Source organism: Malaclemys terrapin, chromosome 3, assembly GCF_027887155.1.
Source record: "Malaclemys terrapin pileata isolate rMalTer1 chromosome 3, rMalTer1.hap1, whole genome shotgun sequence".
NCBI lineage: Eukaryota > Metazoa > Chordata > Testudines > Emydidae > Malaclemys > Malaclemys terrapin.
Window position 1 is genome coordinate 10,136,922 of NC_071507.1, and position 267,556 is coordinate 10,404,477.

Genomic DNA, 267,556 nt, shown 5'->3' on the forward strand with positions numbered 1-267,556 from the left:
AGCCAATGGGGCTGCCAACTCTTCCCAGGGCCATTTCTCCCACCCCTGGATAGCCATTGCTGAGGCATTGTCCTACGCACACTCCCTGCAGGGTGGTGCTGGGCTTCTTCACAAACACCAAGTGTTCCTTGCCTCTTGTTGTTCATGTCATTCCCAGGAACCAGATCCAAGGCCCATGGAAGTGAATGGAAATACTCCTCTGTACAGCTGAATTCCAGTCAGCCACGGGCACTGGTTCACAGCTTACCTCTTATTCTCCCATTTCCAGTCAGTTCCTCGGCACTGCTCAGAAGCAGTTTTAAGATGGCACCTGCACAGCCTGAGTTCTCTCTTTCTGGGCATTGATTTTTAAGACAAGAGTACCAGTGGGTCCCTGCGCTGATGAGCCATTGAGCCACAGGACAACGAGCAAAGAGCCACAATCAAATTGGCAGGGGTAGTTGAGTGCTACTCTGGCAGGCGTTGGGCTGGCAAGAGCTCGGCACCAACAGGTAAGTGGACATTAACTTGAAATGTAACGGAGAATGTAATCCTCTCCCACGGGTAAATGGACAATGATTGAAATCGTGCTGATAGTGCAATCAGCTCCCACAGGTAAGTGGACAATGACTCAGACTCTTACAGACGAGTTGCCAGGGAGCTCAGCTCTCTCGAGCAAGTGGACAATGATCCCCACTGTTACAGACAAGTAGCCAAGGAATCAAGCTAAAACCAGCCAGTTGCTGGCAAGTCCCTTGCCTCAAGCCACTGGCCAGTCATGTTTACACCAACCACAATTTCTCTTCAGTGAGATATCATGGGCCCAAGACAGGAACTGGGCCAGCCCAGCAGGTTGCAGGATGGAGGGAGCCTACCTTTGTCTCTGTGAGCCACTGGACGATCAGCAATTGACTATGGAGCTGCACTTGAACTGGCAAGGGCAGTAAAGCACCATTCTGCAGGGTTTCGGCTAGACCAATTCTGACAGGCAAAGGGCCCTGACAGGCAGGGGAATGGGTTAAGAACATAAGAATAGTGTGATAGACTGTACCCCTATATTCATCCTTTTTACAAGACAGTGATAAATTTTGTTCAAGGTATGCCTTGTGAGGTATCATTTGAAACTCAATCTACTAAACATTATTGTCCTGGTAAAATATGTGTATCAACATTGTATGTAAAGTTACAAGATTCTACTGTATAACATTGCTGTAACATGCTCCAAGTTTAGAAAAGCAGGCACAAACCAGTTCCTCAGAAACAAAAGACAACCAACACCTTAGCCAAGTGTCAACAAAGACAAGTAGACCATCACCTACTTAAGTGGCCAGTCTTCGGCAGGAAGGAGGGTGTAAGCAAAAACTTTACTGATTTACAATAGAACAAGTGGGGTTTCCCATGTAAACAGACTCGCAGTCACCTGAATCCCGGCTGGAGATAATCCTCAGAGGGGAGAATGGTATAACAAGAGAGGACACCTCTCTCCTCCACGTCTCTCTGCTCATGGCAGTAACAACGTCTGAAGTTGCATCTGATGAAGTGGGTTTTACCCCACGAAAGCTTATGCCCAAATAAATGTATTAGTCTCTAAGGTGCCATAAGTACTCCTCGTTGTTTTTGCTGATACAGACTAACATGGCTACCACTCTGAATGCCTGAAGAAACATTGAACTGGGGGCTCCCAGCCAGTAAATACTGCAAAGAGCAACTGGTGAGAAAAAGCTTTCATTTAAATCCATTTGGCTTTCTATGTTTGGTATTTGTTTGCATTTTATCTTTTTATTTTCTTTGTGACCAATTCTGACTTTCGTTCCCCATTACTTGTAATCTCTTAAAATCTATCTTTCTGTTATTAATAAACTTGTTTTACTGTTTTAGCTAAACTAGTGTGTTTGGATTGAAGTGTTTGGGGAAACTCCCCTTGAAATAACAAGGTTTCTGCATATCATTTTCCGTTGATGAAATGAGGGACTTTATATGAGCTTGCATTGTCCAGTAGAGGGCTGGGTAGTACTAGATGCACATTTTATGGGGGAGGTCTGGGACTGGGAGTGTGGTGGTTGTGGTGGTTATGTTGTCCTCTATGTAATTCATGAGTGGCTGGCCAGAGCATTCATGGAATTCAGCTGGGAGTGCCTTTGCCTGCTAGAGACTGGTCAGGAGTGGTGGTTCTCACAGCAAAGCAGTGTAAAAGGCACCCCAGATTGGAGAATTGAGGGGACACAGCTGTTCAACAGTCCACATTGTACCCTGGGGAATGTCACAAATGGCTATACTGGGTCAAACAAAAGGTCCATCGAGCCCAGTAGCTGACAATGGCCGGTGCCAGATGCTTCAGAGGCAACGAACAAGGCAATTTTGAGGGATCCATCCCCTGTCATCCAGTCCCAGCATCTGGCAGTCACATGTTCTGGTATACCCAGAATATGGTGTTGCATCCTCGACCATCTTGGCTAATAGCCATTGATGGTGAATTCTCTGTGAATTCTTTTTTTAACCCGTTTATACTTTTGGCCTTCACAACATCCACTGGCAATGAGTTCCACAGGTTGACTATGCAATGTGTGAAGAAATACTTGCTTATGTTGTTTTAAACCTGCTGCCTATTAACTTTAGTGGGTGACCCCTGATTCTTGTGTTATGTGAAGGGGTAAATAACACTTCCTTAGTCACTTTCTCCACACCATTCATGTTTTTATACATCATTATCATATCCCCCCCTCAGTCATCTCTCTTCTAAGATGAACAGTCCCAGTCTTTTTAATCTCTCCTTATATGGACGCTGTTCCGTATCCCTAGTCATTTTTGTTGCCCTTCTGTGTACTTTTTCCAATTCTAATACACCTTTTTTGAGATGTGGAACTGCACGCAATATTCAAGATATGAGCGTACCATGAATTTATATAAGTGGAGTTATATATTGTGATATTTTCTATCTTATTTTCAATCCCTTTCCTAATGGTTTCTAACATTGTTAGCTTTTTTGACTGATGCTGCACATTGAGTGGATGTTTTCAGAGAACTATCCACAATGACTCCAAGATCCCATTCTGCAGTGGTAATAGCTAATTTAGACCCCATCTTTTTGTATGTATAGTTGGCATTATGTTTTCCAATGTGCATTAGTTTGCATTTATCAACATTAATTTAATCTGCCATTTTGTTGCCCAGTCACCCAGTTTTGTGAGATCCCTTTATAACACTTGGCAGTCAGCTTTGGACTTAACTATTTTGAGTAATTTAGTATCATCTGCAAACTTTGCCACCTCGCTGTTTAATCCCTTTTCCGGCTCATTTATGAATTTGTTGAACAGCACTGGGCCCAGTACAAATCCTACTCTTTACCTCTCTCCACTGTGAAAACTGACCATTTATTCCCACCCTTTGTTTCCTAACTTTTAATCAGTTACTGATTCATGAGAGCCCTTCCCTCTCCTCCCATGACTGTTGACTTTGCTTAAGAGCATTTGGGTCTTCTCCAATAAAACGTTTAATCCTCATTACAACAAATAAATCCTTTTCCCTTATGCTCAGTTCTTCCCCAAGGCAAATAATGCTACTCCCTCCCCAAAACCAATTCAGACCTTACACAGATAGGTTTGCATTTTCTCCCATTGTTATAGACAGACTGCGGGTGAGCTCAGCTTACATGGGTAAGCAGACAATGTCTTCAACTGTTATGCACAAGCTTTCTATGAGCTCAGCTCCTACAGACAACTACACGTGGACTTGCAGTGATGCTGAGAGTCCAATCAGCTCCATCAGGTAAGTGGACAATGATTCCAGCTTTTATAGACAGGCTGGCAGCGAGCTCAGCTCCCACAGATAAGTGGACATTGATTTGAAATGTTACTGACAACGTAATCCTTTCCCACAGGTAAATGCACAATGACTGAAATCACCTTGACAGTGCAATCAGTGAATAAGACTCTCACTCTTATAGACAGGCTGCCAGGGAACTCAGCTCCCATGGCAAATGGACAATGATCCCCGCTGTTATGGATAAATGCTGAAACCAGCCAGTTGCTGGCAAGCCCCTTGCCTCAAGCCAGCAGCCGGTGATGTTTACATTGACCGTGATTTCGCTTCAGTAAAATGCCATGAGCCCATAACAGGAGCTGGGCCAGACTGGCAGGCACAGGACAGAGCCTTGGGCCATGGGATAACCAGCAACTGACTATGGAGGAAACCACACTCAAGTTGGCAGGGGTGGTTCCAGCAAGCCCAGTTCCAACAGGCAGGGGGCCCTGATAGGCAGGGGAACACGTTCTGCCCCCATAAATAGTTTAATCCTCCTCCCCACAAATAAATCGTTTGCCCTACAAATCAATTCTTCACTTAAATGAATTAATGCTGCTCCCTCCCCAAACCAACCGTCATCTCTCACAGGTACATTGACATTTTTCCCGCCATTGTTACAGACAAGCTGCCAGGGAGATGAGTTGCCACAACAAGTGGATCTGCATCCTTCTCTCCTATTTAACGGACAAGCTGCCAGTGAGCTCCATGCCTGCAGGCCAGCAGGCAATGATCCCCATTGTTACGTATAAGTGGGCAAGGAACCCTGCCAAAACTGGCCCGTTGCTGGCGAGTCGCCTGCCTCAAGTCACCAACCAGTGACTTTACACCAAAACCAAGATTGTTCTTTGGCAAGCTGCTGTGGGCCCAAAACAGCAACTGGGCAGGCACCTGACTTTGTTTCTATGGCCATGGGCCAATTGGTGATGGTCTATGCACCTAGCTCAAAATAGCAGGGATGGTCAAGCATGGCTCTGGTGGGTAGGGTTCCAACAAGCTAAGTTCCAACAAGCAGGGAATGGGTTCTGTCCAGATACATGGCTTAATCCTCCTTCTCTCAAATAAATCATTTGCTGTAAAAAGCAGTTCTTCCCCTAAGTCAATTAATTATACCCCCCCTGCTCAAAACAACTCACACCTCATGCAGCTAAGTGGACAAAGACTCCAGTTGTTACAAACATGTGGACAGGGAGCTCCGCTCCCACAGGTAGGTTGGATGTTGACTGGTAATATTACTGATCTTGTAATTATCTCCCACAGGTAAAAGGAAAATGAACATATGCTGACAGTGCAATCAGCTCCTACAGGTAAATGGCCATTGAATCCAGTGTTGCAGTCAGGCCGCCAATGAATTCCACTTCCACAGGTTAATGGACAATGAACCCACTGTCACAGACAGGTTTCTGGTGAGTCTGCTTCACTGTCAGGGGTGCTGGAGCTAGGGGCGTTGGGGTGTGACAGCACCTCCTGGCTTGAAGTAGTAATAACAACCAAATACACGGTTTCCACTTTCAGCACCCCCACTATACAAATTGTTCCAATGCACCTGTTCACCATGCCTCAAACCAGTGACGTACACCAACCAAAGGTGTCGTCCCTTTCAACTCAGTTTCCTGAGATTCAAGGGCTGACATCTAATGGGTGTTCTTTAAAATTACTGCTCACGGGAGCTCTGTGAAATGCTCCTCATCTCCCCAGGAAGTACCTGTAGCCAGGTAGAGAGCATTAGTGACTTAGGATGATCTAGTGGCTAGAGCCAGAGTTCAAAGGATTTCAAGGATGAGCGGGTCTGTCTGGTATGGTTCAGGAGTGGGAGAAATGGAATCAGGGAGCAGAGACCCACTTTGAAGGGAAAGTGGATCTTGTTGGGAGTGGGGAGGCGCTGTGCCCACCAGGGAGTAAAGGGAAGAACTGAAAAGGTGGAGACAGTCTAGTATGTTTTGGAAGAGGAGTCGAGAAGGGACAAGAAGTCTGGGGGGATTGGAGAAAATGGGGAGTGGGGCTAGTGGTGAGGGTCCTGTGCAAGGAGGTCGTAAGCAGGTCAGATTCACATTGACTGATGTGTTTTTCCTTTTTATGATGTTTTTCTTCAGTAAAATACCATGGACTCACAAGAGCAGCTGGCCACCCAGCAGGCACAAGAGGGAGCCACAAGAGAGGGATCTATAAAACTGATGCCACCTCCTGGAGGAGGAGAAAGATACATGGTGTCTTTTTGGGACTAGGCAAGGCTGTCTAGACAGAGGAAGAGGAGAGCGCAAGGGGCAATGTCTGCCCTGCACCAAAGTCAACCCCTGGAGAAAATTCATGTAGTAGTTGGGACAGTCTCCTTGTTCCAAAAACCTTTAGGGAACTACAAGAGAACTAACATCCAAACCAAACTGTTACAATGGTGCTCAGCAACTTTTGAGAACTCCCAACTGAAACTTTGTCTCTGTGGTCACTGCACCACCAATTCCCAGCTCCTCATGCCAAACAAAAAAATTATAATAATAATTTGCAATACTTTGAATATTAAAGCTACTTTGTAAAACAGTTTTCTCTTCAAATAAATCTGTTCCTGCTCAACCTGAACTCTTCCCTTTTGCAGGTATGTGTTAATTTTTGATCTCAGATGCACGTGTACCTAAGGTGGCAGACGTATGATGTTAAACTGTGTTGTTTAAACTAAAATTCTCCTGTTACATAAGGGAACAAATAAAACCTAATTGGTTAACTTTTCTATACAGATGTCTTAACACAGTGTGTACTTGTGGCACCTTAGAGACTAATTTGCATATGCATCCGAAGAAGTGGGCTGTAGTCCACGAAAGCTTATGCTCTAATAAATTTGTTAGTCTCTAAGGTGCCACAAGTACTCCTGTTCTTTTTGCGGATACAGACTAACACGGCTGCTACTCTGAAACTTAACACAGTGTGTCTATTTCATCCAGGATTTATACGACCTCCTACTCCATGGTATATGAGAGTCTGGCATTGTATAAATGATTTACCCACATACCTGAGCTCTTGCTCTTTTATCTCTTTTGGGGAGCTGGTAAGATTTCTGAGAATCCCATTTCTCTCCAGTCTTCTCCTTCTCTCCCTCTGCGAGCTCTGGCCCAGCCCAGCCTGTGTGGAACCGAACTCTCCTTTCTGCACTATGGCTTTCGCTCACGCTGTGGACTGCTTACTGCCCTGAGCACCTCCTTTGTGTACCTGGCTCCTACTCTGCCCCTCTCCCTCCCTGTTCCTCTGAGCCTCTCCCCCTGTTCCTCTGGGGCTTCCCCTCCCCCCTTCCTGCCCCCACATTCCTCTGGGGCTTCCCCTCCTCCCTGTTCCCCTGAGCCTCTCCCCCTGTTCCTCGGGGGCTTTCCCTCCCCACTTCCTGCCCCCCCTGTTCCTCGGGGACTTCCCCTCCCGTCTTCCTGCCCCCCCCTGGTCCACTGGGGCGTCCCCTCCTCATCTCCACCTTCCTGCCCCCCTGGTCCACTGGGCCTGCCCCCCTGGTCCTTTAGGGCTTCCCTGTTCCTCTGAAGCTGCCCCTGGGTCTCCCCTTCTTGCCCCCTGTATCCCCGGGGTTGCCCGGGCGGGGCTGCCCCGCAGCGAGGAAGGCTCCAGGGCAGAGCAAGGACCGGACCCTGTCGCGCACGCGCCGCCCCGGGGCTGAGGCCACGCGCCGGTTCCCTGGAGGCTGGCCCTGCTCCCCCCCCCCCGCCGCCGCCGACTGCTGAGCGAGTCATTGCGATTTAACTCTCCCCGGAGCCCGCCCCCGCAGCGCTCCGGGCCCCGAGCGGTTCATGGGGGCCGGGGTCCCACCAGCATGAAATAACCCCCCTTTAACTCAGCCCCGCCGCCCTCCGTGCAGAGAGATCCTCCTTCCCCCGCTGCCTGGCCACGAAACGGCCTCTGCCGCGAGCCCAGAAATGCGGGCTCTTCCAGCTGAACAACAGAATAACAATGGTCATTTGCATGTCAATTTGTTAAATCCCTTGTAAGCCTCTGTGTCCATTCTGTGCCATTTCCACCCCTTCCCAACCCCACCAAGGGCCTTACATTCTCCCCTTTCCATCTGCGCCTATGCACCAGCCTCCTTCTACCCCGTATTCTTCTTCGGGTACTTCCACTCCCAGAGCAAACAGCCCCAACAGGTGTCGCTGAACTCCCAACGGTTTTAATTTTGGCCTTCCTGTATTTTTCAATTGACCGGGAGCAGGACAGTCCCATGCATAGCTCCAGAGAGGTGGTGCTGCTAGCACAGCTAACATTTCAGAAAATAGATGTCTGCTTGCGTTATTTAACATACTACTGGCAAATCCGGAGTCCTAGGGCTGGTCCACACACCGTTATTGTTGACTACATCGGTTTAGAACTCCCCCGGGGCTGTATTTATACTGACGTGGGCATACCTATATTTTAAGGTTTAGGGCAAAGTAAGCTATACCTCTGTGATCGCATTATTACCAGTAAAACTGCATCTAGTCTAGGGGTTTGCACTAACTGAACTCTTATTTTGTAAGCTGATCTAACTAAATCAGTGTAAAATGTGTGTGTAGAGAAGCCCAGTGAAACTAATACCTTGTGTGCTCTAATTTGTGTATTTTTATAGTCTGGACCCGACTCTCCATTGCCTTGCATTTTAAGTAACCATTTACACGGTGCTGAATTTGTAATGAAAGGAATTTTTTAAAAAACTTTCCTCACCGACGGCGCCTGCCTGCACCTCTCGGTTTGTGCTAACAACTGCCTAACGGGGAGGTGTAGAGGCTTAGCCCTGGCACAAAATAAGCCCTGCATTTACACCTAGGCAAGGACACTACCAAATCCGATTGGTGGCATTTTGCACCCACTGAGTCACTTACCCCTGCTAGAAAAGTGAGTGCCAATAAGAACATAACGGCTATAGTGGGTCAGGCTAATGGTCCATCTAGCCCCATGTCCTGTCTTTTCATGCTTACTTTGCACACGTTTAAATAATTACACAAGACAAAGGAGCGGAGGCTGAAAGCAAGATTATATTTTTCTATGATGCCTTCTAACGTAGCTGTTATAGGCAAAGGAGCCTTGCCTCTTTAGTTCCAGTCCATCAAACAATTATATCAATCAGCAATTTCTTTACATGAAATTGCTCACCAGAAATATTACAATATTTTAATACAGGTACCAGACATTAAAACACACCTGTGGTGCTCCCTCGCGTTGCATTAGCACCCAGGGGAATAATTTAAAACAAACAGTTTCCCCCTTTTCGGTGTATTGCGTGTTGTATCTTGTGAAGTATGACTTACCGCATCCAACTGCCGCTTTTTTTTTTTTTTTTTTTTTAAGGGATCAGTGGTCAGTTAATGGAAGAGACACTTTAAAAAACAAACAGTTATCTAGGCTTTGAGCTGAATGCTGTGTGGCTTTAGATAAACTGATTTTTATTTTAGCAATACTGGCACAATTACGTTTTCTGCTCTTCATCCAGTAATAACGGAAGGCTGATACTATGAAACAAGGATACCAACAGCTGTGCCCTAAACCTTATACTAAAGCAGCACATGGCCAAAGCTGAAGGCTTTTTTGTTTACCGTGTCTCGTCTGACAGTACCTGGAGATTTCAGTTCCACTTCATCAAGTTTGGAAATGAGACTGTAAATCACGTTCACCTTTCAGTCAGTGACAGACACCCTTGGCCCTCTAAACTACTCGGTCTGGCAACTGCTAACTCATATGGAGAGGCGTTATGCTGTTCTCTGTCCGCCTACAGACCTAAACATTATTTTGGAAATAAAATAGAAGCTAGAAGAAGACGAGTGCTAATTAAATACTGAAAACGTCAGTAAAAACTCCGAAAGTCACACACCACAAACTCGCCGAGGAAACACTGTTTCATACAGTCAGGTCATTTTCGCTGTGAAGTTACTAAGTTTCGTCCTCAAACCATTTACAAATATTATTTTTAGCAGTAGGTAAATCTATTAAATCATTGCTAACCCACATCCCTCTGCTCTTGCTCCAACCAGTGACAACTCTCAGGGGGAGGGTCTATCGCCTAAGAATGGTGCTAGTAAAAAATGCCAGAATATTTTCATTAAGGAGACTTATACAAAAGAATTAAAGCAATTTTAAAACAGCTACCAGCATCTCAGTTATTTTAATACCCGATTTTATTTTTACAAGCTTTTCCTTGTAGAGGGAAAATCTCCTTTCCCGTACAGTAATAGATAAGAAAATGGAAACGCCACAATATGAAGAAAAAGGACCCAGACATGAAAGCTTGTCTCTCTCACCAAACAAACAGAATATCTCTTTCCCACCTTGTCTCTGTAAGGAAAAAGAAGGCATTTGAGGAGGTATTAGTGTATGGATCAAAAATGGCCCATAATAGTTTCTATACTAAACCCCCAAACTCCTAAAACTATTTCATCCCAAACATCTTCTGTTAAACATAAATTAATAGAGATGGCACTGGGAGAATTGTATTCTAACACTGAAAATAATTACACTATAAAACATTTCACTGTGATTGCCAAAAGAAGACAATGATAAACGCAAAGCATCGGAAGCTGTTTGATCTTATCAAATTGCTTTGCAGTATTTTGTATAAGAACAGCTAACATGTTTGTGTTGATTTTACAAAATATTCAGTGTGGATACTTAGTTGCTAATATTTGTTTGTATTTACTTGTACTATAAACAATAAAATGTGTTTATATGTTTGACCTTGTGTTGAAAATGACACTGCAGCGAGGAGCTTTAGAGCTCCGATGAGAAGCAGAAGAAATATGTTAAATGGAGATCACCCGCCAACCCAACCACCCTTAATCCATAAATACACAAATCTGGAAAAAGAAGATGATGTTTATTATTAACAGTGAAAACCAGGAAACATTTAGAGTATGTCTATTCTCCAGCTGGGAGCGAGCGTTCAAACTGCTACATCTGCTCAAATGGAGCAGAGGCAAATGTCTGCTGTCTTTGCATTTTAAAAAAACCCAACACCACAGTTCTGTAGCTTTTGAAATAACAAACACTGACAATTCAGAAATATTGAGCCTTAATTATCTGGAGCTATTTCTGACCTCCCCGCTGGCGTGAAGAAATTTCAGAGAATTGCTTTTGGTACACAAGCACAGTGCCTATAAGAGCTGCGTGGGTATTCTCTGTTCCTGAATTTGGGTTATATCGACTCCAGCCTCAGGATTACTAGGCTAACCAAGTTGAGTTTGGTGGTTCTTTAATTAGGATGCTTCCTAGTTTTGATTATCACCATCTTCAGCCAGTTTATGGCTATTGTCACTTGTTGGAAGTATTCCCTTTCAAAAGAAATTCTGGCCCTATTGAAATCTAGGAGACGTTTCCCATTGACTTCAATGGGGCTAAGAAATTCATTCATATTTTTCAGAGGGCTTTCCTCAATGGAGGCTTCTATTTACAAGTGGCTGGGAAGGGCTAGGCCCCAGCTGTGGAAGAAGGGATATTTTAATGGGAAATAATACTGAATTCCATTTTAGCTCTTCACCAGAGCAAAGTGTCTTGCTATAAACGCTGGAGAGAGCGGCTCAGAGAGGGACAGTCCATTGAATAGACAAGCTTTTAATCAGCTTGTCTTTATTAGTACAGTATTTTGATCTTGCGGCCCTTTTCCTGAGTGCAACCAACAGCAGCTCCTCTCCCGCCTTCCGAAATTCAGGCGTCTCTTTAATCTGCAAACTCAGCTCTAAATTGCCACTTGCGTACCTAGAGCCAGTGTCAACGGCAAGAAGGGTATTGGCAGTGAGGGCTCTCGACTCCAGGCTGGGTGCGCTGTGAAATCTCTTAGCCCGGATTCTCACTTACCTTTTGATGCACCGTTTTAAACCACCCAGGTGCTGGTGAAATAATTTCCTCGGGTTTGGCCATTTCTAGATCCACAGGCTGTTTGGTAAATAGGATACATTTCCCCAGCGGTCTTATCTTCCTGGCTGGAAAAGACAGACGAGGCCATTGCTTCACCGATTCCGGGGCTGCTTGTTAATCCTGGTTCACGTTCCTGAGATCTTGTGCAGTGTCCCTGACATACGTTAGACACAGAAGGGGAGTGAGGTAATCTCTTGGAATAGAGCAGATTCTGCTGGTGAGAGAGACAAGCTTTCCAGTCTTCAGGGATCTGTGGGAACTGGGAAGTCAATAAACAGAAGTGGGTCCAATAAAAATATTAGCTCACCCACCTTGTCTCTGTAATAGCCTGGGGCTAGCAGGGCTACCACAACACTGCACACACAAATGTAAGTCAGCAAAAGGTCGACCTTTGTTCAGTCAGGTTCTGAGTTTACTGGAATAATCCCGCTAAGAGCAAAGCAGTAGGAGGCGCTCTCTGCCTCCTGGCTTTTCGAGGGGCCTGTAGCAGGCTGCAAAAGCCTCTTCTACGCTCTGTTTTATTCAGCTGAAAGAGGTCAGCTCCCACAGGACAATTTGTGAGGACCATTGGTCCCACGTGCCGAGGGTTAGTTAAATAAATGGCTGTAACACGGGACTATTCCAGCTGCAGGTGAGCATGTTAGACGGTTTAGACAGACAAAATGTAGGGTTAACCTACAAAAACAACAAGGAGTCTGGTGGCACCTTAAAGACTTTTATTTATTTATTCACAGATTTATTTACACAGCTACCTCACACCAGGCAAGGGTTAACCTACAATTTCCTGTGGTAACGAACCAGCCCCCGGCATGTAACTGGCACACTTTTCACTGGGGGGCTTGCGTTACAGTAGTTTTCTGGAAACAAATTGGCACCGGCAAATAAAGTGCAAGGTAAAACACTACAGCTAAGACTGCATCTGTCTCACTATCCATATCACGGGTACCAAGATGGTGAGCAGGAGCTGTCATTCGAGCTTCAAGAGATGCCAACTAGACACGCGTATGATCATCAGAAGTGGAGATCTTTTGTGTCATAGTTAAATGATGTAGGAATAGCAAGAGTGACTTGAAATACTAACACCCCCCCCAACCTTTCACCCCTCCTGCGCCCCCACCCCATCGATCGCCGTGTGTAGTTAGGGGAGAAAAAAGTACCTAACGCTGAGCTTCAAAAACTGCAGAAAGCCAGACTCTGGAGCGCAAAGACTTGTGGCCCCAGTAGATCTGGTTTCACACTTTGCTCGCGCTCTGCTTCGGAGCACGGCTCTGTCTGTGCTGAGAACAGCGCACAGGTGAGCTGCTGGGAAGTGGTCGATCTCTCTCCCCTGTGTATGTCAGGCGACTTCTCTGACCTCAGTGACAGAGATGGGGAGGGGGCAAGCGTGACTGTTCCAATTTTATCATTTATGACATGGATGTAACCGGTGTGTATGTGTACATAAACTGTGGGTGCATATACCCACACGCCATGTGTCAGTGTGGGGTAGATGTCTTATAGCCTTTGCTACTCAGGATCAATAGTCATCTCAAGCGGCATATGCCATTAAAATCTTAATACCACACACCGGCGAGGGGCTTTGTTTGTTGTGCCTCTTCCCGTAGAAGTAGCGTGTGGTGTATCATGAATACATGCCACAAACGGACCTGAATGCAATGCAAGGCTTGCTCGGATGAGAGGTAAGCTTGAACGCCAACCCTTAATTTATATGTCTGATTTAGACTGTAATTGTGAGTGGTCCCATACTCTCTCCCAACAACTTAGTTTAATATAAGATAGTATCCCTCGCCTTAAATACACACATCTCTCTAAGATATTCTGAGCACAAATTAACAAAACGATCCTAACGCCTGCAGGCAGAGGGGAAGAGTTGAGGAAACATGTATATTGGATGGGGAAACATTTTATGAAAACGAGTTAGCTGGTGGTGGTGTAGCTGCTTTCTTGGCAAAAAGTAGCAGACATTGGGCACTCAGTAATGCCTCACCCAGCTTTGCCCTCGATTTTTAGAAGGGTTGGTCACCTTTCACCTCACCTGGAGTTAATGGAAGCTGTAGGTGCATCGCCTCTCTGAAAATCCGGTCCTAATGTAATTTGTGTTCAGAAAGGAAGAGCATCTGACAGAGTTATTTTTACACTTTCCCAGAACTGTTATGGGATCTTTCACACGGACAGCCACTAAACTTAATAAACCAAAGTGCTTTTTGCCCATCTCTTCTGAGAGCTACTGTCTCTGGTTTACTAACTACTAGGTTAATTATTTCCACCTGTAACACTGTAGTACATTCTCTCTTCACTCCTTTGGTACTGAACTTCAGAGTCAGAATTAGGGAGACATTTATACCTATCCATCTATATTTATATCTATATCTTTATACACACGCCATAGAAGTTGCTTCTGACCTTATCACAAAAGCACATTTGCCCACTTGCTTGTAAATCAACACATTAAACAGCTGCTCTCCTCAGTTGAAATTACTACTGATCCATGAGCAACTATTACAGGAACATATAACCCACCATCAAACACAACCATAAAATACTTGGCTAAATGGGTTTGTTTCTTCCTCTGACAACATTAGCATCACTAAGGGAACAACAATTATTTTCCTAAAGCAGCTGTCTGATATAACAATTAAAAAAGGAAGATTGGATAGAAAGACACCAAGGACACAGGTTAGATTAAAAAAATCAAACCAACCCAAAACATAGACATGCGCCCCGTGAACAAAATAATGGTGAAACGAAAGCTCTTGGGTTTATTCTGAATGTCCATTCATGAGAGTACGAGAATCATAACTCACCTTGGGCTTTATTCACACTTACAATTTCACCTTCCTTTGTGATCAATGAGGGTAAACATTGTTCGTGGGCCCAATCCTGTTCCTGTTGAAAGTTAATGGCAAAGCTACCTTTGACTTGACTGGAAGCAGGAGAGGTTACGGTAGGTGTCCTTTGTTATTTACCAAACCTTCAACATTAGGGATGAAGGGAGCCCCTTGAGATGAAAAAAAAAAAACCAAAAACCACACTTCTGCCCCAAATTCAGTTTGATCCTTCAAGTTCTTTTAACACTGAACAGTAACACCCTTTTTTTTTTCATGCCGACACCTTTTCTAGTTCTGGTCAGAGCAAGCAGAAAATACTGAACTACCATCAGCTGGCCATGTGGCGTTTCCTTGCACACAAGAATCATGGTGGTATTTCCTGGCTGACCAGAAACAAAATAGAGCAAAGAATATTCGATTCTTAGGAGACTTGCAGTGCAATTTAGCGCATTCAGGAGGTAGTTCAGACTGGGGTTTATGTGAACTGAACATCTGAGCGCTGGATTCTCTTGTCCTTGTATAAAGCACTGCAGGATAATTTCACGATCAGAAAATGAATGGGTTTCAGTATTTAAACCGATTGATCACTAGTGTAACATTAATGTACATGAGTGTAGCATGTATAGTAGTGAGTTAACAAGTGTCTCCTTACGATTGAAGATACAGCTCATAAAAGAGGTCCATCATGTATTACATATGTACTATGTTTTTCTATCAGTGGTTTTAAGGCTGGAACTCCTTCAGCTGACATCATTTAATGGGAGACCAAAGTTTCTCCAGGAGGGAATATTTAATTGTGAGTATGGAATCAATGGAACTCCACCTACCGTGCTTGTAACTTGTGGCAAAAATAGCACTTGGAAAAAAATCTGTGCACATATTATACTGTGAGATCCTGAAACACAAATACTGCCCAAGAAATAGAAATGGCACTGGGGCTGTGGTATAGGCCGTATTTTGTGAAACAATGAAACTTAAGGAGGATTTAGTTGCATAGACCTTGTGCTAGCTTCTATGTTCAATTTCACACTAACCCCAGATTCATCTTTCCCTGCATCTTGTGTAGTCATTTATACCAGTGCAATATGAGTGTAAAATAAAATTCTGATCTGGTGACACTTTGCACTAGTGTAAACGACTTGGGTAGACTCAGAGAATTGGGCTCTAAGTGTGCATGTAGGGGCAAACACTCTGGTGGTGAATTCCACAACCTGAATATTGGCCTGTGAGTGGCCTCTCTGTGTAGAATTGTCCAGCGGTGGTGGGGACACTCCATGCCTGCAATTACTCCATGCCTGCAATTTCACTTGTCCCATCTCTAGTATGGGGTTCCCTCTCTGTGGGAGATGGGAGGATCAATCTAGGAGTTCTACATGTGGTAGAAGATGCACACACCCTGCTTGGCCCCTCGGCATTTGCCCCCTTCCTCTCTGCACATGGAACAGCACTGGTTCTGCTGGAAGTGGAGTCACTGCATCTGTAGAGGCAGGGGAAAAGATTTACCCCACTATGGATTTATAGTCTGATTTTCAACAGTGTTCCCACTATATTCAGTAACAGCCTAGGTGCTCAGTGTCTCTGAGTTGATGCTATTCATTACTTTTTCTTCTGACCATGCTCTGAATACAACTTTCAAGCAAGCCATTTCTTTTGGAAGCAAGCAAAGGCTCTAGTTGTTCGTGAGGACTATGGCCCAGATCCACAAAGGTATTTAGGCTCCTAACTTCCATTGAAATCAAGGGGCCTTAGGAATCTAAATACCTTTGTGGAGCTGGGCCCATGGACCTGATCCAATGTTCACTGACTGTCACTGGAAGGTTTCCCATTTACGTCAGTGGATGCTGGATTTGGCCCTCAATCTTTCGCAGGTTTCAATCTTCAGCTATTTTTTTGCTGTAACTCTCTCTCTCTCTCTCGTGTAGTTAGACTGTTTTCCTATGGGGAAAAGCGAACCATTTCTCATCCTCTCCGAGCTAAAACATGGTTGAAAGGATTTTGCTCAACCTGTGTAGAAAACGTCACCTTTGGGCTAGGAGCAAGCATATGACAGATCAGGTAAAAAAGATGAATGGCTCAGAAATACACGGTAAGAACATGGGAATGTAACGAACACCATTTTGCAGTGTTCACTAGCAGACCCCTAAGAGTGAGTGTGCTCGATCAGATGTATCCGTCTGCCTTTTAACCACACCCTCCTAGAACGCTGCAACCTTTTCGAAGATCGATTCTATGGGCCTGATCCTCACCTGCTGGGAATCAGGATAGTTTCATTAACTTCAGTGAACCAATGCCACCTGACACCGGTGAAGGCGGCCCAATTGATATGATGGAGAATCCAGGTAATCTCTCACTGCTGATATAAGGCCCGTGGTAATGAATCCCAACACAATATGCTTTTAGCGAGGATAGCAACTGGGGGCCGGGAAAATGCCAATCATTGAGGGGAGTTGCTCTTTTATAACTGCAGACTGCAGAGTTTAGTCCTGTCTCCTGCTATCTGCAGCGCTGTCCATAACAGAATGAGTGCTTTTCCTCAGCCAATCTTTTGCATGGAAAATCTTGACTTTTCTATCAATATATAGTCATAGCACTTATTGTTTAAAAAGTCATCTAAGATGCTGATGATCCCTTCTCTCCCTCCAATCTGGGATCATTTGAATCTGTTTTACCTGGGACTTTTTTTTTCTCTCTCTCTTTCAAAAGGCAGGGCATAGCTAGACACTCCGGGAAGAGAGCACTTACATTATTTTCAAGAAAGCAGGTGAAAGTCTTAACCCTCAGTGGGTGTCTTTGAGGACACAGAGATTGTGGTCAATGATTAATAAACACCCGGTGCCAACTGCTGATCGCCAGCTGGAGTCACTCCATTGAAGGACCCGGCCCTGTTCTTGTGCCCAAGCAGGAACCGGCTGACTGCTGGTTACTCTGCTTGCACAGAGGGACGATGACTGTTTCATGCCTCCTTTAGCCCCACCACAAACCAAATCCCAGCGCCCATCATGTCCGCTGCAGCCATTTTAGAGGTGGCCCATTTAAAAAGTAGTGTGTGTGTGGGGGGGGAGGCGGTTGTACTGTCTGCCCTTAGGTTATTTGGGGGGCAATCAGTGGCGAAGCCTATGCAAAAAAACAACCAACCAAAAAACCCCAAACACCACCAGAGGCCTTGACTTGCTGTTAGCGCAATTACAGCGAGCGAGGGCAACAGGGGCGCCACGTGGATAGCACCGCAGTGCCTCGACACCCCGTTTTATAGAGCAACGGCCCGGCTCCAAGACTGGCCGTCGCAGTTTCTTGTCTAGGGCAGAAGCGGGATCCTTCACAGGCTCCAGGAGCCCCCGGAAATGGAGCGGCAGAGCCCCGAGGCTTTCTTTTAACACCGAGAGGCGCCCCTCTCCCCCAGTGCTCCTACGCGTGCCAGGCGAAGCGTTTGGACCCGTTTGCAGAGCTGCGGGCACGAGCAGGTCCAGACGCGAGCTCCGAACTCGTCCCTGCTTTTGTGCTCCAGCGGGGGATACCTTGGACAGCTCCCCCACCCGGCATTCCTCCACCCCCCCTTTCCTCCTCCTCCTCCTCCTCCTCCAGCTCCCAGCCACGCTGCTAGCTTGGTGCATTTCGCAGCCTGACCGTGCAGCGCCAGAGCCGGGAGCTCGCTCTTGGCCCCGACAGGAATTCCCGGCTCCAGCGCCCGGCGGAGAGAAGTATGGATGTGAGGCTCAGAGCCGGGCTGCTGCGGGTCCCGGGCCTGCTGTGCCTAGTCCGTGAGTAGCGCTCCGACGGGCGGGCGGGCTGAGGCTAGGGCTCCACCGGCGAGGGGACCTGCCCGGCTTGCGGGCGCGTGGGGAGCTCCGAGCATCCTCGGGCGGCTGTCTGGGAGCTGAGCCATGGGGATCCGTTACAGGCGGCTGCCTTGCCCGGAGAAGGGCTTGCAATAAAGCCGATTCATTTCATGCAAAGGGCTTAAGTGGGGGTGGGGGACTTGGCTGCAGAAGAGCAGGGCAAAGGGGTAACTTTTTTTTGGCCCACCACGCTGCAAGCGGAGCACGGCGCCGCCAGCAAGACCCGGGTGTCTCTACCGATCTGTTTTGTTCCCGCAGATGCCATGGCTCGAATCGGGGCCGAGCAAGAAGTGGAGAACCTCTCCGGGCTCTCCACCAGCCCCGGAAAGGATATTTTTGTGGTGCGGGACAACGGCACCACGTGTCTGATGGCCGAATTTGCAGCCAAAGTGATGGTCCCTTATGATGTGTCGGCCAGCAATTATGTCGATGTAAGAGGGATTTAGGTTCCCTTGGTAGGGTCCGCTTTCAACTGGCGGGGCTGATCTTTTAGAAAGGGACGTAGTATGTTCGCTTAGCCTCGGGCCCGAAAGCCAATAACATAATGTCCCGTGTTCAAAATGAAGATCTCAGCCCATCCCGCTAATGACCCCACTGCCTCTTAGCAAGGTAATGCAAAAAACCGTGGCTCTGGCGAGCCAACAGTATTTTAGCGCCATTAAGGGATCTCGATGCTAATTGAAAACCCCTCTCTGTGTCCGTGCGCTTTGCCAGCAGAAATGATTCAGAATAGCGAATCCAGCTGCGTTTGGACAGAGAAAGTTGTCAATGCCTGAAATAGCGTCAGGAAAGAACCCAGTTCCCTATAGGCAAATGTATCTGCTTTCCTGTAGGTTCCCCTTTTCGCTCCTACCCTTAAGGGCATATTTTTTTGCTTGGGTTGGAGGGGGAAGGATCACCTTTTTTTCTGATAACATCTGCATCTGAAGAAGTGAGTTTTTTTTTTTTTTTTTTTTTTTTTTTTTTTTTAGCCAGGAAAGCTTATGCCCAAATAAATCTGTCAGTCTTTCGGGTGCCACCGGACTCCACGGTTACCCCGATACTTTTCTCTGATGTTATTTTATATCGGAGCCCATGTAAACTACCCCCTTCTATTGTCCCTAATCATTAACCGTTGGGACTGGTGTTGGTCATCCGGCCTTTCTTTTCGGTTGTTGAACGTGTGTTGTGTTGTTTGCGCATTTAGCTGATAACAGAAGAAGCTGAGATTCCGCTTTCCCGAGGAGCAGAAGTGAGGGGGAAATGTGGCACTACCGAATCGGAACTCCAAATATCGTGGCTAGACAAAGTTTACACCCTCAAACTGTATTTTGTAAAGGTAAGTGACTGGGTGATTGCTGTGTGCCTCCGCGTCCTGCTTTTTGTTTTCCCTTCTCACTAAAAATCAAGGACATCTGATGCCAGCAAAACCAGCCCGAAATCTTAAATTCGGTTTCATTTGAACTGGTCACAGGGAAACCCACAAGCGGGGAAATCCCGCACTCGGTGTGTGTTAAATGAGATGCGATCGTTGTAAAAACCGACCCACAACCATTATCAAAACGACGCGAGCTGTACATTTTAATGCCAGGGAAGTTCATTTACCGAAATAGCCATTTTTTAAAAATTTGGATTGGCAGGAAGGCCACAACACAACCAAAAGGCAAGAGGCGGTCTGGAAATTGAACAAGATCCAATTTGTCTATGATTCTTCGGAGCGAACCTACTTCAAAGATGCCGTCAATCGTAAGTGCTGGCTGGGAAAGGCCTTTTCCCCCACAAGCCAAAGAGCTTTTCCCTTGACCGTTGTTGTAGATGAAAATAAAAAAAAGGTAAACGGAACACTGAGCTGTTCGGGGTACCCGGGAGTAAAGCGGAAGGGGGCTGGGTTGTCTGATGAAATCAGGAGGAGTGTTGATTAAAATCCAATTTAATTACAAATACAATATTGCTCTACTGAAACCACAGCCAAATAGTCCAATCTTCCCAGCGTATGGGCCATGCCTGTGAAATGCAGCTATTCACCCACGCCTATAGCATGAATAGGTAAAGAAGGAACATGGAGACAAACTAATTTCCCCCCTAACTGCTACACTGACCCCCTCCCGCTTCTATCTATCTATCTATCTATCTATCTATCTAGTACAATTTGCTCGCAGTCCCCAGATATTCTCCTTGCCGTGGCGAGAAAACCGTATTTGCCCCAATCTGCTTGCTAGGCTTAAAGCTTAAAGCAAAGCTTAAACACAACGTTTCTGGCTTTGGGAGATGAATTCAGCGCGTTTTCTAACCAAGGCGGTATCTAGCTGCTGGAAAACTGCCCCCGTCTTCATCCCCGCTCTGCATCCGCTATTGCAGATTGCGGCAGGTCTACACTGCATTCAGGAGAGTAGGAAAATGCCTGTGTTTTCAGTCCCTAGAGCCCACCTCCCACATTCTGCTATAACCTCAGTTTCTTCCTCTACCACTGATCACTGCGGCTGGCAGTTGCTGTACCAGATCTTGTTCTCCTGCAGATCAATGGGTGTTTTGAAATTGACTTCAATAGGAACAGGATTCAGGTCCTATGTGCGGTTAATTTGAAGGAAACCACCTCTGGACTGAATCACTTAAATGGTAATAAGGGATGGACGTTTACCTCTTGTTTTCTTTTCTGATGTTGGGGCAGAGGGGATTGCACTGGTACTGCTGTGTACGTACACTCACTCACTCACTCTCTCTCTCTCTCTCTCTCTCTCTTTCTTACTTTTCTTCCCACCTTTTGTTTCCTTTCTCAATCTTTCCTCCTTCACTCATCTGAGTTTGTTTCTTTTGATACTTTCCCTCCTCCGCCCCTTTTCTTTACGGTACATGAACGATAGGCATCTCAGTGGGATAGTATTGGGGGGAACTTGAAGCACTGGAATGGGTTCCCTAGGGAGGTGGTGGAATCTCCTTCCTTAGAGGTTTTTAAGGTCAGGCTTGACAAAGCCCAGGCTGGGATGATTTAGTTGCGGATTGGTCCTGCTTTGAGCAGGGGGTTGGACTAGATGACCTCCTGAGGGTCCCTTCCAACCCTGATATTTTATGATTCACCATTTTCTTGATAAATTGAAAGACAGCTATCCTTTTATGTCCTAATAATTGCCCCTACCTCTGAGTATTTCAGAAACTATTTGGCTTCAATTAGATATCATGTTTATCATTCTTAACCACCAGTAGTTCATTTCTCTTCCAAGCACAAAACCCTGGGGAAATACATTCTACATGTTCAGTTACATTTAAAAATAATTCTGTAATATGGGGACATCCACAATTCCATGCACATTGCTCAGTGATGTCTTAAAAAACCGACTTGCAACACATTTCTCCTGTAAGTGCAGGGAGTGCATATGGAATGTGTGTGTTTATAAACACTCATGTAAGCTGTACAAAATACACCATTTTTGTTTTGCAGATAGTCACATAAAACTTCTCATCCTGTAAGGCTCTAATTTGGCAGAGACTAGCGGCTCAGTTACTCTCATACAGGATTGGGGCCTTATTTTTTACAATGGTTGCAAACCCCATTAATTCTTGGTTTTGATAAAATGGCCAGTATATTAAATGTGGAATAACATCACGCTTCCCATTTTGTCAATGGGAATGCCAGCTTCACTAGGGGGGAAAAAGGCAAATTTACCCATTTCTACTAAGAACATAGTCTTTTGGGTTTGAAAACTAATGCATTTTAACTGAAAAATAAAGTTCACCCCAAAAGGGTTTGCATACCTTAATGCACCTCCCATAATTGAGTCTATAACATAATGTACAACTTTGAATTCTGAGTATTTTTCATCTTGTAGTGAATATTTTGCATGCCTCTAATACACAGCCACACACACATTAACCCTCACACACTGAGCAAATATGAAGCCCTATTGCTTTAGCATGTGAAACCTAATGATGAACACAAGGGCTGCAGATGATCAGAAAGGCAGAAGTTATTCATCATTCCATACAGCTGATCATGCACAGTCTTTGTATGCAGAAATATGTTTGACATAATGAGAAAATTTTGCCTTATTTCCACTTGGCTAATGATCATTTTTTTTTATTTCCAAGAAACACAGTAAGAGCTAGGTTGAGTCCTGAACTGAGTGTCTCAAGCTATTATTTTTTTTTTGGCACCCCAATACAGAGGCTACGTGTAACTGCAGTCCTTGCTGTTGCCTGCATGCTGGGAATATGGGGCCTGAGCCAAAGCCCATGGAAATTTATAGAAAACTTCTCATTTGCCTCAGTGGGCTTTGGATCAAGCCCGCTATGCGGCCAGCACTGCTAGCATCACTACATTGATTGAGAAAGGTGGAGCAATGTCTCCACTTTACACTGGGAATAGAGGGAAGTATACATTCCTAACGCTTGGTGCAGTGGCCGTACTCTACTCACCGGAGAGTTCCCACAACGCTGCCTGGAGCTCCCATTGGGTGGAGTGGCTCTGCTCCACTTCCTAGTTGAGTTCTGTGTTGTTTAGAAGGCACAATCCAGCCCCAAGAATAGCTATTGATTTATGAAAGCACATGCCCACCTCCCCGCAATCCAGGCACATCTCCACAGGGTTAACGTTCTTAGCAACACTGGCAACTGCCAGATTTTGGGGTCTAACTGTTTCACTGCTATTTATGTGGTCTCAACAGCTGGGAAGCACACAGCCAGCTCGCACCACCTTTCTGCCTTACTCACCCCAGCTGGGAAATCCTACGAATGCCAAGCTCAGCAGACCATCTCCCTCATCACCAGCGATCACCGGAGAACCGTAACTCTCTTGCTGTCAGAAGTCCGCATTCAGCCCTTTGACATCAGTGCTGACTTTGTCTTCAGCGAAGGTAGGAATGTGCGGCAAAATCATTTTGAGCCTAATCTCTGGCCTAGCCCTGCATCTCTTGCACACCCCAAACTCCCAGTGACTTCAATGGGAGTTTTGAGTGTGCTGTCTATACAGGATCAGGCTTTTATTGGGACATTCAACATGATCCTTGCCTCCAAACTCCTCCTGGGAATTAGGCGCTGAAGCACTTTTGAAAATCCCAGCAGGTGCCTATCTGCATCATGAGGAGCCTAAATTCCTTTACCGATCTGTCCCGAGGTCCCTAGGCTGTCTGTCTTTTGTGGGGCAAGTGACAATTGGTTGTGATTTGTCTAATGCTTTTGGCACGTGCACGGATTCTGTAATGCATCATCCAAACAGTCAGCCAGCATTCTATTGGTCTGCATAACATTGCAGAGGGAAGTTGGCAGGCGACTCTGGGCCTTTCTAATGATTAGTTCAGGTGGACACAGGAGGCAGAGATCTAAAGGCTTCTTTCAGCACTACAGTCTGAAATGGACTGTGTGTGGGGTTGGTGAGGGAGGTGGAACTGCACTGAGACTGGGTTATGGGGAGAGGAGGTAAGAGCAGAGGCCTCAGTCACTGCAGCAGGAGGGATGAAGGCCAGGGAGATACAGGCTGCTACCTTTCCCTGCCCAAACTATTGCTGGGTCTTAGTGCTCCATAGATTTTATTGCTTTCTCAGAAGACGGGGTTGCCCCCCACTGTTTGGGGACTATTGATGAATTGGTCTGTGGTCCAGAGAACTGCATTTGTTGCATGGTGTATTGTGAATACAGCAGGGATCTGGAAGAGGAAAATGGTTTTGTGGTCAAGGCACCGGACTGGGTCTCTGGGGACGTGGGGTCAATCCTCAATTCTGCTACAGATTTCCTGTGTGACCTCAGGCAAGTCCCTCATTTTCCCTGTGTCTCAATCCCCCTTCTGTAAAATCACCCTAATAACACTTCCCAAGTTCATAGGGGTCTGGTGAGGATAAAATCCATTCATGTTTCTGAGGTTCACAGAATCTGTAGTGATAAATGCTATACTAAAGCCACTAAAGAAAGAAAGAGAAAGAAAGAAATCCTTATTCAATGCAGTGTTTGGAGGGTGTGGAGCAAATGAAACCTGGACCCTCCCACTGAACAATGAAGATAAAAAGAAATATTGAACAGTTGTCTTTGCCACGGAGTACCGTCCATCTTGTGCACTGAACGAGGCAGGGAACCTGCAGGAAAAGTAGTCGGAGGTCATGTAATTAGTCAGTGTCCTGTAATTCACAGGCAGAAAATTACAGATGGGTGGGTAACTCTGTCATTTCCTCACTTTTCAGTACTTAATTCTTTTAATGTAGGGTTTTTAAAAATATAGAATAGACAGAAGCTGCTTTTGTGTTTTGTACGTTTTTGTTTTTCCTGATTTGGTCAACTTTATGATCAAAGAAAATCTAGTTTAACAGAAAATATTGTCAGAACTGTATTGTTCTCTGTGTTTTTTGTTGTTGTTGTTCAGAATCTGCTGTTAGCACATTGTACTGTGGCTTTTATTTATTTATTGCTGCAAGTATGTTTGTACCTGAAATGCTTAGATTAATACTTACAGGGTAAAATCCTGGCCCCATTGAAATCAATGGGAGTTTTGCCATTGATGTCAATGCAGCCAGGATTTCATCCAAGATATTTCTATGGGGCTTGATCCTGTTGTCTTATAACTCAGGCAAAACTCCCAAATTCTGCTCTGTTATCTGGTGTTCCTCTGGAGTCATGCCACTGACTGACTGAATTAGAGCTACTCCAGTTTTATACCACGTTAAATAAAGGTTTAGTTTGGACCAACGGTCATTTTGCCTGAGTTAGTATTTTAGGATCATTCCCCTGCAAATTCCAGCTTTACTGGATTAATTAAGTCTATCATTATTCCTAAACAAGGTGAAGTAAATAATACATGGAGTAGCCAGATCCGTTACTAATTAACTGATGATTAGAAAAGGGTGGCGTTCCTTGTCAAACATAACATTTAAAATATTGAATTGTGTCATTCTACCTGTGGGAAATAGCTCACCGTGTAGTAATACAAACACTTACTGCAAAGCACAGCGCTTATTACCACAAGTACTATTCCCCTAAATTACATAGCAAACATATGCTGTTACAGGCCCTGACTCAGCCGGAGCTAGAGATGCCTGCATTACTCACAGTGAAGATGGGAGGGAATTATATAAGTCTTCTCTATCGGCACAAATAAATCCTCTATTCCTTGCCATGCCACCATGTATTCTGTATAAACCACAGGAAAAAATATTATAGACATTTCAGAGAGATTTTTTTGACACTTTTCAGATGCTATTTTTTTGTATCCTCCACCTGCAAATCTAGGCTTCCTAGTATGATGGGTACAACTGAACAGGCCTTGGGGGTGTGGGTTGGGGGGAAATTTATAACTGAAATATGCAAATTCTTATTAAAATTACCCAGCGTAGCTTTTCTGTCTGTACATAATATCCAAGTTGTAAAGTCTGCTATCTCGTACCATAGCTAGCCAGCAACCAGCACTTTATACCATTCACAAAAGGCCTTTCCTGATTTTCTAATGGCACAACGCTTCTCTTTGAACCATAATGGGCATGTAAATGCGTCACTTGTCCAGGACTCAACACTACCCAGGCTAGGTCTAGGACAATGTAATTGCATGTGGGAATTCTATCTTTTGAGGAAAAGAGATAATATTTATTTGGAAAACTTGTGAGGTTTGTTTTGTTTTTTTTGAATGGTGGCTGTTTGAATTAGTCCCAAGGGAAAGTAAATAGCGGGCAGTGTACAGATGAGGTGGTCAGAGATGCCAGACAGATGTAAGTTATCACATAGCTCCACAATTTAACAAATGATTCTGCCATTTATCATGTGCATACCATTACTACATATGTGGGATGTCTGCGTACAGGGCATGTATGTAAATATAAATTATGCATTATTATTTGTTCAGCTTGGGATCTCCCGCTAGTCTTAAATTACAGTAATTAGCCTGCTCCTTTGCAACTCATTAATTTCACATTTGGTAAAATTTCTATTAATTATGAACAAGCTACATAATACTTTAAAATATATTAGAATTGAGAAAGAGATCTGCTAAATCTGAAGAGACTTTTATCTGCAGGAGGACTGGTGCGCTTTTAAAACAGAGATGTCAGTATGAATTAAATAGTGAGAACTCTTGTCCTTACCATTTACAAATTGGCTTCTGAACCGTCCCATAGAATTTTGTAGAGAATTGTAGCTTTTGTTAATGGTTAACCAACCCAACAGAATGTCTATTACACGTTTAGTACATATTTGTCTTTAAGTCCTTTCCCCCAACCCTTACAAATACATTCATTGCTTTTATTTCTTTCCTACACCCAACGCTAGTGCTGGTTGAATGCTTTTTGTTTGAAAATTTTTTTGGTGACAAAAATGGCCTGTTTTGAAAACAGATTTTTCTTTTAAAATTTCAGTTGAAAAAAAGGAAGGGGGGAGGAAGCCCAAAATTAACCCTCCCCCATCAAACCAAAAAATGTTCAGTTTTTGTTTTTTTTACTGAAATAAAAATTTCCCACTTTTTTGGGATGAATATACTTATCATTTTCAACCAGTTCTGTATTTGCCACATGGCCCTCTACTTTCCTATCCCTAGTATAACCATACTGTTTTAACAATACCGGTCTAGTTAAAGCAGAACAACCTCCTAGTATGGACACAGTTATACTGGTATAAAGGTACTTATACTGTACAGCTTATTCCCATAAAGGAAGGGGAAACCAAAAAACAGTAATCCTATAAAGAAGACATGTCCCCACACAGCACTAAAGAGCTGGGAACTGGGGTGGAATCGGGACCTGGAGGCTGTGAGTTAGAGGCACCACGGAGGTACCTACCTAAGGGCCAGATTTTTCAAAGGTGCTCAGTTCTTTTCAAAATCTAGCCACGTATGAACATTGAACATTTCTGCAAATCTGGCCCATCATGGCAAATCCAAAGTCAACGGGAATCTTTCCAGCAACTTTGAATATGGCCCTATATTTTGCTGGTTCGGGGCAATGGGCAGGGGAACTGTTTTCTAATTTTTATCTCATTGATGTCTGTTCTAATACAGAGGGCTGAACAAGAAAATGTGCATGTTAGCCGTTAACCTGAACAACATGGGTACTCACGGGGGGAAAAAAAAATCCTACTATCAACTTATACAGGGCATAGTTGTAGGGCAGCCTGATTCTGATCTCTCTTACATTGCATGTGTGTCAGGAATTACTCAACAGAGTTATACCAGAGTAAACAGCATAAATGAGAAGAAAATTAGCCCATGATTTTATCCTTCTCTTGAGTATAGGGTAAGCACTCCCCACAGAAGCCAAGGCATGCCACGATAAATACGTTGTGCTTCCTTTGACAATATGACGCTCCTAAGGAATAAATGACCATGCATAAATAACTCATATCAGCTTGTGTAGAGAATATGTTTTAGGGTACAGATATATAAATGACACCACAGCTGAGTAGCCTGCCTCCCAAAGTAGAAACGTCAGTGCTCACCATTGAGTTGAGGGAGTTATATTCCAGACAGTCTTTGTTTGCTGAGCAATTGGCTTAAAAAAAAAAAAAAAAAACTGACAAGAAGGACAAGTTGTTGTTTCTTGCTTACAAAAGGGTTCCATCTTGCAAAGTGCTGGGCACTATGCCCTGATCCAGAAATGCACTCCAGCACATGCTTAACTTTAAGTGTGACAGATCCCACTGATTTCAATGGGAATACTCACGTGCTTAAAAGTTAAGCATGTGCTTTAGCGCTTTATTGGACTGGGGCCAAAAGAATTTCCCTGCTACTGTGGGAAAGGAGATTTTTTTTTGGGGGGGGGGGGGAGGGCGTATTCTCCCCTCAATGAGCGCGTTTAATGTCACTTATGGGAATTATGTGACTCATGATGCACTGTAATGGTACAGTCACAGGGAGATACCATAGTGCATCATGGGCTGTGTAGCCAGCCAGGGAGTAGGGACCATAGGTGAGCATATGGGCATGATGGACCCAGAACTACAGCTCCCATCAGACACCCCAGTGGCTTAGGCAAACTCAGAAGTTAATCTTGATATGAATTGAAACGTTCCATTTTGATTTTCCTGCAGAAAACTTTTTGATTTCAACGAAATCCCCTTTTCTGATGGGAGAATGTTCCAGCTGAAATTTTTTGACTGTACCACTGTTACGCTTGTGGTCCAAGGCTGAGGACAAGGGCTGGGGAATTAGGAGGGTTGGGTTCTATTGCTGGGTCCTCCACTGCTCCTCTCCCTTTGAGCAAGTCCCTTTACCTCTGCATCATGCCTTGTTCCATCCACCTGGAAGAGGAGAGTCACAGCACTTACCTACCACGGAGAAGTGGTGTGTGTCTCAGTGCTTGTAAAGTGCTTTGCTCTCCTTGGACGAACGGTGCTACATAAATGCAAAGTATTATGATTATCTCTCTGTGAGCAATCAGGGTCCGTAGCGTTTTAATTCCCCCGGCAAACACGTGCTTGCTTAAAACTCACCTATCTTCCGTTACGTGCGGTCACATCCTGAGTCTGGAATAGGCTGCCAAGGGAGGCTGTCGAATCCCTGTCATTGGAGGTTTTTAAGAACAGGTTAGACCAGGGATTACGAGACATTTCGTTTACGTGGACCATCCACAGGACCTGTCCCCTGCAGCTCCCAGTGGCCATGGTTCGCCATTCCCGGCCAATGGGAGCTGCAGCAAGCAGCAGCCAGCACATCCCTGCAGCCTGCCACTTCCCACAGCTCCCATTGGCTGGGAATGGCGAACTGTGGCCACTGGGAGCCGTGCCTGTAGACGGTCAATGTAAACAACTTGTCTCCTGGCCTGCCAGCGGATTACCCTGATGGGCTGTGTGCTGAAGGTTGCCGACCCCTGGGTTAGACAAACCTCTGTCAAGGATGGTCTAGGCAGGGGCGGCTCTAGCTTTTTTGCTGCCCCAAGCAGGGTCCTGCGGATTCGGCGGCTTGCCTGCGGGAGCTCCACCGGTCCCACGGCTTTGGCGTACCTGCTGCTGAATTGCCGCCGAATCCGCAGAACCTGCAGACCTCCTGTGGGCAAGCCGCCGAAGGCTGTCTGACTGCCGCCCTCGCAGGGACCGGCAGGGCACCCCCCCGCAGCTTGCCGCCCCAGGCACATGCTTGGAGCGCTGGTGCCTGGAGCCGCCGCTGGGTCTAGGTTTACTTTGTCCTGCCTCAGAGCAAGGGGCTCAACTAGATAACCTCTCGTGGTCCCTTCCAGCTCTCCATTTCTATGATTCTGTGACTCTGAGTCCACTGATCAACCAAGACCCGGGTGTCCCTCTCTGAAATGGTGAATAGAAGGGTCAATCAAGGAGAAGAACATGTTCATCAAGCTGAAAATCTCACCTGTGCAGGATAGGGAGACAGCCTTGCTAATGACCCTACAAATCCACCCTCTGGAACTACCTCCCCACTCCATTCCACTCCATTCTCTCTCCATTGACCCAGTGGTTGGTAGTCACAGAAGGGCAAGATCCCTCTCGGGCCACACAAAGGATTTGGGAAGTAATTTGCATCAGTTTTTCTCTTCCCCCTAACCAGCCCGTTTCCACCTACACACCAAAGAACTCCACAGCACTTATCCAGAGAGCAGACTTTGACCTTTTCCACCCATCCTCACTCTTGGGTCCGGGGGCCATCTTGAGCACTTGCTCCCAGTGTGTGTCCAGTCTGTGTGGCCTTACGGAATGCCCACACCCCCTAACACCTGTCACGTAGCTCCCTGGAGCTTAGTTCTCACTCTGTGATCTATAGACTTTCCCATGCACAAAACACAACCGGGGAGATGACTCCCCAGTCCTTTTTGACTGAACTAACCAGACACTCTTCCACCACTGTCTCTTCTTAGAGGTTGAAGGTGATGCCTCTCCAGGACAGTCTACAGGGAATTCCACAACTGACAATCTGAGACTGAAGTGGGCTAATTACAATATGATTTTTAAAGTAAGAATAGAGAAGCTCAGATTAAAGCAAAAGCAAATATAGTAAATATAGTGTGATGCTTTGCAAAGCTCACTGGGCATGATCCAACGCCCACTGAAATCAATGAGATCTTTCTATTGACTTCCTTGGGTTTTGGCCTGGGGCTCTAAATAGATTTGCTTTGGGTTGAGTTAGAGTGAATTAAAATGAATTAATAAATAACAACATTATTTGCTCTTATAAAGCACTTTTTATTTATAGATCCCTTAGAAATTTACAAAGCAACCCCATTGGCCAGGCAGCTCCCTCAGTCAATAGTCTGTGACTATTAAGAACATTACAGACTTTGAATCAGCTGATTGGCTGGGTTTAAAGAGACAAGAATCATATAGTTTTTAGCATTCCCTTATCATTAATTCTGCTTTTTATCAAATATGAAAAAAACGGATAGATTACTGCCTTTGGGCTAAATTATGGAGTTTTTAAACAAAAAGTTTTTTTTAAAAGCAATCAATTTCCTTTCACCCATTACACTTATGCAAACATTGCAAGAAATACATATTTCCTGTTACAATGTTCTTGTGACTTTTTTCTGCTTAAAATAATAGTTGACGTCTGAGATGTGCAACTTGGCTCGTAAACAGTTCTCATTGCAGAGGACATGGTTGGCGTAGTTTGGAAAAAAATGAATTTAAAATAAGGGAGTTAAGATGTTTGACATGGTGGCATTGAGCAGGTGAGGTGGAAAATTTGATTACGTTGTAAGATGTGATGTTAAAGATCAGTGGGGTGTATATGTCCAGCAACCAGTGATCTGCTCAGTATGGGGACAAGGGGCATTAAGATTTTGGCAGTGAAGTGTGGAGGTCCGGTGAGCTGAACAGGTCTGATGCAGGGAACTTACGAGCTTTGCTGTTGAAGCCAGCACGCCTTGTAAACTAACTGTTAGCGATGCACACAGTAGCTGATTCCCATGGCATTTAGGCACCTAAAATCTTTGAAGATTTGGGCCTAAATTCTTTGAATGTGAGACAAGGGCAAGAGTGGTTGTAGCTCCTCTGCGCTGCTCGCATAGGTCATTAGGGCCACTGGATCTATGTAATTCTGGCTTCTGTGTCCCTTACTTTAGCTCTCCTCCACACTCAACTCTGCTCTCCACACTAGCCTTTGCAGGTTCAATACCACAAATGTCTGTGTGTCCATATGCCTGTGGGTTGGAAACAACATTCCAATGGGATTCTGACTGTCATTAGATGGAAGGGGTGTTTTTAACCAAACCCTGGCATCAATTTTTGAATCCTGAATAATAACCAGTAGCCACTTCCTCCCTCTTTTTTTAACTGCACTGCAGCAATTGTGGCCGTGTCTATAACAGAGTACTGGTGATTAATCACTGTTCTGGCAAAAACAGTGCAGGGACTGAATTGAAAAGGAGACGGCTAAAATACTTTTCACATCAATGTTTTTTCTTGCCTTCTTTGTTTTTGTTTTTAAAAAGCTTAATAATCGAATTCTTTCCCCAGATAGATTAGCCCCTTTCTCCATGGCCAGCTGCTTTTTGTACCCGGAGTTTTGAATAGTTGCTTTATGAACCTCAGCAGCTCAAAGGAATTGTAATAGAACCAGGAGTGTGTCAGCAATAAATGGCAGATTCTCAGCGGCTTTAAGTTGTCAGAATTCCATTTGAGCAATGTCCCTGCAGTTACTGCCTGGCTTTGTGTATGGGTGGGTGATTATGCCCTCTTGTGGCTGGCATACATAGAGGATAAGGGATTCACATCACTCAGAGGAGTTCTCCTTTAGTTTTAGTGGTAGAGGACTGTGTTCCAGAGTCAGGTAACCAGGGTGTCAGGCCTGACCATCTTTAATAATATGGGGGAACTGGTATTTAGGTTGTCTAACACTTTCCATTAAGATTCACACAACCTTTATTTGAGAAGCTCCTTCACCTCCATTGTTTGCAGCAGGCATTTGAAATTTGGCAGGGAGAAAGCCCTGTGGCCAGAGAAGTGCCTTTTCTTTCCCCCCTGAAAATCTGAGAGAGACTTTTGAAAATTGCAATTTTTTCTTCTGTCATTTGCACTGTCAGCAAAATTTTAGCAGCACCCTCTCAGCCTCCTGAGTGGTGTCCAGCTTGTTCAGTGAATAAGGCTGTGGAAAAAATACGATGTGATCATCTAACTAAAGACTGCATCATAATGCATATGCACAAGGGCATCACATTAAGATTGTATAGATCAACTAGATTCTGGCATTTCCTAACTTTTGAGTGCTTGACTGTGCTGTCTAAATAACATGTTTTGTATGTAATTGTTATATATTGCCGTTGTACCTAGAGGTCTCTGCCCCATTGAACTAGCATTGTACAAATGAAGAGCTTGCAAACTGTGCATATGCAATTTATCTAGTAATTGTGGCTGTTGCCTGTAGGGCATTGATGCATTTGCATTAGTGCACATCTTCATCCCGAGCCTGCAGAGTCCTTATCCAGGGTATCTTTACTCCCACATTCCATCTCACTGAAATCAGTGGGAGCACTGTGGGTTGGGTCTTCAGCTTCGCTCTGTGGACGTTTACACCCACTGAGGAGCTGGATCAAAGACTGAACTACCCGCTTTCACCTTCAGGATAGTCCCTGCAGGACAAGATGCAGGCACATTGATAAGTCATTGCAGCTGCTCACGCTTTCCCTACTATGTAGATAAAGGACTTCAAACCCAGGGCTGTTAATCTGGAAATCAAAGCGTGCCCCACCATTCAGCGGTAACTGCAGTGCTAATACCCTTGCACTGGGCCAGATTATAGAAGGGGAGGGATGAATAGGCCATAACTCTGCTTCACTATCAGACCCTGAAGTGAACTCACAGGGCTGGCAGTTAGGAAGAAACAAATCGCCCTTTTTTTAAATTTGCAAACCGAACAAAGGTGATTTGGAGTCAAGAGACAACGAGCCCCCGTGAGGCCATTTTTACAGTCACTTTTCAGCAAAGGAAGGCACTTCAAAAATAAAAAAGACTATTAAGACAGACCAAGGTGCTATGGTAATAATAATAATAATAACAATAATAAATTGACATGACTTGTTGAAAGTTAAGCATGTGTTTAAGTGTTGGCCTGAACCAGGGCCTACAGTGGTTAATGCTATTTTAGTTTTCTTTAGAACAGTTGAGCCACCAATAACTAATGATTTTTCCTTTCTTTCATTGCTACTGAATGTGATTTTATTCTGGACAGATGATTTCACTGTAGGCATTATTCAGTTAGCTTTATTTCACTGGCGAAGTTCATTTTGCACTACAGAACAAGTTAATATTTAAAATATTTCATCATCTCTTTCTCTCTAATTGCAGAACATAAGTGTCCAGTGGACGAGAGGGAACAGTTAGAAGAAACCCTGCCTTTGATTTTGGGTCTGATATTGGGGTTGATGATTGTGATAACCGTCTGCATTTACCATATCCACCACAAACTGACAGCCAACCAGGTACAACTTCCTCGAGACAGATCTCAGTACAAACACATGGGATAGATGGCAGGATGCATCCAAACTGAGTACTTATCAGGTAGACAAAGCAAAAGCACTTTTTTTCTGTAGGTGAGGACACACACGCATGATATATCTACAGTATAATGGCCAAATGGAGATGAAAACACTCTTCACAGTCAAAGCTTCATGCTTTGAGGGCAAAATTCTCTTCTCATATTCAAACCCCAACATTTTACTCTCCCCACATATGCAGCACTCCCTTGCCATACATGTATGAAGAGCTGGGTATTGGAGTGAAGATTTACTACTCAGAGTTTTGCTCTAAGCATTAATTTAGTGTATTCATTATTAAGAGCCATGTCCTGCATTCCTAACACACTAGAAATTCCCCTGGAAGTCAATGAAAGGAATCTAGGAGTGGCCACAAAGTAGACATTTTATTCTGAAAAATCCAGGCCAGACCTTCAGCTGGTGTAAATTGGTGTAGCGCCAGTGAAGTCAAAGTCAGCTGATTTCAACCAGCTGAGGAACTGACCAGGCATTTAAGGTTGAGAGAGGAAAGTTCGGTTTTGCTTCCGAGTTACACTTACGAACCTGTTGATGCACAAAATATAGAGCACCACGCTACTGCAAGTCAATCAATGCTTCTGGCTGGGCGTCCTGCACGTATTGTGATTGTCTTTGAAACGTTACATTGCTACCTGCACCTGACAATTTCACAACAAAACAAAAATGTTACCGTTACTATGCAGATCGTTTCAGGTGTTACCCAATGTAACAGAAAATACGAACTCTATCAGCTAATGTAAAACATTTTTAAAATGAATTAAAATATACACCCGTATAAAATTTGATTTGCCTTTTTATTGTGAAATGACCCAAGGTTGTCTATAAGCACTGGCCGTTTATAAGACTGAATGTAGATGTACGTGAAGAGCGTGTAGAATGATACAAAGGTGGATTTAGTTTGTGTTGGCAGTATCTTTGGTGCAATAATGGCTAATTGTACTGTAGTTCGTATGTTACAATGCGACCTAAAAAATTCATCCATCCTCCCAGCCATTTGCTTGTTTGCACATTTTATGAAACATGGGGTATTTCACTAACGTCCTGGTCCTGTTCCCATTGAAGTCACTGGAAAGACGCCCACTTTTAGTGCAATTTCAGTAGTTATTGAACCAAAATGTACTTTTCTCTTCTTATTTTACCTGATTTAAAGAGGAACACCTACAGAACATCTCCCTGAACTGCCTGTACTATATATTATGTGTTATGAGCCAAGAAAAATATTAATTCAAATCCTGAAACTACTGGAGAACTTATTTGTATGGTTTTTTATAATAAAATAATATATTTAGGGCCTAGTTCTCCTTCACAGTGAGGTCAGGATGGGCAGAGATGGTGTCCCTGGCCTGTGTTTACCAGAAGCTGGGAATGGGCGACAGGGGATGGATCACTTGATGATTACCTGCTCTGTTCAGTCCCTCTGGGGAACCTGACATTGGCTGCTGTTGGAAGACAGGACACTGGGCTAGATGGACTTTTGGTCTGACCCAGTATGGCCGTTCTTATGTTCTTGTGCCTCTTTATACCCCCCAGGAAGTATAAAGGGGCCTTAAAGAGGTGTACATTACATATATAAAATACACCCACTTTAAGGAGAATCAAGCCCTTATTTATTTATTTATATTAAGGGCTAGATTCTGCCTCTCATACATTGACTAGCACCTTACTACTTCAACAGCTTCACCGATATGAATGAGGCTAGTCATGAAGTAAGGTGCTGCTCAGAGGAAGGGTGGAAGATTCTGGCCCTTTCATAAGTGATCCCAGTTAGCTATCCTGGGATTCATGCACATAGTGAAAATAACACCGGGCCTGATTTTCCACTGCCTTGCACGTTGTGTGTGCACTCATTGACACCCCTGCAAAATCCGAATAATAGGAGCCTTTTCCGTCCACTTTGCAGCACTGCAAAGAACTTACACGAGGCGCAGGGCACTGGAGAACCAGGCCATTGACAGAAACAGGCAAGTCTAAAACCAAAACCAACCCCACTTGCCCTCCCTGCAGGAAAAATCCGGAGAAGAGGGACAGACCTTGCACTGTGCCCTAAAGCTCAAAAAAGCCAAGCTCTCTAGGATTAGCTGAGGAAGTGACTTACAGACTTGAGGGTACCCCACTGAAAGCTCCCCGTCCCACAAGACGCACACAACTCAATCTACAGATTCTAGCTTGAATGCCCCAGCTAACCTAAACGGCTGTGGTGCACCAAAAGGCTTGTGGCAAGACAATCTCATATCTAGCCTGGAACTAAAGGTTCTAAAGATAAAGCCGGCACCTTGAAAATAAGAAGTCAGTGCTGGTGTGGGATAATATGCACCTAATACTACATAACAGGTGCGCAGCCACACTTGGACACGACAGCTGGTGCAGAACAACCTTGTCCACATCCTAACCTCAGTCAGACACTGGGAAAGCAAAGAGCTCACACTGTCTAGTTCTGATGAAGCAGACATCAGCCACCGTCTGACAGCACCACAGCCTAAATCAAGTCTCTATGTCTCTGAGCAGCCTTGCAGGTATGTTGAGCAGATGAGAGCGAAATGTAGCACTCCATGCAAGAGGTCACTTGAAGCAGACAAGCAACTGCCCAAAAATGTGCTTTTGGGATCTCTTGGAAAGGAAAGCTAGACCCACTCAAGAGTATCACCTACCCAAAGGTTTCATTCCACAGCAGTATGCTAAAGATGACCATAGTGAACAGCTGAACTGCAACGTGGTCCAGTCAGTGTCATTAATGTTAGTCACACTCAGGTCTTATTTTCCCCCATGTCTGCAGGAAGAGAAGTGACAGCTCTTACTGTGATAAAGCTTTGGTCTTTGGGCTTTCAAACTTCAAGTGCAGGTGCTCTGGGTTTGTGCCACCATCATTAGAGGCAGGATCTGACTTAGAATCACGGAAGCTGGTTGTTGACGTACCCTCTAAGTCATCAGAATTCGCCATGGGAAATTCTAGCAGCACAGCTACGTACACCCCTGATGGAGAGGAGCAAGATGAAGAGCTGAGACTGTTGCTGTGTATAAGTAGAATGGGAAAGACCCTTTTTCTAATCAGACTCCAGCCTGGCCTGAAAGCCCCAAAGCCCCTACTAGCTCTAGCAGATGGAAGCGCTGAAGGGAATGATTTCACCTACCCTTTTCTCTACCGTAGATGCAGCAGCATTTGCTGCTGTGCTCCCCCCTTTTTATATTAATGGAACCGTTCCCTGGTGCTGAGATGCTCGCCTGTTCTCGCTGCTTTTCTCCGCATGTCTCCTCTGCCTTTGCCTTCCTTGTTGTTGTCACTCTTCCAGCCAGGAATGGGCGTAAAGCTGCAAACATCTGCTCAGTGATTTTACATCCAAGTGCGAAAAGAAAACAGGCAGATGCCAAACGAGCCCCTGAGCTGTCATTTGTCTTTTTTACAGTCCATTTCAGCAGAGATGGCTTCAGGCACCCAGAGGCGGTAGGGGCAGATGATGCACCAGGAGCCCCCTGCCAGAGCGCCAACAGAAAAGCACCATTCTGTCTGTGCCTTTGCTTTCTATTCCAATCATGTGTCTATGCAGTACTCCCCCCCCCCCCCCCAGAAGCAGCAGCTGCAGTGTGAAACTGACTCCAGGCATGCTTCCACACTGCAGCCAGGGCTCAGACATAACTGCACAGGCATAGCACCGGAGCCAAGCGCCTGCCTCCTCCTTGTGCGGCCGTGTTCTGGTCTTCTCTCTCCTCTAAGCTAATCCAAGTGCTGGGAATGGAGGCGAGGGAAGGAAAGGGGGAAAGAGCCAGAAGAGGAAATAGAGAAGGAAGGAAGGAAGGAAGGAAGTGTGTGTGTGTGTGTGTGTGATAGAGCGTGACCAAAAGGAGGGAAGAAGAAGAGCAGCACTAACCAATGAAATACTTGACTCTGCGGGCCCCATTGCTCCCCTGGTGGGTTATGAATCTCTCAAGCCAATAGGCGCAATTCATACCTGTGGTGAGATCATATTGGGAATGAGGGAAGCCTGGATGGATCACTCCTACACAGGAATGTAACTGTAGGGCTGGGATTAAGCTCTAGCAAGAAATCTACATAGTAGACATTTATTGTTGCCTGGCCCAGTCTCCTACAGGACCATTAGAAGCAGTGGGCCAGATTCTGCTCTCATTCACATGCTTATTAATCTACCTCAGTGTTTCAAGGACAATGATGTCCCTTCAGATTTCTGCTGCTGTCGCTGAGAGCAGTATCTGATAGCCTTGCTAATCAAAAGGCTGATTCTCTTTTGTAGCGAGCTCATTTTATGCGGCTGATGCTGGAATCTGAAAGGAGGGGATAGCCAGTCCATAAACCCCTTTGGACACACTTGACCGGACTGTGATCGTCTTGCACACAAGAATCCTCCCTGCTTGCACAGCTACAGGACTCATGCATTCTTACACGTGGGGCCACCTCTGATGTGGCTGTACATGTGGATGCTAGGGGGCCATGCTGAACTTACCACCCATTGGTATGCATCTAACTGTATTTCCAGTCTGTCTTCCTGGCTCGTCTTTTTGTGACATGCTTAGCTCATTTCCACTTAACTGCAATCACTGACATATCTTTCACCTTGGGGTTCAGTCTCATCCATTTGTTTTCTTCCATTTGCATGAAATGCTAAGGAAGTGCTCTTTCATATTGTGTAGACCACTTTATACTTTCTGCTTCACCATGTCTGCTCTTCACTATATGTAATAGTTAGCAGTACACTCCTCTGAAATTGTATTGTTTAAGCAGATTAAGCTTGATTTTTCTGTCTTCCAAAGGTTTTCAATCTAGCATTTAGTCTTTCAACCAGATATTCCTTGCTTGTCAGTTTAGATTTGCATGTATCAGCTGACTCATGTGGAACGACTATTAATTCTAACCTATGACATTTTTTATTTTTCTTCCTGATTTGCACTGAACATTATTGTGATGTCCCTTATATTCAGAATTCATTCATTTCTCTTCTTGTTTATTTCTCGTAATTCATTCTAGATCTTTAGGTGCTTATGCAGAGACAGCAATGACGTCAGCCAATAAAGTAACTCATTGACAATAACAGGTGCTGAGGTGCATCATGCTACCTTTCTTGTCATTTGGATATGTTACCACTGGAATGTTACAGTTGGAAGGTACCTTCTCATTCTTGAAATATCATGCGCACAGCCTAGTAAATTACACCGGCAAAGCACAAGACACTGTATTTATCTAGGCGTGCTGAGAGAGTAGCTCAGTAGCTTTCGGTGAGAGAGCGGTGGTGAATGGTTTTATCTGTAATCCAACAGACTCCCAGACCAGGAGTGAAATTCTGTTCCCATTGACGTCAATGGCAAAACTCCCATGAACTTCAGTCAAGGGCAGAATTTCACCTGAGGTTATTAAAGATGAGTCCAACATGGAGCCTAATCGGGTTCGTAGCACTATGGGAAAAGATGTTATTCCAAAGTTGCTCCCATACACAGTCAATACCAGCGGCACAGGGTCAAAACTCATCCTATTTCTGGGGTTTGGTTTTATTAACAAGTTAATATGATAACCAACACACTGAAGCCTCCGCAAGCTCATATGATGCCTCTTTGGAACTGCTCAGCCTCAGTTTAGATTCCTCTGTGTCAAAGGCCACTCCAATCTCTCTTCTGTCTAGGGTGGAGTTTACAAGCTACATCTGCCACAGGGCGTCAGCAGAGCTCTATGAACTTTTCCTTATAGGTTTCGGATAATCAGCTAAAAAAGGTGAGTCCATAGAAGGACCCTGTTACAGCCTCTTTAAAAACAGTCAGACTAATAACTGCAGATACATGTTGCAATTGAGCGGAAGTTTCCAATAAAAATTAATGCTGAAATTTACTGACCTTGATATTAAAATTTTTGTCTTTGTATTTTGTTTTCTTTTTTTTATTATCCCTTCAGAACAACTCAGTCATCAGAACTCCATACAGGCCCTGCACATTCTCTGTTTTAATCCTCCATCATTGTCTGCCTTCCGAGTTGCCCAGGTTGAAAGAAAATGGACAAGACCGTTTATATATTTTTTTATTCAAGTGCCCCTTCATATTGATAGCTCTCATAAATTACTAGAGGATGAAGTCAACAGAACTTTAAAAAGAACCACTCTCTCTTGCAAAGGAAATATTGCTCAGCATTTTGAACGCAGGGAAACACACAAGAGGCAGGAAAAACACAAGAAAAATGCAAACATTTAAGTTTTTATTTGCATGTGGATTTTTTTCCACCAGTAGCTGGAGCTCACAAAACCTTTTCAGCTGACAATAACTTTTAGTAAACTCGATGAATACTGTTTAAAAATATCTAGTGATTAGAAAATTACACAAAATTCTCCACTTGTACTGTTTAAAATGTGCTGAATCTCAAAACCATTATTTTATTCAAAGATGATTAAAAGTTTGAATTTTGTGGCTAATATAATGGTTCTAATTGTATGTTATTGTCTTTATTGATGTAGCATTTTTCCTGAGTTGTCAAGACCACAGAATATGAGCGTTTTCTCTTTTTGTAGACTTAATTTCATAGTGTCTTGTACAGAAAGATTCTGTGGGTGAGATTCAGGCAACACTCCCATTGCAAATGGTGGGGGGAGCAGTAAACATGGAGGCATAATTCTAATCTTCACCCTCATGGTTTGTAAGAAATGCTGGGACTCAAACAACCAGAGCTCTCCAGTCAAGGAAGGCTGTTACTGGCTATCAGTTGCTTGGCGACACCAGGAGTGTGGCATGTTCTCTTCAGACCAAGTCCAGCAATCTGAGCCAGTCTTTTCGGAGACCCTTTTCACCTTAATAAAGGGTGCAGAACTAGGCCCTACGAGCTCCATTCTTTGAGATGTCGAGTGTCCTCAGTTCCCACTGACTTCAAAGAGAATTAATAGAGCTCAGGACCACACACAGGACTAGGTATATTTTGCAAAGTTAAAATATGCAAACTTAATATTAATCTAAGAAAGAAACATGTCATGATATGCAAATTGTAGAGGATTTACTAAACATTTAACATTCTTGTTTGATTTTGTTTCTCTTGTTTGCTCTAACTTTTTTATGGTATAAAAATGAAGGCTCTTCTTTGCCATTGGCAAAATCTCTTTCTGAGAAGAAAATTCAGAAAGTTCAGCTCAGCAGCATGCCAGAACTGTGGGTTTTGTTTATATTTTACTACAATAAATAATGAACAAGTTATTCACAACAAAATTCCATAATAAGAAACAAACTAATCAGAGTGTTTCCACAAAACTGGATTATTGATGTTTATCATCGTATAGCAAAGTGAGGTCAGTAAGAAAAAACGATTTGGAAAAGACATGGCTTTTATATTATGCATCATTAAAATGAACTAATCATTAATAAATAAAATTTATTTATACTTGAAATAATCATGACACACTTCTAAAAATTTTAAAGGCAAATCTACTTAGGCCTACAATTAACATGCAAGTTCATCCAACAAGCAACACAAAATTTATTGTAGTAGTCAACTGTTCTATCAACATTCAGAAAGGTCTACACAGCAGCACAACTTTTTCTATATGGAAAACACATCATAACATTATTACAACAGTCTGTTTGAAATTTGGAAAATACCCGCTTGGTAACTTGACCTCTACAGTCAATTTCTGACTTCTGACACATGATATAAATAATGGGGATTATTTTGTGATAACGAGGTCAGTATAGACTAAATGAAAAATCTGCCATATTGCTAGTAGATGATCCTTTCTCATTAACCATCTCTTGAACAGATGTACGTGAGTTTGATGTACTAAGATACATGGCGCTGAAAATAATGATATGAAACAAAACCTCATAATTTATAACATTCAACATAAGCACTTCTTTCTATTGTGTGACTGTAATCATCTCATCCGATCTAGTGATTCCAGAAATGTTCAAATCTTTAAAACTATAATTTCAGTGGTGTGATGGGAAAAGCATCATTTTTATCAGTACTGTCTGCACCCATCTCTGTGTCTGTTATTTAAATTCCTGGAAAATCTGCCAACATTCTAAGTTCCTAAAGGTTTTTTTTTTTTTCTGTCTTCAAAAGGGATAAAAAAGTAGGAAAGGTTTTGTTCAAACGCTTGCTAAATTCCTCTTATTACTTCAACTAGCACGATGGGTACATGACATCAAAGTACTGTAAATTATCAAAAAAGTACTATACAGAAAATTACAAATTCATTTCAAAATACATTACACTGCTATGATTGAGATCAAAAGTGCTTTTTTTGCCAGAAAAGTGTTCTTCTGAAATAGAAGTGTCATAGCGTTTACTTTTTCAATAAAATTCTGGTGTTTTATCCCGGTTGTGCTATAATCTATTATCTTTCACCCCCTCCCCCACAACCACATGTGTAATTGAGTCCGTCTGCTTTGATGGCTGAAAGGCTAAGAGATGACTACCTGTGGAAAACGTGCTTCATGCGACAGTGCTAGAAGCCAACAGATGACTGATTTAGTGGCGAAGGAACGTCGCAAGTCCTTTATAACCCAGGAGAGCACCTCATTGTTTTGTACACTGTATTATTTCCATAGAGCTGTTCTGACTCTGATAAATTTCTGTAGTGTTGCACTTCCCCATGGTTTCCACACAAGCTCTGGATTCCTTGGCAAGTCTTTCTCCAACTTTTGTACACGCCGCCTCCTGAAAATTCACTGAATTCAACGGTGTCTGTATTGCCTCATGAGTGGCACAATACAAGAAGGAGGGCCTGCCAGTTTCAAAAACGGATGTCTTAATAGTTCTTGTGCTGTTGCTCTCTGGGAGGGCTCCCTCACCAACATCAGATCTAAGAACCCTCGGAGCACTGAGGAAACCTGCAACATCACATTGACATTATGAAAAGCAGACAAAGTAAGTAACTTGCCACGCCTGAGTGGCTTTTCAAACTAGCTTTGCTGGAAAGTCAATTAAAATATAAGTTAAGGGCATGCAGAATTGCGACAGGAATTACAGTTAGTACATATATAGGACTGAAAGGGCACTTATCTTCCCTATATGAGTACATTAAGAAGTCATGTGGCGTGAGTGGGGAAAGAGATCAGAACATGGCACTTAAGATGACTTGGTATAAAATGAATTAGCACAGCAGTAAGCCTGGTCAGTTTTTCTTATTACTGAGGGCCAAATGCTGACTCTATCAGGCCATGCAAAGGAGTAGGACTCCCCTTCACAGGCCACTTGGAGTTTGAGTTTGGATGTGGAGAAATACATAGGGCTGCTCACCCACTTACTCTATCCCCAGAGTTGGTGGGTGGGCAGAGGTGGCGAATGAATGGAGCTTAGATTCCAGCCTATCCCCCTCCCAATTCAGTGTCCAGAGTAACTAAGCCAGCACAGGATGGAGTGGGTAGTAATCTACTCTTGGTATAGCCCCACAGAATACTACTATACCCAGTTTATGCACCACCCAATGCTCAGGGATGTGCCTGAAGTCACAAGCTAGCCATCATGATTAGGTTATGGATTTGGTTGACCTTAATATGTGCATGACTCCATATAACCATGAGCATGCTCACCTTATGGATGTCCTTCACTCGTGGGGGTAAGTTATCTCGGATTCTGCGCATTGCTTGGAGCGGTGGCTCATTGAAATAAGGTGGTTCTCCATCTATCATTTCTATTACCATGATACCAAGTGACCAGATATCCACCTGCAATGGACCAACAGTTGTTGAACTGTGCAACTAATAGACAAACACATATACAAGGATGAGCATTTTGAGATGTTCAGTCTTCCCCGCCCGATAATACCGTTGCTTTTTATGCAGTATGTTCTGTTTGTTTCAATGGGACCTTCTGCGTAAAAACGGATGCTCCGTTGAGATGGCTGCTAGCTTTTTACCCACTGTTAATACATTTTGCTACTGAGAAAAAAGCATAGACTGAAAGGAATTCGCAATAAATTATGGGCCAGATCCTCAGCTGGTGCAAATCAGCAAAGTTGATTGAGGCCAATAAAGATTTCCACCAGCATGGGCCAGATTTGCACTAGTATGTGTCAGATCCAAATAAGGGCCATTGACTGCAATGGAAAAACTCTGATTTACACCAGCTGAAGATCTGTCCTATAGAGCATCTAGAACACTGTATGTTTATGAGAATATTTGAAGAGCAGAGTATAATTTAACTGCCACAAAACCAGCTATTTTAAGCCTACTAAGCTCCGTATTGAATAATAATGGGCCTGATTCTCATTTAAATTAATGCTACTGGCAGTGTAAAGGGGGTTTAAAGTGGAGTAAATACCTCAGGCACATTTTAAAGCCCCTCTACACTGCTTGAATAGTGTAAAGCGGCCAAAGGGTATGTCTAAACATGGGTTTGATTCCAAAGCTTGTATAGACATACTTGCTCTAGCTCGCATTGAACTAGTGTGCTAAAAACGGTGGTGTAGCCACTGTAGCATGGGCAGCGGTGAGTGGGGACCTGGGCTAGCCATGCTGAGTGTAGACCCACCTGAAGCCTGTGGGTATGTACTTGGGGTAGCTAACCCGCGCTGCTGCTCACCACTGCCAGTGGCTACACAACCATTTTTAGCATACTAGCTGAGTGAGAGCTAGTGTGGGTATGTCTATGCGAGCTGTGGGATCATTCCTCCAGCTCCGAGTCTAGGCCTACCCTTGGTGTCAATGACCATCGGGCCCCATATCATTTGTGTACTGAGCGCCACACACATTGGGCCAGAATTGGCTCTCAGTTACATGCAGTAAATCCAGAGTAACAGAGATGACAGTGGCATTTTTCTGGTTTTACATCGCTCTAACATAGAACAGAATTTGTCCCACTCTGCATTATGGGTAGATACAGCCTCTTGCTTACAGCTTTAAAGCATGACTCATTTCCTGGCTTGTGTGCATCAGTTATGTTTTCATCTTAGCTGTTATCATAGATAATATAAAATCAAATAAAAATATGCTAAACCCTACTACCATGTGGAGTAAAAAAAGAGAGTTAAAAGTCACTTCTTTGGATGGGAAACTGTGAGTCACTGTCATTACTCAGAGAAAGGAATAATTTTTTTTATAAATCCATAGTGATCTCCAGTTCTGAAATCCTGTGACTCAGTAACAAATGGGTTATAACATCACATAACACCTGTGAGTCTGTACAGCCAACTCCTTTCTAGTCTCATCTGAAGGTCCCCCAATAAAAGCTATGAATGGTCTATTCACCTGACAGTTTGGCAGTTCTCAAAATAGTTCCCTGAGTCACAGAAATTGTCACTGCTACTCATCTTAATGGGTGAGTTGACCATACTTTGAGATGAATTGCAGCCTCTTTGAGAGTAAATGTAACCCATGCCGCTGTGGTGCTTAATTTGAGAGAACTATCCTCCCTCATTCACAGTAACAGACAAAAATTAGGGTTAATCAGAAATCTTCTAAACTGGTTAAATATTTCTACATAAGCATCCAAGTGGGAAAATAACATACAGGTTATTTTCTTTCATACATTGGATCACAAATGATAGTGTGGAAGTATAATGTTTTGAGAGCTTTGCACTAGATTCTATTCCCCCCACACCCCGCCCCAAGCCCTCGCAACCAGATGGGAGGTTTTTTTCATCAGTTCTTCAGAAATACTGATGAGCTGTAACTCTGAAAGTCTGACTGCACGGTCTAGCCATCATAGAAATGCCTGTTTGTCAGACAACAGCCATATGGTGCATGAAGAATGGCTCATGAAGGATTGCCAAGTTCTTTAAAATAAGTCCACAGCTAAATCATAACTGCATATACGTAGGATCTGTTGAAATTTTCTGCCCTGAAGGACCAAAAATCAGGATCTGCTTTTTTCCTCAGGGAAGATAAAATATACAATTGAAGGACAAATTTTCAAAGCTGAAGTCTGCAGACCAGACCACAGCAAAGGTCATGGGTGAAACTGCCCTTCCATCATTCGAGCCCAGTGCAGAAGAGCATTAACAATTATCTTTTATTCTGTGTGTTATGTACTGGTTATTCATTTTCATTTGGGACCTAATCCTAAACCTCCTTATTATTCCTCTGTAGGAGTTTATCGCTATCCAAGTAAACCTCCTACATAACTCAGCATTTTCTTCAGGCATGAACGTACAGAACCGTCAGATTGAGGTTTTTGCACACTTCATTTTGCAATTTTCTGACTTCTTCACCGACATCTGGACAGTTAAGGATCACGGTCAGCCATGAAGTGCTTCTGACTTCAACTAGATTGTCTACAGCAGGGGTCTCACACTCAATTTACCTAAGGGCCAGTGCCAGTCTTCAAATCCTCCCAGCGGGCCAATAATGTCACTGAAGATGGTGTTCAGAAAAGAAAATGTTTATATTGTATTTTTTATTTCGCATTTCTTAGAAATAATAAAACTGTCATACAACTTTATACAACTCTTCGCCTGCCAGAGAGTTTTTAGTATTTGCCAGACACCTGGCAACGCTTCAGTTCTGTCAGTTTGTTGATGTTTGGCCTCAGTGACTGAGCAGTTCAAACCTTCAGGATTGCAGAAGGTGTGCATCAGATAGTTGTGTTTGGTATTTTGACTTGTTTATATTCATTGTGGTAAAAAGTGACGTTGCCTCCATGGCTGACTCTGCCTGGCGACTAGTGATGATATCTCTGTCCCTCTCCCCCAGCCAATGGGAGCTGCGGGGTGCGGTGCCTTCAGCAGACATTGCCAGCAACATGTCTGCATGCGTCTCTTCTCCGCGGGCTGCAGTGGGGAGATTCTTGGGCCACAGATGGCCCACGGGCCGGAACTTTGAGACCCTTGGTCTACAGCTTGGTATAATGGGCTCTCCTATGAAGAATCAGTCAGATTCTGCACAAGGGCATGGAAAGATCAGCACCTGACATCAGAAGTTTATGGGAGGAAATCCCCATTTGTTAAGAAATGGCAAGAAAGTTGGAGAGAGAGTAAAACACTGTCTAGTTTATGTTCTGAGTGGAAAGGAGGGCATGAGTGGATGCAATTAGTTGCAATGCTTGTGAAATGTGAGTGGGATTTTCAAAACCGCTCAACTCTGGCTCAGCTCGTTACCACTGAGCAGAGTGAGGACAATGCTGGGCATTTTTAAAAATCCCACCCTGATCACAATCTGGCTAACTGCACCCAGTGTTAGTCCTTTGGAGTCCGGGACCATCTTCTTGTTGTGTTTGTAACACGTCCAGCACAGTGGGGTCCTGGTTTAGGTTCAGGGCTCAATCGCACTACAAATAATGACCAAACCAAAACAACAACACGAATGGCAAGTGACCCGTGCAACTGGCCGTTTATACATGCCAATGCTTGAGTCACAGGTGCAAGGGTGGTAACTAAACGTGCATACAGCATGCACAGTTAGGCTTGCATTTTTTGTACATGTACTTAGAGCCCTGCATGGATACAGATTTATACCCGCGGATGCGGATATCCACGGCTATCAATCGGTATCTGCGGAACCGCAGGGCTCTTGTGGGAACCGCAGCAGCAAACGGAGCAGTACGTGCGGCGGCGCTTCCAGGAGACAGCGCCCTGCACCGGCAGCAACTCTGGCAGAGCTGTACCATCCCCACCCCCGCCCACTGGGGCAGGCACCAGTCTTACCCGCAGCTGTCCATGGTCATGCTAGTGTGTTCAAATGGTGCACAGACAGGAGAGGCAGACAGTTCCGTGGAAGGGACAGGGGTGGGGCTGGGGGCGGGGCTGAGGGCAGTTCAGCCAGGCTGGCCCCACGTTCTGCTCCTTTCGCCCTGTAGTTCCTGGGAGAGCCCTGTGGTTCCGTGGATACCGATTTATATCAGTGGATATCCACATCCGCGGGTATGAATTTGTAACCGTGCAGGGCTCTACATGTAATTGCACATGCCCGTGTTTGAAAATCACCCCCCTGGCGTAAGTGAAAAGAGTATTACAATGCATTCGTTAATGAGAAAATTATGGCAATTCCCTTTAATTATATCACCTAAGCTAAAAATACACATAGAGGCTGCATTGTATAACATTCTAAACATAAATTCTATTTATTACTGTTTGATCGCATCCCCAGGGATTCACGTTTTATGACACGTCCCTGTATAATGTCGCTGCTTTGAGGTACCGTCTATTGCTACTTTATTGCACATGCAGTGATTACAAGTTAGTGCATGTTTTTTTACTGTATTAAACATAATCAAAACAATACATCTCTACACAGTGAGCGATGAAGTCACTTAAAATTGTACTTGTTTTGTGAGGAAGCGGTTGCATCAGCCGGACACTGCAGCAGGGAATAATGCACTTGTTATGCTTACCTCAGTTCCATAAGGCAATCTGGATATCACCTCCGGTGCCATCCAGTATGGTGTTCCAACAAGAGATTTCCTTTTCGGAACTTCCTTGGAAACTTGGGCACAGAACCCAAAATCCGATAATTTTATCTAACAATAAATAATGCAATTAAACAACATGAATGGCGAATAGGCACTGTTATGGAATTACTGTACTGGAATTGCATTAATACCTATAAACTGCTTAAAATGAAGCTGATTTGTGCTTTAGAAATTGACAAAGAGTGTAGAATTATAGGCAGGGCTGGTAGCACCACTATTATTAAGCTTGCCTGAAACTTCCATTTATAGATACATAACTTCCTAGATGTAGAGGTGATAAATGCTTTAAAGTGTTGATCAAATATTACTCTAAGGGGCACATAAAACCCAGAGTAAAAGTATTTCCTTATTTTTGGTCAAATCATCCAAATATAGATGGCAGCTGCCATCACGACTTGAAACAGAGACATGATGTGAATATCAGAGATCTGTAGAGTAGCGCCTGCGATGTCAACGTTCTCTCATATTTACTTGTTGAGTTACGAAAAACACTGTAAAATTTGCCAATTTATGAAACGCTGTTGTATTTATATCAATTAAGTATCTAGTGAAGAACATAGAACTTTCTTTTACCAACAGCATGACAACTAAATGGCCTTGTTACACTGTATTAAAGAAGTGTGGTATATTGGAATAGAAAGAAACATCTCAGTGAGTATACAAAACCCAAAGCTGAGGTCAATATGCCTCTCCAGTCACTATAAACCAGCGGTTCTCAAATTATGGGGGGGGACCTCCCAAGGGAGGCATGGGAATGTGTCAAGGGAGGCACGAACTGTGTGCTTTTTTTTTTTTAAGAGCTCCGGCTGTCAGCTCCAGGTGTCTGGGGCTCATGTATAAGGGTCGTGCACACTCGGGAGGCAGGGATAAAGGGGACACCCAGAGCCCCGCCACCCCAGAGCTGACAACCAGAGCCCCGCCACTTGGGCTCAGGCACTCCCCCTGCAACTCCTGCAGCCGCGCTCCGGCTATCAGCCCCAGGGTGGCAGCAGCAGTGCAGAAGTAAGTAAGGGAGGCAATGGGGGCGCTAAGTCTGCTGTGAAAAGCGATATTGAACATCACTTTTCACATTGTCACTCTTATCTCTGTGCTGCTGCTGGCGGAGTGCTGCCTTCAGAGCTGGGCACCTGGCCAGCAGTCACTGCTCTCCACTCTGCCCTCAGAACTGGGCGGTGGTATATGTACTTGCGGGGGTGGGGGGGGGCGTAAGCGACTACGGATACAAAGAAGGGGTACGCAATCAAAGAAGTTTGAGAACCACTATAAACTAGTTTGGGCTCTTACATTAAGTCAATATCAACTCATTGACTATCACAATACCCAAACAAATACTTGGTAATGCTGAAAGACATTTAAAATTACACCTGAGGCCAGGCTGGGAAATTTACTTTCCACATCACTTTTCCACAGTCAGCGTAGATTTCAGATTTGGTTGTCCAACACCAACATGTGGTTGCCCCAACAGTCAGTGTCTTGCCTCATGGTCTGAAGCATTGCTGCTGCTGTGACTGTCTAAAGGCATTCTGCTCATTTTCTTTTGTGTTGTGCCAGGGTTCCTCTTTTTCTTAGTGTCCCTGAATCTTACCCATGTGCCCAATGAATCTCAAGGAGTTGGGTGCCAAAATCCACTGGAAGTCCTGTAGGTTCCTTTGAAAACTCCAGTCTCTCATGTTTAACTGTGCCCTTGCATAGCCTTACACATTCCATGAGTTTATACAGCTCATTGGAAACTTTTCAACTAAATGATTTTTCATTGAAAAATGTTGTCGTGTCAGAACTGAAATGTTTCACGAAACCTTATACCCATGGAAGTTTCAACAGGATGGTTTCTCAGGTGAAGGGTGGACTTTCTAAAGGGAGAGAGAGCATGAGAGCGAGATGGAAAAACCTGATCTGAAAATGGATGTTATGACCAAGTTGTACTTTGAGGAAACCTTCCAAAGGTTTTGGTTTCATTCCAATGTGGAACAAAAACCAAATTTAGAAACCGCAGAAGTTGTGAAATGGTATTGTCATTTTTCTGGACAACTCTAGTTGTGTCTTTGTTTTAATATATATTAAAATTCCACTCACATAACCAGTATGAGGCTGTTAGGCAGACCTGATTTTAAATTCAAGTAAAAATCCTAATGCCTAGGTAGCGTTATGTATATTTGGTTTGAAATTTAGATCTGATTACACAGAATAGTGGTAGTCTAGTTCTCCACTTGTGCTGCCTCCATTTACTATTGAGTGCTCACTGTGACTCCATGCACAAATATGTTGTTCTCCCCACAAGCTGGTGGAGAACAGCCCTGAGGAGGTTGAAATGCATCTACACTTAGGCCATTCACTCAGTCCTGGAGTGGGTTTTGCTGCACCCATGTGCATGTGGGATTGTTTTGATTAAGTTCACTGTGGAAAACCCACATGCTACCATGGTGGTATTCTAGGACAATAATAATGAAAACAACACTTCCATTGGGAGCAACATATCCTGAAAGGCAAGTCACCTGCATATTTAATGGTACTGAAGTGTAACTTTTGAGACAACCCTGACCTAAGGCTCCATCTGGCCATGTCTTGATGGGCAAAAGAAGTGTGTGGTTTTCAATCTTATTAACTCAAGACCATTAGCTTAACTTAAATGCAAAATCTTCTTAAGAAGGAGGCCAGACAACAACATGGCCAGCTAAAATGCCTTCAGATTTGTTAGCCTGAGTCTTAACAAGCTTTTCAAGCATGTCAAACTAACGCAACTGAGCTAACGTGATTGAAAACCATGCCTTTGTTGCCTGTCAAGACAGGGCCTTTTTCCCCTCCTCTATACTTGTGTAAAGTGCTCTTAAAGGTAATTTACACTGCAAGGGTGTGATGTTCTGTACCTCGGGGGAATACACTGCACCTCCATGTTCATCATTATAATATGATTGTGTGATATCCAATGCAAAGTTTGTCATGTCGGGTGTCTTCGGAAGGCTCATGATGCACTGAGCATTGTTGTTATAGTAATGTTATAAGTTGTAATTTCATGTATATAGTTATGAGGCTGAAACTGTGTCCTTATGGCTTAAAACAGGCCCAGGCTAAACTCTCCAAGAGCAGAGGGGCAGTTCACACCTCATCAGGGCATGTATGGAACAAACCCATCTCAGCCTCACAGGAACAAAGAACACTGGCCTAGGCAGCAACAAAGGATCTGTTGGACTCTCAAATGAGTCACCCCCTTCCTTTGGTCAGTTTGGGACTGCGATGAGGTAATGCTCACCTAACTCTGAAGGGGGGGGGGAAGAAGGGGCCAAGAGGGAAGAAATAACATGATAAAGGGGAGAGACGCTTGCCATGCTCTTTCTCTCTCTTTCACCTACATTTACAGACACCACACCAAGCGGCTGAAGCGCTGATCAAAGGGGAGAGCCTGGCTGAAAAGCAACCAGCCAGCCTGTGGTGAGAAGCATCTAAGGTTGTAAGGGCACTGAAAGTGTTAAGATGCTTAGAATGCGTTTTGCTTTTATTTCATTTGACCAAATCTGACTTGTTGTGCTTTGACTTATAATCACTTAAAATCTGTCGTTGTAGTTAATAAATCTGTTTGTTTATTTTACCCGAAGCAGTGCGTTTGGCTTGAAGCATGTCAAAGACTCCCTTTGGGATAACACGCCTGGTACATATAAATTTCTTTGTTAAATTGATGAACTCATATAAGTTTGCAGTGTACAGTGGGCATAACTGGACACTGTAAGACGGTGGTTCCTAGGGTTGTGTCTGGGACCGGAGATATTGGCTAGTTTTGGTTGCACAATCCAAGAGCAGCTTACATGCTAGAGGCTGTGCGTGAACAGCCCAGGAGTGGGGGTTCTCACAGCAGAGCAGGAGCAGGCCGGCTCCCAGAGTCAAGGATTGGAGTGAGCTAGCAGATCACCAGTCCAGATAACACTAGGGGAACGTCACAAATGGATAAATAGCCTCTATGGGAGAAGCAATCTCACCAAAGCATGCATGTGGAGAGGAGGAAACTCATTGAAATCTAGGCCAAAATAAGCCTATATGAATGTAAGTGGCATCATCAAGCTACCAAACACCTGCAGGAATCTCTCTACTTGAGCTCTGAGGAGTACTTGGTTGGACATCCTCTCCAAAAGCCTGGCTGGAGAATGTATCATGTAAGAAAATGTCCTTGACATGCCCAATTCTCCCACTCCCTGGGAACTCTGGCTCCTTAACTGCTTACCTGCCTCTAACAGCATGTTGTCCTCCACTGGCTGAGCCAGGAAGAAAGCTGGGATGACAGCTCAAATATGGCTACACTGGCATTCATTCATTGCTTTTTCCCACTCCTGCAGACGGGTAGTTTTGTGGCTGGACTGGGGGGTCCTGCGGCTACGTTCTGCCCTCTGGCTATGACCAAATTTGCCTTCTTTGGCTACACCCTCAGCCTCGTCTGCAGAGATTTTCTAAGAGGGCTGAAGGCTACAAAGTCTTCTGACTACCCTCTGCACTCCTGGGGCTTTTTTCTAGTGAAGGGTCTCAAATTGCTGCTCTATATCTGACACATCTGTAAATTAGCTTTCTGTTTATACAACATTTAGCAGTAACGGTCTGTTTTCAAAAATGCATGGCTGAAAATGTATGAAGAGATAAAATGTGCACGTTTGTGTGTGCGCGCGCATACATGTGCTGTATGATATTAAACGCTTGGATTTATATTGCCTCTGTTTATAAGAGATGCTGCTTCTATGAAAAGAAAACTGCTTACTGAATACTCCTGTTAGTAAGATTGAGTCCTGAAAGCTAAGTAAGCAGGTTGTTTTCATTTATTTATGGTAGAACCCAATTTTATTGGAAGCTGTTCTGCATTCAGCTAACTTCTACGGCTACCCATTTTACAGTGTAATTGCATTTCCAGGACTGACCTTTTGCCTTGCATGTCAGAGATGGAAAACTTTGCACATTAGTCTATTAGCGTTCACTGTCGGCACGAGGCAATTCTCCAAAAAGGGCTGTATTTCTGGAGTTGAATATACCCACCCTACACATCCCCACACTCGATGTCATTTGAAAAGCTGATTTTATCTTTGCTTGACATTGAGATCTGATGTGGAGCTGTCAAGTGGTACCATGAGCCCGTAGGCAAGGTGAAACAATACTACCCAAAAAGAGAAACTGTCATTTATTGCAGTGCCAGAAACACAATAGCATGACTGACTTCAGTTTTTACAGTTTAAGTTAATTTCTACACCATACGTTTGTGTTTATTGGTTAAAGTTACCACAGGACAATCTATTCAAAGATTTGTATTGGTTTTGTAGGGCTGGTATTTGTTTTTTTAAATGATGAAGCTGCTTAGTATGTGGCAAAGATGGGAAATATCAACATTTTGCAACATATTAACATGAAATGCTTCGACTTTGCATATTCTTAATGGTCAAAGTACCTCACAAGTGAATATAATAATCTTCTATGTTTTTCAATTGAAATGTGATGACCAGATCAGTCTCGCGCTAAAGGTGACACTTATGCACAGTATTAGTGTTAGAGATGACAATACACAACGTCTCACTGGGCTTCAGTCAAAGTGCTCACTAAACCAAAATGGCAATTTTGATATTAACATATAGATTGGGGAGAGGGATAGCTCAGTGGCTTGAGCATTGGCCTGCTAAACCCAGCGCTGTGAGTTCAATTCTTGAAGGGGCCACTTAGGAATCTTGAGCAAAAATCAGTACTTGGTCCTGCTAGCGAAGGCAGGGGGCTGGACTCAATGACCTTTCAGGGTCCCTTCCAGTTCTAGGAGATAGGTATATCTCCATATATTAATTAATTAATATCTAAATTAGCACAAGTCTGTATATGTGTACAAAATGGTGGTAGCAGTGGTGATAATGCTAACAACATACTTTTCGAATTTTACCTCTACAGGGAAGTTACAATATATGAAAACATAGAGGATACAAATCCTCTAAAGCTTACATCAAAGAGAAAAAGACTGTTCACCAACTTTGAAACGTGTTATTTGCCCACCAAATCCAAAGACTGCAAAACTGCCAAAAGCCACTGGTGCTAGACAGTATTCTGTGATGCTGGCAGCAGAAGTCAGCAATGGCTACTGGATGAGTTTTCTATCACGTGGGTTGCTTTCATAAATACATCAGCAAGTCAAATTTGGCACGTCAGAGCTCTATTGAACCCAGGAAAAAAAGACAGACTCTTAATCTGATCAGAGAGCATCATATTCACCTGCTTCTATAGCCACCAGAGCAAGCACGTCCTTCAGTGATTGATCCTGTTCCAGTGTTCGATTGAGAACACACACACACGAAATACAAGAAACTTCATAAAATAAAAACACTTGCGACCAACCAATCGAAGGGAGGCAGCACTTCAAGGAGGAGATGATGACACATTGCGCAGAATATCTGTGGAAGATTTGATTGCTAAGGATGCCGTTTACCACTCAACATGCCTTTCTTCCTACTTGACTAAAACAAAACTTAAAGCAAACCCATCTAGTTACACTGCAACAATACAGTCACCGTATGACATTGCATTTTATCAGCTGATCTTCTCTCTCGTCCATGATTTTATGTACAAAAAGAAGACTCTTCCCCTATCCACGCTGCTACAAAGATATAAAGCCCTACTTCCCTCAGATGTAGAAACTGAGAGCTATTCCAGTAGTGAATTATAGGCAAGATTAGAAAAAGCACCATGGTTCTGCAAGGCGAGTCTACCATGTTCTACACAGCACAATAACATTAGTGGAAGCTATCCAAGCTGCTAGTAATCTGAAGCAGGAATTTAAGTCATCCAAACATTTTGAGTATATTCATCTGGAGAGTGAGCCTGATGAACAGCTTAATGCTGCTTCAATCCTTTGATCTGAAATAGCCAAAATGAAAGCCTCTGAAAGTTATCTAAAGGCCCGTGACTGTAGTTTACAGATGTCAGCTACTTTGGTGCCTCTATTGGTGCAGTAGTTTGTCCTTTGCTTGATAGATAAGGAGGCATATTATTCAGCCAGCAATGAGTATCATCCTTCAGAAGCCATTCAAAGAAGTTGCCTCTCAACTGCAGAGTGCATAGCATATAACAATTCCAAAATTATCACATCACTGCACATATGCCTTCCTCACAGCTACACTATGAGTTTAATTGACATACTCTACAGCTTCATAGATTCTGCATCGGTTACGATGAGCAGAGGTAGCTCATCCCTAGTGCTGCAAAAACGGAAGTCGAAAGACTCCAGGGAGGTATGTACCTTCCAAATGGCTGTGTACAACTTCATGCTGGTGGAAACCTCATCCATGAAGAAGATAATAGTACAGACATCAGTGCAAGAGGCCACTGATGGAAAGGAATTCATTCATTCAGTGGCTAGAGTGGTATTTCAAGAACAGTCTGCAGACAATCCAGCATCATAAGAAATATCCCTGAAGCATGGGAAAGAAGTCACTTATATGTGCTCTATGTGCCAGTATGGCTTTTTGGATCTCTTGGTGTCAAAGAACGATAGTAGTTTGGTCACCTGATACAGATGTTTTGATCCTGGCTGTTCACGACTTTCCAAATATGGAACATACAGATAACATGTGGATTGACACAGACACCATTACCAGTACAGTTGTCAAGCGATGATTCATGTCTGTGCATGCAATTTGTGATGCACTCACTCCTGATGTCTGCAACATACTTCCTGCTATACGCACATTAACAGGATGTGACTCTGTGTCAACCCTATTTGGCATTGGGAAAAACTCTGGGCTTAATGTTGTTAAAACAAAGGGAGCTTACCACTTCAGAGATCTGGCCAAACTGGGACAGAGTGACAGACAAGCCGCAATTTCTCCAGCAAGAAAGTTGGTAGCAATGCTGTATGACCACAATGAGAAAGAAAAGGCGATCACAGAGACCTGAATTGCTTTTGCCTCAATCTAGCCATCAAGAAGGACAAGCCACAAGCCAAACTCTCACCATGTCAGGACAGTATTGAAGAGCAGGTCAAAAGAGTATCTTGGCAAACAAAAATCAGGATATCTTCGCATATAGGGAAACCAGATATTGGATCACCATAGCTACATGAATAGAAAAATGTGAATGATGAACAACTTCCTGTAGTCTTCAAGGGCCCAATGGCAACTGTGTTTCCACAAAATCTTATTTGTGCCTGGATCAATAGGGATTGCTGAACAATTAAATGCGTCTGTAGTCAGAACAATTTCCGTGCAAGCAACTGTGTACATGCCAAGGCAATGAAGACTGTGGTAACCCACGCACTCTCGACAGTGATTGTAATGATGAACAGGATGATGATAATGATGTGGACTAGAAATGTCACCAGTGCTATGTCATTTCAATGATACCTGTATGAATTTAATATTAGATTTTGTTTTAGATTGTTGTTGCGATGCTTTGGGTTCACAACAAACTCAATTTTTATGTCTTGAGATAATACTTAAGAGTCATAAAACTGAATGCAAATATTTCAAAGCGGTCATTTTAACGTGTTGGTATCACTGTTTATCCCCATTTCTATGATAATGGCACCACTTGACAGCTCCACATCATACCTTCTCTTAAAGTAGACATAATACACTTTCAAATGACGTACGATGTGTGTATGTGTGTAGAGAGGGTACATTAAGTCGATCGACTTGGGGGTGTCTGCCACTCGCCTACCATGTCGGTCTGCAGTTTGTGGTTAAGGCATGAACCTGAACAGCTATATGAAGAGTTAAAGAGGAAGCTCAATAAATCGATGCATTGTGTAGACCAGCATTTTAGTATCAGTGCTGATTTGTTTTCTTTTGGCCTCAATGGAGATGCTATTTTTTCTTGAGGGCAGTTGGTTTTTTATAAAACCAGAATGCAGAAATAATTGTAGGGATTTACAAAACAAAGCAAATAATATCCAAGTTGTCCAAGCCAAACATATTTTTCAGTTTATAGCATGGAGAAGAGATGAAATAGTGCACAGTTTGGAAGCTCTTTTGTAGGAGTGTAACAGTTTTTGCATATCTATTGCTCATCCGAGTACAGAAAAAAAAGACGATTTTCTAAAAAAAGATAATTGCACAACATAGCCATGAAGAAATCTGCATTGCAGATAATAAGTACTAGAGTAATGAGCATAATGAGGCATTGTGTGCAGATCCTGGAAGCAGATCAGATGGTATTTCAGCAACACTACTATAGATGAGACTGAACAACTTTCACATGTATGGAATTTTCTTCCCCGGATGCAGGCACATTTAATTCTGATGGGAGTGACCTGTGCCTATAAAGGGAAGAATATACCTCTTGGTAGGTGAAGACAATAAAAGACACCAAATCAGGAAGAATGCTCTTGTGATTAAAGTGCCAGACTGAGGACTTGTCTACACTACTGTGAGGGCTCGACCTAAGATACGCAACTTCAGCTACGTGAATAGTGTCACTGAAGTCGATGTATGTAGATCTCCTTACCATGGTGTCTTCACTGCAGTAAGTCGACAGCTGACGCTCTCCCATCGACTCTCCTTATGCTTCTCATTCTGGTGGAGTACCAGAGTCGACGGTAGAGCGCTCAGCGGATGATTTGTCGCGTCTATACTAGAGGCAATAAATCGACTCCCGCTGGATCGATCGCTGCCCGCCGATCCGGCGGGTAGTGTAGACTAGCCCTAAGGGTGAAATCCTGGCTCCACTGACGTCAATGGGAGTTCTGCTATGGCTTTCAATGGGGCCAGGAATTCACCTTTGGAGTCCAAAGACTCAGGTTCAAGTCCCTGCTCTGCCACAGGTTTCCTGTACCATCTTGGGCATCTGTAAAATGATAATTCTCCCTTTGCCCCACCATCTGTCTGTCTTGTCTATTTAGACTGTATGGTCTGCAGGGCAGGGACTCTCTTATTATGTGCACATCCAGCACCTAGCACCATGTGGATGCATTATGCTGCATGCGGCCCCTAAGCACTCCTGTAATATAAAGAGTAAGTCGGATATATTGCTCTGCCTGGAATTTGTAGCACAGGATAAGCTCTATGCCAGTAGCCCAGCACAATATCAATAGCTTACATTTTATCCTGAAGAATCCTTAATATTTTATATGTGGACTGAATAGTTCCCTCCTGGAGGCATGGTTAATAAACAAAAGCCACAGACATTGCGTCACAGTGATGTGGAGGAGCCATGTGAGGGGGAGAAGGGGTTGCGAGGAATGTCCGACTCCCACAGCTACCCCTTCCACCAAATGGCATGTCAGTCCGGCTGCTCGGAAAAGAGTAGGAAGGGGGTAGCCAGTTAGGTAAGGGAAGGGGCAGACAGCAGCCATTCTGTGTGGCACCTTGACACCTCCAAATTGACCTTAGTACAGCTGAAAAACAGGGTTTGGTTACTGCTTCACAGAACAGCATTAAATCCTTCTCTGGGCCCAGTGATCCCTGCCACAGGCCTCATCTAGACTAGCAAAGTTATCTGTTGTTGACAGTGGGTATCAGTCACAGGTACAGCTCAACCAGTAGGTAAACTGCAAGTGCAGCTAAGAATGAATTGCGTACAGCTCCACTAACCAGGTTTCTGAAACAGTTCTGTACACAGTTTGTATTTGGCTATACTTTTCTGTCACAACTGTGTATCAAGTTCCAGACCGTCTTATTTGGGAGGTGTTTATTAAAGAAAAGAACTAGAGTACTAACTACTGACACATTCAATCTGGATTCCATAGAGTTTGAGTTCCAGCTTTGTCTCCCATGTTTACCATGTTTACTCTGCCTGGAACTCTCTACATTGCACACAGACATCAAGTGACTGAATCATATATTGCAAATAAACATATAATTTCACCTACACCTTTTACTAGGAACTACTTTTTGTAGTGGAAGGATACCTCTATAATGCTCCATGCAACTGCTTTTTAAGAAGGTTTTATAAAAAATAAAAGTGAAATGTAAAATGAATGATCCATACGCTAGCAGCAACATGCTACTCCAGCATGTGCATCAGTAGGCTACTAGTGCACAATAGCACTCTGTCACAGCTCAGTGCTATACAATGGAGATTTTAGATCTTCCTCTAAAACATCTGTGTAAGCTAGTGAGTTGTTTTACCAGCCAGGGAAATCAGATTCTATGCCCAAGTCCTTTTTATGGCCCTTTCCTCTTGGCTTTGTTTATTGTTCATAAATAATGGTCACAAACAAAACAAGTCAACTGAAAATGCTGGTAACAATCCTCCGTGGCTTTTCCTGCCTCAGCCAGCCAGGAGAAAGAGGAGACCTCCTTCTCAAGTGAGGCCTTTCACCCAGCTTCCTCTGCCTTATGTATTCCACCCCTGAGAAGCCACATGATGGGAAGAAATCTATTAACCCTTTATAGGCTGCAATGACTTACATTGTCTCAGTCTGGTACACCTCTACCCCAATATAACGCTGTCCTCGGGAGCCAAAAAATCTTACTGCGTCATAGGTGAAACTGCGTTATATCGAACTTGCTTTGATCCTCCGGAGTGCGCAGCCCCGCCCCCCCTTGGAGCGCTGCTTTACCACGTTATATCCAAATTCGTGTTATATCGGGTCGCGTTATATCGGGGTAGAGGTGAATTGGCTACTGTTGGAGACAGGATCCTGGACTAGGACTATTGTTCAGATATGGTCTGGCAATTCCTGCATTCCTTTATGGGAAGAGCTGTGAGGCATGGACCTTCTATAGCAGGTGGAGCCAAGGTTAGTATATCATGGGTTCAACAGCTGATGTCTGCAACACTCCATAGGATTTTCATTAAATTGGTTATAGGATAGTTACATTGATCGTTCGGATTGTCACAGTTAAAGATACAGTAGGAGTGAAAATGTTAAACGCTCACCCTTCCATCGCTCGTGAGAAGTATAGAGTCACTTTTTATATCGCGGTGAATAACCCCTTGATTGTGCAGGTAGGACAGCGCTCTCAGTACAGACAGACAAACTGTAGCTATCTGCTCTTCATTCATTCTAAAGGCAAGAAGGCAAGCAGTGAAGACGTGTAAAAAAGAGGAAGAATAAACTAAGGAAGAAACAGATAAGGACAACGGGCCAGAACCTTTGCTGATATAAGCTGGCACAGCCCCATTCAAGTCAATATTCAGCAGTGGTAGACAGCAGCCAAGTTTCTCAAAGGAATTGATCGAGCCCAAATTTGCCGCCCCATCCGCTTCTCATTCTAAGACGTCCTTCCCTCTCAGGACTGTTCATCACTTCCTGTCCTTGCCAAGGTCAAAGTTACAGACTCTGTCCAGCTAGACAGCCATATCTAGAAACTAGGCTCACCGGAATTATAATAGGGGAATCACACTGAACTCTTTCCACTGAGCTCCAGCCAATGTGACATGGTGGTCTGGGTTGGAAGTTTTTTCCTCTGGGTCAGCTCCTAAATGATGATGTCACTCTCGGAGAGAAAGAGGGATTATGAGGCCTGAAGAAGAATCTCATACCCTGTCCCTCAAGAGCCATTGGTCACTCTGTGTTGGTCTCCAGCTGCACAGAACTCTATGTAGTTAACTGCCACTGGATCAGAAACTTTGTTTTCATGTTAATACACTAATAACTTTGTTGTGAAACAGTTCAGGTTGCTCTACATGACACAAAAATCACAACAGCACAGAGACGAAAAGCTAAACTACCCACTGCTCCTCCAACCACAGGCCTGACACCTTACCAACTCAACTACTATGCACTACAGATCACGCACAACAACCTTAACTCTGCCCCAGATGTCCTGGAGCTGCTAGGACCTCTGAAAGCTGGAGGAGTTTCAGCCCTCCCAGATGGCCCTGGTGGCAGTAGGCAGTACTGCAGCCACAGCTGCCTAAAGAAGCTCCAGTACCACTTGAGACAGCAGGTGGTATTTCACTCTGAGGAACATTACAGAGAGTGTATACAGTCTGACTGAGAGCGGGGTAATATTGGTGGGGCTAAGCCCCACCAGTCCCTAATGACCAGGAACCCCTGTCTGGCAACAAATAAAATACTGAGACGTGGAAATAATCTTGAGAAGCAGAGCCTTCATTCTGCCTTTAAAGTGTGCTTCTGTTCTGAAAAGTGACGGTGCAAAAATGACACCCCCCTGCTGAACGGACTGCTCCCTGCGCAGTGTCCAAGTCATCTCTCTGGACTTCAATAGCAGAAGTAAAAGGTTATCTCTTTTTGCAACTCTTAGTCTTGCAGAGTCAACACAGAGAAGAAAGTCAACCGGCTTGTCTTCTTTGCTGGACACTCTCAACTTTTACTACATTTTTTACTCAGTTCCAATCAGTTACATCTGTGCAAATCCATTTTTGCCAGTGAGGCTACAGCGGTATCACGGAGAGCATGCCGGAGGGTATGAAGATAATGGGGCTGCACAGGTGTAACTCAGGGCCTAATTTGACCAACGGGTCGTTTGTTACTGGTGATAATGTGTGAGAAGGAAATAGTCAGGTGTTGAGTTAGCAGGGCTGGGAACCTTCTTACTTGTAAATAGGGTAAATTTTATCTGCAAATCACTGACAGATAAACAGGGAATGCTTTGATGCCACTTTGATAGTCACTTACCAGGGCAGCACTGCACTTTGGTTTCTTTAAAAAATGGAGCCGCTATACTTTTTGGAAATTTAAGCACAAGGAAAAATTTTGAAAACGAAGTAGGTGTGCGGCATTAAATACATATAATGTATAGCACATTGTAATGTATTTAGTTAGTCAATTCCCCGTTCTGAAGAATCCGAAGTTCTTTGATATACAGTAAGTCCACCAGTTGCCAAGAAGGACAAATCAGAATTGGGATGGAATCATGAAAGAGAATGAACACGGGAAATGATTCTTGGATTTCAGAGCAAATCTGTGGATTCACATCCTGTCCGCAATCATGTAGGGTTATTTCCTTTGCTCTTATGTACATTACAAATAAACATTTAAAATGATATTTCAAGAAGCACCCCATAAATCATATGATAAGATATACTTATCCAGTCATCATTTACAAAAAAATATTCATGGAAAAAGAAGCCTGTCCCTTTGCTATACCATCTTTATAACAACGAAATTGAAGGGAGTTAATGAACTGTGAGCCATTCTGTCGTGTGCTCTGTCACAGCAGCCTTCATCCACAGACCATCCCGTAGCGGTCATTCAATGAGAGATGTAGAAACAATCCATATTTCAGTTGTGACTCACCACTCGCCTTCTGTTCTAGATGAACCAATAAAGAGCATGATTCCTGTCTTGCTGGACAAAGCTCCCTCTATTACATGAATATAAAAAAAACCCCCACCAAGGAGACTTCTGCTTTCACGCTGTTATGTAAATGTTACAGCATTTCAGCAAAATTGATGAGTGAAGGTCAGAAAAAGTAAAAACGATTAAGGAATGACTCTTGTGGTTGCAAAAAAACGATGACAGCTCTTAAGTAGCAGTTTTCTGTAAACATCTGTTTGCCATTACATTCCTGTCAAAGGAATTTGGCAGAGTGGTTTTGAAGTTTTGGGGCAGCGTCCCTAACAAATGACTTACAATGGCCGTGATTTTTTTGCATGTCAATTGAGGCAGCACTTAAAAAAGAAGTATCTATTTTACAATTCCTATTTAGCCATGACCTGAACATGTCACTAAATTGTTAGATAATTTTTGTGACTGAATTGATATTCGTTGCTAAACTGGGAGTCCTCTTCTTTGCTCATAGCTAAATTTCCTCCACGTAGATGTGCTAGTCGTGTGGTCTCCATTCAAGGAGAAAGGCATTTTACTGGTTAAATGTAAAACACTTTTCTCCTGCCTACCTTTTTTCTGAGTGCTGGAAAAAGGGTGGGCGGCAAACAGAGGGAATATGTTACACAAAATCAAATCTGTCCCTTCAGAAGGCAAGTTGGAAGACAGGCATAAAGTCAGGACCTCCATGTAAAGGTTGGTACCTGTTTAATTATGTTGATTGGGGGTGTGATTTTTTTACTGAAATAAGCATACCAGTACAACCCCTAATGTTGGTGCAGTTATACTGGCATGAAGGATCTTACACCAATCTATCTTATTTCCCTTTCTGGATGGGAATAGTTGTACCAGCACATTTATACACTAGGGGGTAGTTTACTATACTACTTTAGCTATACCAGTGTAGTTAACGGAGTACAACTTTTGTGTTTAGGCAAGGCCCTAAGTTGCTGTTGTGGCCAGAGAAAGAATTCCCAACAGTAAGAACCTATGTTGCCATTTGTTTAGTTTTCTCTTAACCTGTAATTGCCTAGAGCAGGGTTTACTGCATCTTGCTCAGATATACCTAGTAAAGAATGGTACTAGAGACAGGATATTGTGCTGGATGAAACACTGCTCTGATCCCATGTCCCTTTCTCCACAATAGTTGAATGAGCAGAGTTATAGCCTATGGCTGAAGGGTCAAAATATGGCCGTGCCAGCACAGGTGCATTGTGGGTCAGAGGGCTCAGGAAGTCCTTTTCCTCTCAGAGTTCTCATGACGGAGGTAGCCATCAAACAACAGCCTGCACTCTACAATGCAACAATGTAACAGTCGCTGCCAATAGTATGCTGTTGTCCAGCACCTCTGAAGGCATTTTTCTTACTCTTATGCCATGCAGGCATAATGGCTCTTGTCAACATCATTCAGGTGGTACACTGACACCAGCTCCCCTCCCTAATACAGCTCTGGCTCTGAGGTGACATTCTGGCCTCGCTGAAGTCCAGGGGAGTTTTGTCATGGATTTCAGTGGAGCCAGGCTTTCGTCATAAAAGTGGCAATTTAGCCCTAAAGTTCTGGATTGGATGGGGACAAGAAAAAACAGGATGGGGGGAGGAGGGGGGAAAGCAAAAACAAGAGAGAAGGGGACTGGGCTGGATTTCACTCTAACATAATATGTACATATATATTAATAAGTGTTGCAAATCATTCTCTCCATCACCTTTCTGCTAAGGCCCAAGTTAAGATTTCCATATTTCCCTTGGAACGGTTGGTGAGACCCCCCCTCATTCCTACTACGGCTGTGTAAGGAATGGTGTTCCCGGCACTGTTTTAGGTGTTAAGCTACACAGTTATTGTATGAGAAACACAGAACCCCAACCTGAGGTTTTAGCAGATAAAAAAGGACTTTCTATTCTCCCTTAAAGAGAGACGATCAGTAGAAAAATGGACCTGTTGTATATTAAGCACAGCTGGGCATTTTCAGATATTTTAACTGGCTTCTAGACTCCTTTGACAGAGACAGGTTTTTTTTTTTTTTAGATTAAATGCATAGTAAAGTTCTCATCGTTTTTGCATTTTGTCAGGAGTATGAATTTATTACATTGCAGACCTGTCTGCTTTTAAACAGAGACTGATAATACCAAACCATGTTTAAATCACTCATCAGTTTCCACTGAGTCACCGAGAGCGTAAACTGGGACAAAGCAGGCACGGATTGCACTTAGTCCCACCTTTGCTAACATTTCCCCCTTTCTATAAACTGGCAGTGGCAGTAAGCCTGGGCAGGACAAAGCCAGATATTCCTTCTTGCCCTAGTAGAAGCAGAGGATTTGCCGCACCTTTGAAAGAAGAGGTGCCTTCAACACTAAAACAGTGTACAGATGATGCTAACCAAACATACCTTGTATGCGTCACTATGTCTGTCAAAGCACCACCTTCCAGAAACTCCATAACAACCCAGAGCTCATCGCTCACGAGATAACTGTTGTACATGTCAACCACATTTTCATGATGGTAATCCCTCATTATTACAACCTAAGCAAAAGACAAACACTGCATGAGTTACTGGAAACGTTTTGATTCAGGACCATTTTTCTTTTACCCCTGCACAGGGGAGAATTAGCTCAGTGGTTTGAGCATTGGTCTGCTAACCCCAGGGTTGTGAGTTTAATTCTTGAGGAGGCCATTTAGGGATCTGGGGCAAAAATCTGCCTAGGGATTGGTCCTGCTTTGAGCAGAGGGTTGGACTAGATGACCTCCTGAGGTCCCTTCCAACACTGATATTCTATGATTCAAGAAATGTTATGATATAACACCCTTGCTAAATCCTTATGCCTAATTACATCATGTTTTTCTAACAAATATATTTACATGTCCAGAACTTTCCCTGTAAATAATTTCTGAAAGATGGAGGAAATATAATTTCTAAATCACATTTAGTGGAAAATAGCTTTCTTTTGAATATAAAAACAGGAATGGTTCTTTCTTTTTTTGCCTGTTGCTTCTCCTTTTAGTACAACAGAGATTGTATCAAATCAGTTAAGCAAAGCCTTCTTCGTGGTGCCACCAAGGTCAACGTGCAGAGAATTAAAAAACAAAACACCCTAATAATATACAGCTCACTTGTGACCCGGCTAAAGCAGCAGTAGGGGCCATAAGGCGTTCGTTCCTTTTTGCCCCTGCACGGCTACCCACACCCCAGGTAACAGGGCAGAGCCGTTCTATTCTTGCTGCTGAGCAGGTGTGGCACAATAAGGCAGGAAATGGGCAAAGCCTTGGCTGCATTGGGGTGCCAAGGAACATATGCTGGGACAGATTACAGCCCCGACCTCCCTTCCCAGCGCAGCGGGGAACCAGGCGACTGCCTCAGAGCATCTCCAGGTTCAGGGCAACAATGCTGGGCTCCCGACAAAGCTATGACTAAGCCCATAGTGAGATATTTAAAGGAAAGGCAGAACAGAAAATAAAATGAAGTTTTACATTTGTTTATAAAAGTGACAAATATTTTGCTTGATGGTCGGTTTGTGACCTGCCCATAGTAAGGGGCCACCCCAATGGAGACTGCGACTCAGGAAGTTACAACTGAACTCACCATCCCTATCTTCGGAGGCCAAAGCCTTATCCGTTGGGCACTGAGGGGGTTTCTGCTTTGTTCCTCTCTGTGATCAGTAACCTGCAAAATTGTCCCCTCATCCAAAATGGCTTACCTCATTGAAGAGTAATTCTCTTCTCTGCTGTTTCCTGAGATCCATTTTCTTCACTGCGACTTGCTTTCCGGTGTGCTTCTCAGTGGCAATGCAAACGATCCCCGTGGAGCCTTCTCCTATTTTGATAAAGTTGTCCAAGTACTCTCTGGGGTCGCCGGGACTGACAACGAGCTGGAGGGCAGCTCTGAACTGTTCGTGTGACACCCTGGAGGGCTGCTGATCAGAGGATGAACCCCAGCTAGGTGGGGGATAAGCACTTGATGTGATACTTGGGGAGCTTGGGTAAGAAGCCGTGGAAATATAAGGAGAGCTTGACTGGAGGGCTGGCTGGTGATAATGAGAGGCTTTGTGATAGACTGAAGGATACTGGAAGCTACTACCTGAACAGCTAACTTTGCTTTGACTTTGAGGTAGCTTTGTTGGGCCTCTAGGGTAGGTATCTGATCCAGATAGTGGTGGGCTAACTACCATCTGTGCTCGATCGTAATCCACCTGCAAAAATTAAAACAAGGCGAAGTTAACATGTTGTATTCAGCATTGATCAATGGCTGAAAATAATTGCAGGGATTATGAGCATTCTAAACCTTACGTTATCAATGAAGTCAGACCTCAATTCCTCAGTACCATGGTGTGGCCACCTCCACTGTGATTTCTCATTTCTGAGGTTCCTACTTGGTTTTCTAACTTTCTCTTTTTGTGGACATTTAGTAAAAGAAATCTCTAATCACAGACCCACTTGACACTGCTATTCCTCACCCCTTGCTTGGTTCTCAGCATGTTTCACCCTCTGGACCACCAGGAGGAACTCCAAGGATCACTGATGGTCCACAGACTGCTGAGGTGACAAGTAAAAATCCCTAACTATCGCTTTATTTATTATAGTCTTTAGGATTAGTGGAGCACAAGCAATCTGTTTATACCCAGTACCATGATGTCCCGAACAGATGGTATAATTTTGAGGGGAATGTCCTCTACAACCTAAATACCTATTCCTTTTAAAGTGACACTCTGGTACCCTCTTCTTGAGAATAGAGATTTTTTTAAAATTACCAGTTTGGTACATTCTTTTTTTGGGTACATTCTGATCACAATAAAAATGTAGATTTTAGAACCATTAGATCATCTAGCCGGATCTCCGGTGTATCACAGGCCAAATAATTTCACCCAGTTACCCCTGTATTGAGCTCACTAACTTGGGTTTGATTAGAATATACCTTCCAGAAAGGCATCCAAGTCTTGATCTAGTGGCTCACCACTTCCCTTGGTGGTTTGGTCCAGTGGTTAGTCACCCTTGCGGTTAAAAATTTGGGCCTTATTGCTAATTTGAATTTGTCTGGCTTCAACTTCCAGCCATTGGTTCTTGTACCTATATGCTGCAAACAAGTCACCTCTCAATCTTCTTTTTGATAAGCTAAACACTTGAGCTCCTTAAGTCTCTTGCTGTGTTAGCTCCTCCCCTCTCCAGCCACCCTCTTCTTGATCCTCCCTTTGCTTTCACAAGAGTAAAACAGGAGGAGCAAGTGAATGTAAAGCTACCTTTGTTTCCCAATCAGTTCCAGTGCTGAGGAGAGCTCACCAGGGCTGGAAATCAAGCCCTAGTTCCTGAATCCTGCATAGCGCACTGTTAATGGAGGGGACCATAAAGACATCACACAGGGCAGCCAATGAATCGACCCTCACCTGGTTGGCAGAGGTGCAAAGAACAAACAGGACATGCAGGAACTGTGACAGACACTTTAGATGGTAATACAGGGTGCACAGTGCAACAGTTCTGACAGGCACCATATCTGTTCACAACACAATGGGTGCATTGGCAGTGATTACTGTGATCAGGGGCACTGGAAAGACTTGTGTGTAGCTGCCATCCAGCATCCATTACCAAGCAGATGTCTGTGCCACACTGCCATCCTTACTGCCATGCTAACACCAATTTACCTGCATTGCAACCTGTTAAGAGCTAAGGTAAAGAGATGCACAGAGCAAGCCATTTGCAGTGCACAACAAATTTTATAAGTCCCGCAAAACACAGGAGCTATGCTACATATTCTTGACCGCCATCTCCTGGTACCTGGACTATTAACTACTTACATATATACAGATACAGACCACTCCTAGAATGAAACCAGGACTGACTGGGAGCTGGAAAGTGGTTCCCACTCCAATGGTCTGGGTGATAAGGCCCTGCGAGCATTGGTTGTACTACTGTGCAATGTGATAATGTGGCCAAATGACTGCCACTATTGAAGGGAGTGAGGGCTGGTAGCATAGACAGACGTATTTTGATTGGATAGATCTCAGTCATATGCAGGGCAAATTGGACACTGCCACCAACTTAAAATCTCTTCCATTGATGGCCCAACTCTTGCCCCTTCTAGTTACCTGCCCTTTCCCACTGACTGTGGGACACTTCCGTAACTGTGTAGCGAAGATAGAGCATTGCACACGAGCACTGTTCCTAGCTTCCTACAACAGCACCCGATAAGGTATGTAGGGTTATATGGCTCAAATGACAATGGTGCATTCATTTCAAATGCCTTGCTTATAGGATTCACACATTATAATTCTTCAGGGTCTTTCTTACAACTCCCCCAAATTGGTATTGCACCTATTGTTCTTCCCAACAATACGAGCATCATTATAACGGGCAAACGCGAGAATAGATTAAACAAACAATAAGCAGAAAACAGGAAAGTTCAAACTAAGATTTTGCCCCGGGATGCGGGGGAGAGTAGTGATTGTGAGCCTATAACCTATCTGAAATGGGTGTTTGGTCTTCATCGTTCTCAAAGCGGGCTTCCTTCAAGCAAGACAGAACAAGCAACACGGAGACTAATTTAATTTACCATTTCTTAAATGATTTTCCAGAATGACAAACTACTTAACTGCAGTGTCATACAACCGCTAATTTTCCTTTGAAACCAGAGACAATCTGGGAAGAAATTATCTCAATAGGAGGCTTTAAAAAACCCCCCACAAGTGTACGCATTATTCCTTTGATGGAAAAACAACTAACGACACATTTCCTATTTCCACTTAAAAGTTCCTTTGCCTTAAAGTGTTTTCAAGCTTCTTCTATGTAAAGTAAATGAATTTTTTACATTCTCAGACAGGATGTTTGCTCATCCATAGCTCTATTCAAACCCAAAAGGTATGGGCAAAAATACACGAAAGCAATTTTTGGAAATGAATCTGTTTACAGCATAGCAAAAATAGCCCATGACAATGTGTGTAACATCTCTGGGGGGGGGGGGGGGGGGGGGAGGGGTGCATAGACACAGGCTCATGATGTAGCACAATTACAAATAATTATACCTATGAATTCATTTAATCAATCAATTCCACTGGCGGTGCACGGGGGGTGGACAGGGCATAAAACTCTACACAGCTCTCAGTTGCTACTATTACTGCTGGCTGTCAGCCAGGAGTCCCCTGATCCATGTTAGTTAAGTGCACATTAATCTGAATTTGGCAGCGTAATCAAGGACCCAACTGAACTGTGAAATTGAATTCTGCAGTGGAACATCATTCGACCATTTTATGCTAAGACTGAAAAAAAAAAAAAATCTGTCGCAGCATCAATTTATCACCGTAGCCTGCTGCACGGCAAAGGAGGAGTTTGTAGCTGAAATCTACTGGGGGGGCGGTGGTGGTGGGGAACCGCCAAGTGCAAAATTAGATCAGTGTTTTGCAATGTTCTGTGTAAGACACTTGCCCATCTTTTGGTCTCACATGCAGCTTTGAATGGGAGGAGGGGTTGCACACTCTCAAAGGGCTGCTTAAATATTCCTCTTTGAAATGTGACACTGGAGTTGTCTTCTTTAATCCCATCCCATCTCCTAGAACTGGAAGGGACCCTGAAAGGTCATCAAGTCCAGCCCCCTGCCTTCACTAGCAGAACCAAGTACTGATTTTTGCCCTAAATGGCCCCTTTAAGGATTAAACTTACAACCCTGGGTTTAGCAGGCCAATGCTCAAACCACTGACCTATCCCTCTCTCACTGTGACTATTTAACATGACTCTTTTGAGTCGTCGCAACCAATAATATGTAGCATGCACAAAAACACCAGACAGCATCTTACTTAAAGTAGCAACTTCCTGAGAGAAGATTTTTATACAAGGTAAAGATACAAATAATTATAGCAATGGATCCATTTGATCCAGCAAGCAGGGTTTTCTATAAACTGCAAAGGGCTAGAGACCACTAGGGACTCTGCTGTTGCCAATCTAATTAATGTGTAAGGTGCCCAGATACTCTGGTGATGGAGGCACCTTACCCATTTAGATCAATACATACATATAAGTCAATTATTTGAAATTTAAACGTAAGGCTGCTATGTGTTTTCAGAATTTGAAAATGAAAATTAATAGATTCAGCAAAACTTCTGAAAAATATAATGTACTTGCTAATACATTTTTTAGCATTTGATAACCCGGCTTACAGTACAATTCAAAACCATTCATTTCTGGAATGCAACGAAATGTAACAAAAATATACAGGGAAAAGCCATTAAATCAGCTAACTTCTCATTATTAGCCGGGTCGTAATGCAGTTCTTCACATCACTGCAAAATCAAATAGAAACTATTTCATTAATGCTTCTATTTATATTATTGTATTCAATTAGGCTCCCAAAGGAACCCCTTTAAAAGACCATAAAAAAACCCTCAACGCAGGGTCAACAGGGCAGATTAGGTTCTGACATGAAATCCATCAAAGCACTGCACTGTAATGGAATACACTTCTGCTGCTGTGTGGGTTGGTTCACTGACTCACAATATTACTCAAATGTGTACATGCTCATTTCAGCACTGAGGCCTTTTGGTTGTAACAAAAAGGGTATCACAAGATGGTTAAAGTCATTTTACCTTTCATATTGACGACAGTAATGCATATTTTGTAACACCAGAAATTACAGATATTTAATACGGTATTAGGCGGAAACACCTGCTTATTCATATGAAAACTAAGAGCCTGATCTTGTAACATGGGATAGCTCAGTGGTTTGAGCATTGGCCTGTTAAACCTAGGGTTGTGAGCTCGATCATTGAGGGGGCCATTTAGGGAACTGGGGTAAAAATCTGTCTGGGGATTGGTCCTACTTTGAGCGGGGGGGGAAGGACTAGATGACCTCCTGAGGTCCCTTCTAACCCTGATATTCTATGAACATGATCTAGGTGGGCAGACCCTTCACCTGTGTGGAGTACTGCTAAATTATTCATAGGAGCACTGTAGAAAAGGCCTGTCTCAGAAATGGCTGCCCCAACCCCCCGTTGAAGAATTTGGTCCCCTATGGGAGGGAACCAAAGTGAAAACTAAGGACAAACATCTTAAAAGGGGACCCCCCCCCTTTCCACAGAGGTAGAACTGGATGATCATTTGTCATGAACCTAGTCCCACCAGGAGATGAGAGTGCAGAGAGGCTGTGGTGAGAGGAGATTTGATCACTAGAAATAATGATAGCTAGTTATGGGGTGACTGAGAATTGCTTGGTGACTTGCCTGCCAGATCCAAAGGTGGTGGGTCAGATGCTTACTGGAGGGCCCAGGGCCTACACCCCGGAGCCCCCTCCCACACTCTGAACCCCTGGCCCCAGCTGGAGCCCTCACTTCTTTCCACACACCAACCCTCTGCCCCAGCCTGGTGAAAATGAGTGAGCGAGGGTGGGGTCTCGGGGCAGGGCAAGGGTGTTCGGTTTTCTGCAATTAGAAAGTTGGCAGCCCTATGCCCACACAGATTTCTAACAAGTAAAGGGGTGGAATTGGTGATCATGCTTCATATCAGTACCAGTGACATCAGGCTGTACAGGAGAGCAGGCCTGTAAAATAAACTGAGATTACTAGGAATAAGACTAATGTCTAGGGCTTCTCCAGTAGAGATCACTGAAATGCTTCCTTTGCCACACACAAGGTGAGTTAGACAGGGATAATGTCAGGGTTTCAATATGTGAATGAGAAGATGCCATAAAAAAGGAAGGGGTTACATTCATTAGCCACTGGGAAAAGGAAAGGAGAGCCTATACTTATAATAATAAATGGAGATATCCTATCACCTAGAACTGGAAGGGACCTTGAAAGATCATTGAGTCCAGCCCCCTGCCTTCACTAGCAGAACCAAGTACTGATTTTGCCCCAGATCCCCAAGTGGCCCCCTCAAAGATTGAACTCACAACCCTGGGTTTAGCAGGCTAATGCTCAAACCACTGAACTATCCCTCTCCCCCTTAAGGATTGGCTCCACCTTAACTTAACCTGCAGGCACAGAATATCTACAAGACATTGGGGGTGGGGAAGGAGGTATAATTTATACCAGGATCTGGGGAAAATGAGCCAGGTGTTGAGGAGCGGTCAAGTTAGACAAAGACTTCTGTTAGGTATGGCAATAATACCAAAGTTACCCTATGTTGGGCAGTGATGGATAGGGCAGAAATTACAACCACACTGGAGGAGGGACAGGATGGGATGACACAGGTGGATTCCAGAAAAAAATAACAAGGTGTCACATAAAGGAATTTAAAAATAGGCATATGGTCAAACACAAAATCAATAAAGGACTGTATACCAACAGGAGGAACTTATAGGCAAACTAGAAAACCTGACAATAGAAGAAGACCTTAGACTAATAAGCATTTCTGGAAAACAGACAAAGGCTAATGGGATACTGTAGTACAGGGGTGGGCAAACTTTTTGGCCCGAGGGCCACATCTGAGTATGGAAATTGTATGGTGGGCCATGAATGCTCACAAAATTGGGGGTTGGCGTGTGGGAGGGAGTGAGGGCTCTGGCTGGGGGTGCAGGCTATGGGGTGGGGCTGGGGATGAAGGGTTGGGGGAGCAGGAGGGTGCTCCGGATTGGGATTGAGGGGTTTGGAGGGCAGGAGGGAGATGAGCTGGGGTGGGGGGTTGGGGCATGGGAGGGGGTCAGGGGTGCAGGCTCCGGGTGGCGCTTACCTCAAGCAGCTCCCAGAAGCAGCAGCTGTCCTGTCCGCAGGCACCGCTCCTGCAGCTCCCATTGTTCACAGTTCCCGGCCAATGGGAGCTGCGGGGGCTGTGCTTGGGATGATGGCAGTGTACAGAGCCCCCTAGCTGCCCCTATGCATAGGAGCCAGAGGGGAGACATGCCGCTGCTTCCAGGAGCTGTGCAGAGCAGGGCAAGCCCCTGACCCCACTCCCGGCAGGAACTCGAGGGCCAGATTAAAACATCTGGAGGTCCGGATGCGGCCCCCGGGCCATAGTTTGCCCACCCCTGCTATAATACCTGAGTATCAACCATGCAGGAAGGATATATTAGGCTATGGAGGTATGGGAATACATAAAAGATTCCACTGAACCTAATGAGATATCATTTCCACAGGGAGAGGGCATTTGTGTCCATACAGATCCTACTGTCAACTCATAAGAATACACACGTTAGAAGGGTTATACTGCTGATCTTCAGACTGTTGAAGGAGATCAAAGAGGCAACTAAATCTAATAATAGCCAACTTCAGCTACTTGCAATATAAAATGATCAAATGTCTCACCCAGATATGATTTAGGGAGCAATTTCTCGACACCTTATACAATTGCACGTTGAAACAGCTACTTTTAGAGCACAAAAGAGGAGAGGTTACTCTCAGCAGAGTTCTACATCTCACCCAGGAGTTGATTCAAGAAGTAATTATAGTTGATCTACAGTAGCTGAGGCCTGGCCTAACGCGAGTGATTAACACATGTGGGGAGGCCTTATTTTGTGGAAGAGAGGATTAGGGAGGTAAATGAATTATTAGGCTGAAAACAGGACATTTGTGCTAAATAAGGGAAATACATAGGTCAGTAGGCTAAAAAGACGGAATGTCTGAGCCAGCTAAAATAAGAGAACGAACACCCAGGGAATTATTTACTATGAACTAGATAACAAGGGACAAAATAAGTTAGGAATGAAGAGACCAAATAAAGAGGAAGTTGAAACATGGACAGCGCGTGGACAGAGCATGTGGTACAGGGATCCTGTACCAAGTAACCAAGCCAATCCTAAAATGTATAATGCGATGTAGAGTAAATGCAATGAGATGTTTCAATGTATATAAGGAGAGAGTTTCTGTAACTTCGGAGCTATGATGTAGCCTGCATCCACCCCCACCCCCCGCATTTGAGTCTGATCAACTCAGCATAGCATTGCTCTATGCCAAATAAAGATACCCAAGTGACGAATTCTGGAGTCAAACTGAGTTCTTGGGAAGACGAGTGGAAAGAGGTCTCGGAGGGAATCCCAACTTCCATTAAATACTTGTAACCACACTATAATTAAGTTCAACATCCTCATGGGAAAGGCTGTATCATACCTAGCACTGTGGCTTTAATCTTTAAGAGGGGAATTAAAAAAAAAGTGAAGATGGGTAATCCAGAAAAGACCCTACAAGTGAGTAAATTAAAATCCTTACACTCTGCATGGAGGCTTCTGTATCATAGGACAATAGAGTATCTAGAGGTATGTGTACCCCGAAACTAAAAAATGAAGCAAGAAGGTAACACAAAACAGCAGAGATTAAATCATCACTTGATGATTGCCTGTTCTGTTCATCCCCTCTGAAGCACCTGGCATTGGCCACTGTCGGAAGACAGGATATTGGGCAGGATGGACATTTGGCATGGCCAATCTTATGTTCATATGTTTCTTATGTTTAAATGGTAAGATGCAAGAGATTAGTAAAAGCCAAACAGGCATTCTTCAAAAATGGAAATCCAGCCCATGTGAAGCCAAGGGAAAGGAACAAACTCTGGTAGTAAAAATGTAAAATGGAAGTTAGGAGGGTGAGGAGGGGATTTGAAGAGCAACTAGCCAAAGACATGTAAACAAATAACAAGAAATGTGTATTCCAAAAGCGGGGAACCTGCGAGAAAATAGGTGGGTCTTTGAGGCAGCCAGGGAACAAAGGGATATGCTTAAGTGGGACAAGGATATTGCAGAGAAGCAAAATTTTTGTTGATCAGCCTTCTACATAGAAGGAGATACCGAACCCAGCTAGTAAAGTGTCAGAGATTGGTATCCTATTTACCCCCTCATGCCTTAAGAACAAGGGGATATGTAGTGAAACTGAAAGGTGACACATTTAAAGCCGGTAAAAGTACAGCACACATTATTAATCTTTGGAACTTATTGCCACAAGGTATCATAAAGGCCAAGAAATTAGTATGCTTAAAAAAAGGATTAAAGTTTACATAAACATCCACAGCTACATCAGCTAGGAAACAACATGTATACAGGATATAAACCTGGTTCAGGGCAAGTTTGACTTCAGTGGGCTTTGGATCAAACCCAAAGGGCACAAACCAACCTCTTACTGAAGGAGGTGAGGAAGAAACTTGCCCTACCTTTCTCTGAAGCAGGTAGTATGGTCCACTGTTGTAGACGTGACACCTTCTACTTGGACCATCAGTCCGATCCGATAAATTAATGAGACAGTATGCATGTGTGAAGAGCCACCTTCCTGGATCCCAGTGTAAAGTTGGAGTTAAATACATAGGGCCAAATACATCCCTGGTGTTACATCACTGAATTCACTTGAGTTACACCAGGGATGAATCTGAGGTACATGGTATATCAGATGAAACAGCTGCAAGTAATATTGAACTAAATCTACCCTTCAGACTTATTAGCTGTAATGACTATCTTTCCTGAATATATTTTTAAAGCCATGCATTTGTGTCTGCAGATTTTTTCAATACTTACTTTTTTCCCTTTTAATTATACTTTAAAGGCAATCTCAGTGGTAAGATATCTGATTCACGACCCAATTCTCATTTAGTAAACTCATTTAATAAACCATTGTCTCTCTAATGCCTCTCTGAAGAGGAAACTCTCTAGCAATCATCCGTAGACAAAAAGACTGCTGTTCAGTTCCTGGAGTTGCTGATGGAGCTGGGCATTGTAACTGCTGCAGAGAATGGTGAATCATCGAGTATCAAGTGCATCAAGGTTGTAGGAATGTTTTCAGTATTCTAAGGAACGCATAGCTGACAATGAATCTTTCCAAAGAGCCAAAGTGCACTGATCCTTTTAAAATATACCTCAGTCTACAGTCCCATTTAAGGGACCAATCCTGCAAATTTACAAATTTTATTAAAGCCGATGTTAAAAAAATTATATAACAAACTGGTTAAGAAAAGCATCGTGCTTGAGTTAGCCACAGGTGACCCAAACATCCCTTAGACATAAATGACATTGCTTAGACTTTGCTTAACACAAATGAGCACAGAAGGGGCAACTGAAGACACTTAGTGGCTGGGAACTCTTCTGTCCCTGGGGTTTGGCCTGAAACCCAAACCCAAAACGCTTGCCTGAATTTCATTTGGGCTAAACCTCCCTTGGTTAACCTCTAATGGGCCCAGGCACTAATTAGAACTCTGAGTGGCAGCATCAGCAGAGAAACTAAAGAGTGGGTGGGCATGGAGAATGAACAAGCCTTTCACATCCCTCCGGCATACGGTCACAATATATTTGTGGTAGAGCTTCGACTGCTGCTTTCTGTTCAGGAGGTAGATAGAAACAGTTTTCCAGTGCTCTCAACCCAGCACATGTTGTAAGCATTAAAATGTGACATTATACAACAATAAAACAGATCTCATCCCTTGGAAGAAGTGCTCAGCACATGGGAGCTGCAAGTGCTCAGCAAGTCAATACCATTGAAAACCAGGCTGCTTTTTACTTAGGGCAGGTCTACACTTGGGGGGGATCGATCTAAGATACGCAACTTCAGCTATGTGAATAATGTAGCTGAAGTCGAAGTATCTTAGATCGACTTACCTGGGGTCCACACGGTGCGGGATCGACGGCTGAGGGTCCCCCGTCGACTCCGCTATCGCCGCTCACTCCGGTGGAGTTCCGGAGTCGACAGGGACCGCGTTCGGGGATCGATATATCGCGTCTTAACGAGACGCGATATATCGATCCCCGATAAATCGATCACTACCCGCCGATACGGCAGGTAGTGAAGACGTACCCTTAACGAGACGCGATATATCGATCCCCGATAAATCGATCGCTACCCGCTGATACGGCGGGTAGTGAAGACGTACCCTAAGGCATCTGACTGTGGACTTAAGTGGCTCAGTTTAGGCCCCCAAGTTTGTATATTTTGGCCATTTTCCCTGTGTAACACTGAGGAAAGAACTATATGTGACGCTGGCAAGCCAAGTGTCAGGTCTGGCCAAGGCCTAGGTGTCAGCTGAGAACTGACACAGTCACAGCTGGAAACCAGGCCAATTCACTTGTGTATTAGTATAGATCAGGGGTCGGCAACCTTTCAGAAGTGGTATGCCGAGTCTTCATTTATTCACTCTAATTTAAGGTTTCGTATGCCAGTAATAAATGTTAACGTTTTTAGAAGGTCTCTTTCTAGAAGTCTATAATATATAATTAAACTATTGTTGTATGTAAAGTAAATAAGGTTTTTAAAATGTTTAAGAAGCTTCATTTAAAATTAAATTAAAACGCAGAGCCCCCCCGGACTGGTGGCCAAGACCCGGGCAGTGTGAGTGCCACTAAAAATCAGCTCGTGTGCCGCCTTCGGCACGCGTGCCATAGGTTTCCTACCCCTGGTATAGATCAAAGTGAATGTTAAATGTATAAGAGTATATTTGGTGTTTAAACTTCATGAAAACGAATGGGATGTTACATGTCTGGTGTCCACATAGCTGTATCCTGTTATAATGGAATAGCAAACATTTACATTGTCTATATCCCTGTAACTAAATAACCCACCAAATGAGAAAGACACCTTGTGTAATGCAAACGAAGAACTGTAACAGGCATGTGCTAATTCTTGCACATTTAAAGGCCAGTGGTTATTGTGTGTGATGATCAGAGATCGAAGACTCTAAATGCGCTCCATCATCAAAGAAAGACACTGCCCATCCCCGTGGGCAGTCATCCTGTCAGCTTGTTTTCTGCGAGAAGAAATTCTAAGTATGGACACAAGGAAAAATTCTTCATCTCTGGACTGTGGATTCTAACACGGAAGAATAACCAATGAGAAAACGGAGATCCCCAGAGTTACTCTGATTAGCCCTAAAAGACTTTTGGGAAACTGGCAGATTACTACATCTCTGCCACCCCTCGAAATTATAGACTGTGACTCAACTGTACGTATATTTGCTTTAACATCTCAGGAACTCTCATTCCTTTGTCTGAGTTAATACACATTTAGTGAGTTTACTATAGAATTGGCTACCAGCATTGTTTTTGGTGTGAGACCCAGGATGCAAATTGACCTGGGTGAGTGACTGGTCTTTTGGGACTGGGTGCAACCTGAATATTTTGTGATTTTTTTGGTATAAGTGACCATTTATCACATAGTCCAGCTTGTTTGGGTGGCAAGATAGACTGGAGTGTCTAAGGGAACAGTCTCTGACTCAAGGTGGTGGAATCTCCTTCCGTAGAGGTTTTTAAGGTCAGGCTTGACAAAGCCCTGGCTGGGATGATTTAGTTGGGATTTGGTCCTGCTTTGAGCAGGGGATTGGACTAGATGACCTCCTGAGGTCCCTTCCAACCCTGATATTCTATGATTCTAAGGTTACTGTAGTACTCTGGGCATTCGTATTTGGTACTGGGTCAGTGAAATCTAACGATAGACAGTCCATGGGGGCAGGTGTCTGCCCTGCTTTTGACAGTCTGTCCTGAGGGAGGCACAGTCGTGAACCACTCCAGACAGCGTGACACCATAACTTCAGGAATTTCAAGGGTTAACAATTAAAAGATGAAGCATTTTAATTGGTAACCCTTGAAAATCCTTTACTGTACAGCTCTTTCCTCAGTGTTTTAGAGGAAAAAGAAAAGATTATGGCCAAAATATACAAACTGGGGAGTGGGTGGGGGGGGGGGGGGGGGCTAAAGTGAAGCACCTATTCAGACACCTAAGGAAAACCAGCCTGGTTTTCAAAGGTATTGACTTGCTGAGCACTTGCAGCTCCCAGTGAAATCAATGGGGTTTATAGGTGCTGAGCCTATCAGGAAATCAGGCCATTTTTACTTAGGTGCCTCACTATGGATTCAAGTGCTCAGCTTTATACAACCACATTTGGAAACTGTCGGTCACACCTGTGAAAGCGATGGCCTGTACCGATAGCACCTACAGATGTTAATTTTACCTTTGGAATGCCTCCTGCCGTTTCCGACAAGCGAGGGTAGGTGTATGAACTATACGAATGCCCTTGCTGATTTGATTTAAAAGCACTTGCTCCGTATGGCACGACTGGTTCCTGAAGACCCGAACCTGATCTGGATCTCTGTCTCATGGCTGGCTGAGGACTTGTCTGGTTTACATAGGACGACTTCGGTCTTTTGTCATAGTCATCCTTGTCTGGTCCATTTCCCCAGTTGCTGTCACTGTATTCCAGTCTCTCTTTTGAGCACTCACTCTGCACTGAAGTTCTAGATGGAGCGTAGTGAAAAGGTTCTCTGTAGTCTAGAGACGATCCACTAAGAATCCTTTGATATTCCAACTTTAGGCCACTGTACCCAATTGGTTTGCTTTTTGTTTCCATGTGTGTATGGTAATCTGGAAGGAACCTTGAGATGTCTGACTTCAGGGGCTTAATTTCTGAATAATAGGTGTCTCTGGGTTTTGTTTTCATCACGTGTCCATTCTGTTTTGGGGTGAAGCTACCTTGGCAGTATCTGTCTAACTCTTCCCCATAAAGACTCTTGTCTCTATATTTTTCAGTGACATAGTCTGCCGTGGTGTCCGACTCGCTGGAATACTGAGAATATGTGATATAACCATTTTCTTCCTGGTGGCTTTGTACATGGTTTGAGTTTCCTTGGTGTGGAGTGGGAGGACTTTCCTTCCGTAGGGAATTAGAGCGTGTCACTGAGATATTGTCAAATTCTTCTAGCAGGCCATTGATTGAAGTATCCTTTTGAGGTTTATTTCCTCTAACGATAGTCTGGGAACAGAAAATTGCTTTGATTAAATCCAGTCTTCTATTTAATATTTGATTGATAAAACCAAAATGATCTAGCAAGCAATACATTCAGAGGTTATGTTCTATTCTCCTATCAGGTAGCTCATTTGAAGGAAAAAATGTATTTTTACCAATAAGTACTTTACTGCAGAATCATGCAGCGACACAATTATCGGCTGAGATTACTAAAAGAAACTAGCGATTCTGGATGTTTCAATTTTGGGTGTCTAACTTAAGACACCTTAAAAAGGGTCAAATTTTCAGAAGCAGGATATTCAGCTCTCAAAAAATGGAGGCACCTCAAATTACTAGTCACTTTTGAAAATGTTGGAACTATTATATTCATTATTATTTGCCGCTCATCTACACCAGACAAGGCTAATAGTCTGAAGCTGGTGTACGGTATAAGGATAAGCTAAAAGAAAATCATTCCACAGTCTGCATTCACTTATACATTTCACTGTGGGAAAGAGTCAGAATGGAAAGTAGTGTGCCATTTATTGGGCACTATTTCCTTTCAAAACAATATCTGTGAATGTAATAGGACCACCCCGAGTAATTACACTGGAGTTCATCTAACGTTAGAGACACCAGGGGGGAAATAAAAATAAAGTGTTAAACCTAAATACTTATCTCTTATGTGATGTACAGAGGGGACATTCACAGCTTGCAGCAGGCCACCTGGCTACAATAGTATCTTTAATTAACCAAGTATTTTTTGAAGGGCTAAATCAGGGCCCTGGGACATCCCACAGTGTGGGAGCTGCATGGCCTGACCAGGCTGTGGTAACCTTTCCTATATCCTAAATGCTGCATAGTCATCCACCCTCTCTCCCTTCTGTTTCCATTTCTGCAGCCCTGGGGATGGAGTGACCTCCACAGCTCTCGCTGGGACAGAATGCATGAACTCCCTCTCTCCAAACTGCTTCCCACCACTCAACCACGCAACACCTGCTCCCTACTAATTCCAACCCAGGATGATGGGCCTCATGACTGGCACGTAAGGGCACACATGAAGTCAGTTATGCCTGATTTCTGCACTGACCTATCAGTGATTGAACTATTTTTTGACTCATTACAGCTATCATTGTAGCATATGGTTATAGCAATGATAGTAATATTGATTAATCATCAACTCCTACTGTGAGGGTCAGAAAGAACCATTGTGATGTGTGTACGTTTCCTGTGAGAATGAGATGGATTGATCAGGGGCCAGCTGGTGTGAATCAGTGTGGCTCTAAATGGCATCAAATTTGCTTTGGGGATTCACACCAGCTGAGTAGGTGGGCCTCTATTTTTAACTTGTTTAGTTTATAAATAGAACTTAGCCAGCCTAGGGAGATATCCTGTAGCAGCACTTTTGTGTTATCATTCTGTGTCTTTATGCTCCCCACCTTGGGTGTGCCACAGAGCACGGCTTCCAGGGGACTTCTGGTGTTTCATCAACAAGGGCCACAGAGGGGAGGGGGCTACTGGATCCCTGACTACGTGGATCATCCCCGCACAAAGGTGGCCCACAGAAGGGGCCACTGCAACTCAGACTGCAACAGCTGCTCTGGACCCTTGGTGGGAAAGTCTCCTTCCCAACATCTGATCCCCACTGACTTCCTCAGTGCACTGCCTAGCTATTGAGGTTGTGCACTGGCTTTAAGTGTAGACCTGGCTTCAGATTAAGTGGAGCTGCTAGCGAGTGGGTTTGAAATACAGTCTTGGGCACTGAGCCCAATCCCTGTTTAATTCCAACACAGACCGAGGAGGCTTTCCCAGAAGTGCACAACTCCCGACATCCTTGTGCAGCTCAGGCTGAGTCATACGGAGAAACCTGATGGCGCTCATTGAATGGCAGAAGTTTAGTTAGTAGATAAAAGGAATGTAGCCATTGTGATGCTCTCTGAATGACTTCAAATTGTGTGGTATGATACCGCACAAAACCCAACTTAAGATATTCATTCAAGCTGGCCTAGATCACCGGCATAGGGACTGAAAACTGGCTGAAGGACAAAAACCAATGGGCATCTTATTGCCACTATCATCATTACTAGGGGATAAAGAGTATTATTGGTCGGCACAGGTTAGCATTTTCAGAAGTACTTATTTCACTTAGGAGCTTCACTCCCGTCAACTTTCAGAAGGACATGGGTGCTTCTGGAAATTGTATAGCCAGTCCTTACCCCCAGCGAGCTTATAATCTAGACAGACAACAAAAGAATGCTCTGGAAGACCCGGAAGATGGTGCTCTGAGTAGAGCTATATATTTCTTATCATCTATAGATATTGACACTGACAGATAAGATAGATATCAGTAGATGAGATAGACACCTGGCATAGCTATATCTGTCTGTCTACCTACCAAATTTGTTAATGGTGCGGAGACACTTTTACTGGCCTAGGGTTGCATTTGTAGGCTTTGAAGGAGTGATAAATGGTTCTGTATCAGTAGGGAAGTGTCTGCTGGGGTCTCGCAGTGCTTGGCTGGGCTTTAATCATTAAGTCCTTTGATTTGTGCACTGGGCCTATTGACAAATGTTTAGGGGCATGATTTTTATTTTACTTGGTTAGTAATGATGACCCAGATCACCCTTTCCTGCTGGAGGGGACTGTGGAGGAAAGGGAGATAAACTCTATGAGGTTTCCCTAGTTGAACCGCCTCAAAATTATTCTCTTGGAGAGACAGGTAGTGGGATTTGTCCCCATGTGGAAGTAGCAAGGGTTAAGGGTGGTGGGTTTTTTGGCTCTTTTCTTTTTTGGCCCCACCATTCTGTTTTGCCCCTACAATCCCCTTTTGAGTGGTCAACGGTAAGCAACTGACCTCCCTCTCTCCTTCTGCACTGATACGTGGAGAAACACACACAGAAGGTCTCCCCTCACACATCGATAGGAACAGGGAATGATCAGAAATTCCATCCTGATCCTGAGAAAACTTCACCATAAAAGTTTAGTCACAACCAATATGTTCCTGCAACATTTTCAGCCAGTTCTAGTTTACAAAGTGCTTTGAGAGCACTGGATGGAAGGTGTGTGCAATGGAGGTGCAAAGCAGTATTGGTAATGGGATAGCGCAGCCACTTTGGGGCGACATACGCAAAGGCACATTGTGATTATTGGGCCTAACAATTGACTCCAATTGTAAGTTCAAATGTAAAAAGTATGTGCAAGTTCATAACATATTACAATAACCTATAACTTTTTGCTTTCTTGGAAATTAACCATGGAAAACGGATCCAATTGTTTTTAATAATTAATGCTATGATCAAGTGAAAGAAAAGCAGATAGAGGTACTGGATATGTCCAAACAAAAAGGGATATGGTTTAAGGACTGTTGAAATCATGCTTGGTAAAACAAAAAGATAATGTGAAAATAGAAATTAATGAACCAAAATGGGTGTGGCAGATATTAGGCCTAATTAATGGACAAAAATAATGAGCGGAAGAACTATACCACTCCCTTTCCCCCCTTTTTCAAGGTTCTTAAAAACAGACTTTGAAAAAAATATAATCTATCTCAACTCTCATCTCATCTTCCCTGACTCCAAGACAGAGGGAGCAGACCAGACCAAAGGATTTTCTTCCAGAAGGGAAGGCCAGCAGAAGTTTTCCACTTCTGATTCCTGAAAGTCATCATATCACCACGACACTCAGTCCTCAGCCCATCACTGGAGACACCTAATTGCCAATGGCTGCAGAGGTGCATAAGGTCCTGTTCTGTTCCCTTCCCTGCTGGGTTACTTTCTGCACCCTTCTTTCCTTCTAATCAATCTCTCACCCTCTTGGCTTTTCACTGAATCCTGAAATCAGTTGCAGTGAATCAGCACAAGATGAGACGACCACAATCCTGCCCTGTCTAAGGAGAAAAGACCCAACCAGATGATGTCACTGACTGGAATGTGAACCAGGATCCAAGCAACAGATGTTGTGGTTGACCTGCCAGCCAAAGCATCCATTCGTAACTAACCAGCCATCCCTTGTTCCCAAAACAGCAACCAAAGCCTTATGTTCCCCATCTTTTCTATCCCGTCTCTCCTTCACCTTGTATTTGTCTGTTGGTTAAAAACAGGAGAGGGGAATACTTTTCTCACATCAGGACTGACAGTAACATTAACCTGTTCTTTTTCATCAAAGAAAAGTTGTTCAGGAAAATAAGAGCCTCTGATATTTCGCCTCCAAAAGGAGAGAGACTTTAATGGATTTCAATTAAGTTTGTTTTGCATACTCACTCAATTCCATTTTCATTATAAATGCTTGTTTTAGTTTCTTGTTCTTTCTTGTGCTTGATCAATAAACTTTCAGCTTTAGAATGAATGGTTTTGGGTGTTTGCCAAGAAACCGAGTACACCAAGTCTGTAAAATAGAATCCCAAACCTAAGTATCAAAGAGTTTATAAACACCTTTAACTTTTTTGGCCCTTGAGAACACTACAACAGGCATCACACCACTGAGCAGGATGGTGATAGGTTTTCTCCCAGTGACACTCTCCCTAGATACTCGCTGTTGCACCTGACTCAGGGCCATATTTTGCCTGATCAATTCACAGGTGTGCATAAGTGCTGCCGCAACCCCTGGCTTGAAGTAGTAATAATTACCCAAATACATGGTTTCCACCTTGAGTACGCTCACTATAAAAATTGTTCCAGCACCACTACAGGTATGCAGTATATGTGAGGTGCAAGGAGACTCTTGCTGACCCTTGCATAGCTGGTGTAATGGCCAGGCACAACTGCAGTCCATGTGCTCAGGGGATCACAGGGACTGCTCTGTCCCTACTTCCCCAGGAGTGCATGGTGTCCCACAGGGAGCAGGTGGGGACATGGTCCCATCTCTCACCCTGCACTAGCCCGCAGAGTGCGATCAGCACACAAGGAGAGAAGGGTGCACCCCATAAAGGGTTCAGTAGTAAGCATGCTCCCCCTCTGTGCAGGGAGTTCAGGGAGGAATTACACTGCATGGGCCTGACAAGCTTGACCTAGCCCTCAGTAGTTACTCAAGGGCCAACTGCGCCATCGTTAACCATGATGAGCAATACCTCACTCCATGAGGGCAACACTCGGTGCATAGTACACAGCAATCTGTCAGAGGTAAGGGATGGACAAGATGACTACTAGGCCCTTCCATCTCTAATTTCTAAGGGTCTGATTCTGTCATCCTTGCTCACTTTAGGTAGGCCCTTATTCTGTTAGCAGCCCCATTGATCTGAGGTGCACCTAAACAGATACCGCAATTTTTTGTCTTTCCAGATTAGTTTCTTAGTTGCAAAGTAGGGTGCAACTCAATATGAGTGTGGGTGGCAAAATCTGGCCCTAAGATTTCTTTGTCACAATGAAATGCACCTTATTCCTTGAGTAGTTCCACTAAGATCAGTAGGGCGGCAAGGGGACATGCAATGATGTTCAACTCATAGTCAACCTGTGGAACTCATTGCCAGGGGATATTGCGAAGGCCAAAAGTATAACTGGGTTAAAAAAATAATTAGATAAGTTCATGGAGGATAGGTCCATCAATGGCTATTAGCCAAGATGGTCAGGGATGCAACCCCATGCTCTGGGTGCCCCAAAGTCTCTGACTGCCAGATGCTGGGACTGAATGACAGGGGATGGATTACTTGATAATTTCCCTGTTCTGTTAATTCCTTTTGAAGCATCTGGCATTGGCCACGGCCGGAAGACAGGATCTGGAGATATATGGACCATTGGTCTCACCCAGTATGGCCGTTCTTATGTTTTTATGTAAGGACGTTGAAAGGTGGCATATTCAAAAGTGATAAAAGAAAATGAATTTTTACACAATATGTAACGAGACAGTGGAACTCATTGCCACAGGATGTTGTTGAGGCAAGGAACTCTAAGAGGGACTGAACACATATATGTATAACAAGAATAGCCAGAATTATAAGAGAAATGCTAAAAAATTTTTTGGAAGGGATATAAAACCTCATACTTCTGACCTTGAGCCAGTCTCTAACTACAAGGGGTTAGGATGAGACCTTTATAAGGGGCAGATTATCCCACATGTATCTACTGTGGGATTTCTTACACCTTGTTTTTGAAGAGCTGGTGTTGGCCACTGCCAGAGTGAGGATACTGGGCTAGATGAACCTCAGGTCTGATCCAATTTCTATGTTCCTATGATTACCTGAAGAGTACGGTGCTATTCAATGGAAGGATAGTGTAAGGGTAGCAAGATCTGGACTTATTTATTACGCTGTCAAATTCATGCTTAAAATCCACTCCGTAAAGCTGACAAATGCAATACAGGAATAGCAAGGCAAGCAGCTATATCTGCACCTGTGCTAGGAATATGGAACAACAGCCATTTCTACTGCCTTGGGCAACACTGACAACGGTGGAGACCTTCAGAAAAACGTCTTGGGATCAGAAAACAAGCTACAAGACAAACAATATAGCAATGTGCTGATTAAAAATGGGCTAGATGATCAGGAAATTATCTGGAAAAACTATGAACTGTAGTATCTGCTGACATCTAGGTAGACACCGTTCTATTTACTCTGCTTCAGCCTTTCAGTATATAGCTTGGATCAGAGCATGCACTATTCAGACAGGGAGCTGGTTATTAGAATAAGAGCAAATTAAATTGAGTCTTATGTGCAATGAGTCTTATGAGTCTTTGGTGCAATGCATCAGTTTGTAGCTTGATCAGATGCAACATCATATAAAGTATAACCTGGATACTAATTTTCTGGCAAAATATAAACCAGAACTAGTCGCGATATAACTCCTAATATCCCATTTACATTGTTCGCAGATGACTCTGTGAATTCTGAATAATCTATCGATCATTCAAAGCAAAGATCTACGTGTTGCCCATATTTATTGTGCTGATAACTTAAAGACGTTATGGCAAAAGGGAGGTTCAGAAATCTAGCAACATTTTATATACTTGTATATTTTTGAGTAGAGAGAGTGCCCAGGTATCTTGTCATACCTTATAGTGTGTACATGTAATTATGAAGCATTTTTGTGTGGTTACTGTATATAACAACAGGACATCAAAAATGATGTTAAAAGAATATTAAGGTTGCAACGTTAAGTGCTTAAAAGTTTGGAAATGCTAGAATTAAGGTTGGCTATGTATGGTGAGTCTGTGCAGGACCAATGTGCACTTGTCTATTTCTATATTTGTACTCAATCCTGAAGTCTTTGCTCATGTTTTCCCTCAAGCAAAGCTCCCACTGTAGTCAGAGAGAGATGCGACTAAGTAACGGGGGGCAGGTATAGCTCAATGGTTTGAGCATTGGCTTGTTAAACCCAGGGTTGTGAGCCCAATCCTTAAGGGGGCCATTTAGGGATGTAGGGCAAAAATCTGTCTGGAGATTGGACCTACTTTGAGCAGGGGGTTGGACTAGATGACCTCCTGAGGTCCCTTCCAACCCTGATATTCTATAAAAAGGCCCTTCTTGCCTTTACACAGGGTCTACCTTTCTTCCCCTCTTTGTTTCAACTTCCTTTTGGCTGAATCTCCACAAAATCAACAGCAATGTGCTTCTCTTTTATTCAGAAAAGGCCACCTCAGTAAAGCTGGGCTAAATGCAAATCAATCATGACCTTGCATTGATCCCTGCTCTGATTTATGCCCATAATCATTTGTCCAGGTTGCTATTTTGAAGCGAGCAACATTGAAACACCAGGAAAATAAAAAAGTAATTTGATGGCTTCTTTTGACTTTGAAGCAATTCAATAACATGAAAGGAATCATTTCATTAAACTATAGCCTCTCTTTGGCAGGGTGACTTTATGATCATTCATATTTAATTATCACATAATCAAACAGCACAGTCGACAATGAAATGCTTATAACTGAATGCACGATTGAAATACTCAAGTGCCATCCAATTTCTCCTGTATCACCGTGGGCTCAGGATAGAAGTGCTGACTTAATAATCTCCCTGGGGCTACTCTTCAAAGAGGGGAGGTTCTCCTGAAGTAGACTGGACTGTCCATTACTCTGCCTTCTCAGTGTCTGGAATGAGCAGGAGCAGAGGGGAACTTCTGTGAGTAAAACTCTCCCCTGGGGGCGGGAAGGGGGTAATATGATTTCTCCCTCCTTTGCAACCCAAAGATACCTCGCTGCTGGAGCTCCATCAAGAAAGAATTCCACTGGGCTTTGGGGGTGGAAGGCGTACCTGCAGGTATCCAAGCAGATATCCCGGGGGAGTTAATTCTGTTTGAAGCAGCATTAATTCCTGCAGATGACAAAAGGTGGTCTTCTGGCTACAGCACAGGACTGCACATCAGGACATTTAGGTTCTATGCCTGACTCTCCCTGCATGCACTGTATCAAGTCACTCACAGTGGTCACCATTAAAATGCCAAAACTTGTCAACAGATAATTATAGCTGAGATACTGCAGGTATCTCCTCTTCTAAATATAGGGGGGAAACTGTGGGATGACTATTGGGAACCACTGCCTTTTTACGAGCAACCACTGTAGTTTCTATTTACCTCAGTTTCTTTATACGTAAAATGGGGATAACACTTACCTACCATATAGGGATGTTGCGAGTCTAGATTAATGTAAGTGCTTTAAGATTCTTGCCTGGAAGTGCAAAGTATTGTTATTATTATGGTCAAAAACACACCACTGAAATCACAAGATGAATTAGTATATAAATATAGTTTCCTAAAGAGGAAAAATATGTGATCTTTGGACGGTATCGTATGTAATATTGCAGGAGCAAATATTATGTCAAGAAAAATTCGAAGTGTTGCTCCTGTTGAATGAAAGTTGAAGATACTGAGGAAGATCGTTTTAAAAATATTTCTGGTAGGTCCAATAGCAGATCATTCCAAAATGAAGCATTAAATCTTTATCTAATATATGCGCTGTGAAGAGTAACAAAGAATACTGTAGTGTGTCTCACAGGAGGATAAATAAACTTTATTCGTAATTATTTATTAGGGCTAAAAAATAAACAAAGATCCATCTTTAGGAATGCTACCATAATGAATAAAAATAAATGAAGAGAATCTTTGCTTCAAAAGTTAAATAAGATGTTTTTACAGAATTGAACTAATGTCAGGACACTAAGCATTCCTGAAGAAGAATGTGTTGTGTGCTTGAGTGATGTACTGCAGGTTTGATATGAAGTAGGAATTTTTGCACTACATAAGTGGAAACAAGCCACTAACTTGATATAAACCATGGCCGAAATTTTCAAACTTGAGAGCCGAAAGTTAGGTACCAAAGGCCTGATCTAAAGCCCATTAAAATCAATAGAAAGATTCCCATTGGACTTCAAAGGGTTTTAGATGAAGCACCTAAAGTCCTATTATCCTTAATAAAAGCAGACCCAACATCCACAAAATCCACGGAAGGCGCTGTAGGTGCTCAGCACTTCTGAAAATCAAGTTGCTTTCATTTAGGTGCCTAAATAGAGATTCTGGTGCCCAACCTTAGGTTCCCAAATTTGCGAATGTTGGCCCCTGTTGCGGCCACATAGCTATTCTCTCTATGCAGTAGTGCCACGTGGATATTAGTTAACAAAAAAAGAATCTCATGCAATGTAGATACGACAGCAGGAATTATAAAAGGTTGAAAATTTAATTTGTTTTAGGGGGGAAAAAAGAGATTATACCAAAAGTGGTGGTAGTACAAGTATATTCTTTGCTAGTACACCTCTACCCTGATATAATGCGACCCGATATAACACGAATTCGGATATAACGCGGTAAAGCAGCGCTCCGGGGGGGGGGAGGGGGGCTGCATGCTCCGACGGATCAAAGCAAGTTCAATATAATGTGGTTTCACCTATAACGCGGTAACATTTTTTGTCTCCCGAGGACAGTGTTATATAGGGAATGAGGTGTAATGGGAAAGTCTTGCAATTTCAAGTTGTTTCACACTGGAAATAAAAACAAACAAAACCCCAAAACAAAACTAGATTTAACTCATTCTTTAAAATCTACCCACAATATTTCCAAATAAGGAGTTCATGTTATTCTTGATCTGTATATGTATTTTATATGTAGAAAAAAAATCTTTTCTTGAGTCCTATTAGTCTTCAGAGCTTTTTAGACCAATGAAATTTAGATTCTGTAGGTAAAGAAATGCAGATACTTCTATAATTAAAAACAATGCACTATTTGTTAAGGTTGATTCAGCTAAGGTTATGTTACATTTGTTTCGCTCTTTTGTTGAGTTCATATAATGGAATCTTGTACAATAACTAGCCAAGCATGAATAATGAAAATCAAACCATATTGTATCGTACAACTTGGTTTAAGTAAGTTTCACAAAAGATGGTTGCGGTTTGTTACCATCAATTTCCAATGTTTATTAAAGAACATTTATCAGTGCAAAACACTCTGCCATTTTAGATAGGTGAATATTACAATAGATTAAGGAGCACTAGTGAAATTTATGCCACTGTAGCTGTCATGAAATAAAATCAATGCAACCCAATCTAATTGAATTAAAGTCAACTAAGTTCAAGTAGTTTTCATTTCATTTCCATTGGTTTCTGAACAGTCTTGGTGTTTGTTCTGGCTGCCAGTGACAGTAGCCATATTTCATGGTGTTCCTTTAGTGGTCTGTCCTCTAGTGATAAGCTATAATGGATCTGTCCGTAAGAACAGCTGTCTCGCCTTGTTTCAAAGAGCAGATGAAAAACAGCTTCTGGTCTCAAATACTGTATTAACCTTGACAATAATGAAGTGGGTAATTAACGGTTTTGGCCTAATATGACCTTGCGTTTATTGTTTTTTAAACTACTATACTTTATACACTAAGTATATATTAGCTTTTCTTCTTCTAGATCATTTAAAAAAAGTCTTTGTGGATTTAAATTCTCTGTGACAGACAGAGCAAATAAATATCCTTTTATAAAATGTCACCTTATAAACAGCCAATCTAAATTCAGATTTTGTTCTTAGCTTACTTCCCTTATTTTTATTAACACATAATGTGTGTAATAAAAACACAATCTGTGTAAATCTGAAAATCAATTTTTCTTAGGAAAAGGGAACTACAGCAAATCTAGAGTTACATGCCATTAAAGGTAAATTAAGTAGACACAACTGAAGAGTTGACAATTTCTCTTCTCATGCTGCAAGATATCAGTCTTTGAAGCCCTGTTCATGAAATTAAATTATATTCACAGGTGTAAGAATTTGATAGCATGGGGCACCTTGGGAAGAGGAAATATTTCCTTGTCACTTCACAAGAACAATATTGGTGTCTCATTGTTATCAACTGGGTAATTTATATTATCATTTGGAGTGGTGGATTTCACTAGTGCACATTTAATTCACTGACCTACCAGCTAAGCACTTTGCAAAAAGTTTTCCAACAGGATTCTGAAGCTGATGTCTCACAAATGCTACAGTTATGGCATGAGATAACCTCTGACCCCTCTCTGCTCAGTACATTTTGGTGGTTCTTTTCTATAGGGACAGAATTAAATGGGCCAAATCCTCAGCATGTATCTCCAATCTGGCACACTGAGTTCTCTACTGCCACTAAATTAAGTGACTTCAATGGGAGCAGAGGGAGGACCTCGCAGTGTGTTTTTAACAAAACCCTCCTACATGTGTGTAACTTGGACACTGTCACATTGGATTAACCTGATATTGGCTGCAATGTAAAATAGGTCAGCAGCTAAGAGAATAATGGGACATTCTCATTTTAATTACAGAAAGTGTGACTAATGTAGAAATGAAGTTATTCAGTCTGGAAAAGTAACTGATATTTGATGCACTGAAATAAATGTACATATAAACATCTGAGACAACATATAATATTATCAGTGACTTAACTTCAGTGCAAACTGTTTAAAATTCTTTAAAAGTAAAGTGATGGGGGACTATAAAAAAAGATGAACCAAAACCGCACTGTATAATTTGTCAACCTTTTTACAGCAGTTTTTAAAGTCAGTTGCCATAACAACAAGAGCAACATTTCATTATAATCACATTCGCTGATGATTCTTTTGACATTTTAAAACATAGTAACGTTGACAAAATGTTTGGTATTAAACTTCCAGTCAAGTGTCTACAGTTTAGTCACTTTTCTTTCTCTCTTTTCTTTTTTTAAAAATACACAAATACAGTCATTAAATGGCACTTGAAAGATTCCCCAGGAAATATTAAATGTTAACAATATTTTTTTGGTTTGAAAAAAACATGTTACAGAAATTTTGAAAGCCGAGGGAAAACAGACAGAGCAATAATAATTAAACACAATGACTCTCAAAGTATTGCTTTCGATATGTACCTTATCAAAGCACTTCATTTCAATTAAGGCCAAAGTGCTGAGTTTCAACTTTAGCATTTCTATGATTAGTCTATATTATATTACATAACATCATAGTTGATACAAGAGAGTCAAAATGAAATGTTTTGGCTGCATTGGCACAAAAAGTTGTGATAATTTTTTGGTTGAAATATTTGACAAAACCAATACGTTGCCGCAAAAGTTTTGATTGAATCGGATTAGCATTTTACAATGGAAAACTGTTCCACTGGAACATTTTCTACCAGCTCTACATGACTACCAACACCACACCTATAAAGTACCACCCCACACTGCCATTATTCTGTAAGTGGCACATACCTGTACGCTATTGAAAGGTGTTTTTAAGAATAGTTTAGACAGTTTCAAAAAGATTTATTGTGATTTTTCCTCCCCTATCCGCACAACTCCTGTGCATTTAGCCCTCCCCCTCAATCCTCCGCTGGGCTTCACCTCCCCCCCCCGCCCCTGGCCGTCCCCGTCATGCCCACATGCTGCATCCGGACCCCTGCTGATCCCCTCCCACTGTATCCAGACCACACCCCACTGAGCCCCCTGCACTCAAACCCCCACCCTGACGAGTCCTACCCACTATGCATCTGGACCACCCCAATGAGCTCCCCGCACCCGGACCTCCACCCCACTGAGTCCCAACCAGCTGCACCTGGACCCCCACCTGACCAAGCCCCAGTCCCCCAGCACCCAGACCCCCTTGCTCAGCCTCAACTACCTTCACCTGGACCTCCCTTCAGAGTCCCATTGCCCCTGTACCCAGAACCCCACAACGAGCCCCTGTGCATCCAGATCCCCCCTTCACCCAGACCCCCATTGAGCTGCCCAAATTACCCCACACAGAACCCTCCCACCCCACATCTGGATCCCCCCACACTGAGCCCCTCCACACCTGGATCCTGCCCACACCAGGTGAGGAGGGGCAGGGCCCCACGGTGTTTCTGGGGCACGCCCGGCCCTTGCACTGTGTCAGAATGCAGTGCAGCTGCACTGTCGAGTCCCTGACCTAGGGAGGCTGCAGGTGATCTTCCACTTCCGTGCAGCCAGTTGCCTGTGCTCCCTGCTGCCAGGCTGGAGTCTGCACATTTATGTATGAACAAATAAAATGTGCAGAATTTTAAAATAGCGTGCGCAGAACTTTTAATTTTTTTTTGGCGCAGAATTCCCTCAGAAGTAGACATTGCATGGCATTATTCTGTATTTCATGGCTTTTGTGGGTTTGAGTCGGGTGTAATTTGTCCTTAGCAGCCTTCATTGTTTTTAAATGACTGTTGTGGTATGTTTGTGCACGCGCACACACAATTTGCCAACAGAATTTACTCCAGGTCATATTAACCTGTAAGTGAGGAAGATGTTTTCAGCACTGACATTTCAAACATTCCTTCAAAGCCTAAAATCAAAGAACTACAATATGAATATGTGACAAAACAAACTGTTAATCTCCAAAGTATTTTTTGACCTAAATCATTTGCTGATATTTTGCTTGCTGAATGTTTAATAAAATCAGAACTGGAGGAATTAGTGGGGGAGGGGTAATTCCACCTTTGCAGTGATGCTCCCTCTACCCTGCAGAAACCATTTGATTTTTGCTTCATGGGAACTGGGATCTCCCACTTGGATGGAGGTCAACAGCTCTCTGCAACAACTTCTCTCCCTCAGCATATTGGGATTTCTCACTTAAGTTAATGTAGACTGGGTTCACCGAGGTTATTCTCCCTCTGTGACGTTGAACCTCTTAGCCAAAGAGGGAGAATCTGGGGGTTCCTCATGGGTGGTCCTGGCCTCCAGTGGCTCACCCAGGGTTGGGAAGCCCTGCAAACCTGCCACTTCTGCTAAGTGACAATGTCCATGCCTATAAACTCCACCCCAGTGAAGAATTCCAGACACATCTACGCTGCAATGAAAACCTGCTGCACTGAGTTCCGGATCCAGATCAATGGACTTGGGCTTGCAGGACTCAAAATTGCTGTGTAGACATCCAGGCTAAGGCTGGAGCTTGGCCTCTGAGGCCCAACCCCTCATGGGGTCTCAGAGCCCAGGCTCCAGCCCAAGACCAAACATCTATACTACAATTTTGAGACTCGTAGCTCAAGCCCTGTGAGCCCAAATTGGCTGACTCAGGCCAGCCCCAGGCCTTTTATTGAAGTGTAGATATAGCCCATGGCTAGGTGTCTACACTGAACACTAAGCCCAAGGTCTGACCCTGGTTTCACTTAAGTCCCCCTTTGCTCCTCACACCAATCAGTCCAACTCAGGTCAGCATGCACAGAGGACCCGGGTCCTAGCACGCCGTGAGGGAGGTGGGTCAGAGCCCAAGTCCCGCTGTGACTTGGCTCCAAGCCCTGTCATTTTGCAGTGTGGATGCAGGTCAAGCCACAGAAAGTCTGTGGAGTGGAGTATGGAGCAGAGCTGAGAGACCCAGGTCCAGTAACTATAAACCCAGGATTACAATGCAGTTGGATGCTCAAGTGCAGGCTTCGAAACCCCAAGTCCACAGAGCTGGGCTTAGAGGGCAGTGTAGACGTACCCTAAAAGCTAGATCTTTTGATCTGGCCAAGCTGTGGGCAGGTGCAGGTGGAAGAGTGGCGTAGAGGTGGCTTTAAAGACACCATTATGCTTCTTCAATCCTGGGGCGAGCTGCAGATCGGCTGGATCCTGTTGTAAGGGTGGCAGCCTTAAGAAAGGGCTGAACTGGGTTTGTAAATGGTGCATAGGTCTTGTGCAGGGCTTCTGCCGTGGAGTGCGCCTCACCAAAGGTGGACAAACTGCCTGCATTGTTTCAGAAGGCAAGCTGCATGCTGAATTTATTTTCATTTAGATTTCCCCTCCCTGTACCACCTCATTCTGGAGTTGTTACTGTGTAGAACATACTGCCATTAGCACTGTGTTTCTGAGAAACAGATGCAACATGAGTGAACCTATTGGTAAGAATGTTTTATAACCTGGAAAAAGAAAAGAAAAACCGAGAACCCTTCCATAATAAAAGGATATTCACTGTTTTTAACTTTACCTTTTTCTTTGGTGTGTTGCATTTAAATAGTTTTAGAGCACAAAATAAGAGCCCTTACTCACATAAAGCTCTGTTTTACTTTACTCAGACAAAATCCCATTCAGGAGTCAGGCCTACAGGATCAGGGACCAGATCCTCAGCTGGTGTAAATCAGTGTAGCTCTCTTGTCTTTAGGGAGCTATTCCAGTTTACAACAGTTAAGGATCCCAGCCCAGCAATTTATTCTTGCTTTATATTGTTAATGTGCTAAAGACGGGATTTGTGAGAACTAACATGCTTCATTATAGTTACTTTGCACTAAACTACGACTGCAGATCTAGGAGCAGGAAATAAATCAAAGAATAATAATTCTGATATGATTTGCAATCCTTGAACAGTGTCCTAATCCAAGTCATCTGTGTTCTGTCATTTACAGTCTCTCTTTTATTACACGTGTTTAGATTCAGAAGTTACATACAACTATGCAAGAGATAAACTATTAAAAAGAGGTGGAACGGAGAGTAAATAAACATGGAGCCTTCTTCTCAATGGCCCATTCTTTTTAGCCAATGAGCAATTACAGGGCATGATGCTGCAGCCCTTTTTCACACATACTCCCACTGGACTGCTGTGGGCTTGATTCAATGAAGTTGCACTGACATGAAACTGGAGTAGTGCGGTGGTTAATCACGGTGAGCAGTGCCTTGTCTGCACTGGAAAATTACACCTTAGAACATGTGTTCACTGACATAATGCTAAACAATGTGGACCCCCCCACAGCTTTGCACCTTATGTAGTCACTAACACCAGTGCAAAGTGGGCATTGAACATTACTGTACAGCAGCATTTTACAGCCACTTTTTCGGGGTGTAAGTGACTACGCAAGGTGCAGGGCTAGAGAAAATCAGGCCCTCTCTGTAGATGGCCTGGTTTAACAATGTATCAGAAGCTCATCGTTAATGAGATCTGGTTTAAAATAATCACTCTAAACTGTTCTTTAATGGAAAGTTGGTTTTCTGACTGAAATGAAATTTTTCCATGAAAAGTGTCTGCTTTCCACAGAAAATTAAATTTCTGTCACAAATTGAACACCCCAAAACAGAAAAATTTCAGTTAAAAAAAATGCCACCACAGTACCTCATTGGAGTTGTAGTTCAGTTGCCTTATGCTCATGTTCTCCTCTACTGACTGGTGTCCTCAGCCACACTTCATCTCCCAGGATGCACCACCTTCCCTCACTAAGAGAGGTGAGTGTGGTGGATCATGAGAGATGTAGACTGGCCAGGAAGTCCAACCTATAGAGGAGAATGAGAGCATGAGGCCACCAAACTATAAGTCCAATGAGGGGCTATGGTGACATTTAGGTTTTTGTGGGGTGGGAGGGTAGGGAGGGAGATATCTATTTCCAAACCAGCTCTATGATTAACTATGACCCACTGTTACAACGTTAAGCAATGCTAAGTCATGTTTAACAGCCTGTTAGTTAACATATGCATTAACATGATATAATTTGGCAGTGTAGACAAGCGCAAAGAGTTCAGATGGAGAGAATACAGGATGAATTTTTACAGCCTGAGACATACTGGAGGTCAGACTAGATGATCACAGCAGGACCTTCCGCTTTAAAAATCTGTGAATCACAAGAGAATAAAGGGCTGTCAGATCAGCACCTATCATTTGTGAAGATCTAAAACAAAGAGCTATTTAGAAATTATTTAAATATTACAAAGTAAATATTTTAAATTTGTTCATGATGGGTTTGGGGAATATGATGATGTGTTACGTTGGCCTTTCTGGAGAGCACAAATTAAACAGGCATCAAGAGTACAGGCTGTAAAAAGTAATTTTAATTAGCACCTACACTGTAAGCCTTCTTACTGGTTCATATGACATTTTTCAAAATGAGGTTCAAGCTATTCGGAAAACTTGCATATTAACATTTTTAAGCCTGTTCACCTGATTAATGAATCCCATTCTCTTCTTAAACTAGTGAAAGATTTTAGGCTGCTGATTGACTGAATTTTCTGAAACACTTTGGAAAATGCGAGAACTATGATCTTTTATGTTGCAAAAATCATTGCTTTTACGGACAACTTTGGCGGTGGGGAATTTCTTCAGGAGGACTCATGGGCTTGAGTCTGTTTCTTTACACTGCCCTCATCATGGTCCTCTCTCTGTTTTTAATTAAAATAAAAAAATGGACACTATGATAACATAGAAGTGAAGAAACAAAATGTTGAAACTAATATATTATTGTTTTCTTTACAACATGTACTATAGTGAAGTGCATTCATATCTGCACCAGCTGACACCTAACACGATAACCGCAAACCAACATTTTTGTTTTACTTCCCTGCTCCCACACAAAGTTTCCAAAGATGTTTTTGCTCTTAAAACTACACAACAGCTTTGTGTGTCACAATGACATTTTATAGAGCATTAGTCAACTCAGCAGATGAAATCCTGGCCCTACAGAAGTCCAGGGAAGTTTTGTTCTTCAAATAATCCCTAAAAATCACAGAAGAGGACAACCTTTTCACTCTGCTATAATAGCAAGTATTAAATACAGGTATGTTGTCTCTTTATACAACAGAAAAAATGTGAAAAAAACCCCACATGGGCACAACTGGTTCCATGTTAACTATGCAATAACCATGTTTACTAATTATACACAAATGTGCCAATCCTAGCTACACACATACTGCCGCTCTGGCTGGTGTCTGGCCGCTTGTGGAACATAAAACGAAGTGAGCACCACTAGAGGGCTCACAGCCTGTTTAAAGGGTGTACTGCCCTATTTGTACACACCACAGCTGGCATCTACACTACACACCAGTGGTGGCAGCATGTAGCGTATGTGTAGCTATAGGCCTCAGTGAAAAGCAGGCTGTGCCCACACTGCAGTTTGTAGCTACATGTTAGTGAAAAGCCGCAGCAGAGGGGAGACAGCGGGGAAAAGGCTTCAGCAGCTGCCCACTACCAGAGCTTTTCACTGTGGTGAGAAAAGGCTCCAACAGTGAGGACGTAGCAGGACAGCACACTGCTAAGAATAGCATTGTAGATGGAGAGGCACGGTTATGAGCAAGTAGAGAGCCATGTAGGGTGTATACTTGAGTACATTCCTACCCTCTTCATGTGTCTTTACTTGCCTAAGCAATGGCTCATGGTCTCCACTGCTATTTATACTCGCTCCTGTTCTGTTCATTGTCTCTGGAGCATCTGGCTTGGGCCACTGTCAGAGAGACAGGGCCGGCTCCAGGCACCAGCCGACCAAGCACGTGCTTGGGGCGGCACCTTATAAGGGGCGGCCAATATTGGGGTGGCGGGGCGGCCCTCGGGGGTATTTTTTTTTTTTTGGTTCGGTGGGGTGGTGCTCAGGGTGTTTTTTGTTGTTGTTGGTTTTGGTTCAGTGGGGCGGCGCTCGGGGGGATTGTTTTTGGTTCAGCGGGGCAGCGCTTGGGGGGGTTGGTTTTGGTTCAGTGGGGCAGTGCTGGGGTTTTTTTGTTTGTTTTTGGTTTGGCGGGGCGGCGCTGGGGGGGGGGTTGTTTTTGGTTCTGCGGGGCGGCGCTGGAGTTTTTTTGTTTTGTTTTGTTTTTGGTTTGGTGGGGCGGCGCTGGGTTTTTTGTTTTGTTTTGGGTTTGGCGGGGCGGCACTGGGGGGGCTGTTTTTGTTTTTGTTTCAGTGGGGCGGTGCTGGGGGAGGGTTGTTATGGCGGGGTGGGTTTTTTTTTTTTTTTTTTGCTTGGGGCGGCAAAAAAGTTAGAGCCGGCCCTGCAGAGAGAGAGGGGAAACTGAGCTAGATGGACGGATCACTAGACGCGATAAATCGATCCCCGATCGATTGATCACTACCCTAATTCCCCAAAATCTAATATTGGAAATGCAGAGCTAAGGAACCTCACAGCCGTTTTTAAATATTTAATGAAAATTGTGTGTATACACCCATACCCCACCCACAGGGTATTAATATATTCACATGATTTTTAGTGGAATGTCTGAAAATATTACGGTCTTCCTAAATATCTCCTGTAACAGTTTTTTTTTGGTTACTTCAGAGAATTTAGAGATTTTTACTAGCAAAATAAATGCCTGAAGTAAATTCATCAGAACAGTAAATCCAATAGTGGGATTATTATTTTTTTCTTATTCTGGGACACACACCACTCTTAGTTTTTGGAAGATGGTCATCGTAAGATGCAAAGCATCAGGGATAGCAGTGCCACAAATAAATAGTACTGTTCATCTGTAAATGATTTCCAACTGAAATTTTGGTAACACAGTAGTAAAAATTATTAGGCAGAAATCTAAACAGATAAGTCAAATTTACAAGGCAGGAGATACTATAGACATGAAGATCCATCTGCCTTTGTGTTTTATTTACTTATTCTTTCATACAAAACCCAAAAGGTGGCTTCTGTTTGGTGAGCATTCTCTAAGGAAACAAAAGGTCAGTTTTTCAGAGAAATTTTGTCCACGTAACTTGTAGAAAGATGATACATAGTATCATAATATGATCTAATTTACATGAATCTGCTGAAACACTTCTGGCATAATTTAGATTTGATTTGATTTGCTGGATTGAACCACTTTCAGTGGTATTCCATTATCAGCAGTAGATTGACCCTGACATCCTTAATAAATTAATCTGTCTGTCTGACAAGGTATCACACAACGTGCTGCTCCTTCTCCGTCCTGCACCACTTAGGACTGCAAAGAGAGTAACAAGAGTGATAGTGGACTTGCGACCGATATTGCTGCATAAAACACATAACTAAGATGTGCATAACCGCTTATGCTACGCTGATATCATCTATGATTCGTACAACAGCAGCGAGAAGCCCCAAGCAAAGATCATAGCCCCATTGTGCTAGATGGGCACTGTTTTAAATCAATCACTCCACAGCTTTTTGAACTATGAACATTTTACTAGAGCTTTTACTGGAAATTTACGCTTCACACCCAGGGAATTATTAAATGTAAATTAGCACACAGATAGCAATTATTGTTTTGTTTGTACTAAAAAGCTATTTATTTCAGTAAAACTCATAAGCTTTTGCTATTCTTTTAATGGTGCAATCCTGATAGTTAATTAAAGCGCGTAGGATGTGATCTTTGCGATCAAAAACCTAAACATTTTGCCCTTGCATCTCTCTCCCACTTCAAAGATCTGTTTCAGAGATGAATCATCTCTGGCCTACAGTGTCCATACTATGGAATCAAGTTTTCCAACAGACAATTTATTTAACAGTCTCTATAAACTGTCCATGATCATTCTTTCCTAATACACAGGGCCCAGCTATTATAGTTAGAACTTGTGTTGGCGGAAGGACAATAAGAAAACAAACAAGGATGAATCAAATTTCTACAGCACACCAAAGCTTAAAGTCTAATCACGTTAGCCTAAGAAGCTGGAATAAATACATACACTTAAATGGTGAGCTCTTGCTCCAGAGGTGAATAAGCCTTAGAATAACTTTATTCTGTTCCTGATCCTGCTGGTCTTTGCATGCAGAGCTCTCATGGACTTCAGCATGTTATGACTACATGGAAACAGCATTATAACTGAAATTGTTTGCCACCCTTAACTACAGCAGGCACTATCAATTCCCCCATTATTAGTGATACTAGGAACTAACAAAGAAGGTGCCTGACAAAGGAATGTATAAGAACACAGATGCAGAATCAGGTGCTTTTTGTTATTGTTTAAATGCAAAACGGATGCCCCAAAAGAGGTCTTCTATAAAATCACCCAAATGTGGAGCCCAACTGCAATACAAGTAGTTTGATATGGACAATTTCATAGCTCTCTGTAAAAGAGAATTTATAAGGATTATGAGTGAGGATAAAACGTATCACTGACAAATTCCCTCTGCAATGTCCAAGCAGATTTCTCACTAGCAGTGCATGTATGATTTTAAGACACAGGGGTAGAGGTAGATGAATTTCTAAAGATTACTTGCTGCCACCTAGTGTTTGGCACTGACAACCTGCAATAAAGAGGAGATGGAAAGCTAAATTGTGCAACCTTTACTCGGATACATGAGTATTTCTCATCTGAGTAATCAGTCACCAACATGATGAAGGGTTGCCCAATCTAGCCCTGCAGTGACGTTATTTAAAATCATGATGAAGTAAGCCATGTCTTGTGCTTTACTAATGACATTTATTGTGTTACAGTTAATATTTGTAACCAAAAGCTGTAATCGGTATTATCTCATTTATGTTATTATGTCACTGTAGGACCTGATCCAGCAACTCCTTACCTACATGAATAGTCCCATTCAAATCAGGGGTACTATTTGCGTGAGTAGAGCTTACTCACATGAATAAGGGTTTTCAGGATCAGATACTTAGGCCTTAACCTTGCAATCACATAATCACATATGAATATTCCCACTGACTTCACTGGGGCTACTCATGCATAAAGTTAAGTGTGTGCACAAGTGTGTTCAGGATTGGGGCCTTAGATTCCAAGATCCTCAAGGCGCCTCATCACCTCTAGTCACTTGTAAAGAGCCAGGTGCAGGCAGTAGTTATCCAAGTATAATATCTATCTGACGGAAGGGTTAAAATGTGAAATGTTCAGTTTTAAATACCCGCAGCACTGAAGTTATGAGTAGAGCCCCGCCCGGATATAAAAATGTGGATCCGCATCCGCCAGAATCAATGTGCATCTGACCTGCTGTCCACTAGCCATCTTTTATGTGTATCCACCCCCACAGCAGCAAGCTGTCTCACAAGGGCTAGCGATGGGGGAAGGCGGGAAGGGAGTGGAGATGAGCAAGTGGCAGGGGGGCTCTTGAAGGGAAAAGGCAGTGCCAAGGCAGAGACTGGGGGTAAAGGGCAGCATGGGGGCAGGGTCTTGAGGAGAAGAGGTGGTGCGGTGGCTGGGGAGAAGGGGCATTGCATAGTGAGCACAGGAAGGGTCGGGGGCCAGGGTTCTGCCCACTCCAATTCCCGTGGTTGGGGGCGGGCCCAGCTGCCTAGGAACCAGGGGGCCGGGAGCATGGCCAGTGCTGCCGGCTGGGTCATGGTGGGGACACTGGCGCTGCCTGAGGGGCCTAAGCTGCTGGACCGGAAGTGGCGCAATAAGCAGGTGCTGGACAACCCTGACTCCGGCCTGCCACCCAGCCTCAACCACTGGCTGCTGGCAGCTGGCCCCAAGCGTGCTGTGCCCCTGGGGCTGCCTGAGCCAGACGCTGTGGGCCAGGCACTGCTGGCGAGTAGAGCCCTGCGCGGTTGTATCTGCATCCGATCCACTATCTGCAAAAATGGTCCCTGGATATGAAGTGGATATCCAGCGATTTGCAGGGCTCTAGTTATGAGATGTTTAAGATACTGTACTAGTCAATATTGCTATTTAACACAAAATCAATCAATCACTTACCTTGGAAGTTCATTCTCAAATCTGTACATTATTGTCCCAACACAAACTATTCACAGGAGTAAATTTATGGACCTGCATGTTCACAAAATTGGGTCCAAGATGCATAGAGAGAGAAATTATGCAATTGCAGATTTGCAAGATAATTGTGATCTGGTCCTTTATTCTTAAGGGTTTGTAATCCTTCTGCATTTTGTCTTCAGATCTTTAATAACTAATATAATTTGTCAACACCTGCAATACAGTTACCTGTTACCAGGCCCTAGCTAGTCAGGGATGTTCAAGAACCTTGGGTGAAATCCTAGCCCCGTTGAAGTCAATAGGAGTTTTGCCATAGACTTCTATGGACCAGGATTTCATTCCTTGCATGGAATTTCACTGCAGTCTGCACAGGTTAAATGGGCCAGAAAAATAAGCATTCCTAGTGATTCAACAGCCCAAGGATCAGTCTTTCTGCTTTGGTACACTCTTCTTGAGTTACAGGGACAGGATCAACTTAAAGCCACTTTTCTGTTTAAACATTTAGTACCTACTGTAGTGACAAACACCACCTAAAACACCCTCTCTCTCTTCTGTACAGTCAGTTTGGCCCTGATGCTGCTCTGAGAACCAATAATACAGATCCTGTTGTCTGTGAGGCATTTCACAGACTTTAAATGGACTCTCCACACATACACCAGTGCACCTTAGTGGATCACAATGCAGGGAAGGTACCTTAGACAGGCAGTTTCTCTCTTGCTGTATAAACACCAACATCAGAATTATTTTAAAGGAATTAAGAACATGGGTATTATTTAAAGGGTACTGAATATTCAAATGGAATGTTCCCAAATGAGTCAATTAAAATTGACAGTGTTCTATTAACACTTTTACCACCTACATTCACACTAATTCCATTCAGCATGCCTCAAACCAACCCTCTAGATCAACATCCTTGTTTATAAGCATGTTCATATGGATTACAGTAGATGTATCAAACATACCAATCCAATCATGGAAAATATACTGGTCTTTGAAATGTGAATTTCTCACTCAGTTTTGTACATGCACTGACAGGTTTCCTGTGAGATTGCTAAATTGGAGAATAAGCTCCGTTCATTCTCCTATCAAGTTAATGCCAACGTAAAACACATTCTTGCACACTAGGTGGCAGATTTGTATTATTCTTGCAGAGGCAAAGGACTGAAGATAAAGGAAGTAATACCAGGCCTTAAATGTGTAGCAAAGCAAGTCCTTCCCCCCTCTCCCTCCAGTGAAACATTATCCCTGCAGAAGAAAAAGTGTCTCCCTGAATGCTTTATAGTAATTTAGTAATTAAAACTAGCAACACATATCAATAAACATTCCTATTCTATACTCAATTAAATTTACAATGGGACCATATCAGACAGGGGACACAAATCCTGACCATGGTTACATGGAGCTGTAAATAACAGGTTTGCTGATCCTCGGTAGAACAGGCTCATGGTGGAGTTGCTCTATAGGTGAGGGATGAGATGCTCTATGGTGTGGGAGGTGGGTTTATGTTGAAATGTAAATGAGATTCCTATCTCTGATATGGCCCTCTGTGTCCCCTGCTGCTCTTCCTTCCCCACGCTGCAGACCTGCTCCAACCCCACACAGAGGTGTCATGAAGTAGAGAGGGGCACCTGGCCCTGTGTGTGTGTGTGTTGGGCAAGGTGGAGGGAGATAGCACTAGGAATCACAGATGGGAATGTTTGCCCAGTCCTCTCTCCCAACTGAAAGTTCCATTTCAAAACTGCCAGCCAGGAACACTAGGGTTACCATATTTCCACAAGCAAAAAAGAGGACACGGGGGGGGGGGGGGGGAGACCCACTCTAGCCCCACCGCTGCCCCGCCCCCATCCACTCCCTCCCACTTCCCACCCCCTGATTGTCCCCCTCAGAACCTCCAACCCCCCCACACTCCTTGTCCCCTGACTGCCCCCTCCTGGGACCCCTGCCACTAACTGCCCCCTAGGACTCCACCTCCTATCTAAGCTGTCCTGCTTCTTGTCCCCTGACTGCCCCCTCCTGAGAACCCCCCACCCGCACTTCCCCCTTACGATCCTACCTGTCCCCTGACTGCCCTGACCCTTATTCACACCCCCACCCCATATTCATACCCCCGCCCCCAGACAGACCCCCGGGACTCCCATGCCCTATCCAACTGCTTCCCGCCCTCTGACAGGACCCCCAGAACTCCCGACCCATCCAACCCCCTCTGCTCCCTGCCTGCCTTGACCCCTCTCCACACCCCTGCCCCCGACAGCCCCCCCAGAACCCCAGACCCATCTAACGCCCCCTGCTCCCTGTCCCTGACTGTCCTGACCCCTCCCCACACCCCTGCCCCCCTGACAGCCCCCCCCCAAACTCCCGACCCATCCAACCCCCCCCTCCCTGTCCCCTGACCAGGGCCGGCTTTAAAGAGCCCAGGAATCGGGCTGTGCTCTGGTGTGAGCTCCAGCCGGGCTGCGGGGCTTGGGGCCGGGCCGGAGGTGCTCGGCCGGAGCTGGGCCGGCACGCTCGGCCGGAACCGGGGCCGGTGCTGCTGGGGGCCGGGCCGGAGCCGCTGGGGCCGCCGGGTGCCGCTCGGCCTGGGCCGGAGGGAGCCGCTCGGCCACGGCCACGCCTCCCTGGAGCTCTCCTCCTCGCGCCGCCCCCCGCCCCAGCTTACCTGCTGCTGCCTCCTACCTGCCCCTGGTTCTTTTCAGGCTTCCCGCGAAGATCTGATTCGCGGGAAGCAGGGGAGGGGGAGGAGCAGGGGGGCGGAGCGTTCGCGGGGGGGAGGAGGGGAAGACAGCTGCGGGGCCGGACAGCGTGGTAAGGCTGCAGGGGATGGGGGGAGCCGGGAAAGGGCTTTGCTGCCCAGCGGCGCTTGGCCGCCGCTTTTCTGTCTATAAATAGCTGACTGGGGGGAAATCCTAGACATTTTTAGAGTTTTAAAAATCCCCCCCCGGACAGCTATTTATAGACTGAAAAGCCGGACATGTCCGGGGAAATCCGGACATATGGTAGCCCTAAGGAGCACCATATTAGTATGGGTAGTCCATTTAAGGCTATTTGCTACACTATTCCCAAGGAGCAAATGTGCAGTCCCTCTAGCCTTCCTCTCTAACGGTCTGGGTAGGTAGAGGCCAGAGGTGACTTTTCAGCAGCTGTGCTTTGCCTACACAGCGACTCTTGCGGAGATAGGAAACCTCTCAGGATTCATGTAGTATTCTACAGCTGCAGAGCATGGTCAGGCCATCTAGCTTCAGCCAAGCTCCATGCTGCAGCAGGAGTGAAATCAGTTGGCTGGGTATATTTGCAGACAACTAATTCAGTGTAAAGTCTTGATATTTTTAGCTTATTGTTTATAAAGTATATTGAACAAATACTGCACTATGAAGCCTCGTAGGTCAAATACACTGTTTATTCATCTGGGTTGTTTTGGCTGGGGCTGGAGAGGAGGAGTTTGAATGCAGAAAGCAGCATGGGAGTAAAAAACATGATCGCTAGGGGGAAGCTGAAAAGAACCGACAGCAGCTGGCCCCAGGGGCGCCCCCAGCAGCAGTTGGTGTAGCAGGCCTTGGGGTCAGCCGCACCAGCCGCTGCAGAAGTCACAGAGGTTCTGGCAGGGCCGGTGCTACCATTAAGGCAAACTAGGCGGTTGCCTAGGGCGCCAAGATTTGGGGGCGCCAAAAAGCGGTGCCCCCAATTTTTTTTACAGCGTTCCTACGCCCCCTCCCCAAGCGCGCGGTCGCTGCTCCACTTCTCCCGCCTCCCAGGCTTGCAGCGCCAATCAGCTGTTTGGCGGCGCAAGCCTGGGAGGGGAGGAGAATTAGAGCGGGGGCGGCGTGCTCGGGGAGGAGGCGGAGCAGAGGTGAGCTGGGATGGGGAGTTGCCGCACAGCTCCCTGGGCTGCGGGGGTGGGGAGCTGCTGCAGGGCTCCCCACCCCAGCTCACCTCTGCTACGCCCCCTCCCTGAGCACACCGTCGCTGCTCCACTTCTCCCGCCTCCCAGGCTTGCGGTGCCAATCAGCCGTTTGGCGCTGCAAGCCTGAGTGGGGAGGAGAATTAGAGCGGGGGCGGCGTGCTCGGGGAGGAGGAGGAGCAGAGGTGAGCTGGGGTGGGGAGCTGCCGCATGGTTCCCCGGGAGGGAGGGGAGTTGCTGCGGGGTGGGGCGCCTCAGGGCAGGGGGGGAGTTGCCTTGGGGGAGGCGCCTCAGGGTGGAGTGGGGGGGTGATGAGCTGCCGCAGGGCTGGGGGGGTGGCGCGCAAGGTGGAAGTTTCGCCTAGGGCGCGAAACTTCCTTGCACTGGCCCTGGGTTCTGGAAAGTCATGGAATCCGTGACAGACTTGCAGCCTTATGCATGAGTAACCTCCTGCTATTTAGAATAAAGCTGGCTTTCCTCAGAAGATTATATAGAAATTCTAACAGCCTAAGTGCCGGTAACAGGTCTGATTGAGAAATTGCCTTAAAAGGCTGGTCGAATGCACGAAGCCACACTGCGAGGTCTATGCAAGGACTTACCACAGCTGCAGTCCCTGAACTCACAGGAATTGCACACCTGGCACCTGGAAGGGCCAGGCCGGCCCCCCTAGCCAAAGCATTGCACTTGGAGCTTGTGTTGAATTGATTATCCACCATTACCCATTGTCCTTTACAAGGTCCCTACTTTCCAGGAAAGTTTCCGCTGCTAGATCTAACTTCTGCATCCTGTCAGAAATTTTGATTTCTGTACTTATTCACAAGTGAATTTTTCCTTCTGATGGGGACCCGGGAAGCATAGGTTTCAGAATTCATATAACTTCTGACATACACATCAGTCTACTGCTATCTGGGTCATCTGTACTGACCAAATATTTGAATGATTGTGCTAAGCTTGAGCACGGGAATTCCATTATTCCTGACCACATGTTTGAAATGAATGAATTTTGAAGTACTCACAGTGAATTCAGTTTGAATTCCAGCTATTTTATTGGCATAAAATCAGCCATACTGGGTCAGACCAATGGTCCAGTTAGCCCAGTATCCTGTCTTCTGACAGTGGCCAATGCCAGATGCTTTAAAGGGAATGAACGGAACAGGGCAATCATCAAGTGCTCCATTCACGGTCATCTAGCCCCCCCATCTGGCAGCCAGAGGCTTAGGGACGCCCAGGGCATGGGGTTGCATCCCTGACCAATTTGGCTAATAGCCATTGATGGACCTATCCTCAGTGAATTTACCTAATTCTTTTTTTAATCCAGTTATAGTTTTGGCTTTCACAACATCCCCTGGCAGCAAATTCCACAGGTGGACCATGCGTTGTGTGAAGTAGTACTTCCTTTGTGTTTGTTTTAAACCTGCTGCCTGTTAGTTTCATTAGGTGACCCCTGGTTTTGGTGTTATGTGAAGGGGTAAATAAAACGTCCTTAGTAATTTTCTCCACGTCCTTAGTAATTTTCTCCACACCATTTGTGATTTGATAGATCTCTATCATATCCCCCCCTTAGTTGTCTCTTTTCCAAACTGAATAGTCCCAGTCTTTTTAATCTCTCCTCATATGAAAGCTGTTCCATACCCCTAAGCATTTTTGTTGCCCTTCTCTGTAACTTTTAGGGTGACCAGATGGCAAGTGTGAAAAACTGGGACAGGGGGAGAGGGGTAATAGGTGTCTATATAAGAAAAAGCCCCAAATATCAGGACTGTCCCTATAAAATCGGGACATCTGGTCACCCTAGCACCTTTCCCATTTCTAATATATCTTTTTAGAGATGGGGCAACCAGAACTGCACACAGTATTCAAGATATGAGTGTACCATGGATTTATACAATGGAAGTGTGATATTTGCTGTCTTATTATTGATCTCTTTCCCAAATGGTTCCTACCATTGTTAGCTTTTTTGAAAACATCTGCTTAATGTGCAGCACCAGTCAGCAAACTATCCACAATGACTACAAGGTCTTTTTCTTGAGTGGTAGCAGCTAATTTAGATCCCATCACTGTGTATGTATAGTTGGGATGATGTTTACCCATAGGCATTTCTCATCAACACTGAATTTAATCTGTCATTTTGTTACCCAGTCACGCACTATTGTGAGATCCCTTTGTAACGCTTTGCAATCACCTTTGGATGTAACTATCTTGAGTATTTTCTATTGTCCACAAACTTTGCCTCCTCACTGCTTATTCCAGATCATGTATGAATATGTTGAACAGCACTGGTCCCAGTAGAGATCCCCGGGGGACACTGGTATTTACCTCTCTCCATTCTGAAAACTGACCATTTATTCCTGCCCTTTAACCAGTTACTGATCCATGAGGGGACCTTCCCTCTTATCCCATGACTGCTCAGTTTGCTTAAGAGCCTTTGGTTAGGGACCACGTCAAAGGCTTTTTGAAAATCCAAGTACACTTGACAAGCTGTTGAAGTGTTCCCAAAGTATATAAAAAAAGCACAGAACCTTCAGGTCTCTGCCAGATATAGATACAATACATCAGGCATCTACTTGGAATGGAGCTTCACAGGATGTATGGGGTTTTATCTCCTGTGCCCATTTGTCACTGTTGCTCAGGTTCAAGTAGGTGGCACCTTGCTACAAAGAGTGACGGCTATCCCTGCTGTCTATTTGCTTTCCCAACTCAGCTCCTTATGTAACAGGGCTTGATCCAAAGCCCATTGAAGCCAATGAGAGTCTTTCCCTTACTTGGATTAGGCTCAAAGCAAACAATCAATTCTGTCTCAGGGAGCATCAACAAACCATCACTTAAGTTCTGATTGTAGAATCTACATTACTTTTTAGCTCCCGGGGAATAACCATTAGCAATATACTTTTTGCATTACAAACTAGGCACATTCGATACAAAAGTAATTAAAGAGGGAATAAATGTAGAAACCCACAATGCCTTTATTACCATATCACCTTTGTGACCTAAAACCACACTTCACAAATTTTAAAGGGGCTTTTTAGCCCAGCATCATTTTGTGATTCAGAACACATTATATTGTGGGCACGTTTCCACGAAAATAGAAAAAACATATTAGTTAAAATGTGCTAACTGTAGTGTAGACAAGGGATAAACTTTTCAGAAGTCCCTCAGTGATTTAGGAGCCGAAGTCCCATTGTCAAAAGTGACTTAGAATCCTCCATCTCATTGAAAGTATAGGTTCCTAAGTGACTAAGACTCCGATCTACAAAGGTATTTAGGTACCTAACTCCCCTGAAATCAATGGGAATTAGGCACCTTTGGGGATCTGTGCCAAAGTCAATTTTGAAAATGGGACTTAAATTTTCAGAAGTACCTTACTTAAGTCCTCAAATAGATTGTCCTGGGAGGGGGGGAAGGGGGGGAATATGGTGATAAGATCTTGTGCAGTAATTATATTGTTAAGGAGGTGGGAGGACGGGAGAGAAAGAGAAAAAAAAGTGGATAATCACCAGGTAACATGAAAGCAAGTCCACTGTGCATAGAACTCCTACAGTATACAATAGGAGTTATATGCACAGCCCCATTGCCAGATTGGACCCTATATGATTTCCAGGACTAATAAAAACAACTACTTCATAAATACAAGGAGAGACAAGATAGTGTCGGTCTATTAAAATAATTGCAAATGGCTCTCACCGTCCCAATGGCATCAGGTTTTGTCTTTGTACACTGTCTCACAACTCTTCACCTAGTCAGACAGAGCTCAATCCTGCAGATTTTAAGCCTAAAGACGGATCACCCCAAAGAAATCCATAAAATGGATGAGATTGCAGCAAAACAGTAATCTGATTTTTCCTTTATATAACATCTTTGTTAATTTATGGCCAAATACCCACTGGATCAGATATGCGGCGCATCCTGTGGAATGCGATTGTCCTTATTCTTATGCACATCTAGCAGGCAAATGCCTTTCTGCTCTTTCCATTACTCCAGTACTTCTTTTACGCAACGGCAAGCTATTTTAATCACACCAGAAATCCTTCTTTGCTTTTCAACAATCCAGACCTCACAGGTAGAGAGCGCATTACACAGCAGTTGGCAGTAAACCTGATTTTGGCAAGGAGGATTAACAAATACAAATGAATGATTTGTACTCTCAGAATTGATATTTTTTCATGGATGGAAAGAAGCCGATAAGAATTTTAAGTCACAGAACTTCTCTTCTAGGATAGTGGTAGAGTAAGAGTAAGAAAGAAAGAGCAGCATGTGTGAATATGAGAGAGAGAAAAAACATGCGTGCACATGTCGGGTGTGTGATACTATAGAGCCAACTGAACATGCATTTATCATGCCCCTTGGACTGTCTCACCTGCACTCTGCCCATCTTCCCTGAGCTTAGTCTAGAATGTCTAAATTCTAAAGGATCTTCACACAGCTGCCCTAATATATTTTTTTTAATCTTCCTTCCCCAAGTGTGGTGCTTCTCTCTCCACATTACCCTTGCCTAAGGCCCAAAATGGACAATCACTCCAGTGCCAGGCTTACGATCTGATATCTTGCAGCCCTGCAGGGCTAGAAATGGGAGCTCTATACAATTGGAAAAGGGACTTGCAGTTGTCCACTCTGAGGGCATGTCTACATTTACCTCCGCAGTGATTGATCCCGCAGGGGTTGATTTATCGTGTCTAGTGAAGACACGATAAATCGACCGCCGAGCGCTCTCCCATCGACTCTGGTACTCCACCAGAGCGAGAGGCGTAGGCGGAGTCGACGGGGGAGCGGCAGCAGTCAACTTACCGCAATGAAGACACCGCGGTAAGTAGATCTAAGTACGTCAACTTCAGCTACATTATTCATGTAGTTGAAGTTGCATAACTTAGATCGATCCCCCCTACCCCCATGTAGGCCAGGGCTGACACGTGACACTGTCACGTAACCCTGGACAGTGCCAATGTATTGCCCATTGGAGGTATGACATTTTTATGCATGTAAAATCTATTTTAGGTCATTTTTATATTTGTTTTTAAAAATACATTTGCTAGAGTATTCTCTCTCCCTCGAAGTATTTAATAGTTGATTTGGGGTATAGCTCTCCACTAACACTTTATATGCTGCTTGTCTCAGACTAAACTCTTTGGGATGTGGATATCTTCCTTTTGGGTTAGACAGTGTCTAGCATGCTGTGGCTTGGATCCCGATTGTGTGCTACCCCAATACTATTAGTATTTGTAATAATGATAATACAAATACAATATACACATAAATCCTGGTTATACTGGAGTCAATGGCAGAGCTCCAATTGACTTAAAAGGTCCAGGATTTAATCTCATGGCTATAGTGGGGATGAAAGGAAAGGAAACTGGCTGATTTACAGTGCATCAAATGACGGCCCAGTTTCTGAACTTGGTTGCTGTACCTGCACTGATCTGCGACAAAGTCTGTGGGACTCCAGGCAGGCCCAGCATTCCATCTGTACCCTATTAATAGCAGGTCCTGGGCCAACAAATATGCATTTGGTGATGAAGAAATATAACCCTCAGTCCTTCTGGAGAACATGTACCAACATTACTCCTGTAAAACTGCCAAGAGCTGGAACCTGCATGAAAAGCTCAAAGACAATAGGAAACCCAGATCCTGTACACTACCTTCATGGGAGCAAGCTGGATGGGTGTGATACATGAAGGGTCCACCATAGGCTTCGGCCTGTTTGCGGTGTCTGCTAGCAAGCTGTGCCACTGTTGAGGTAGTCCTGTAAATTTTTGTTCTCTGGGATCAAATCCAGTGTGAACCCGGTGCTCAAAATTTGACGGTCCAGAAATTTCAAGCCTTTTCTTTTTCTTTCCAAACATGGTGGAAAAACCTGAGGGGAAGGGGAGGTATGGGAGAACAGAAACAAGAAGTAGTTTATCTTGACATTGTCTCAACTTTTTAATCTGTCATCGTTACCTGCGGAGTATAAAACGGATGTTAATTTTTACTGATTCAAAATTTCCAATTCTGCCTCATTTACTCACATGGAGTAGTGCTTTACTCTGCACATAATCCCACCGGGATCTATTGGAGGTCTGATGATGTAGTTGGGGACTGGTCCTGCTTTGAGCAGGAGGTTGGACTAGATGACCTCCTGAGGTCCCTTCCAACCCTGATATTCTATGATTCTATGATTTGGCCCCGGTTATTGTAGTATCTGAATGCCTCATAATCCTTTCTGTATTTATCCTCAAAGTGATTAGCTATGTCATGATAATGATGATACCTAATATGAAACAGAAGTAAATAGAAGAACTTGCATCTCAGAACTATAGGCCAGATGCTCATCAGGCTTAAATCTTGTCAGGAGGACTGTTTTCACCAGCCGAGCATCAGGTCCTAATACATCCATACTTAGATTGCATCCTGCTGAAGTTAGAAGAGGGTTCGTTGCTTGTTCGCCATTTCAGTAATGCCAGACAAGCAGAGATCCTGCTTCAGATTCCAGCCACCCTTCAGCGTCTTCGCCTATACTAGCAAAATCTGCATTCATGCAGCGCAGCTCGCCTTTTGGAGAGAAAAGATCTCCTGCGAAAAGAGACTATTGAGGGCCTGACGGTGCCATTTAGACACAGCCCATAGCAAACGAGAGAGTGGAGCTGCACAGCCCTTGGGGGAACCCAGGAAACATCTGGCACACTGAGGGTGAGCACCTGCTCCCACGTCCCTTTGCAGGAGCAGTTTGCCATCTCCTGCACGGCTGGCTAGCATTCAGCCAACTTTCTGATTTGCAGAGGGGTGCTCGACCCTTGCTCTGCCCAAGGCCCCACCCCCACTCCACCCCTTCCTCCAAGGCCCCACCTCAGCTGCATGGTGAAGTTGGCTGTTTCCGTGACCACTGGAGCGTTTGCTTTGAAGAGCATGCCGTTGGGTCATCTTGTCTACCTGCTGCACAGTGACAGGACTGGGTTCATTATCGTTCTCCAACAATCTCCAGTACCCTTGGATGGGAGTTCGATCTAGCCCTGTGTATCTCCAGTGAGGGCGATTTTACAATTACCCCGGACAACTGGTTCCAGGGTTTGTTCTGATAATGCCTTTTGGGATATTTAACATTTTTTTTATGCTATGATTTAATCCTCAAGAGACTGACTAATCATTCCTGGGGCTAGATTACCCCTAACCCTTTGTGGCTCTGGCCACGGCGAGCAGGGACAGCAGGTGAGCAGAGGCTGCTTGCCCAGTACTTGCAAGGGGTGGCCAGAGAGGGTCAAGGAGTGGGTGTCCCGATGCACAGGGGAAAGATGGATAAACTGCACCCTGTAAAGGGCTGAAGTAATTTACTCCAGATCCCGCAGCAAAGAAGGTGCAGGGGTCACAAGTCTCACCCAGGCTACTGCCAGGGCAGGACAGCTTCCACACCACCACTTACTCTGAGCACAGCCTAATGACTCATTCCAGCCTACAGTGTGTTCGACATCCTGGAGAAGGGCCATGTTTCTAGGGCTTTAGCCAGATTGCTGTGGGGCCATTATACCAGGGAAGAGGAAGGATTCCAAGCAACTAGGGAGTGGGATAGGTTTGGGTTTTTTTGGGGGGGGTTGGGGGGTGGGAGGGAGCCATTCCTGCTGCCTCATGCTGGACAAACCCTCTCTCCTCCATCTAAGACCATGGTCCTGAAATAACCCACTTATCTCTGGTACCAGTATTCAGCGCGTCTGTTGGACTGGGAACCAGCAAGACCAGAAGCATTTGGAGCAAGCACAGGGGCGGCAGCTTGAGCTAACGGGGAGGTGGGGCCAGCAGTGCTCAAAGATGGGTAGAGGTCTGGAGAACATTGGGCTCATGGGAAGCTAGTCCAGCTCTGGGCTGGGAACTGGCTGTGGGGCTGGAGGAGGGGAGGGAGACAGAGGAGAAAAAGGCAGTGTTTCTGCTGCTTGGAAATAGGATGCAAGTCTCCTATTTCTGTAAAGAGCACATAGCAAATAGGAGGATGATTTAGTTGGGAATTGGTCCTGCTTTGAGCAGGGGGTTGGACTAGATGACCTCCTGAGGTCCCTTCCAACCCTGCTATTTTATGATTCCTCCATGGCCCTCTAAGGGTTAAACCCATTACTCCTAGTTTTATCCTCCTTGACTTGAGAATAAATTGATGCCTGTCCTCTTCACACCTTCCCTTTACATACTTGTAGACAATTATGTGTCCTTTAAGCTTATTTTCTCCAGATAGAACAGGCCTAGTTCTTTTAACCTTTCCTCATAGGTCTTATTTTCCAAACCTTTCATCGGTTTTGTTCCTCTCTTCTGAGCTCTCTCTAATTATTGTGTCTTGTTTGAAATCAAGTGCCCTTTAGTCTCTTTCTCTCTCTCCTGCTAAGATCTTACTTACAGTCATTTTTAGCTTCCTTTTATCACTCTGCTCCTCCCATCTTTCCCATTCTTAGCATTCTGATCTCTTATTTTGTTTCCACTGGCACCTAACTATAAACCTGCACTCTCCAAGTTTTCAGCCATTGCTTCATTATTGGTCAGTATTAAATTAAAAAACAAACAAAACAGAAACACAATAACAAGCGGGAGCCCATGTCAGTGGAATCCTAATGACAGCAAGAGCAGACTACCTGGATCCACCTGTCAGCTCTGTTTTATCTTTAGAGAGTGTAAGCTCTTTGGGGCAGGATCCATCCTTTCGTTCTGTGTATTTGCAGTGCCTAGCACAAGGCTGCCCTGGTCAATGACTCCAGTTTCTGGGTGCTACAGTAACACAAATATTTTTATCCTAACCCATGGTTTTGGGTTGACATTTTTCATTTTTGGTTTCTAGCCACTGGCAATTTTTTAAAAAGTTTAAACAAAAGCCATGCCAATATTGCCAACCTCTAGCATTCACATAAATAAATAAATAAACACACAAATAAATAAAAAAAAATAATAAAAAAAACACAAGTCAGCCCCTCCCCACAAACACTAATAGCTTAAAAATCTCAAGATTTAAAATAAAAATAAAAATTGGGGTTCATTTGCTTTGACAGCTGAAGATTTCAAATGCACTTGAATAATGGTTTTAAGCTTTTCTCTGAAACGTACTTATTTTTAAAATCAAAGCTGAGATTCTCAGGCATTCACATGATTCCAGGACCTGGGGCTTTAAGAAAGACATCAACTACCACAAGACTTGCAATAAAATCATGAGAGTTGGAAACACTGCAGTGCCTTCCATTTTGAGTACAAGAGAACCTCATAAAAAAGATACTGCAGCTAGAACTGTGTGGGAATTGGATTTTCCTTTTATACATGAAATTTCAAAAAAATTTCCATTCTGAAATGGAACAACAACAAAAACATAAAAAAATGTAATTGAACTTCCTGTCAAACAAGATTCCAGAACAAAACCAAAAAGTGTCATTTTGTTTTAATTAAATTTTAACATTTCATTCTGATTTTGACTTTATTTTATTTATACATACATATAAACAAAAACTGGAATGAACTATTTTGAAACAAAAAAAAGTCTGAATGTTTCATTCTGAAAACATTAAAAATGGACATTTGCAATCAGAACACTCAGTTCCATTTTTTAAAATCAGTCAAAATAGACTGGTTTCCATGAAACTTTGATTTCAACAAGATAGTATTCACCCAGACAGATGTTCCATTGGAAAAGTTTTGACCAGCTCTAATGACATGATTTTTGAGTCACACAATAGCTGAAATGGCTGGAGGTAGAAAGTTAAAATCTGGCATGGAAATAGCCCTCAGCCAGGAGAAGAGCCTTTATTTTTTCAAGAGTTATGCCTCTGTGAAAGTCACTTACTGAGCATGCACAGATATGGTCACTAAGTACACGTAAAGCAGCATTTACCCTTCCGTGTGTGTGGCTAATTTAGCTACAAGGGCAAAAGTGTAGGGGAAATATGCTGCAAATTGGTAGATACGCTTGTGGCTGAAGAACTGAAGGTGCAAAGGGCTCGAGCCCTGCTGTAATGTGGCCAAGTTCCTCTGTAGTTAGGGAAGAAACCTGAACGGAAAAGGAAGAACTCTTGCCGTTGTACTTCCTAAAGATGTCAGAAGAGGGGCTCATTTCCACCAGACTCTTAGGCCTGGTCTACACTACAGCTGCTGATCGAGCTAAGCTATGCAATGTGAGTTACGTTAGTAGCGTAACTCAAGTCGACGTAGCTCAGATCTACTCACGCGGGGTCCACACTACACTATGTCGACGGGAGATGCTCTCCCACCGACACTGCTTCCGCCTCTCATTGAGGTGGAATACAGAAATCAACGGGAGAGCACTCTTCCATCAACTGAGCTTGTCTTCACTAGACCCGCTAAATCAATGCTGCTGCATCGATTGCAGCAGTGCCGATTTAGCCCCGGAGTGAAGACAAGCCCTTAAAGAGCATCTGGTCAGGGCATACCAAGCCAAAGAGTTCCGTATTATGGAACTGATCAGAGACTGGAGTAGATCTTGAGAGATAAATAGAAAAGCAATACATGTTCCATTTATTGGCCAGCAGAGCTTCTTCATCCTGGAAAGCAAAGCTCCTTTTGTTATAAAAAAAAAGTTCCCCTTCCCCCTTTTTTTAAATTCCTCAGTAATCTTTCCTGGCTTCTCAGAGAGAACACAAAATTAGGTAAAAATTAATATGTTATATAATGCCACAAATGTACAGGCTTTATGATGGAGACCATAATTTTTGGTGGATTTATAGCTAGGCTAAATTTGGGGTTGAGAGTCGTGCAGTTCAATGCCTGCTCCAGGATTACATGCATCAGGTGTGCAAGGACATTTTGTCATGTAAACACTGACTTATCTAGCAGGATTCTCAGGTAGTATCAACTGATGTGAATTTTTCAGATAATGCAAGAGGTTGCATGTACTCTTTCTATTTTGAAATACCCCAGCTTTCCTTTGTAGGAAATCACATGCAAACCTTGACGCCCTGTGCAGAAGCCAATGACTGGTGTATGGTGGATCTTTTAGAGAGCATTTCTACATTACGTTCCTACACAATATCCTTTTCTCTGGCCTTCACAATGGCCATTGTGCCCCACTCATGTCCATGGAGAATGCCGCTACACAGCTCATCTTCCTATCCTGTAGCTTTGATTATGGCAATCCTCTTTGCATCCCCCACATTGGCTCCCTCTTTTCATATCAAGCATAATCTACTTGTCTTCACTTTCAAGGCCCGCCATAACATATCCCCACCCTACTTACCATTTTTCATTCAGTATCAAAAGCTCAGTTCCCACCACTGAGCAGCCCATGATACTAGCTTCCATCACCCACTTGTTAAAAATTTAACAAGTGTCTTTGTGCTTTCTCCCATGCTGCCCCTCACACTTGGGAGAAACATCTGCAAAATTGAAACTCTCCTCTTCCATGAAATCTACCAAAACCTGATGACAGATATGCTGCTAGTGTGTTGAAACCACTGTCAATCATGCTGACCTCTATTGTTATTGTTTGACTGTACTCCCCCCATCACTGTCTGTATCCACCCTCTTATACTTAGACTGTAAGCTTTTGGGGGGCAAGGATTGTCTTTGTTCTGTTTGTACAGCATCCCCTACCTCAATGGGACCTGACTGGGGCTACTAGTTGCTACAGTAATACAAAACAAATAATTTCTTAGACTTAGGCCCTCAACTTGCTCCATTAAAAAGTCAATGGCAGCTTTACCCCTGCCACAAGTGAACATAGGATAAAACCATCAAAACCATCTAGACCAGTGGCTCTAAATCTTTTCTGGCAAGGCATGCATTCTGATCCTTCCAGTGCCATGTGGTTGTGGTTGATTGGAGCCTGCTACTGTATCAAATGGGAAAAGGGGGGGAAATTTGTTACTCCCCTCCCCCCGTTCATGTAGAGCTTGTTTTCATCTAATTTCATGTTGCATTTTTCTTTAATGAGATCAACAAATGGCATGGTTGCTGATTGGAATGTATGTCCTCTACCGTCAAACCAGAAGATTCCATCTATACGTAATATACTGGTGAGTGTGTGCAACTGGTCCCCCATCTTTGCCCAATCCACAAAGGATGAGTGTCACACCCCCATCTGAAGAACTTTGGCAGCTCATGCTTCTAGTTCTTGAGGGCCCTGGTATTCAATTCTTGGTGCATTGGCCAAGATGGCATCACCTACACACTTCAGAAAGGAGAGGCAAAATTAAAGGGAGGTTTTCTGCCATACTGTTACACGAGTTAACAGTGTTATTTAGTAACAAGTTGGGGAAGCAGAGAGCATACTAAGCAAATGGAAGAGCAAGAGTCCTAAGGCTTATACATTGTTTTTGAAATAAACTCTAGACGCATCTCAACCTCTTGAAGATAAATAATTGGAGGAGTTTGTGCTTAAGCCTCGCAAAATCTCTGTTGCAGGCAAAATATCCCTCTGTTTTGAAAGTTAACCATAGTCCAGGTAAATGTCAGTTCTGGGTCCCACGGAATTTTAATCCTGTCATTGTTATTTTTGCAGACAACCGAATTTGATCCTGAGCCCAAGAATAAAAAATTCAGGTAACCAGGATCCATTAGCAGAGGCAAAGGTAGTGTTGTGAAGTGCTTAAAAAAAAAAAAAAAAAGTCCCACGAAGTCTATTATCTCTTGGTATCACCACCCACGTTAGTGCTCCCAGTTACTAATTTAATTCTTAGCACCATCCCCCCAGACTCATGGGCATTCTGTTGCCTTTAAATTAATGCAATATTTATAAATGGCTCCCTTGCAGGTCTCTGTGAATCCTTCCCACGGAGAAGGAGGAAATGGTGCTTGATGGATTCATGAATTTGGTACTGTTGTTAAAAGAAACAAAAGTAGGTGACGAGTTCACTCACGTTCACTAGTACCTTACTTGTGAATAATCCCACCGATTTCAATAGGATCACTCAGAGCAAGGTGCTACTGATCAGCAGTATGGGTGGCAGATTCTGTCCAAATGACAGCTACATTGATTTTGAACTAGTTCCAGGAGAGAAAGCATGGCCACAGAAAAACCAGTCACATGGGGATATTTCTATCATAACTATACTTCATTTGTACTAAAACATGTCTGCAAACAGCGCATTTATTCATTTTATGTTCATCTGGGAGGACGATCAAGGAGACAATCCTTCAATTATTGCAGAAGATGACATTAAGTCTGGTGATAAGGCTCAATAAAATAAAAATAAAAGGGATCAATCAAAGTGCCATAATAACTCTAGCAATGGCCAACTTTAACAAGCAACCTATGTTTATTTTATAACACGCATACTCTGCTTGCAGTGCCACAGACTTATGAGGTCTTCCTGATTTATGGAGTAAGCCAAGATATTGTAGAACAGATTAGAGATTGCCGTTGTCTCCTAGCAGAGAAAAGAGGGGCATGATGGTGTTAATCTGTAGTAACTCCACTGAAGTAGCTTATTACCTCAGAGCAAGGTTGAACGATACCTTCTCTCATTTCACAAGGTATGGAGCTGACAGGGCCGGCTCTGGCTTTTTTGCAGCCCCAGGCAAAAAAGCCTCCCGCCGCCCCCCGTCTCCTGGCGGGGAACGCAGCGAGCCCGGCCATGGGCCCGCTTTCTCCGGACGGCCGGAGCGCCGGGGGGAGGGCGGCGAGCCCGGCCACGGCTCCGTTCTCCCCAGAGGCCGGAGCGCTGGGAGGAGGGCAGAGAGCCCGGCCGGGGCCCTGCTCTCTCCGGCTGGCCGGAGCGCCGGGGGAGGGCAGCGAGCCCGCTGTGGCTCCGCTCTCCCTGGGTGAGCGCCGCCCCCCTCCAAGTGCCGCCCCAAGCACATGCTTGGTGGGCTGGTGCCTGGAGCTGGCCCTGGGAGCTGATGCCTATGGGAGGAATCCCAGCGTTTTAGTTACTTATATAATCAAAAGGCTCAATCCTACTGCCTGGTGAAACCAATGGGATTAGGAGGGGACCCATATTTTCTTTGCAAATTGAGGGCCAATTTTTCTGATGGTGTAGATTTCAGTGAAGCTGCACCAATTTACCCCAGAAGAGAATTAGTCATTGAGTATTCATAAAGTGGAAACTCATTGTTTATACCAACAGTGCCTTAAACGGCATCCCTTCCTAATACAGTTTTCCTTAGGACAGTACAAGATTGCTCCAGGCTACAGACCATTAATGTAGGTCCAACTCAGAGTCCTTTCTCCCTCTGCTACTGGGGCTTCTATTTTAAATTGCTTTATTAAAAATAATTTTAAACATTTATACTCTATGGATACACATTAATAGTGAATGTTCAAGCCCCCCCAGATGACCTCATTTCTTCCTCTCTCCCCTCCTCCCCCCCAAGGCTGAAAGACCCACCAGGCTGAATCCTACATCCTCATGAGGGACAGGGGCAATAGATTCCACCTGAAGTGGCTGCAGTTGATTTGAAAGAGTAGAGCAGGAGATGGGAGAAAGACACTCTAATGCTGCCCCTTCTTCCCTCTGCTTCTTCCGCGAATTAGTAACTGTCTGGAACTTCAAGGGAGAAACTCTCTTTTCCCAGCCCCTCCCCTGCACTGAAAGGAAAGACATCAGCTGCACTAGGAAGGTCCCCTTCGCCCCTTAGTGATCTGGAGCCAGCTCCAACACCCTTCTACTTCAGTCCAGGGCTAGGTGGCATGGAGAGGGTATATGCTGTCCCCAGCTGTCAGGCAGGTTCTTGGTGACTCGTGCCAGGTGGCACAGGTCAGAGCAGTGCCTAGGTAAAAGAACTCAGTCATTTAAAAAGCAAAAACACCTGTTTCATAAACGTGCATGAAGCCTACTACTATGTATACACTGAGATAATTTTAAACCAAAAAATAACTTTTGCAAGACTTGTATGAACTACAGAAACCCAAGTTTTCTCTCACTACAATAATTCACTAATAAGATGCTTCGTCCTAGTGAACCAGTAGAATCATCCATGTTATGCCAGCACTGTTAGTACAGCTACACTGCCAGGAAGGGTAGGTCAATATTTCTTACGTAAACCTATTTTCTTCAAACACACATGGCTGGATTGTAAAGATTCACTCTAGAGTGGCATTTTTCCTACTGCATCTCAGCCCCAGAATACATTTTCTTTTTAGCCATTACAAATTGAGCTCATTTTCAATTATTAAGAGCACAACACATTAAGTTCACCAGTGTTTAATTTTTTCCAATGACTCCCTGCAGGTCATTACCATGTAATCAGCATTAGTCCCTTTTAGTATTAAAATGGGCTAGCTATTAGTGTTTGAAAATTAGCTCTGTGCACTTTTGAATATTCATCTCTCTCAACGCTGGAATAGCTATACACTACACAAAGGGACTGTATAAGATACTGCTTAAACGCATATTTATATAAGGTGAAAGGGACACTGTCAGCTCCCATTTGATCCCAACTCCAAGCTGTCATAAAAAACAACAACCTAGGAACAACAACGTCCCCACAGTTATGAGTCCCCAGGTGGAAGTTTAAATTTCTACACAAGACAGACCCCAAACACTGATTCACTTAACACCTGAAAGCAGAGCTGATCTCATTCATTTGTATTGTTCAAACTGAGGGTCCAGTTTCCCACTCCTCCACAGGAAGGCTAATAGAGAGGAAATCTCTGCTGAGGTGTCTTCCCCATCATTCTGGGGGGGCGGGGTTTGCCCTATCACAGAACAGGCTCCACCCTAGCTCCTGGGATATCAGAGATCAGACCATCTGTTCAGAGGCACACTGCCTCCACCCAAGCTGTGACCTTGGCTGTGACCAACAAGACTGGTTGCACACGCTCATTGGTTGCACACGTCCATGCGACCAGTGCTTTGCAACCAGCGGCTGCCCTTAGCTGCCCTTTCCCCCTGGCCCCATTAAAGGCGGATCCTTACCACAGCCAAAAGTGTACTACAGCCTTTGACTGTTAGTTTTAAGAACATAAGAACGGCCATACTGGGTCAGAGCAAAGGTCCATCTAGCCCAGTGTCCTGTCTTCTGACAGTGGCCAATGCCAGGTGCTTCAGAGGGAATGAACAGAACAGGTAACCATCAAGTGATCCATCCCCCGTCGCCCATTCCCAGCTTCTGGCAAACAGAGGCTAGGGACACCATCCCTGCCCACCCTGGCTAATAGCCATTGATAGACCTATCCTCCATGTACTTATCTAGTTCTTTTTTGAACCCTGTTATAGTCTTGGCCTTCACATCATCCTCTGGCAAGGAGTTCCACAGGTTGACTGTGCATTGTGTGAAAAAATACTTCCTTTTGTTTGTTTTGCCAAGAACTTGCCTGGGTGAGAGGGGAAACGTTGGGGGAGATGATACTTATTTCCATTCTGTCCATGGCCAGTCCACTGCCTACCAACCTTCCCCCAACCCATACCCCCAGGCTCCTGGACAGCCCTCAGTAGGAGATTCTGCTCTGGATTTCGCCAAGCCCTCTTTCTAATCAGGAGTGGGAAGATCCACATGGTCATCTTGAGAACACAATCAGACCCTGGGAGAATTGTGTAGCAAATAAAAGTGAAACTTTAAAAAAACAAAACAAAAACCATAACTTAAGAATCCAGGGCATTGTTAGTAGTGAAGGTAAGGAAATGTGTGCTTACAACAGGCAATTGATATGCTAGCAGTTTCCCTTTAATAATCTTTTCATTTCTTAATGGCTTTCCGTAACAGTGACCTCAGTCATTCTGTTGTACAGTAAACAATGCAACAGTGCGCCATTAGCCTGCCAATTTCCGCTCGTGTTCTCTGATTAATAGGGCCCTTTTCCAATACTTGATCATAAACTAAAGAATATGACTTGAGCAACAAATCAAATTCAAGTGAGGATAGATGGTGTAGCTAGTGCTTCAGATGAATGTATGCAGGGCAAGTGTTCAATCCCGAGGGGAAGCTAATGTCCTCTTATTGATTCATCGTAGCATAAATCACTAGGAAGTACGCTGAAAGCGAAGCTAAGACATTGATACAAGCTCTGATTCTCCTCTCACGCTGGTGTAACTGCATTGACTGAAATGGAGTTACGGCTCATTATGCTGATACACATGAAAGGAGAATCAGGCTCATCGATTCGGATATGCAGCAAGGCCTCAAAAATTAGTAAATCTTAAATAATTCAGAATGGAGAGGAATTTCCAAAGCACTCGGCATTGGCTTAACTCTGCAGCCACGGAGCTTTACTGTGGACTTCAGTGGAAGCAGAGTTAGGCCAATGCCGAGTGCCTTGGAAAAAAATCTCCCCCGTAACTAATTAGGGGCTCAATTGTGCCTTGAAAGGGACAGCTCTTGGCAGTGGGCGGGATTCTGCTTTAGGCAGGCAGAATGCCGCTGGGAGCTCCAGAGTGCGCAGTGGCAACACACCAGCTGCTACCCTCCATAACCGGGGATAGCCTACTCCCCTTGCAGGCTTATCCCCACTCGGTGAGCTGGAGTGGCGGTATGGATAAGCAGCATGGCTTGTCTCCTCCCTGTGCCATCTTTGGTGCCTTCAGGATCCTGTGCTCTCCCCCCCACACCATTGGGTCCAGCCCTTATACAAGCAAGGCAATGAGGGGAAAGCTTCTAGTGCTCCCCCCATGTGCCTATGTACAGCCCAGGCCACAATCTGGCCCTGCACTATTAGAGCTCTATCAATTTTAGTCTATTGATCCCAGCCCCAAACCAGATCACTAGGGCTTTGTCAGGGCAGGAGTGAATTACATCATTAAAAACATGGTGTCAAGTACCAAGGGGTAGCCGTGTTAGTCTGTATCCACAAAAACAACAAGGAGTCCTCCTTGTTATCATTAAAAACATACATTACTGTACGTTAATGAATGACGGGCCAAGTAACCAATATGTAATCACCCTTAAAGTTACCGGAGCGCTGATCCAGACCAAAGACCCATAAAATAAGGGATGAAAAACCAAAAAGTCATACCCACTATTCTGTGCCAGTATGAGATCATGGCTAAACTGAGCAACTCCATACAGCTGTGACATATATACTTGTTGTTTAAAAGTAATCTTGCATTCAATCATACAGTGTAGTTAATTGGATGATGTTTGGCGACAGTAAATTTTGGTGCAACACACACAGAGCTGGTTTTGCTATTGTTAAACCCCAAACAATGTTCTGTCAAGCAAGTCAAACTAAGGTCATGTCTATACGTACAGTGCTGCAGTGGCACAGCTGTACTGAGACAGCTATACTGCTGTAGTGTGCGTGGCGAAGACGCTCTCTGCCGATGGGCGAGAACTCTCTTGGCATAAAAAAAACCCACCCGAGAGCAGCAGAAGCTATGCTGGTGGGATAAGCACACTCAGCGACATAGTGCTGTGCATACGAGTGCTTATGCCATGTCGCTCGGGGGTGGTTTAGTCACACCCAAGCAATATAAATTATGCCGGCATAAGCTGTAGTGTAGACATAACCTTCGTTTGCTAATTTTGTTTCAAAGAAATCCACTGAGTCTCAGCTCTGCAGCTGAGATAAGGGCAGGGAAGAATAGCAGTAAAAGGGTTCTGCATAGGTACTGGGTTTTGCACCCACTGTGGTTTTTCTTCTTCCTCCAACCTTGACAGTATTTTCCCCTCACTGTTTGAAACTGACGTCTCTTTTTAATCAAATGCGTGTTCTCTATTGTGCACATGCAATTTTTTTTAAAGTCATAATTTAATGCTAATTTTTTAGCTAAAGTGAAAATCACCACAAACATTGGGTGTTGGGGGGCAGGTGTGTGTGTGTGTGGGGGGGAAATCAAAGGAAATAGATGGACCATATAAACAGAGGGGCCTGAATGAAAGCCTCTAAAGTCAGTGGAAAAATTCCCCTATGACTTCAATGGTCTTTGGATCAGGCCCCACATGTCACTCATTTAGAAGGCAGATACAGTCCTCTGCAGTATGGAGGTATTATAGGTTCTCCTGAAGACCTTAAGAAGCTTGTATTCAAAATGGCAGTAGATTCAAGCATGTCCACTGCCTTTTAAAAAAGTCTGATATTTGTTTTATTAAAAAACAACGAACAAGTGTGCTGTGCCACGGGGCAGGATTTGCAGCTCTGCACTCCTGCTGACAGACAGCCCTTCAGCAGATTGGGTGAGTATGGTTTTCTGTATCTCCATCTCCTGGGTCTCTGGTAGTGTTACCAGAGAAGGGGAATTCATGGATTCAAAGTCCACTAGATTGTGATCATCTAGTCTGACCTCCTGTAGTGCAAAGGCCAGAGACCTGCCCCACAAATAATTCTTCATGCATACCTTTTAGAAAAAAAGCATCCAATCTTGATTTTAAAATGGTTGCACTATGACCCTCAGTAAATTGTTCCGCTGGTTAATCAACCTCATTCTCAAAAATGTATGCCTGGATGTATCTAGCTCCAGCTTCCAGCCACTGGATCGTGTTCTACCTTCCTCTGCTAGACGAGAAGAGCTGCACTTGTATGAGAAGCTAGCAGAGAGGATTACCGGAGAGAGATAGGAGAAGCCACAGGAGGAGAATGGGAGCCTGAGATGAAAGCGAGACTGAACAGGCTGATCTCAAGAGCCCTAAATGCGAATATAGGAGGAAGAGGGATGAGGTTTGCAAGATGAGAGGACCTAGTGGCGGACTAACAAAAGTGACAACCACTGGTTGATCTTGTCACAGATCTGACTATAACAGTGACCAGAAACTGAAAATAACTTTCACACAAGGGATAAGTTTAAAAGGAAACGGAATTGAATTCCCTGGGCTATAAGATAGTACGGAGGTGACTTTAATGGTTAGGAGAGAGAAGCTGAGGAATGATTTCCCTTTCTGTAACACCCATGTTATCCTTATTTGTAAACAATATGCTGTAACTCAGTCACAAGATGCAAGCTTGATGCAGGAATCACTGGGTGACAGATGTTCCTGGATGCAACAGAACCATTGTGCTTCCACTGCAGGGTGAAGCTGGCCACAGAGTGAGTGTGTGTAGTCCATGGGCTGCAACTGTGGTCCATGGGCTGCAACAACAACTGCACTGAAGTAGTCTATATCCTGTCTGGGGGGAGGGGTTGGGGGAGGGGAATTCTGCCCCTCTTAGCCCTGCAGAAATCCTCTGTGCTAAGCCTATTCTCAGACTTCACCCATGGGTCAAAGATGTACCTCTAGATAAACTCTTGGTAATGGTCAAGAGTGGCCTCTGATTCCGATATCACTCAACTGTGACTTGAACAAGAGAAAGTAGGGGCTCTAATATGACTTGAAGGCACTGCCCCATATTGGGGCAGAGTGAGGGGACTCGTCACCTCGGGGGGAGCTCTGGCAGACTCACACCTCAAAAACAGGTACCCTGCCTCCCAGAGCTCCAGGTAATGCAGCCAACATGCCATCCTTGGAGAACATAGCATTCTGCTTCCCTCCATGCCTAGCCAGTGTGGAACAAGTTGCGGGGAGGTTAGTGCTGACTGTAGCACTTGTCTTACACACCACAAACACGGGGACTACTACTGTGTTCAGCCCTAGTGCAGGTGTGTAAGGAATGGATATCCCTTGGGTCCTTCCCCAGCCAAAGTATCTGCATGGGAACCAGGCACACGCACACTCTCTAAGCCAGTAAAGCATCTAAACAAATATTATGAATGTAGGTCCCAAGTGTTCATTTGTTATCTAGAGGCAGATCTTGTTACTTCTTTGTAGACAATGGTTTTAGACCTCATTAATATTGTTTCTCTCAATTGCTATTTGAGTGCATTCTTAATTATACTATAGGCAGCGAATGCCCTGCTATTCCTTCATCTTTATAATACGGTTTCCTGTACTGCTATCCATTAGTCAATCATTGCAATTTAGGCAACAAATAACACACCCCTTACAAAAAGTTCTAGGCACCCTAGCAATTAATCAGACTGAGAATCACAAAATAACCATCCAGCAGCCAAAAATAAATAAATAAATAAATAAATAAAAATCAAAGGCAAATAATGAATTCAGCCAGCCAATATATTGCAATATTACAGAATTTTGTCATGCTAGCGATCTCCTATGCATGCAAATAATCCCCAGGTGAGTAAACATTCATCCACGAGAATAAAAACTTTCTCAAGCCTTATTCTTGAATTTAACTCAATTAAATTTCACCCCCATACTTTTTAAAGTGCCTAACTGACTAAGAGCCTAAGTCCCATACAGGTAAGTGCCTAACTCTAATGACAGTCAATAGGACTTAGGAATCTAAGTCTCTTTTGAAAGAGAGACTTAGGAAAAAAGATATAAACAGACTGATTCACGGACCACACCAAATAAGCATGCGACATGCTTCATAAAAAACACCTTCTAATCTACCCTGTAGAAGCCTGATCATTTAAAGCTTTTGTCAAATTGGTCAGTTTCTCAAAGACACTGCATCTCTAAGCAATACAAGTAAGATACATGTAAACAATTACAAGCCATGGGAGACTTGTCATTGTCATTGTGTTAAACCACACAATACCTTGTTTATGGTTGAAAATGCCTTCATTCGCCACACCACAGCACAGCAGGGTGTTTCTTGATAGCTGGCCCATGAGCAATATCTAATAGAGATGCACAATGGAACAAATAAAAAAACCAAAAGACAACAAGTGCTTGGAGAGAAATAGTAAAAGCTGGTACGGAATTACCAAACTGGGATTTATTTACTCCGGGGAACAATACTCATTCTTCTCACTGCAAACTCCTCTTGCACAAGAGCCCATTTCCACATGTCGTTTGACAAGTTTTTCCTAATTTAGAAGCCTTGTGGCATTCAGTGGATTTTAATGCACCGTAATTTTGAACTGAGCCATCATAAGTAGTTTAAATGAACATATTGTAGGCATTCTATTATCTTTAAATATATATATTAAGTTACCTGCAGGTTCCCTGTCATTTATTGATTGTCAAGATGCTCTACATACTAATGAAATTTAAATATTTGGTTTCTAATTTTTTTTTTAAATAAAAAGTATCCAGGATTTTCAAATATGAATAGTGATTTTGAGTGCCCAGTTTCAGACATCTAAAAATAAGCTTGATTTTAAAGGCAGTACTGAGCATCCTCCACCCAATCATGAGAAGGTGAGTACCTGAAATGTGGACACACCAAAATCACCAGTTATTTCTGAAAATAAGCCCAGGATGTTTTGCTTACTGCTATATTATATTACATTATAAAAATACATTATAGGAGCAGAGAGTGGTCTCCATTTATTTGAATGTTTTGAATTAGGAGAAAAATTCAGGCTACGTTAGGAAGATGCAACACTGTCAAGAATAAAGATGGGGATTTATCGGGGAAAGAAGATATGATATGGTTGGAATGCCTGAAGGGAATACCAAAGCCAGAGATCTGAAAGACATTTTACTTATGAATATTAAAAATTGTCAATATTTTCATAATTGAAGCAATTATAGCATAATAGTTGCACAGGTATGAAATCATAAGTCTTTCAAGAGAGCAGACAAATTATTTGGAAAGAAGCACTGCAATTTGATATATCAGCTGCCATCTTCTCCGCATTAAGGGACAGATCAACACCAATTTACATCAGCAGAGAATATGGCACTATGGATTTAGGATACCTTTAAAAATTAAAGCTTTCATTTTAATCCACCTAAATCCATTTCACCTACACCTCACTTGCTGGTGGATAGAGACAAAGACAGCATTACAAGTGTGCCAATGACCAGGCAGGTTGCAAATAACAGTTCAGTGTATATTTAATTCAAACATTCTGCACATTACATATATAATATATAAATATAATTTATATATTATATATGTAATTACATTACATATATAATATATAAATTATATTTATAATTTCTCTTAGTGAGAAGAGTCCCCGCCCCTTCACCTAATAGTGGAGGGTGCCTGCAAGTAAAGCCACAAGCAAAATGGGTAAGTTGGAGCTTGAGTCTGGCTCTCCGACCACCCACAGAGGGACTCCAGGAGCACAGCATATGTTTGAAGACATGCGTGCCATGTGTCTATGCATCCTTAACAAGCAGGATGTGGAAGAGTTAGGGGTAAGAGGTAAGAGACAGGAACCAAAAGAGATGCTGGTTTAGTTCCTGGCTCTGCCACAAACTCCCTAATGTGAACTTGGGCGAGTCATTTAGTCTTTATGCCTCAGTTCCCCCATTTGTGAAATGGGAATGATACTACTTCTTCCCCCTACTCCCCCACCTTTATTCATCTATTTAGACAGTAAATTTTTTGGTACAGGGACTAGATATTTGTACAAGACCTAGAACAATGGGGAGCCAATCTCAGCTGCAGCTTTCTGGCACCATGATAAGCAAACAACAATAATGCAGATTATTCTCCTGCCATGAATAAACCGTCTTCTCAAATGTTGAAGTGGGTGCTATGGCCAACCAGAATATCAGCACACAGTTAACACCACTTCTGTGACAATAGTCCGAACCTGGTGAGGTTGCCAAAAAATCTTTTGATGATCTGGGCTATAACATAATACATACACACATTAAGATATATGCAGTAATACTACTCATACATAAAGGTAATCTCAGTCTTCCTGGAAAAGGATTACCTTCATTTTTCACTTTTTAGGATGGTCTGTGTTATGTTGGCTATCAAGGATCTGTTTTCTTTTCTCCACCCATTTTTGGAGTACACTTTCCATTAAGACAACTTTTATAGGTAACTATTGATAATCGGTGATTAATAGTCATGCTTCCTAAGGAATCAGAAATTAATAGACACGCTTTCTAAGAAAGTGCGGCAGTCTGTATTAGTTATTGTAGGGTTGCTATACACACAAGTTTATTTGCATTCCAGGTGAAGGGCTTTGGAGCAAGTAGCTGCACATTTAATCGATATTTTAAAAAATTAGCCCCACCCAAAGTATTAGACATTAACCCTAACAAATGTGGTGATAGTAACAGAAATATTTTAAACCTTTGTACAGGTTGATCAGCTTAATTGCAGGTTGTTGTGCAGCGTGACACAGTGTACCTACTAAAGTATGCCTGGAAGAAAGACATTTGTAAACTCTACAGTGAAGTGCAGGTGCTTACACTATGTTATTACTACTTGGATATTTGTCTCTATTGATCTGTAAGAGCATTTGGAAAGTCAATTGTCCTTTCTTTCCTTACTATATATTGTCAAGCAATATAATGGTTCTTCCCGAACTGTTTACTAGAGCTCACTCTTTCATCCAACTAATCCAGAAAACTTCCCACAATCTTTTGTGAAGAACACTGAATTATTATAAAATACTGTTCACTTAATCCTTCCCATTAGGCCATTCAGTGCTCACTGAATCTCAAAAAGTCTTAGGGCCACTGCATGCAAATATTTTAGGGCTAAATGAGATGTGTCACCTACATTTTGGATTTTTACATCACCATTTGTCATTCTGACTAATAGGTCTTGCTCATCCTTGATTTGACTGGTTGGTATTGATGTAAGTTTTGATGAAACCTTTTTGGAGAAATCCAGATCTTTCACCTTACTACAGTGACAGCTCTTTCTAGGAGGCTTCTGTAGCCATCAAAAAACTGCAAGAACAAGCAACATGACATGACACAAAGTTAACAAGAACTGGACTGGATGTTAGTAATGGGAAATTTACCAGAGATGAAAATGTACAGTCCTACTAAAATCAGTAGCAATCGAAAACTCTCATCAGTTGATGTTTATTCAATGACCTATATGAAACAACTTTTGGTCTCAATCCAGTGGACAGGTGTCTGCATCCCAGACTGCCTCAATGACACCTTAAAACAAAGGCCATGGATTAAAATTCACAAGGAGGCAGATTTACTTTTTCACCTAGAATGGTCCCTCAGAAGAAGCATTCAGTCAGTTAGTTACAAGACATCTTGCTGTGCCTAACATTTTCCCAAATTTTGGAATGGCATGTTCTACTTGAACGGTACAATTAGATTTTTCTGGAATAAGGCAAAGGGACACTTTGGGCCTGCAAAAAAGAAAACACAAACAAAAACAAAAAACCAATACCAAATAAAATGAGGAGCGTTGGCAAGACAAAGCTCTCAGCTTTGAACAGATGAGATGGTTACCAGGAAAAAATCGATTTATAAATGCCAAAAGTAGCTGCTGAAGAACCAAATCCAGAGTTAATACAGCTATGACATTTTCAGGGAAACTGTCAAAATGTCAGTACATCCCTGGGAGGCATCTTTATGGTTGACCAAGCTAACTGTATTCCCTCCTGGGAATCCTGGGAGTTGGCGCAATTATAATTTTGCAGAGAATGTCTAGAGGAAGGTACCTGGGGCCTTTTGGGTTGAGCATACGTAGGCTTGGAAGGATTTGATTTCTATTGGTGAAATAGACATTTATCAAATGCGCACAAACTGAGGAAAAAATATTTGCATTGATAAAAGAAATGTACAGGTGGGCCAAGTGAGAAAAATGCTGCTTGAGAACTTAGTTTGATTTAAGGATATGTACATAGCATATTTTGATGTGGTGTTGACAATTTGTGTTTTAATTATTATAATGCTTTAACTTTTTGAATCTCAGCATCATCAAGAATTGTTTCACTCCCTCCCATAATTTTGCACAACTGAAAATTTAAATTTATAATTGGAAAATACACAAAAAAACAAACATCTATAGCAGGGGTCGGCAACCTTTCAGAAGCGGTGTGCTGAGTCTTCATTTATTCACTCTAATTTAAGGTTTCGCGTGCCAGTAATACATTTTAACATTTTTAGAAGGTCTCTTTCTATAAGTCTATAATATATAACTAAACTATGTATGTAAAGTAAATAAGGTTTTTAAAATATTTAAGAAGCTTCTTTTAAAATTAAATTAAAATGCAGAGCCCCCCAGACCAGTGGCCAGGACCCGGGCAGTGTGAGTGCCACTGAAAATCAGCTTGCGTGCTGCCTTTGGCACATGTGCCATAGGTTGCCTACTTCGATCTACAGTAACTCCCCACCTCAAAAAATCTACTCCTGCCAAGCCTAGAAACATATCTTCGGAGGAAACTCTGTAAAGCAGTGTGCAAAGACAGGCAAAATCCTCTCCCGTAGTTTGAGAACCCTTATTTTTTTGATGGGGAGGAAATATTGCACTTCAGAGAGGTTGCGCTCTTCATATCTTTAATAGGAACTACTTGTGCTTTTGCCTCAGAAATCTCTGGCCAAGATGAAGGGTCTTTTACTGTCTTTTGCCTTGAAAGAATTCAGCTCCAACTATGTCAACGTGTGTCAAAGGAAGGCCTCAAACATGCTTGCCCATGACAACGGAGTGCCAGCCTGGGGAGAACGGCAGATACCTGGGAGATGAGTGCAGTATAAGAAAGAACCTGAATAAATAAAATAGAAACCTTGTCTTTAATGGAAAACTCCCCCCACCATAAACAGAGGGCGGTCATTCTAGAAGTCGAAAGCGTCACTTACCTCTTGAGTGGCCTCTAATTCTAGACTGGTAGCAGCCTGCATGATGGCCATATTCTAAACACAGTAGCTAGACCTCAGGACTCTGACAGGCAAGTATCCCTTGATTCAGAGAATTCAATTCAGACTCCCCCTATGGAAGGGATTCAGGCTTCAGCAATGATCATCTGCACAGTGAAGCCCGAATGCTCTTCTTTTGTGCCTGTTTCTTTCACAACATGGTTTATGTGAATGATACAAAATATCATAGTTGCTGTTAGTGTTACTGTCCCTCCTTGAAGCACAGATTATTGCAGAAAACATATGGCCCTGATTTAAAAAAAAAAAAAATTCTTAGTGTGATTCTTACCCCTTGCTGGTCAACTGAGCTAACCAAGTTCCAACCCAGCACTTGAGAATTAGTGCATTGAGGGGACAGCATTTTTTTTATCATCCCATTTGTGTTTTTAAATGTATGTATTCTTTCACCTCTACTACCATCACATCGATTTCTTGGGGAAGAAGAGAATATGTAGTTCTTTAAAGAACGTTTTCCTATCAAGCCACCAATACCAAATGATTGCAGGTGATGGTTAGTAAGTGAAGTGGACCCAATATAAAGAGTTTTTAGGGCCCAAAATTACAGGTGGGTATCATATATTTCAGATTTGAGAGGATGCTATGCTGGGGATTTCCCACCCTCCCTGAAACATCAGAAATGGCCCCAACTAGAGCTGGGATGCTGGATAGGGTGGGCCAGTGCTGGAGGTAGCATTGAGCATCTTCTCTCTCATGTACTTGGCTGGCTGGCTCTTGCTCAGGGTCTAACTAATCGCCATATGTGGCATCAAGAAACAATTCCCCCTCCTCATCACCCTATTGGGTGAGCATTTCACAATCTTTAAACGTGTTTAGCCCCAACCCTCTCCAGGAGGTAGGGTAGTGTAGTTATTCCCATTTTACAGATGGGGAACAGAGGCACAAAGAAGCTAAGTGATTTGTTCCAGGTCTCAAAGTCTGCGGCAGAGCAGCGAATGGAACCCAAGTCTCCCAAGTCCTAGGCTTAACGGCCTAATCACCAGATCATGCTTCCTAATATTTAAGGAGGACAGCAGTGCCTACAATCCCCCACTAAGATGAAGGCTGCATTGTGCAAGACCTTATACAAACACAGTGAGACACTGCTTGTCCTGGAGTGTTACAGTTCAGATAACAAACAGGAGAAAGGATCAAGGTCGGGGCAACAGCAGCACAGAGGGGAAGTGACGCAGCAGGTGAGTGACAGAGCTGGGAACAGAGCCCAGACCTTGTTCAAGCAACCAGTCTGCTCGGCCAATTCTGTGCTTTGGGACGGGGTCACTGTAGCATCCCTCACGTGATCTTTCATTGCTACCAGTCTGGAGGCAAACGTTCATTTAAAACCATCACGAACTGGTGGTGAACAGAGAACTGTTGGGGAAGATATGTAATTAAAACACACATATCTAAAAAAACCAAATCTATACTATATATAGATACGTTAGGACATTTCACCACTTTTATTCTAGACCTCTGATGGAGTGCGATTTTACAAGCAAGCGTTTAGGAGGGCTGCATTACTCAATGTGCGGCATTTCAAACCAGTGGCGATAAAAACTCTATAGTACTAGCCTGTTCTCTATATGCCATGATGTCACAGAAGAGCTATTCTATTTTACTGAGTTTTACTAAGTGTTAGTGGGACTATTTGTCATAGCTCTCCTGTAAAACCTAACTACTGACTTAGCACAGTCCCTCTGTACAGTGCTCACAGCCAGGTGTACAGTGTTGAAGGTGAACTAAAATAGCTCCTTTCCACCTAAAACTAGTTGATTTCAGGTCTCTTCAGGGCTAGAAGGAAATGTATGTCTTCTAGGAAGCTGGCAATCTGCTCTTTCCAATGGTTTGAAGCTTGTTTTTGGATCCTCAGGGTTGTGAGATTGCACCTTAAACCTACTGCTAGTGCAGAACTTAATTTGTCCAACCCAGGCCTCAGGCTGTGTGTGTCACTTAGAGGAGGGGAAATAGGGAATATTATTAAGAACATAAGAATGGCCGTACTGGGTCAGACCAAGGGTCCATCCAGCCCAGCATCCTGTCTGCCGACAGTGACCAATGCCAGGTGCCCCAGAGGGAATGAACCTAACGGGTAATGATCAAGTGATCTCTCTCCTGCCATCCATCTCCACCCTCTGACAAACAGAGGCTAGGGACACCATTCCTTACCCATCCTGGCTAATAGCCATTAATGGACTTAACCTCCATGAATTTATCTAGTTCTCTTTTAAACCCTTTTACCGTCCTAGCCTTCACAACCTCCTCAGGCAAGGAGTTCCACAGGTTGATTGTGCGCTGTGTGAAGAAGAATGCCCTTTTATTTGTTTTAAACCTGCTGCCCATTAATTTCATTTGGTGGCCCTTAGTTCTTATATTATGGGAACAAGTAAATAACTTTTCCTTATTCACTTTCTCCACTCATGATTTTATATACCTCTATCATATCCCCTCTTAGTGTCCTCTCTTCCAAGCTGAAAAGTCCTAGCCTCTTTAAACTCTCCTCAGATGGGACCTGTTCCAAACCCCTAATCATTTTAGTTGCCCTTCTGCTAGGTTGCTTAAAATTAAAAAAAAAAAAAAGATGGGGGGGGGCAGGATGGTTTGAAGCTACTTGTTGGAGAATGGGAATGTGTACAAGTAAACGGAATATCTGAAGAGCAAATCCCATTAATTCCACCACCCATGGGCACATAAGGTCTGACAGACAATGGAAGTGGAGCAGGTGACTGAACTGGAGCAGAGTCTTGTGGGATTCCATTCCCACGAGCATGGAAAGAGGTTTTGGGGATGAGGTTAGGGCTCGCCTAGGGAATCCCTAATTACACAGATCCAACTGCTAAACTCCTGTGGGCAGGAGGTGGGTAGAGGGAGAACAGAGAGGGGAACAGGTGTGACATGCTGTTTGCCCCATGGAGGGAGCAGCCCTTTGCATATGGCATGCTGGAGGAGTACCAAGCTGTCAGAAACAGTTCTGTGTTCAGAAATAATGAAAATCCCAGGGCTGCAGATAACAGTGCTTGGTTTGTTTCCCTCTAGAACTCTTGTTCTCCTCCCGCCCACCACAAGGTTACTTATTATTCCATCACTTGCAAAACAAGGAAATTTAGCACAGCATCAGCAATTTCAGACAACAATGTTGCATAAATCAAACAGTATAATAGTGGTCTGTGCAGCCAAATGATACTTGAGTTGATGTGTACTGATAAACAGGAAACATTTGATTCACCAGCATAGTGTTTTTCATAAAACAAAGCCATTCAATAGATACAATTCTTACTTTAGCTTAAGAGAAAAGCCAACAAACAAAAACAAGAAAACCCCACCATTCTAGATTGCAGAGGCAGGAAGACGAGGGATTGGAGGGATTCTCAAAAAAAAAAAAAGATTCCTCGTGCAAATGAAGTTCTGCAGGATTTGTGTTTGTACAGCACTTCGCACAGTAGCTTTTTGGTCTGTCAATGGGGATCCTAGATGCTGCTGTAATAATCAGGCCTTTTTTTTTAAAAGTGATCTTTATATCTCAATCTCATTTTCTTGGTGCTAGTGGTAAAGCTGAGCAAAAAACTCAGTGAATAAAAAGACCCTGATCCATGACTTCAGTGTGTGCTTGCTTTCCTGGACCAGGGCCTGTGAATAACATTCTAAGAAGTTTCCGCATTGCTTTAGGGCAGTAATGGTACCAGAACTCAGCTTCAGCTCTGTTTACATATCAGAAACAAGCAGAATTGTTACCAGTTAGTTTTGAGATGACAGGGCCTAATCTAAAGTCTACTCAAATCCATGAGAGTTTTCTCATTCAGTTCAATGGATTTTGGATCAGGCCCATTGAGGGTCTTGTCTGGCTTCCATTGAAGGCAGTGGCAAAATTCTCATTAATTTAGGATTTCTGTACATCTACAGTTGTGAAGGCGTCACAATTCAGTCCCTGGGGGAGGGGATAAGCAACTAGTGTGCACGGTGTAGGCTCCATTAACCCTCCATCAATCAACATTCCTGGCACTTTTCCCCTTCACCCCAGCTCACAAAAGGAAGGGGAAGTCACAAGTTTCAGACAACACCAATATGACCTTGATAGGTAGGGCAGCTGTGTGATTACTGCCTAGTGTGTCACTCGGCAGCTAGTACTGAAGTGTTGCTCCCCCTGCAGCTCCTTACGGGGGAGTTTTGGCCAGTGGATCTGCACAGTCACATACCAAGTGGCTTTGCCCTTGGTCCTCCCCTCGCTTCCACACATGCAGGCCAATTGTCTACCTTGCCGTGGACAGATCTTCACTACTCTGTGGCATGCCCCTTAAGATGCAACAATACACCAGTTCTACCCTTGCTTTTGAGACTTTGCATAGCCACACGAGTTCAGGCAGAATTGGCTCCCAACTGTTTAAAGAAATGGAAAGCTAACACAGAGGCCTTCCTGACAAAGATGTTCCGCTGATCATTGAGTGTAATCAGCTCTGCATAACTCAGCAGAAGAGTTCATTACAGGCACAGCACACGCTGTTAGCCTGACAATGTCCACTAAATTACTAAACCCAACTACAATGGGGCTAGAGTCTGCCTTCACTTACACCCTATGCAACCCCGTTGGACTTTTAAAGGCGTCCAGTAGCCTGTCTTAATTTTGGCAATACTGGCAGCATCTATGTACTCTTTTAAATGATGTCCAGCTTCTTCGTGATGAAAGCAGCAATGAGCCCTGCCTGGTTTTTCATGTGATTATGCAAAGCATGCTGTACTTTATAATACCTCTACTTTAGTAGTGCTAATAATACAGTTCATTGCCTGCAGCATACTATTTCTCCTTAGTATGCATCAGCTGAAGGCTTTAGACCAAAGTAATATAATCTCCTCCCATGTGTTTATTAACTGCAGTCTGTGCCTGAAAGGAACTGAATCACAGGCCACAGTAAAGCCCAGGGGCTCAATTCTCCCACGTAGGATAGGATAGAAGTAACTCAGATTGAAGTGAGTGGAAGTTACTCATTCTGCTTGGGGAGAGTCAGTCTGAATTTGTAGGATCAGCCATCTATGATGTAGCTGTCAAGTGGACCTACCCTTTGTAAAGTGTTATTTAAAACTCAGTCATTCAATATATTAACTCAAAACACAGACAATAAGACAGTTACAAAGGAATGGAACAGGGGGTATTTGATCCCTAGTGGTAATTTGCTTCCTATACAGGAACTGATTTATTGACCCATGCCTCCTTTGTAACATTATGAAAAAAGCTCTTATCTACTGGACATTCAGGGGCAAAATTTTGCACCCATGAAGCCCCAATAAAAGCAGAGTTAAGTTTCTACTGTAATACAGTGGTCTCTCATACTTCCCCTGCCACTTATCTTCAAAGTCTGCAACAACTTCTGCTTCAGAGGCATTGCTGAGTGTGCTGCTAGTGCCTAAGGCTCTAATTCATCAGCAGCATTGATGTGAATGTTATCGGCTAGGTCATTCCAGTGACTCAATTGCTTTCAGAATGGCTTGATCCAACCCTCATTGGACTTCAGTGGGAGTCGGAATTGGCCCTGGGACTTGATTGCTCTCACCTAGAGCCTCTGGAGGGAAAAAAAAAAAAGCTATCTAGAATTGTGTTCTTCTCTTTCCTTTTGTTGCTTTCAAAATGAAAACAATCCCCGTTTCTATAGTATTTGCTGTAATCATGTATCTAAACACATATACATGTAATAGGCTATTTGAAATGGATGTTCATACTTCAACTTTGTAATAATTATAGAAAACCTAGTAGAGAAAGCCTGAGTGGCTATTCTTTTGTAATAAGACTAGCTAAATGAAAAGGGCCATCAGTGAAATACCTGCTTTGCGTCTGGTTTACGTAACTAGTGTTTGCATAGCACTTTTACGTGTTTAATGTGCCAAGTATTATATGGTAAGGATAGTATGCAATTGGACAATAAGAAAGTTCAGAAAATACTCATTACATATATTGAATCCATTTTTAGAGCCACATGACATTCTAAACATACGCAGAGTTGTCACCCTATTAAACTGGGGAGGAGAAATTCTCACCGAGAATAAGCATTTGTAAAAACTATCACATGACATGATTGTTCTCAGCTTCCTCTGTTTGCTGCCAGTACCTCCACTCTTGAAAAGGAAAATCAAGTCTCATCCATTTTAATGTGCATCCCTTCCTCAACATATTGTAAACCCTAACAAAGGCAGACTTGCAGGCTGTTTGTTGTGAACTGTTAGTAAAAATTCAAAGTTAAAAAAAAAAAAGCATTAAGACTGACATTTCTGACTTGGAAGCCCAAAGAGCAAGTGTCTGTAAATAAAGTCTGCCTTAATTATGAATAAATTGTTTAGTGTTAAATAATGGCACATTCAGAGATGAAGTATTCAATATGACATATGAATAGTTTGTTGCAATCAATTAGCAGCTATTTTCTCATTTAGAGAGCCCAAGTTACATTAGATACAAATAATCAGAACTCCGGTATTTGAAATGGTCTACTAAACTGCTACAGGAAACAAGACATTTTCTCTTTAGCTTGATGATAGTAAATTTAATAGATGCCGATGGAAAGCTGAGGCGAATGCTCTGCACGCTTGGTAATTAGAACAAAGAAACTGGATCACAGGGAAAAAAATCCCAAAACAAACAATGATCTTTGACACCCTGTTGGAGTCAAACTTAAACTCTTCAGTTTTTAAGGGAACATAATAGTATCTGCTTTCTTTGTGTTTATTTCACAGGAGCAAGAGAGAGTCAAGAAGCCATGTGGATGTTCTACTCTGCACATTCTACCATCTTCCAGCCCAAGTCTCTCTATTTATCCAAGGTGATTGAGTTTCATGGCTTCTACCACCAGTTTGCCACCTTAGATCTCCCTTTAAGAACTACTTCAGCCCCTGCCCTTCTCTTTAGCTTGAAGTCAGTGAAAACCTAAGCAAGATGACATTACAAATCTCCCACTCCCCTTACTACCTGTTACTTTTTCCACCTCCCCAGTCTTGCAGGCACCGAACTCTCACCTAGTCTCTACTTCTAATCCTTCCACTTCACCCCTTGACCATAGGCCCCTGCATCCTCAGATACCAGAACCACCTGTCCCTCCAATTATTGCCCTATCTCCTTTCACCTCTTACCTCATTGAATGGGCCACTGAGTGCTAAGCTCCTCCTATCTCCATCCTGGATCCTCTCATCTGGCTTGTGCCCCCATCACTCCACTGAAGCTACTCTTAACAATAGAAATAAACCCCTACTGGCTACATCTCTGGACCATACTTCATCTGCCTCTTCCTAGCCACTGCTTTTGTCCTCTGACATCCTGTCCTCCCCTTGTCTTTCAAGGTACCACCCACTTCTAGTTCTCAGACCTCTGCCCATTTTCAGTGTCTCCTCCTCCCTTTGAGCACTTTCTCTTCTCCCTTTTTCTCTGGGTGATCTCACCTGAACTCCTTGGGGGCAAGGTCTGCCATTTGCTATACATGTGTATAGTGATGTGTATGATGGGCCCCTGACCTGGTTGAGATAGTAGGGCAGACAGGGATAGCACCAACACCATGCAAGAGGTGTGAAGGGGTTGTTACTAGCATAGCCCATTCATTAGGGCAGCAGCTATAAAGATGGGGAGATGGGTTGCAGTCTCACTTCTTGCCTGGAGTTGCTGGATGGATTTTGCCATCTTATTCCCCACCCTTCACTTTAGCTGTATAGAGCCCAATTACTCAGGCTTGATGTGAGCTGAGTGAATGGCACCTTTCATGAATTAAGGAATTCAGATCTTCCATGTGGGATCACGTGCCATTGTATTTATCATCTCAGTTTCTTTTTTTTGCCATCAGATATTTAACCCAGTATTTCCCAGAGTGTGGGGTGGGTCTCCTTGGGGAGCAGGCCTGAAGGATTAACATAGTGAGTAGTACAGACAAGCCTCAATTGTTCTCCAAAGTCTCAGCTTTTATTAAGGAGAGTCTCAAGCTGTTATGGTCACAAATAAAATCTTCAAAATCTGAAGGCAGTGTCACTGCTGCAGACAATCCTTCTGAGTCTGCTGAGAGATTGAAATGCCAAGAGCTTGAAATGTTAGCTCTGAGGTTTGAACTTTCCCATTCATTTCATTGGATTTCTCAGATGCCAGCGATACTTTAAGTCAGTGCTCTTAGCTACATGCTTTGCTGGGTGATGAAATGAGAGGAAAGGAAGTTTCATATTATGATGAGCTATACCAGAATTTCCCAGACAAGTGAGTGTGAATGCCTGGAGGATGACTTGTTGGGGAGTGTGAAAGATATATAGGCTTTTTCTGACAGACGGCAGGGTTTCAAGGGAAGTGCAATTGATTTTCATTTCTCTGCAGGATCAGCTTTCAAAAAAGTTTCTCTCAAACTGGCTTAACCAATGGTTGTAGGTAGGTGGTGTCTCATTATACTATTCCTACAACTGAATAGGTTGTAAGTGCTTTTAATACCCATCCACAGTTTTCCAGGAAAGATTAACAGAACCTTGGACTCCCTAAAGTTAATAGGATGGTTCTCAGGGTACCTGGGACTGAGAATCACCTTGGTTCTCTCCTGCCTTTCCAGTGAAAAGTCTTGTCTGTTCTTAGCTAGCTGTTAGTTCCCTGATACCACCAGTCCATCAGCCACTCAAGCACTCGCCTCTGGAGGCCTTACTTTGCCTTGCAGTTAAACAATAGGTGCGCCCCAGTCCAAGTCCTTGTGAAGCATTCCCCTGTGAGCTCCAGCCCCTGACACTGGCTACTTAACCGTCCGTTTTGCTGTCCCGAAAGGAGTAGTGTACACATCAGCTTGTAAGATTCAGCTCAGGACCAGCATTTTGCTTAACATCACAGCACTGAGATATATTGATAGTGAACACAAGAGTAAGTTTGTTATCAAAGACTCGAGATTCATGAGATAGTGAGGAAGGATATTGGAAACAGATGGGTACCTATAAAACAATCATAACATTTTCTAGAAACTAAACTTAACCCATTAAATGTCTTTAGCCAGAAGGTTCTCTCACCCAGAGTTTTCCTCAGAGTTTTCAACCAAGGTTGGCTGAGATCCAGTTATCATTAACAAAGATCCATTTGCTTCTTAGCTGCAGGATTATGGGGTGTTTTCTTTGCTTTATACATTATACCCCTAAAGTTCATTGCCTTTGTACACAGCCAGGATAACCACCCAGGGCTTGTTTTTTTTTCCTGTGTGCTGCTTCCCAGTTGACTTTACATCTTTGCTGACTTTGTATGTAAATGAGCATCCATTGTGTTGGCTTACAAGGCTCAATTTACAAGCAGACAGTTAAGTGAACAGACATCTCATCTGACAAAAAAAAAACTGTTTTACACCACTGCTAGTGACTGATACCTTGAATGTTTATATATATATAAAGGCAGAGGAGGAAATTCGTCACTATATATATTAATATATATATATAGTGACAAAGTTCCTCCTCTGCCTTGGTAGGTCTGTGCTTTCCAGCAGATTTGCTCGCCTCAGAGGTTCACGGCAGCCCTCAGTTTGGCCACTTTTGCCATTGACTCAAACCTGCCATTCACTCAGCTAACCTCATCACTGGCCAGCATGGGGGAAAAGGAGGAGAACAATCCCTGCAGTCTCTTTTGTCCCACATAGTGGGTCGGGGACAGGCCAGAGATCTTCCCCTCCGGTGGGACCCAGAGTCCAGGTCAACTCCTCATGTGTCAAATAGGGAGTTGAGGAATGGGGGTAACCCGGGTCTGCCCTCTACTCTAGGTTCCAGCCCAGGGCCCTGTGGATCGCAGCTGTCTACAGTGTTTCCTGTCTCCCATTTCCCCCGGACCTCCCCCCAGCACCTTCTTTGTCCTCACTGCAGGACCTTCTTCCTGATGCCTGATGGCATTTGTATTCCTCAGTCCTCCAGCAGCCTGTCCTCTCACTCCCAGTTCCTTACGTGCCTCACCCTAACTGAAGGGAGGTCTTTCTTTTTAACCAGGTGCCCTGATTAGCCTATCTGCCTTAGTTGGTTCTAGTAACTTCCTAATTGGCTCCAGGTGTCCTAATTAGCCTGCTTGCCTTAACTGGTTCTAGCAGGTTCCTGATTGTTCTGGAATAGTCCCTGTTATCTTACGCAGGGAAAAGGGACCTGCTTAATCTGAGGCTACTGTATCTACCTTCACTACTCTCCTGTAGCCATCTGGCCTAACCCTGTCACAGTATATATATATATATATATTTTTAAACACACACACAAACACACCTCTCCTTACATTGTATGTGTATATACATTTCACACTATGAAAGACCATTGACACACTTGGAGTTTTCATTTGAAACCTCACATAATGTTCTTTGGTGAACTAAAATGTGTTACAGAGTCAAGATTTTAAATTAAAAAATTGGTTAAGTATAGCAAATGCTTCTAACTGCAAGCAACAAAGAGACACAGCTGCTCTCAGCTCAGAAAGATGTACATGAGAATGCAATTGGAATGGAGTTGATGAGATGAATCAATGTATGGGATTCATAAAATTACTGAATTATTTTAATGCAATGTTCTGTACAGATTAAGGTAACCATATGGAAATTTTTGGCACAAGTTCAGAACATATAACCAGGCTTGTTCTAGCTCTCTGGACTCTTCAGTCACAGCTAAGCAGATGGTCATAGAGGAACCATGTCTATTTATTTTCCTCAAATCAGAAGCCTTCCATTTCTTAAATCATCATGTCACTCCATTTTGTCTGCATGCCCTCATTGTTTAATGGTATAGCTGTGATTTGAATACACTGCCCTTTAGCTTTCTTAGTCACTACCAGTCATTTAGTTCAGTATATTTATTCCCTCTGACTTTCTAAATAATTGTTTTAAATGCTTGTTCTTTTGTCCCACCATAACTCACCTCCTGGTTTACAATCATAATACAATGGCCATGCCAACCACATACCGTGCTCTCCATCTGCTTTCCACTAATGCGTTTCCTGTTAGCCCTATGTTTATCTACACAGTGGTCTGCTAAGTGATCTTCAAGGTAAAATTTTCTGCATATTATGGCTACTCTCACTAGCCTAGTGAGTCAGAAAAATTAGAAGTGGTATCATTTAGCACCATACCCATAAATCTATTGGGTTACTAAACAGACACCAACCTTTTATCCCCCTAACCCAAGGGGAAGGGTTTGCTAGGCTATGCTCAGGAGATATTTCAGAGAACAATACAATAACAGGTGAGAAATGAACATGGTGTAGATACTGTGCAATTAGAATGGTGTAAAGGAGCGTGAACGTAGATAAATATTTATTGGCAGTAATGCCCACCATGGGCTAGGCCTGGATAGTCTCTGCTCATGAGCTAGAGACAGAGGTCAAGGAATGGGGAACAACAATAGATGTGTATATAATTTACCAACATGATTCACTACAAGCAGCACAGCAGATGTTAGGTTCTCTCCCCAACCATGTTTTATATCCTTAAGACTAAGGACGAGCTCAGGAGTCACTATCTCCGACAAGTTGGATGGAAGAAGGTACAGAGGCAATTGTCTGACAAAGAGGTGGATTAGCAAAGCAGAGGGGACAAAGGCAGCACAAAGCTTGGCAAGGGAGACTACGCAAGGAGGGACATTATGTAAAGTTTTGAAGGTGGTGGTAAGAAGCCAAAATTGATACAATATCAGCTGAGAAGCCAATGGAGGGATTCATGAAGGGGAGTGATGTGATCAAACAGACATGCAAGGAAGAGATTAGTAGCAGCAGCATTTTGCTTAGACAGTAGCACGTGGAACAAGATTAGTTTACCCCGTCAGGTCATGTATCTACTCCCTCAGCTTCCCCTTCTTAGCTCCCTGTAGGTGTGCTTTCACATTCAACATGGTTCAAGTAACACCCTTGCTTGGACTCTGGTTTACTGGCCACGCAATAAGTACAAGTAGTTCCTCCTCTAGGTCACAAAACATCAGTCATTTATGCTCCTTTGCATTTAGTCCTCTCTCTTTACTTCTCCCCTTGAAGCATGGCCTCAGACCCTTTGAGTCTCTATAGTCCATCAGCCCTCTGCCACACAAGGACCTACCTGGCCCACATGGAGAACCCCACATATGGCTTTGCTGTTCACAAAAGCTAATTCTGCAACTGGCTTCCCGGGGATCAGAAACAAAGCACTTACTGGAAGGTGTTCACTGTGTGGATTCATCGGTGTCAGTACACAGCTGGTTGCTTTCAGTAGAGACGTTTCACTCGCCTGTAGTGAGTGTCTTTCTTGAAAGTGAACATCTACTCCCAAAACGGAGTCCGTGGAAATGGCAGTATTCTTGTGTCTCACCAAGTTCCAGATCAAGTATGTTTAGTTTGCAAATCGAAATATGTATTTCTTAATTGCTAGCCCTGCTGCCTATTAATTTCATCTGGTGAAATTAGTTCATTAGTTCTTGTGTTATGAGATGGAGACCTCCATCATACGTCTGCTTAGTCATCTCTTTTCCAAGTTGAAAAGTCCCAGTCTTATTAATCTCTCCTCATATGGAAGCTGTTCCATACCCCTAATCATTTTTGTTACCCTTTTCTGAACCTTTTCCAATATATCTTTTTTGAAATGGGGTGACCATATCTGCACGCAATATTCAAGATATAGGTGTACCATGGATTTATATAGAGGCATTATTATATTTTCTGTCTTCTCTATCCCTTTCTTAATGATTCCCAACATTTGTAGCTTTTTTGACTGCCACTGCATATTGAATGGATGTTTTCATAGAACTATCCACAATGATTCCAAGATCTCTTTCTTGAGTGGTAACAGCTAATTTAGACCCCATCATTTTATATGTAGAGTTGGGATTATGTTTTCCAATGTGCATTACTTTGCATTTATCAACATGAAATTTCATCTGCCATTTTGTGCCCAGTCACCCAGTTTTGTGAGATCCCTTTGTAACTCTTCAGTCTGGGTTGGACTCAACTATCTGAGTAATTTTGTATGTGCAAATTTTGCCACCTCACTGTTTACCCCCTTTTTCCAGATCACTGTCCATCTTCTATGGGAGTCCAATTTTAAGCTCAGCTAGGACTAGTTTGATGTTCAAATCACTTCACAGAGCAGCTCTGAGAAGAGTCCTCTGCGGCAGAGATAGAGTTGCTGAAGACAATTAAAAATAAATAAAATTAATGGAGATATCCTATCTCCTAGAATTGGAAGGGACCCTGAAAGGTCATTGAGTCCAGCCCCCTGCCTTCACGAGCAGGACCAAGTACTGATTTTGCCCCAGATCCCTAAGTGGCCCCCTTAAGGATTGAACTCACAACCCTGAGTTTAGCAGGCCAATGCTCAAACCACTGAGCTATCCCTCCCCCAAAATTCTTTGTTATTTGTAAAATCCATGCAGAGTACAGTTCTTAGGTTAACCCAAGATCTGAACCATCAGGGCAGCACACAAGAGCAAGTTTATTAAACAGTGGTTCATACAGACAGCCGAATACACTAGTCCAGTAGTTCTCAAAGCCAGTCCGCTGCTTGTTCAGGGAAAGCCCCTGGCGGGCTGGGCCGGTTTGCTTACCTCCCACGTCCACAGGTTCGGCCAATTGCAGCTCCCACTGGCCGCGGTTCGCTGCTCCAGGCCTATGGGGGTGGCGGGAAGTGGCAGCCAGCATATCCCTTGGCCCGCGCCGCTTCCTGCAGCCCCCATTGGCCTGGAGCGACGAACCGCAGCCAGTGGGAACCACGATCGGTTGAACCTGCAGACGCGGCAGGTAAACAAACCGGCCCGGCCTGCCAGGGGCTTTCCCTGAACAAGTAGCGGACCAGCTTTGAGAACCACTGCACTAGTCCGCTGATCTGGAGTGACTTCTGATTAGTTTATGTGTGGACTTTCAGTTCTTATTAGACTGTCAGCAGTCTGGGATCTGTCTAGTTGAGCTTTACACACTAGTCACAGGTACTACTGCAGTTGCAAGCGTGGTGCTCAAACTCATCATAACAGTAGGGTTACCATACGTCCTCTTTTTCCCGGACATGTCCGGCTTTTCGGCAGTCAAACCCCCGTCCGGGGGGAATTGCCAAAAAGCGGAACATGTCCGGGAAAATGGCGGCTCTGTTTAAGAGCCCGGCTGCCTGAACGCTACCGGCTTCGGGCAGCCCCGTGCCTGGAGACCCTGCGCCGCTGGAGCCCGGGAGGGGAAGTGCCCGGCTGGGGGCGCAGGGTCTGGAGGCACGGGGCTGCCCGAAGCCGGTAGCGCTCGGGCAGCCCGGCTCTTAAATAGAGCCGCGGGGACTGGAGCCTCCAGCCGCCGGGGCTGTGTGTAACTGACACAGTGTCAGTTTCACAGAGCCCCGGCCGCTGGAGGCTCTGTTTAAGAGCCGGGCTGCCGGAGCGCTACCGGCTTTGGGCAGCCCCTTGCCTCCGGACCCTGCGCCCCCAGCCGGGCACTTCCCCTCCTGGGCTCCGGCGGCGCAGGGTCTCCAGGCACGGGGCTGCCCGAAGCCGGTAGCTCTCGGGCAGCCCGGCTCTTAAACAGAGCCTCCAGCGGCTGGGGCTCTGTGTAACTGACCCAGTGTCAGTTACACAGCGCCAAAGAGGAGAAAAGCCTCCAGCCCTAGGGGCTGTGTGTAACTGACACAGTAGCAGTTACACAGAGCCCCAGCCGCTGGAGGCTCTGTTTAAGAACCGGGCTGCCTGAGAGCTACCGGCTTCGGGCAGCCCCCTTGCCTCTGGACCCTGCGCCCCCAGCCGGGCACTTCCCCTCCCGGGCTCCGGCGGCGCAGGGTCCGGAGGCACGGGGGCTGCCCAAAGCCGGTAGCGCTGGGGCAGCCCGGCTCTTAAACAGAGCCTAAGAGGAGCAGAGCCTCCAGCTGCGGAGGCTCTGCTCCTCTTCGGCTCTGTGTAACTTATACAGTGTAAGTTACGCAGAGCCGCGGGATCCCTGGAGGGGAAGTGCCCGGCTGGGGGCACAGGGTCCGGAGGCAAGGGGGCTGCCCAAAGCCCGAGCGCTACCGGCTTCACGGTTTGCTGGGCAGCCTCCAGACCCTGCGCCCCCGGCTGGGCGCTTCCCCTCCCAGGCACCAGCTGCGCTGGGGAAGCGCAGGCTGGGGGCGCAGGGTCTGGGGGCTGCCCGGGAAACCGTGATGCTGGTAGCACTGTGGCAGCCCTTTCCCCCTGGCTGGGAGTGGGAGGGAGGAGGGGGCGGAGTTAGGGTGGGGGAAGGGGCGGAGTTGGGGCGGGGCTAGGGGTGGGGAAATGGGCGGGGCCATGGCCCGTGGAGGGTCCTCTTTTTTTATTTATGAGATATGGTAACCCTACATAACAGGGCAGACAATAGAGCAATGGGGGGCAGCCAGGTGTGGAGATGAACTAAGCCCTGATCCTGCAAACATGTGCTTAAAGAAGTTAATGAGGTAGTCACATGCTTAAAGTTAAGTGTTTGCAGGATCAAGGCTTGATTTCCTTATTGGAGATCAACAGTGGCTTGATTCAGATTCTATTTACCTGGACAATTCGTTATCTTTTTCTTGTTCTTTCTCCTGGATTCTGTGTATTTTAAATATTTGCAAATTACTATTGGTAGAACTGCTTTAAAGCATGAAAAATAAAGTTAGCTTAAATCAGAATTCCTATGCTCTGAAAATATTTTCTACTGTGATAAACTCAGCCAGATGTGCATTTCCATGGCACTCATTTTTCTAGAGGTGACGTATTGATTTAGAAACATTTTTGTGTATTCATGCATCATTTATAATTCATACACTGCAGCTCCTCAACGTGCTAATACAAATTCACCATGATTACCTGAAATGTGAAGTGGCAGTTCACTGTGTTCACATGTGAGGTAAACTAAAGAGTTACAGATTGTGTCATCTGATTTAATGCAAGGGGAAGAAAAAGGCAACATGGGCAAGTCCCTCTAGCATAAACCTCCTCACAGCCGCTTGAAACATTCGACATTTGCTTCCCATTATTAATCTGCCCCCTATTCTGGGTATAAAAATTCACCCATACTGCTCCAGTTTGTTTACCTGCCGCGCCCACAGGTTCGGCTGATCGCGGCTCCCACTGGCCGTGGTTTGCTGCTCCAGGCCAATGGGGGCTGCGGGAAGCGGCAGCCAGCACGTCCTTCGGCCCGCGCTGCTTCCCCCATTGGCCTGGAGCAGTGAACTGCAGGCAGTGGGAGCCACAATCGGCCGAACCTGCGGATGCGGCAGGTAAACAAACTGGCCCAGCCCGCCAGGGTCCTTACCCTGGCGAGCCACGTGCCAGAGGTTGCCGACCCCTGGTGTAAAGGATAGTTAGTTCTGATGCTTCAATATACTTGACAATCTCCAGCACTAGTGTGACACGGCAGGGTGCCAGAGAGTAACATTTTTGAGTTGTGATGCAAAGCTAAATAGCTTCATAGCCATGAAAGAACAAACTGGGAGGAAACTGGTGCAATGGGTGGAGTTTGGGAAATCTGCAATACTTCATACTGCCTATAAAGCCAATGCATCCTAGATAAAACTGAAGTATTTTCCTCTTAGGGGCCTTATGTCTTGATGATCAGAGTATAACAATGGCAGAATGTTTGGGGCATGCCGGGATCATCTGTGCTGACAGCTCATCAGAGAAGTCTCAGAATTCTTACTGTAAATTTACATGTAGCCTGTTGACCATCTGTAACAGGCAAACGCATGATATGAACCACTATGCAGCTTCCACAACATAATTTCTACAGGTTTTGGCTCCATATACTGGACAGAGCTGGTTGAAAAATCCAGCTTGATTTCTGAAAATCAATTTTGAACCAGGCAGTTGAGTTGAAATTTAGATGTTACTAAAACATGATCAATGAAAAAAGGCGTTTTGTCTTCATATCCGCCTCCCCCTCACACACGCACAAGATTTCATTGAAACTAAACTGTTTATACAACATTTCAGTTTTCATGGAGCTGCATTTTTTAAAAGAAAAACAACTTTAGGTCAAAAATTAGCTAAATTGAGCTTTTTGAACATATCCACTGTGCTTTGCTTATGAAGTCAAGATACATGGATTCCCCCACCACCACCCATGTATTATGGGAGTGTCGCTCAGACTGAGCCACAAGACACTCAGTTTCCCTCTTGGAAGTAGCAGGGAAACGGCAGCACTTGCTGATATACATGAGTAGAGTTCATAGACTCTTCTATATCTAAGGCATTAGAACTAGTCACTGCACATCTTAAATTTTGTAATTCAATACTCATCTGAGCAAAACTCTACCACTATGCTATTTGTGGATAAGTGATCCAGAGATAAAACGAAGAAACGGAGCCCCAGATACGAGCAAGTCTCATTTGTTTTTTTAAAAAAGCAGCTATTAAAAGGAACTGTTTTACTCCAGTCCAGTAATAAACTATTACTTGTGAATACATTAGGACAATTGTGTCAAATTCATGGCCAACTAGGAGTTCATGGTAGTCACTATGCTGCATGCCAGGACCGCTCAATTTCATGACAGCGGCCAGGAGAGTTCTCAGATCTTTCTGTGGCACCTTTGAGACTAACAGAAGTATTGGGAGCATAAGCTTTCGTGGGTAAGAACCTCACTTCTTCAGATGCAAGATGCAAGAAGTGAGGTTCTTACCCACGAAAGCTTATGCTCCCAATACTTCTGTTAGTCTCAAAAGTGCCACAGGACCCCCTGTTGCTTTTTACAGATTCAGACTAACACGGCTACCCCTCTGATACTCAGATCTTTGTGCTTCAAAAGCGAAGGTTGCTACCACTTAAGCTAAAGGCGGATCCAATGCAGCCCAAGGACACACAGTTAGGTGGCTGCAATGTAACTCCCATGCGCAGTGGTGCCAATACATAAGCCAGGTCTTTACCTAAGGAAGAGACAGCAGTCGTTCTGAACAGGAATATTTTACTACTGCAACTGAAGACTCTTGTTCATACTGTAGCTTGTCTATTTGCATAGATTTTATAGGACTTATGAAGTTAAAGAGAGTTTTGACATATAACAATACATTGACAGCTATGGCATTACAGGACCATAGTGATTGACAGAGTGCCACGTACACAAACTATACAACAGAACTTCTGAGTCAACTAAGAAGAGTCAGCCAAACTACAGGGCTTATGATATTGTGTCCCTTCGTTAAAAATCCAATAAACCCGATTTCCTAGACCAGTCAAATATTTATGTCAAATATTTTCTCTTTCACACGCAGTTTCAGGACAGGGAGGAGAAAGGGTACAGGAAGCAGCATTCCAGTCTTAGTTTAATGTCTGGATAATCATTTAAAGCTTAAAAGATTAAACAAAATTCTCCATATAGCATTTTACCACACCATAAACACTCAGTACACAAACTTCTTGCTAGAATTCACATTCGGAGCTCTGCTGCTGTTTTGTTCTGCACTCTTGTAGGTTATGGCAGAGAAGATCTCCTTTTGAACTATCATACCAGTTTAATTCTTTTAAAAAAATAATCCAGGAGTTGGATTAGGTTTTCTAATACATGAAACATTCTTAATCAACACTAAAGTCTCCCCCTGGGAAAAAAAAGACTGCAGTTTTCAACTGCTTTAGAAGGCTCATGCAATTTAGACCTTCCTTAAGACAGGTTTAGCAAACTTGATGCAATTTGCATAGAAATATTCCTTACCCCTGCCCCCCCCCGCCCGAATTTATATCAGTTAAACATCATGCACCCCATGCTTTATTTAAAATTAGAAGTATAATATTTTCAGGTTTTGGCACTTACCATGAATGTGATGAACAGTTAAAGTTAAAAAGCCTAGTTTCATGACAGTATAAGCAAGTTTTCACAGTGTTTTAAATAAGGAAGATGAATTCATCTTGTTTCAATTTAGTAAAGCCAGAGAGGTCCTCTGCAAGTATTGCTTCGTGCTCAGAAACCAACATTAATCTGACACATAAAACCCCTTTTTATTTTCTCTGCTGGCTGTGCTCATGCAGGGTCTGGTAACTCCCAATGAACATTCATACAAAAACTGCACACTCCAGCAGCTATGGAGTGGACAAAATAAGCAACTGTCTTTTCCACTTAGCACTCGGCAGTGAGCTGCAATAGATGGTTGAACTCTTATTGTGGTCAGCTGGCTTACAGAAGTAGGACGGACGTATGCAGTGTTAGTGTAGCCAGTTGGTTCCAGGATATTAGAGAGAAGAGAGGTGGGGGTGCGAGGTAATATCTTTTATTGAACCAACTTCTGCTGATGAGAGAGGCAAGCTTCTAAGCTACACGGAGCTCTTCTTCGGGTCACAGCTTCAGAGCCCTGTGTATACATCAATGATGCCACTGGAGAGCGCTTGTCACTCACCAACAGAAACTGGTCCAATAAAAGATATTACCTCACGCACCTTCTCTCTCTAGAGGTAGGACTTGACTACCATTTACAGTATGATGACTCATAGGGGTCCAGGGAGAAAGAGTTAGGACTGGTTAGGTTGACACTCTTCCCCATCCCCAGTCTCCTATGAAATTTATAAGAATTGCACAGCAGCAGCATGAGGCAGTAACCCTTCATTTATAGTATCATAATTCAATCAGAACAGAGGAGCAAGCCTCAGTGGACAAAACGAAGCAGGTTATTTCCCTGCTGAGAGCACATCATATTTTATCCTAGTTTTGTCTGGCTGCCTGACAGTGCAACTGCTAACAATATTAACTATATACAGAGATCACTTTGCTGGGAATACTTAGAACTGTTTACAGACTATTTCCCAACATTAATACGGCAAAACATTGCAGAGCTCCTTAAGAGCCGTAGCAGGCTGTGTATTTATTCCAACACTTAGCTAACATTAGAAGGAGAAAGAGGAGACGAAGGCTTGATTTCAAAGGCAGTCTATAAAAAGAAACTCTGCGGCACTCCTTCTGGCTTCTTCACAGAAGATCTCAGCCATGACAAATGGCAGAGCTGGGTGGCAATCAGCACAGACAAGCAGAAAACAGATTTACTCTAAATAAATTTATTGCCTCACCAAAGCTGTATCTGACTTAATTCTAGAGCTTAAAAAAATCCTCTCCACAAGTCTGACCCCACAAACCTTACACAAAACACGAATATTTACCAGACCTCACAAAATCAGCTGAAGGGTTACAGCAATGATGGGTGCCAGTGCTCAACTTTCAATACCCCTGGCTTGATTTTCAGATGCGTCGAACACCTCCAGCTCCCAGACTAGACAATCAGGAAGTGTGGCAGTGCAGCATCGATGAACACCAGGCCTGCATCTTACATTTCGTGCCCTCGAAGTGAGGCAGGCAAAATGAGAGGCCACTTTTGAAAACTTGGCTTACCAGCTCCATTTTGCTCATACTGGAAGTTATGCTATTGATCAGTAAGATCTGGATCAAACCCTAATAATATTTACTTTAATGAAACACCAATTATCTTTCTAGCTTTTGAAAGGATTGGCAGATCTACCTAGCTTATGCTTCAATACTTCTATTAGTCTATAATGTGCCAAAGGACTCTGTCACTTTTTACAGATCCAGACTAACACGGCTACCCCTCTGATACTTGATACCTAGTGTAGGTTATACCTAACAGTGGAAAATGAAAACCTAATAGTCTATATTAAAGAAGTTATAATTAATGTTATATAATAAAGTTCAACTGCATAGATTACTTAACATAATTAAAGTTCAACACCCTGGGGGAAATGAAAGGTTTAAAAACCTACCATGATCACTAATTTTTAGAGAGAAGGATTTAAGAAAAGAAGAAGCTAGATAAAGAGGTGCTAAAGTCAATAATAAAGACATTTAAATTGTTAGACTTGGCATGGATACTATTTAAGGAAACGGTCACAGACAGCAGCCATACCACCGAACAAAAGGGGGAAACAAGGTCTGATGCTGTATGATTGAAATATGACCTTTATATCAATGATACCACTTGTTAGACAATTGCAACAAAATGTGTACAAAAGTAGATCACGTAAGGTGTCAATGGAAAAGTTATGATTTGCTAAGTATGATTATCCTGTTTATATGCATGTATCACAGGCGGCGCACCCCATTTTGGGGGGCAAAACTGATCATCAGCTGGCAAGAGCAAATGGGACAAATGCCCAGTTTTGCCAAAAAAAGTCAGAATGTCTGGAACAGGGTTTAAAAAAGGGACTGTCCTGGCCAAAATGGGACATACGGTCACCCTGGCCATAACCCCACCCGCCACACACACTCTCAGCAAGTCTTCCTGTGGACCTCCCAGCCAGAATATGGGTAATGGCTGCCCCTGTGAGTCAGCAAGCCATGTAAGGGCATGTGACGTGCCCTTGTGACCTTGTGTGACAGGGTTGGGACTCACCACCGCAGCGCCTCCCACTGGTCGCTCTGGGAATTAGCTCATCCAGCCTCCAGAGCACCCTCTGCAGGCCAGTGTCCTGCTGGTGCTTGGACCCCCGTGTCCCTCCCAAACCCAGTGCCCCATTATCTGGGGTGCTGCCCCTTTGCAGTAACCCCTTTCTCTCAGGGTCTCCCCTCCCCAGGGAGCCCCCATCCACTATCCCCACCTCACCTCAGTCGTAGGCTACTGCCAGTCACCAACTAGCCCGCACGCCCTGGGGCAGACTGCAGTATAAGTCACTCATCACAGGCAAGGTTGGGTTTGGATCTGCTGCCTTTCTCTGCAACCCAGCACCTCTAAGGGGGTCTTGGACAAGGCCCTGCAGCCTGGGGAATTGCCAGCCTGGAGCTCCCCAGCCCCTCTGGCCTTTCCCCAGCCCTGCTCCACTCAGGTACTCTGCTCAGGTCCCTCCCTCTCAGAAGCTAGAGGGAGTCTACTGAGCTTCTGGCTCCCAGCCTCTTATATAGGGCCAGCTGAGGCCTGACTGGGGCGTGGTCCAGCTGCAGCTGCTTCCCCAATTAGCCTATTAGCTGCTTTCCCTGCCACAGCCCTCTCCCAGGGTTGTTTTAAGCCCTTCAGGGCAGGAGCGGGGTAACCACCCCGCTACACTTTGGACTGCCTCTTGTGCCAGTAATTTCCCCCAAAACTGTGCTGTGGACTTTGTTTTGGGACAGTAAAATTTCAAGCACCTGGCAAAGAATACAGAAGCCCCATGAATCATCTCCATGTTGCCTCCTTCCTGCTCTGATTCTCTGCAACTAAAAAGGAACGTTCTAATCCAGGGGTGGCCAACCTGAGCCTGAGAAGGAGCCAGAATTTACCAATGTACATTGCCGAAGAGCCACAGTAATACATCAGCAGCCCCCCATCAGCTTCCCTCCTCCCGCTCCCAGCACCTCCCACCCACCAGCAGCCCCGCCGATCAGCGCCTTCCTCTCCCTCCCCACATCTCCCGATCAGCTGTTTCATGGCATGCAGGAAGCGGGGGAGGGGGGGAAGAGCGAGGGCACGGCAGGCTCAGGGGAGGGGATGGGAAGAGATGGAGTGGGGGCAGGGCCTGTGGCAGAGCCAGGGGTTGAGCAGGGAACATCTCCCGGCACATTGGAAATTTGGCACCTGTAGCTCCAGCCCCGGAGTTGGTGCCTGTACAAGGAGCCGCATATTAACTTCTGAAGAGCCGCATGTGGCTCCGGAGCCACAGGTTGGCCACCCCCGTTCTAATCTATGGACCTTCCAATCTTTTTGAAGTTACCAGAGATTTTGCAAGCCAGTAGTGTATTCCATCACTGTTACAAACCTGAGATGAGAACTTTGCAATGATTATATGTATATGATCTATTAACTATTTTGACTCTCTTCTTTTCCTTGTGAATAAACCTTTAGATTTTAGCTACTAAAGCAGGGGTCCCGAACGCGGTGCCCGTGGGTGTCATGGCACCGGGCAGGGTATCTATGTGCGCCCGCGTACTGGCCGGCGGACGAGCATCCACTGAAATGCCACCGAGAAGCAGTGTCATCCAGAGGCAGCATTTCGGCGGCGACGCCTCTGGATGACGCTGCTTGTTGGCGGCATTTTGGCGGTGACGCCTATTGACGTAGCCATTTGTCGGCAGCATTTTGGCGAATGCTAGTCCACTGCCGAGATTCTCCGTGGCTCGTTGTCTGGCGTCCGCCGGACAAAAATGGTTGAGGACCACTGTACTAAAGGATTGACAACCGCATGATTATTGGGTAAGGTCTGAGTTATTAGCCACATAGCCAGCTCAATACATCTCTTGAGATCAGAAGAACCCTTTGTTTGATTAAATTGGTTTTCAATAGCCACTCATCATAAATTCTAGTGTCTGGGTGGTGAGCCAACAGTTGGAGTGTGGAATGCCTAAGGAGACTGCATTTAAGACTTCCTGATGAGACAGAAGTTCACTTTTGTTACTGACTTGGTATATCGAATGATGCAATAACTACCAGTTTGGGGTGTGTCTACCCTGTTTCTCAGGGTTTTGTCCTGAATCTGGTATTCTCAGCTGTGACCCACTGAGGCATAGTGATGGACGGCAAAAAGAAAACCAACATGGCTCAATGACGAAGCTCAAGAGGTTTTTCCAAGCCAGATGATTAATCAGAATTTAGCCTTTTTTTTTTTTTTTTTTTTAAGTGGCCTCACTAAGATTGGAGCGTAAGTTTCAGCAAGCCACATGTCAGAATGGAGTTAGAAGGGCTGGGACAAACTTGAAGAGTAAATAGCTGGAGGTATGAAAACAAAGTGACAAGTAATTAAGCATAAATAGCAGCCTGAGAAAATAGATTGATCTAGAGGACAGCCAGGAGGTAAACAGAGCAATTAAGGAAAATAACAATGCTGAAAAATCTAATGTCTTTATATCAGTCTTCACTATAAACAATGTTAGCAATATCAGATCTACTCCTGTCTGGTAATAGAGATGAGGTACCAGAAGAGATTGAGGTGTCAGAATAAAGTGTTCTAAAGAATAAAAATGTGATGAATAAGAAAGCAGCCAGTCACCAGGACTAGCTGGTATAAACCAGAAGTTCTGAGGAATAAAAGGACTAAGCAGCTAGCAAAAAATCCAAGTAGCGCTAAGGCTAATTAGTAGTTCTCCACGTAGCGCTAATTCCAGAAGCAGGTGACATGGCAGCACAATTTCCCGCCTGACAGGCATACACTACCTCACCCGGTCTCCTTTAAATAGGTGTATTGTCTAAACGCAGGACAACATGAAAAACAACCAACCAACCAGCCACCCACAGTCCCTCAGCTCACCTTTGGTCCTAGGGTTTCACAGTCTCCCTTCGTGGGGGCCTCTGGTAATCCTGCTTCTTGTGTCTTCCCAGTCACAGCAAAGTTTATTGCTCATCTAGGACAACGTTCCTAGGCACCCACCAGAGGCTTTATCTCCCCTCCTCTGTGATCCCTCTTCCTTAGGCCCAGCCTATCCCAATCACGCCTCTGATAGGCCTTTCTAGCCCCAGGTGCAGCACCAGTCTGGCACAGGGGAACTGGAATTGTTTTAATCACAGGAGCCAGTCCGCCAGCGGCAGTAACATACCAGAATGGAAATCTAAGTGCAGTTGCTGCAGCATTAGACTGATAGGGAACTATTGCTAGTATACAGAGACAGAGAGGAAGCTGCAAACGAACTGGTGACCTTTCAGAGGTGGTGGGTTCCTTAACTCTGCTGCAGAGGTATTATAGAAGTGAGGTGGGCTGGTAGGTGACAGAGCACCCCCAATATCTTCAGGCGAAAGAAACTTCACATACTAGGAAAGATAGTAAGAAGGTTCAGTTCATTGTTACAATAGACATTTGTTCTGATTTTTAATGCTGTATTCACTTTCTTTCTGGATATTTTAATTCTTCTCCTGCAGGACAGCAGATGATGGTAACGATGATTTAAAGCTCACTGAAGTAAATGGAAAGACTCCTATTGACTTCCGTGGGTTTGAGACTAGGTCCTAAAGCTTGAGGTTAAAATAACGGATATTCATTAATTAATGCTCATCTGTACCTCTATTCTGTATTTTGCATTTGAAAATTATAATGATAAACCCATGCCCTAGGTTACTGTTGCAAAATCCCACAGAGGAAAATGTATCAAGTATCAGGGGGTAGCCATGTTAGTCTGTATCTACAAAAACAACAAGGAGTGTGGTGGCACCTTAAAGACTAAGAGATTTATTTGGGCATAAGCTTTCATGGGTAAAAACCTCACTTCTTCAGATGCATAGAGTGAAAGCTACAGATGCAGGCATTATATACTGACACATGGAGAGCAGGGAGTTACTTCGCATTTCATCCCTGGACAGTCAAATTCAATTGTTCAAGTTCATGAAATATACAGCAAACCGGTTTGTTTAATCACCAGTGCTAGATCTTTGTTTTTCTGCGCATTCTCATTAAGATGATGTTGGGATGAAGATTCTCATTAATCATCTGATTATTGTAACGGTTAGTGTAAACAAAGCAGAAAAGCAACCACTTGAGTTCTCCACAGTGAGAATATCATAGAATGTCAGGGTTGGAAGGGACCTCAGGAGATCATCTAGTCCAACCCGCTGCTCAAAGCAGGACCAATCCCCAGACAGATTTTTGCCCCCTCAAGGATTGAACTCACAACCCTGGGTTTAGCAGGCCAATGCTCAAACCACTGAGCTATCCCTCCTCCCAAAATGTTTTTGATTTCATTCACAAGGAAATGGTGGCTGAACTAGTCACATGAATTTGGTGTGGTGATTGCTATAGCATCAAAACGTGCCTGGTAGTCTTGATTGCCGCGGGTCCTGCACAGGCTGGTGCAGCATGGTAGAAGGAATGCAGGAGGTTTCCGCATTGCGCTAAATGTGCTCAGCAAAGACACACTCCTAACTTGCCTCCCTCTGCTCCCCAGGCTTGTGCCTTTATCATTATTATTTCTGTTAGCTAGGCACTTCTGTGCCTGGACACTCTTTACAGAACTAATTGTACACAAAGAATAGTCACAAATGAGTGAAGTTCTCCCAGCATAGGTTGCCGGGTCCTACTCCAGAGAAGTTAGGAGACACGACCTAATTTTCATGAAAATACCTGCCCAAAGAGAGGAGTGGCAGTATCCCACTGCTAGACTGCTCCCGCGGGTGGTTAGGGAGCCCTTTCAGAGGATATGTCTACACGGCAGCTGGGTGGTGTAATTCCCAGCTGACAGAGACATCCATGTGCTAGCTCTGCTCAAGCTAGCATGCTAAACATGCTGCAGTGGGATGGGCAGCGACTTGGCTAGCTGCCCAAGTACAATCCCACCCAACCCATGGGTACATACTTGGGCAGCTAGCCCAAGCTGCCTCCCATGCCACTGTGGCCACATGGATATTTGTAGACTCTAGCTCGAGAATATCTAGCATGTGCACATCCACCCAAGCTGGGAATGACACCTCCCAGCTGCTGTGTAGACATGCCCCTAAGAGAGGGCTGCAAACTCACTGACTCTGTAAGTCCCAGGAGCAGACCTTCATATTCCATCCACCAGTTCAGCAGGCAGGCTGGAGAGCTTTGAGCTGTGCTTGAGGTAAATGATGATTAGCCCATGATAGGCATCTGGTTACTCTGCCTTCGCTGTCCACTCCCAAGCTGAAGATTGAGCCCAGAGCATGTCCGGGTGTATGGACTCTCCTTCATGCATAAAATGAGAGAGGGAGGTGGGATGAACCGCTTTGCATCTCATCCTTGCCTCCAAACTCAAGCAAACAGGGGCCATTGTTGGCCAACCACGTTACTGTTGCCCCACTGCATACTTGAGCCAGCCAGTGGTCAGCAGGATAGAGAGTAGCATTGCTAAATGTTCATGTGCGTATCTTTGCATTGCACAACGCTCATCATTTCTGGCGGATCCAGGATTTGGCACATCATGTCTCACAATAACAGTGTTGGAATTCTTGATGGTACAAATATTTATCTGCATGTCGTTTTTCCATATTAAAGTGAATAATTTAAAACAGTCTCATTAGGTCAGCCAGAGACTGTTGAGATCAAACTGCAATTTAAGAAAGGAAAATACGCCAGTGCATGTAAATTGCTATAGAGAAAAATATTAAATATTAAAGATGTCCAAAAAGATGAAAGACAATTTAATGAATCAGTTCTGAGCTTCTGATAATTCCATCATTATTAAAACATTGCAATCTCAAATCGCATTTAGTGAAACCAAAACCATTTTATTTAGGTCTCAAATTTGACCTGCCTTAATGTTATAAAATTTGAAATTAATTACTGTGAAATGATATTTGCCATGTTGGTGATTAAAAAATAAGCATGATTTAATTAACAATCCTGCAGTCGTTATTTTTATTTATTTGTACTGCCCCAGTCCTGGGGGCCAGAGTCTTGCGTACAAACACAGAACAAAAAACAGTCCCTGCCCTGAAGAGTTTAAAGTCTAAGTATAAGGCAAGACACAACAGATACAACAAATAGACAGAGGGAGCATAAGGCCTTGTATACACTGCAGAATTTTGTCTCCAAAAGGCAGCTTTTTGCGACGAAACAGTGAAGGTATACACACTGCAATGCCACTTTTGGCGACAAAACTCTTCAGTTTCAGTGACAAAATAAAACCACCTCGACGAGAGGCCTAGGGCTTTCTGTGGCAAACTTAAAGCGACAAAGCATCAATGTAGACACTGCCGTTCATTATATTGCCATAACTGGCCTCCCCCAGTATCCCACAATGCCCGCCGTGACCACTCTGCTCACTGTTTTGAACTCGGCTGCTCTGCATTTTGCTACACCGACATGCGCTCCTCCTCTTTCAAAGCTCCAGGAAGTTTTGACAGCTGAGCATGCCACTCAGCTCCCGCAGCAAAGAGCAAATCATTAACAATGAAACAATACTAGTCAGTATGGAAAGCAGTGGTCACAACACAGCAGCTGCCACACCATTGTCATGCTTTTTGTAGGTATCAGGACACAGGAGAGTTTTAAGGGATTTGAAAGAGGGGTTTGAAGGCGAGGAAGGTGGCTTTGCAAATGACTACGGGGCACTCACCCCAGGCATGAGCGCAGGCATAGCTGAGAGCGTGAAGGTGTTTGTCTGAAAAATGTACAAATGGGTGATGCAGACTGGTATCGTTGGCAAAGTGGGATCAATCTTTCACATAACATGCATGAGATGTTAGGTTAGCCATGCACACGTGCTATGTGAGGATGACACATGATCAGATCAGATCAGATCTATGGTGCTGGGAAGTTAGATCCTGCAGCCCATCGGTGCGTATAACTCTCAGAGTGAACAGAGGTTCCGTAGGCAGAAAGGCTGTAGAATTAGGTTAGTGATGAGACCCTGTAAAAATTAGGGATTTTAAAAAATGTCTTGCTCCTAGTGAGACTGGAGGGCTCAGTCGATTGGTAATGAGTACAAATCATTTCTCCTCTAGGTCACTGTTTTGAATCAAGTCCAAGTTTGAAGGGACCAAAAGTCATTATCTGATGGATATTTAGTGGCCTACCTGAAGTGAATTAATGGTCTCAGACAAATTGTTGGCAGTCTCAATAGAAGCCAAGCACTGAATGGTCAGGGAGACTGAACTACTCCATCACCCACAGAGGTGGTCCCACCCAGATCATATTTGGGGTACCTCAAATTTTTCTGTTGCTGAGCCTGATTCTGTATATCTTATTCACTGAAAGCCCACCCTGTGATTTCTAAAGGGAAGTTGATCTGGCTTCCTTTCTTTTTACCTGGATAGGAAATCTATCATATAGACAACTGAGTACCTGGCCCTGATATTTAGACATCTAGGGATTGATTCTCCTTTCACTTACCTCAGCACAAATCAGGCCCTTTGTTGACAAATCTAAAATTAATATCTCCGCGGCTGTCAATCTAACAGCTTTCACAAACTTTATATTGCCTGTAGGAAATGCTTGCCACTGCAAACAGATTTCAAAAGCAAACCCCGCTCATCCCCTGCAAACGCACATTCCCCACATGCATGTAAACCTAAGTGTTCGATGAAAACTTAGGGGGGAAAAAAAGTCATTCTGAGAGTAGTGATGTAAACAGTCCCATTTTCATTTCTGGCCTCTCCAATCTGTTTTCTTAATAGAGATGAGTTTTGTGTCCTGAGCAACCCATATCATAAACCACCTTAAATAATTCTGCCCATCTGACACTCTGCACTCAGGAGACCTCTGATACAGTATAGAGATTGAATCAGAGCTAAGTCACTAGAGAGGCTGGTTGGAGGAACAATTATGAAGGATGCCTCCACCAAGGCTTCCTTGTGATGAACAGAGAAGTTTAATTTCCTGAACAGCCAGTTCCTTTAGTTTCAAAACACTGACATATCCTTGATAGACCCACACAAGAGAACAAAACAAAACACTTAGAATCCTTTAGGGCCTGATTTCTAAAGGGGAATTGACTTGGCTTCCTTTGTTACCTTGCTACAAAATCTACCATTTAGACAACCAAGTATCTGGACCAGGTATTTAAACAGCTAGGGACTGATTTTCCTTTTATTCACGTCAATGCAAATCAGGAGTAACTCATTCGAAATCAATGGGATTATGCTAGTGTGACTGAGAAGAGAATCAGACTCTTAAATTCTACCATTTCTATCCAGTTAAGGGGGGTGTGGAGCATTTATTCTGTCTATTCAGAGCAGCTGCTGCCGCTTTTGCTACTGATGCTGCCTGCATTTGCCTTTCCTCCACCAGGGCAGCTATAGCAGCAGAAGCTGCTTCCTCCAGCTCTCTCTCTCTTTGCTTGTAGCAGAGTGGAGAAGGCTGCAGCTATCCTGCAGAGAAGGAATAGAAGGGAGTGGAGGCAGGGTTGATGTAAGGGACTGAGGCCCACACTCACGAAGGGGCTTAGGCACTGTATAGGCCTACGCTCTCTATACTGTGAAAGGGGAGAGGGAGATCCCCAGAAGCCAGTATGCTATGGGGAGCCGTATAAGCTAGCCAGTGGGAGAGGCCAACGAGAGAGGAGTGGCCTAAGGCCCACCCCCTCACAGAGATAGGCGCCTAAGTCCAGACTGCTGGGAAATAACTATCTCTGCTAGTGATTCCCAACTGGGAACCCCTCTCCTGATGTCGAGCGGCTTAGGTGCCTCATTTCTGTGAGAATGAGCTAGGCACCTGCCTCGCTCCACGCAATGTGAGAGAGACGGTGAGGCAGCTGGAAACTATCCTTACTACTGAGGGGATGGGAGTTCCAGCCCGGTCCCTTACTACCGAGGGGATGGGAGTTCCTTTTCCCTTTTTATTAAAAGTTTTCTTTGCTATACACAGACTCAGTGCTTGTGAGAGGGGAAGTGTTGACTCTTAGAGGCGCCCAGGGTGGAATTTAATTTTCCCAGATTACTGGGTGGGGGCTCATGCTGGTTCTTTTCTTGTATTGTTAACAGGAACCCAGATATTGAACCCAGCCCTTGTTGCTGTTGATTCCACCTGGCAGAAGAGTTTTACACACACACACACACACACACACACACACACACACAAAATGCATGTGACCAATTGTTGAATCATCTGATAAATGCTGTGACCCATTGCAGATCCATGTGATAAACTGAATTTATCTTGTGTTTATGATTGCTCCTGCCAATGAATCCATCTCCCTAGGTCTTATTTTTTATATCCCAAAGCCCTGAGCATCTTCAAACAATGGCCATGTTTTAAAACCAACCTTTAAGAGAAATGTAACCACCCCATACAGTGGGTGCGATTGTCCTTGCTCCTGTTATCTAGATCTCCCCTATGTCTATTCTCCAATACAGTGGGGGCGGGGGAAGAGGAGGAGAATACATGTGCATATTGCTCTTTCTGTGTTTAAACTCTGAAATATTTCTCACTGTTAACTAGTTTGCAAGATGGAAAAGCCTGAGAACCTGGAAAGAATCCCGGTGAGTCTCTCACATCTGTTATTCTTCAGCATCCGTACATGAAGCTGTAGCAACAAAGAGGCTGCAGACACAGCAACTCTAGATATCTGCTATCCTTGCAGATTTCATCCCTCCATCTGCTCCTTTTCCCCAGTTTCATCAGAATGAAGACAGTCCTCTCTTCATGTGCTTTGGTATCCTCACTTTTGCAACTAGCTGACTGACAGATGCACAGTGGAAGCATTTAGTCTCATAAACTTTAAGGTTAGAGGGGGCCCATCATGATCATCTAGTCTGACCTCCTGCACATCGCTGGCACAGAACCTCACCCAATAGCTCCCTAATCCCCACCCTGCAATAGCTCCCTAATCTCTGGCTGAGTCACTGAAGTCTTCAAATAATGATTTCAAGACTTCAAGTTACAGAAAAACTGCCATTTACACTAGTTTAAACCTGCAAGTGACCTGTGCCCCATGCTGCAGAGAACGGCGAACCCCCCCCCCAGTATCTCTGCCAATCCGACACTGAGTATCTCTAGCCTTGGAGTACATTACCTACCTATGACAGAGACCTGAAGGATCTGACTCCTTTTACACTTAGACATTGCTTGTATTTTATTATTTATATTAGCATAGCACCTAAGGGTTATAGTCATGACCCAGGACCCCACTGCGCAAGGTGCTGTACAAAATATGATCCCGATCCCTAGAGGCTGACAAGTGTAGTTTGTCATGCCAATGAAGTCTTGTTGACTTGAACTGAATAGGACTGAATTAAATTCCCAACTCTGCTGCAGGCTTCCCATGTAAAATCCCTAGGAAAAAATTACCTCAGGACTCCATCTGTAGAATGAGAATACTCCCATATTGGGGAGTAATTTGTTAATGTTCACGAGGGCCTCATATGCTATGGTGACATGGGGCATATAAATACTTAACTGATTAATAGACCATTGTTACATGCTTGTCCTTTCATGATACGTGGAAATTTGCAGGCTATCCCACCAGACTGCATTTGATATCATCATACAGGGTTTGTCTACACTGCATTTAGACACCTGCTGTTGGCCTGTGCCAGCTAACTCAGGCTAAGGGGCTGTGGCCTGAGCTCTGGGACCCTCCCACCTAAAGCCCCGGCTCCACTCTGAGCCCAAACATCTACACCGCAATTAAACAGCCCCGAGTCAGCTGGCATGAGCCAGCCATTGGTGTCTAACTGCAGAGTAGAGATGCCTATAGTCACAAGCGCTGAACTTGGTGCTGCGAGTTGCTTGCAGGCTTTCTTTGAGCCTTGCTCTCCAACACTAGGAGTAATTTGGCTTAGAGCACAGAAACACACCGTTTCTTTGCAAAGAGGCACAAAACCTGTGTGAATTTAATGCTCATGAACTGTATTGGCTTGACAGCAGCAGAGACTGATGTGCTCCACTTATCCTCAGCACAGGCACACCACATTTAGTGGCAGTGCAAGTGTTCCCCCAAACTACACGTCAGAGGATACTTCCCCATTGACGTTGGAAGACCACTCTGATGGGGTGTACAAACTGCACCAGACAGGAAGGGGTTAAAGAGTTGCTAAGGGCTCCAGTAGCCCTATTCTGCTGCACCTGCAAGCCATAGAATCATAGAAATGTAGGGCTGGGAAGGGCCTTAATATGTCAACTAGTCCATCCCTCCCATGCTGGGGCAGGACCAAGTAAGCCTAGACCAGGGATCGGCAACCTTTGGCACGCGGCCTGTCAGGGAAATCCGCTGGTGGGCTGGGATGGTTTGTTTACCTGCAGCGTCCGCAGTTTTGGCCGATCACAGCTCCCACTGGCCACGGTTCGCCGTTCCGGGCCAATGGGGGCTGCAGGAAGCGGCGTGGGCCGGGGATTATCTAACCTGTTCTTAAAAACCTCCAATGATGGGGAAATCCACAACCTCCCTTGGGAGCCTGTTCCAGAGCTTAACGACCCTAATAGTTAGAAAGATTTTCCTAATATCTAACCTAAATCTCCCTTGCTGCAGATTAAGCCCATTACTTCTTGTCCTACCTTCAGTGGACATGGAAAACAATTGATCACCGTCCTCTTTATAATAGTCATTATTATATATGAAGACTTATCACATCCCCCCCCACAGTCTTCTTTTCTCAAGACTAAACATACCTGAGTTTTTTAACCTTTCCTCATAGGTCAGGTTTTCTAAACCTTTTATTATTTTTGTTGCTCTCTTCTGGCCTCTCTCCAGTTTAGTCATATTTTTCTTCAAATGCATTGCACTGAAAACTGCAGTGGAGGCCTCACTGGCACCAAGTAAAATGTGACATAATGAAAATATTGACTGGTACCGAACCCGGGGCTGACCCTTGTGGGACTGCACTGGATATAGCCTCATAGTTTGACAGTGATAACTACTTTTGAGTATGGTCTTTCAACCCATTGTGCACCCACCATACAGTAATTTCATTTAGACCACATTCCCTAGTTTGCTTATAAAAGAGTCATGTTAAACTGTGTCAAAAGCCTTACTAAAATCAAGATATATCATGTCTATTGCTTTCCCCCTATCCACTACACCAGTAACTCTGTCAAAGAAGGAAATCAGGCTGGTTTGGCATGATTTGTTCTTGACAAATCCATGCTGGCTATTCCTTATAACCCTATTGCTCGCTACGTGCTTACAAACTGATTGTTTAATAATTTGTTCCAATATCTTTCCAACTATCAAAGTTAAACTACAATTCCCAGGTCTTCTTTGTTCCTCTGGTTAAAGACAGGTATTATGTTTTCCCTTCTCCAGTCCTCTGGACCCTCACCTATCCTCCATGAGCTCGCAAAAATGACCATTAATGGTCTGATATTGCTTCATTCAGCTTGTTCCTTAAGTGCTCTATGGTGAATTTCATCAGGCCCTGCCAACTTTAATATATCTAACTTACCTAAATATTCTTTAACCTATTCTTTCCCTAATTTGGCTGGTATTCCTTCCTCCTTGTTGTTAAAATTAATTGTATTAAGCATCTGGTCACAACTAACCTTTTTAGAAAAGACCGAAGGAAAATAGGTATTAAATACCTCAGCCTTCTTGATGCCATCCATTATTAGTTCTCCTTCTCTGATAAGTAGTGAACCCACACTCTCCTTCATCATTATCTTGCTCTTTATGTATTTATTGAACCCCTTCTCATTGCCTTTTATATCCCTTGCTAGGTGTAATTCATTTTGTGCCTTAGCCTTCCTGATTTTGTCCCTGCAGGCTTGTGCTATACTTTTGTACTCATCTTTAGCAATTTGACCATGTTTCCATTTTTGGTAGGATTCCTTTTTGATTTTCAGGTCACCAAAGAGATCCCGATGGAACCATATTGGGATATCAGGACTGGAGGAAGAGTTCAAAAGAGGGCTGACCACTTGTTCCCTCAGCTCCTAGGGAGAGGCCTGGCCTAGCCACAGCCTACTCCTATGATTGTGTGAACATCTTGAGAGAAAGGTGGTCGCAATTATCTGACCAGAGGATATTGGGAAGATTGTGGTTTGGCCAAGGCCCCCAGAAGGAAGAGAGGCTGATGGCTCATTTGGGACTGGTTATTTGTTCCTTTTTCTGTTTGGCTGTTTTTGTTTTGTTTCCTTGGAATCCTGGAAGGGGGAAGCACCAGAGGAACTCGATTGGAGGCCTGAGTTTCTGTCTTTGGGCTAGTGATGCTAACTGCTCCAACCTGGCTGAGGAGAGTCTGAATACATGACTCCATTGCACTCCTGGGGGTGCTGCAGAGAGATTAGGCCCTTTAAAACCACCTCTGCGAAGGAATGAAAAGATACTTCAGTCCTTGGCCTTACTACTGATACCTCCACCAAGGATTCAGGTTAAGGTGGGTGTTTTTGTGCTATACTATGTACTCAGAATCTATATATACACTATATGATGTACCTATATACTCAGAACCAGACAGAGACTGTTAACCTCATTGTACACAAGCCAAAGAGCAGCCAGTTTCAGTTATTACCAGGATGGTCTGGATTTAGGTGACCTAGAGGTAAAAGTTTTGACATCCAATTTCTAACATGGAGCCCATCCACTCCTTCTGGCTTTTATTGTGTTTATAAAAACAAATTTGATTTCAATGGTGGTACTTCTATGTTATATTATCTTATTATTCCTTACCAGCATGTTATTCATATAATTACTACAATCACAGAATTATTTTAACATTAAGTACAATGCTTAAACACAGTGCTAACAAACTCTTATTGGAGGCTGCATGTTAAGCATGTGTTGTTTGTTTTTTTCTGCTGAATTGGAGAATAATTCTCTACAATTAAATGTTCGTGATCCTTTCCGTAATGAATGCAATACAGTCAAAGTCAATTAATAGGGGTGTTGTTAAAGGGCTTAATTTGTTTAACTAGGACAACTCTGTCACTATGTTAAGTGAACAAATTATATATTGTCCCTCGTTGACAATACAACACTAGTCCATATAATAGGGACAAACTGATGAGACTATTTGTTTATTTAAATTAAGGAAATTAATGATCCCAAATAAGATTAGTCAGAATACAATATCAGCTCCAAATCAGAGATTCAATGAACCTGGAAATCTAGACCCCCACGCGACACTACACATTTTGAAAACAGTTTCAGCTCAACTGATTGTGTGACCTGTTTGAATGGGACATAAACCCAAGTGTTAGTCAGGCTTCAAACAAATCATGAGACTTAAAAAAAAAAAAATTGGAGTTCTTTTTATTTGCCATTCTAGTCGTGTGCCTGTGTAGTTCACATTTTTAAGCTTTTCTCTGCAACCATGAAGGCTAGAAGCTTACTTTTTTCAAATTAAATTAAAGATTTTTAATCACGTGACTCCAGGAGCCGGAGCTTTAAGAAAAACACCAAATATTGCAAGACTTGAAACCTCTTAGGACTTTGTCACAACACTGCACATTCTATTTAAAGAATTAAAACAAACAAACAAAAACGTGGAGAATACGGACCTGACTCTCATTTATACAAAGGCTCATTATATGCTGCTCTGGCATTAACTAGGTTACATTTTACTCCCACATTGGAACAAAGGACTAGAAGGGACCTTCTGGGTCACTGAATCTAGTCCCCACGATTGCAGGCAACCCTGCCATAGCATCCCAATCATGACTTTATCCATATTAAAACTGGTTAGGTTGTTTGCCCTCTCTACTCCTATTGGAAGGCTGTTTCAGAACCTTACTCCTCTGACGGTTAGAAACCTTTTTTTAATTCCTAGCCAAATTTATTCATGGACAGTTTCTATCCATTTGTTCATGTGCTAATATTATCCGTTAGCTTTCAAGACCCCATTTCAAGACTGTCACAGCTGTGTTAAGGGTCCTTTTTGTAAATGAGAATCCGGCTCCAAGTATCCCTCTCCTTCAGCTGTGTGCCCTGTCTCAGAACGGTAGCATCTTATACCCACTATGCACCAGTTTAAAAGGCTGCAAAGGTGAAGAGGAATGGAGGATGAGACCTGTGGTGTATCTCAACCCCTCTGCTCCCCCTCTTTATTCCAGCATCATGCCTTTGATCCTTTTCATGTCGTCCACTTGTTAGGGAGCCTTCCAGAATCGCACAACGTTAGCGCCCACTTGATTGCAATGTAAAATATATTGGCAGGATTCATAACCACATGACTCATTACTGCAGCACTTTGACAATGAATTTAATCAGCAATAAACAGGAGATCACTGTAGTGCTAGATTTCGCAGTTCCTTATAGTGCCTTCCCTAAAGCTCACAGTTAACAATACGAACATTTAGTAGAACACGGGTATTCTGCTCACAGTTTCTAGTATTGTCAGAATTTTTCCTCAGTGCTTCAATGAGCCTGCTGCAAAGTCTATTGAAGACAAAGAGGAACTTTCCATTTACATCAAGAAATGGTGCCTGATTCATTCATCTTATATACCAATGCCAGAAGTCTAAATAATAAGATCGGTGAACTAGAGTGCCTCTTATTAAACGAAGATATTGATATAATAGGCATCACAGAAACTTGGTGGGATGAGGATAATCAATGGGACACAGTAATACCAGGGTACAAAATATATCGAAAGGACAGAACAGGTTGTGCTGGTGAGGGAGTAGTACAATATATGAAAGAAAGCATAGAATCAAATGAAGTAAAAATCTTAAATGAACCCAACTGTAACCATAGAATCTCTATGGATAGTAATCCCATGCTCGAATAAGAAGAATATAGCAGTAGGGATATATTATCGACCACCTGACCAGGATGGTGATAGTGACTGAGAAATGCTCAGGGAGATTGGAGGCTATTAAAATAAAAAACTCAGTAATAATGGGGGATTTCAACTATCCCCATATTGACTGGGTACATGTCACCTCAGGACGGGATGCAGAGATAAAATTTCTTGATACCTGAAATAACTGCTTCTTTGGAGCAGCTACTCCTGGAACCCACAAGAGGAGAGGCAATTATTGATTTAGTCCTAAGTGGAGCAGAGGATCAGGTCCAAGAAGAGAATCTAGCTGGACCGTTTGGTAATAGTGACCATAATATAATTAAATTTAACATCCCTGTGGCGGGGAAAACACCAGAGTGGCCCAACACTGTATTTAATTTCAGAAAGGGGAACTATTCAAAAACGAAGAGGTTAGTTAAACAGAAATTAAAAGGTACAGCCCCAAAAGTAAAATCCCTGCAAGCTGCATGGAAACTTTTTAAAGACACCATAATAGAGGCTCAACTTCAATGTATCCCCCAAATTAAAAAACATAGTCAGAGAACCAAAAAAGAGCCACTGTGGCTTCACAACAAAGTAAAAGCAGCAGTAAGAGGCAAAAAGGCATCCTTTAAAAAGTGGAAGTTAAATCCTAGTGAGGAAAATAGAAAGGAACATAAACTCTGGCAAATGAAGTCTAAAAATATATTTAGTAAGGCCAAAAAAGAATTTGAAGTACAGCTAGCCAAAGACTCAAAAAGTAATAGCAAAAATTTTTTTTAAGTACATCAGAAGCAGGAAGCCCGTTAACAACCAGTGGGGCCACTGGACTGAAGGAGCACTCAGGGACGATAAGGCCATTGCGGAGAAACTAAATGAATTCTTTGCATCGGTCTTCATGGTTGAGGATGTGATGGATATTCCCAAACCCGAGCCAGATTTTTACATGACAAATCTGAGGAACTGTCCCAGATTGATGTGTTATTATAGACTCATAGACTTTAAGGTCAGAAGGGACCAATATGATCGTCTAGTCTGACCTCCTGCACAACGCAGGCCGCAGAATCTCACCCACCCACTTCCGCAACAAACCCCTAACCTAAAGACTTCAAGGTGCAGAGAATCCTTCAGCAAGTGACCCGTGCCCCACGCTGCAGAGGAAGGCGAAAAAACCCCAGGGCCTCTGCCAATCTGCCCTGGAGGAAAATTCCTTCCTGACTCTAAATATGGCGATCAGCTAAACCCTGGGCATGTGGGCAAGTCTCACCAGCCAGACACCCAGGAAAGAAGTCTCTGTAGTAACTCAGATCCCATCCCCTCTAACATCCCATCACAGACCATTGGGCATATTTACCGCTAGTAGTCAAAGATCAAATTAATTGCCAAAATTAGATTATCCCATCATACCATCCCCTCCATAAACTTATCAAGCTTAGTCTTAGTCAGATATGTCTTTTGTCCCCACTGCTCCCCTTGGAAGGCTGTTCCAGAACTTCACTCCTCTGATGGTTAGAAACCTTCATCTAATTTCAAGTCTAAAATTCCTGATGGCTAGTTTATATCCATTTCTTCTTGTGTACCATTAGAGGAGGTTGTGGAACAAATTGATAAACTAAACAGTAATAAATCACCAGGACCAGATGGTATTCACCCAAGAGTTCTGAAGGAACTCAAATGTGAAATTGCACGACTACTAACTGTAGTCTGTAACCTATCATTTAAATCAGCTTCAGTAGCAAATGACTGGAGGATAGCTAATGTAACGCCAATTTTTAAAAAGGGCTCCAGAGATGAACCTGGCAACTACAGGCTGCTAAGCCTGACTTCAGTACTGGGGAAACTGGTTGAAACTATAGTAAAGAACAAAATTGTCAGACACATAAATCAACATAATTTGTTGGGAAATAGTCAACATGGTTTTTGTAAAGGTAAATCACACCTCACCAATCTACTAGAATTCTTTGAGAGGGTCAACAAGCATGAATACTGTGTGCAGATGTGGTCGCCCCATTTCAAAAAAGATATATTGGAACTGGAAAAGGTTCAGAAAAGGGCAACAGAAATGATTAGGGGTGTGGAATGGCTGCCGTATAAGGAGAAAGTAATAAGACTGGGACTTTTCAGCTTGGAAAAGAGATGACTAAGGGGGGATATAATAGAGGTCTATAAAATCATGACTGGTGTGGAGAAAGTAAATAAGGAAGTGTTATTTACTCCTTCTCATAACACAAGAACTAGGGGCCACCATATGAAATTAATAGGCAGCAGGTTTAAAACAAACAAAAGGAAGTATTTTTCACACAATGCCCAGGCAACCTGTGGTACTCCTTGCCAGAGGATGTGTGTGAAGGCCAAGACTATAACAGGGTTCAAAAAAGACCTAGATAAATTCAGGGAGGATAGGTCCATCAGTGGCTATTAGCCAGGATGGGCAGGAATGGTGTCCCTAGCCTCTGTTTCCCAGAAGCTGGAATGGGCAACAAGGGAGGGATCACTTGATGATTCCCTGTTCTGTTCTGTTCATTCCCTCTGGGACACCTGGCATTGGCCACTGTCGGAAGTCAGAACACTGGGCTAGATAGATCTTTGGTCTGACCCGGAATGGCTGTTCTTATGTTCTTAGAGCTTATTGAAGAGACAGAAAAAGCTAGCACCTATAGTTCTTGAGATGGAAGAATTAATTTCTCTGTGAAAATGTTTTCAATCTTCAAACATTATCTTTGATCTTCAAGTGGTTAGATGTTCTTTTATTGCTATGCAAAATAATTGTTTTTGTATTTTAAGATTGTTGTCAGAGCTCAATGCTTCTTGCAGAATATTGTCAATTTAAAATAATTGTCATCACTTCCTGCCTTTGCTGCTATCTGCTGTACTGTCAATATAGAAGTCATATTTACCTTTAAAAAAAGAACAGGAGTACTTGTGGCACCTTAGAGACTAACAAATTTATTTGAGCATAAGCTTTCGTGGGCTACAGCCTACTTCATCAGATGCATAGAATGGAACATGTAGTAAGAAATATATATACATACAGAGAATATGAAAAGGTGGAAGTAGCCATACCAACTGTAAGAGGCTAATTAATTAAGATGAGGTATTATCAGCAGGAGAAAAAAAACCTTTTGTAGTGATAATCAAGATGGCCCATTTTAGACAGTTGACAAGAAGGTGTGAGGAGACTTAACATGGGGAATTTCATGGATGTGCAGACCTCTGTTTTGATGTGCATTTGTCATTGATCAGTTATTTTGATGTTCAGCTGCAAGGAGACAAAGACTGAAAAGTTCCCAGGGAAAACTGGCTGCAAAACCATTAATTACATAATTGTATCCACAGCAGTTTTACATTAACCTGAAATAGAACAGAGGTAGAAGCACAGAGCCAAAAATGGTCTAAAAATACAGTAAAGCTGTTCTTAGCAGCTTTCCTGTTCACATCTAATTGAACAATCACAATCCTGGTACAATCACTGCATTAGTGCTGCAAAGCACGGCTGCTGGATAAGTAGCTATGCCTGGGGGCCGCTACACCCTTTGCATGATAGAGTGGGTGTGCCAGGCTGCCCTGCATATACCAACGTGGAATCAGGGTGAGAGGAGTGGGTTGGAGGAAGGGTCATAGGTCCTTATTTACATGGAGCTAGTGATTTTACCACACTACACAAGTGGCACAAAAAGTGATGCAACTCCTACTTCCTCCAGAGTTGCAGCTTTGCCCCCTGTTGTCAGTCTGAGGATATGGATTTCACTTCACCTGAAAAAAGCCATAACCTGGCTCAGCACCCAGGAAAATCAAACCACATATTTAGCTGTCTAACTTCAGCTATCCAAGTTTGAAAATGTTGACAACTAAACTTTTAATCCCTCCCCTCAACCCCGCCAAACTACAGTAAAACTGAAACTCACAAGGGAATGGTCCTGTTGCGTTAGCGCTCCTGACGTGGGGTAAAATCTTCAAAAATGCCTAATTTCTAACGGCAGTTATATGCTGAGGCGCTTCTGAAAATGCCACTAGGCACTGGAATATTTTTTTAAAATCTCGTCCTAAGTGATTTGGAGCTTAAATCCTATTTTCAAAAGGAACTTAAGTGCTAAATTGTTTTCTCAAAAAGGGTCCAAGGCATTTTTGAAAATGTTAAGTCCCAGTCAGCTTACCAAAATCTATCTGACACATTCATAAGCAGATCTGTTAGCTTAAAATGTCGTGAGAGCTCAGACTGAAACACTTTTTGCTGTTTCAAATCTTTTTTGTTGAATACTGGCCTGGTTATCCAGTGTTGGCAATGAGGTTTACACTATGCATCAGCTACCTTCCCAAAGACCATCTGGAGTGGTATTGAAAAATGAGTGAAGGAGAAAGGAGAGGTGAGAGAAAAGATACATTGTGACAGATCCTCATCTAGGGTGAAATCCTGGTCTTATTGAAATCAATGACATTTTGCCATTGACCTTAATGGATGGATTTCATTTCATCCGAATAGCTTTGCTGACTTCAATGGTGCTGTAGCAACTTACACGACCTAAAGATCTCACCCTTATGTGCAAAAGTCATTATGGGCCTCGTGCTGCTTACGGTTTCTTGATTTCAGTGGGAGATGACAGCACACAGCATCTTGTAAAACTGGGCTGATCATAGATTTTCTAATTTGTGTTAAGTTTTTTATTCCAGGATGTGAAAGGGACTTGTACTTAATATGCACATTTGCAAGCTCAATTGTTTGCACCAGCAAATCAGATCTTCTTGGCTTAATTCTTGCAAAGCTCTTAATCATGTGTGTTAACTTCATTGGGATTGTTCATAGGCTTAAAGTTAGGCATATGCTTTCGTGTTTTACTGGATCAGGGCCTTAGACATGTAAGCACTTGATTTCCCTGATTGTGCCTACAAATTTAGATTCATATCAAAATGGCTTTCTTTAGGAGCACAATTATTTGCACTCTCAAAACTGTTCCTATAAAACTGCTTTGACACAAACAATGAATGCATAAAGCAAAATAAGTAACTGACTATTACTTTCATTTTTCTACACTTAAAGAAAACTAACTATAAAAAAATAAGAGAGAATTGCTGATATTGACAGCATGCTGTTCCAGACTGAATGATTTCATTATCACCTCAGTCTGCAGATCTGATAGTTTATCTTCACTCTAAGGCCTGTTCTTCACTTAAAAGTTAGACTGACCGAGCGAGGTCACTTGGGGCTCTGAAAAATTTTGCGCTCTGGGTGATTTAGTAGTTAGGTCGACCTAACTCCCAGTGTAGACGCGGGTAGGTTTATGGAAGAATTCTTGAGAATTAATTGAGAATAGAATTCCAGGTTTTTTTTTTTTTTTTTTTTACATGTACTCCATTTGAGGACTGTGCAACACAGCTTCAGAGTCACAGATTACATATCGAAATAATGTGATCTATGGAGGGAGTAAAAGGACACGTTGTTAAAACCTGGCCTCTGATTTAACATCCACATTTGCAAGTTCAGTTATTTGCACCTGCAAAGCAAGCAATCCACAACAATTACATTTAGTGACAACAGGAATGTTGCATTCAGAGAAACAAGAAAAGGTAAATTAAGGCATCAGCTTTAAATCAGCCCACAGTGCACAGGTTTTGCAGTAACTCTGCTATGTTAGATCCCCCTCTCTTTAGAGACCGTTGCAGTGGGGGATGGCAAATATTATCGGGGTCACCTGGATGCACTGAGAATAGAATTTCAGCTTTTTTACATGTGCTTTACCTGAGGGCGTCGTAAAGCCCAGCTCTTTGATCTGTGTCAATACACATATCACTCTCTCAACAGATCACATTTAGGACAAGACTTGCAGCCCGTATGGAGATTAGTGAGTAGCTACTCACAAGAGTAGTGCCATTGAAGTCAAAGTTGTGTATTTGCCCAGTGAGACGAATAAGGGGATTCCCAGTCTGGTGCATGAAGCTAAGTTTTGCCTTTGGAAATACATGTCTGGAATGCATTGACACCAGCGGGAGTTGCAAGTGTAATTTGGCCCTTGGTATTCAACATACAGCATGTGCATATTAGACAGGTTATTTAGTATGCCAAACATACACAGTAGCCAACATTTGAACATTAATCAGCTCTATTTTAGGAGAGAAGAGGGGGTTAACAGACTCCACATTGTGACAAAGCGTGCAAAACCAAGACTGTAAAAGACATGAAGAAGAGCTTTGTGAAAGCTCATCTTTCGCAAACAGAAGGGGGTCGAATAGCAGATATTATCTCACTCACCTTGTCTCTGTAACAACACCGTCAGTTCTGAGTTACAGAACCTCTGAAGCTGGCGCTTGGGACTATTTGTATAAGTGTCACCCCAGAACAAGTATAAGTTAGTAATGGGCGGCCCTCAAAAAGTCTGGTGCATTAGACAAGCCCCGACCCACGTTTGGATGTTTATCCATAGATAATTGAGTTTACACTCTCCTGTACAGATCTTCACCTTGCCTTCTCTCTTCTTTTCCACTTCATATTTCCCTCTCTCCTGCTTCCCAGTCTAACCAGATCCTTTCCCCAGCCTTTACTTTCTTTGGCATGATCACCATCCTAGAGAAAGGAGTCCTTTACAGACCAGGGGAAATGCTGATTGCATGAAGGCTGGCTTCCTCACATGTTCTGCCAGTGTCTCTCAGTCCTGAAACAACTGCTGGGGATGAAGGAGCAGTTCAATCTCCACCCCAATCTCCATGCCAATTAATGCCAGCCGTGGTGGTATATTTGACAGTGGTCAGCTGGTGTCCACTGGGGATTGGACTGAGACTCCCAAACCTATTTCCTATCAACGGTCATCACACAGGAACCACTGTCAGTCGCTGTTGACCTTTCCTGAATCCAAACCAGCAACCTAGAAGTGAAAGGCCTTGTATACCATTAGCAAATCCTGGAGCCAACGCTTACCAGCGGGGCCTGGCATACCAGGCTTATCTGGGGGGAGATAGAGCAGAGCAAATGATCAGTGGAGCCGGATCCCTTCTGCAAATGTGCTCTCCCAGCGGCAGGTAAAGTGGCAGGTGGCACTGACTGTAAATGCAGCCCAGGGTGGGAGCAGTTTGCATGTACATTGCTGCAGGCTCATCTCTTATGCAGCTGAGGCCATGAGACCATATGGAGCTCAACACTGAGCTGCTAAGGGACACCCCCTCCCTGACCCCCACATCCAGCCAAGCTGCAAGCAGCAGATGACTTAAGGAACAAGGAGGCAGAGCGAAGAGTGGAGGCAGAGAAGAGAGGGAGGAGCCATCTGTGCATGAAGCAATTAGAAAAAAAGGAAAGAAACAGAAAACTGCAAAAGGAGACAATGGAGAACAGACATGAAGGGTGGGAGATTGAGAGATGGGCAGCAGTAACTCAGTGGGGCATGACACCAGGTGCTGGGAGGATTAGACCCGTTAGACAGTTTTTCATTGAACTGTTTTTTTCCAACATTAAGTGACTTTTCAACCAAAATGAACATTTTGGTGGAAATCTTTCATTTTGAGCTACATGTTCTGGTTTTTCCACTGGAAATATAAAAATATTTTTGGTAAAAATTTCTGGTTTTCATTAAAAACTAGGGGGGTTGTTTTTTTAAAGCTTCATTTTTTTAAACCAAAAGTGAAACAAACAAAACAAAAAACCTACTTCTTTCCGTTTCAGTTTTCCATTGAAAAAAAGACACTTTTTTTTTTTTTAAATCAGTGAAAAATAATTGGCATTTTTTAAACCAGCCCTAACCTTCTATCCACAAACCCATTACAAAGCAGGACTCTGCAAAATAAGCCTGGAACTAGCTAGTCCCCCAAAGAGCCGTTTCCTGCAAGCAATTCTACATTCTGTCTAGGACACAGTTCATGAAGAAAAATATGAAACCAACTAGAGTTGACTTGTCTAGCAATAACTTACGGCCTGATCCAGAAGGCTGATAAATGTCACAAGCAAACTACGCAAAACTCCCATTGAAGCAAAGGAGTGCCTGACTTCACAGGATCATGACCTTAAAGTGAACTAAACCAAGGGATATGAATTCTTAGCTGAATGCATGAGTGTTACTCCATCAATACTAATGAGAGCTGTGTGAATATATAACCAGGAAGTGAGATGGGTCAAATTTAGAATATGAGTAAAGTTTCCAAAAGCACCTAAGTCTTACTGAAAACCACTGGGACTAAGGCACTTATCTTCTTTGAAAATGGGACTTAGGCTGTCAATTCACTTGGACATTTTTGAAAATTTTACCCTAAATTTCCACGTTTTCCTCTAGCAGGTACATGTGTAAAAAGGGATAATACCTAGAACGCTTCATGTAAATTGAGGCGCAGACAATTTTATTGAAATGCCTTTTTTATTAGATAAGCCAAGTCAGGCAATAATCATGCCAGTTCTCATGGGTTTATAGTTCCCAACCATATATTGGTAGAGGATAGTTAAATAGAGCTTTTACATGTTCATACACCAATGTTTCATTTCTTTATTAAATACTCATTTCCAAAGAATTTCCATGCACATAAAGGATTTATGGGCTCATACAGTAAATACAGTCTAGTGGCAGATTTGTTGCTTTCTCAAGTATTCATGCTGGCTGTAATTTTTTTAGAATGGGTTTCTCACAAATGTATGAACCTGAATCATTCATAGCTTCTTAGTATTAGCCACACATCTGCGACAAAGGTGAAACACAGGTTAGGCCCCAATCCTAACTCTGTGACAAGCTGCAGTTGTCAAGTACAGTATGTGAGAAATCTCAAGTGCTCCGGCTTTCCGAGGTTCTCCGGTAAAGGATGCTTAAGCCTTCATGATGATACTGTACTGGATACAGCTACAACTCTGGGGCTGCTTAGTACAGCATCTGATGTGGTCAATGTGTCTCAGCTGTGCCAGGTATGTTCGTTTCATTTTGAATGATTATTATTTACACTACATTGCAGGCGCTGTTAGAGCAGCAGCATGCTAATGATTTACAGGTATCAGGAGGTAGCCGTGTTAGTCTGTATCTACAAAAACAACAAGGAGTCCGGTGGCACCTTAAAGACTAACAGATTTATTTGGGCATAAGCTTTCGTGGGTAAAAACCTCACTTCTTCGGATGCATAGAGTGAAAGTTATAATGCCTGCATCTGTAACTTTCACTCTATGAATCCGAAGAAGTGAGGTTTTACCCACGAAAGCTTATGCCCAAATAAATCTCTTAGTCTTTAAGGTGCCACCAGACTCCTTAATGATTTACAGGCCTCTCTCTGAGAGAGAATAACTCTTGAAGCACTGCTTGTCTTTCCGAGACTGATTCCTCAGTCTGCCTATAAAGTGAGATTGGGACTCTTGTGCAAATGCACGTTAAAGCTAGGTGAATACACAAGTGTTTTCACTTGAAAAAAGCAAGGCTATCTCTGTGCATGTGCTAACAGAGGCCAGTGGCTGAAAATCAGGACCACCTATGCCTCAAAAGTTGTTTAGTGCAAGATTTTATAGAAAGTCTTGATGGCCTTATTGCACATATGCTCCATGCCGGGAAGTTTCCCTAGATTTCCATGTCTATGCATGGAGTTTACAGGATCCTTTCCTATTTAAGACTGTTAAGTTCTCTGTAAGAGGGACTCTCCTCACTATGTACATGTTGGGACTTGATTCTGCTCCTACTGAAGAAAACAGGAGGATTGACATGGACGTCAGCAGAAGTATGGGCCCCAGGGTTCCTCAGTTTGCATTATAGTTCATGTTGCTCATCCTTTGCCATTGTGTATTCGATTGCATTTTGTGCTACTGTCAGTGCTGTGGTGGTAGAATCGGGCTGAGATCCAGTACCTGCATTCCACAAGATCCCTCAGACTGATTCAAGGCGACAAAGGTGAAACAGAGTTTAGGCCCCAATCCTTACTCACAGATATTTGTTCATGTGAGAATTCCCATTGACCTTGATGGGAGCATTTGAGTAAGCACTGCTTATAGTGAGTAAGGGTGACAGCAGATCATGATCAATAAGGACCACTGATTTATGCTCAGACCTCCTACTGACTTCAGCAGGTGTCCAGTATATGGAATGGTGACCAGATATGACCTTAAGAATTCATGTTTTATCCACTAACCATTCTGGGCTAAAAAGAGGAAAATACCCAGACTTGCAGCTGTACCTTACAAAATGCTTTTCACCTCAACTTACCAGCTGAAAGTTTTACAGAACTTTGAGAGCAAATATCAATTTTGATAATATGCTTTAGAAAATGGACAGAAATTATTATAACAAGCTAATTTCTAGGGACGGGAATCAATATACTGCCTGCCTTGAATATTTTGTAACAGCTTGCTTTACGATGATAAATACGGTCTTGTGGGCAGGTCCTTCTGGTTTCCTGATAGAAATGGGAACATTTACAAAAAAAAAAAAACCCCAAATCTATGATCTTTCCAGCTATGACGCATCCACGTCTCCAGCTGGCTCATCTGTTACCTAGAGCCTCCTGCGTTTATTTGAAATGTTATTTAAAAATACATTTCACCATTAGAGTGTGAGTGAAAAATGTTGTCAGCGTTCAGGTGAAAAATGGCTGCTCGGTTATGAGATGCTCACCAAGCCCTGTGGAAACTAAAGGGCAGTAGAAGAAAAAAATTAAATGATATGTGTCAAAAAAAAAATCACTTGACTCAACCAATTCTCCTTTGACGGGCCAAAAGTGAAATTCAGGGCCTCTGCACTACATGAATGCCACAGTCATATGTACTTGATTGGATAAGAAGTGGTTAAAGCTTTATTTAAATAAAATAATTTATTGTATTCACTTAGGGTGATAGTCTCCTTCATTCAGAGGGCCCAGGAAATGCATTTAGCATCACTATCTATCTTAGGTACCTATAAGGCCTCCATTACTATAGTACCTGAGTACCCTACACTATTTTATGGATTTAGACTCACAACACCCTGTGAGATAGGGAAGTGCTACATTTTACAGATGGAGAACAGAAAAACCAAGTGTTTTGATCAAGATCACACGGCGGCAGAGAAGAGAGTTGAACGCTGCGCTCCCCAGTGCGAGGCTAGCGCCTTAATCACTAGACCATCATTTTCCTTCTGTGGGACTTGCTTTAGTTCTGGTATCACAGCAATGAGAAATCCAACAGTCAGGGGCACAATATACTGCGGTAGGCGTGGGGATGCCCAGCAGGAACTTGAAGCATGCAGCCTCCTCTGCTCCCCGTGGAGTGAATTTCTCCCCAATAGGGAAGAGAATGATTATGTTATTTAAGCCTTAACCACTTCTTAATCCGTAACGTTGTTTCTGAAAACTGTCACTTTTGACCAGGGCCATAACTCGGGCAGGGCGAGAGGGCCAACCACCCAGGGTGCAGAGCTGGTGAGGGCACAAAAATGGGGCGGTGCATGATTGGGCCCAGCAGCATCAGCTGGAATCCCTGGACATAGTTTTGGGCAGTGTGGCCGCGAGCCTGGCTGCCACGGGGCAGAGGCAGGACAACCAAGGAAAGCAAAGGGCAGTTCCACTCTGCATGCAGGGAGTGTCAGGAGAGTGACCCGGCTGCAATGGCAGGTCCCCGGGCGGCGAGTGGGGTGTGACCAGGCTGCTGAGAGCCAGGTGCCCAAGGGGAATGAATACTCTGGGGAGCACTTTGGGGAGCATCTCTTGGCAGCCGGGCTCCATGGGCAGGGATCAGCTCCAGGGGGGTGTCACCGGCTGGCACCAGGCTCCTTCAGGGCAGAGGCAAGTGCGTGTCGGGGCGCAATTGGAGCTGTGCCATCCACCTGCCTGGGGAGCTCCCAGCTGTGCAGAGGCGGCCTGGGTTGGGAACCAGGGCAGGGAGGGCTGCCGGGCAGCCAGCCAGTGCCCCAGCTCCCACAGTGCAGAGAGCCAGGGGCCTGAGTGGAGTGGGCAGCTCCCACCAGCTTCCAATCTGCTAGTTCCTGGCAGAAGGCGACAGTTTTCAAATTGGGGGGCACATCCCTCTAGGGAGGCGTGCCCCACAGTTTGAAAACCTCTGTGCTGAATGAGAGGCAGAAATCTCACCCCACGTCGCCTCTAGGGGATACAAATATGGTTGCTCACCCCTGCTGAAAATGCTTAGTTACAGCTCTGCGTTTGACTACAGGACACACCTTTAGAGCACTAGCCCAAGAAATGTTGGGTTCGATTGTGATCTCGCATTTTCCACAACTTGCTCCACGGGCACACGGTAGCAGCACTTTTAGGACTGCTCAGGCTCCAGACAAACCTGTGATAGATTGGAGGCTTAAGGCGTGTGAGCATCAGGGGTTGGAAGTGAAAAAGGAACAAGAGAATCTTTATCCTGGGCAGTGCTGGAAGCCAGTCCATGCCCTACTTAGTTAAATGGAAAGCATTATTAAAAAGTGCACTAGTAGGGACCTGGACTGTCTGAATGCACAGGGTCTGCATCTGACCACATGGAATCCCCTGCAATGCCACTGGAAATGAAAGCCGCCCCAAGACAGGGAAGGAGAGCTGCCAGAGAGGGAACTGTCCTGAAGGTAGGGAATTGAAGCCCGAGGATGAGATTCCCCATCTCCCTGGGAAAAGTGAAGCATCTGCAGTGACTACCCTTCAGATGAGCATTGAATATGGTCAGGGCTCTGCTCGGCAAGCTTCTCGGAGTTGAAGACACTCTCTTCCTCAGTCTGGATGCTTCAATGCTTCATGCACCACCCACCATCAGGGTCCCCAAGCAATCCAACATGGAAGCAGAGCCAATGTCTCAGAGGAGGGCTCAAGCCTGCACTGAAAAGGCTATTGGAGGACACTGTGGTTTAGGACTAACCAGAAGTTTCTCCTTCCATCAGCATGGGTCCTATGGAGCTGGGCCAAGGCACATTAGACTCAGTGGGATTCTTTCCACTGATTTCTGTGGACTTTTGGATCGGCCCTAATAGCACAGCTAAGAGATTTCTTAACATGGCTCAGGTTTCGCAGGCGCTGGCTAACTCCCCCATGACTGGCTCAATGACAGTTTAACAAATTAAACTTTAATTTGCGGGCCATGAACTCATAGTGCCTATAGGCTGCTGTCAATCACAAAAGCAGAGTGGATCAATGGGGAGGAGAGGGAAAGGATAGTGGAAAGACGTGGTGTACTGTACAGAAGTGTATACACATGTTCCAAAGAGTTGGGGATTGCATTATGGGATCTAGTGACGGGGGAGCCGAGGTGAAATCCTGGCCCAATGAAGTCCATAGCTAAACTCCCCACTGACTTCACTGGGCCAGGATTTCATCACTGAGATCCAATGATCTTAATAAAAAACAAACACAAAGCAAAACACACAAACAAATCAGAGGTTCGGTCTTTAAATGAAAAGTCTGTGCAAGTCTAAACATTTTGGGCAGCACAACAGGCTCTAGCCAAACCCACCGAGGTCCATGAAAAGGCCTCCATTGACTTCAAAGGGCCCACTCCGTGTAAAATAAAAGTCTCTTAAATCTGCCTATTCATGTAAATCCATAAACCATACACAGGTGTAAGTCTATGGGTTAAATCCCTTGGGTTATAGTTTCACTCTGGGGCATGAAGATTTGCACATATAGCTCCCTGCATATCGAGATAAGAAAATACCCCCAGTAACACTTTCTGTCCACAGGATTATGAAGATTAGACTGCAACCGCTGAGAGTTTAAAAATCATTCATCCGATTCCGGAACAGCTTTTTTTCTCTCACCATTGCCCCTTTCCAATGAAACTGTAAATGCTCCCTGAATTGAATTTGACAATTGAAAAGTGAAGGGATTTAAAATAACAAACGATCCCCAAGCTTTCCCTGCAGCAAGGTTAGAGAGACTTAATTGAACTTTAACTCCGCTGCCAAACTAGAAGAGCAAATTTTAAAAAGTCTTGAAAATACGTATGTTTATTAAGTTCCTAACCAAAGTTCTACCAGGAACAGCTCAGTACTCTCACATTTTCTTCATTCTTTTTTCAAACCATTAAGAAAACAAAGCTTTGCATTATTCCCTCAATTATACAAACCTTGGGGGAAATTCTCTACTGGTATAAATTGGCCTGGTTCTGATATCAGTGGAACCACACCAGTTTACAATAGCAGGCAATTTGGCCCCATGTTTAACTGATGGTACAAAAGGCAGGAAAGACAAGAGCTTCCTTTAAGAGACGTTTATATTAAAGGAACACTTTATCTTTTACAAGATACATTTCTGTAATGCAGTTCACACAAAAAATTTCCTTCACCTCAACACTGGTTCGAAATGTAGTTGCTAGAGCTGTGCAGGATAAGAGCGTAATGTCAGATAGATCATAAAATAGACATAAAATTGTGGGAGGCTCCAAAATAAGGAAGTTTGACCTACAGGGTAGGCCAATCTCAAATGAAACTATATTATAGCTTTGTCTATTTTTACCATTGAAAGAGAAACAAGTTTGGGGATTTGACTCCCCCGCCCCATGCTTTCTGGTAGTGCAAAGAGGCTGGCTTAACCTGGCTATTGAGGATTCTCAGGTAGCACACGGTGGAACACTCCATGTCTTCTCACTCTGGCTATGCCCAGCTGCCAGAATGACCACTTGAAGTCTAACAGCTGGGTGTAGATTAGAGCAGCCCTGAACCCTCTCTAATTTATGTAGGAAGCCAAACTAGCTTTCAACCAGCCCCCATATAAGGAAGCCAGAAAGGCTGCAGAAAGCCCGGTGTGTAATTCCAGTAAAGGGGTACATTTCAGTGGGGCCTTGTAATACATGCAAGTTCACTTTAAGATCCAACTCCTACACGCTGACGTAAATGTAAAAGCACGGCTGACAAAGTTTATGGATGACAAAGATTGGCAGACTGGTGATTAATGATGAGGACAGGAAAATTGTATAGAGCAATCTGGTTCACTTAGTAAGCTGGACCCATTCAAACAAAATGTCCTTCAATACAGACAAACACAAGACCATACATATAGGAACAATCTGGGACCTGAAGAAGAGCTCTGTGTGTGTGGCTCGAAAGCTTCTCTCTCTCACCCCAGAAGTTGGTCCAATAAAAGATATTACTGCACCCACCTTTGTGTCTCTAATAGCTCAAAGCAGTCATCAATGGGGAATCATCATCCAAAGGGGATTGTTTCCAGGAACTTTCTGCAGGAATTGGTACTAGCCTGACACTATTCAACATTTTCATCGGTGATCTGGAAATACAAAATAATTGCTGATACCATGTGTGGATGACACTAAGATTGTCAAAGTGGTAAACAATGATGGTGAGGGATCTGGACCACCACCTGGATCCATTCAAACAAAATGTGTTTTAATACAGCCAAATACATAGTTATACATCTAGGAACAAGGAATGCAGGTCATATCTACAGAATGGGTGTGGGGAGACGGGACTATATCCTAGAACAGTGGTTTTCAAACTTTTTTTCTGGTGACCCAGTTGAAGAAAATTGTTAATGCCTGTGACCCAACGGAGCTGGTGATGAGTGGTTCAGAGTGTGGGAGGGGGCTCTAGGCTGGGGCAAGGGTTTGGGGTGCGGGAGGGCGGTCAGGGCTCTGAGCTGGGGGTGCATGCTCTGGGGTGGGGCTGGAGATGAAGGGTTTGGGATGCAGGAAGGGGCTGCAGGTTTGGGGTGGGGATCAGAGCTGGGGTGCGGGCTTACCTTGGGCGGCTCCCGGTCAGCGGTGCAGTGGGGGGGGGCTAAGGCAGGCTTCCTACCTGTCCTGGCACTGTGGACGATGCTGAAACCTGGAAGCAGGCCTGCAGCAGGTCTGGCTCCTAGGTGGAGGTGCGCAAGTGGCTCCGCGCAGCTCTGGCCTGCAGGCACCGACCTGCCCCCAGCTCCCATTGGCTGGTTCCCGGCCAATGGGAGTGCAGAGACTTTGCTTGGGCCAGGGACAGCGCGTGGAGCTCTGTGGCCCCACTGCCTAGGGGCCGGACCTGCTGCTGGCTGCTTCTGGGGCGCAGCGCGGTGTCAGAACAGGTAGGGACTAGCCTGCCTTAGCTGGGCAGCACAGCTGACAGGATTTTTAATGGCCCGTTCGGCGGTGCTGACCAGGGCTGCTGTGTGACCCAGTGCCTCACTTCCCCCAACTCAGTACTGAGTCGCGACCCAGAGTTTGAAAACCACTGTCCTAGAAAGCAGAGACTATGAAAAGAGTCTAGGGGTCTGTCACAGGCAGGCTGATGACAGGATCATAGTGCACAAGTAACTGAACATGATCACTCAGATGATCTCATTGTCCCTTCCGGCCTTAAGAATCTATGAATCTAAGTGCAACTGATACATTCTTACATCTGCATAGCAAGTGTCAGCACCTGAGAAAGGTGTGCCTCCATGCATAGACATGCCCAGCTGTGTATGCTGCAAATGCATCTACTTTTCAAGAAAATAAATCAGACCTGAAGGAGTCTGGAAAAATGCATATTATCATTATGCACCGAGACTTAATTCTTAGCTGTTAGCCAGCTGAGATTAAAAAAATAGTTCTAACAGTCAGAAACCCTTAATCTCCTCAACGTAAATCAAACTGTCATCATTTACCATTTGCAAAGCAGATTTTGATGATAGGCACATGAAGCAGGAGCAGAATAAAAAAGGACGTAATTAGCATCAAAACAGTCAGTACACAGATTCTATGCATAATCCACTTGATAATCTTAAAGTACAAATCTCTAGTGCTCCTGAAAGAAGAAAAACAGTGGGTGACTCAGAGTGTCTGTGGGGAAAGCAAGAGAGACACGCAAAGAGAGAAACAAGACAGGAAGAATAAAAGAGAGACACGTGCACACACACACTCAAAAAGAGAGGGGGATAATTGACACCACCAGCAACTAGATTCACTCCTAAAAAATTCTTCGGTGAAACCTCTCCCACTAATATTTCCGAGCACCCTGTTTAAGGGGAACAATTTTCTGTCTAGACTCCAGACTTCTTACGTTTATCAGCCAGTCACTGCTGAATGGCTAGAAGAGTGAGGTTGGCTTTTTTTCTTCCCAGTCATTAACCTTGTAAACTAATGTTTTTCCAACCAAAGCAACAATTTCAAGTTGAGAGGCACCTACCTGATTTGATTTACTTCGAGAGCAGCTGAAAATACAGGTTCCCACAGACTTACAGTTTGATCACTTTGGTTTTTGAAGGGCTCTTATAGTGTCAGGTAATTTAAAATCAGAATCTACTTTTCCCCAAGTGTAGACTGCTATTGGGGCAAATGATGGTTGAGTGATGAGCCACATCTGGGAGCTTCCTTGTGCAAACCTCGTGGTTCTTGCCTTCAGGGGTACTGCCAAAAAGTTGCCTGCCCAATATCACGTGATTCAGAATTTGTCCTACTCAAAGAGTAATTCAGTTAAAGAACACCGTGTACCGTGGGTTGCTAGTTGTTTTGCTGATGCTTTATCTCACTTTCGGATTGGGGATTTTGGCAATCGGTGCCTGCTCAGGATGTTTGGTGCCTTGGCATCCACAGGCCTAAGGCTATTGGGATTTCAACGGCATCAGGCAGTAAGTGGTCCAACAGGATAGGTTTTAATAAATTCCTTGGATTCAGTGAAAGAGCAGGCCTCCCTGGCTCCAGCCCATCCAAAAAACAACATGGGGAAGGCTTTACTCTTCTGAAGAGTGTATCCCTCACACCTCACAGTGATTTTTTTTTTAATGATGCATCACTTTGACTACACATAACCTTCACCCAGAGGAACTTCAGCGTGACCAGAACAGCTATTATGAAGCCTGACACAGGATCAGATTCCACTTCTACTATTAGCCTCTGTCTAGGACAGTGGTTCCCAGACTTGTTCCGCCGTTTGTGCAGGGAAAGCCCCTGGTGGGCCGGGCCGGTTTGTTTACCTGCCGCGTCTGCAGGTTCGACCGACCGCGGCTCCCAGTGGCTGCGGTTCGCTGCTCCAGGCCAATGGGAGCTGCTGGAAGCGGCGCGGGCTGAGGGACATACTGGCCGCTGCTTCCAGCAGCTCCCATTGGCCTGGAGCAGTGAACTGCGGCCACTGGGAGCCGCAATCGGCCAAACCTGCGGACGCGGCAGGTAAACAAACCGGCCCATCCCACCAGGGGCTTTCCCTGAACAAGCGGCAGAACAAGTTTGGGAACCACTGGTCTAGAACTTACTCTTGTGTTTGCCAACCTGTCTTGACATTTAGACTTTTGTTGCTGCAGGAAGATGATGATGAGTGTTTCATGGTAGCAACTTCAATTTTGTTTCTCTGTTATCAAGGTAAATTGTGAAAAGATATTAAAGTACACTTACTAAGTAAATATGCTAGTGGCTAACTCTGTGCTGCATGTACAATTTGTTTTCCAACACAACAGCAAAAAGATGGTTTTCTCGTGCTGCTTATTAATTTTTGAAGGTGTTGATTTCAAATGATAAGCTATGGGCTTAGAGATAAAAATAGCTAAAAACATTAAAATTAGAATAATGGGCTGCTCTATTAATGTGTTTACAGAAGTCCCATTAACATTAACGGGAATTCTGTACATGCAATGCATAGTTGGCAAGTTGTATTCTGGAATTTTCATCTTCCTCTAAAGCATCAGAGATCGGCCATCGCTGGAGATTTGACACTGGACGTGGGTGGTGGACCAGTGCTCTGAGTTGATAAGGAGAAGCCAGTTTCTCAATGTCTGGTTGGTGTGTCTTGCTCACAGTCAAATAATCACCAGTTTTGGGGTCAGGGATGAATTTTCACTTAGGTCAGATTGTCTGGGATCTTAGGGCTTTTTCACCTTTCTCTGCAGCATAGGGTGTAGTTCACCAGCTGGGGTCACAGAATCATAGAATATCAGGGTTGGAAGTACCTCAGGAGGTCATCTAGTCCAACCCCCTGCTCAAAGCAGGACCAATCCCCAACTAAATCATCCCAGCCAGGGCTTTGTCAAGCCTGACCTTAAAAACCTCTAAGGAAGGAGATTCCACCACCTCCCTAGGTAATCTATTCCAGTGCTTCTCCAACCTCCTAGTGAAAAAGTGTTTCCTAATATCCAACCTAAACCTCCCCCACTGCAACTTGAGACCATTACTCCTTGTTCTGTCATCTGCCACCACTGAGAACAGTCTAGATCCATCCTAGGTCATCTGGGCATTTCTCACCTCAGCAATGGCCTGCTATTGCCGGGGCCTCAGGCATTGGTGGCACCTGGGTTTCTCCTGTTCACTGCCTGTGAGGCAGAGTTTAGTCTCCTGCGGACTGAAAAGCTTTGGTCTAATTAAAGTCTTTGGGTTCAAAATAGGGGTAAATGGGTGAAAATTAATGGCCTGTGATATAAAGGTGGTCAGACTAGAGATCTAATTATTCCTTCTGGCCTTAAACTCCATGACATTATGAAGAGACCCACAGTGAAGGACCAGAACTATCATTTATGGGCTAGAAACAATTGGAGCTGCCCTTGATCTTTACACATGACTCCTGTTAATATCAGTAGGAGATCTACTATGGATTGAGGTCACTGCATGGCTCTTCCTCTAGTTACTCTGATATTCTTGGGCTATGCATCTCAGAGTTGAAAAGCTGACCATGGGTGGTTAGGCTTTGAGAGTCAGAGGGGAAATTTAACTCAGATCTTGGCCTACATTTAAGCACAGAATATAAATCCTACAAGCTTTTGTTCAAAATTGTGGGCCAAGTTCTGCTGGTTACGCCAATGTAACTCCGGCTTTATTTTTCCAAATGTAAAGAGTATCTTGTTTTAATGAGCTTTTTGCACACACACACACAAAATTACTGTGCACCATTAAATAACTAGTTTGAGGTCACCATTTTTCTTTGCCTACCCTATGTACTTAGGGGCAAAATTCACCTCAAGACCCTAGGAATCACTTTGATGAGGTCTTAAGTGATGCATAGGAACTTGGGTGTCCCTTGCCCTGGAGTGAATTTCACCCTTAAAAGCTAGATGGGCACAAACTAAAGCAAAAATAATTCCCTGGGCAGTTACAGTGGTGCTGAGTTCATTCATTTAATTTCTGTAACAACCAACTGGAGATCTTTAGCATAGGAAAGCAGGTGTGAATCATTGTGGAAGAGGGTGGAAGCTACCGATGCTAATACTAAAGGTCCTCAAATAATTCACAGTTTATAGCAACACTTGAAATGGTTCAGAATGTTCTAATTGAGCATTTGCTTTGTTTATATTTTTACTAGCAATATGAGTGTTTCTGCGTCACTCCTCCCTCTAAGCAACGTTTTGCAATTTCTAGCCGGAGTGTACACTTTGCAAGTTATCTAGATAGGTGCATTGTTCTATGTGTCTACAGCACAATGGGGTCCTGGTTCGTGACTAGGGCCCCTAGGCACTACCACAATACAGATAAATACTACTACTATGTAGTGGGAAGGGAAGAAATATTAGAGCAGGGATTTGAACATCTAACTAACACTGAATTTCAATGGGAGTTGCGGCCTAACTTCCTTAAGACTCTTTAAAACTACAGCCTAAAAATATCTGTTCACTTCTATTGATAGAGAATTAAAGTTTCAGCTGGTACATGACATCCCCAGAAGATGTATTTAAAACTTTGACAGTATTAATAAGTTATGAATCGGTGCTTTAATACTCTCATCGCAAAACAGAAAAGAAGGTGGCTCTGTATATGGCTTTCGTACTCAAGGTGCTTTTTACGAAGGTATTAAGAACGGGAAGTGCAACAACTCTCTAGGTGACCCGTAGTGGCTGATGTGTTCATTATGTCAACACTGAGAGCTCTTTGGTTTCTATGTCTTCATGAAATCATTCCAAGCCATTAATCCAAAGAACAGGCAGGGGCAATGTCAGCTTTCCCACTGCATAACTTGTCTCTGGTTCTTTGTCTCACCCCTGATCCAGAGAGTGAGATGACAGTAATCCCCATGCCCATTCATTCCATGCCCTCTCATCTGGGACTGCCAACAAAGCTGCCAATTGCAGAACTGAGTATTGTTACCCACTTGACTGAGCTCAGCAACTCACTTCACAAAGGCCACTTTACAGCCATCAGATAGTAACAACTTTCAATCACATTCAAAGCAGCAATAAGAGGCTTTGTATTCCACTACCTGTTCTCTGAGACATCTAGTTCCCTGAGAACCTGTTTTATTGAGAAAAGGAATGCTGGTTTGGACCCTGGGCTACCTCCGACATGAAAAACCAGCCAACCAACCACAAAAATCTTGCCATGAGATCTTTAGCTTCAATACAGTACTCAGGACAGGCAAAACACCACAAATTAACATCCCACAGGAGAGTACCTGTAATATTCCTACATCTCAGAGCAGTGCACTTCAGCATTAATGCTGGGCATGAGACCAAGTCCTGATGCAAGACTGAGCCCCACAACCAGTGCTGGGAGAAACTGTATCTTTGTTTCACAAATTACTGTGAATGTTGTGGATTCAAGACTCACAAGGCATCCGAAGAAGTGAGGTTTTTACTCACGAAAGCTCATGCCCAAATAAATCTGTTAGTCTTTAAGGTGCCACCAGACTCCTTGTTGTTTTCGTAGATACAGACTAACATGGCTACCCCCTGATACAAGGCAATGATTTGGCTTTCTGTAACAAAATATTTTTTTTATATTAAACAAGAAAAACTTTCCAAGGAGTGACAGATCAGAACAGATGTGTAACCTGCTTACACAGTAAAAACAGTTACTTTAGCAGAAGCGCTGGCTGGAACACTAGCTGCCCAGGAACTTATAGGGAGCCGGAACATTCTATTCTATACAAGTTCTTATACCTCCCGCATCACTGTAGTATGTGAGCAGCGTCTGGCAGTTCATAAAGTGACATAACCTAACATCTTGTTTTTGGTTGGTCCCAGGATATTAAAGAGACAAGGTGAGTGAGGTAAAGACCTTTTCTTGGCCCAGCTTCTGATGGAAAAAGAGACAAGCTTTCGAGCGGCACAGAGCTCTTCATAGCTTCAAAGCCTGACAGTCTCACCAACAGAAGTTGGTTCAATAAAAGTTATTACCTCACCCACCTGGTCTCTCTAATAACTAACTTCTGTATGTGAGGTTCATTCTCTCTAGGGGAGAGTAGGAGAGGAGTGTTTTGGGGACTGTTTACAATACACGCTGTTATGGGTTTGAATTTGAGACTTCAAAGTCAAAAAAGTGTGCCTTACATTCCCTTTAAATTCAGATTCATATGGGCCATCCTCAAATCATCATTCAATCTTTAATTGTGTCCCTGTGTTCCTCTCAGCAGTGATGCTGGTCTGGTGATCCTTTGCCCCATCCCCACTAGGGTTCAGTGGTTGCTAATGCTGGGATATAGCCCAATGTTTACTTGGGGGCTCTTTAAACCAATGTGAAGGCAGCATGGAAACTTGTCTGGCACCTTCAACTGGTTTAACATGCAGCCAATGTCTCAAATCACAGCACTTTTCAGCAAAAGGGAAGCTTCCGGCAAGAGGATCAAAAATGGCAGCTACATTTAAAGAGTTAATTTTCAAATACATTTCCTTTCCCAAAATGAAGGAGAAATGCGTCTTACCATTTAACCTTTCATGCCATTGGCCTGAGCAAAACAGATGCCATTTTCCTTTAGAAGCATACAATCTAACACAAAGCTGCACAATATGCCGCCTCTGTTCTAGACATTTGCATTTCAAATGTGGAATAACTCCTCCACCTAATTATATTTAGAATTATGACTACTTGGTTTGCCTAAATATATTCTAAAGAGATGAGCCTCAGAAAACTGAATCTTTAATCTGGGACAAGTAGGGGAGGATCTGGTGAGATACAGTAGCTACTATCATTAACACATTAGCACCTAAATGTCTCTTCTCCTTCCACCACCCACTGCCATGATGAGCTCCATCTGATGAAGTAGGAAGGAAGTAAACTAGAGCATTACTGATGGAAAACATGAATATATACAGATAAACTCTGACTGACAAGGCTAGGTTATGGGTAGCCTTTGCCCAGCATCAGGCATGGGCCAAGGGCCGGGAGCCAAATGAAATTAATGGGCAGCAGGTTTAAAACAAATAAAAGGACGTTCTTCTTCACACAGCGCACAGTCAACCTGTGGAACGCCTTGCCTGAGGAGGTTGTGAAGGCTAGGACTATAACAGGGTTTAAAAGAGAACTAGATAAATTCATGGAGGTTAAGTCCATGGATGGGTAAGGAATGGTGTCCCTAGCCTCTGTTTGTCAGAGGGTGGAGATGGATGGCACGAGAGAGATCACTTGATCATTACCTGTTGGCTTAACTCCCTCTGGGGCACCTGGCATTGGCCACTGTCGGCAGACAGGATACTGGGCTGGATGGACCTTTGGTCTGACCCAGTGCGGCCGTTCTTATGTTCTTATGTTTAATTACCAGGAACAGGCCGGGCTGGAACACCAGCAGATGAGAACTGAGAGACAAACCAGAGGGCAGGACCCAGAACCATTTACCAAGAGTCAAGCCAAGTCAGGATACCAAGAGGCAGGAACAGATAAACACCAGACCAGCACTCCATGGCAGAATGAAGCCCAATTGTACAATCAACTTCCTGGTTCCTCCTCTGACTTAAATAGGGGCTGCAGCCCAGTCAGAAGCCTTGGAGCTCTCCCAATCAGAGTGCAGGGGCCAGGTTTGTGTGTCGGTTGGGCTTCACAGGCCCAGGCCCAGCTGCTGTGTGTGAGCTGCCAGATGGACACCTGGGTTTGAGATCCATAGGGACTGACACAAAGATGTTTCTACAGTCCTATGCCACAGGCATGGTAGAGGCGAAGAAAGACTTCTTGTCCTCTGCCATTGTGGTGGCTATATCCTACCCTGAAATACCTATCCAGGCCCTAAATCAATCGATCAGCCTTGGCTGCTTCTGCACCACCTCAGAAGCCAGCTCAGCTCTGCCCGCATGAGGAAATGGTAGCAAACGTCTCCCAGATCATCGGTTCACCCCTCCCCAGGATGCCCACTCTGAACAGTGGCAGCTATACCCAAGATGAAATGCAAGAACTCATCACGTTCATGGAGCAAGACATTCTGGAAGCACTGAAAGAAGGCCTGCATTTTGGGAAAGGAAATGTATTTGAAAATTACCTCTTTAAATGCGGCGGCCATGTTTGAGACTCTTGCCAAAAGCTTCCCCTTTGCTGACAAGTGCTGTGATTTGAGACATTGGCTGGGTATTGCAGGGTAGCCCTCTAACCACTGAACCATCCTTCCTGTTGATCCAGTGAGAGCACAACACCCCACTGCTCCACTCCCCATAGAATATTGGGTCCCATTCATGGTCTCTGTGTTAATTACAGCTACTCAGAAAACTTGCAATTAAAATGAAATTACAACAAAATAACTGAAGTTAATTTTTTTGAAAATTGAGCAGTTTCCCTTGCCAACCCCCTATTCTGACTCTAGCATTAATCCTCAGAACCCTCTATAGCAGGGGTCGGCAACCTTTCAGAAGTGCTGTGCCGAGACTTCATTTATTCACTGTAATTTAAGATTTCGTGTGCCAGTAATACATTTTAACATTTTTAGAAGGTCTCTTTCTATAAGTCTCTAATATAGAACTAAACTATTGCTGTATGTAAAGTAAATAAGGTTTTTAAAATGTTTAAGAAGCTTCATTTAAAATTAAATTAAAATGCAGAGCCCCCCGGACCCGGGCAGCGTGAGTGCCACTGAAAATCAGCTCCCGTGCTGCCTTCGGCACGCGTGCCATAGGTTGCCTACCCCTGCTCTATAGCATTGGACCAAGATACCTCAGAGAGCATCTTGCTCTTTGTGACAATGGCCTCCATCAAAATCTATGCTCCTAAGGAACTATGAAGCTGACAACCTCAAGAGTGAATCTCCTGAAAGTGGGAGACTGGACTTTCCTAGCAAGAGTTAGAAGTCATTCCTGAAAGGGATCAGATTGACCACAATTCTCATTGCTTTTAAGATGACATGTAAAACTCACTTCCTACTTATCAAAGGAAAGAAAGAAAGAAAGAAAGAAAGAAAGAAAGAAAGAAAGAAAGAAAGAAAGAACAACTAATTTTTAAAAACCTAATACTATACCCCTGACCACCTACAAGCAAATAGGAAGGAAAATTAGACCACTAGCCAATTGTGAATTAGATTATTATTTAGGATGAAAGTTAGGAAGTGCAGTGATGGGCACTGTTATAAGAATCAAGACACAGATTAGGCAGCTATTCTCCATAAGAAATGTTAAAGATGTATCTTGAAAAGCTCATTTTTCTGAAGTTGCAATTTCTCTTCATTTGCTACTTGGAGCAAAATCACTACTCAAAAAGCTTAGTGATATTAAAGTGGATGGAGATATGTCCATGTGGAAGATATATTTATGAATACACAAAATGTTAAGTAAAACAAGACGGAAAAGTTAATCTGATGAATGTTTCTTGGTTTAGCTCCTTTATTCTATTTCTTCTCTTTATGCATTTCATAGTGTATACCAATATGTACATCCTGCTGAAATGAAAAGTGGGATAAGAAATACATCAGTATTTTAAGTCCTCAGTGCAATCAACACCAGTGATTAAACCAAGACTCCATTAAAGCAGATCTCCCAGCTGTCTCACAATAATTCACTCTAGCATAAAAAATGAACTTTGTTTTTAAAATAGAATCTCTAACTGTCCATCAATGTCCTGCCGTGAATGCAGGGGACTGGACTAGATGACCTCTCGAGGTCCCTTCCAGTCCTATGATTCTATGTCACAAAAAACTTTCCCTGCCCCTTATGTGTACCAAAGTCTCGCACTATATATTGAGGTTCCATTTATAAAGGGTTAATTAAGATTAATAGATGTTATCAGCATGTTACAGATATGAGTAGAAAAGTTAAGTCACATCAGTCGAGGCGGTTATAGATATTTATAAACTACAGTTATAAGTGACACGTTGATCTGTTGGACTCAATTACTATTTACAACTTCTATAAACTATTGATAAAAATGTACCCTTCATATAAAGTTTCAGCATGTCTCTATATATGGTTACACCTGATAGATTTACCTATGTGAGATTTCTGCTACCTATGAAATATCTTCCCATATCCCATAAATATTTCTGAACATCAGCTGAGGAATTTAGAATGTGGCACTTGGGAGGGGTAATATGGCTAAATAAATGCCAGCCTTGAATGGTTTTTGATCAAAGAACCATCGAAACGACCAAAATTAAATAAATATGTTGCCTTAGTTTGGTCTCAGTTTCCATTGCCAAAAATAAGCCAGCTAGAAAATGATAGAATGCAAAGGGAAAGCTGCATAAGCAGTGTAGCTCTTCATTATTTTTACTACGAACTCCGATATGTATTTTCAGTGCTCACGGCAGGGTATTTACAGCAGTGGGTGGATAATATACAGAGTAGCTGGGATTGCAGAACTCTGTGCACAGGTACACTACAAGGCAATTTTATTCATTACTCGTTTTGCTTCTATCTGCAGGTAGGCGATGCAGCCCCAGTATGATCCTTCAGTACTGCAAATACAGTAGTATTCATAATGTCCTATGTGCCTTTGTGCCAATTACACTGGCTATTTGGGCTCAATTGCTACAGTAATCAACATGACAATTTTTCACCAGTCAATTTCAATGAACTTCATTATCATGCATCTATTCTCCCATTGTCTCATCTTCCCAGGATGCCGTGTTTTCTGTCATTTCTTTCCTTATCTAGGATCTCACAATGCACCATAATGCCACAATTATGCTCCTTATTAGAGGATTATTGCATTCGATATTTAGAGAACGGCCTGTTCTACGGTGCAGCTTATCAGGGAAGGTGACGTTATTTTCATTACACTGAACAGTCCCTTTAGAGCAATCATAGTTAATCCTACTTCAAAAACCATGGCAGTAAGCTATGGGGAGGAGACAGAGGGCAGAAGAAATCAGAAATATAGTTCCTTTCCCTTCAGGCATGGACTGGCAGGCACCTTCAGACCTTGGGACCTTATTGGGATTCAGCTGATTGGCTGTTTCTTTTTCTTCAGGGTCCTATATTACATCAAGGTCTATGATGAGGAGGGATTTGCTGACATGGGGTTGCACTGGGGAGAGCTGGGTTTTAATGGCAAGGGAGGTGTGGGAGTTGGGGAGAGGGGAGTGAGTTTATACAAAAGAAACCCAGGAAGAATAGATGCTTACTTAGAAAAAAATAAAAATACAAAAGGTTAAACTGCAGGGAGAGGGCGAAACTCATGGAATCTGAAACAGCTGGGAATGTTTCAGGAAACCAAGATGTGGGCAAATTGCTTCTCCTTTTAAAATGGAAAAATAAGCAACCACTCCCCTTGCAGTGACCATTTCCTCTCAGTCTTTTTTCTTTCCAAAATGAAGTTGCATCCCACCCCCTTCCTCTACCAGTTGGTTAGCCCTGATTCTGCAAGCACACACATGCTTAATTGTTCGAAGGGGAGTAATCCCGCTGAGTTCCATGGCACTCCTTAGATGTCTAGAGTCAAGCACATACAGAAATATTGGCAGAATTGGAGCCTTAGAATGGACGTTTTTGGGGGAGGGTAGGAATCTTGTACTCATAAATCATTGTAAAGCACCAATTACACTGTTGGTAATGACTGACAATATTGTTATGGCCTGGGCATAACCATCACCCTTCATTTAAGAGAGTTGTTAGAAACAGTTAAGCTCCTTTATGGCACCAGGTAGCCGAAACAATAGCAGCTTCACCTCAAACACAGGCACGTCACCACCCAAACCAAATATATGGAGATATACCTATCTCATAGAACTGGAAGGGACCCCGAAAGGTCATCGAGTCCAGCCCCCTGCCTTCACTAGCAGGACCAAGTACTGATTTTGCCCCAGATCCCTATGGCCCCCTCAAGGATTGAACCTTGAACCAAAGGCACCTACAAGGCATATGTGGGAGGAAGGGTTTCACTGGATATTGTTTTGTTCACAAAACAAAGAGAAGCAGGGATAGAAAAGCCACAAAACAAGGGATAGAAAAGCCAAAGACAGTCAGAGCTAGCACTGGGAACCTGACTCAGAGAAAAGACTAGAGAGCTTTTGGGCAGAGTGTCATCTGGAAAGGGACATGGAACTGTTGGCAAAGACATTCTCTCCTGTTTGATTCCTCCTGTGCTCAGGGAAAGAGGCCTTTGTACAGTGGTTGTATTGTTTACAGGATTGCATCAAAGAAACACCTGACTCCATCATCAATTTCTCCTCTTAATGGAAACAACCCACAACACCATGAATTTGGCTAACTGGTTGGGTTCAAAAAGGAGACAATATTAATATTCTTAGCCCAGGTTCAGTTCCTGCCTTTATAAATGCATTGACTGAATTACAATATTGCAGTTTTCACCATTTTTGCATGAGCCTCATAGAAGCTTCGAAAAAGTTAGGAAATCAAAAAGTTAAGGATGCCAGTAGAACCTTAAGTTTGCCCCTGTGTCAACATGCATAACAATACAAACTTTAATGAAGTGGTCACATTCTAGATTTTCCTACAGGATCCCTGCCTCATTTAGGCATGCCTCATGAGGCCTCTTCTCAATATTTATTCATTATGTTCCTACTCCTCTGGACTTCTGCCTCATTCACTACACAATCCTGCCTCATTCACCCTCCAACCTGTGCACTAAAGGAGACAAGGGTCTTGCTGAAATAAAAACAATAAGTGATCATGGGATCAGAGAGACACATGCATACGGACAAGGGGACTGAATGAAGGATGCAACGGCATCCTTAACTTTGTCATTTCCTGTCCGCAAGAGTGTCCTGCTTTGCAGCCTTATAGTCTTTTAACTGTTTTGAACAGAGTTCTGTATGTAAAGATATATTATTTTTTCTTTACTTGTGCAGTCTCTCTCACACACACACACACTAGAAAACTCTTCATCTGCTGTGTGTTGTCCAATTAACCCCTGTAGGAATACAGAAGGCATTTATCAAATCCCTGCCTAGCACACAGCCTCTGTCCCTTAAAATGTAGCACACGCAGAGTCCCGATGCCTTATCACGTTATAAGTGGCTTCTTTTCTCGCCTATTCACAGAACATGTGCTCCCAAAGCTGGCTTTTGTTGGCATAGATTCCATCAAAATGCCTTTCGGAGTACATATTGTACTGCTAGGAAAGCCATAATGGCAGATAAATAACATTCTTAAAGACAAGACAAATCATCTCAATCTTTAAACTTTGCTCTTTCCTTGCCACAAACTTTTTGATTTTTAGCCTTAAAAAGGCAAAACCTTGGCCAGGATTCAGCAAGGTATTAAGCACACGCCCAAGGCGAAACACACAGTTAGTCCCATTGACTGAAATGGGATGACTTGTGTGCCTAATGGAGGCAAGTGCTTAAACACATTGTTGAATCCGTGCCCTAGTTGCTCCCTGGACTGAGATATGGGTCCATACACATATTGGCAGCTCTTGCTTCGATACTCCATCATACCACGTAGCTCTTATATAGCACTTTTCGTCAGTAGCTCTTAAAACACTTAAAACAAGTCAGTTTCATGATCCCCATTTTACAGATGGGGAAAACTGAGGCACAGAGCAGGGTAGCAACTTGCCCAAGATTACCCAGCCAACCAGTGGCAGAGCTGGGAAATAGAACCCAGGTTTTCTGAGAGCCACACCACGGCTCTATCCACTAGACCATTACCACCTAGCTTTCAAGTGAACATACATTTGTGGGTGTGGCTATAGCTCATCTGAAATTGTTTATAGCTGACTTGGACTTTAGGGTAGTTCTTCTGGATTTATACTAGTGAAACTGAGATCAGAATCTGGCTCTTCATTTCTGTTCTGCACTTATATGTTTTGTGTGTCCCCGAATTATTTTTATTTCCTTCTGCTGTTTTCTCCATCTCTACACCATATAATATTGAGCACTATATTCCTGCTGTGCCCTCAACAGTCTATTACAGAGGACTAGAATGATTTCCTCCAGCCTTGAAGAGCTCTGTTTACGCATTATTGAGTTTTGTTTGCTTTCTTTTTATTATTACTTCTATTCATTCAGCCAAGAGTTTTAGTGTTTTAGCCACAATAGCACCACATCATTCTAAAAATGTGTTTGGCAGCACGTGGCTATCCCATTTGGGGTATATTCTACTCTGGGTGGGATTCAGAAGGGGGATTTGGCCACCTGAGTCCTACCTCCCAGGAGAATGCAGTAACCACTGTGCTATGAGGCATTTTTGAGGGGAAGGGGTTGTTCTCAATCTCTTCTGGTGAAGCTGTTCCACTGTGTATAAATAAAGAGTCATTGGAGCAAGGGGACTCGAATCAGGGTCTCTCACAACCCAGGAGTATGCCCTAACCACTGGACTCTAGAGACCTTCTCACTAGCCTAATGAATATTTGATTACACTGCTCTACAGCCAAAATGCTTCTGAAATAAATGTAATCAAACTTTACTAATTCTGGGTCACTGAGAACGAAAATGATGCTTAAAATTGTTGATTGGCTCTAGTTTTCAAGATATGCTATTGGGTCACTATATACGACCCTTGACTTGGGAATGGCGGAGGATAAGTGAGTTATAAAGGGAAGGGATCTCAATTTAAACCAGAAATGACTAAAATACATCTTTGACTAGATCTCTGAATAAATCTATGACTGGGTTTGGACAGTACTTGCTTTTTAGGCAAAACAATGAATGATGCAATCTGCAGCTGGTATTGTGTCATACATAATATGAATTGCATCATGTTATTCCTAGAAGTCATGGATGATGCAATCATAACTAAGCTTACATCACTCTGCTGAACAAATTGCCCTATATCAGCTCTAGAAATCATACAGTGTCGTGCTCTCTTATTTGTCAGTGTTTGATTTTGCAAGGGGACACATTTCTGTTTAGCCAAAGTGAGCAGAGATGCCTCGTACTTGTGTGAACAGTGCAGATAACTTCTGCTATGTTTGTGGTGAAGTGACTTTTGCACCTCAAATTGTTCTGGTAGCCATTTTCTGAATCCTTTGCAATTTGTCATCCTTTTTGAAATGTGATGCTCAAGAAAGAGATCTTGGAGTCATTGTGGATAGTTCTCTGAAAGCATCTACTCAATGTGCAGCGGCAGTCAAAAAAGCAAACAGAATGTTGGGAATCATTAGGAAAGGGATAGAGAATAAGACAGAAAATATCATAATGCCTCTATAAATCCATGGTACTCCCACATCTTGAATACTGCATGCAGATCTGGTCGCCCCATCTCAAAAAAGATATATTGGAATTGGAAAGGGTACAGAAAAGGGCAACAAAAATTATTAGGGGGTATGGAACAGCTTTCATATGAGCAGAGATTAATAAGACTCAGACTTTTCAGCTTGGAAAAGAGACGACTAAAGGGGAATATGACTGAGGTCTATAAAATCATGACTGGTGTGGAGAAAGTAAATAAGAAAATGTTATTTACTCCTTTTTATATCACAAAAACTAGGGGTCACCAACAGCGGTGCAAGTACAATCCATTTCTTACCGGTACAGGGAGAGGGGCACCAGCTAAGGGGGGGGCACGTGCCCTCCACATGTGACCCTCCATGTGACTCCTCCCCACCCTGCCCCCAGCCTGGGGCCCCCAGACTCTCCCTGTCCCCTCCCCATGATCCATCCTATCCATCCATCCCTGGGGAGGGGGAGGGACTCTGTCCTCCTGCTGCATCAGAGACTTCAGAACAGCAGTGGGGAAAGGAGCAGAACATGGGGCCGCTGGGCAGCCCCACGTCGCCAGCTCCTCTGGCAGATGTACCGCCCCCAGCCCTACCCTGTGCCCTTCCACAGAGCTGCGTCTTCTCCATCTGTACAACAGCAGCTCCCCCTCCCCTGCAAAGATAGGGCTGGGGGAGGAGGGGTTGGGGGCAGTACAGCCGCCGGAGAACCTGCCAGTGTTCTGCTCCTGTCCCCGCTGTCCCTCCCAGTGGGGAAAGGAGCAGAAAGCCAGCAGCTCCTCTGGTGACTGTACCAGCCCTCTCTCCCCACCAGCCTTGTCCTCTGGTCAGGCTGCTGCAGTACAGACAGAGGAGACGCAGCCCCGTGGAAGGGCAGGGGGTGGGGGCGGTACAGCCGCCGGAGGAGCTGTCAGTGTGGGGCCATCGGCTCCTCCTGTATCTTTCCGGTACACCGTACCGTTTCTAAATATCTTGCAGGTACAGCATATCGTACCATACCACCCTACTTGCACTGCTGGTCACCAAATGAAATTAATAGGCATCCGGTTTAAAACAAACAAAAGGAAGTATTTCTTCACACAACGCACAGTCAACCTGTGGAACTCCTAGCCAGAGGATGCTGTGAAGGCCAAGACTAACAGGGTTCAAAAAAGAACTAGATAAATTCATGGGATGGGCAGGGAGGCTAAAACATGCTCTGAGGTGTCCCTAGCCTCTGCTTGCCAGGAGCAGGGAATGGGCGACAGGGAATGGATCACTTGATGATTACCTGTTCTGCTCATTCCCTCTGGGGCACACGGCATTGGCCACTGTCGAAAGACAGAATATTGGGCTAGATTGACCAATGGTCTGACCCAGTATGGCCGTTCTTATGTTCTTAAGGAAGGTGCTCAGACACCACAGTGATGAGCATGGTATAAAGAACCTGAAGAGAAGATAAGAGAAGAGAAGAGAAGAGAAGAGAAGAGAAGAGAAGAGAAGAGAGTGATGCCTGCAATATGGTGTGACGGGTTGCCCCCTCCTTCTGGGGTGCCACCTGATGCACTGGGGTACCACTGAGCCCGCCTGTTCCCCCAGCCTGGCCTCTCTAACCCTGTCCTGCTAAGCCAGGCCCTCAAGCCTCCTCTACCACACACACAGGTAGGGCACACCCAGCTTCAGAAATACACAGCTGCTGAAATCAGTACTGCATGGGAAGGCTTTCAGCTAAGGAATTGCCCAGCATTCAAGTGCACTCCCCCTCTGGAGAGTAAACCCAAAATTGTATTGTCTTGCGCTGCACAGTGAACTGTACAGCATAAGTTAATTGATCTTCGCCCTCTCCCTCAACATGGAGAGAGATATGCACAGCTTCCCCGCCCCCACCCCACCCAGTTATGAATTACACAAACTGGGTTTAAAATGAAATAAGTTTATTAAGTACAAGAGTAGATTTAAAGTTATTATAAGGGATATCAAACAGATCAAAGCAGATTACCTTAGTAAATAAACAAAACCTGCAAACTGAGCTTAACACACCAGATATGTAGGATATAAATTAACAAATTCTCATCCTGAGTGATAAACTGGCTGGCAGATTCTTAAGGCAAAAGTCGCCTTGGCTTTCCCAGGTTTTCATACACAGGCTAAAGATCCTTCTAGCCTTGGACCATCACTTCCCACAGTTCAGTCCTTGTCCCTCAGGTGTTTCCAGGTGTGTGGCTGCAGGGAGAGTGAGGTCCCCCAATGATGTCATTGTCCCCCTTTTGTATCTTCTTCCTGCTAGTTTGATGTGACCTGGGTCACACAGTTCCCATTGTGTAGTGCTATCTCTGAGAGGTTTCTATTGTACACAGTTCCTGGGGTAATCCTTGTGCTTGTGTGCATTTCCTCAATAAGCCATTAACATTGTTTGGCTTTTTTACTGTTGTATCTGAAAGGCTGCTTGTGGGTGTTTTCAACCTCACAACATGTTTCAGTAACACATACATAGCCAAACTTCATAACTTCACAAACCACAATAACAGATACAATCCAACAAGATATTAATGTCTAGCAGATCAAGACTTTTAAAATGATACCTCACAAGACATACTTTGTACAAAACATATCCTAATTACATGACAGTGGTGAATATTGGGGTTTCAGGGTGTCACATATGTCTTAAACATTGCACTGGAAGTTTAATTCCTTGGCTCCTGAGGCAAGAGACAGTCTGGATCAATTACACCGAAGTGACTCTTTTGTGAGTAGTCAGCTTGAGAAAACTATTACTCAAGGATGCTTACTTCATGTAAACTCATCTTGCATCACTTCAGGTGCTTCTGAGGCCTTGTCTACACTGTCGGGGTAGGTCGACCTAAGTTACGCTACTCCAGCTACGTGAATAGCGTAACTGGAGTCAACATAGCTTAGGTTGATTAAGTTGTCTACACCGCACTACGTTGATGGGAGATGCTCTCCCATTGACTTATCTTAGTCTTCTTGTTCCGGTGGAATACCGGAGTCGACCAGAGAGTGCTCTGAGGTCGATTTAGCGGGTCTTCACTAGTCCTATTAAATCGACCCCCGCTGCATCAATTGCAGCAGCGTCGATCCCCGGTAAGTGTAGATATGACCTGAGTAGGCAAAGGCATACTTCACTATGTGGTTAAGTTCTTATAGTAGGAAAAGAAGAATGATGGGTCAATAGCATTCTGAAAGGGTTCGGTATTTGTGTTACTTATAGAGTCGGAATCTGGTGTTTACTTTCCCTTTGCCCTCTTTACACATCTTGTCTCAAAACTTCTTCCAGGAAGTAAGAGAAGCTTTGATGTTTTTCGGTAATTTGGAGATCAACTTGTTTTGCAAGCAAAGTTGTGCAAATATTGGATTTTTCAATTCACTGGGACTTCTAAGAAACAAAATAAAAATTGTTTGGGTCAAAAAAAAAAATGTCAACAAAATCAAAACATGCCATTTAGAGTTCAGCCATTTGAAAGTGTTTTTGGTGGGTTTTTTTTTTAAGTAAAGTTAAAGAAAACTTTGGGGGGGGAAAAAAGACTCAAGCTTTGAACCAAAAAATTGAAACATTTCATTTAAAAAATGTTGAAATAAAATTTTGATGTTTTGGGGAATATTTTTGTGTCTTTTTTTCAAGTGAAACAATTCAGGGAAACCAACATGAACTGAAGAAAAGTTTTGGTGTTGCTGAATCTGCATTTTTCAGCAAAAAAAAAAGTTTGGCTGAAAAATTTCACCAACCTCTAGTTGTAAAGTTGCATGAACCACTCACACGGACAGCATAATGCTACACCCCAAAGGGGAGTTACCTGTGGGAGGGCATGCTGACTAAACACCATCTCTCTTGAGGGTTCTGCCAGCGATTAGAAGAGATGCTTTAAAATGTGCCAGAGGCTCCATTGGTGAGGCTATGTTGTACACATGCTGAACTAGAGCGTCCTTCAGCTGGCCTAGCCATGGACCTCCCCTGGCCAGCACTACTCACACTTTGGGTAGTGCTGGTTCCCTGAAGTGTCCCAGGAGTGAGAAGGTTGCATTTACTTGCACCTCAATGGCCCACCTTTCAAAAACACAGCACCAAGGCCCCAGCAGAAGGTAAATGCCTAAAGGTGGGTATCCGAAGCTTGACCTGCTTTTGAAAGTGTCAGCCTCCGTGTTACAATTTACCCATCTGTCAATATACTGACTGGGCCAGATCCTCAGCTGATGAAAATGGATGCAACTCTACTGCCTTCAGTGAAGCTACGGCAACAGAGGATCTGGCCACCTACCTCACAGGGAAATTGGGAGCAAGAATGTTTTCAACCTTTGGAAGAGGAAAAGCAAGCATTGCTATTTCTGTATTCACACTCTTCCTTCTATGGCCACATTTTCTTAGCGGTTCTTTTTTTCTAAACTGACAGAATTTTTCAGCTGCTCCCAAACAGCTCACCACAATGGTTTCTGCTTCCGTCATCATGATCTCATAGCAAATCCTCCCAATGGCCCCACCCCATTTCCCAAGCATTGGTCATATTCAAATAATCTCACCTAAGGACTAACAACCGGCTTTACACATCAATCTGGATTATTTGGAATCCCTTTTTCAGTTGGCTGCACTGTATCAAAGGGTACTCTGTCTACTCCAAATCCCTTTGAAAAACTAATTTGAATTGTTAACCAGCCCAACAGAGTTAGAATTCGAATCATTGCTTCCTAGTCTGCTTTTCTACTATGAGGCACTGCCTAATAAACCATTCTTTTACAAAGATCAAAGACCCATTCCCTTCCAAAATCATAGACCTTGACATTTTACAACCTGTCCAATTACCCCCTTAAAAGATTTTTAAGGTGCCCAACTCTACTGTCTTCCCTCTGGCCTAACTCCCATCGTCTTCAGGGGGATATGATCTGAATAGGAGGAAGAGATGAACAACGATTCTAGAGAACATCTGATGACAAATACTGCAAATTCTCACTTCACTAAACCTCAGACCGGCTAATTGTGATAAAGGACCCCGTCGTCTCACCACATTCAGAAGCAAAGATTTACTAGCTGAGAGCCGTAGTACAAAATATGCATTTACTAGTGTGCCGTGAAGCCCTGCCATAAATAATTACAACTAAACTACAGTTGACAACTGAATTGTGAAGCTGTATCCTGGATTCTGTTTTTTATTGCAGGGCTTATTTTCTTTCACCCTGATTGAGGAAAGCATTCCCATTCGGAAAAACATCACAAATAAAACACGTAAATGTGCGCTTAACTTTATGCACATGCTTGACGGCCATTGGAATCAATAGAATTTAAGCTCAGAATTAATTGCTTTCCTAAACTGGGGCCTTATTTGCTAATTCACAAACTGGGCTAATCTGCACAGCACCTCTCCTGCTATAAATGCACATTAGCGAGGTTCCACTCCATGGACATTTCCCTGATAGTATCAGTTATTCCATTTGATTGCTTTATAATATTATTCAGTATTGGAGCTTGCTGTTTACTCAGTTATGCAAGAGAGACCGGCTGGCTGGGCATCATCAGTGAGGGCTCCAGATCTCTGGGACTTGCTCCCCCATGCTCTGAAGCAGTGCACATTGTAAGATCTGGGCACAATGTATTTGTGTTCCGAGAGTAGTGGGTGGTGGGGCAGCGGGAATTAAGGAAACTGTCTTGCAGCTTTGATTTATTGGCAGACTGAGCTAATTCACTATTTGAATATGATTTTTTCTGGCTGCTGGATACCTACCATTTGCCCCTGTAATTCTAATTAAGTGTTATGGCACCCAGAGCTTTTTGCCTGGACATTTCTTATTGGTGTTATGTAAACTGAATAAAAATTGTAGGGGCATATTCTGTCTGGCCCTTACACACCCCTGGCTTCACAACTCCGTGGCCACAGTGGGAATCAGGCAACACACCACATCATAGTGTGTAAGGGCAGTACCTTGAGCCTGTGACCAGCATGCCAGAGAGCTCGGGAAGGCAGAACGCCTCTGTGGAGAACCCTGCCATGAGTACACAACGCTAGCGTTCTACTGGCTGCCAATTGCCGTCTGGGTGGAGTTAAAATGTTGCTTTTAAGCTACAAAGCGCTAAATGGGCTGGATCCAGCCTACCAGGGAGCTCATCTGTCCTCCATGCCAGCCTGCTGCAGAAATGTTCAAGCTGGAGCTTCCTTGGGGTATGTCTACACAGCAACTAGACACCCATGGCTGGCCCATGCCAGCCCACTCAGGCTTGCGGGGCTGTTTTATTGCTGTGTAGATGCCCTGTGTAGGCTGGAGCCCGAGCTCTAGGACCCTGCCAGGTGAGAGGGTCTTTTATGGTTCTTTAAATTCAAAATACCGTAGAACCTCAATTTTATGAACTCCAATCTTACAACCGACCAGAGGCACCAGAACCCAGGGTGGGAGGGGTGGGGGGGCACTTTTAAAAGGGGGAGCAGCATGCCTGTCCACTTTTTAACATGGGTGTTGTTTGGGGGGCAGGGGGCTGTGTTGTCCCCCCCAAACTGCAAGCCTTGGGCAGGCAGGAGCGGTGCCAGTAGGGGCTGCGCTTCGTGGCAAGGGAGCTGATCAGCTCTCCCACCACGAAGCGCAGCCCCTGCCCATGGTGCCAATCTCTTACCAGTGGAGGGCTGAGCCATCCCTTGCCATGAGGCTCCACCCCGTCTCCTCCTCTCCCCCCTTCCAAGGCCCCACCCCCTGGCCAAGCCAGAATCCAGAGTTGGGGCAGGTAAGAGCTGTGCAGGGAACCTGGGACACTGTGGGGAGCCCCGGACCCTCTACCTGCCTTGGGTGGCACACCCCGGGTGGTGGGGACATGGGCTGGAGACTTCTCTCAGGAAAACCAGCCCCCCTGTCCAGGCTGCTCTCGGGCACTCCAGCTTCCATCCTGACCAGGGGGTTGGGCCTTGGGGGAAGAGAAGGAGCATGGAGTGGGGCCATGGAGAGGGGCAGGGGCATGGGGGGAAGAGGAGGAGCAGAGGTGGGGCCAAGGAGAGGGTGGGGCCTCAGGGAGAAGAGGAGCAGGGGCAGGACCCCAGAGAGGGGCGGAGCTTCATGGCCCTCCATTTCTACCAAGGTTCTGGCGCTGAACAATTTTTTTCCTGGGGATACGGGAGGATCACAAAATAAAAGTGATGCTGATGAAGATCAAGTTGACATCTCTTCACGTCCCAAAATTGGTTTGCACTGGTTTGAAGGGCAAGAAAGCAATTCAGTGCACCATATTGCAATTTATGTACCAGATTTATGTAATTTCAAGATTTAGGAACTCCTCAATCCCCAATTAGTTCATAAAATAGGGATTCTCCTGTAATAAGTAAAATACATAGCACGTCTCGCTGAGGACCATGGAAAGTCAGCTACTCATTGTTGCCAACTCTTGTGATTTTATCACAAGTCCTCCTCAGCCCTGGAGTCAACGGATCACATGAGAATCTCTGCTTTGCTTTTTTTTAAAAAGGATTATTGGCCACAAAGTTGCAGAGAAAAGCTTGGCAGGTGACCCAAGTGCACCATAAAGGCTCAAAAGCTTGAAGGCACATAAAAAGGTCGGAGTTATATTATTTTTTTAAAAATCTCATGATTTTTAAGCCAGTCTCATGACACTTTGGGACCAGACTCCCAATTTTTGAAAGTTTGGGGTTGGCGAGACTAGCTACTGTCATTAACGTCAGCCCTTAAATGCTTAAATGTTGTGGGTGAAATCCTGACCCCATTAAATTCATTAGCAAAACTTCCATTCACTTCAGCAGAACCAGGATTTTACCTGGTAGCTGTTTTTTCAAGCCGTAAAGCAATGTGCTTGGAAGCAGGACCAGGATCTCTGTCCGTAGTATATTGAGTAACTGCTTCCTGCTACCACCTACATTATCACGGACCATTTTGCTCCTCTATCCCAAACCTAAACTCCTTATACACCTTCCCTTCCATTTGTGCTCCCATAATCCAATAATTCTGATTGCAATTTCATTACAAAGAAGATAAAAGAAAACATACATCACCCACTCCACTGGGAAGAGTGAGCTATGGTCACAAGCAGCTAATGGGTGTAGAAACGTCTTGTATTCTTAGAAGACATTTCAAGTGTTCCTCATGCCCAAGAATTCACATGTGTTAACAAAGTAATAATGAGAAAGTTAACATATAATGCTAGTGAACTAGGAAGAACAACTGCAGATAGGCGCATTGCTGAGTGGCAGGGAAGAGAATTGAGAAGATGTTGCAGAAAAGACACTTCAAAGCTAGTCTTCCTTTAAAGTTCTGTTCTTCCAGAATATGAAATTAACCTATTGTACTTTATCAGAGAGGTTTACAAAAGCTACTGAAACAGTCACATATAAGAAGAATGGATGGAAAGAGTGAACTCTTAAAGGCAAATTTTGAGTAGATCAGGTTCACTGAATGAGTTGACTGCATAACAAGTAAAAAAGGGAATTACATCTATGATACAATGCATTATCCAATCTTTGTTTTGAATGACAATTTGAAAGTACAACATATAAAAATACTTCTCTCTAAGAAAGCTTTAATTGGCAATTATCACCAGTTTTTCCATTAAATAACAATTCCATATGTGCAAACTACTTTCAGTTTAATTTCAAGCTAAATCAGGGTAACAAAATATTTTCCTTTCTTATATATAATTGGATGCTAAAGCAAAAGTATAATAGCAAGACACAAGTACACCAATAAAAGAGGGATGTCAAATAATAATGCAAACAGAAGGTAAGAGAAGTGTACACTGGGATACAAAAATACTACTGGCAAAATCTAAAAGCCCTTACTCAGTCAAACCTCAAGTTTTGTCTTGAACAAAGACTTCAGGATGTGGTCCAAAAAATGTATACTGCAAAAAACTATGGAGCAAATTCCTCCAGGTGCTGTAAAGCAGACATAATGTTCCCTCAAACATAAAAGTGTTATTCATGTGCCCCCACATCCAGTTAAAACCACTACTACCTAATGTCCATTGCACAATCTATTCCTAAAGGGCTAAAGGACAGATCCAATACTCTTGGGAGTCAATGGAAAAATTCCCATTGACTTTAATGAACATTGGATAAGGCCTTAAATCCTAAAGTTCTCACTCAGGCAAAACTCCTATTAACTTTGCTGGGAAATCTATCTATGTCGTGGCTAAGGGATGCAGGATTTGTCCTTAGGATGGGATGAATTTGTATGGGAGCTGTTCACAGAGCATCTTGTTGGGTCAGGAAGTGTACATGTGTAAACAAATGGGCCAGGTCCCTCGATCCATAAGCCTTGTCCCATTATGCTTCCCTTTGATGGTACCTGTTGGGCAGCGTTTCCCAAACTTGGGACGTCGCTTGTTTAGGGAAAACCCCTGCTGAGCCAGGCCGGTTTGTTTACCTGTCGTGTCCACAGGTTCAGCCAATCACGGCTCCCACTGGCCAGGCCATTGGGGGCTGCGGGAAGCGGCACAGGTCGAGGGACGTACTGGCCACCACTTCCAGCAGCTCCCATTGACGGAGCAGCGAACCATGGCTGCCAGCAGATCGAGGAACGTGATCGTTCCCCTTTATTCGACATTGGTGAGGCCTCATCTGGAATACTGTGTCCAGTTTTGGGCCCCACACTACAAGAAGGATGTGGAAAAATTGGAAAGAGTCCAGCGGAGGGCAACAAAAATGATCAGGGGGCTGGAGCACATGACTTATGAGGAGAGGCTGAGGGAACTGGGATTGTTTAGTCTGCAGAAAAGAAGAATGAGGGGGGATTTGATAGCAGCCTTCAACTACCTGAAGGGGGGTTCCAAAGAGGATGGAGCTCGGCTGTTCTCAGTGGTGGCAGATGACAGAATAAGGAGCAATGGTCTCAAGTTGCAGTGGGGGAGGTCCAGGTTGGATATTAGGAAACACTATTTCACTAGGAGGGTGGTGAAGCACTGGAATGCATTACCTAGGGAGGTGGTGGAGTCTCCTTCCTTGGAGGTTTTTAAGGCCCGGCTAGGATGATTTAGTTGGGAATTGGTCCTGCTTTGAGCAGGGTGTTGGACTAGATGACCTCTTGAGGTCCCTTCCAACCCTGATATTCTATGATTCTATGATTCACTGGGAGCCGCGATCGGCCGAACCTGCAGAAGCTGCAGGTAAACAAACCAGCCCGGCCTGCCAGGGCCTTTCCCTAAACAAGCGGTGTCCCAAGTTTGGGAAACTCTGCTGTTAGGGAAGGTCTGTATAGCAATTTCTGCACGTTTCCTGGGAAAGCCAGAGATATCAGGGCCATCCTCTGCCATGTGTACCAGTATCGCAACAGGCAAGTGCACAGTTATACAAGTGTGGGCGTACAAACCTTCTCAGCCAGGATTTGGACCGTAAATCTGTATGGTACCACGCAAATGGGACAACCGCCATCCTGGCTGACACTCTGGGTATTGAATGGGTGACCTCCAGAGTGAAATGCATAAGCTCCAACTGAAGGCTGCAACAACTGCTACCCCCTTGCAGAGTGGCACAGAGAGAGACCTGAAACATGCTCTCCACTGGGTTACACAAAGACAAACTCCCTATGGGGTTAATTAGCCTCTGTTAATGCAGAGGGGCTCAAACTGCCCAGAAGGGATTCACCCCCAGGAAGGCAGGAGAAGTTTGCCCTGCTCCCTGCCCTCAAGGGTTCTGCTTGGGGAAGGAAGCTTTAAACTTCAGCCTAAGCTACACTAAAGCCCAACCAGTGGAATCTGTCCAGGGGAAGCCCTAGAATAGCAAATCTTCAGCTACCCTGTCCATACCTTCACCTCAGCCAGTGCTGCCCTGTGGACACTCTCGGTGAAAGAGAATTTGTGAACATCTCCAGGTTAGCTTTCTGCCACCAGGAACCCTGGTTTACCATAGCAGAAGCCAGCCCAATTCAGGACTGAACCCATCCCTATAACTGTCTGCTGCATATAGCCCAGAAAATATCTCCATTTGAATTAGCGAGTGCCAACAAAATACAAAATGATGAAGCCTGTTGCAGCTAGAGGAAAGAGAGCCAACTGATGCATTTTCCCCGGCCCACTGATTTCTTCAGCAGCGGCACCAGTCTTAACATGAGAAAGGGCTTCTTGCCTGCCATTTACCGTTCCAGAGGTAGGCTGCTGCAATGGTAGTCTCCTAAAGATAGACTCCAAAGTGATCGTAAGTTACTTCTCAGCTGGTAATGCTCTGCATAAACATTTAAATTATTTACATTGTGTAGAAGTCTAAGTAGCATTTTGTAAACACTAGAAAAGCCCTGCTTACTTTCAATGTGAATTCTGACAGCTGTAATAATTGATCCTCAAAGAGACAGGGCAAGGAAAGCACAGACACAGAATGGATAACGCACATACCCAGGGTCTTATAACAAGGGATTTATTCCTTCTGTATCTCCAAAGTAATGCAAAAAACCAGGAAAACACTTTTTCAAAGCCAAAGCTTCCTGCCCCTGAAAATCAGCTCGCTCTCTCCCTGTCTGTCTAACGGGACCATGAAGCTTCTGCCCCAGGAACACTACTCACATTTCCACTTGAATGTAGATTTCCCGGATTTTGTCTTACCTTTGGAGATGTATTCGAAATAGATTCCTTATAGCACCCAATGCATGTGTTTTAGGGTTACCATATTTCAACAATCAAACAAGAGGATGGGAGGAGCCCCACCCTAGCCCCGCCCCTGTCCTGCCCTAGCCCCGCCCCTTCCACTCCCTCCCACTTCCCGCCCCCCTTAGAACTCCCAACCCTCCCCCCCCATTCCTTGTCCCCTGACTGCCCCCTCCTGAGACCTTCCCCCCATCCTAACTGGCCCCCTAGGACCCTATCCCCTACCTGTCCCCTGACTGCACCAACCCTTATTCACACCCCCACCCCCAGACAGACACCAGGGACTCCCACGCCCCATCCAAACACTCCCCACCCCCTGACAGCCCCCCCCAAACTCCCGACCCATCTAAACCCCTCTGCTCCCTGTCCCCTGACTGCCCCCCCCGGGACCCCTGCTCCTAACTGCCCTCCAGAATCCCACCCCCTACCTAAGCCTCCCTGTTCCTTGTCCCCTAACTGCCCCCTCCTGAGACCCCCCCCACCCTAAATGCTCCCCTAGGACTCTACCCCCTACTTGTACCCTGACTGCCCAAAACCTTACACCCCCAACCCCCAGACAGACCCCCCCACCGAACTCCTTAGCCATCCAACCCTGCTCCCTGTCTCTTGACTGCCCCCTCCAGAACCTCCCTGCCCCTTCTCCGACCCCCTGGCCCCCTTACCGTGCCGCTCAGAACAGAGTGCTGCAGAGCGGCACACTGGGCAGCAGGGGAGGGGGAACAGGGAGAGGAGCTCCAGACTGCCGGAGGCCCGAGGCGAACGGCCGGCTGGCGATCTGCGAATGCAGGGAGGGAGAGAGAAGAGGGGCGTGATCTCAAGTTGCAAGGGAGAGGATGGGGAAGCGGAGGAGGGGTTCTGGCTACCAGAGCCCCGTACGAGTGGCACGATCCGGCCGGCTGCCCTGTCAGCACGCGCGCTCTGCATGGGAGGGAAATCCGGACATTTACAAATTCCCCCCCGGACGCTATTTTTAATTCAAAAAAGCCGGACATGTCCGGCAGAATCCGGACGAATGGTAACCCTAATGTGTTTTGTGTATGCTTCCCCTGTCCTGCCATTTTGAGTGTCTACTGCAGCCCCTGCTTTGACTTAAGCACCACTGTGTATTTGCAAGTTGGGTCTCATAGTTGAGCAGTATAAGGGCCCGATCCTTCTAGCCTTACCCAGGGAAAATCTCCCATTGACATAAAGTCGGATTTGGCCTTTCTTGGGCCTTCCTTTGGGACAGGCATGATAATGGAACAGTAGACAACTGAACAAAGTGTTTTTGAAATTTGTTTTCTTTTCTGCTTATTTTCAATCCCTAATTTATCCTCCAAAAAATTACAGCGTAAGAACTTGCTTCAGTTATGCCCATTAGCTCACCCTTTGACCGTCATAAGTAATATCACTCCGTTGCAATCACAGAAGGCTATTAAAGGGCAACCAACATCCCACCTCCCAAAACACGTCATTATAGGCAATACATTTTACGGGAAGCCGTAATACGATACCAGGGAGAGCACAGTCACTTCAGTCGGCTACATTGCAAGCTACTATGTGACATATAGGAATATCAATGCACATAAACCCCAGTGATCAGAAAAGGGCATTTAGCCGGCTGTTGGTGACACTCAGAGGGGAAAATGTATTAGTGTATTTGACATCTACTTTAGGCCCCCTCAGCATGTAAGTGACATCAGCGTAAGTCTCCCTTAGACTCGTCCCCACTTACAGATTGCAATGCACTCCTTATATGTTGCTCCTGGACCAGGTCCTTTGAGCATCTCTCTCTTGCACAGAATTCAGTAACTGCATTTATAGAATAGTAAACAGATGTTGGGTTTTTTTCTCCCAAATTAAATGTTTTGGTAGCAAATAGAGTAAAAGGAAATAACTTGGTTCACATAAGTTACTTTTTGTTTTGAAGTCAACCTAGCACTGAGCTTTAGTAATAATGGCACATCCCCTTCCCAACAGGAACAGACGCTCCTGCTTGATAACTACTGGAATATTCCGCAGCTGGCTTAGCCTCCGCTTTGAAATAACGACACACTCTGTGACCACAGGTTCAAATTTTAGCTGGGTTAACTCAGTCCTTCATACTGCCAAGTTAGGAAAATGCAGGTAAGACTCCTGCAATGCTGTATGAATACTATCTCGACGCTAGTCTGGCTCCTGGGCGAATCTACACGAGAAACCTATGCTGGTGCAGCGGTAATGGTTAGGGGGGTGATTTAGTTTCTGCATTTTTATACTAGCAAAAGCCCTAGTGTAAACACAGTTTTACCAGTAAAAAAAAAAGTGTGTTTGCTTATTTCAGTTAGGGAACTGGTATAAGCTATAATGGCAAAAGCACTTTTTCCATGGTATAAGCTGTGACCCTCACCAGGAGGGTTTGCCAGTATAGCTATACCAGCCAAGCTTTTCTAGTGTAGACTACCACTGAATCAGAGCGACTTCCTTTAGTGCATTAAGTAATCTGAAATCCATACTTGCCCATTCCTGATGTACCCCATGAGTCACTCTACTGCATAAGCCCACACCTACACACTGAATTGAGTAGGGGCTAGTCTAATTTCGTACCCAATCCTACAAGGTGCTTCAACAGTCAGTAATATCTTTCAAGTGTTTCAGTAGGTTACCAGAGTATGGCCTTTCATCATAACTGAATCTGTGCTGGCTGTCCTTAATGCAAGTGGGCTTTTCTAGGTGTTTTCCCATCCCATCCCTTAAGAGTTTCCAAGATTTCCCGCACAGCCGATGTTTCTCTGATATTTTGCTGACTTACAGAATTGTTTGCTACTCTCCTGTGCTCTGAACTCTCTCAAATATAGTGAACTTTTAAAAATGGACCTTAACAGGTGCACAGCTTCCTGGGAAACTGGCTTTAATGATGGTAGATGCATGTCAGCCAGATCCGATCTTTTGTCTTGTAAAGAACCATTTGTCTTATAAAACCCATTCCCGCTTTGCAGTAGGCTCTGTGTGGTGTGTGTGTCAAGGGCTATTCCCGCCATGAGACGTGTGTGTGTGTGTGTGTGTGTGTGTGTGTGTGTGTGTGTGTGTGTGTGTGTGTGTGTGTGCAGCTTGACTGTGCAGAGGCGAAGAGCATTTATTACCCACCGCCCCTCAAGAACTCACCAGTGCACTGTTTTATGCAGAGTGCAATGGACAAAAAGTCAGCGCCAACATACATTACAAACAAGTAGACATGTTATCCTGCTAACAGGACATATAAGCAAAGAGGTTTGAGCCCAATTCAAAGCCCATGAAAGTCAATGGGAATTTCTCCATTGACTCCCATGGGATTTGGATCAGATCCTTACAGAATAGTTAGAAAAATGGGATTAGTTTTATAAACTAATTAACATTTTGGTCTCAGCATCAGATCAACCATGTTTGCACCTGCTCCTTATTTTACTGTCAGTTACAAAGGCTTCTGTTAACATAAAGCAAATGAGGCACAAACAGGAGGGAATGTTGCTAATCAGCAAAGAGGTGTTTAGCATGCAACTGTGAGTGCAAAATGTGTGCAATTGTGGGTGCAAATTTTCTTCACTGCATGTTTTGAAAATCTGATTGTGAGGCACAACTGCCCATGCAAAATCCCCTATTTCCCATGGCACTAGTCACTCACTTCACTCTCGTGAAAACGTTCCTATTCATTTGGACAGAAAAATTACATCTTTCTACAAACAGACAGCCCAAATTCTGCCCCCCCTGTGCAAAAGCCCAACCTCATGGGCCTGCACAGCCAATCAACATGGGGGCCAAGGGAGATACAATCCTTTCTATTCCATGGCTGGAGCATCATCTGTGCCTGCTGAAACCCTTCTGCACTCAGTGGGTTAGGCCACCGCAATCCAAAATGCTCAGAACTCAGTGACCATGACCTCCCCTGATGCTTCCTCAGAGAGTGCAACTACGGAACATAACTCAGTAGCGTGTAGGCACACAGAGCTCAGAGCACATATCCAGGCATGGCTCCGCCACAGCCTTCTCCCTTCCTCTACATAACAGTGGGCTACATTTAGGCCCTTTGCATTTAAGTCAAAGATAAAATTCCTGTTTTATTTTAATGGGCACAGGTCCAGGTCCTTGGAAGTGCAGGGGTTGGGGGTGGGGGAGAAAGGGGAGGATTGGGCTCTAAAAAACACATCCTTTCAATATTTTTGTTGATCTCTATTTAGATTTTTATATAGAAATCAATAATACCACTTTTGAACTAAAAACATTTAGCCTTAAGAACATAAGAATTTAAGGCCATACGGGGTCAGACCAATGGTCCATCCAGCCCACTGTCCTGTCTTTTGACAGTGGCAGGTGTCAGATGCTTCAGAGAAAATGAACAGAATGGGACAATTAATCGAATGATCCATCCCGTCATCCAGTCTCAGCTTCTGTCAGACAGAGGTTTAGAGACACCCAGAGCATGGTTTTGCATCCCTGGCCATCTTGGGTATGAGCCATTGATGGATCTATCCTCCATGAACTTATCTAATTCTTTTTTTAACCCAATCACTCTTTTGGCCTTCACACCATCCCCTGGCAATGAGTTCCATAGGTTGACTGTGCTTTGCGTGAATAAGTACTTCCCTCTGTTCGTTTGAAATTTACTGTGTTAATTTCATTGGGTGATCCCTGGTTCATGTGTTATGTGAAGGGGTAAATAACACTTCCTTATTCACTTTCTCCACTCCATTCATGATTTTATAGACCTCTGTCATATCCCATGTCAGTCATCTTTTTTCTAAAATGAACAATCCCAGTCTTTTTAATTTCTCCTCATATAGAAGCTGTTCTATACCCTTAATCATTTTTGTTGCCTTTCTCAGTACTTTTTCCAATTCTAATATATCTTTTTTGAGATGGGTTGACCAGAACTACACACAGTATTCAATGTGTGGGCATACCATGGATTTATACTGTGGAATTGTGGTATTTTCTGACTTACTTATCCCTTTCCTAATGGTTCACAACATTGTTAGCTTTTTTTGACTGCTGCTGCACATTGAGCAGATGTTTTCAGAGAACTATCCAGGATGGTTCCAAGATCTCTTTCTTGAGTGGTAACAACTAATTTAGACCTCATCATTTTGTATGTATAGTTGGGATTATGCAATGGGCTTTCCAATGCGCATTACTTTGCATTTATCAACACTGAATTTCATCTGCCATTTTGTTGCTCTGTCACCCAGTTTTGTGAGATCTCTTTGTAACTCTTTGCAGTCAGCCTTGGACTTAACTATCTTGAGTAATTTTGTATCATCTGCAAATTTTGCCACATCACCCTTTTTCCAGAGCTTTTAATAATAATAATCTTTATTAATATGTTGAACAGCACAGTACAGATCGTTGGGGGACTTCACTATTCATCTCTCTCTATTGTGACAACTGATAATTTATTCCTACCCTTTGTTTCCTAACTTTTTAACCAGTTACTGATCCATAAGAGGATCTTCCCTCTTATCCCACGGCTGCTTAGTTTGCTTAAGAGCCTATGGTGAGGGACCTTGTCAAAGGCTTTCTGAAAGTCCAAGTACATTATATCCACTGGATCACCCAAGTCCACATATTTGTAGCCCGCCCCCAAAGAATTCTAATAGATTGGTGAGGCATGATTTTCCTTTATAAAAGCTGTGTTGACTCTTCTGCAACACGTAGTGTTCATCTATGTGTCTGATAATTTCTGTTCTTTGCTACAGTTTAAACCAATTTGCCTGGTACCAAAGTTAGGCTTACCAGCCAGTAATTGCCAGGATTGCCTATGGAGCCTTTTTAAAAAATTGATGTCACATTAGCTATCCTGTAGTCATCTGGTACAGAGGGCAATTTACGCAATAGGTTACATACCATGGTTCATAGTTCTGCAATTTCATTTTTGAGTTCCTTCAGAACATTGGGTGAATACCATCTGGTCCGGGTGATTTATTACTGCTTAATTTATCAATTTGTTCCAACCCACCTCTAATGACACCTCAATCTGGGACAGTTGCTCAGATTTATCACCTAAATAGAATGTCTCAAGGTGTGGGAATCTCCCTCATATCCTCTGCTTTGAAGACTAATGCAAAGAATTCACATAGTTTCTCCGCAATGGTCTTGTCTTCCTTGAGTGCTACTTTAGCACCTTGATCATCCATTGGCCCCTCTGATTGTTTGGTAGTCATCCTGCTTCTAATGTACTTTTTAAAAATGCTGTTAGTTTTTGTGTCTTTTGTGTCTTCAAATTCTTTTTTGGCCTGCCTAATTATACTTTTGCACTTGACTTGCCAGAGTTTATGCTCCTTTCTATTTTTCTCAGTAGGAGTTAGCTTCCTATTTTTAAAGGACGTCTTTTTGTTTCTACCTGAATCTTTTACTCTTTTTTTAGTTACTGTAGCATTTTTGGCCCTCTGATTTTTTTTTTTTAATTTGGAGATATACATTTATTTGAGCCTCTGTTACGGTGTTTCAAAAAGTTTCCATGCAGCTTGCAGGCATTTCACTCTTTTGACTGGTCCTTTTAATTTCCATTTAACTAGCTTCCTAAATTATGTGTAGTTCCTCTTTTTGAAGTTAAATGCTACTGTGGTAGGTTTCTTTGGTATATTCCCCCCTACAGGGATGTTACATTTAATTACGTTATGGTCTCTATTACTAAGCAGTTCAGCTATATTCACCTCTTGGATCAGATCCTGTGCACCACTTAGGACTAAATCAAAAATAGCCTGCCCTCTGATGGGTTCCAGGGGTAGCTGCTCCAAGAAGCAGTCATTAATGATGTCTAGAATTTTATATCTGCATCCAGTCCTGAGGTGACATGTTCCCAGTCAGTAATGGGATAGTTTAAATTCCCCAGTTTTATTGGGTTTTTTGTATCCTCTCTAACTTCTCTGAGCATTTCACAATCACGGTCACCATCCTGGTCAGGTAATCAGTAGTATGTTCATGCTGCTATATTCTTATTATTCAAGCATGGTATTTCTATCCCTGGGCCTAGAGAGTCCATGGTACAGTTTGATTCATTTAAGATTTTTACTATATTTGGCTCTATGCTGTCTTTCACAAACAGTGCCATCATGACCTTCTCCACCAGCCCATGACCAGCCCCACCAGCACGACCTTCTCTGTCATTCCTGTCGATTTTGTATCCTGGTACTACCATGTCCCATGTGATCATTTCTAAAGACACTTTGCAAGCAGTGTGGAAGTAGAGTCAAAAGAAATCATTTTTATTGACGTAAAGAGGCAGAAAAAAACAAAATGCATGGCATTTATAAGGCCCACACCCGCAACGCATGGAGAACTGACTGAGGCGGTCAGAGTCCTCGAATGCTACTGTCTTCAAATGAAAGTGAGAGGGCACTCAGCACCTAATAGAACTGGGACTCATACAGCACTTTTTACCCAGAGAGCTTTAAAGAAGTGGCTATCACAATTTAATATTTTACAGACAAGGAAACTGCAGTACAGGAAGGTGAAGTAACATGCCCACAATCACATAGGAAGTGAGTGGTAGAGTCAGGAATAGAAGCACATACTGTATCTCCTGCCTCCCAGTTACATGCTTTAGCCACTGGGCCAAACAGCTTAATATGCAAGTGTAGTTGTACCCTCTATTGCTTTCAGTCAGAAGTATTAGAACATTTTTAACAATAGTAAGGGTGATGGGAAGGCACAGCTCAGCCCAACAACAGCGAAAAGATTCCCCTGGGGAAACGGAAGAGATTGTATTTTAGTATTTGTATGAACAATGGCCTAAGTGGGGACATGCCTGCCTCAAAGAGAAAGTCCCTGCATATCGAGCTCTGAAGGTCAGACTAGAGATCAGGAGGGTTCACTGCCCAGTCACGCACTGGCAACAGTCATGTGGTTGCCTGCAATTACCTGGCTGCACCAGATCAGTAATAACCCTGCGGAGCTCTTAGATGCCAGGAATACAGTCGTACAGCGTGGTCATGGACATTTGGCACTACAGACCTCCGCTCTCTAAGCATTTTGTTGTTATTAAGTGGGGACTGCATCTCTTATATCTGGTTCTTTTTACCTTCAGGACCTTTGATATACTACATCGTACGTTACAGTGAACTGATAATGTTCTCTTGTAGATTTCTTTTAAATGCACGAATCAATAGATCTGAACAGAGAAAAGGTTGGAAAATGTGGAAGCCTGTTTTAAATGGAATGGGTATCTTATTCCAGATATTTGGGATTACAGGCAGAGTCACTTTGATCCGCAAGTTGCTACATGCTCTAAATGTCAATGGGAATTGAAGGTGATCAGTCCCTCCCAGGATTGGGCCCTTAAAATATTAATAGACTGGGTCAAGTGAAAGTGCTATAGGCAGTCATAGTGAATTTGCAATGGTGTGGGATGCTATATATTTTCTATGGCTGCAAGTTGGAGAGGTATGATTTACTCATGTGTAACATAGGATGTGGCAATAAAACCTTTACAGAACCCATCACATACCTTTTTATGCCTTTTTTTATCCTCTCGCTTGTCTACCTCTGATTCCTCCCTTCCCCCTTTGAAGTACATGAGTTACTATGGAAACAATGAGCTCTTTAACATGGGTGGAGTTTAGTGACATCCAAAACTGCAGCATAAGTCAAATTATGTGATTACTGGGCATTTATCCTGTGGTTTGTGAAATATAGGTGTTTACATGGTAGCTTTCCTTGATCACAACTGTCTATGTATATAGATTTACTATTCCCTGTCTATTTACTTGTGATATGTTCTCTCGCCTTACAACTGCCTCTAGCAGAGAACAATAAGTCTTTCAAAAAAATCTTCAGCTATATTTCTGGCATCTGAAATGCTTTGTTTTAAACTATTTTCAGAATTGGCATCTTTATCCACCAGAATCATGACTCCCACCCCCATGCTATCCTGTTATGCCCTGATGCTGGTACCGGGGGATGTGATAGCAGATCTAAATGAGGAATGAGAGGGCAGGGAAAGCCGCCCACAGTAAATAGGGCACTGGCGTGGGTGTCAGGAGACCTCGGTCTGTTCATGGCTCTGTCACTGAACTGCTGGATGACCTGAAGCAAAACATTTCACCTTTCTTTCTCCTCCCAACCTTTTCTTGCCTTGACTATTGGAACTACAGTACTCACGTCCTTAAAGTTAACCAGGCCAAAGTCGTAGATGATAAACTCTTTGGGGGCAGGGACTATCTCTAACTATGTATCTGTACAGTGTTTACCACAAGAGGCCCTGAGCTCAGTTGAGGGCTGTAGGTCCTAATGTAATATAAATAATCAGGAGAGAATGGCTGCAGCAAGGAGGATCCAGGTTAGATTGAGGACAGACTCTCTAACCCTAAGAATAGGTAAGCACTAGAACAGATTACCAGCAGAGGTTGTAGAGTCCCCATCATTGGAAGTTTTTAAGAACCAGCTGGACAAACACCTGTCCGGGAGGGTCAAGGTATACTCAACCCTGTCTCAGTACAGGGAGATGGACTAGATCAAGGATTCTCAACCTTTTTCTTTCTGAGGCCCCCTCAACATGCTATAAAAACTCCACAACCCAACTGTGCCACAACTGTTTGTCTGCATATAAGAGCCAGGGCCGGTGTTAAGGGATAGCAAACAGGGCAATTGCCCAGGACCCAATGCCACAGGGGGCACCATGAAACTAAGTTGCTCAGGGCCCCGGACTTCAGCCCCATGCAGTGGGACTTCGGCTTTCTGCCTGGGCCCCAACGAGTCTAACACTGGTCCTGTTTAGCAGACTCCCTGAAACCTACTCACAGCCCCTCAGGGGACCCTGGACCCCTGGTTGAGAATCACTGGACTAGATAACCACTCGAGGTCCCTTCCAGGCTTACATAGCTATGTTTCCATGATTTTATGGTCTCTTATTTAATTAATAGTCTTCCAATTATTTCAATAGGAATCAAATCAGGTACTATTGCAGAGTTCTGTGGATGCATGTACAGCACCATGTTGGATCCTGAAAGTGTGGATTGTGCGTCTTGGTGATTTCTATACAAGTTCCTGTTAGAAGTGTAAGCACTGGAATGGGTTACCTAGGGAGGTGGTGGAATCTCCTTCCTTAGAGGTTTTTAAGGTCAGGCTTAACAAAGCCCTGGCTGGGATGATTGGGGATTGGTCCTGCTTTGAGCGGGGGGTTGGACTAGATGCCCTCCTGAGGTCCCTTCCAACCCTGATATTCTATGATCCTATGATTTATTTACACTGACACACTCCGTTTTCTCGTTAAACCAAAAAAGCATAGAAACCGTGTGCCAACATACTTGTTTGTGTCCCTCAATGGTATGACATTTTGTTTTTTGGAAGAAGAAAAAAATCAAAAGCACAAAGACCCGACTAAAACATGCGACACCATCACTTTATGGATTTTAATAAGTACATGCCAAACTCTTGCCAAATAGTTGGGATTCGCTATTGTAAAAGCTTCAAATGAATGATAATAGACTCATCAGAGTCAACTTGAGTTTCAAGCATGTGTGCGTGAGAGTGAGAAAAAGCAAAAGGGAAAAAGGGAACCAAAGCTTTTTACATGGGACCAAGCTTCACTGAAAATGAATATTGCTGGTCAAGTATCTAAGTCAATATCTTTTCACAGGCAAAACGTCAGTGAATTGGGGTTCCTATGAATAAAGGACCATTGGATCAGGGCTGAATCATGTATACCTCATTTAAAACTGATGCTAAAAAGAATACATGACAGCGGCAGTGTGAGTCCTGTGATGGATGAATAATGCATTTTTTCTGAACTCCCGAAAGAATAGTTGCAGAATAATATGCTTTGCAAGAAACTTGCTCAATATATATTTCCATGCTGATTTTCATTACGGTTAACCATGGGGATCCTGATGTTTCAGCCAAACATAAATATTCATCTAATCATGGATTATCACAGTGGAGACAGTGGCCAGTGCTACTGAAACTAAAACAAAACAAAACACACCTAGGAAGCCCACTGCAAATTTGAAAGCCAGAACAAAGCCCACTGCAAGAACAACAATGCAGAAGTTAAGTATCAGGGGGTAGCCGTGTTAGTCTGTATCCACAAAAACAATGAGGAGTTCGGTGGCACCTTAAAGACTAACGGATTTATTTGGGCATAAGCTTTCATGGGTAAAAAACCCACTTCTTCAGATGCAGAAGTTAAGACCCATTTAAGGACCAAAAAGATAACATTACCATAACCTTCTACAGACAGGAAGGATAGTCCAGGGATTAGGGAACTAGGAGACCCAGGTTCAATTCCCTGATCTGTCACAGACTTCCTGTGCAAGCTTGGACAAGTCACTTAGCTCTGAAGGTCGGACTAGAGGTCCGGAGGGTTCACTGCCCAGTCATGCACTGGCTGCAGTCACATGGTTGCCTGCAATTTACCTGGCTGCACTAGATCAGTAATAACCCCACAGAGCTCTTAGATGCCTGGAATGCCAGAGCACAGCTGCGTTGCAGGGTGACCTCAGGAAAATAAGGAGCTTTCCTCCACATGTGGTGGACATCCAAGCACATAAACCTGAATACTTGTCCCCCTCTCCCTCTTTGCAGCGTGGCCAATCAGTGGGAACACACAAGCTATGCTACCATGGGTGGGGGACAAGGCAGCTGTGTGCAGGGCTAGTACCTCCACAGGCATGGCAAGATGCATGTCGACCCCAGGAAATCCACTCCTTTAGGGCTTTGAATCCCCTGTCTGTTCTGCAGAGCGGAAACATCACTACTAGAGGCAACTCTGCAATAGGGAGTTCTTGAGTTTCCTAAACCTCAATGTAGGCAGGGCTGGCTCTAGATTTTTTGCCGCCCCAAGCAAAAAAACCAAAAAACCTCCAGGAGCGCAACTTCCGAAGTGTCCGGAATGCCGCCCCAAGCACGTGCTTGGTTTGCTGGTGCCTAGAGCCGGCCCTGAATGCTATGGAACATCTGTCACTGATACCAAAATGCATTGAGCTGTTAACCTCACCCACTACCAGCTCCACCAACAAGGATATGCAGATAGTCAAGGATGGCACAGTGGCTCCCTAACTGGGTATGTCTACCCTGCACCTGGGAACGAGCTATTTTTAACGTGTTTGCGCAAGTCCCACTAGCGCGAGTCGGTCTTGCCAGGTTGGAAAGCTTGTTCCCACCTGCAACGTACACATACCCACTGCGGTCCCGGGAGGGCCTATTAATGGGCCATCGACATCTGTCCGGTCACACTGTGCTAGTTCTCCTCCTAATTTCCAGCTGCTAAATCACATTCAAAAGAAAATAAAATGAAGGGTGGGGTTTTCATAAGTGCTCAGTATTGGCCTAACTCTGGGCCCATTCAAGTCAACGGGAGTTGCTCTGAGTGCTCTGAGAAATGCTGCCCCAAATACTTTCTTCATATTAATTTTCCATGTAAGCACCGGGATGTTATATAACCACGACTGGGAAGAGGGGTGGTCTATGTATTTGTGAATAGAAGGGGAGGTGGCCCATGAGAAAAATCTCACTGTTCATGTGTGGTCCACCCTATGAAAAAGTTTGAGAACCTTCAAATTACCATACATTGCATGATACGTTTGCTTCTGGTTCTGATGCTCAGAACTAACAAGGGAAAAAAGGATACATAAAATACATGAAGACAATTTCCAACCCCCTATTTAAAAGCGGAGTATCAGCAAGTATATTGACCCAGATTTTCAAAAGTGACTTGGGATTTTGGGTGCCTCGCTTTTTCAGGTGACACCGTAAAGGGGCCTGATGTTCAGAGAGTTCTGAGCCAGCTTCCCCTGAAAATCAAGTTTGGCTCCCAAAATCAACAGCCACTTGAGAAAATCTTGCCCGTGATTCAAATCAAACAAACAATTTGCACATAACTATTATTTTAAAATCCTTCCTCAAAGATTTGTCAAAACAGCCCCTGATGCTCTTGTCAACATCCCTCAACATATTTTAAATTATTCTATTTCTGCACATTTCAACATTTTCTACCATTTCTAACACGTTTAATTCAGGACTTTCCTAAGAACTCTTCCTCACTCCCAGTTTCCTCCTCCATATGCCTCAAATGCAGGCACACAAAGCAAACCACAAATACAAACCAAACCCTCCCTCTACTTTTTAAAGATCATGGTTATGAAGTGCTTGATACGATTTCTTTGCCCAGTGCTCTCTTAATCAAGCAACATTGTCAAATGTCTCATATACTTCTCTAAGGCCATCACAAGGTCAGTGGCCTTTAGAAATGGTTTGGGGTTTCTTCCCCCGCATGGGATAAATTATTCAAAAGAACTTCGGATATTTTTAAAACACTCTATATAAAACCCTCCCCATCACACTGAGCGACACACATGTACAAAATGAAGAAATACAGCACAAGTGGCAAACGTTAAAAAGTCGTCTCCTTTCATAAAAGCAATTAGACAAAAATAAATGACGTGAGAAGGCTTGATTTGATTTTAAAGCCAGTGTTATCAAAGAGGCTTGGCATTATCTTCTATTGATTTTATTGGCAGTTTGCCCAGCTTTCCTGTCTCTGCTCTGTGTCTCTCTCAAAGTGTTAGTCTTAGATTGGGCTGTTATACAGTATTTAATTCTTCCAATTAAAATGTATTTCTTCACAACAAACACTTTGACAAAGCTTACTGTGGTGACTGCTTATGATTATTATTTTTACATTCTCTTTAAACAACCAGACCTTTTAATACCTCAGAATTCATGTTTCCTCTTTTATTGAAAACATGTTTAGAGAACACTTTATAGATTATTTTATCTTCTATCCATCTACGATGTTAATGTCATTTGTCAATGCAAAGCAGTGTTACTGTTGTGTTTTCAGCTATATAAACCAGCTTGCAAAGAACATATGTGTGTTCACTAGTTAAGTGACTACATCTTAATTATTCCATTGTTTTAGATGGTTAGCTGTAGATACTATTAAAAAACAAAAACACCCTCGTCCATAAAGTAAACCCCAAAAGAAAAAAGTTGCTTTGAATGCACAAGTACTCAAGTAAGTTTTCTCATCAGAGGGGACTGAGAGACAGGCCATGATTGCACTAGAGTTGGGAACAGAGAGCATTCCAGTTCTCACTACCCAGTGCCTAAAATGACAAGGTCACTGAGTTTTTTTGCAGCAAGAAAACAAACAAAAGACCCTGTGTATTTGAAATGTCACGGTCTGCTCCATGAGAATGCTAAAGCCCCATCGTTACTATTGATAACGCCCGCTTCTTAATTGCTTCCCCAGAGGTCCAATATTGACAGGAGAGAGCTACCTGCGTGAGTATTGCAAGAAGTAGTGCCCATTTGCACATGTACTACACCCCCCCCCCCCCCCCAACACACACACAGTGCTGCACACACACACCCCTCCCCGAGGTCTTAGGCACGCTGAGGGCTCCCTTTCCTACCCTGTCAGGAAAATCGCATGATTCTGTAAAGCCCCGAGGGCCAAAGCATTGCATCCCCCCCACCCCCAAGCGGGCTGTCTCGCTACCGAGCTAGCTCTCGCTGCAGGGAGCTGTCTCGAGCGGTAGCTGCCTATCTAGGGATGGATTCTTCCGAGCCCCCTTCATCTCCCGGGAAACCCCGCGAGCCCCACCTGCAGCGATGCTCCTGCTGCCCCTTCCCCGCCTCGCGCCTACCTAGTGCCCGGCTGCCAGGCGAGCCCGGGCTGCACGCGCCGCCTCCCGCGGCCGCCGCTACACCGCTCCGAGCGCCATGTTCCTGCGAGCCCGGGCTCGCGGCGTGTGTCCCTGGCAGGCGGGGGGAGCCGACACCGGGCTGCTGCTGCTGCTGCTGCTGCTACATCCGGGCTGTGACTGGCGGAGCTCAAGCTCGCCTCGCCCTGGTCGACGCGGAGACGCCCAGCTGCCTAGAGGGTGCAGCGCTGAGGAAGGGGAAAGAAAGAGCCGGAGCCTGGTGATGTCGATAAAGTGCATCCTCCACAGAGACCAAATCTAGCGGCTTCTCCTGCCCTGGACCAAGCCAGTCCCCCATGCATCGGATCCCATGCCACAGCTCTGCAAAATCCCTCATCCCACAGCTAGAGCCAGCCAAAATCTGCCCCCCGCCCCCCCTTCCTGCAAACCGCGCTGATTAAATACAGTGTCCGTTGAAACTGCTCCTGCTACAGCAAAGAAATTCCTGCGGCCGAAGCCTCTTGGTGCTACAACACCCCAGAACCAGCGCCCGGATCCAGGCACTTTCTGGCTCCGGTTCCCCAAATTCAACACAATAGCCAGGGAATCTGGCCCCTGCTGCACCCCAGTGTGTGATGTCAGTGCAAAAACTCAGCGCTGGCAGCTGGATCCTCCCAAAATTTGGCCACAAACCCAGAAACTGCACCATCAGAATCTTATTATTTATACTGCAGTTGGGCTTAGTAGCCCCAGTCGTGTACCAGGCCCCCGTTGGGCTAAGCAGGGTACAAACAGAACAAAGAGTTGGTCCCTGCCCCAAAGAACTTACAATCTAAGTATAAGAACATAAGAATGGCCTTACTGGGTCAGACCAAAGGTCCATCTAGCCCAGTATCCTGTCTTCCGACAGTGGCCAATGACAGGTGCTTCGGAGGGGATGAACAGAACAAGTAATCATCAAGTGATCCATTCCCTGTCACCCATTCCCAGTTTCTGGCAAACAGAGGCTAGGGACACCATCCCTGCCCATCCTGGCTAATAGCCATTAATGGACCTATTCTCCATGAAGTTATCTGTTTTTTTTTTTTAATCCTGTTATAATCTTGGTCTTCACAACATCCTCTGGCAAAGAGTTCCACAGGTTGACTGTGCGTGGTGTGAAAAAATACTTCCTTTTGTTTGTTTTAAACCTGCTGACTATTCATTTCATTTGGTGACCCTTAGTTCTTGTGTTATGAGGAGTAAATAACACTTCTTTATTTACTTTCTGCACACCAGTCATGATTTTATAGACCTCTATCATATCCTCCCTTAGTTGTCTCCTTTCCAAGCAGACAAGTCCCAGTATAAGACAAAAAACAACAGGTGGAGACGAACAGGGGAGCACAAGCAAACAGCGAGAACACATTTTGCTTCTAATGTTCTACCCCAAGACATCCTGGTACAAGAAATCTGGAAAAATTCTAATTCAGTGCCAGTATCCTGCTGGATCTGGTGAATTTTTGGCTGCATACTCCCAGTTTTAATGACAAAATTTACTACATATGCAGCGTCTCCTAGTCCACCAGAATAATCCAGATCCCAACATATGTGTAGCACACTACACATATTAATGAAGCATCACACACCCCTATAAAGTAGGCAAGTATCATAACATATCCATGGCCACGTAGGACTTCATTGTTGTCAATCACTGTGTCTGTGCACCAGTCCAATTTCATGGTAACACCAGAAAGAGAACTTGGAACATCCCATTCCAAAAGCACCTACCACTTCAGCATACAGAAAATCATCATCTGCCAGCAGTAGAGGGCCTATGACACATAGGGTATGTCTACACTTGGATCTGGAGGTGTAACTCCCATCGCAAGGAGACATACCCATGCTAGGTTGGATTAGTGTATAAAAAAAGAAGCGTTCCTGCTGTGGCAAAAGCCGTGGGAGGAGTTAGCCACCCCAAGTATGGCGCCTAGCCTCTCAGATGAGATCATTCTCGGAGCAGCTAACCCGCCTGGCTGCCTGCACCGCTGTGGCTACATTTCTATTTTTAGTACACTAGCTTGATCAAAGCTAGTGCATGCTTTTCTCCTTTACAGCTCCAGAGCAGACATACCCTTAGTTCAAAAGCTTTATTTCCTTCCAGTAGAGTACAGTCATACACAGTCATACTTTCCACATCATTCCTATCATTTCAAGAATTCCCTCCGTTCCCATGTACTTATTGGGTCCCTTACAGCAAGCTCTTCATACATGGAACTCCCATTGATTGAAATATCTGGGTGGAGTTTAACATGTTGCTCCTAACCTAGAAATGATTTTGACACCAGCTGAGGATCTAAACCTATAGGTGTTGTAATTTTTGTAAAATTCCCCTGAGCACTGGAAAGACCTTTGAAATAAACCCAACTAAAGAAACAAATGGAAAGGAAGCAATCAGAGAAGTGCTTGTAAAAAAAAAATCTATATAGTACAATTGGGTGACCTAAGTAATTCTGGTATATAACTCTCTGTGATATGTGCCTGCTTCTGAAAATGGTCTTCTCCATCACCTTTATGAAATGTGCCAGAAGAAAGATCAACGCTGCTTTTAATAAAGATCCATATAATTCATGCTAAATGCTTCTCAACAGAAATAACCTATTGTATAATATCTGATTTAACTAATTAATCACAGTCCCAACAGTCACTAAGTATCAGTAGCCAAATGCTTTTCAGAGGCACGTCAAATGTGAGTTAGTTGGGGGAAAAAATGGTAAGTGCCTTATTTATATAGTCATATGTAAACAGGTGTTTGCATATTTAACAGGTGAGAATTAAATGTGTTTTTGTTTCTTATGATGCTGTGAAATAGAGAGCATGACAGGAACATAGGGGATAAGGGTTTACATTAGAGCTGTGGCGGGGAGAGGCTGTACCCAAGTCAGTCTTGCAATCCAAGAGAAAAATACATGTTACTTGTTGACTTAGGTGACTGATTGCCATTTTAATACTTTTACATAATCCCCTTGCCCTTCGAGGGATTCACAGATATACAGGGCTCACCACTGCGATCTTTGCCATTTTGTGTTCTCAAGTAGGTAACATTACTACCAGCTTTCCTTGGGATTCTTAACAGAGGGAATATCTGGAGCAACTCTGATTATTTACAAAGGCATTTGTTAAGATTTGAGTGGTGACATCCCTCCAGAAATACACACCACTTAACCACCTATCCAATCAAAGTTGCCACTGTTAGAGCAGCAGAGGAAATACCACGGTACTGTAATTTACATGACAGTCACTCCTTCACTTGTGTTAAAAATGATAAATAACTATAACCATTTCATACAAATAAATAAAGATGAGGCACGAGCGATGGATTAACTGTTTACTGCTGGGTTTCTTGTACCTACCACTGGCCCTCTAGACACTCTCAGAGATACTAGACTAGACGGATCACTGGTCTCATCCAGCCCGGCTGGTGCAGCATGGAGCAGCCCATATGGATTGTTAGTTGTCAGCTTCTCTGCAACAGAAAACCAGCCTAGCACTGAGATGGCTGGTGGTCAAGGGGCTTCAAAGATTGCCTACGGACACCTCCCATCTTGCACCATGTGCACTTGGCTGAACCAGGGAATCTGGCCCAGTAGCAAGACATCATTTTCCTGCTTTTCTGTGCTGCGTTGCCATTTTGTCTTCATTTCCACTGACCCCTTAGTTACTCTAGCTAAGCCATGTTTGGCTGAAAGCTGGGCCACATCGGATCATCTCTGAACCACAATTGCCATTCATTAGAGCTAATCCCGGCTCTCAGCACATATTGCAGACCTTATGTACTTTAAACATCTCAGAGGGTCCTTTTTTTTCCTTTTCAGAGAGCCAGCAGCATAGAAAAGCACAAAGACATCGGCTCTAACTGCACTAAGCTATTCACCAGGGGTCTGAAACAATCAGGTTCGTATGAAAATACATTCCATTATCTAGGAGGCTTGCATCGGTGTTATTTTACCTTGCTTTTCCTTTAAATTATGTTTAACTTAACTGGCTCCCTGTTTTCAAGGGAAAAGGCTTTGGCTCTCTGAAGAATGAATGAGATTTATTTCAGAAAGATCAGATCGCAAAGGAGCCCCATATTCTGCTCAGGCCTTAAAAAAATCAAGAGCAATGACAATGAATACAGGTAAGGCAGGAAAAAGGCTCTAATCTTACCCACAGGGGCATGTTCGGTGGGAAAACCTAAGGTACAATGATCATAATCACAAACACTGGGGCCAGGATTTTCAAAACTCTGGGATTGATATTAGGCTCCTAAATCGAGCTGTGTGCTAACTGATTTTTTGGTTCACTGGCCATTCTGAAAAATGGGGGGAAAATTGGTTTGAGTTGAACTGAAACCCAAATTTTTCATCTATTTGAAAAATCGCCTTGGAGGTCAAATGCAACATTTCATTCACCCAGTGGCTGGGTCACTCACAGGTTATGTGGGAGACCCAGTTTGAATCCCTGCTTTGGAACAAGGACTTGAGTCCAGGTTTTCCCCCTCCAGGTGAGTTCCTTAACTACCAGCTCATAGGATATTCTGCTATTGGGCTCTCTCAATTTCTCTTGTTGAAGCTGTCCCTCCACTTCTGTTTAAAATACTTGGCTAGTCACTCAGCCTGAGAAAGAGAGTGAGTCTGACTCTATAGCCTAGTGACTAGGGCTTGTTTAAAAAGTTGGATAATATAATTTTCCAATTGTTTTCTTGTTTTGTTTCAGCCAAAACAACTGCCATCATTGACATGAATTCACCAAACATTTCAGTCGATCTGAATCTGCAATTTTCAGTGAAAAAATATTTTGAATAAAAAAATGGCCCATCTCTCCTCTAAGTCCATATTTAGGCACCTACATGTGTGGCCTGATTTCCAGACAGGCTGAGTGCTCTGCCTGCAGTGGATATGGCTGGATGCCCAAGGCTTTATTTAAACTTTTTGGCCTGCACTGCTGAAGTTATGTTCCTAAGTCTGTATTCAGGCACTTGTGGTGAAATCGTGTCCGCTCTGAAGTCACTAGAAGTCTTGCCATTGACTTCAATAGGCCAGGATTTCACCCCTGATTCTCAATGATCTTGAGCAACCAGCAACTCTGCTTGAAATAAATGGCAAGTGCTGGATGCTCGGTCCTTTGGAAAATCAGGCCAGGTACTTACGTGCTTAAAGAATTACTTAGGAGCCTAAAGTTAGGTTTCAATTTTAGAAAATCTTGGTCCAGGACTTTGCATGTGATTTGATGATGACCTGCACATTAATATATCAGACAAGAAGCCACGCAGTATAAAAGGGGAAATAAATTCTCACTGTCTCTGACTGGAAGAGCAAAACATTTAAGAACAGGCTGGCCAAACATCTGTCAGGGATGGTCTAGATTTACTCAGTCCTGTCTCAGTGAAGGGAGCTGGACTAGATAACTTCTCAAGGTCCTTCTAGCCCTACATTTGTCCGATTCTATATGATTCTATCCTGATGTACCTTTCTCGTGCCTAAAGAGCTTTGTTTGAGCTAAGGAATGGACTTTGTCTGACCTCCGGCATTACTGTAATGGTTATTAAATAAGGCTGGACATAAATGCACAAGGTGGGGGAAAGTTTGCTGGGAGCCCTCCACAATCTGCTCCTCTACATATGCATTCGTCAGAGTCCTGGTGCTTGTGCTTATTCAAATACCAGGTGCATGGGAGTGTTCATAGCACCAGTGGTGCTAGATGCCCCAATAAGGAAAGGCCATGAGAATTGGCCTCGGCCTCCTTGCTGGAGGTCAATTCTGGGAAGCACATGCTGTGCCATTCTGAAGCTGCATGCAGGGACAGGAGAGTTAGCAACGAGTCGTTCACCCCTTGTTTGGTGCTCAGGGGGTTGCACTCTGGAGAGGGGCTGGTCAGCTGTGCCACACATTAAAGAGCAAATCTTCAAGATGGTGCAAGGGATGAGATAGGGTCACGACCCCTCTGAGCAAGGAATAATCCCAACTGAGCTTGTCTCTCTCTGAAGCCCTGCCTCCGTATTGCTTCTCCTGAAGGCATTCAGATCTGCACTGACCCCTAACTTAGGGCTGTGACCTAAAACTCACCATGTAGCTTGATGGGTGCAACAGTTACTTCCTCAAAGTGCATTGCCCCAGCCTCCTGACAAGCTCTCTGCCTTGCCTCTCTCTTCACAGGTGAGTGCCTCCAGCACCCGTCCCAGTGCAGTGCATCTCTGCGTCCTGCCTTAGGGACTGCATGTGGTATTTCCAAGAGCTGCAGCATTGGCCTAACTCTGCTCCCACTGAAGTCAATGAAAGTTTTACAATTGACATCAACGGGGCAAAGTCAAACCCACAAAATAGCCATTAAATAGACTTTAATTTGCTGCAAGTGTTGGATTGTTTGTGCGCTGCTCCCTCCTTCCTACGGGTCAGAACCATCAAAGCATGCTTTGTGGGGTACAGGCAGCCCTGGTTCTTGTTGAATTTGGCCACTAAATTCATATCTGCTTCAGCTCTTTTTGACGCTACTACATCTTGGTGTGTCTGTCTGTTCATTCTCTGGCTTGGCTGTGTGTGCACATGCAGAGTGGTTTTCAAGCAGGCAGTGATTACATTTCCAACACTAGGGCTCTTGAGACCCATCATGTGCCCCTAAGCGCTAGCCACTTGGATTCAGCTTCTGACGCTTGCCTCTTTGAGGGGAGGGAAGCATTGCATAGATATGTGTGTTACTCTTCATCTTTCTGTTAATGCAGTGTAGCGAGTTATGGGTGTAGCTGAGCAGATTGCAATCCCAGGAGAAGGCTTATTATTTAAACTCAATAGTCAGTGCACTCTGCCTTGTCCGGGAAGGAAAAATATAACAAACAAACAGGAGAGTGTGCAGTCACACCCAGCCTTCCATCGCTTCTTCCTCTGACACTGCCAGCATACTTCCTTTCCCCATTGTCCCCCATTGCCCAAGCTCTGGTCACCACTCTGCTTCATTACTGTAATGGTCTCCTGGCCTCGCAACCTTTCGCCTTTCCTTGTCCAAAGTGCTGCCGCCAAGGTCATCTTCTCCCACAACTCCTCACTCCACCTCCTCCTCTCTAGGACTCCCGATATTAGCTTCTTGCCTCTCCCTACATCACACTGAAGAGCCGCATCCTCATCGACCAGCCCCTGAGTAGTTTTACTCCATCTCTGTTCTCATTTCTTCCTACTCGCCCTCTCAACACCGTCATTCACCCCAGTCCGTTCGCCTTACTGTTCGTTGTCCCCTTTACCTGGCTTTTTTCTGTCTACCACATTGTCCCCCATGCCTGGGCCATTCTCCCTGGCCTTCACTGCCAGTCACCCACTCTCGGTCTTCATATCCTCCCATCTCCCCAAGCAATCCCTCCTCAGAGGAGATCCCCATGCCCTCTCTCACCGGAACTGTCTTATGCTGGGCTTAGATTGGAGCCAGGAATGTGCACAGTGTACAGGCCTGATCCATGTAGTCACTGGGGCTCAGGTGCAGGGCCGGCTCCAGGCACCAGCACAGGAAGCAGGTGCTTGGGGCGGCCAATGGGAAAGGGCGGCATGTTCGGGTCTTCGGCGGCGGGTCCCTCAGCCGGCCCTGCTCAGGTGCTTAACCACCTGGAACTGATTGTAAATGCCTTTGTATACCTAAGGCAGTATGAATACTTGCATTACAAATAAAGAGAGAGAAAAACGAACAAACAAAAAAAGATAGTATTCCACTACTGCGAAGGGGAACCTGAGACAAGGCTAGATTGCACCACCCTCAGACATGCTAGTGAGCATTTACTCCTACCTGCAATCCCACTGAAGCCAGAGGGCCTGCTTGTGTGACCACTCATCAACAGGAATAAACTGGCACCATCTATACTATAGCAAGGACCTAAGGCCTGATTCGGTTCCCACTGAAGTCAATAGGGCTTTTTGCCATTAATGTTAATATGAGCAGGCTCCCTACTCTGTCTATCCATGGTAATGGCCACAACGTTTAAACTTGTCTGAGCAGAAGAGCAGATTTAAAGGAACATGTACACATAGTTTCGAACATTTATCATTGGCCTATTCCAATTACAGCCTCAGATATTTCACAATTGTCCAAAGGATTTGGGTGTCTGTGTCCCTTGGGCATCTCTGAAAATCCCTGCTGTAATGTCTAACTGGAGCTTCTGGGTTCATTATTCTGAGGGCTGAAGGTAACATGCAACAGGAATCCAAGTGGGTAAATTAATCCCTGGTGTAACTCCAGGCAAGTTAAGAGTTTGGCCCAACATATGTAACAAGCAAATGACTCAAGGGCCCATAACCTACACACTCAAGGAAAGAAAACAAAACAGATGCCTCTCAATGGAGGTTCCTTCTTGTCTCATGTATCCTGGGGTAAAAGTCAAGATTAGGGCCACTGAAGTCATTGTCGCTGTGCTGGGATAAAACAGGTGTAATTGAGAGCACAAGTCTGGGAGTGGAAGCTACAGAAGGATACAGAATTGCAGCAGTAGAAACCTATGCTGAATGAACAGCAAATAACTTTAATTAGGGTTTCACTAAGGCTGAAACAAAAAACAAAAAAAAGAAGACAACCAACGAAGAAGAAAGCTTGTCAAGCTAGGCAACCCCTCCCCCCATCCAAGCTCTTACCACTCTAAAAGTAGTAAGAACAGGGCAATTAGACATAATCACAGGATGTTCACAGACCGCTTACATGAGCACTAGTGAACTTGTGATCCTTTTAGCAAACATGTGGCAAGGGAAGGTGAAGAGTTACCGAAATAATAATTGTGCTATCTGAATTTCCTGAGTTTTCCCGATAACCTGTGTATCTAATTATTTCTGATAGATCAGAAAAGTGATTCTGGGGAGATGTGATCAATTACATCTGGAGGGTAGCTGAAGGACACTAGATAGAGTCAGGCTATGTGGTGCCGAGCAGTGTGTTATTCTTGTGTAGCCACCGGATTCTTCCCAAGAGTGATGTCCAACAGTCATGTCACCAGTACCACAGCAGTTATTCTGACTATGCTTGTCTATACTCAGATGTGTCTGGGGTTTTTTTTTTCATGTGGGTCAAAATCTAAACATAAAAGTGTTCTGTGACAGGGTCCCCTCACCTGGGCGCCTCCTTGTAGCTGCATCTAGGGATTAGCTTCAGCCAGGTCTGACGCCCGCCTTCTGACAGTTGCTCACACCGTGTCCCCTCTCGCTCTCCAAGAGTCACAGTGCTCCCTTTTTATGACTCAGTCCTCCGGCCAAGTCACTGTAAAGTCCTCTCCTTCCAGGGAATCCATGTTCCATTGGATCAGCTGCCCTTGTATGCTCCAGGTAGTCTTCCAATCCAAGACCAGGTTCCGTGCTATTTTCCCAGTGACTGGTAGTGGAACCTGGACCTGCCCACTACTCTGGGTTCCAGTCTAGGGACCCTATGTGTAGCAACAATGGTCTGCATGCTATTTCCTTGGACTCCTTCCAACCTTTCTGCTCTATTGTCTGGCCTCCACTGGCTTGTCCAGCCCAAATTCACTCCTCCCAGGGAGTAACTGCAAACAACCTAACTCGATAGCCCCAAAGATACCACCCTTTTCCCAGGGAGTGACTGCAGACTGCTTCCCCTGCAGTCCTCTTCTATTCTCGTCTTGAGGAGAAAATCCTGCTCCCACTGAAATCTTTGGGAGTGTTGCCATTGACGTCAATAGGCATTAAATCAGCCTCTGTATCCCACTACAATCCTTTGTGTTACAAGAATAACACTCAGCACTGACACCGCAATGGAGAAGATGCAGCACTTTCACTTTCACCGTGCAGGACAAACATTAACTAACGCATCACCCCCCAAGTTTAGAAGGGAGATATTATCCCCGTTTTACGGGTGCCTCTAATCCCAGCTGCCTTTTTATAATGCAGGGACAGCAGTTCCAGAGTAACGCAGCTCTCTTCGCTTCTTTCTCCATCAGTCCACACTGCAGTTAGAAAGATATAATACGGCATCATATTGCTCCACAAACTGGCTTCCAAAAACCTGGCTCATTTTTTCTGAGTGACTTCCAGGGCTTAGACTGATCCTGCAGAGCCCTTGACTTAGCAGCTGGCAAAGTTTATGAAGTGTTTACAATACGCTGCATAATTTGGCTCTGAGATAGTGCATAGTGTAGCTCTTCATTGGTGCACAGTGGGAGAAGAACAAGTGAAAAGCACAGGGAAAGGGAAAGCCAAGAAAAACAGATGGCAGCAAGCTCTCCAAGGGGCAAGGATGAATAAATAGTGGTGCAAAATCATTTTTCCAAGGGGAAAAAAATGCATTGTTAAATAAATACAACTTTTATGAAATGTAAACTAGATCTCATAGGTATCATTTTTATATTAAATATATGGCATGTCATCAGGACCAACGGTCTCTACAGTGTATGTGAAGAGGTAAAAGGGTTCGGATTGCTCATCGGAGAAACAAATAGCTCTGGTCTTACCTAAAATCTAACTTCACTCTTCATGGAAAACCACTATATATACACGGTATAGGCCAGATCCTCAGCTGGAATAAATTGGAGTAGCTCCATTAATTGCAATGCAGCTATGCTGATTTACGTCAGTTGACAATCTGGGTCAATCCTGAAATCCTTACAGAGATGAAATTCAATTTGATTTCATTGAGTGGTAAGGTTTGGACCCCAGGAAACAACTTTGACTTAAAATGCACGCATCTGTGCATGCTTCTCGAGCGATGCATTGATGCGTTCAGCTACTCACAGGATCTAAATACAAGAAGAGAAAGATGTTTGAAAAATGTAGATTTTTTTTTTTTAAATCTGAGAAATTGTTTCCTTTTTGGCAAGAGACTGTAAGGAAAGAATTGATCATCCCAGCTTAAACAAGCAGAGTGTGGGCACAGGAAAGCTTTTCTAGGCAGAACTATCAATCCTCTTCGAGCTGCATTAAACATGATGACCTGCATCAACCAAAACCCGGGTATAATTCTTCTACACGTCCCTCGTGCATCACTTGCCAATAGTATTATGGACAATGGTGTCCACAATGCGGGCAGATCCTGTCCCTTCATCCCAATCCAAGAGGCAAGTCTGGCTTGAAAGGCAGCAAAATCCAGTGTGATTTTGCTCTGCATGGACCAGACGGTGGAGGGCAAACAACCTGCACACGGTCGTCTGTGCCCCTCAGGCTATCTCTGTGGATGGCAGATTTGGGGATATGATAGACTGCAACTCTTCAGATCCACTGGCCAACCCCCTCCCACCCCCCATAAGGACATCTGTAGGGCAAAACCACCTGCGTGGGTACTGCCACAGCAGAGGCTGCTACAGCCCTGAGGGTGTAAACGAGAGGGCTGTAATTTCAGGAGTTCAGAGCACTGTCGGGCACTTTGGAAAACCTGGCCATCTATTTGGGTACCTAAATATAGATTTAGGATCCTGAAGTTAAGCCTATTAATCTTGGCCTAGATGATTAGGTGACTGAGAAATTCAAGTGCCCTTCTCAGAGGATTTCAAGAAAGGAAATGGCTAGGGACCAGCATTGCAGTCTTTTGTGTGCAGACGCAATGGGAGTTTGGGGAGCACGAAGAATGCAGGATCAAACCTTGAGTTTACATAGATGGCAAACACTCCGTTTTCATGCCCCGATGCTCTCAAAGCCCCAGCTGCTCCGACTTGAGCTCTTTAATCCAGCTCTTGGATCCCCTTTGATGGAGATAAACGATCTACTTGTTATCACCGCTTTGAATCTGACCCCAGCCTTTGTAAAGGAAAGTGGCTGCAAGTTCATTGCTTTACATCCCGAGGTCTGGGCATTTCTGGGGCTGCTTACCTGTATCAAATGGGACAAAGGAATGAAGAATCAGGTCCTTTGTTTTTCAAAGTTGGGGTAGAGAAGAGAAAAGAAAAGGAAATGTTACAAAAGGCATCTCCTAGGGCAGTGGTTCTCAGACTTGTTCCGCCACTTGTGCAGAGAAAGCCCTGGTGGGCCGGGCCGGTTTGTTTACCTGCTGCATCCGCAGGTTCAGTCGATCGCGGCTCCCACTAGCTGCGGTTCGCTGCTCCAGGCCAATGGGGGCTGCCGGAAGCAGTGGCCAGTACGTCTATCGGCCTGCGCCCCTTCCAGCAGCTCCCATTGGCCTGGAGCAGTGAACCGCGGCAAGTGGGAGCCGCAATCAGCCGAACCTGCGAACGCGGCAGGTAAACAAACCGGCCCGGCCCACCAGGGGCTTTCCCTGCACAAGTGGCGGAACAAGTTTGGGAACCACTGTCCTAGGGTGACCAGATGCCCAGTTTTCGACCAGAAAGTCAGGTCGAAAAGGGGACTTGACAGTGTCCGGTCAGATCTACTGACCGGACATTCAAAGTCCGGTTACTATGGGTGAGTTCGACTGGGAGGCACCAGGTCATCACCCGTGCCAGTCCCTACTCAGCTGGGGCTTCAGCTTTGCAGGCAAGTCCCTCCCCAGCCAGGCAGGGGAGAGAGGGGAATAGCAGTGAGCGATGGGGGGAGGGTGGGAAGAGGAGCAAATGGGGGCGGGGTCTTGGCGGGAAGAGCAGGGCAGGGGAGGTTCTGGCACTCCTGCTGGAGTGTCCAGTTTTTAAATACTGTATTACAAAGTTGGCAACCGTAGCATCTCCTGATATTGGGAATCTGTTCAAATTTAGTACTAACCTATAAACCACTAACAAGGTAAAATTACCTCCTTTCCTAAAAACATAAGGCCAAATCCTGAGTCCTTCACAGATTTTTAAGACCAGAAAGGACCATTAGATCAACTAGTCTGGCCTCCTATACAACACAGTAAGTCAGCAGAAGTTTTGTTGAAGTGAGGACAGAGACTGAGCATTTGGCTTACTAATATTTTGGCTTCGTTTTTTCCCTTGCTACAGTTTTTTTTTGCCCAGTGATCTCATATCATCCCATTGTTTGTCATTTTTTACCTTCTGCAGCAGTTTCTGCAGTCACTTCATCCCAGAGAATGTATAACACATTCAGTGCTGTAGCTGACCCTGTGCCTTGCAGGGATACAAAACAGCTGCTTCACTCTGGTTACACAAAGCATTTCCTGATCGCTACTAACTCCTTTCATCTGGGCTAAGGAGCTGGGCTTGCACCCTGGAACAGATTAATGTTATTCCCTTTGTAGAGCTTTCCCTGCTGCTCCCTGGCCAGTCTCAGTAATCAGTCGGTGTCCTCCACATCAGTCAAAATAATAAAATAATAGCAAAGTCTATTTATATTCTGTAGTGCCTCTGGTTTCAAAGGGTTTTACCAACGTGATGTGCAAACTGTAGATGGGATTCTCATCCTGCTCCCCCACCAGGGAATTTCAGCCACCTTTGAGGTAAAATGGAGCCAGGGTTTAACAGCAAACAGTAACACTGCACAGTATTCCAGACAAGAACATTATCTAATTAAAATTGCAGTGGAATTCTTGTAATTCTTGCAATTACCCAGATTACAGTCTGCCCATGATACTAGGGTTAATATCTCTGCTCTTTCAGAGAATGCCCCATGACCTTCAGTGACCGCAAATGGTCAGGATCTAAGCTTAGCCTCTCATCCCATAAGAAGGCATCATGGTTCTCCCATAACCCTGTGTTGGGATATAAATTCACTACTGTCTCAGAGGGAAGAATGCCACCAGCATCCCAACCCCCTGCTGCAGTTCCCTGGAGGTCTTCCAATCGCGCAGTGACCCGGCTGAATCTTGCTTACCTTGGAAGAGCTGAGGGGATCACAACACAAAGTGATAGGATGCCAGTAAAGATGTCATTGTGATTTACCATCCCAGCACATCCCTCTGATCACTCTAACATCCTGTGACATAGAAAGTGCCTGCCCCATATTAATGCCGAGGATTTCTGAGAGGGCTATACTTCACGGCAGCCCAGAATCTTCAGGGTTTTTTGGCCTTCACTTAACTTTCCAATATTTCTATCCTCCTTTTTACAGAGCAAAAGGTTTTGATCATATACCACTGCTCCCAGTCTCCTTCCCTGACTGGTTTACCTTCAACCAGAAGGTAACCTTATTTGACGTCAACTGGTCTTGTTGATAAATGGGGATTATTAAGGAAATATGCTACTTTTAAAATTCTTTCTTAGGTGCTGATATGGCTTACATCCATAGTATCTGAGCACCCTCAGATTTCATGAAGTTATCTTCACTAATCTGCTGTGAGATAGGGAAGTGCTACTATTCCCATTTTACAGATGGGAAACTGAGGCACTGACAGGCTAAGTGACTTGCTCTAGATCACACACAGGAAATCTCTGGCAGAGCCGAGAATTAATACTGGGTCTCCTAAGTCCCAGGCTAGCACTCTAACTAGTGGACCATCGTTGGAGTTAGAAACTTAATGCAATACATTAGACACATAATACACAGCCCCCTAGGAAGAGCTCTCTATGCATGTGTGTGTGAGCTTCAGTCTAACCATGTTGTATGGGAAATGAGTGTGTGAACGTTAAGCTGACACCGATGCAAGTTCAGTGGAGCCTTTGAAACGCTGTGGGTTACATAAAATAAAACTGGAAAATTAGATTGCAGCTGTATATAAAGAGGCTGCTAATAAATAATAATAATTAATAAAATAATAACATAATAATAATTAATCATAATAAAGCATGGGTATAGCAGTTATCCTGTCAGGAAAGAGAGAGAGAGAGAAACTTGCATCCCAAGAAGCTGAACTTGAGTCATTATCTCCCCTATGTGAATACAAAAGCCGTCTTCCTGGCTAGGAGGGTAATTTGGGTTGTTCACACCTCCAATTCAAAGCGATTTTAGAGAATAATTGACAGACCTTCAAGGTGGCTGGTATGTTCACAGGGGCAAAATCTCCCAGACCGACCTGACCTCTGAGATGCTGGGAGGAGGGCAGAGACATGGCAGCCACACGGACGTGTGGATACAAAGAGCTTTAAACTCCATCGCCCCTACACAGTCATGTAAAACCAGTGCAAAGTGCACATATAATGCTGCTTTATCAGAATGGTAGCACTTTACTTTCACTTTGCAGTGGGGTAATGGATCACGCAAGGAGCAGGGTGACAGAGAATCGGCCCCACAGCATGCAAGACTTTTATTCTTTGGATCTGAACTCTACCTCAAGGGTTTTGTCTCACCCAGACAAGGATGGCTACAGCCGTCGATCTATGGTTTTTACCGATCTCTCAGTTTTGCGATAAACTTTGGCACTCATTCTCATTTACACAAAGGTCACTTTACAACTTTAAGTCATGTTAAAGAGGTGTTAAAGTTAAGGTAATTATTTAATCCCCTCTTTAAGGCCCTTTTGCATGGCCCAAAAAGTATAACACAGCCTTGGATTTGTCTATTCTGCACCTGAGGTGCGATTGCATCTTGGCTAGAAATACCCATACTAGTTTTAATCTAGCTAGCAGGGCTAAACATAGCAGGGAAGCAGCGGTGGCCTGGGTGTCAGCATGGGCTAGCAATGCAAGTATATACCCAGGGGCAGCTACATCATCGTAGCTGTTTTTAGCCAGGCCAGCTAGATTAAAGCTAGCCTGGGTATGTCTACCAGAGCTGCAATCACACCTTCAATTGCAGTGTAGACATACCCTGGGTGTGAATTAGTATCAAAGCCTTTGTGGGGGTTTCATGAGGTTTTTCATCTTGAGCCATTCTTGGGCTGTTCTCTGCTGTCTTTTTCTTGAAAACAAACAAAAATTAACATCTGGCCTCTGGGAAGCAAAAGGTGTCAAAACAAACCTAACCTTGGTTTAAGCAACATAGAAAAGCTATCACCAAGAAGGTGTCTGGGTCAGCAAAGAGCACTGGGAAAACCCAGTGACCTCAAGAAGGGACAGGAATGGAGGGCTGAAGGAGGCTGGGAAACTGCACCCCATATTCTTCATAGTGATATTGCTATGATATGATTATGCCATAATTATGATGCATTTTATGCAAGACGGGCCATGTAAGATGTCATTGGAAAAGTTATGATTTGCTGAATATAATTGTCCTACTTATATGCATGTATTATTTTTTGTATCTGAAGGTATGACTATTGACTATGTATCTGTATTTCAAATGTAGTTACACCTGGGTGATGCCCACTAGGCAAGCTGCCTTCAGTCTAGATAGTGGGTGGGAAGGGCCTATTCATGGCAATGGGCCATTAGGAAAAACAATCAACCTTAGGAGAAGTTTATTCCCCATCTGGTGAGCCTTCCTGAGAACGCTCAAGACAGACTGAAAGTAATGGCTGCTATGACTTCACAAGGTCATGAGATAAGGCCACATGACTCTGAACTCCATCTTGGGATGTCGAGACCACATGGCTCGCCATCTTGGGATGTCAGTGTTTTTCCACAAACTTGAGTTTTGGAACAAAGGGCTCCTGCCTTATGGAAAAGCTCTATATGGCAGGGAGTGACTTCATGGGCTGTGTGTATGTTTTCTTTCTTCCCCACCACTTGTCATAGGCTTCCCTGCTACAGTGAATTTTGAAGATGGATTTAAATGGCACAATGGCGGTAGGTTGGAAAGCATCCTGGAGAGAATGACTCAAGCCAAAGGAGCAGCATGAAGAAGCACAAAGATGTCTGTGAGCAAAGGAGGCAGCGGAGATAACAAGGCTTGAATCACTGGTGGAGTAGAGAAGGGAAGGGGGAATGTAAAAGAAGAGGTCAGAGGGGACCAAAGAGGACCTGAGGAATTATAGACCAGTCAGCCTAACTTTGATCCCTGGGAAGATACTGGGACAAATTATTAATTTGTAAGCACATAGAGAATAATAGGGTGATAAGATATAGCCAGCATGGATTTGTCAAGAATTAATCATGCCAAACCAACCTAATTTCCTTCTTTGATGTGGTTGCTGGCCTACTAAATAGTGAGGAAGCAGAAGATGTGATACATCTTGATTTTAGTAAGGCTTTTGACACCTTTCCACATGACTTTCTCATAAGGAAACTAGGGAAATGTGGCTCTCAACCTTTCCAGACTACTGTACCCCTTTCAGGAGTCTGATTTGTCTTGTGTATCCCCAAGTTTCACCTCACTTAAAAACTTAGAAAATCAGACATAAAAATACTGGAGTGTCCCAGCCACACTATTACTGAACATTTGCTCGCTTTCTCATTTTTGCCATATACCGGTAATTATAAAATAAATCAATTGGAATATAAATGTTATACTTACATTTCAGTGTATAGTATATAGAGCAGTATAAAACATCCTGTCTGTACCTGTCAAAGGTTATGTCAATCCTGCTGGAATGCAGTCCAGAATGAAGAACTGACTTGAGGAAAAATGTTTGCAAGGTCACCAAAGGCTGTGCATAGACGAGGTTTTCCCAGTACCATTACACATGCTTGGCCATCAGTCACCAGAGAGGATGTCCAATCGAGTGTTATCTCAGGAGGACAAGGGTTGTCTCTGGTTAAAACATCTATCATAGCAGACCTATTTCCAACTGTAAGACACCCATTTACCTCAGCAAGATCATGTGGAAGTGGCATTAACTCATGACCCCCATAAGAGCCCACTAGAGATATCCTCCCAATTTGAAGGTGAACTACTGATAACTACTCATCAAGTACAGTCTTTCAAACAGTTGTGCACCCATCATATAGTCATTTCATCTAGACCAGTGGTTCTCAACCACTGGGGGTACTCAGAGGTTTTCCAGGGGGTACATAAACTCATCTAGATATTTGCCTCGTTTTACAATAGGCTACATCGAAAGCACTAGCAAAGTCAGTACAAACTAAAATTTCATACCGACAATGAAATGACTACAAAATAACTGTGAGCTAGAAAGAGTATCCTGGCTATGGGCCCATAAATGAGTGCACCATGGATCAAGAAGCCCAGGTTGGGATTTTGAAAAGTGCTCAGTGTTGACTTAACTCTGCTCCATTCACCCATTCACTTTAATGAGAGTATAGATAGGCCAAGGCTGAGCACTTTTCAAAGTCTCATCCCCATTGTGCATCTGTTTCTTTATGTGTAGAATAAACATATTCTACAGGACAGTCCCTGGTGGTGTTTTTAGCTCAACTATACTTTACAGATACTTTGCTGCTTTCAGCCTGAAAAAACACCAACACACACACACACACACACACACACTTTTACTGCAACAAATTCCTGTCCAAGTCATTAATGCAATTTTGTTTTATAGACGGTGAACTTATCAGATAGATGATATCTGCTCAGGCAGTTAGAAAATCCAATATCTCAATTTTCCTCTAAGGATTTCCCAGGGGAAATATGCTAGGGATGTGATAAATACCTAACTTGGATTAGATGCATATACAAACTGTGCAAGGTTTGCTGGACTGCTTTTCATGGAAGAAAACTGTACATAGACTAAAAGGCAGGATTTTGGTTACATAAAACAGCTACCACCCTACAAGGACAGCCATTTTGAAGCTTGTCCTGATCCCAGGACTGTGATGAAATGTATGTGCTGCAGCACACTCTGTGTTGGAGGTAGGATTCCTGAGTGCTTTGTAAGTGGCACAAGGGTTGAGGCAAGGGCTCTGCATTCCCAGTGAATGATTAAAGATTTGAAAGAGCTAATGAAGGGTTCCTGAGCATTCTGGAAGGTGATCAGGAGGGGCGCACCTGAGGAACTCTGCACTTCTGCTCCCTACATTGAGTTGAGACAGAACTAACCAAATAGCTCCAGGGTTACAGAATTTGCACACCTGGTCATCATTTTTGTTTATTTGTTTTTATTTTGCAGAGCTCTGCAGTCCTGGAGAATGAATCTCCTTTCATTGCTATTGTTGCCCTTTGGGCTGGCTAGTTAGCCAGAGTTCAGGACCTTGCAGATTTGTTTCCGCTAGGGGTGAGAAGTCAATTATATGAGTCAGGTATACTCTTGAGAAAGCTATCATGCAAGGGTATCATGGAGGGTCATTGTAGCTGGGGATGACCAACCAGGACATGGATGGATGATGTGTGGCAGATCACCAGAAGGTCAGTTGCTGAGTGCTCAGAGTTAGAGATGGAATGTGAAGGGGCTTCCAGAAATTCTGCTATTATGACACTGATTTCAGACATGAATAAATGGATTTACTTACTTATACTCCTGATGGAGTCTTGTTTATTTACAAATATTGTACACAAAGTCCTGTTTCCCTGAAAGCAGTAGAAACAAACAATTTCAATTATTTTCCTTGCTCAGAAATTCCAAGTCTGCCATTGCCACGTGCCCAAGAAGCACTCTCTCACTGCTTCATCTCAGGATCACTCTCTCAACTCCTTCTCCAAGCTTTCTCTCCCAACACACAGAGGATGCAACCAAATATCCTAAAAATCACCTCAGTGTTTACAGCCAGAGAGACCCCTAGGCCCACATGGCTTAGCTCCAAGCTGCCATGTGCTTGGTGCCTCAGGCAGTAGCCTCCATTGCGTGTTGGTGTCTTTGCTATATTAAAAGGCTTGATTGCTTTTTGGGCTTGTCTACACTTAAACTGCTACAACTGCACTGCTGTAGCACTTCAGTGAAGACACTACCTATGCAGACTGTAGGGTTTCTCCCATTGGCATAGGTATTCCATCTCTCTGAGAGGTGGTAGCTATGACAATGGGAGAAGCCCCACCGTCGGCATATTGCTGTCTATGCCGGGAGTTTCCACACCCCTGAGCAACGTAGCTATAATGACATACATTGCTCGTGTAGATTGAGGGCAGGTCTATGCTTAGAACACTGCATGCCTTTCTGCTGAGGCAGGGCACATGGCACATGCATTGGCCTTCACGGAGCCTGTGATTGTCTTTGGCTCCAAGCTTCACTTGAGGGGAGCCATTAACACCTTCCAGCATAACAATATTTTGTTATCCCGCCTCCCACTATTTTTTTCTTTAAAAAACAACCACCCTAGGCAACTCCCTGGAAAAGAAGAGAATATTCAGATCGAATAGTCACTCGCTCAAAAGTCAGCTTTGCCCCAATTAAATACTAGGGTAAGGACTTCAGGATTTGGCCCATTGAGACTGTGCTGGGAAACGGACATTTGAAAAACTGAATTATGCCTACATCAAACCTGCTGCATAAAAAGCGCAGCTTCCTACTTTTTCAAAACGCTCCCCTTCAAGTCACCGGAGCTTCTGGTTCAATAATGAAAGTATCATTTTTTGCTTTCATTGTATTCATGTGCCCCGCGGCTTATGTTGTTGGCCTATAAGCTACAAGGTTGGTAGTTTAAAGTCCTCTTTGGCCTTTACGGCTCTATTTTGAGAGTTTCATCATGTTTTTAGCCATGTGACGCCCATGGATGTTATTGGGACTTCTACAGTTAAATTGCCCTCTTTAACATATATGGTGTAGTAGGAAGAGAGCCTAAGACATAAGCCCTTGTATTAGAGGCCTGGTATGAGGCCTGAGCTAAAGTAGTAGTTAAAGCTTTACTGATATAAAGCAAAGACGAGCTGTGAGCAAGAGGCAGGATCTGCTCACGGAATTTGGCAAGAACAGGGCTGATATTGCAGAAATACACATGCTTAAGAAGTACTAAGCACAGAGTACTCAGGCAAACACATCCTGATATCAAGTGGTACCAGAACATCCCGATATCAAGGATGGTCCAAAAACATTCCCCAAGGATAACAAGAACACACTGACCCCTTCTAAAAGATAAGGTTAGGATGACAGTATGTAATAGAGATGTTTTGATTGAACCAACATGTACAAGATGATGGGTAATAACTAGCCATGTCAGGGGACAGTAACTAACTATGTCAGAGGGGCAGTATGTAACTTGTTTGTGTTGGGGTATAAAGATGTATTTTAGAGGGATTGTTTTGGACTAGCCTCGGGAGAAATGGAAAGTTCCGCCATTCACAGGGCTAGTCCATTGTTACAGGCATACATGTATTAGTGGTCCGGTAGAGACTGCGGGATACTAATACCGTGCTTTGTTGACAATAATCCCGGCTGGATGCCTTTGTACCTTAACAGATCTTATGGTTATTGGGCGGTTTGCTTGCGATTTGCTGAGCCAGCTGTCTGCGCAGAGCTGGATAGCACACAGGGAGAACACACACGCATGCAGCCAAACATCTGTTAACATATGGGTTAGCGAAGTGGCCAGCTCTGAGATAAAGGGCTCAATTCTGCACCTGGTGAACTCAGTGGCAAAACTCCCATGGACTTCAAGGGTGCAGGATCTGGTCCATAGTGGCATGCTTCCTTTAGGACCATTGTGACGGAACAAAATACCCACCTACATCCCATAAAGCTTCCAGGTAGATGGACTCTGCCCTCAGACCATGGTCAGTTCATTGGGCCATGGTGTATTTGCTCCACAGCTACCCCTTGTGCAAGGGTTCTTGGGCACTGAATCTCTCCTCCACTACTCACTTCTGCAGCATAGGGAACATCCTGCACAGCCATCTGCCTGTATCCCTGCTCCCCACACAGAGCTACTGTCGGGGTGTGGCGGCACAGTAAGCTGAGCACAAGCCCTTTGCAAAAACAAATGCTCTCCACCCAGAGTGAGTATATTTTTCTCCACCATCCACCGAGGCCGTCAGCATCAGACACGTCTATACTTTTTATATTAAGGGCCATATTTTTAAAGGCATGCAAGCAGCAGGTGATATTTTCAAAGGCATCTAGGCACCTAAAACTTAATGGGTGTTAGGGAACAAGGTGCTTTTGAAAATTCTAATAGGTGCCCAAATACCTTTATAAATGTGACCCTAAGGACTTGAACCAGCAAAACACTTAACCACACGCTTAACTTTAAGCACACAAGTAGTCCCATTCAAGTCAGCAGGACTTCTCAGATGCTTAAAGTTAAGCATGTACTTAGCTGCATTAGGACCCAAGTATGTTTGCAGGAGGTGCATAGGTGCCATTCCATATCATGTACTGTACACCATGGCATATTATGAGTTATTATGGTATCGTAAGCAAATACTGGCTAACTCAATTCCAACATTAACTCTGATGTCTATGGACTGACAGACTGAACGATTATGTCTGTGCTCCGCTTGAACTTCACATATTCGCTTTCCACTCATTACATGAGATACAGATCAGTACTTTAGCTTGCCCTCTGGCACATGAAGCTTTGGTGCCATATTTCCATGCATAAGTGCTGAATTTGATACGGCGCTTCGGTTTGCTTAATGCTTTGCAATGGTGACCATTAGCAAATGTCCTCTGCCCGTATTTTACTGGCTCTCCAAATGCTCTGATTTCAACATTCTGGGTCACGTGTGTCAGAATACTCATTTTACAACATAACAAATAAAAGGTTTGTACCACCACTGCAATGCGTTAATGCTGCGTTCAGAGCAGGCGACTAACCACCGTGGGTTGTCTTCTCCTACTTTAGTCTACAACTCATTGGCGTTCCCTTTGGCCCAGATTCTCCATTCCCTGTTATGCAGCGCAAAGTGGCCCTATCCCAGACAGTTTGCCAGTGAAGAATTTCTTCAGAGCAGAGGGAATCTCTGCTGGTTTGGAGCTAGTAGAGATGCTCTAGACACCTCCTACCCCAACCCCTCCCTCCCTACTCTGGCACAAGGGGAAAGAGGTCACATGTCAGGGCAGGCTGCGAGCACATTAGACACAGCTACATTCAATCTCCCACTGCCATATGGGACCTTATGTCAGCCATGCAAATTACAGGAGCAGTGGAGCACTCATATTCTGGAGCAGTGGAGAATCAGACCCGACAGCCATCTGGCTTGATTTCCATCAAAAATATTGACAGAATCAGCATGTTCCCCTGAAATGTTCCAATTCCATCAAATCAGCTTTCTCCAATGGAAACCTTTTGACCAGCTCTTGTGGGAAAGTTTGAGTGAAGAGGGGATCTGCATTTAACTCTGAAAGTGGTAAGGGTAGGGGTCATTCCCATCTCATCTAGCAGTGAGTTCCATTGTCTTGTTCTGGCTCCAGTGAAGGAGCTGGTTCCCAGGGGCCCGGGCCTCTGCTTACTGCTCAACACTCTCATTGCCCCAGGGGAACGCAGCCAATCTGAGAGGTCAGGGAGACAGTTTTTCAGAGAGTCAAGACCAATCCCAGAGAGGCCTCTGAAAATCATAACCGCGACCTTAAACTGGACTGTGTATTCAGTGGGGAGCCAGTTCAGAGATTGACATGTTGGAGAGAACAGGAGTACTTGTGGCACCTTAGAGACTAACAAATTTATTAGAGCATAAGCTTTCGTGGCTTATGTTCCACTCCATATGCATCTGAAGAAGTGGGCTGTAGCCCACGAAAGCTTATGCTCTAATAAATTTGTTAGTCTCTAAGGTGCCACAAGTACTCCTGTTCTTTTTGCGGATACAGACTAACACGGCTGCTACTCTAAAACATGTTGGAGAGAGACATTCCCAGTGATGCGTGTTGCTGAGCTGGTATTCTGAACTAGCTGACCCTTCCTCAGGGCATGAAGCTTCCTTCCTACAGCAGCATCGGATCAAGGCAGTGCAACGAAGTGCTCTATACGCCATCTTTGTGCATCACTCCCTGACCTACAGTCGGTGCATTCTAGCTGTACCTGACGATCTGACCTCCTTCCTGCACTGATAGCAAAGGTTGAGATGGCCTTGCCATTCTATGGGTCCGATTCTCCCCAGCTTGGCACCTTGTGCAATCATTTACTCCAGGCAAAGAATAAAACACTCCTGAATCAGAGTGTTAGTGTATTAGTTCCACTTCTCATCTGCTTTGCACCTTGTTAGTCATTTATAGCTGGGTGAACCTGACCAGGATTTTGACCCTGGAAATGCCCCTTTCATGTTGCATTTCCTGTCTTTTACGCCCTTTGACTCCCAGCTGTTTGAGAGCAGTGGGGGCTGGGCTCACCTGGAGGGAGGAGCTGTGAAGCAGTGCAGGACCAATCTCAGTTGTATGCTGACATTCCTGGGCCCCTCTATCTTTCCAGTACTTCATCCTGCTCCCCAGTCTACACGATAGGTCACTGATTTATCTGCTTCTGGATAGCCCTCCTGGACCCCTGAACCCTGGCTTGGTGGCTCTCTGAGCTCCCTCCTAGCCCACAACCCTGCCTTAATCCACCCCTGCTGAGGTAATGTTACCTCAGGCAAAACTGGAGAATTCGATGTGTTGCCACTGCCTAGCACTTGGAAATTCAAAGCCTTTTGCAAACCCTGGGCCTGACTCTCCATTACCTGGGAGCTGTGTATAGTTCCTGAGGTTCTGTGCAGTGTGACCCAAACCCTCTGCTTCACTCAGTTACAGCTCCCTCCTCTTCAGGCCACTTTATGCTATCTCTGGCCCCAACCCTGTTTAGAGCAGCCTCTAGACTGCTCTAAATAGCACAAGCTGGTAGCAACTTCCAAAGAGACATCCACTAGCTGGGGATAACTAAAGTGCACTTTACTATGACTATTCCCCCTTTCACCGTGGCATGCGCCGACATAGTCCCTATGCCAGATCCGCAGGGTTGCCAACTGCATTGTATTGAGTTTTTTTCTTAAAGCCCCAGCTCCTGGAGTCATGTGATAACGTGAGACTCTCCGCTTTCATTAGCAAAGCTAAGTCTCTAGCCCTCGTGGCTATTCAGAAGAACTTGAAAACATGGTCCCTAAAGGCTCAAAAATCAGAAGGCAAATAAAAACCACTCAACCCTTGCTATCGTAAAAAATCTCATGATAAAGCCAATCATGATTTTTGGTGGCGGGGGGAGGAATGGTTGGAAGAACTGGCTGTAGCAATTCTACAGCCGCAGCAGACTCCCCACATGGGGATGCACCGTCAGTTTCAGCTCCCTTTGCCCTGTTGAAGTGGCACACAGGGACGAATACAGCAGGAGTCAGGATCCACTCCATTAACGAAGCGGTTGGTGTTTGTGACTGCATAATCCATCTGACCAACTGCCTTTCTGTAATGCGTGGGAGCACAGGGCAGAACAGATCACTGTTCGGCTGTCTTTTGTTAAAGGCATTCACTTGGGAGCGGAGTGCGTCAGGGCAGAGCCCTAGCAGTTCCTGCTGATTTATGCACCAGTCTCCTTTTTTTATCTCTGGTAGGATTTTGGTTTTTTCAATCAGTTTTCATTAAAGAATTTATTTCAGTGGAGTGGGCAAGGATTTGTATTATTATTTCATTTGTGTGGGACTCAGGAACAACAAGGATTTCCTAGAGGGACCATTCTCCATTGAGTGCTAGTGGGGAAGGGAAAATAACTGCGGCAAATAATAGGGCATGATCTTTTTTCCCCCCAGGGCCATAGCCCAGCTGTGTTTGCACAGGGTACTAATAGGCAATTGGATGCAACAGTGTTGCTTTAAGCTTTGAATGGTGTAGGGAAGAATTATTCATCCTGACCCGCTTGTTGTCATGGCGACAAGAGATACTTCTATTATGATGGTGCTGTGTGCATCGCTTGGCCGGGAGCTGATGCGACGCTTGTCTTGGGGGAATTTAATAGGGATCCTGGGTATCGCACTCCAGTGGGGCGGAGGCTTTGTCTGCAGGAGGGAAAAAGATTTGCTTGATTCATTCGGAAACTTTAATTAGGGAGGGAACAATTCACAAGGCAACGATGCTGCTGAGCAGAGGGACTGTGCTGAATGGGGGAGGGAAAACCCCTCGCTGGGGTGGCACCGTGGGAGAATGAACCTCTGGGAGGTTACCTCTATGGAGTTTTCTCCACATCTTTCTGAGAGGCCACTGGAGAATCAGAACCAACAAGGAGTTCAAGGCCCTGGAAGTCGCAGATCTTGGATGATCGATTGGAGGCACAATCCCAGCTAGCCAGTGACGCCGATCTCCAGTGCTGCTGCTCACTGGCTCCGAGACCCCGTCTCTGTCTCCTTGATAAAGCTGCTCCATTGCAGATGCTCTAGCTAAGGACTCTCCCACTCTAAGCTGCCTTGTAACCCCACCCTAAAGTGAAATGTCATAACATGGAGCGGGAACAACACAGAAATTAATGCAACTTAGGCTGAATGATTACTTGGGAGGCTTTAGTGCTCATTGCCAGATGGACACTGTGCATCCTCCTCCACCTCCCTACCCAATTCGCCATACAAAAGGCATAATAGATGCAGAGCGACGTACACCATTGCCTGATTTGATTAGGATGATATAACCTGCTTTGTGGATGCCAGGCCTCTCTCCCCAAAGGACCCTTATGTTTTAAGCTGGGGGGAAACGGGGGACAATTTCCCAGGAGCAGTTTTTAAAATATTTTTGTGCAATTCTTTTTTTCAATCTCAATTTTTTTGGAAATTGACAATCAGCTGTAAAGAGAGTATTGCAGGTTTCGGTCACCTGCAGGGGTCAGGAAGAGATTGCAATGTATTTTGGGAGTTTGTTGCGTATCCTTCCTCTGAAGCATCAGAGATGGCCACGGCTGGAGATGGGACACTGGAGTGGGGATTGGCCAGTGCTCTGAAGTAGCACCAAGTATTCTTGCTCTCTGGTGCTTGGCTGGCTGGTTCATTCTCATATGTAGAAGGTCTAACTGATCACCATGTGTGGGGTCGGGAAGGAATTTCCCCCAGATCAGATTGGCAGGGACCTAGGGTTTTTTTCCCACCTTCCTCTGCAGCATGGTGTGCAAATCACCTGCTGGGATTATCTGGGTATATCTCACTTAATTAATCCCCTGCCATTCCAGGGGCCTGATTCATCAGTGTACTTCAATCCCTCCTATTCTCTGCTGGTGGCACATAATAGTTCAGGCTCCTGGGGGCTTAATATTTTGATCTAATTTTGGTGGTTGGGTTTAGTGTGTAGATGCTGAGTGCTGTTGGTGGCCTGTGATATACAGGAGGTCCGACTGCACAATCTGGTTGTCCCTTCTGTCCTTAAACTCTAGAGACACCAGCTAGTATTAATCTTAACCAAAACCCCTCAGATTTGCCAACATTTTAGTAAATCTTGGTTGAACTATTTTTCAATAATGGGTTTATGCCTGACGGGGCCAGATCTTCAGCTAGTGTAAATCAATGTAACTTCATTCACTCCAGTAGAGCTCCACCAATTTATATCTACTAAGGATCTGGCTGGTGATTAAAACAAAACATGTTTCCCTACAGCTATAGATATTCATTTGTACATTAATCTTGCAGCCTCACAGCTGCATATAAAGAATGGGTCATGTATTTTCTCTCACAATTCTGGATGATTTTTTGTTGATATTGGCCATAGGTGAATGGCTACATAATCTGTAGCTGTATTTTCTTTAATGCCAAATCTAAACCTTTACACATCATGTGTCCTATATAAAAGTCATGGCGGAAGAACAGTGTTTTAAATTAAGATTCAAATAAGCAAAGAGATTCGCCATGGGAAGGGATGTGCAGCAGTTTCATGCCACGTGTGCAAAGGCCAATATATTAATGCAGAAAAGAAGAGGGTTTTGGCAGAGGACCCTACATAGAAAGTACTGAGCTCCCATGAGAGGGATGTCTGGTTCGCTGGCAAAGAAAAGATAGCAATCACTGTAAAATTTTGTTTGCTCTTGCAACAGAATATACCCAGCTGGAGAATGAGAGAGATTCTCCCTTCAGTTACACTAATATAAACTCCATGGACTTCGGGAGGTCCTTCAGATTTATATGGTTTTAACTTGGAGCAGAATGTGATCCCAGGGTGCATGGCTTAGCAACAGTGCTTTCCCCCTTCTATGTAGGGACTTGCCTAGCCTTCATCGCCACATATCTGAGCATCTCATGATTATTAATAGACTTTCCCCAAACTCCCGCAATGCAGGGAAGGTTTATCCTCATTTTACAAATGGGCAACTGAGGCACAGACTCGATTAATCAATTTGCCCATGGTTATACGGGAACATCATGGCTTAGCAGAGAACTGAATCAAGTTCCAGTCCAGTGTCCTTGCCCTTAGACCATCCTTCTTACCTTCAGCTACGATACCTGGTAAATATTTAGGTAGAAACAATACATTAAACACTTTCATACACTAATCTTAATATTGACTCCACATGATTCATCTCATGCAAGTATTGGCAATTATTCCTGAAGTACTATGGCTGTGTTCCACCTGAACTTAACATGTTCTGTGTCTATCAGTCACACGTGATTGTAACAGTACTCTAACTTTTCTTCTGCAAATGAAGGTTTGGCAAGACACCTGACTCTTCCTAAGGTCGTGTTTTGAATGTAATATTGAGGAACTGGACAGAAGGATTTTTGGCGGGTGTAACTGAATGGGAGTTTGTTGGGGCACTGAAGAGTACAAGGGTTATGATTTGCGGATGGGAAGGCATGCAAATTTAGGTCAGGAGAGAGGTGAGTGTTGCCTGAAGTGGTTATTTCCTTATTTTTATTAACTGTGTTGATAGGAAGTCCCCTCCAGCCACCTTTGAACCTCAGAGCTGAGGACTCTTTTCGGGGAGATAAATATAGCGGAAGTATTTACTTGCCCTTATCACCATTGTTAATAAGGTCACCAGATGGCATTCTCTATGTGCATTGCAGAATACCAGGATAAATCATAAGAGGCCCCATGCCTAGCTCCTGGAGCACTGTAAAAGATTCCCCTCAGGTTTTCTTCCCAGCTGGTGGGAGAACCTGACCGTTCCCACTGGCTAGCTCCAGCACTGGCCCCACTTCCTTACTACTTGCAAGGGGGCCCTGCCCTTTGTGGGCCTTCTTAAGTCTCTGCGAATGGGAGTTTGAAAGGAAAGTCAAATGCCCCTGCACATTCGAGGGTCCCCCCCTTCCTGAGGCCTCTCCAAGGCAGAGGAGGGGGAGCAATCGCTGCCAATGATACAGTGCCCATGTAGTGGCTTTTGAGAAATCTCTCTGGCTGGGCTGTTGAGTGGAGCTTAGTCTGTCCAGATCACCCTGGGAGTGCGCTTTGTGGCTTCAGGAGTCACTCTAGCCATCTCCTGCTTAGGGTAATCCTGCTCCTCCCACAGCTGACTGCAGTTTCCTCCCTTTTACAGGCCTCCTCCCTACCATACATGATTGACAGGGCCAGGGGGTGAGACTAGCCCTGCTGCCAGGGCCTCTCTGGCACCTTCCTTGTCAGCGTGGGGGTCTACACCCCCCCCCGTCCTCTCACAGGCACTCTTTATGCTAGTATCCTACATCCTTAGGAAGCTAAAATACTTGGCTGCTGCCTGGCATGGGGAACAGGATACAAATAAGAACCGGGATTTAAGAGACGATCTGGAAGCTCTCCTTTCAAAGGGCTAGTACAGTGTTTGTTAGTGCCGTCGCAGCTAGAGGCACCTCAGTGACCTAACAGCACAATTTCCATTGACTTGTAACATCACTTAAGTGCTTTTAAAAATCCCACCCCTAGAGATGTCAGTGAAGAAGCAGGTCCCTGTTGTGCTCACCACTGTACAGGCAAGTAACAGAGAAGATCTACGGAGCTTACAGTCTAGTACTGGATTGCCTTCTGTTAGCATGAGGACAGACAAGCACCTAGGACGAGCATGTCAAAGATGCTAGGATTTGTTTACAAGGGATGTTGGGAGCAGCAGTAAGATGTAGCATAAAACAGGATCACCTGCACTGATTCCCTGAACAAACAAATAAGGTGTTTGGTTTGCCCCATCCACCCCTCTTGGTTGCGATCTTCATCTTTCCTCTTAGCATATAAAACTCATGGATAGAGAGAAGCAGGGGCCCAGCTACGCCATCTCCCTATTCTGCACGTATATGTGATTGCGAGTCCAATTTGGCAACCCTTGATCCTCACTGAATAGCACTTAGGCACGTAGTCGCATTGGCAACTACACCCAGGAGCAATTTTTACTCGGCATAAAGGCTACATTGTTGGCTACTATCACCCCCCCCCCCCCCAAATCTACAATCATCTTTACCTTAAGGTTCATTTATGCTATTTGCTCCTACAGCATCATAGAACTGGAGGGAACCTTGATAGGTCATCTAGTCCAATCCCCTGCACTCATGGCAGGACTAAGTATTATCTAGACCATTCTTGACAGGTGTTCATGGAATCTCCATCCTTGGAGATTTTTAAGAGCAGGTTAGACAACCTCCCTAGGCAATTTATTCCACTGCTTAATAATAATGCAGCAGATTATTCCCCAGCAGAGTAACTTTTTTATGAAACAAAAACTTCCCCCAAATCTAGTCTCTGCCTTCCATTCAACATGTTCAAATCATGGCCATGCAATATATATCTCCCTTATTGGGAAAAATGAGTGATTTTGTCTTAGATCCATCTTTTGTGATCCAGCACCAACTCCCCCTTTCTAGGCCGGCAGGTCTCTGGGGATGTTTTAAGAGTCGGGCTCGTATTCCATCCTGGGTTGTGTCTTGTGACCCAGACGGCACATGGCAGGAGCTTTGATGAGTAATTCATCAAAATAATTTATATCAAGCTCAATGTCAGTGGAAAGACTCCCATTGATTTTTATGGGATTTGACTTAAACCCTATATGAAAACAAAATCCAAGTATCTAGCTATGTACGTCTTGGCTGACTAGCTCCAGAAGGTCAGGTTCTGCCTCTCCAGAGACGTACTGGATGTTATAAATGTACAAGCTAAAGTCACAACTATGAGAATGTTGAATACAAGAAGTGGATTGTATCATACAAGTGATAAGTGCGACACAATGCTGGTGGTGATCTTACCGCCTTTTATTCATAAAGAACAGTACTATTTCTACAGGTAGGTTTGGGCAGAGTAGATTTTAACAGTAAAAGCAGCATAATCCATCCTGAAGATTAAAAGGTTTAAAAGTCACATGGCACAGAGGAAGAGGATTTATTGAAAGGATTTCTTTAATAAATAACGATGAGAAAATACAAATACACAAGAACCACTGAAAATCATGTAATCATAAAATAGTTCAGAGGCCATCCAAATAGTTTTAAGATTAAAAACCTCTCAGAATATCCAAAGTATAAGTATAGTTCCAGGCTGGGAAGTAGGTGTCTCTGTCTAATCATTCTCAAATTACAGACACTGGATTCTTTACCTATCACAGTTTTATACTTGTGTGACTCCATCGACTTCAGTGGATGCCCTGTCAATTTACCCCAGTGCAGAGAATCAAGGCCCGAGTATTTCTACAGGTGTGCAAACTGGACTAGTCTGAGCAGGGAATAAGCATCATTTGCTTTACTGCAGGGTTAACTTTCAGTAGCAGAGGTTTGTCTGCTCAAACAGATTGCTGAGTCTTTCCTTGGGGTGCTGAATTTCAGTTCTAAAAAACTGAAAGTAAAGGAGACCACTCACAGAGTAGACAGGCTGCCATTATCCACTCATATCTCATTATTCAGCTTCTTGCAACAATCAAATGGGAGTACTTCAAAGAAAGGCTTGCTTTAATTCACTCAGTCTTTGGGTTATATTCAGGAACAATGTTTTCCTAGGCACTGCAGACAAGATAGGTCCAAATTTCCAGAACTGTGCATGCACCATTGCAGATGCAAAACAGAATGTGCATGTACAACTATTGCTATTGCACGTGCAACAATAATCTAATCTAACAGGCCATTTGACCACAAAATGTCCTTGATTATAGGCACAATCATGGCAAATGTGCACACAACATGGATGTACATTGTTGCACACATGTACATGCAGTTTTGAAAGTGAGGACCATGGGTTTTTCCTTTAAGACACAAATATGTAGTCAATTACATTTGCCATATGTTGTCTGGAACTGCACAAGCGTTAGATGATAGGACAAAATTCTGCCCTTATTATATCCCATGCAATCCCTCTATCTTTGATTGGTTTCCAAGGGGTGGAAATGAGAGCAGAGTTTGGCCTACACACTGTAATATTTATATTAACTAAGATTTAAAAAGTATAAACTCATTAAGTTACCCACTATATTACAACATGATTAGTTACGCTGGCATTAAATGTGTAGACACTAGTGCATATTATCGTCTAGGAATCTTGTCCAGTTGTTTTATTGATCTGCTTTGTGAAGTGCGCTAGACTCAGTGCCAACATTAGGTTGATTTAGTGAAATCTAGTGATGCACAAATTGCATATTAATATACAAAGGGTTTGTTTGTTTCCCAGATGAACATGTTTCACAGACAGGCTTGTCTCTCATGGTTGCTTAACAGACTGACTGACTCTCTCACAGAAGTCTCATTCTTTTGAAAAGCCATTAAGATGCTATATAATAATTACAACATTTTCTTGGGCAAAGCAAATATGTAAGGTTCTATAAAAATGAAGGATAACATTTTCAAGATCACCTAAGTGACTTAGGTATCTAAGTCACTTATTTGCAATGAGACTTAGGCTCTTTTGAAAATTTTACCTTGAGGGAATGAAATATGGCCTCACTGAAATTCAATGGTTACCCTTAGTGGAGGCATCCAATCTTTGCTTTTTTCCCAGAAGGCAGCATTGGTAGCCTAATAAAGGATATGGACCATCAGCCTAGAGATGGCCAAGGGATTAGTCTGATGTAACCCCTACTAGGACAAAAAAACATCATGTAACTGTGAGACACTTCTACCATCTGGAGGAATGGGGTATAGTGTAGATAGATATTTAGATTTTATTCTATTGATTGATGGGTACTGTATTATCATCAACTGGCTAGTATGCATGTGCACTTTTGCCCTACACTGGCTGGAGTAAAAATTGTACTTGTGATAGGACTTATACTGCTACCAACTAAAGGAAGGGTCCTATAGCTAGAGTGGTAGAGGCCTGTGTTTTTGGAGCAGGGGTTTGATTTCAAGCCCTGGTGTCATTGTAAGCAGCCAAGACATGCAGTATAGTGATAACGGAAAGCCCTGGGTCACAGCACCACTGGTTGGGAGGTACACCTCTACCCCGATAGAACGCTGTCCTTCGGAGCCAAAAAGTCTTATCGCGTTATAGGTGAAACCGCGTTATATCGAACTTACTTTGATCCGCTGGAGCACGCAGCCCTACCCCCCGGAGCGCTGCTTTACTGCGTTATATCCAAATTCGTGTTATATCGGGTTGTGTTATATTGGGGTAGAGGTGTACTACTATTAACTTTACTGAATGGATCCTAGGCCTTTCATTTAAGTCTTTATTGACTGATGCATACTGTAGTTCTTACTGGTGTAAACCCAGCACAATTCCATTGACTCCAAACTCACAGTAATTTCATTGAACTGGTACAAAGAAGAACAGAACTTGGCCCATACTATACTTACGTGGGGCCAATCCTACTCCCATTCAAGTCAGTGCCAAAACCTCTCATTGACTTTTGTGGTCCAAGATGAAGCGACTCAGATATTACTGTGCTATGAGAGATAAGTCATCTTACTGTACTGAGGAAGATACCACCTTTATTATTCTATGTCAAGCATACGCCTAGTCATCATAACCACACCAGTGAAAACAGAACTACATGGTGTGATTACACCTTGGAAGGAGTTGGACCTTCCAGTAGATCAGTTGTTTAAACAGCGGATTCTCTTCAGTAAGTGTCAATTTAAGTTTAAAATTAAAATAGAAGTTTCCAAACACTATAAGCCCTACATTTTTGGTTGCAAGACGGAAAGGTCTTCAGGGCAAGGAATATCTCCTGCTATATCTGTACAGTACCTAGCATAAAAGGGCCCTCAGACATTTTGGGGCCTCTTGGTAGTTGTCAAAGACATCTTACCTCTCCGGCCTAAAGACTTCCATTTCACCTCAGAAAGGATTCTCCCCAAGCTGGTAGGGTGACCTGGTGTATTGGAGCCTTGGTTGCCCAATTATATCAAAAGCTCTCCCCATTCCAGGGCGAACAAAAAGCCCAAACAAAAGGCCGAACAAAATGAACAAACTGGAATCCTTTCACTCAGCCTCTTGGCTGGGTCTCAGCCCTTCCCTGGGGGCCGGACTACCTTCTCCTCTGCCCTTGTGTGAAAACACTTCACCTTTCCTGAGCCATGGCTGCCTTTGCTTCTCACTTGCAGGGGTTTGCACTACCACCATTAGGAGATGCCACAGGGGTGCCCCAATTTCCCCTGCCCCCAATTCCAGGCTTCTAGAGATCCTATCACAAAGCAGCTGTCCACCTTCAAACAGCATTGCTTCACTATAGTGCCTGTCTCCCTCTGTTTAGGGCCTTCTCCCTGGCCTTTTCTCAGCCGTGCTTCACCAAATCCCTTCCCTAGTTTCATCTCCACGGAGAAGCTCCACCAATTCCTACTTACCTGCCTGCTGCAGCTGCTTCCACCTTTGAGCATGGAGAGACACTCATTACTCTCCCAAGTCTCTCATGGCTTCAAGTCACAGGCTTTTATAGCCTGGTCCTTTCCCCCCACTCCCAGCAGCCCTGCTTCCAGCCCATGGTCACAACCTCTAGGGACGACACTTCCCAGAACAATTTGCCTTTAAAAGGGCCAAAGCTTGGAGCAGGGATGTGCTAGCCTAGGCTTGCCCTGTATGGGACAGTGCACCCTGTGATGGAATAACAAACTAATGGTGCACTGGCTTGCAGTTGTAGTTACACCTTGCCGTCCTCACTCACTCTGCGATTGGGGCCGATAGGGAAAAATACTGGAAATGCATTAATAATCCTATTGTTATAAATATGAATAGAAAACGACGAGCTTTGTGGAAACCGTGGCATTGGTCATGAGGTTCTGCAAAGGGGAGGAACTTAAAGCCATTCATTTCAGTTCAGATTCAAGTGCTAGCTGCTCCCAAGGCAATTTTCTAAGAGGTAAAATGACAATGCCGTGCCGTTCAGATAAAGTACAGTGTGTTTTATAGCCTTTACCGGTGCTCTCAGCAAATCTTTTATTGAATTCGGGGAGAGGAGAAAAGGGGACAGACAACTGTCATCAGCTTTCATATCCATTCTAGCAAGCTCTGCCTCTAGAGTACAGCATCAAGGAGCTCTCCACATGCAGAACTTTAGATCGAGATCAAGTTCAGTACTTCTGTTGTTTAGCTGATAGGCAACAGGGATACAGAAAAAGTGACATTTCATTTTTCTGCTCTGTGTTAGTGGATTATGTAAGACATACATTTATCATGATACAAGTGATATTTGGCACATGAAAACCATTGATGCTAATAGGAGGTGTGTCCAATTCCCAGTGAAATTTACTGAGCATATTAGATTCTGCCACCCCTTACTCACACTGAATAGCATCTTACTTCCAAAGTAGCCTCATTCCCTTAAGAGGGACATCACTAGAGCAAGGCACTACTCATTATGATTAAAGGGGTCATTGTCCAGCTCTTAATATTCTATTCATTATGAAGGGATTGTGATGAAGGTTGTGAATTGTTTTCTATTAGCAGTTTGATTTTAATCATCTCCTCTTCACAAGATCTTTGCCACAATTGAATCAACCCATCTTGATTTGGTCATTTGTAAGCAAGGAGAATTTTTTGGCAATCAGAAAGGAAGGACAGGGGATAGGACCATGCCTTATGTATGGAACTGAAAGCAGGAAGATCTGGGGCTTGTTCCTGAGTGTGCCACAAACTAAATCACTAAGGGTGGCATTTTCAAATGTGTCCACTGATTTTGGGGCCTCAGTATTGGATGTCCCATGTGAGATATCTAGACCTTGGACTTGCAGATGCATCTTGCAGACTTGCATCTGCAACTCCAACTGAGACTTGCATCTGCAACTCCAACTGAGACTAATGGGAACTGTGAATCATCAGCTCCTTTTAAAATCAGGACTTCAGTGTCTCAAGTCAGACATCTAAGAGAAACCAAGAATTCATTGGGCATGGAGTTTGAGCTCATTACCCACTCACCTCTAGGAATGATCCCTCTCAGATTCAGATACTAGAGAAGTGGGGTGGAAGCTTGTTTTGCTCTCACTGTACTACCTTCACTTGTACTTACACTATATAGATGGTTTTCCCATCACAAATCCTTCCAGTAGTATTGCAGACAGTTTTCTGAAGTGAGTGATCTCTTTAATAAAACGTTATAATCATAACAAGTCAAAGATTTGAAAGCTAGGAAATTAAGGTAAAAACCCAAAGATTAACAAAAAAACAAACAAAACAAAAAACCCACACAAAGGTATGAATGTGTGGATATTCAGTTGTAAGTGTCCTCCACACTTTTATGCCTTTTATCTTAATGGGCTTAATCAAACACCCATTGAAATAAATTTTCATTGACTTCAATGGGCTTTATATCAGGCCCTGTATTTTCAGGCTAAGATTTTCAAGGCCAAAGGAAGTTGGACACCCAATTTTCATTAAAATTAATGGGAATCAACCATCCAAATCACTTCCGGTAGCTTTGAAAATGTCAACCATAATGTATAATGTGTGCATGCAAAGTATATGAATCCTTTTCTTTGCAGTGGTATTATATTAGCTATTTCTGATCATTCCAGATGGTTATAAATTGAAACAGGCCTCAACCCTACACCACATCAGGATAGTGGAATGTATCTTGTGGCACAGACCTGTTGATTAAAACCAACATTCACATCACTGAAAAACGAACACCCCTGGAGATTAACTCTCTTAGGCCTGGTTTGTTTATTCTATGGTGATTATTCCACACAACGTAATTATCTTGGGAAGCTGATGATGCTGATGCTATGACAGCCTAAAATATTAGAGAGCCCAATAGTCTGTTCTTTATCTGCTCATCCCCATGAAAATTTATATTTACTGCTCCTAAATAAAATGGGTTTGGCCTTATTTGTAACCCTTTCATCTTTCTGTTGAAAGCTTCATTGCAATTTACCCAGGGTAAATATGACAAAATGAAACACTACAGGAATGGAATGTGGGACAGATGAATGTCTTGCCCTCCATAGTGTACAATATTCCAAGTGATCATATTTCAAAGGTGTAGGGCCAGATTTTCAAAACAAACTCAGATCCCATTTAGGCACCTAAATGGAGTGGCCAGCTTTTGAAAAGGGCCCAGCATCCAGCACCAACCACTGAAAAGAGCGGGAGTTGCTAGGGGCTGAGCGTACTTGAAAATCCAGTCATTGATTTAGGTACTTAAAGGAAAGCTGTTGGGTGACCAATCAGCAAGAGAACTTTGGCAACTCCTTAAGGTTCCCAGCACAAGCTCTTTTCTCTATAAAGCTCCTCCTGAACTGTGACCGGGAATGGACACCCTTTGAATTAGCCTTCCCTGACTGTCCCAATAGATTGCCTAGTAAAGGGGAAATATGGGTTTTTTGCAGGTTTTGGCTGCCTTTGTAGCAATCTTCTCCCCTTCAAGTTTCAATGCAATTCCTGGTTCAGATGCCTATGCCAGAGCACAGCACTGCCTCTCAGGTCATTTTAAGTGAAGTCTTGCTGTTAGCACTCTTGCTGCAGTGAGACATCAAAAGGAAAGTATTGCTTCCCCTCCCAATCCAGCCTGAGCCTAGAGAAGCATCTGGACTATTGCTTGGAAATATGTTTTTGTGTATGAGGCCAAAAATAAAGACTAAATTGTTTTAGGACCCCAAATATGTAGGGGGTTGTAGGAAGAAGAAAAAGCTTGGTGGTAGTGGGGACTTGAGGTGTAAAGCGGACTTTTAGATAGCTCCCCTTTCAGGTCACTTCTGATTCATGCAGTCATAAAAAAACAAAACCCACACTTATTGGGGGAATGTTTATTAGCCCCACTTTAGGATATGATCCCGAAAGCCACTCATTGAAGTCAATAGGACTCACGCAGGAGTAAGTGTGCCCACGGTCAGCTCTTCACAGCATTGGGTCAGCATTAATTTTTGTAATAAAATGCCATCTGCCTGCCTCAACTGGTGAGAAGCTTGATGAGACTGGTGGCATCAGCCCCATTTGAACAGGAAAGGGGAATGCATGTTGTGGGGACACAGGGCTGCCCCGCCCCTTCAGAGTCTCCAGCCACCCATTAGCTAGCTTGGGGAGGAAGGGAGCTGATTGGTCCCTCACCCCTGCCCAACTTTCATTAATTTAAACTCCAGTCCAGGCTATGGGGAGCCTCTTTTTGCTTCGCTTCAACATCCCCATCCTCCCAACCCTGTATTGGTAGCCTTGGAGCTGTGTTTGATCAGATCTGCAGCATCCATAAATTACCTATTTTGGGATCAGGAAATAATTTTTTCCCCCATAGGGGCTAAATTGGCAGAGACCTGGGGAGTCCCCCCCCACACACACACCTTCCTTGCAGCATCCTGGAGCTGCAGTTAAGTAGGACTAGGATGTCTCTTTCTGCAATCCTCTACCTCATTTACTGTATATCTTCCAACTTTTGCAACACTTGAACCAGAGTATCTACAGAAACCAGCCTCCTTCACTACACTTCCCTGATTCAGCTCCCAAGCTGATCCATACTGTGCACTGAGTGAGGCAGGGTTTCTGTGGGGAAAAAAAAACCAGTATGTGATCATGTCATTAAAGACTATCATAATGCATATGCACGAGGGGGCTGAATTAAGGCTACATAGGCATTTTGTAACTTGAGGGTTTAACTTGGCAACCTTGTTCTCTTAGTGTGTTTTTTTTTAATTTTTAATTTGCCAAGTTTAAAAAAAGGAAACTGAAAAAAACCATTCCATCGCATGATTGACACATATGTGGGTCATCAGCAGCTGGAGCCTTTAGATCCAGCACACAGACCTCTGCCACCTGAGCTAATGGAGTAACTGATTGCAGGGTAGGTTGTCATCCTCTCTGCAGGCCAGTACTAGAGAGGCAGGAGAAAGACCCTTTACCAATATCAGTAAATATCTGTGAAACCCAATAATGGTGAGACTCAACAATCTTGGGCTCCGTTCTCAGACTCTGGAAAGTAGTGTTTTCAAGCGGAAACAGATTCTTTTGTTTCCACAGCTTGATCTGTATTGTTCCATCCCCTCCAATCTGTTCCGGTCTCTTCCTCACCTATGGCTCTTTATCCAAGTCCTATTCACTTCACCTATCTAGTCCCATTCTCTATTCTGAGAGTTCTTATTCCAGTTGCAGTCTCCTTGACGAGCCAGTGTCACTTTCACCCACTCACTCCAGCTCTGTGTTCCCAGACTTCTTGCCTAGCTAGCAGTGGTGGCACTAGGTAAAAGCAGATTAACCAATTGTTTAGGGCCCCAAGCAGCTGGGGAGGGGGCGGGATTTAGTATTATCCCCAAAATACTGTTACTCTTACTTAAGGTGGACTTTTTAACAAAACTATTCATGTGTTGTGTTGGTGCATCTCCTTGTTTTGTGGAAATAATGCAATTAGTAGTTTTAGGGGGTGGGTGAAGGGTAAATATTTCAGCTTAGAGCCACAAATGGGCTAGCATCACCTCTGTCAGCTAGTCCTAATCCCACCGCCTACCCCTCCAAGCTTCTTATCTGACCTCTCTCTCCCACTCCCTGCCCCACTAGCCCCCCAGTCGCAGCTTCCCATCCAGTTCCTAATTCCCTCCACCATAATCTGCAGTAAAATCTAAAATTGTTCAATATAAAAAGGATGTGTAGCAACTATACCTGCCTGCCAACTAGTCAAAGAAAAAAAATAGATGTTGGGAATATCTGCAGTTTATCTAAAAAAATATTTATTTTACCTGCTATATTCATGCTACTGTGCTTCCGTTGTTTTCTTCCTCTGAAGCAGAGGCTACTGAGTATTTCTGATATCGATCGTTAGAGAGTGTGTCGACAGGCAAAAAGCAATATAATTTCAGCCAGATTTCATTTTTGTAAATCCTCAGGCCTCAACCCTCAAGAAAAGCTTGTCTATTGTTGGAGGCAGACAGCACATCTGTCACCATGAGAAACAAAAGGGAAGCCAAAAAAAGGGCCTATTTTGAAAATTAGCAATATCCATTTTTCCTCCACATATAATGAGCTTCTGATTAAAGGAGATTTGCTGGGCTTCTCAAATGTGGTTTCTGCTAGGGCTTAAGTCACTTTGATATCCGTGCACTCCAGAAAAGCCCATATGTTTAAGGCAGAAAAGCTGCATTATTATGAGTGTTGGGCTGGAATGCAATTTTGGAGGAGACTTTAAAAATCATATTTAAAGGTCAGTTAATTTCAAAAGTTAATGCTTTAGTGCCATCACCCAGTGTTTGTGAAAAACAAAAGGAAGGGATGCCTCAAGTTGAGTGGGGAGAATGCAAGAGGGAATGTCACCTGATGGACTAACCCAAGACTGAGAGTTAGACACTCCTGCATTCTAAGCCTAGCTGTGACACAGAGATTCAGGGGCCTTAGTCAAGTCACTTAACCTGCCGGTCTTCAATTTACCACCTATACAAATGGGATGATAATACTGACCTATCTTCAACTCAGGGAAGTTATGATCAATTAAATTTGTATTACAATAGCACCTAGATGCTTCAACTGATCAGGGCCCCATATTTCTAGGTACCCTACATACACAGAATCAGAGTTCTTGCCCTTTATAGCTCATAGTCTGAGCAGACAAGGCAAACTCATGGTGGGAGGGGAAAGTAAAGTTCTAAAACAAGTGCTAAAATTCACCAGAGCATAGGAGTCTGCACGGGCTGGTGTTTATTGGTCCCCAAGCTCCCAATTTATATGGAGAATTCTCTTGAAAAGCTCTTTCAAATGTTGGCATCTATGCCCTGGCTTTGGTATAAACATCTGGGCTTCATTTCTGCAGCTACAGGCAGGTGGTAACTCAAAGACCCTATGCTGTCCCTACCTCCCACTTCGGGGTTGCCACAACAAATTATCTTGCTAGCCTTTCCCAAAGATTCTCAGGCTGGCTGTATGCTTACTTTTGAGATCATGACGGACAAGGATCCATTGCAGTTGAAGGGTAGTGAAAATTTGTTTTGCAGACCTACTCAAAACTGCTATGGCCAATGCTACCCATAACCTTTTTAATTCACAGGCATCTCTGCCGTGCCTTTCCTACAATCTACCCTTTATCATTTTAAATTAATTCAACCTGGACTCCTGAGTGTTTCACCACTGCCTGTACAACCTTATGGAATAGTTCTTTCTGCAACATTCCTTCAGTGAATTTGTGAAAGAAAAGGTTTGGGCCATAGATATTTCCATTTTGAATTAGGCTATGAGCAGCAGAATTTGGTATGGCTGGCCCTGAAAATGTAGTCATCTT

At 44.0% G+C, this 267,556-nt stretch overlaps 2 protein-coding genes across 4 annotated transcripts; one reads left to right on the plus strand and one right to left on the minus strand.

The window, feature by feature from the left end:
* Positions 1-17,926: 17,926 nt before the first annotated feature.
* LAMP5 (lysosomal associated membrane protein family member 5) lies at positions 17,927-34,458 on the plus strand. Its single transcript, XM_054023246.1, has 6 exons — positions 17,927-18,226; positions 18,563-18,735; positions 19,491-19,622; positions 19,924-20,029; positions 22,942-23,130; positions 33,470-34,458. The coding sequence occupies exons 1-6, from the start codon at positions 18,169-18,171 to the stop codon at positions 33,646-33,648; spliced, it is 837 nt and encodes a 278-aa protein (XP_053879221.1). The 5' UTR covers positions 17,927-18,168; the 3' UTR covers positions 33,649-34,458.
* A 5,391-nt stretch (positions 34,459-39,849) lies between these two features.
* Positions 39,850-226,804, minus strand: PAK5 (p21 (RAC1) activated kinase 5). Of its 3 annotated transcripts, XM_054024294.1 has the most exons (10): positions 226,681-226,763; positions 184,522-184,646; positions 111,968-112,182; positions 78,985-79,782; positions 65,862-66,353; positions 64,556-64,689; positions 59,816-59,942; positions 47,918-48,043; positions 43,183-43,317; positions 39,850-42,480 (listed from the first exon to the last, which is right to left on the minus strand). In XM_054024294.1, exons 3-10 carry the CDS (start codon positions 112,169-112,171, stop codon positions 42,325-42,327), a joined length of 2,172 nt encoding a protein of 723 aa, XP_053880269.1. In that variant the 5' UTR covers positions 112,172-112,182; positions 184,522-184,646; positions 226,681-226,763; the 3' UTR covers positions 39,850-42,324. The 3 variants fall into 3 exon arrangements, with proteins under 3 accessions (XP_053880269.1, XP_053880270.1, XP_053880268.1); XM_054024295.1 differs by lacking the exon at positions 184,522-184,646 and having other exon boundaries at positions 226,681-226,804; XM_054024293.1 differs by lacking the exons at positions 184,522-184,646; positions 226,681-226,763 and adding an exon at positions 151,331-151,407.
* Positions 226,805-267,556: the final 40,752 nt, after the last annotated feature.

Bases quoted from the DNA above. Each gene is read 5' to 3' on its own strand.
- LAMP5 (XM_054023246.1), top strand. From the start codon at position 18,169: ATGGATGTGAGGCTCAGAGCCGGGCTGCTGCGGGTCCCGGGCCTGCTG. The intron at 19,623-19,923 runs GTAAGTGACTGG...TTGGATTGGCAG, and splicing joins TCAAACTGTATTTTGTAAAG to GAAGGCCACAACACAACCAA. The intron at 20,030-22,941 runs GTAAGTGCTGGC...TGGTCTCAACAG, and splicing joins CTTCAAAGATGCCGTCAATC to CTGGGAAGCACACAGCCAGC.
- PAK5 (XM_054024293.1), bottom strand. From the start codon at position 151,373: ATGAAACTAGGCTTTTTAACTTTAACTGTTCATCACATTCATG. The intron at 112,183-151,330 runs GTAAGTGCCAAA...CCTTCCCCTCAG, and splicing joins AACTGTTCATCACATTCATG to GTTTTTCCACCATGTTTGGA. The intron at 66,354-78,984 runs GTAAAATTAACA...TAATTTTTGCAG, and splicing joins CGGCAGGAGGCATTCCAAAG to GTGGATTACGATCGAGCACA.